We start from the raw sequence: 218,206 nt of genomic DNA on the forward strand, positions 1-218,206 counted from the left end.
AATTAGATATGCAAATTTATTCAATTGCGCATGCGCAGTAACATTCACGTGAGCATCCCCCACGAGAAAGTTGGCGAACTTTTTGACATTTCCAATACTTTTTGTAAATAAAATATTTAAACGTACGCTTTGTGTTGGATTCGATGCAAATGGTGTTGCTTGGATACGATTCTTTTTACCATTCTCACCTTTTTTAAGAAGATTTAAAAATAAAACACGAATAAAAAGCGATTGCCGGCTACTGCTTTCCGCCGGCTACCGCTCTCCAACCAGTATCTGTATAAATACGCAATTTATTGTAATCACTTGTGAAAACGATTGTCAAAAACATTACCTAGATATTTTGCATGCAACATTGATCTTTGTCTAAAACGGAGCAGTCAACTGGCCGTAGTCAACAGTTCCACGTTTTACTTTACGACATAACCGGAACCTTATGACTGTATAGAGTCCAACGTCAGAGTGATGATATAAGACGAAAATGAACCGCGAGCAATTTAGGGAATATCAATTTTAACCAAACGTTATAGCGTAAGTATAGATCTAGGACAACGCTTGCTGTTACAGGCATAACTTTTAAACACGTCAGGCAGTCATTGGAGCCACAACATTTTGTAATTTGTCGAAAATGCCTCAACGCGTTATTATGCAAGTTACCATGGAAGCCAAGACAACAGACAAGATGGCAGCCATTTTCTAAGCCCATGACTCTACTTAAATGTATAATTTTTGCCATAATGTGGTACATTTGGCATTGAAAAGTCCAAATTAAAGTTGCACATACATTTGTTTGGCTCCAAATGGGTTTTATGCTTGACAACATTTTGTTTATTTTGACGCGTTGTATATTAGAACTGCTGATGAATTTGTTTTGTCCTGTATGGGTTTTACGCTTGTGCAGAATTTACCTTATTTGAAAACTTAATTAAGCTGCATATTAGTTTATTTTCTTCCGAGTGTTAATGAGCCATGTAATAGTATGTTTGATCCTAGATTAGCTTGATAAATTGTAGTACATTTATTGAACATTGACTTGGCTTGAGTAGTACCTCTTTTGGCTTTGTTTGACAGTAAATGGTTTCAAATATAGCCAAATTGTGAGTATGTACTTTGTAGAGGGCCCATAGAGCACAAAAATGGTAGTTTTGCACCAAACAGAGTAACAAAAGTTTTACTGAATACAAGGTAGACCTACGAAGAGTCAGTCTCGGATGATTGTTAGGCAGAGGAGTTCTGAAATAAGCTCTAGCTTGGCTTTGTTAGAACCTGTCGTTTTTTTATAATGAGTTCGCTTGACTAAAACTACAATAGAAATTATTGCAGAAACCCTCTGTCCTAAGAAACATACAATATGGGCTTTATATTGCAATCATGTAAATTGTTATTGGGGACCAATTGTATCAATTATCAGAATGCTAATCTTAACGTATTTAAATATGTTTATTGTTACTATGTCTTTTTATTCACATGATATCTACTTACTTGAATGTTTGACCTCTCTTTAAATAATTTGTGTCTTCACTGTTTCATATTGTACTTTATTATATGGCTATAAATGTGCATATGCTGAATAACGATAGGTTATGCTACGTATCTAAAAAATACGTTTTTATATTGGCTGGGGCTCTGAGCCAAATTGTAGTAATTCGATATCTGTATTAAAATTGTATTTTACACGTTGTGGATGGCTTAACACTTATAAATTAAACCCGAGCCGAAATGCATTTGGGTTATTTGGAAGTAAAGTATAAACACACTAGATTTGTAAAGCACTTGATTAAATTGATAATTCCGACTGAATGGGCTCATATTAATCTCACAAAAATCGTATACGCTCGCTTATAGAGGACTGGATTGGCTATTGTAGGAACATTTGAATCATTTGAAGTATTGATATGTGAATAGAGATTTAAAAGTTATTAAAACCGTTCTGTGATTTTAGTATGACACGACTTTTTTCATATAAAATCTAGCCAAAAATATTAAGTAATAACAGTCAATATTGGTTAAATTTGCATTTTGAAATTGGTTTGGTAAGCGAGAAATAATATTATTTACGTGAAAGTGACCCGGACATTGAAAAAGCCAGTAACACTTTAAATCGTCCAAGTTTCCTTTTACTTAAATGCACCGTTAAGTAAATTAAGCACTTTGTGAAACAGATACATGGTTCCTATGACTTGTCCGAAAATGTAGTATTTGTCTTTTCGTCTTCTTTTTTAAAGGGATTCGCTCATATTTATGCAAAAAGCTGCAGAAACAAGCTCAGAAGCAAAACGTTTAAACATAAACCCGGTTAAATGGCACTGGGTTAAGTGCATACATACTAAATATAAAAAGAACTAGGTATGTTTATCAAGAGTGAGGTACCGCCTTGGAACGGTCAGTAAAATGTAAATTTACTTTTTTGGCACCATTAAAGTTCAGTGAAATAAATTTAAAAAAAACTCTCGAAATTCAAATTGCCAACTTTGTACCACATTCTACAAGCGTCGTCATATATTCTGATTTACTGGGGTGCAAACCCTCGCCAGAACAGTCAAGGAAATATTGAAAACTGACATCAAAACCTCAAGCCCACAAGGACTCATACACCAAGAGAAGGATAACTTAACCTTTAAGCCTTTTGTTGTATCGCGTTACTAACGCTATTTAAAATCGTGGACTTCAAAAAAAATATTGAGCATATATCAGCATTTGTTGAAGGGTTCCAGCCGTCAAAATCTAAGTTTAAACACTCCTTATGATTTGCCACCCTTTATTTCGTCATACAAAAAAAGCATTTTATAAAATCATGAGCGAGTCACTTAAGTGTTTAACTGTCATTATCTTAACAGACTTCCGCCATTGGTGTCTTTCTTCATACGCGTGTATGCATAAGTAATTCTCGCTGTAGATGTCACCCACGGTATTCATTCTAACCTGTTTTGTAACATAGCTTCACGGTGATAAAAATGCTTGTACATAGTGAATATGGCTTGAGCATTAATGTCATGGACAGCACTATATCTCCTCTTTTTTAACCGATCTTGAACTGTCTGTAGGAATATTTTGCAAGTTTTATAATGTTTGTGAACAATGTCCCAACAGCTTAAAAATGCTTTATCTAGGCGTATAAGAATACTAATAATACAAATGCATATCCTTGAACATTGCATACATGAGTGCCCATGGTAAATACGAGTGTCACTGTGCTATTTCATCTCATCAAAACAACCTCGACCTCTTAAGCTTAAAACTGCTTTTCAAAGATCTGACTGTATTTTATTTTCATTTTGAATTAAGGAACAGTCAATAAACAATTAAATCTAAAAAAGGTGTTCAGGTACAATCTAATTTGGAGGTATTTTTCATACTTTGACCTTGAAATGACATAAATGTATAACATATGATGTTGTATAGCAATTAAAAGAACATTATGGGAGAAATAATGTCAATATGAAAATTAACACTTCTTTTATTAATGAGCATTGCCATATCAAAGTGTAAAATTTAACTGAATTTAACTGCAGCTATCTTGGACGCCTTTTTCGATTTTTTTCGGTTCGCACCATGTGTTTGCAAGTTCTGGCACCAGTTCGATAAACTACAGACTTTGCCTTGAATTTAAATATACAACATTGGGTTTATCTTTATTTGTTGCCTCTCTTTTCAAATTCAACAGTTTGTTACTCCACTATAAATGTATTTCAAGACTGTATAAACCTTTAACTGTTTGACATTAATAGTAGACAAATGGTTAATTCTTGGCCACCGGTTTTTGATTTATTAGCAGTTTAAGCACGCGTATATCATTTACCATTAAGATTCTATTAAAATTAGCTTGCTGGCAAAGCAATATTTTCAACAAAATCAAACAAATGTTATGGTACGTTATTTGGCTGGTGTAACTTACCATTACATCAGATCAACAAGTTCATCTTAGAGTGCTTATGGACGCAAGTCTTTAGTTTTATTTTTTCACAATCAAGCTTATTCAATAGTTAGAAATCTTTGAAAGCTCGGGTCCTGTCGAAAACCAGCAAGATCCAACAGGCATGACTAGATTATGGACATTGAAATCATCAAAATTGCAAAACAATACAGCTTACTATCCGATATTCACGAAACGTAGACAATAGTTCCTTTTAAAATACAGAAGTTCCCCTAATTCGTGACTGAATTATGGCCCTTGAAAGTGTCAAAATTGCTACAAAGGTGGCGGAGGGTAGGAAAATATAAAAACATAGTTTGCTTCTGTTTCCTTTCTTTACAGGTTAAATCTCCTCTTAAACTGCAAATCAAAAACCTTTGACTTTGAAAGCCAATGACTTCCTTCTACTTTCCATCTTAGCCACTAATGACTTCCTTAGCAAGTTTTGACTGTCTTTGCAACCAATTACATCCTTACCTATAGATGACAAGCTTACCAAATACTTACATTCATGCAAACAATGCTTTCCTAAGCAACTTCTACCCTCCTTAGAATCCTATGATTTCCTTAGAAACCACTTACTTCCTCCCAACCGCCCATATCCATTGCAACTAATGATTTTCTTCATGACCTATGACTCCCTTAGCATTCAATAAATTTCCTTGTAACTACTTACTTCCTTAGCAACCAAAGACTTCCTAAGCAAACGATCATTTCTGTACCATTTACTTTCATCCATAGCAACCAACCAATTACTGCCTTAGCATCTACAAACTTACTTAAACACCAAAGTCTTCCATATTTACCAATGACTTCCTAAGCAACCAATGACACCCTTAGCAACATTTTTTTTTCTGTTTCATTTACCTTCACCCATAGCAACCAATGACTCCATTAGGAGTTAATGATTTCTAGCAACCATTTATTACCTTAGCAATCTATTACCTTTTCAGCAATCTACGATTTTCTTTAGCATATTTGGTAAAATGCTGCCCGAAACGTTCGGTCAATGTCCTTGATATTTTGGCAAGCTTTGAGAATCCATCGGATCAGTGTCGGCAATAAGAAATTTCGAGGTGTTTTTCGCACATTATTATGTATTCGTTTACTTACTTGTAAATCTATATAAATCGCAAAAAAATGCACGTTCTACGTAACAAAACAGTGATGGTTGCTCACGTGAACTAGCACGAAATGTTCTAATTGAACTATCGGTATGTTAGCTATTGCCTTTACGTACATGCTCTGGATAGAAAACAACGCTTACAAAACAATATAGACGTCAGATAGTTGCGTTTAGTATCTATGGTAAATGTTTTTACGTAATAACACTACCTATTGGTCATAGTCATTACCAGGTCTTTAATGCGACCATCACTACATATTTACTAAATATTTACGCCATGCCAGTGCATTTCGTTCAACAAAATAAATGTAAAAAAAAAACATTTAAGCTTATATCAAATATTAGGTCTTGTGCATGTTATGTATGAAAACTAAATACGTTAGAATAAAGCTTGACTATAAAGGACACTAATTAAACGTTTTTTCGGTGTATAATTTATTACAGTTCGGTTCATTATGATCGTAATAATGATTTAACTTTGGAATCGAGCTTTAAGTCAAAAATAGCCTTGTGTGATATATTTGTAAAAACTATCTTGTTGCAACTTTTGAAGTGAATGAAACTGTTTATTTAGTACGTGTCATTTCGCGTTTTGGAAACATGGTTACACTTATATAATGTAAACTACAGGAACAACCCAACTAGTCCAACATTTAAGCAAATAAGTCATGGCTACCGCAAAAGGTGAAGATTCATCAATCAAACTCTCAGGAGATGACTTGCCTACATCAACGAAACCAGGAAAGAAACATCTTATGATTGCCGCAATTGACCTTGGCACTACATTCACTGGCTATGCATTTTCCATGACGGAACCTCTTGAGGATCCAATCAACTGCAGCCTTTTTGAGACAGAGGGCTTGAGAAGTGAAAAGGGTCCCACATGCGTTTTGCTTAATCCAGATGAAACCTTTAACGCGTTTGGATACGAAGCACAAAAGAATTATGAAGAATTGGGTGATACTAAAACCGACGGATATTACTTCTTCGAGCGCTTCAAAATGAGCCTCTACAAAACGAAGGTACTCTTGGCAAATTTATTTAATATGTATATAATAATGCTTGCATCTTATATAAACTAGTTTAGCGTCGTTTGCTTTCTGTTAAAATGCGGATAGACGTTGCCATTACTACTTTAAGATCGTGTTGTACCTGTTAACATGCAGAAATTTTAACATGCGTTGTCATGTTTGCAGAAACTTTCTCGTGAAACGAAGATTAAAGACCTTAACGGGAAAGAGCTCCTAGCAATAGATGTTTTCTCAAAAGTGATTAGTCACCTTTCAGAAGATTTTTACGAAAAGCTGAGTAAACAAAAGACGGGAATTTCTTCAGACGATGTTTTGTGGCTCATTACAGTTCCGGCAATCTGGTCAGACGCGGCTAAGCAGTTCATGCGAGAAGCAGCAAACAAGGTTCAGTTTAGTAAATGACTGCATTTCACTTATAACTCACATATTCAAACTTTGTTCATCAACATAGTTTTGGTCAACAGTAAATACTACGATATTATGAACAACTGAACATGAACATTTGTTCTTTTTTGATTCATATTAGTTTAATTAAGCTCGATTATGAAGAAAACTGATATAGCTTTTAGACTCGCACACGATCCCGATTCCTGGGAAGAAACCAGTACTAATGTCAATTTTGAGAGGCTATTAGAAAATTTTCATTGTGGGAATCAAACTCACAACGTTTTGAATGATAGGCTGACACCTATACCATTGGACCACTCTCACCCTTATATATTCAAGGCTGAAATTAAAGACGAAGACCTAAAACTTATTTTGGAGCCAGAGGCTGCGTCTCTTTTCTGCAACATGCAAAAATCATGTAAAATTGTGAAGGTTGACGACACAGTTGCACTGGAACCATTTCCTGTTGGACAAAAATATATTGTTGCTGATTTAGGCGGTAACTGTTTACATATATTATCTTTATACTCAAATAACTGATATACATAACGGAGTGTATCGCCTGATTTTGTGTTTTTTTATACTACATTATCACTTGTTACAAAGAAGCCCATAAATACAGGACATAAAATAGAAAAGTATTTACTGTTACCAATTGATAAGTGTATATGGGTTACTTTTTAGACGGTAAGAACAGTTAAAACCTATCAATTACATATTTCATTTAACTTTCCATAAACTAGGTTGTAACGGAACCGTTTTGATGTCTGTGAATAGATAAAACCTGATATAAAATATTTGTTATAAGGAATATTAGGCAGACGGTTATAATCAAAAACAACAAACTTATTATTAAGATCAGTTGCAGGTTAGACGCTGTGGTTATTTTCCTTTGACAAGGGAAAGCACTGTGCTTGTAAATCGCTTCTTATTCACGCGCAAACCTGTCGTTAAAAATTAACACAGGGCACAAGTCCAGAGCTAATTGCAGTTTCCTGATTGCTGAAATAGACAGGCACTTATTAACTGACCTTAAGTGCATTAAACATATCCCTTTAATTGTCTCGCAAACATTTAATGCGAAATGAAAAATAGCTGCCATTCGGGGTGGGGACATGTTTTGTTTAATCTCTAACGTGGCGCACTCTTTATTTAATGTGTTTTATGTGGTATATCAATACATTTCACCTCTGCTTTTTTTCCATCACTTATAAGAACGGTTAATCTTATCTTATGTTTACCTTCATTCGTTTAATGTTAAAACGAATGATAACAATATCACATATTCAACCTCGTCTTTGAGGTCTTGCGTCAAAATTAGTCATGTTACATAAATGCAATACTGCTTTAACAACAAATAAAGGCAAGAAAATAATACACGCCCTAACAATATAATAACATACCGCAGTAGTATAAATAATTTCTTGCAATATATTCGACTGCATCCGTCAGATCCAAAAGTCAGAATAGAAGTGATTTAGACGGGAATGTTATGGGTATTTTGGTTAATTAAGAACTGCCTATGTTTCTATTAATAACTCACTCAAATAAGAACCGGATTGACCAAGACCATACATGTACTTTACAATTATAACACATGATTAAAAGAACGGGTTGTTACTTATAAGACACTACAAATGTTTTAAGTTTAACAATCGCTTTTCGATTTTAAAGGGGGAACGGCTGATTTAGCAGTACATGAAATTCTAGAGGACCACAATTTGAGAGAGATCGCAAGGTCAGACGGCGACGCATACGGAGGGATTTTGGTGGACGAGGCGTTTCAAGAATTTATTTCTGATTTTTTTGGACGGAACGTTGTTCAGCGCTTACTTGAAACGCAAACAGACGCGTATATGGAAATTCTGAAATCCTTTGAAGTAAAAAAGCGAGCATTCCGAAGCGACACACTATCGATTATTCTCAACATGCCTTATGTGGCATTCAGAGATGCAATCGAAGCTTGCGAGGTTTCTTATGACGATGCAATTCGTGAGGCCAATGCAAAGTGCACAGGAAAGGCTGAATATATGCGGGATGGTAAGTTTAAAATTACCGCTGAAATCATGAAAGGATTTTTTAATAAGGCAGTTGATGGTATTGTCAAATTCATCCAACAGATGCGCTCAAACGATGAGCTTGGCATGATCAACACCGTTTTGATGGTCGGTGGATTTTCGGAATCGAAATACGTCCAAGAACGCATTGAAAATGATATACCTGGAGTAAGGCTCGTCATTCCTACCGATCCTTCACTGGCTGTTTTGAAAGGTGCAGTTTTGTTTGGCAAACATCCACAAGCAATAACGGAAAGAATAGCACGGTTCTCCTATGGGTTTTCCATTGCTAGACCTTTCGAGGAAGGTATCGACCCAGAAGAGCTAAAAGTAACACAGAATGGAATGGTCTTATGCAATGAGGTTTTTAACAAATTAATTACTAGAGGTGGAATTTTGAAGAAAAGACAGTTGTATTTCGGCGTTGTAAGGTATAATGTTAATACCGATACCCCTTTGACCGTATTGTTATCATCACTGCTTCCAATTGAGTCACAAGTTTACAAATCAACAAAAGTGGATCCAAAGTATACCACCGCAGAAGAAGAGTGTGAGGAATTAGGAAAATTGACAATACATCCACCACCTACACGTTGGCCTTTTGACAGCGAAATTCTTCAAGGAATCATCGTCTTTGAAAGTGAATTGAAAGCCATTGCAATCAACGTTGAAACCAAGCAAATATATCTGGCAAATCTTGATTGCCTTTGAAGTAGTCTACGACAGAAGTATAAATGGTGTGCATTCGGACGGTTTTAGTTAAACGGTTTTATGAAAAGTAAAATTTTGTTAACAAGGCCGTAAAAAACTATGACTGAATTGTAGTCTAAATCGATATATGCAACTAGAATCAATTGAAATATGCGAAGCCATGTTGACTGCCTATTTTTAACAGGACAAACTTGATGAAATGGTGTTGAAAATGTTCCGAAAAGCTAATCAGTGAGTCGCCAAAAGTAACTTTTGAGAGCGAATGAAAAAGAAAAGTTAACGAGAAAAGCAAATGATATAAATTTTGTAATAATTTTCATATGTACTATTAACTTCTTTCAGTGTCCAGTCATTGGCCGGTTACAAACAGGACAAACATTTCACATGATGTATATGAACAGTCAAAAGAATCATATGTACTGATAACACCAAGTAATATTTCTTTAGCTTTATTTCAGTTTTGTATATAAGTAGATTTGTACACATTTCATTGCTAACCGCTTTGTTAATATTGTATATGTATCTCTCCACCAAATTAAACATTTCAAATAAGGTATATGCAGTCAAATGTATATATACTGATAACACCAAGTTTTTTTTTCTGTTCCTTTATTTCAGTTTTGTATATAAATAGATTTGTTCTAATTTCATTGTTACTTGCTTTGTTCATTATTATTGTAAGTGTATCCCTCCACCAAATTAAAATGGAATAGATATGTTTTTTTGCGATAATATCAATAACCCGATATATTCAAATACGAAACAGAAGTGATGCGTATCGAAACGTGAGGGAAAGTCGTATAGATATTTTCTTTATATTATATAAGATGTGGTGCCTGAAACATTTCAATAGTTCCTTATAGCTTTATTTGTGTTAAAAAACCAAAAACAACAACATGTATACAGTTCATGATAACAATTAAACTATGGGTTATGTAAACCTGGTATCACACCTTGTAATTTGATCAATTCACTCATGTAGATTGTTTAAGCAGATTGTTCATAATTTGATTATATAGTGCGTGTGGTAATTATTGATCTAGTGTATTCTTTATTTATAGAATATTTGCTTTTGTAAATAATGCAATGAAAACTGTTTCTTATAAAAGCTGGCTGTCATTGAATCAATATACATTTAAAAGTACTTCTAGTTGCAACTACTCTTGTATTGTTTGAAATAATACCGGTTATTATTTTTGTGTGAAATCAATATCAATGTTAATGAAATGTACATGTATTACCATCTGTCATATAAATAAAACAGTTGATTTGAGTTGGTCTCTGTTTTAAACCATGTAAAACTGGACGGTTGTTTTTGTTATCAAAACAGATGCCTCCCCTATGGTGTGTCATTAAGACAGGACATTTATCATTGGGAAAAAGAAAAAAATATATGTATGGAAACACATAGAACGCTTGAAACAGAAACAGCGGGACAGGCACAGAAAGTACCTACTGCTGCTGACACTGTCATCAGAATAAAATGCTTGAGTCTAGTTAAAGTGATGCACTCCATGTTATCCTCAAATAATGGTAGTCTAGTTAAAGTGATGCACTCCGTGTTAAATGTATATTAAAAGTCAAGTTTGAAATATGACTGACTAAAAATTAGTACTTCTCATTTTTATTGAGTTTATTTGTTTGCTGAATACTACTGTATTCTGTATGCTGCTGTAACATTAAATTGGTGACGGATCCTCGACTAGGGACACCTGGCCTAGACGCTGTACTTTGTGTTTACAAATATTCAAAATCCTCCAAGTGGTTCAAGAGATATGGAGCGTACACAAAATATAGTCATATGACTCTTGACCTCTAAGAGTGACATTGACCTTGAATTGAGCTACTTGTAAAATGCGATTTGTACATCGTCTCAATATGGTGAATCTTTGTGGCAACTAATTACAAAATCCTTCAACGGTTAAAATGATATGGAGTGGACACGAAATGTTGTCATATGATCTTTGACCTATAGGTATGACCTTGAACCGAGCTTGTTGTTACATGCACTCTGCATATCATCTCAATATGATTCACTATTGTGGGTTGTTATTTCAAAACCCTTCAAGCAGTTCACAGATTTGTAGCGGATCCGTTATTATGTCATATGACCTTTGACCTCTAGGTGTGACCTTGATCTAAAACCGAACTGGTTGTAACATGCGCTCTGCATATCGTCTCAATATGGTGAACTTTTGTAGGGTATTTCAAAATCCTTCATGCGGTTCACGAGCTATGGAGCTGTGACGTTATGTTGTAATATGACCTTTGACCTCTAGGTGTGACCTTGATCTTAAACCGAACTGGTTGTAACATGCGCTCTGCACATCGTCTTAATATTGTAATATATGATTCTGTTGACATTTGGAATTGCATCAGCATTGTATGGTTAACGTTTATTCCAATTGTCCATACATGCTAATCCATACATAATCTGACCCTTGGGGGTTGTGTTGAAGTAACCATTAACTTTATATCATTTAATGCTTGTTAACAGTATTTACCGAGTACAGTATTTACCGATTTGAGTAATTCCTAAAGTTGTCAAGGAACAGTCATTTTTGCTGTATTGTTTATGTTGGAAACTACATAGTGCGTTGTAATACATTATTGCATTTCCAAAACATGAATGTTATTTCAAGTGTGTATTGTCATATGATAAGTACTTACCATAGTCTTTGTTGAATGCAAACATGCATTTAATTAATCCATTTTATTACTTGCTACAGTCTATTTGTAATATCCGCGCGTTCCAGATTTGGGATTCTAGGGTTATGTAAAGTGTGTGTGTTGTGATAATTTCAAGTTATTCAAGGTTAAATGGCAACAGTCACTGCCCTTTGTTAATAACTGTATGTTTTACCCGATGTGTATGCATAACATTACTGGTTATTTCCTCGACCGAAGTACTTTTGGGACTAGGAATTCCTCGTCAAAGCCCATTGGATGATAAATTCGTAGGAAGTCTTCTATTGGTCAAAACTCCTTTTGACTTCATTCCTAACCGACTGTCGGGTATATACGCGACTCATTTTCCAAATCCGCAATTCAGTTCTTTTCTTGATCGTATGATCAGATCTCTTTTGATAACTTTTGACCAGAAACACATACTGTAAAGTAAATATCCTAAAATGGCATTGGCATTCATTAATGGAACAGTAGTAATTAAAATACCAATGCAATGGAAATTGCGCTGCTACTGTTATTGATAAAACATAGGTTCTTGAAGTTGTACTATTTGAACTTGAAATATTGAAGATATAAAATGAAACTCATTGGAATGAGAAATGTTGATTTATCTTGTTCCACATCGGTTAATTAGACGCCATCCTGACATAGATTGAAAGAGAGCCAGATGTTTTACAATATAGTGAATATTTGTGGGTTATTTCAAAATCATTTAAAGGCCTAGTTTATGCCTCCTATAAGTGCCACCACCCATCCCCCACCCCCAAAAAAGAAGAAATCCGTGTATTTGTACACAACCTCTGTTAATTGATCTTAATCTTATTGCCTAATTGTCTTATCTGATCTCCAATCTGAGTATCCTGCTGTGCAGTTTTGAATGTTTTATTATAAAAATGGACCCTATGTGGCCCTGAGCCAATAAACGAATACACAGGAAATGGGCCCCTACTGTGACACCAGTGCAATTAGCAGGAGATGCACAGCAGGGGATTATCATGCCAAACATTCCTTAAACTAGGCCTTTAAGCGGCCCACGAGATTTGGAACGGACACAATAAATGGTCATATTATAGTAATATGAACTTTGACCTAAAGGGTAATTTGACCTTGAACTTTGCCAGTTGTAGCATGCGTTATTAATATCGTCTCAAAATGGTGAATATCTGTGGGTAGTATTCTTAAAATCCTTGAAGCAGTTCCAGATATATGAAGCACACACGAAATATAGTCATATGACATTTGATCTCTAGGTGTGAAATGGTGAACATTTGTGGCAAATAATAAAAAAAATCCTTCAAGCGGTTCAAGAGATATGGAGCGGACACGAAATGTTGTCGTGTCGACTTTGACCAAGTGTGACTTTGGTCTTGAACAGGGGCTCTGCACATCGTTTCAATATGGTTATCATTTGTGGGATAGTTATTTCAAAATCCTTCCAACAGTTCAAGAGCTATTGAGTAGACAGAAATCTAGTAATATAATAGTCATATGACATTTGACTTCGAAGTGTGACTTTGACCTAGAACCAAACTGGTTGCACATCGTTTCAATATGTTGAACATTTGTGGCGAGTTATTTCAAAATCCCTCAAACGGTTCAAGAGAGTTGACACGAAATATAGTCATATGACCATTGACCTTAAAGTCATTGACCTTGAACCGAACTGGTTGTGACAGATCGACAGACGGACAATTCAAGCAAAACAATTTGTCTACCCATTTTTGCGGGGAGATATATTTAATTAATTAATATTTATAGCCTTACAATCTGAATCACAAACTTTGTCAACACCCTCCATACAATGTACAAAGGCACATCCATCAAAATCATAGGAGTGGTTCCTTACAGGAGGGATTTTTCCTATGTGCAGTATTACAGTTGAAAATTTCTTCTTAGTACAAACAGCTCCTATGACTCTTGATTTAACAGGTCGGCTGAAAAACAACGTCTTATGAGGCCGAATGAAATTAATGTTAATCTTCAAAGGCACCGCTGCATACATTTCAATATCTTCATGTTTATACTCCTTAAATATCATTTATACTGGAAATTGTATTTTAAGCTTTAGAATTGTACTGAAAGTACATTTTTATAAAAAAATATTATGATGAAACTATTTAGATTTTTTCTGCAATCCATGAAAATCTATTGTTTAATCAGACATATATCTTCAGTATTCATATAAGCTGATAAATTAAATATTGACTACGTAACCTTTTTGGAAAGACATGAAAATAAATGAGTGATATTAAATAAAATCCAATGCCCCCTACATTTTAAAAAAAAAAAAGTACCTGAGAGTTTATTTTTTCTTGTCGGTACAAAGAAAAGGCAACCTTTCAGTCCCTTACAAAACAAGCACATTTACCATTTACATGTTGCGACACTATAATGGTGAAAGGCCTGCATTAGAGTCCATTCTGGTTCAAGATAAATTTTCAGTGACATATATATTCAATGATTTGAAATAAATCAAATGCATATTATGATTTTTAATTTATCAATTTAATATCTATATAATCAATAGTTATCAGAACAGCACCAAAAGATAATTTCGTCTGAATTTCAAGATTTTTTCACCAAACTATTGCTTCATTATTTCAGTAGATACTAAACAAACACATTTTTTTTAGTCTTTTACATTCACAAAACTTACATGATTAAATTTATCTAGAATCAAGATAGTTGTATACTTATTCAACGTCAGTGTTCATGATTGTGTACATTTTCTTGAAACTTTGGCAAAAGTGATAACAATAACCTTGAACTTCAACATACATAATGATATAACCATAAAACAACAGAAATGGGTCCATTTTCTGTGACTGAATGTGACTGAAAATAGAATGTCAACGTCCATTGTGCAACATGTTTGAAAATTATTAGAGCTTAAAAGAAAATTCTTAGTTTCTATTAAGAAACATTTTTCAATGGATGCCAAAACTACCAATTCATATTGAAAGAGTTTCATGATTGCTAGCAAATCACAGAAAACAACATGGACACAAACATAAATATAACCAGGAGTTACAGTCCCTAATACAACATTACAACTATTTGTCCACTAGTATATCAATCTCTTGTTTTTCGTCCAGCACCTGAGGTCAGCATGGCTAATAACTGCTTGGCTTCGGCATTAGCCTGAAAACAACAAAACAATAAAAAATATATATTAATGAATAACTAATAGCTTTATTACTGGTATATGAATTACATTTGCATGTAACATTAAAACAATGAAACATTCTACATGACAAAACATTTTATAAACTACACACATTCAACATCTTAGTAGTTTTTCAAACTTTTTCATCGATATACAATAGTATAAATTCAATATCAATACTTTGAGGGCATAAAAATAATTTCATCAAAAAAATGATATTTACGAATTAAGAAATAATAACAATTTGGAAAACACCTCTTAAAAATGTTCACTACCCTACAAAAAAGTTAAGCCTTGTTCAAAACAATAACAATTAATATTCAAAAGTTCACAAATTCTGAGATGGTATTCAATATTCAACTTAAGTTAATCTTATGGTCATACATCATTGACTTCATTCATTCTATTGGTCAATTATTAATAACAAGTAATCCGATTAGCTACATCATTCTTAGATCCAAATAGGACCATATTGAATACCAGCCCTGGCCATTTATAAAAACCCTTGGCATGTATCTGTCTAATATGGTGCAATGGATATAGTCCAGTTGAACAGTACACAGAACATGCAACACTACCCTCAGCATGTTGAACCTCAATGGTTAGGAAAAATCCTATAGTTGTTGGTAAAGATACAGCCTGTTTAACAGTTCAGTCAATGCAGGTCCTTACAACAGTACTCATTTTGATATTTAACATCTAAGACCTTTGACATCTAGGGATGACCTTGACCTATGCAAAATAGGCCTGGGTCATGCCTCCTCATCATGGTGACTCTTCATTTTAATTATCTGTCTACTATGGTGCAATGGATATGGTTCCCGAATGCAGGCACGAGAGTACTCCTGGTAGTGAATTTTTTTTTTATAAAATTTGGAAAAAAAAATATTGTCTCTTTTTGTCTTTATATCTCAGTCATTAATCGACTATGTTCTTTTAAAATCATTTTTATTTTTTTCATTTATTTTATGTCTCAACATTTCACCAACATATGTTCCAAAATGTTTTGCATTTAAATACCGCTTTTTGGGGCCTATTTCATGCATGGCAGTGCTCGATTTGATCAATTTTGAAAAACGATTTGAATCGATTAAATAGAGTGGCGCATTCAAGGACCATCCACACTCACAACCAAACCTATAATATTTCCTACCCTTCTGTCATCCGGTGTGTTCATGGGGTAGTCCCTGCAGCGGCTCAAATACTGGTACGCCATTTTACCATCCTGTAGCTTAAGATAGGTCTTTCCCAACATCAGGAGGTTCATACTGTAGAAGTTGGGCTCAGCTACAAACAAGGGGAGGATAAGTATTTCAGTGGTAATGGTAGAAAGAGTATAGCTTGGGAAGCAATAATTAAGTTATGAAAGAATTTATGTTGAACTGGCAAGTCTGTGAATTATGTTATAAGGTAAAAATTATGGATTCTATCTGTAAAAGCAAACATCAGCAGCTGTATTCATAAAGCAAACTTAAAAGTAAAGGTAAAATTCTCAACTTAGTTTAAATTGCTATTTTCTTAGTTGAATAAAAGAAAATTTACACACAAAATATGAAACATTGATTTTTTTGTTTATATTATGTATGCCTTTGAAAAACATCCATGAACAAAAATAAAAGGGAACTTGAGATATTTTTACAAAAAAATTGAAAACATTTAGGGCTATTCCATTTACGGTAAACATATAACCCCCCGGGGGAAGGCACTTTTAAATTATGCCACCCCCTACCGAAGAATTTACTTTTTTACCTTACCTATATACTATTAAAACATTATCACCCCCCGGGGGTTATGTGTTTTACTGGAATAGAGCTTTATGAAATTTCTCACTAAGATGCTTTGTGGGTACAGCCCCAGGGATAAAATCATATAACAGACATAGCAAAGACTCTACAATACAAGTACATATAAAAAAAATTATGTCTGTTTGACTAGTTACTTAAACTTAAAAATAAGATTATAGAATGGAAAATATTTCACTTTCTTAAATTATTCTCGAAACTTGCCTATATGGCCTTGACAGGATTTTCCTTCAATTGTACATATCATAATTTCAAGTTTTGGCAGGTCACATAAAAACACAAGCTTTGATCAATACATGAAAACTTTTCATAAAATTCTTATACCATCAAACCACATTTACAACACCGCTTTTTGCCAACAAACATGCATTTTTCCACATTTATAATACAACATATATGGGGTCGAAAACGGTATAAACAATGAAGTTCAATTCCATTGACATGCTCACAGAACATACTCTCAAACAACAGTACATGATTTTTTTACCAGACACTCGTACTAGTGAAAAAAAGGATTGAAAATGAATTGGACAACAACAACAAGAGGCACATCAGTGCCTGTGCTCCACTGGCCAAAAGGTTCAAGCAAAGACCACCTAACGAACATTTTCGTCAAGTTTCATAGAAATACAATCATCAATTTTTGAGGAGAAGTTATTTAAAAAAAAAAATTACTTTAATAGCTCTGGCTGCCATGTTGTGCAGTGGACCGAAATGATTTGGGCAATTTGAGTAAAGGAGCACCAAACAAACATTTCTGTCAAGTTTTATCGAAAAAAGGTCATCGGTTTCGACGACAAGTCGTATAAAGTTTTTTTTATTTTTTAGCTCTGGCAGCCATGGTGTGCAGTGGACTGGAACCATTTAACAAATTTTGGTTAATGATCACCCAAGGAACATTTCTGTCAAGTTTCATCAAAATCTGATCATCGGTTTCTGAGGAGAAATCGTTTAAAGGTTTTTCTATTTTTACCTCTGGGGGCCATCTTGTGCAGTGGATCGAAACCATTGAAGCAAATTTGATAAAGGACCATCCAAGGAACATTTCTGTTAAGTTTCATCAAAATCTGATCATCGGTTTCTGAGAAGATGTTCTTTAAAGGTTTTTCTATTTTTTTGCCCTGGCAGCCATGTTGTGCAGCGGACCGGAACCATTTGAGCAATTTTGGTTAAGGACCACCCAAGGAACAATTCTGTCAAGTTTCATCAAAATCTGCCTATCCGTTTCAGAGGAGATGTCGTTTAAAGATTTTGCTATTTTTAGCTGTGGCGGCCATATTGTGCAATGGACCAGAACCATTTGAGCAATTTTAATAAAGGACCACCCAAGGAACATTACTGTCAAGTTTCATCAAAATCTGCCGAACCGTTTCAGAGGAGATGTCGTTTAAAGATTTTGCTATTTTTAGCTCTGGCGGCCATATTGTGCAATGGACCGGAACCATTTGAGCAATTTTGGTAAAGGACCACCAAAGGAACATTTCTGTTAAGTTTCATCAAAATCTGATCATCGGTTTCTGAGAAGATGTTCTTTAAAGGTTTTTCTATTTTTTTGCCCTGGCAGCCATGTTGTGCAGCGGACCGGAACCATTTGAGCAATTTTGGTTAAGGACCACCCAAGGAACAATTCTGTCAAGTTTCATCAAAATCTGCCTATCCGTTTCAGAGGAGATGTCGTTTAAAGATTTTGCTATTTTTAGCTGTGGCGGCCATATTGTGCAATGGACCAGAACCATTTGAGCAATTTTAATAAAGGACCACCCAAGGAACATTACTGTCAAGTTTCATCAAAATCTGCCGAACCGTTTCAGAGGAGATGTCGTTTAAAGATTTTGCTATTTTTAGCTCTGGCGGCCATATTGTGCAATGGACCGGAACCATTTGAGCAATTTTGGTAAAGGACCACCAAAGGAACATTCCTGTGAAGTTTTGTCAAAATCCGCTTATCAGTTTCAGAGGAGATGTCGTTTAAAGTAAAAGTTTACGCACGCACGCACGCACACACTCACGACGGACAATCTGTGACGACATAAGCTCCATGGCCTTCGGCCAGTGGAGCTAAAAATCAGTGAATCATCTTATACTATCATTAATTCTATCATAATACTATATAAAGCAAATCAGACTTTACACTTTTAATATCTATCACATGTTTCTTCTTTTCAGAAAATGCTATCAGATGGTATATTTGTAAACTAGTGACAAGGCATGGCCATGAGTGAAATATTCACTTTTCATGATCACAAGGTGAACTATATTGCTTTCTTACACTGAAGCGAACAATTTTTCTTTTTATTATTCGCCTTACATTTGAATTTAAAGTTAAAATGATGTCCAAGCCCTGTGCACACTGATGTTTGAAAGGAACATTTACACTGTTTGAAACAGTAAAATATCAATTTTCTTTCACTTGTAAATCTCTATTAATCACCCGAAAGCATTTAATAAATCCATATTCATCTTGGAAGCAAAACCAAAATATTTGCAAAATAGATAGAGACACAAAAAATAACGCTAGAAATAACCTTATTAAATAAAACAACCAACAGTAATTAAAATGTGTATAAAGATTACCTTCCTCTGCTTTCAGGAAATATTGAAGAGCCTGAAATAAGAACAGCAAACTTTTATAATCTCAAAACATGTTTAAAAACCCAAACATTATCAGTGTATTCACATTATGTAGTTTTTAAAAATGTTCTTAAAATAACCATCATAATTTTATCAAAAGTGTAAAGTTATGAATAAACTGTGAAGCATTTGCCATTGTGAAGCATCCTCAAGAGACATAACTTGGTTAGAAAAAATGGAATAACTTGGTTAGAATAAATGAAATGTCACACAAACATAGATTGCACTATTTCCCATGCTTACAAAACAATTCAAGTTTCAAATTACTTGTGCACAAGTACCATTGCTGGCAAACATTCCTATGTGTGTATATGCGATACTTATGGAGCTGAACATGCGATGAGATTATTTCCCACTATTTTATATCAAGCTATGAGCCATAACCCTTGTATGACAAAATCACATTGGTTGAACATTTTGTGCCTGTCAAAAGCAATAAAATGAAAAAATAAAAAGTCAATCAAGTGTCATAATTTTCATTTATATGAGTAAATATGGAGTTACGTTACCCAGCTGTGTGATGGCCTTTAACAAATGTGTGAAGTATTCAGTTAATTGAATGAAGGGCATAGAAGTAATTAGTGAAAATCCCAACTTGCCCTTAAACTTATACCAGACACAATGCGCCTTAAAACTTTAACTTAACTTCTTAAGTCAATAAGAGGCCATAATTTATATAAGGGATATGGAGTTATGTAACTTCATTGAGTGATGGACCTGAGCAACCATGTGAAGTATTTAGTGAACTAAATGAAAGGTATCGGAGTTACAAGTAAAAATGCCAACTTGCCACAAAACTTTAACCTGACACAATTAGCCCTAAAACTTAAACCTAAGTTCCTAAGTCAATCAGGGGCCATAACTTGTTTTTAGGATAATATGGAGTTGTGAATCCTCATAATGTGATGGTCTTGAACAACTGTGTGAAATATTATAAAGTGAATTGAATGATTGCCATTATAAGTGAAAATGCCAACCTGCCCTAAAACTTAACCAGATGCCAATGCCGACTGAACATTCGAGCGAATAAATTGATCTGCAATAAGCATAAGAAGAAATGTCCCCTACCTCATCATAGGTAGAAGATGGTGGGGTAGCAAACAGTGCCGAGGCAACTGTCCTCTCGTACCATTTCAGGTCAGCCATCGTGAAACACCTGAAAACAAAGACTAAAATGTTATATTATCTTTGGTTATGCTTCCAAAAAAAATTTTTTTTATATACCTGATTACATTTTAGAAACATTTAGAAACAAAGTACACTGTGATGTCACCAGGAAAAATACACTGTACTGTATGTCTTATAGTACATATGATATATAGCATTCTCACAGAATGAACGTTTTAACAACTTTTTCTTTTTTTGTCTTGGAACGAGCCAATTTTTGCAAAAATGCATGGAAACCAGTTATTTAAGACTGCTGACAAAAATATAGATCACAGATTTTTATATTTAAGTTCAAAAATTGATGTTTTATGCATTTTTCTTAAACCGTTAGTAACGGTTTAAGCCATAAAACATTGATTTTCGAATGGAAATATAAAAATCTGATTTTAGAATGGAAATATAAAAATCTGCAATCTGATCTTTTGTCAGCAATCTTTTATCATTGGTTTGCAGATATTTACGCAAAAATTTGCTCTTTCCAAGACAAAAAATAAAAAAAGTTGTAAAAACCGTATATCTGTGAGAGTGCAGCTTTAAATCAAAATTCAGGCTCATTTCATATTTATGTTGACCTGCTTGTTGCATTCGAAAGTCTGCCACATATAAACAGGATTGACTTGATACCAATAACTATGGATTTAGCTCAAGGGTTATGGAAGGGTGCTTCACTCTATCTTTTTTTGGTAGCACCCTTTTCCCCTCATGGAGACTAGCATGGGCACCCCTATGCCTTCACTGAACTAAATGCTTAAGACTGTCAATAATTTATTTTGTTTTGATTACAACTCAAATGACTATATTAATACATACAAACTTTACATATTCGGCAAATGAATTCTATAACTTCTATTTAACACAATTCCGAAAAATTTCTGTCAAATTCATAATATTCCAGTCCATTGCAGACCGATACAATGTGCTTTTTTCACTTTTAACATCCGGTTTCTCTTCAGTAACATCTTGGCCTTTAAAAACCCAAGTAAAAGTGAAGTGGTTCTTTGTTTAAGTGTTCTTCATTAACATAGAAGATTTTCAACTAAAGTTGACTTTATCAGGGGCTGATGATCACTATTCAATAATGAATTTAAATCAAACTTAAGCAGACTCTCTTATTCAAAATCAACATACATAACAAACATAACTTTTGAGTGATAAACCTTAAACTACTTACTTAACACTTTTGGAAAATATATATTACCAATAACAAAATTATGACTGTGTATTTACTAGTTGAAAATGCAAAAATATTAAATGAGTAGTGAATGCTAAAAGATTTACTCTGATTTACTATCATTTCATATGGTAGAAATACCGTGTTTTCTGCACCTTTCTTTCAAATTAAACTCAGTATCCCTCATAAGAACCATTGCTTTTGACATTTATTCATCCTTTTGGGTATATTAAAACAATTGTATTAATTGTGGTAATTTCATTTGGGAGTAAGAGTGCATCTTTAAGTTAAAGAGTAGAATCTGAATGTTTTCATTGGACTGTAAAAATAACTGGCAAATAAAATCACTGAGGCATATCTAAGGGTAAGGATAAGATTCATATATGAAAATACAAACCAGTAACCAAGTGAATGTATAGAAGTAGCATCTTTTGGGTTAAGTTCCACAGCTTTCTGAAAAACAGAAGTTCAAGAGTGTTGGGGGGTTTTCTGCAAAAGGGTGGGTGGATTTTTACCGTACCCCCATAACCAGTACATAAGCATTCACTTATTTGGAGATTGGAAAATTGTTCTCAAACAAACTGTTGACTCGTCACTATAAAAACGTTTAGAAATTAACAGGTTTAGTAGTCAATGTCACTAGCATCTATTTCAATTAGTGGACAAACTCTTTCTTTTGTCCAATATAATGGCAGTATTGCAATTTTCCAATACATTTATTTCAGTAAATCATGGATTATCAATCAGGTAAAAAGAACTATATAAACAGAGTTAGTGGGTAGATTGCACATGAACATGTAGACTACTTAATAAGGTTAAAGTTGTTAACTTTTTACTATGTATTTATACAAATTATTGTGTTCTTGTTTGACATATATTTTTTATATATGTCCAAGAGTTCATCAAGGAAAACATTTTGATTAAGTTTCATGAATATTTGACCATGAATAATGCCTCTAGTTTGTTCCAAAGATTTTTCTATGATTTGACCTAGTGACCTAGTTTTTGACCCCATGTGATCCACTTTTAAAAGTGATCGAGATATGATCAAGGGGAACATTCTTACCACGTTTGAACATTTTCTGATCAATGCCTACCAAGATATGGTTCCGGACAGACGGAAAGACGGACAGACGGACGGAATGAAAGACAACGCCAAAACAATATCCACCTCCTGAAACCTTCGATTCGGCGGGGAAAATTAAACCATATTTAAACGTTTATATTTAATCCAGTGGGAAATGATTAGGCAGATAAAGTAAAAGTTAAACAATAACTAAAAATTAAACGGCTGTTTTCCTCCAGTTGACATTAAACGAAAATTATTTACAAAAAACAATTATCACTAGCGATAACAAACTACTTTCTCTCATTAAAAATTTATACAATGGCAATTTCAGATAGAAATTTTATGATTTTAGAAAACCATACCATAGTTATAATAAGTTTTGTGTAAGCCACTTTTAAGTTATTAACATCCATTAGGCTATTTCTGGGCCACTCAGGTCAAACATGTTAATTGTCTGATTTTCATTCCGTAACAAGATAATCGTACCTGTACATGTCACTACCTACCATAAAATGTTCCTTGACTTGGAAGGCATTCTTGATTCTCTGCTTCTTCCCCTCAAACTCCCCAGTGTAGTCCAGTAAAATAGCATACCACTGGAAAAAAGAAATACCATTGTTTGATGATGTAAAAACACTGTGGCCATGAGTGCTTGAAATAGCGTACCACTGGAAAAGAGAAATACCATTGTTTGATGATGTTAAAACACAGCGGCCATGATCGCTTGAAATAGTGTACCACTGGAAAAGAGAAATACCATTGTTTGATGATGTAAAAACACAGCGGCCATGAGCACTTGAAATAGCATACCACTGGAAAAGAGAAATACCATTGTTTGATGATGTAAAAACACAGCGGCCATAAGTGCTTGAAATAGCATACCACTGGAAAAGAGAAATACCATTGTTTGATGATGTTAAAACACAGCGGCCATGAGCGCTTGAAATAGCGTACCACTGGAAAAGAGAAATACCATTGTTTGATGATGTTAAAACACAGCGGCCATGAGCGCTTGATATAGCGTACCACTCGAAAAGAGAAATACCATTGTTTGATGATGTTAAAACACAGCGGCCATGAGCGCTTGAAATAGCATACCACTGGAAAAGAGAAATACCATTGTTTGATGATGTTAAAACACAGCGGCCATGAGCGCTTGAAATAGCATACCACTCGGAAAGAGAAATACCATTGTTTGATGATGTAAAAACACAGCGGCCATGATCGCTTGAAATAGCATACCACTGGAAAAGAGAAACACAATCATTTGATGATGTAAAAACAATGCAGCTATGAGGGCTTGAAATAGCGTACCACTGGGAAAGAGAAATACCATTGTTTGATGATGTAAAAACACAGCGGCCATGATCGCTTGAAATAGCATACCACTGGAAAAGAGAAACACAATCATTTGATGATGTAAAAACAATGCAGCTATGAGGGCTTGAAATAGCGTACCACTGGGAAAGATAAATACCATTGTTTGATGATGTTAAAACACAGCGGCCATGAGCGCTTGAAATAGCATACCACTCGGAAAGAGAAATACCATTGTTTGATGATGTAAAAACACAGCGGCCATGAGCGCTTGAAATAGCATACCACTGGAAAAGAGAAATACCATTGTTTGATGATGTAAAAACACAGCGGCCATGAGCGCTTAAAATAGCATACCACTGGAAAAGAGAAATACCATTGTTTGATGATGTAAAAACACAGCGGCCATGAGCGCTTGAAATAGCATACCACTGGAAAAGAGAAATACCATTGTTTGATGATGTAAAAACACTACGGCCATGATGGCTTGAAATAGCATACCACTGGAAAAGAGAAATACCATTGTTTGATGATGTAAAAACACTGCAGCCATGGGTGCTTGAAATAGCATACCACTGGAAAAGAGAAATACCATTGTTTGATGATGTAAAAACATTACGGCCATGATGGCTTAAAATAGCATACCACTGGAAAAGAGAAATACCATTGTTTGATGATGTAAAAACACTACGGCCATGATGGCTTAAAATAGCGTACCACTGGAAAAGAGAAATACTATGGTTTGATGATGTTAAAACACTACGGCCATGATGACTTAAAATAGCATACCACTCAAAAAGAGAAATACCATTGTTTGATGATGTAAAAACACTACGGCCATGATGGCTTAAAATAGCATACCACTCGAAAAGAGAAATACCATTGTTTGATGATGTAAAAACACTACGGCCATGATGGCTTAAAATAGCATACCACTCGAAAAGAGAAATACCATTGTTTGATGATGTAAAAACACTACGGCCATGATGGCTTAAAATAGCATACCACTCGAAAAGAGAAATACCATTGTTTGATGATGTAAAAACACTACGGCCATGATGGCTTAAAATAGCGTACCACTCGAAAAGAGAAATACTATTGTTTGATGATGTAAAAACACAGCGGCCATAAGTGCTTGACATAGCACACAGTGGTCGAAATTAATACAAGCCCGCATGCCCTGCACTGGTAAAGTCTTCCGGGCTTGCTCAAAATCTGAATTTATATAGCAGGGCTGGTTCAGAAATATTATGCCAAGCAAAAGAATAGGAATTCGAGCTTGTTCATGATGATATGGGTTTTAAGTGAGCCATTTTTTTATTCTGAAGCGTTTATTACAACAGCCATGTTTACTTTGCATTCTGTGATGCAGAATTCTTCTTCATCTCATGCAAATAATTTTATATATATACCCCCATCAGTTTCTAAATGTTCATGATTTATGGTCATACTCAGGAAAATTCTTACACCCTGTAATCATCAATGATGAAAAATAGCTGGCAGTTCGTTGTAGTACGAGGGATTTATGAGGGTAAGGGGCTGAGACCAGTTTCCATATTGCTTTTAACATCATTTATATTCATTTCAGTTTATCTCCTACTGTTCTTGATGCAATTTTGCAATCAAAAAATCTCTATACAACAGTTACTGTACAATAGTCTGAAATAATAAGCTCTCAAACCTGACTGAAATTTAGAATCCTTGCATACTAATAAACACATTTAAAAAAACTCAGCAATTAATGATTTCACACTGAATATTTATTTTTTAAAGTGATATTCGTATTTAAAATCAATACATACAAATGTATTACAAACATAAATTTTGAGTGATAAACCTTTAACTTATTACTAAATAATTCATTTATGGAAAATATTAATTACTAATAACTAGATTGTAACCATGTTTGTAAAAGCTGAAAACGCACAAATATTTAATAATTTAAAAGATTTACAGTGACCAAGTCCAACTATCGTCTAATAAGTAAATACCGTGTTTTCTGCACCTTTCTTTCAAATTAAACACTGTATCCTTCATAAAAATCATTGTTTTTCAATATTTATTCATCCTTTACGGTAATTAAAAACATTTGTATTAATCATGGAACAGCTCATTTGGGAGTAAAAGTCCACCTTTAAAGAGACCCACCTTGTGAACAGCATAATTCTGGTTGTTAATTTCAAGAGCTTGTTTGATGAATTCAAACGCCTCATAGTATTTTTTTTGTAGGATTTCTTTGTTGTCGCTAAGCTTCCCCTGGTCGACAGCCGCGCGAGCTAACCGCCACAGTATCTCATCATCTCTGGAATCCTAAAATAAAAAGATGCACTGTTTTTTTCTCACTATTTTGGGAAAGGGCTCTCGACCCCTCTGATTTGAGAAATATCTAAATGTGGCATACTGACAAGATTATGGCATTCCAACAAGATCGTGGCATTCAACAAGATTGTGGCATTCAACAAGATTGTGGCATTCCAACAAGATTGCTTGAAGAAATACAGAACAAAATTATTTTTTTTCCTTTCCCTTTTGCTTACATCTTCAGAAGAGAAATCGGGAATTGCCTTGATACATTTGGGAAATAAAATATGTTGGCCTTGGGAATAAGGCTAAAATAGGCCCCTATTTGTGCTGAAAAAAGATGGTTAAATAATTTTGCTCTGCTTTTAAAATAACAGAATCTATAGACATAGGACTTCGACAATGGTTGTCCAATTAGCACAATGGTTAAGCCCACTGGCTTCTCTGCACCTTGGCAACGTGAGTATGATTCCCTGCCTGGGCACATTTGGGTTCGGTTTGTGGTCAGACAAGTGGGTTTCCTTCCGGTACTCTGATTTCCCACAACACTAGACCACAATCTCGCATAAAATTGTGCAGACGAGAGTGATTAATATGATGTTGTTTCAAATAAATATGTTTAATCTACCAATTTACAAGATATTCTGTCTCTGTTTTTTCCACCTCTTTTGTGAATGGGGCCAGGGCCCTTAAATTGCAGGAATAGTGATCAAATGCCTTAAATTGAGAATTTACCTTTGTATATTCAAACAAGGTAAAGCCCCTGAAAGTTTTAAGAATAACCAAGTACCAGAATAAGAATGAATTTAAACATATACACAGTGATCTTGACAAAATGATACTGGTTGTCATTTGAAAACTCAATTGGACAACTAGAACTCCGCGAGTCGGATGTGTCGCCTGACGAATTATTTACTGTCGACATTATAGCTGTTAGATTGGCATTTTATTCATTTATAGACAATGATGTTGCCATTTAACTTTCAAGTGTAGGTGGCATTTGAACCCTCAATCAGATATACCTACGGAATAAGTTTCAGGTTGAAACCTCCTATAGTTTACGAGATATGCCACGGACAAAACCTAAGCAAGAAAATTAACAAAGGGCAATAACTCTAAAAATATGGCAGCAAGAGTAACGGTTCTTAAGCACTGCACTTGCCCTCAATGAGATCTATCTAGCTATGAAGTTTCAAGTTGATACCTCTTATATTCTTCAAGATATGCCCCGGACAAAACTTTAAGCATGAAAATTAACAAAGGGCAATAACTTTAAAACTAAGAAAGCAAGAGTTACTGTTATTGTGCACTGCACTTGCCCTCAATGAGATCTATCTAGCTATGAAGTTTCAAGTTGATACCTCTTATATTCTTCAAGACATGCCCCGGACAAAACTTTAAGCATGAAAATTAACAAAGGGCAATAACTTTAAAACTAAGAAAGCAAGAGTTACTGTTATTGTGCACTGCACTTGCCCTCAATGAGATCTATCTAGCTATGAAGTTTCAAGTTGAAACCTCTTATATTCTTCAAGATATGCCCCGGACAAAACTTTAAGCATGAAAATTAACAAAGGGCAATAATTTTAAAACTAAGAAAGCAAGAGTTACTGTTATTGTGCACTGCACTTGCCCTCCATGAGATCTATCTACATATGAAGTTTCAAGTTGATAACTCTTATATTCTACAAGATATGCCCTGGACAAAACTTTAAGCATGAAAAATAACAAAGGGCAATAACTCTAAAAATATGGAAGCAAGAGTAACAGTTCTTGTGCACTGCACTTGCCCTCAATTAGATCTATCTACATATGAAGTTTCAAGTTGATACCACTAATAGTTTAGGAGATATACCCCGGACAAGCGAAAATGGGATGCGGCCGCCGCCGACGCCGCCGCCGCCGACAAAAGTAACCCCTATATGTCGTCTTTTCAGGCGACACAATAAAGGGATTATACTACAATAGTGATGTTCCAATGATCTATTATGATCGAAAATTGATTGGTTGGGTTTGAAATCGGCGACAAAGGTTGATTCAGCCTGCGAGTTGTTTTTCTTCTTCCCTTTGGTTATTTGTATTTAGTTAATTTCCACCAATTTTCTCCTTTGTATTCATTTATGAATTCCGAAGCGTTTATTTCTTATCATTATCAGTGTGGCGAAAAGCAATAACAACACTAGTTAACTTCAAACATACACATAATTCAAGCATAGTTAAGAATTAGGATTTATTGTAATAGAATAAATCTACAATTAAGATCTTGACAAAAACCGATTGTACTATCAAATAATCCATTACTTGGGTTGAACATAGTCAATCTGAAAACCGATTCTTACCACTACTTTTTTGGATTGCGAATGGGCCTGAATTTCAGCCCTGTTTTTAGTAAAAGAGAAACATACTGATGCTGGTCAATAGGCCAATAAAGGGATTAAACTTAATTAGAAAATAATAGCACATGGTTGTATTATCCAATGGATTACTTTGACTGTCTCGCACAAACAACCTCCAAAAAAGTGACAAGGCAGAGCAAGGCTCCTATTTACATCAAATTATTTACCGCTATGTTATTTAAACACAAAATCTTCAATCTAAATGCATGTCCTTAAAACTAAAGGTATCCTTACGAGAGACCTGCATGTACTACTCAACACAAGACAAAAAACAGAAGTTTTCTATCAGATTACCGTAGTAAAAATTTCTAAATTATAATGTACCTTGTGTTCAATAAGTAGATCATATAATTCGTCAATCTTGTGTTCAGAGTACAAACGATCGGCCCGTTCCAAAAGAATGGTCTTTTGATCTTGAACTGTCTCTCCCTTCACCGGCTCTGGGGCTGTAAAGTACATTTAAGTCGTAAACAAAAGCACAGCAAGCAGCTGCCTGTGCTCATCCATTTTCTTCAGTCAGTTACGAGACCTATAAAAGTCAGCCAGAGTTATAGGCCTTTTTTAACATATGCATTTTACCACTGGTATTAAACAAGCGTACAAAGATTTTTGTAAATTTCTTGAACTGGTTTTAATTTATGACCATGGATAATGTTGCTGCATAACGATGTCGAAGCTGACAACACTAGGGGGTGAGGAATATACCGTTACCTTTTTCTTGAAAAAAGACAAGCTTAAAACAACATTAACCTCATTAACAGTCTTGCTTGATACATCAGTGGTCTGACATTAAGGCCTGAGGGATTGACATTCAATAGTTGATAGATGGTCCAGTCTAGCTATTTTGGAGGCTAGCTAGCTCGATTTAATCGGTCAAAGTTGGCCAAAATAATGTCTTCAAACCAATCAAAAGCACAAAATATCTTTGAAAATATTATGCTTTTGCAAAAAGTTGATAATGTGCTATATTAAGTACCAATCTTGAGAGGCGTTTGGTTGCATACTCACCCACTAAACAAGAGCTGTCACAGAGACAGCGCGCTCGACTATTCCGCCGCTTTTCAGTGTAAGGATTGAAAGTTTTGGCGAAACATATATGGATCACATTTTAGATTTCAATGCAAAACATGATGTGCTGAGATGTTAACATAAATTTGGTTACATGCAAAATATTGACCAGAATTTCTAAGTCTAATAATAAAGGGCCATTATTTGCAAAATACAGTTATCTAACTTGGTTATTAAAGTAGGTTGGGTGGTTGAATACCATTGTATAAAGTCTCAATGCAATACATCACATAGTTGCTGAGATATAATCCTATGCGTGCTAACATGCAAGACCTTAACCAGAATTAAGTTGCATAATAAAGGGGCAAAAATTATGTAATATACAAGAAAGAGTTATCTTACTTAATTAAATAAGAAGGTTAAATGGTTGGGAGCCTGTGTGTAAAGTTTCATAGCAATACATGATGTATTCGCTGAGGTATTGACTTAATTGTGGTTACATGCAAAACCGTAACCAGAATTTCTATGTAGAATAAAAAAGGGGCCATTTTTTAATTTAATGCAAACTAGAGTTATCTTACTTGATTATTTAAGTAGATTGGATGGTTGAGTACCATTGTATAAGGTCTCAATGCAATACACCAAGTAGTTGCTGAGATATTAACCTATGTGTGCTTACATTACAAAACCTTAACCAAAATTTCTTAGTCAAATAATAAGGGCCAATAATTTGCATTATATTCAAAAAAGTGTTATCATACTTCATTAACTTAGTAGGTTAGATGGTTGGAAATACATATCCAAAGTTTCAGTGCAATAAATGATGGATTTACTGAGACAATGACTTAAAGGTGCTTACATGCAAAACCTTAACCAAGGTGTGACGCTGACGCCGACGCCAGGGTGAGTAGTATAGCTCTCCTTATTCTTCGAACAGTCAAGCTAAAAATGTCGTAATAATCATGATGAGCATGTTTATTTCTTCATCTAAATGCTCACTAGTAAAGCAATGTGAGAAATGTAAGAACTAGGGCTGGGTTTTGCTTAGAATTTTTCGATACGATATGTATCGTAATATGGAGGTGGTGATACGCGATACGTATTGTCGATACGATACAGCAATAGTTATAGCACAAAATTGTCTGAATAAACAGTTCAACTCTTTTTATTTCAGAAAAACTTAAAACATGTAAACAAAAATCACCAACAAAGAGTGTAGTTTTGTTACACAAAACAACAAATTACCTCTAGTATCAAATGATAAACAGAAAAAGGGTATTTAAACTGTGAGTGTATTAACTAACAAGCCTTTTCTTAAACCTATAACTGACCATGCAAAATTGTTATGTTAAACTGACGTCTTTTTGTAGACAGTTAAAAGACTATTATTTAATGAAAATTGCCTGGCCAATTCCTTTGCCGTACTGGTAAAATGAACTTTTGTCTTCGTCATTGACTTATGGTTCAATGCCGTAATGTAAATTTATTTTTGAATACGAGTAAAAAAAATCATAATTATACCGGTCTGTCAGCACGTAACTCATATAACTCTACCTCCTGATCTTACAGCGTACCTTCATGTACGGGTTGGTCAACGGTTTTTAACGAATAGGGTTCGTTATGCACCAGTCAATTGTAACTGCAGCCCCCAGGTTGGGTGGTATACTGGGCAAAGCGGGGGAAATGGGCCGTGTTTTTTTATTCCAGGTGGCCCTGCAGTGTTGAGGGTCAGTGGTGGTATCGTTTTCGCTACCAAAATAGCGGGGGAATGGGCCTCACCTTGGATGCCCCTGGCGTGCGGGAGCTTTTGGCAGGGATTTTACCAACAGTTTGTCTACACAGGACAGGGATTGTACTGGGGGTTGGCTGGACCGAAAGTCAGAGTCCCCGCTATTCCCAGGACCTGGGGGGGGGGGAGTGTGGTTATAATTGACTGGTGCATTACAGGACCAAAGGTCAAGCTCTCAAAAAGTTAATGTCATACCCAGTCCTTTCTTCATTTAATATCCAATCATATTTCAATTACTCACTGTGACATAATGACATTGTGTATCAGAAAAAACCTGCTTGATCTACATGTAATGCCTAGGTACATATGAATTCTACCCAGTTAGAAAAATAATATCAATCTAGGACTAGATTTTGGCCAGTTGAGTCAACTTTTATCACAATCCAGTAAAACAATGTATTCATAACCATGTGTCAGCCAAGATGTTGTATACCTCCTTCCTTTGGCTTGCTACCTCCCCATGAAATCCCAAAGAGCGACAGGGTAGGGGCTGTTACTGCTAACGGCTGACAAATTCGTCTGACAGCAGATGGTCGTCCATGTTTTAGTGCCTATGAAACAAGTTGTATATAATATAATTGAAAAAAGACTTTTCATTAAACAAGTGTGAAGCCTGCTGTATAAAATCTTTCAGGTAAAATCAATAATGTGAGCAAGACCGGTAAGCATTTTACCAACCCTGGGGTAACAGGTTTGAGCTTGTATGATCACTGTACTTTTCATACCCCTTCAACTCAAGAATGATCATTTTACATGCCAATTTTGAACTTCAACTGTTTGTTCAACTTAAAGTCAAACATCTGATTAAATAAAATATAAAAAATAACTCATTTAACTGGTTAATAATAATATCCTGCAAATAAAAAATCATTCATTATGATTTAACGAAAAGTCTCATAAATTACTTGCCATTCTAATACATTCTCACCATTTAAATATAATCTTCATCATGTATAGAATATACGTGACAATTTACAAAAGTAAATAGAATGTCGAAGTACAATGAGTACGAAACCGATAATCCGACTTCATTGCAATAGGAATGTAACAATAACATACTCTTTCAAATTAATAAATTTAAGAACACTAAATTATAGAACAATACTTCACCTGTCTCCAGGATTGACATCCATTTCTGAGCTGATATAAACGCTGAAACTGTCTCTCAAAGAAAAATCCAAGCCGGTTTGTTGCCATTGTGGAGGACGAATCTAACTATTTTCTAACCTTCTTTTGAAGAGTAGCCAAGAGATGAGATTTGTCGTCTGTAGAACGCCCACCCGGACTCTCAATCAATATACATTCGCTTCAATTCCGGTACATGCAGAAATAGCCCATCGCCATAGCCAAATTATAGCAGGTTATGATATTTTCATTTTTCATTATTGTTTTAGACACATTACCATGATACACCTTGATTTGCCCACATGCAGGCCCAAAACTATCTAATGTTAGCCCAAAACATGAAGTCAACGTTTGGTATAATGTATTTCTTTTAGACCTTGCGGTCAAGGATAATCCGTGAAAGTGCAAGCACTTATTTCCAACGGCGTTCTTTGTTTTTGCTGAAGGGACAGCACGCATAAGAGACAGTGGTGGGGTACAAGGACGTCCGGGTGCGATACCCTAGCTCTTCGAAGAGACTTATTGGTTCTTTTACGTGCTTGGTATAAAGCACCGATACACGGGGTACATTTTTCCTGGGTTAAACCAGTACTGAGTACACCATTTTTCAAAGCACTACAGTACCCTTTAAATGTCAAGCGCCAGGCAAGGGAGTTACTTGTACCAACTTTTAACGTCTTCCGGTATGACGCGGTCAGGGATTGAACCCACGACCTCCCGCTCCGTAGACGGACGCCTTAACCACTGGGCCACCTAAATAATCCAACTCACCTCATGTCATATCATCTCAACTCATCTTTATTTCCTACCGAAACGGTGGTATTCATAAGTAAGTAAAAAAAAAATATATGATTAGTAATGACAATACTGACAGGCGGTGTAACAGCAAATTACGGCAAATGCCCTGGGGACAGCGGAAAGGTTGGTTTCGGGAGAGGAATTCTCTTCCTCGAAATATTGGAGCGGTGGCCGCCGCCCCTCAGCCACCTAGCTCCTACGCCAGTAACTGTACAAGTAAGTATGTAGTTTATGCACTCATTATCACATTATCAGTAGAAATAACTATGTTGCACAGTCGTAACACGTATTTTTGATAGTCAAAAACATTCAATCAGGGATATATAAATATATATATGCACGTTTTCAGTGAAATGACATTAAAATAGTAATGAACTGACACGTGAAATGCGAGTTTGTAGAATGCTACGTCATGTGGCAGATAATTAAACACGTATCATTGATATTTTGATAAAACAAAATCAATATCTATACATAATACATCATTGAGGTACTTTTGATATCACATATAGCCATATGGGTGAGTAATTTGACATTCGTCTCTACCACAAAACTCGCGACAACACCAAAACAGCTCTGAATGCATAAACTACCGTAAATTTTAGTAACATTTTTAAGGTAATTGCGTATTAAAGTAACGGTCGTCATAAAAATTGTAATCTCGTAATTTAAATATCGAGTTTGAAAGAGGTTTATTATTGGAATCGAGAATATGTCACTTAATCTAAAATGCAAGGTACAGGTTGAGTTTTAAATAGATCCGATGTGTTCAAGCAGTTCATCGACTATATAGATGCAGCTAGTGTTCCCGGTGTCCGTCTGTGGTAGGTTCTAAAATTATGCACTCCGGAGGTAAAACCCGACCCCCCCCCCCCCTCCCCTGGAACATAGAATTCTTTTCAGATGTCTACTAAAACAAAATTATTTAGTATTTAAATGTTTTGTGAGTGTGCGTACCTATATTGCCAAATGTTGGGGTTTGCAAACATCATATCATAGTTTTTAGTCCAGAATACTTCGTAAAAGGGCCCCTAAAAACCGCGAAACATACAGTGTGGTCTGAGTACGTATTCTCGTCCTGAAATTTAACGTCAATATAATTATTTGACGCTTTTATTTACTGTTTTGCCATTGTAACACCCGTAAGTTCATGCATTATGACAAGAAGGTTTCGTTAAATGAAAGATTATGAATCAATTAGTATGAAGCCGTGTTGTCTTCAAATAGAGTACTAGTTTTTGCTTTACAGTGCAAAATACGTTAGTACAAAATATTTTCCCAAGCGGGGAATCGAACCCCGGCCGCCGCGGTGAGAGCGCGGAATCCTAACCACTAGACCACTTGGGAACTTGTACAGATATTTGGCTTAACGTGTATACAAAGCTATACTGGTCTTATCTACCCCAGGTAGGATAACTCCATTACCCGATTATTATTGGTCCCAGCCGAAAGTAAATGTTCTTAAGTGTTAGTAAATTTATCGCATTCGATGGATACTTCTCATTCACGACTGTGAAGTGCTTAATTGCAATTAATTCGATATTTTAAAAAAATGAAAATCATGGTTTAAAACGAGAGTAGGTAAATCGATTGCAAAAAAATATATAATCTATGTCTTATACGAGACTGGGTGAATTGATTGCAATTAAATGCATGTCTTAAACGAGACTGGGTTTAATCTATTAACACATGTCAAAATGGAAAGTAACATCATAATAGCGGTATGATTACATTATGTTCATATAAAATAACAACCTACATTAGCATAGCCCTTGATGAACAATCACGGAAATCTACATCAAATAAGTGATCAGTTTGTTTCAAAGGGACTGAACACCAGATTTGTATCAAAAAAAAAATAATTCTTCTAACGAATCTCAGGACAATTATTTAATAAAATGTTTTACTCTTTGATATCATAATTGTAAAAAAATATACAAAAATGTAAAATAAAAATCGAGCCGGTCTCCCCAAAATTGCATTCGAGTGTTGTATCCACTGTGCTACGAAGGCTTACCCTTAATGGTTGGAATATTTAACTTATATACCCAACTTGGTAATAACACGTGATAACATCGACTAGCCAATCACGCATAAGGAATGAATTCTACTAGGTAGATATACCTAGTAATATTTTTTAATGGAAAAATACGAAAAGAATGCGAAAAATAAATTAATTGTAAACTATATATATATATATGTAGTACTTCAGTTAGTTAGTTTCAATGCATTGTACACATCGATACCAAATTTATGTCAATTTTCGAAAATTTTCTCTTTTTTCCGCTATTTCATCATACGGAGTACAGTCCCGGCTTTAAAAGATATGCGCAATAATGTATTACAATATGTTAAAGCCGTGATGTGTTTAATAATATATGCAACAAAATGGAAAATTTCGCCAACTTAGTGATTTGTAGCAAATATTTACAATAATGGTGATTTACTGAGACAAAACTGAATTAAATTAAATTATTTATTTATATACTTTACTTTTACTTTTACTTTACTTTACTTTACTTTACTTTACTTTACTTTACTTTACTTTTACTTTACTTTACTTTACTTTATTTACTTTACTATACGAATCGGACAATGTCAAGCATCGGTGAAACGGTTGTAACTCGTGCTTCCGGTGGGCATGCACTATATGGATGTCGAGATAATTTTTAATCGTTCGGTGGTACATACAGTAATAGATCACATATTGTTTTATTTGACATGATAACTATTGGTAATGAAGCTATGCTCAATCAAAGAACTTTTTTGTTTATACGAGCTGCAGGTGTCAGCAAATTTAAAATGTAAATATCAGACAGACTGTAGTCACACAAGCATGATTTATTGCGTATTGAACATCCAAGGAACTTGAACACCAATGTGGTCGGGCGAGCTATAAAATGATATAGAACTTCAACGCAAGAATCGCATTTGAAAGTATAGAATGACAGAGTCAAGCTGTTAAATGCGACAGATTCTTGCATTACCCGGTATGGTGCATGAAAATTCGCCATTAAATGCAGAATATTCTCACTAATGTATTGATTATGGCATTGAAGCTGTAGAATAAAATGACAAGTTATAGTCACATGGACGAATACACTAACTTACTTTCAGACCTAAATACAGTTTTACATGATAACCTCTATTGATCATTCTCTTTCACCAGAGTGATGATGCTATGTGTACCACAGATTTATCCTATTCAAACCTCTGATAAAGCTGATTGAAGTAACACATTGCACATTACAAAATTGTGAAAAAATGCCTCCGATGCAAAATCCTCGAACTTTTTACCATGTCCATGGCTAATATGGATGCCTTTTTTGCACTGTTAAATGTGTTTATCATTTGACGCGCTTAATAAATTTAAAGCTGCACTCTCACAGATTTACTGTTTGCACAACTTTTATTTCCTTTTATTTTTGTCCGACAAGAGTAGGAATGAGCCATTTTTGGCGTAAATGTCTGACCACCATTGATATAAAACTGCTGACAAAAGATCAGATCGCATTTTTTTCATATTTACGTTAGGAAAAATAAACACCCGTCCGAACCGGATTAAAACTAAAAAACAAATGAGAAAGGCGCCAAAATAAAGAAGGGCGGAACATTCGGCAATGAGAAAGAGTTCTAATCCTTAATAATTATTAAATTTCTTAAAAAACATTGTTAAATTTTTGAACATAAATATGAAAACCTGGGATCTGATATTTAGTCAGCGGTCTTATATCACTGGTGTCCATGCATTTTCGTAAAAATGGCTCGTTTCAAGACATATAAATAAAGAAAATATGTCAAAACGTTCAATCTGTGAGAGTGCAGCTTGAAGTAAGATAGTTTTTAAAGCTGCACTCTCACAGAATTACCCATTCGGAGCTCCTCGGCCATTTTTATCAAAAACAACCTCGGATGTATTTGGACGGTTTACATATCCAAAAAGTGGCACGTTTAAGTCCGCTGCAAGTAGATCGCATAGTAATTTTATTTAGCAATTGAACTTTATGACTTTACTCGTAGGGATTTTAATGATGTTTGCAATAAATCACTTCACTGGCAGTCAATTTAAACTTAGATCAATAAATACAACTCTAAAACAATTCATTTAATAAATGATATAATTCAAAAATTTACTATTCAACTGATGTACCGGCATACATCCGAGGTTGTTTTCGATAAAAAAATGGCCGAGGAGTTCCGATTGAGATTTACCGTTTCAGAACTCTTCCCCCTTTTTTTCTCTGACAAGAGTCGGAATAACCCATTTTTGGCGTAAATGTCTGAAAACCAGTGTTATCAGAATGCTGACAAAAGATCAGATCACAGTTTTTCATAGTATCGTTCTGTAAATAATGATTTACGGCTATAAACGTTACTAACATTTAAAGAAAATACATAAAACATGAACACATACATGAAAACCTTGGATCTGATTTTTGGTCAGCAGTCTTACATCACTGATGTCCATGCATTTTCACAAATATTGGCTCGTTTCAAAATAAAAAAATGAAAAAAAAAATACGTCAATACGTTGAATCTGTGAGAGTGCAGCTTTAATATGATATCACGTTTGGTTCGAAATAAAAGAACAAAAAAGAACAGAAATATGTTCTTTTTTTTAGCAACAAGTACCTTAACCTTGGCCATGCCAATCCCAAACGTACGTCTTCACAATTATAAGCTTCGTCATAGCAAGTTTAAACCTCGACCTTGACCTCGTCCCAATTGACTCCAAAAGCATTCCCAATGTATGTCTTCACATACACTTAACACAGAGCAAATTTCATCAATATATTCTAAGGCTTTTAAGCGGAAACCATTTCTCTCCTTTTTTGTAACATAAACATTGACTTCCCAAATGCAATTCTAATGTGCGTGTTCAAATAGCATTCCTATTTACCAAGTCATTCCTCACTCAAATTCTTAAGCTGAACCACTTTCTGTTTAAGCAACAGCGACCTTGACATTGACTCCACTAACCCCAAAACGCAATTTTAATCTCCATCTTTATTTTAATCTCCATCTTTATTATAAGCTACCAATTTACCAAGTGACATCACTGTATGGACAGTTATTGAACGAAAACAACCTGTTTGAAGCCCACAAGCCCGCCCGCCCAACAAACGGCGTACCTTTTTTCGAAAACGTGGGTTAAAATGCATGAAGTAAAAATACCTTCAATGAGCTGGTGATTGGCTGATTTCTGGGTTCGAAAGAAGCCTCACCACCTCTGTCTCCAGCCCGAACTTTGACTGTGAATGGCGAACCATGAACAACGATTGTAGCATTCGTCATTATGATAAACCCGTCTATTCTCGGGGTGGTTACCAGGAGTATCAATCGGAACTCCTCGGCTAGAATCAAGATATGGCGAAGCTTGCCGGAGATGGCCGAGTTGTTACGATTGCAGGAGTATGCGAAATGGACGATCTAAAGATCGGAAGCCGCTTTGGATATCAAGCTGCTTGGCCTGCGATACTTAGGGTGAAGCCCCATGAACAGCGACTCTGAAAATATTATTTCAAAGTTTAAAGCGAAAGTAGTTTATAGAAGGATGTTCCAATAAAACTTATGAACCGCTTTGCCATATTTTCAGATATTGTACTGTTGAGCATCGCGTATTTCAATAATTGATATGATACTTAGCGAAAAGTGGCCACCAGAAGCTAAATGATGTGTTCAAAAATTTCAAAGGTCGAAAACTTTTGCTTTTTGTCCTGGAACTTGGACCATAAACAGTGTTGCCGGAAATAGTTTTGGTTTTCTAGTTAGCGTCGTGAATATCGCACTCGAATATCCTCTTGGCGACCCAGGTTCGATTCCTGGCCTGTGAATCTGGTTTGTGGTCACCAGGCAGGAAAAGTGGGTTTCCTACGGATACTCAGGTCCCCCCAACACACAACAAAGACCACTCTCTCGCGTCAACGAGAGTGATAATCATATTGTTATAGATTGTTTCACAAGTGCTATAAAATAAAGAAGTTTAAACTACTAGTATATATTTTGACAAAACAAATTATAATATTTACAGCGGAACTGGCTACCAAGAGAATGTGGTTATAAAGTTTCCCAGGACGGACCACAAGCAATGAATTTGAAAGTGTCTTTTGATATTTTGTCACCTTAACCTCACCACAGACCTATAAACATATTATCATTAATCGAAGAACTGGCGGAATTTACCGGTACTCGCCGAGTGCTCGCTACTCACTTATATTAAGGATTGTGGGTAAATTATTTATTACTGTTTATCTTTCATACGGTAAAATATAATTTCATAATGTATATAATGTTTCCTTAATAAACAAATACAATGTAGTTGTGCAAACACGTGTTCAAGTTGTGCTGTTTCTTGTATGTTTCATATTACCTAATGCAAATTTATGTTTATGCATTGTGTATTTTGTTTGTAAAACTGATGCCAATAAGGGCCTAGTTTTTGAATAAAACTGAATGAAACTGAACTGTTTCACCGATAGCGGGCAGTTTCCCGAAATCCATAGTTTATATGTCCATGCCCTAACTCTAGATGCTTAATGTAAACACTCGATCTTGAACGATTAAAACGAATCTAACATTAAACTAATAGGTTACTCGTGAATAAATTGTTTAAATTTGCTGATGTTTTTGAAAAAATATTCATTTAATGGCCTTTGACTAAAAGGTGATGAAAAAATGTGTTTGTAACATTTCGGATGTCACGGTTACATAAGGGGCATGCACAAATTCGCTTGCAAAATTGTAGTAGCCCCCGGAAAATAAAGAAGGATTTAAAACAGTATTGCATTCGTCCCTCGAGTTTTATTGAATGTGATACCAAATTATTTTTACCACGTGCAATTAATCATTAGAATGGTAAATATAACTAAAATATGCCTAAAACGTCCACCGGGACTTTGACGAAATTATCCTTCTGAAATTTTAAAGGCAAATCTTTCCGTAGGCAGTCCTTGTAAAAACACGGTTTATGCATCACCTTAGTTATCATCATTAATATGGACTAAATGAATGTGGGTGGTGTAAGTAGGTTATACTCCGGGTCCCGTCGTGAGCACATTGAAGGGTCTCAGAGTGACAGTTCAACCACCGCACACCTATCCTTGGCAGACTATCAGGCGGTTAACCAGTACTAGGTGCCTTCACTTCTGCAAGGAACTGACAACTTCTGTACATGCCAGGGGCAGTGGTACAGTGCGAATGGTCGTTCAAAAGATTTCATAACCAATCACAACAGAATTTAAGTGACCTGGTCCGCCCGGTAGTCGGGGTAACAATTAGACTCCGAAATGGTTTTGGTTGTATACCATGGAAATTATAATTATGACAGTTTTTGTTATCTCTGTAACGTTTTTTTCGAATTTCGAGTTTGCTTTGCGGTGATAAAGTATGTTTTATAAGTGAAATATCTATTTGATATTTCCACTGCAAACAAAGTAGTTTTAATATCACTTTTAAGAACTACTTTGGAAAAAAACAATTGTAGTTACTTTCCTTCTATCAAAACTGAATACCTCAATTTTGAACCAGTTAATGTTGTCAAATAATAATTTGATCTGATTTTTTCCCGCATGTTTGAATAAAGTGTTGTTGTTGTTGTTGTTGTTGTTGTTGTTGTTGTTTGTCTGAAATATTAAACACTTACTACCGTTAATTAGGGGAACGGCATGACACACGTTGCAATAATACATGTCAACTATATTTTTTTTTTCTTTAAATATTCGAACTTAACTAAGAAAGTAATATCGCACATTAAAAATATTTACGTTCAATAAAATATATTTTGTAAAATTAGCATCATGGGGTACAACATGTATCTACATATTGTTACAGCAGTTTTGATTGGTTAAGGCAATACGGCAACGCCCAATCACAGTGGCTTGATGACATGAGCTTATATTAGTCCATCTTGCCATAATACATAATAATGTTGGCTGGTTGAACTGATTTACCATGGCTTGATTGGCCCCTTTGATCAAGCCACTTTGATTTTGTTTCCTGAAATCACGTTGTAATCATGGAAGCTGCCATATTGAATTCAAAGGAATTCCTTGTTGCAATGTTCCGAATTTCCATCATGCAGATTATACCCAATAATTATTTTTCTACCTCACACAAATGAATACATCTCCATTACCGCATAATAATATACTGCATATTTTTTAGCATGTGTCATATACAATTTTATGTTCACAAATATATAAATATAGTTTAAGACAATAAATATTTCTTTTGTTTTGGACGAAGTATATATATTTTTTAATCTAGTCCAGAAATGATTCTATTAATTGAATATTTTGAAACTATTATTAAATTATTAAACAAATGTTTTGTTTTAGTTCATATATATATATATATATATATATATATATATATATATATATATATATATATATATATATATATATATATATATATATATATATATACACACATGTATTTGACATGCAACGTTTGTCAGGCCATATATGATAACATTTATATTATTACTGTTTCAAATATGTATATGTTGAAATCACCCTCGGGTGGAAATAAAGAGAATACCAAAGTGTTTAAAATAAGAGACTTGAGATATATTAATCACTAAAGACCTTCTCTCATACACTACTACTAAATTAGCTTTTGGTTTTTCACGATATTGTATAACTTGATTGTAAATAATATATTTCAAAATTATTAATTGTGTTCTTTCATGCATGCACCATTTAATATATTTGTTTTTTGTTTGTGTTTATAACAATGAGCTATATATGCTTCAGTTAAATAAACATTATGTTCTGTTCTGTTCTGTCTTTTGACAATTTAAAACTTTGAAATTCACGCTAAACTTAAAATCAGTCCTTTGGGCCCAAAATAATTACCTTTTTCACAAACTACCAAAACAATTAGTTCAATCAATAAAAAGATTTGGCAACACGATTAATTGACAATAAGGGCTATTTTGGTGTATTTACATAAGATAATACCCACGTGTATTTAATTTATTTTTATCATTATATAATATCACTTTCAAAGGGTTTATCGTTAAGGATTGTAATATGTTTATTTTCAAAACACTTGTGGGTTTACGAATATCAGCCAATGAGAGAGGTGCAACAACAAGGAAGCAACATATCTCGTGGAAAAATCAGATTATATCCATAAGTATTCGTGTGATGTTTGCTAATTGCCTAGAGGCGTCATCATTAGTTCACTTACATAAGCAAGTATTTACCGCTGCAGGCATTCTTACTTCGTTTGTTATGTCTGATAAAAAGAAATGCACAACTCCCCAGAAGCGACCATTTTTGCAACATTCGGAACTCCTCGACAATTTTTATCGAAAACAACCTCGATTGTATATGGACGGTTTACATAGTCAGAAATCGTTACTGTTTTTAAAGTCCGCTGCAAGAAGATCGCGTAGTAATTTAATTACAACTCTTGGGAATCTTAATTATGTTTGCAATAATACACTTTACTGGCAATCAATTTAAACTAAGATCAATAAATACAACCTAAAATACTACATTTAATTTATGATAAATTCAAAAATTTACGAAATACTTCTACCGGCATACATCCGAGGTTGTTTTCGATAAAAATGGCCGAGGAGCTCCGAATGATTTTGCAATAGTTCAAGGCACGTCAAACTTGTTTGTAGTATCCTGCCCTTTTAAATCATAACACAATACTACAGGGTATCTAGGCATCCAAAATTCACGTACTCGTATACCTAGTTGCTTGCCTGCTCTCTATTGAAAACAATCTTTTCAAATTCTTTCTCAAGCGAAAGCACAGTTCAAATATCAGGTAGCATAATTTACTCTGGGGCACTGGCCCCGGATTTTCAAATAAGAAAAAAACTGATAATTCCAAACTAAAAGATTAAAAGTTACAATTCCAGAAATGTGAAAATTTCTTGAAAAACATTTTTCCAGTGGTCTGGGGGTTCGCCTTTGCATTCCCATTGTTAGTCCATAATGACATTGCCTGCAACCGCAGTTTAAACAATTCTGTTCAATCTTTGTCAAACTTGATCATATTTTTATAGGCAATATCATATACTATATATATATATATATATATATATATATATAAATGCATTTATGGCAATTACAAAATGCAGCAAAAACGAAAAAATAATCTTTAATTTAGCGCATCATGTCATTACTAAATTTACGAAAATAATTGTTGAGTGATAACTTTTCAATTTAGCTTGTGACGCTACTGGCGATATTTTGTCCTTCGCTAGTTGACAAGATGGCCCTTATTTATCTAGAACACGTTCGATAACTAGCTGAATTGTATTTATAACTATAGATTTGTTTTACCAAATTTGACATATTCCTTTTCTCAGTCTCTGCAATTACTGAATACTTTTTTATAAAGCATGGCTATTTTAGACCATGTTGCCTCATCAACCAGATCGTATCATTCTCACTCTGGCTGGCTTTTGAATTGCCAATATTTGACCGAGATGGTTTTGTTTCTTTAACATGAGTATTTCTTATCAAATATACCCAGTGAGCGTATACCACGTGATTAATTGCGTTATAAATGCTCCATCGGAAGGCGACATTTTGTTCGAATGAAGACTTAAAACATAGTTAATTTTACTATTAATTGATCATTTTAAATGAAACCCTGCGCAGTCTTCGCCGTTTTCAGAGCCCCGCATGCGGTCATTTACGAAAGTTTGATTGAGAGTTTAATTTCTTAAAACACATCGAAAAACCTTTTTACCAAACTACCGCCTGACGAAGCACTACCAAACACTATTTTGGAGACAGGTTTGTCGAAGTGTTTGAGAAAACTAAGCACCGTATCAAACACCGGTAATAAAATGACTGGGCTCTTTAAAGGCGCTGTTTCACGTATTGGCACCAAAAATAGTGTTTTTCTGTATCGAATCTCAGGACAATTATCTAATAGAATGTATTGCGCTTTGATATCATACTTGTACAAAAAAGTACCAAAATGAAAATAAAATTGTGTCGGAGACTGGGTTCGAACCCGTGTCGCCAAAATTGCAGTCCAGCGTCGTACTCACTGAGCTACAAAGGCTTACTCTAATCGTGTGACATAATTAAGCTATAGCCCTACCTCGGTAATATCACGTGATAACACCGACTAGCCAATCACGCATAAGGAATGAATTCTACCTGGTAGACATACCCAGTAATCTTTTTTAATGGAAAAATACGAAGTAACTGCTTAACTTAAATAAATTGTAAACTATGTGGTACTTCAGTTAGTAAGTTTCAATGCATTGTACACATCGATGCCAAGTTTTTGTCAGTTTTCGACAATTTTCTTTTTTTTTTCGCTATTTTATCATACGTGAAACAGCCCCTTTAAGCGTCATAGGCAGCTCACTGCATTTAACTGGTCAAGAGAAATAATAGTTATCTTTGTTTGAAGTCTTCAATCGAGGCAAAATATTGCCTTCCGACGTACCATTTATGACGTCATTTATCACGTGGTTTACACACATTGATACCAGCACACTTGGAAGGAATTATTTCGTTTACGGTGTCTCGCTGTCGATAGGATAGGTACACTCATTTTATAAAAAGAATCGAAAATAAACCTATTTTTGTCAGAGTGTATCCAATTTAAAATGTTAAAGTATCATTTAACACAGACATATCATGTATTTAAATTTTACCAATTCAGAATCAAGCATTTCAACCAGGATATCATTTTTTCAATGAAGTACTCTATTTAATTACCTAACTTGCAAACATAATCAGCACACACACCCTTATATCTGATGTGTCCTAGCGATTGGTCGATAAAACAAAATCCCGAGGTTCTTCTGCTAAAAAAGGAACAATCTTTCGTCCTATCAAATAAATTGTAAAACTCCACGTTGCTTTTAAAAACGATTGATTGGTGGTTTAAGGGTATAAAAGCAGGTTTTCTTTTGTTTCAAACCATTCGATTCTTCTTGGTGGAAAAGTGTATTACTGTTTCCACAGTTTCGATACTGTAAATCTATATTGCTGACGGAATGACGGACAAAAGTGTGAATATGTTTCGAGGGTTGATCCTTATTTTACTTTGCACGCAAGTCGGAGCTCAGCGTTTCAACGTAAGTTTAGACAAAAGTGTAGATGTCAAAACGCTTATATTATCGATGCTAAAATGTTTTCAAAGTTCTTGATGTTTTATTTTAACTTGAAGCAGAACATATAAATAAAAAAAATAATTGAGGACCGAAAATACGAAGAGTATTACTATTTTTATTCGCTTATAAGGTATAAAATTGTATACATTATAATAAATACATGTAGTATGAATTTGACTAAACAAATAGTTTCATTTAAATAGAAAACAAGGAAATATTTCATTGGCTCAAAACGTCACTAAAACTACGTTCTAAGCGTTATAGCATCACTTTGTGACAGTAATTCAATTGATTCCATCGTTGGTTGCAGACTCAATGACATTCAAACATGCACTCTTACTCCCAAATAAGATTAACCACAATTTATACAATTGTTTAAATAAACGAAAAAGGATGAACAAATGTCGAAAAAAATGGTTTTTATGAAGGATACAGAGTTTAATTTGAAAGAAATGGGCATAAAACACTGTATTTTTAGCTTATGAGATTATAGTAATTCGCAGTTAAATTTTAGCACTCACCAATCATTTCATTTTTTCGCGTTTAATACATGGTTACAATTGTGTTATCAGTAATTATTATTTTCCATAAATGCATTATTTAGAATGAAGTTAAAGGTTTATCACTCAAAATTTACGTTTGTTATACATGTGTATGTATTGATTTTGAATACGAGTGTCACTTTAACTTACTTTGATTTGTATTCTGCTTTAACTCTTTCAGTGGTGTTTTGATCAATCCGCGTTAGACCCGACTGAGAACCGTTTTGTTGTGATAACGTTGGTGTCCGAAGAATGCCGAACGCCATTAATAGGAGCCAAATTCGAACAGAGATGTTTCGGACCTCTATCGGTAAGAAAGATAACCGTAACGGAGCTATTGATCGGATAAACTGACGTTATATATCAATAAGAATACATGGAATGAGAAAATTGGATTTTCTATTGCTGTTCCTTTAAGGCTGTAGGCCTACATAATTTAGTACCGCAAATTGAAATCAAGAATCTTCAGATCTACTTTTTGATATGGCATGTTAAAAGAATTATTGCGCCAGGGTTACAGAATGGGACGTGTTATTGCGGTTTAAAATAGTGCGAATTAAAAGACAACTTTATTTCAAAACGTTCATAAGATTGCAACGTTATTCATGAGATTGCAACGTTAATGTGATTTAAAAGCAAGCCGGATACTTTTATATAAATATTGGTGAGGAATCGAAGGGACAAGATAATTATAGATGATTTAGCAGGAATGGTAATGTGTTGACTAAAAGCGTTGCCTTATTTTATCTGCTTCAAATAGTCATAACGTCCTCAACTAATATTGGGTTTCGTTTTATTAGTTTAACACCTTTAATAAAATTGCGATATGAAAGCAATGTTCATATACCATTGTACTTATAGGTTTATCAGTTATTGTTATGAAACTATTTAATTCTATTAAGAAAACTCATCTATTTACATGAACAACTCTTAGTCATTTCGAGCTCTTATCGGTTACAGTTTTTTGGGGGAAATGGATTCGATTATTATTGTCTGTGAACATTATTGTAAAATGTGAAATCAGGCTTGTTGCGCCTAAAGCCTTTCAACGATTTCATTAATGGTGGTGGTGGTGGTGGTGGTGGTGGTTGTGTAATGGTGATGGTGATAGTTGTTTGAGATTGGGATCCTGATGACGTTGGCTGTTCCTTCTTCATGTTTTGTTGTTGTAGTTGCAGCTGCTGTGGTGTAGGGAGTTGGTTTTGTCGTGTTATTGTTTTGTGCTATTTGATCGTATACTTAACTCAAACTTTATAAAAAAAATCAATTTCAAAGACGGAGCTCCTGTCCATGGAGATATCTCCAGGAATATACAAAATCTTGCTGCCTCCCCGATTTGTCCGCTTGATTGCTTACATGGATGACTTTCGACCAAATTTCATCAGTGTTGGAGCCGCCGAACTGAACGAGTTTGCAGAAATGTCATGTTTAGGTAAGGATTAAATCTTCTTTAACTAGAGGGAGTACGAAATGACACCTATATGTGTACGTTCAAAACAAAGTCAAAGTCAGCGTGCACAGTGCTAGTACACAAGTTCAACGACGTCATTTGCGAAATAACGTTGCGTTCGAATTTAAATTTGGCGCGTTTATCTGAAAAACAACAAATAACTGTCTTTAATATCCTTTTAAGGCATATAATGAAAATAAATACACATGTTTCAGTGTAAGATCGTAATAAATTTCACCAACTGAGAACCAAAAGCAATATCAACCGTGGCGTAGCAAACAATTATTTGCTCTTTTTTTATGCTTTCCGTTGACACTGATATGTATATGAAAAACTACAGAAATGAGTCCAGTAGCCAAAAGTTTAAACATAAACCCCGTTGCATAGCACACGGTAGACGCCAAAGACATAGAACACAAAAACAAACAAAAAACACAAACAAGAAACATTGAACAACAGCACAAAACTCCACAAACAACACATTGCATATATACTACATAAAAAACTAGGTGTGTTTATCAAGGATTGTAAGGTACCGCCTTGGAACGGTCAGTAAAATGTAAATTTACTGGGGGTTTAAACCAGTTTGCCTGCACAACCTCACTCTTAACCAGAATAAAGTTAATACGTAAAAGGTAATTATTATCAACGTATGCATTTACTTGAGGAAACTTAATAATAAAACAAATACTATTCATTTAATAAACTAATAGGTGAACCCTAAGCACTTCAATGATTAGGGATCCCAACTCTATCTGCAGACGAAGGAATACAATTCAGAGTTCCTAATGCAAAAACTTTTTAAAGATACGATGCACGTCTTGTTTAAAACTATGAACATCACACACAGTCTGTCTTAGTAGATAAAGGTTTAAAACTGTGTGATCATAGAGTTTCATAATAAAAATCATCATTGTACTTAAACTGGGAACAAACAAAGAAAACATTTAAAAAAAACACACGACATGTATTTGCTAAACTTTTCTTCCATAGCTGGAACATTCCTAGCAAGCCGAAAACGCTTTTAAAGATAACACGATTCTGCAAAATCTTCATAAAATCAAAGCACTGAAAGTTTAGTTGTGTAAGGACGCTATATATTGGGTTTTATCTGTGAAATAACAGTTAAATTTGATATTTTCACTGCAAATAGCAAACTTAAAGAGCTGCTTTGAAACACAAAATTACACATTTGAACTAGTGATCCATGTAAAAAATATTAATTTGATATAATAAAAAGATTGCATATGTTTAAATAAAGATTTTTTTTATAAACATTACTGACCGTTTTTAGGGAAATGGTTATCCTTTCTTAAGCGCTTTCTAGAACTTCAATGACACTGGATGCTCGAACATTTGCTGTCATACAAAACATTACAGACGAAAATAAATAATCAAATATAAGTTCGACATTATATCATATATTTAATTATATATTTCACACTGACTGACTTTGTTATGCGAACTCAATGCTGACCAATGTAATTTGGTCAATGTATTAATGCTCTGCTCAATTTAAAAACACACGTGAACATTCTACGTCATCGGCGATGACAAAAGCACGTGAGGGGCACCCACGGGTAGCAAAGTCTTATTCCAAAAAGGGGTAATTAGACGAATTGATTACACACAAATTAATCTCAGAAAAATAAGCATTTCCGTGTAAGATCGTATTTTATATCACTCGTGCTCATAGAAAATCAATATTTTCTCTCCTGGCTTCAGCGCTATTGGAAATATGTATGTAACTTACGTTTTACACGGAATATCAACAATTATCTTCTATATCGCTCTCATCCCTTTACACTCGTATCATAATTTTATTTTCCAGAAAGAAGATGCTCTTCGGTGCCAATATCGTTGTCAGCGACGTCAATATGTGAAAATGGGCCGCTGCCGAACTTTATGGCGTCTTCTGTCGCCGTTGATGTCGAATCAGTGGCTGACGGCGTGTTCGAGATGCACGTCTGTTCACTTCCGGCGGACGTTGTGACGTTCGCGGGGGATAAGATTTCCACCTTAACCGTTACTGGAAGTAGCGACATCACTTACGATTGCTCTGGTAGGAAATGTGATGATTATTTAATGATTAAATATTGTTATTTTAATTAAATAATAATTGATTCTATGAATGTTTATACAATGGAACAATCAAAACAACATAAACAGGTTTTACATAGAATTTGAGACAAATAATTAATTACTAGACAGGAAAGGGATTGGGCCGCGAGTTATACTAACATGTGTTTCGGCCCTCTCCCAAAACAACAAATCATGATCACCAAGCAAAGGTGTTTTAAAAGCTGCACTCTCACAGATATACCGCTTTTACAACTTTTTTTTTGTCTTGGAAAGAGCAAATTTTTGCGTAAATATCGGCAAACCAATGATAAAACATTGCTGACAAAAGATCAGATCGCAGATTTTCATATTTCCGTTCGAAAATTAATGTTTTATGGCTTAAGCTAACGGTTTAAGAAAAAGGCATAAAACATCATTTTTTTAACTTAAATATAAAAATTTGTATTCTAATTTTTTGTCAGTAGTCTTATGCATTTTCGCAAAATTTGGCTCGTTTCAAGACAAAAAATAAAAAAGTTGTGAGAGTACAGCTTTAAAGTAAGATGGTAAATGTTACAATCGAAGTACTTTGTTTATCCGTTAAAAAGTGTAAGGATTAAGAAAATGTTAGTGAAAGATCTAAGAAAATGAAATGATGAGAGAAGAGAGTATATATATCTTCTTATGGTGCCATTTGAAGAGAGAAATAATGAATAAGAACTTTAAATATTGCCACGAGACAAGGTTTCTATAATGCTTCACACGACGATCTTTAACAAGGGGTGTAATTGTGTGAAAACAATAAAAAAGGAAGTCCATACGAGTACTTGTTTTATCTTTGCCCGTGGGCAAGATAAGAATTTCTAGCATGGCCAAATTTTTGGATCTACTTAGGCCTAAAAAAATACATTTGGTTCGGGTTACCTGACCCTACCGTTTTTATAATCAGTTTGAAAAAAAAATGAAAAGGTAATTTTTTTTTTTTAAATTGCTATTCACTTTGTAGTTGAAAACCTTAAAAATCCAATGATGAAAATGACATTCTTATATAAAGCCTAATAAAAAAGAAAAAAAAGAAATAAAAAGCCTACCTACCCTACCTATTATTGAAAAGGATGTAACCCTAACCAAACAATTTTTTTTAAGCCTTATCTGATGTGGGAGGAATGTAGCTCCTGCTACTGATTTATTCAAAACGATTGGTATTTTTGATGAAACATTGAACTCTGAAGAAATAGACATTTTGATTGTCGGAAATGCTGTTTAGACCGAAAAGTAACTTAGCAGAGCTTAAAATTGTTATGGAGGATACATTTAAACAATGATCTGTAGTAGATTTACAAAAAAACTTTGGGCTGGTCTTAAAGCTGCACTCTCACAGATTGAACGTTTTGCCACTTTTTTTTTATTTTTTGTCTTGGAACGAGCCAATTTTTGTGAAATTCCATGGAAACTAGTTATCTAAGACTGCTGACAAAAAATAGACCACAGATTTTTACATTTAAGTCCAAAAATTGATCTTTTATGCATTTTTCTTAAACCGTTAGTAACGGTTTAAGCCATAAAACATTAATTTTCGAACGGAAATATGAAAATCTACGATGTGATTTTTTGTCAGCAATCTTATATCATTGGTTTGCCGATATTTACGCAAAAATTTCCTCTTTCCAAAACAAATTATAAAAAAGTTGTAAAAAAAGGTATATCTGTGAGAATGCAGCTTTAAAAATTGATCTTAATTGGATATCATAACGATGTAGCTAATCGGATAACTTGTTATTAATAACTGACCAACAGAGTGAATGGAGTCAGTTATGTATGACTTTAGATTGACTTGAGTTAAATAGTAAATATCACCCAAGATCGCATTCTTCTCTTCAAAAAGTAGTGGTGAGGGCGTTTTCTTTAGTCTCATTTTACAGTGCATATCGTTAGCTGTTACGCTTATTATTTATTGTAGACTTACATACAGTTTACGTGCGATACAACTATGCTAATTGTCTTTGTCAGGGATGGTGTGTCCGCTTCAGGAGCCAATCAATGTCGTTGTTGAATCTGAATGTGACGAAAGCGCCGTGACGTCAGCAACGCTAACCGGTGAGTCATTGGTAACCTCTTAGAGGGGTTATACACCTTATGATGAAATAGCGAAAAAAAAGAGAAAATTGTCGAAAACTGACATAAACTTGGTTTCGATGTGTACAATGCATTGAAACAAACTAATTGAAGTACCACATAGTTTACAAATAATTTATTGTTCGCAGTTTCTTTCCATTAAAAAAGATTACTAGGTATGTCTACCTAGTAGAATTCATTCTTATGTGTGATTGGCTAGTCGATGTTATCACGTGATTTTACCAAGTAAGATATATAGCTTAAATATTCCAAGGGCTAGGGGTAAGTCTTGGTAGCACATTGGATTCGACATAAGACTGCATTTTCTGCGACACCGGTTCGAACCCGGTCTCCGACTCGATTTTGTTGTTGTGTTTTACAATTATGATATCAAAGAGTAAAACATTTCTTTAAATAATTGTCCTGAGATTCAATTAGTGCCAATCTGGTGTATAGTTCTTTTAAACCGAGTATCATGTTATTAGTACATTTGGATATAACTCAATGCCTACAACTTAACGTTTTTTTGTTTGTTTTTTGGTCCATTTTCGCGACTTGACACAGTCGATCTTTTGTGTCATTAACGCCATACACGCTTTAAATCAAAATCTTTTAATGATTTGTTTTTGTTAACATTTATGCACCAGTCAATTGTAACCACGGCTCCCAAGGTCCGGGGGTATACCGGGGATAGCCGGTGAAATGGGCCTTGTTTTTACCTTCCCGGTGGTCCCTTAGTGCGGTGTTTTGTATTCACGCCAAATATAGCGGGAAATGAGCTTTACTTAGGGTCCCTGGGGTGCGAGTGCATTTGGCGGGAATTTTACCATCAGCTCGTTCCCGCAGGGCGGGGGTTTTACCCGGGTTTGGCTTGACCGAAAGTCAAAGTCCCCGCTATTCCCCGGACCTGGAGGGGCCGTGGTTACAAGTTACGTGTTCATAAATGTACACAGCTCTATTTATGCTTGTTTTCTTATGGATAGTGTATCGAAAAGGTACCTTTTGAAAGGACATGAGAAGGAAATTCTGGTTTGATTCGAAATAAACCGAAGGCGAACTAAAAGTTACAAAATGTAGTAAACATATCATTCGTCCGTCCGTCTGTCTTCAGTTTTGTGTACATTGAAGGAAAGGAGCGGCGGTTTCTAGTGAATGCCCCTCTTAAATCGGTACCCGTATGCTCGTCTTTAAGGTGCACTTTCACAGATTTACCGTTTTAACAAGTTTTTTTCACCTTGGAATGAGCCAATGTTTGCGTTAATATATAACAACCAGCGATAAAAAACTGCTGGCAAAAGATCAGATCGCAGATTTTCATATTTGCGTTCGAAAATTAATGTTTTGTGGCTAAGATTGTTTCTAACGATTTAAGAAAAATGTATAAATTATCAATTTTTGAACATAAATATGAAAACCTGCGATCTGATTTTTGTCAGCAGTCTTATATCACTGTTTTCCATGCATTTTTTGCAAAAAATGGCCAGTTTCAAAACAAAACAAAAAGAAAAGGTTGTCAAAACGCGCGAGAGCGAGAAAAATATGCGAGAGTGCAGTTACACCCACGTTTTTCAATTTCTTTACGAAAACACACAGACCGATGTAGTTCGTAAATATTTGATTTATATCATAAATAAAATGTAGTGTTTGAGAGTTGTATTTATTGATCTTCATTTAAATTGATTGCCAGGGAAGTGTGCGTATTATTGAAAGCAAAATTAAGATTCCCAAGAGTTAAGTCATTAAGTCATAAACTGCTAAATAAAATTACTACGCGATGCACTTGCAGCGGACTTAAACGTACCACTTTTTGAGTATGTAAACCGTCCAAATACATCCGAGGTTGTTTTCGATAAAAATGGCCGAGGAGTTCCGAATTACAGACCCATCCGCTCCCTCTGTCGTCAGACGCCAGTATGTGGACAGAATTACGGTGACTATGTGGCAGTCTCCGAACCACGCACATCACAAACTATATCGATATGTCAAGTTCTCTACCTTAAAGGGCGGGAATAGAGTAAGCGATGGAAAGAACGCGCGTAGCCTATGCAGCCACCCATAAGGCGGATCTCACAAAATATATCAGTATGTTTATTTCTGTACCCACAGGCGCAGGCATATGGACAGGAGGAACCGGCGGATACTACGAACTGCTGGCCTGCAGCCTCCCGTTCACCGGAACCCTGTCCGCGGCCGGATATAGTGACACTGTGTTCACGATCAACACCATTGACGACCCTGTTGTTGTTATACTAGACTGTGGTGCGTAAATAAATAATACTTAGATGCCTACTTGAAATCTGGATAAGATATAGAGGGAATATTTAAATATGCTGATTTGTTGTGTTGTATCAATTGGAGTTGCTTTAACTAAAGTCCTTATAGAGCGAGACCGTGGGTCGAGTGCTATGTCACTTTACGCAAGTGACAAGCAAGATCACATACGATTGCTCAGTGCGAGCCATATTCTATAAGCAACTTAGATTGATCTTAAATCAAAGATTAGAAACTAAGTGTTTTGATTGGCCTGTATATTTAGCTGACCAATAGGCTAAATGGATTCATTGAAGCATGTCTAAGGATAACAATAAGATCAATATTGAATACTGGCCTCACCAGTAGAATTTGATATGGTTATTAAATTATCTAAAAACAATTATGGATGATTTCAGCATAATAATGCATTTACACGATGATTTGTGGCAGAACTACAATCATTTTAACATTGCAGTGAATATATTTTCATTTTTATATGTATAAATATTTTCTTTTGCGTTCATGTTTTCAATACTTTAAGTTCGATATTTTCCTGTTTTGCTTTTCAAAACGTTCTAGCTTGGACATTTCTTTTGATCTCTCTTTGCAGTGCATGACGATAATTGTTGTTTATTTTTATTGTATATTTTACATGCAGTTCACGCGCGATACAAGTATGCTAATTCAAAAGTATTTAAAGAGTAAAGCTATCTTTGTTTAAAGTCTACATTTGAAGCAAAATATTGCCTTCCGACGTAACATTTATGACGTAACTTATCACGTGGTATACACACACTGTAATTGTATATGTCAGAGATGGCGTGTGACCTTCAGGAGCCAATCCCTGTACATGTGGTGTCTGATTGTGGCGGGATCGCCGTAACGTCTGCAACGCTAACCTGTGAGTCGGTGGTATATTCTTAAACCAATTAATATTTATATGACATGAAGTGATATCTTAATAATTAAGAATGCGGAGTGAGCGTAGTTTGGTTTTAAATAAAGCGTATCATACTGGATTAAATGTTCAAGGTAAGAAATTTGAAAGTACTTGAGAAAGAACATTTTGTTTGATTCAAATTAAACGGAAGGCGAATAGTCCACGGCAGCCTCTGAATTGATTATAAGTCATTGAGATATAACATCTACAATTTAGTAGCCGCACGTATACATACCATTGGTCAGTCCGTATGTCTTCATTTTTGGAACATTGGCTTAAGGTTACAGCCTTCCATATACCGAACCTCAAAATATATCAGCATGTAAATTTCTGTACAAAAAGGCGCGGGCACATGGACAGAAGGAAGCGGCGGGGACTACGAGCTGACGGCCTGCAGCCTCCCGTTCACCGGAACTCTGTCCGCGGCCGGACATACAGACACTATGTTCACCATCGCCAACCTCGACAACCCTGTTGTAGTTATACTAGAATGTGGTTCGTAAATAAATTATGTGGTTCGTAAATAAATTATCGGCGATTTGCAAAAGGTGGGAACTAACAAACGCAATTATTTCAAGAGTAGTAAGAAATCAAATCAAAACTGAACATCTTGTTGAATTCAAGCAATATTGGTGTGTTCCCGCTCACAGGTTTTAAATAACAATGTACGGTTCTTTTAAAGCGGCACTCTCACAGATTGACCGTTTTGACAACTTAAAAAAAAAAGTCTTTGAATGAGCAAAATTTTGTGTATTTTTTTTTAAACCGGTGATATAAGACTGCTGATAAAAGATCAGGCAGCTTGCTTTTAAAATCTACGCTCCAAAACTGATATAATATGGCTGAAAGCGCTACTAACGCTGTAAGAAAAATGAAAAATTCGTCATTTTTCCAAACAATTGAGATCTGTTCTATAGTGTGTTATCCTATATGACTGCATAAAAAGCATTAGTGCCAAATTTAGCTGATTCTGAAACAAACACAATAAAGTTGTCAAATCGGTCGATTTGTGAGAGTGCAGCTCTAACATAAGTTATTGTTCTTGTATCCCCTTTTCAGAATGTATATCCTCCAACGTAACTTTGGTCTCGTCTTGTGGAAAGTCTGTGACCGGGGCAACGTTTTTCGGTTGGGATTCCATGGAACTACTTCCGGACAACCCTGGACAGTACGCCGTGCAGACATGTGGCCCGCTTAGTGACGTCACTATCAATATCGACTTCCATCAGTCGCTGGAGGTTCCTGCGAACCAATTTACTTCAATGACGATGTTCACGTTACAGTGTACAGGTATGCATATCAAAAAGTGAAGTTACAGGCTAGGGGCCATGATTGCGAACTGTCTGAAGTCCAAGTCTAGTCTCAAACACTTTTGGGATAATGACAAAGAATCAGCAGTATTGCTTTCGTTTTACAAAAAAATATATGAGTACAATTTAACTACGCTGCAGGTTGATCGCGTCGTAATTTCAATTTAGCAGTTCAACTTAACTCTTGGGAATCTTATTTATTTATTCAATTATACACTGGCAAACAATTTAAACATAGTAATTCTACAGAGTCAGGGTGCGTTGGTTGGCCACATCCCTTTTGCCACGCCCCCACCCCATTTTAGAAAAAAATAATCCCAGGCTTATTTATAATGATGGGGGAACTGTGAACAAATGGTAACTAGATAATTGCCCCTGCATTTCCCCATATTTGCTGAGATGACCCTGTTCAATGGGCCATAACTTTGTCAAATCGCCACCAAATTCCAAACTTTTGGGCTTTCCTGGTAGAGTTAATACCAATCTTTAAGAAAATGTACCGAAATGAATGCAATTGTAAACACGAAATGCAAAAAAAAAAACACGTAGCTCTACGAACCAACTACTCACATATGTACCATATCCCAAAACCCATGCAGCATCGGCAGGCTGAAGCAGCATCGGCAGAGCATCATGCTGGATCGGCAAAATAATAATTGAGCATCATCCTCAAGAACAATAAAGACCCTTTCGTACGCGCAATGCGCATAACTTTTTATGTGCTATTTTTAGCATCGGCACTTTAGGGTTTATCCAAATTTATTGCAATCAGCGCATGCAGACCATTAGAAACTCATAAATACAAATTTAAAGAGGATATAAAACTGTTTTGGTACAATAACTTCATTTGACTCGTGTTTACTGATTAATACTAAATACACGTGTAAACACTTCACACAGTCCACATTTCTACAGAAGGACAAAGCGGCTAGGAGATTCCTATAACATAACTTACAGCCATTAGCCCGGAAGCCATTTCCTCTCTAAACGTGTTTTGCTATTTTTATTGATCTTCATACTTTCAGAGTCGCTGGTCATGCTCATCCATCCTGAGACCAAGTTCAGGAAGGAAGGCGAAGTCGCCACCCTCTGCTGCGAGGCTTATTCCGAACCCGGGAACCAGCTTATCACCTACTCATGGTAGCTACTTCACGTGTATTAAAGGGGCCAGACACCAGAGAATTGCTAGAGAATAACTGTCAAGAACTAACATAAAATTAACATTGTTGTGTACAACGCATTGAATCTTACTCACAGATGCATCACATCGCTTACGACAAATGTATATTTCGCAGTTTTTGCCCATTTTCCAATTCGAAATGTACTGGGGTTGTCTGCCACGTAATTCCTAGTTTAAAAATAGCATCGGTATATTTACCTGTACTCTTAAACAGATGTGATTTAAACTGGGAAACCGTTATGCGCTATTTTTAAACGGGGAAACACAGATGAGAAAGCAACATGATTGTTGCGTTTATTCTTCTAATCATGTAAAATGATGTGTTATCGGCTTCATACTAGCTCGCACTAACAGTTCAAGGCTTGTTTTGTGGAAATACTGTATTTGCCGAATTTTGGACCATCTCGTGTCTAGCCCCTTTAAGTCATGTTATTTGATAAAACTACACGCAAAAGAAATTGCCTCATCCCTGTACATCAGTGTGTGTGTGTGTGCGTGCGTGCGTGCGTGCGTGCGTGTGCCACTTTCTAAATTACGTCATAAATGCTACGTCGGAAAGCAATATTTTACTTCAATTGAAGACTTTAACATAGCACAGTCTACGCTGCTTACATAGCCCCGCATCTTTGTTTTAAGTCAACATTCGAAGCAAAATGTTACCTTCTGAAGTAGCAGTTATGACGTAATATATCACGTGGTATACACACACTGGTACGTGTTATGGGGGACAATTCAACATATTAATTAAGCACGATATTCCTAAACTGGTATGTATAAAATTAAGAATAGAACACAATATCAGATATTGCGTGGTATCATTCCATAATAACACTCATTGTCATTGTCAGTAAGTATGTAACTGTTGATCAAAACATATTCACACACTCACCGCTGCAGGAAAAAAGATGGTATTCCGGTGAGCGGCGGAATTGACGGAACTCTCGTCTTAACGGCATTGGCGAACGAGGATAACGGCATGTATGTATGTACGGCCGCCATTGAAAGTCAGGGCATACAAGTGCAGTCAACGCCGGCCTTTCTTATCATCACGAGTGAGTGGTTATAGCTACAACTATATACAGCTATGTCACAGCCGTTGGGACCTCGGGGAATACTTCGAGATAACGAGCGTTCGATTTAACCGAAATACAGGGTGTTAAACTAAATCCACGACAATCGGAAAATGTTCGGCATAACATAACATCGAGATAACATAGTTCGACATAGCGAGTTTCGACTGTATAAGAGACCAGAACCCATTTACAAAATAAAATTGTTTATTGTAATTTTATATATAATTTTTATATGTGTTTTCGTTATTATAGTGTTCAATTTCCTTGCTACTAAAATCTTTTTCATGGGAAAAGGGCATTGCGTATAAAATACTTTTAGTTGTTTGACGTTATGGTCGTTGTTCAACGTATCATTTTTTTCTTGATAATTTGACATAAACTTAGGCACATAACCGGTCATTAATCAGGTTTCCTTTAAACATTTTATATTTAACAACGATTGTGAAGAAAGTTATGATAACTTTAAATAAGCCACTCTCGTTGGCACGATGTTGTACGAGATTGTGTTGTGGAATAAACCGGGATACCCGGAAAAAAACGCACTTGTCCGGCTTGGTGACCACTAACTAAACTCACATGCGCCCAGGCTGGGAATCGAACCCGGGTCGCCTTGGTGAAAAACAAGTGCGCTGACCACTGCGCTAACAAGACAACAAATTAAGATTTTGTTTGTGCTTTTTCAAGCAATGTATTTTGTTTATCTTTCTCATCTTTTGCTCTGCTTTCCAGATTTCGATTTCTTTGACGTCTACAAAGAGAGAAGAACAGTTTGCGAAAATAATGTCTGGGTAAATAGATGCCCACCGGTGACATGCGTGTACCCCGGCGACTCCCCCGGAAATTGTCATGACGCCGGCCTGGTCAGCGTGGCCACCACGCGAGATCTATTTGTTAATTGCGGCACTGCAACAATTTCACTGAAGGAGGCGGACACCTGTGAATGCGTAAAGGCGGCTGCACCAACGCTTACCGTCACTGTCATCGCTTTTGATACGAGCGCACCACTTGCCGATGTCGAGGTCCGTATTGCAGGGAAACCTGGTATGTCAACTACTGACGCTGGTGGCAAAGTCACTCTTACTGTTCCTGCAGGTATGCTCACGGCCGTACTCCATGTGATGAAGACTTCCGGTGGATACCTGCCGTCCACTCAGCCTGTTGACATTGATGAACAATCAACTTCAACAACAGTGTATCTAATCACAAAAGCCGCTCCATTCCAATTGCAACCGGACATTGAGAACGTCATCTCCCTCTCCGACAATCCATTAAATCCCAACAACGGTGCCGTGACCTTCGTAATTTCCGCCAACTCCTTCTACCGCTCCGGTGGTGGCGCCCCTGTTCCTCCCGTTCAACTGTCCCTGACTTATATGGAGCCAACAATTGACAATTTAGGACAGGCGCCGGGTGTGTTCTTAAGTACAGATGAAAATGGATGGATCGTCCCAATAGAAACACAAGGTGTGTTTGCGATAACAGCAACAGATGCAAATGGAGAGCCTCTAGATTCTTCCCCAATAACGGTTATCTCAAAGGACGGGTTTGACTTGTTCAGTCTTAATGCAAATGGTATGTGGACTAGAATCACTCCACTCGAGGTGGCAGCTAGGAGACGGCGACGAGCGATCGACGTCGGGACAGTTATAGGGCACATTACTATTGCCAGTAACCAAGTACAATGGTACAACATCGATAGATTCCCAGAAAACACTCCATGCTGGTTCAAGACGTACGTGCGAGATGCGGCGACAAATACTGCGCTTCAAGACCCATGGCTAAGGCGGTATATTGTAGCAACGTCGCTTCAGTCATCAAATATGACTTCAATTCTGCAACTAAGCAATACCACAATGAACATGGACAAATGTTTTGAAGCCCGTTGTGACAGCAGTAACACAGGATCTCTTCCAAAGGGCTACATCGCTGTCGACGCCCTAGGAGATGTGGCCTCAATTCACAATCGGGCCACGCCCATGGTTCTCAGTGATTACGCGATGGCCGTTCAGGCGCGCTTGAATACGCTTCAGTTTGACATCGACGCTCAGGATCGGCTTTCCTTGGATCTAGAGGCATCTGCGAATGGTCCGTTCTTTAACAATAAGACAGCATGTAAATTAGCATCGTTTGCCAGTGGTGACAACGTTCTGGGATTTGTTGTCGATAATCCATCAGTTAACACCGATCCGTATGGAGATTCAAATGACCGTTGTGTTGCTAGAGTCAAAGTTAATATCACCTACGAAGAGAGTTCAACATTCACCGCTATCAGCCTCTGGGGCGACAACCTGTTTTACAAACAATACAACACAACCGTTGACAACAATACAAACATGGCGGCTCTTTGTTTCAACTATCGTTGCTCGCTGGCCAACGACATGACCAACGTTGTTATCTCCTTCGCGACCGACCGTTCTGGCGATGCTTTTCTACACGACTTTAAATATGGGTGTAACATCACGTTCACGGCTCCTGTAATAAACCCAGCAACGGGAAATGGCTACTTCTTGAACACTTCCGGTGACGAACAGGCGCCATTGGACTCCTGCAACGCACAGACGGACACTGACCCGTTTGTCCTGGAAAAGAGATGTCCCGAATGGGAAAACCACCAAGGTTTTGGAAAAAAATAAGTCAGTCGATTTCACTCGAATGTCACAAGAACTTGACAACGACGTAAACCAAAATAATGACGGCCGTTCCTAAAATTGTAGCCTTTAATAATCAACCCTTTATTGTAACTTGTATCGAAACTTATGTGAATGCGCCATTACTGTAAATAAAATTTAAGTACGATATTTGTATTATGTTGTTTTTTTAAAACCGCCCATGCGAAAGTCGTTCTTCCTATCTCGATAAAGGAGAGCCTTAGGGCCCTTATGCAATAACATCTTCATTCGGAACCTCTCGGCCATTTCTCCTCGAAAACAACTTTGGATGTTTATGGACGGTTTACAATGTCAGAAATCTATACAGTTTAACTACGTTGCAAGTAGATCGCGTAGTAATTTCAGTTTAGCAGTTAAATTTTATGACTTTACTCTGCGGACTCCTTATTATTTATGCAATTATACACTTTATTGGCAATCAATTTAAACTTAGTAATACCAAATACACATTAAACACTACTATTTGTCGATTCTACTTTTTAAAAGTTTACGAACTATTTCTCCTGGTATACCGACATGCATCTGAGGTTGTTTTCGATGAAAATGGCCGAGTAGTTCCGAATGTAACATCTTGAGTCTGGGTTTCAGACTCGCACTCAGAAAAGCTAAAAAAATAACTGTGTAGAAAAGTTAATGCAGGAGCAAATAATGTCAGAAATGCCATATTTATTTCAAATAATCTGGACTGGTAATCAATATTAGTCTTGTTTGGATTTTATAATGATGTAGCTAATCGGATTACCTGTTATTAATATCTGACCAATGGAGTGAATGAAGTCAATGATGTATGACCGTAAGATTAACTTAAGTGGTATATAGAATACCACCCCTGTTCTACAGTCAGGCAAACATATAGTGTCCAAATTAGTTATATCTTAGATATTTTGTAACATTTACGAATTCAGTTTTCTAAATCTGAGTATCGGACACAGACTAAAGATGTCATTCGGAACTCCTCGGCCATTTTCGACCGAAAACAACGTAGAATGTATATGGACAGATTACAGTGTTTGAAATCTTTCATTTAACTACACTGCAATTAGATCACGAAGTAATTTCAATTTAACAATACACCTTAAAGACTTTACTCTAGGGCATATCAAAAATTTGTTCAATAAAGCACTTCACTGCAATCAATTTAAGTTTATATATAAAAATACACGTCCATACACTACGTTTTATTCATACTATCATTTAAAACTTACGAACTACTTCTACTGATGTACCGGCATACATCCGAGGTTGTTTTTGGTGGAAAATGGCTGAAACGTAAGAAGCGTTTCGGACTAGACCTTTGAAAGAGAGATCATACATTTGTTTTGCTTTGACGATAGTATTGGCAACTCACAACATGTAAGAACAGTTTTAATACAAAGAGCTGCGTCTTAATGCGAAATGTAGCTTAAAGCTGTACGCTCACAGATAGAACGTTTTGACAACTTTTTTATTTTTTGTCTTGAAACAAGCCATTTTTTTTGCGAAAATCCATTAAAACCAGATATCACAGATTGTAATATTTACGTTCAAAAATTTATATTTTATGCATTTTTCTTAACCCATTAGTAACGGTTTAAGCCATAAAACATTAGTTTTCGAACGGAAATATAAAAACTGAGATCTATTTTTTTTGTAAGCAATCTTTATCATTGGGTTTACAGATATTTACGCAAAAATTTGCTCTTTCCAAGACAAATAATACATAGTTGTAACAGTGGCATATCTGTGAGAGTGCAGCTTTAAAATATTGACCCATTGCAACGCGTTCAAAGTCAATGGGAAAATAAAACAATTTAATCTACATGAAAAAAAGACATCTTGACTTAAGTAATTTTATGAAGCACACACTTCTTTTAAATAGCAGCTTTGATGTGTATCCATCATGAACATATCCATCATGAACATATCCATCATGAACATATCCATCATGAACATATCCATCATGAACATATCCATCCTTTACTTCAGTAATGTTTGGTTCAGATTCTGCATGGATGTAATTTCCAATAACTGTGTTAAAAGAAGGTTGCCCTGGATTTCCATAGATAACTGCAATGGAAGTAGCTTTTCTAAGTAGACAGTAGCGACTTTCTCACTGAGAGTCAAATGTGAATAACCATCAAGGTCAAGTATAAGAGGTTATTCAAATATCAAAGTAAAGTAACAACTGAGGAGTCAGTCCACTCATTCCTTTCCAGCATTTTAAAGCTTATCTGCCAAATTTAAAACACGAGCATTGTAGATTATAAAAATCAGTACGTTACACAATAATTCTGAAAGAGTTCATTAGCTAAAATAAACTCTTATTAAAATACTATGATATGTTTGTAAACACAATTACCATACACCAGTTTTATGTCAACTGGATGTTTTTGCCTGTCTTTTCAGACAAAAACAAAAGGCAGCGCTAAAATATTATATGTAACATTAACTTTCCATGAACAGTATCATGGGTGCCATACCAGTGTGTGTGTATATACCACGTGATAAATTGCGTCATAAATGCTACGTCGGAAGGCAATATTTTGCGTCTAATGAAGACATTAAACAAAGATAACTTTCCTATTTCTTCACTATTTTGAATGAAACAAAGCGCAGTCTACGCCTCTTACGGAGCCACGCCATCGGTCTTAACCAGAGTTTGATTGAGCGTTTAGTTTCTTAAAACACTTCGACAAACCTTTTCACAATACGGCCGTCTGACGGAGCACTGTCAAAACTTTAATTGGAAAAAGGTTTGTCGGAGTGTTTGATGAAACTAAACACATCATCAAACTCCTGGACCAGTAATAAAACGAAGGCGGGGCTCTTTAAACGGCATAGACTGCCCTTTGTTTCCTTTAAAATGGCGTAGTAAAAGAAAAGTTATCTTTGATTTAGGTCTTTATTTTAAGCAAAACATTGCCTTCCGACGTAGCATATATGACGTAAATTATCACGTGGTTCACGCACACTGCATACGTAGGCGCTTCTTGCAGCATCAAAGCCACGATAACTGCACGTGTTGGCCATGGTCAACATTCTGCGGAAACCATCTTCTTCAAACAGTAAAGCACCGGACACCTCAGCCATATTCTCAGAAGAGTTATTGAGAGAGGAGTTATATCTAAAATGGTGTCGTAAAGGAAAAGTTATATTTGATTTAAGTCTTCATTTTAAGCAAAATGTGGACTTCCGACGTAGCATATATGACGTAATTTATCAAGTGGTATTGACACACTGTTATAGGTGTCTGACTGTGTACTGCGATACATGTGCATGCGTACTAAGCCGTTATTGTTGGCGCGACTTTAGGAGGACAATACTGTTTTGCAACAGAACAAGCATATACTGTACCAATGTATACTGAAAAAAAGTTCCAATGAATGCCTTTTTAAAATGTGTAATACATGTATTTTTTTAATGCACAATCCACTTTTATATCAGTTTTTATGTCTCCATCATGGACATATCCACATTCAGATCCTGTAAGAGTGTATGTTCCAAAAACTGTGTTAAAAGAATGGATGTCATTGAAGTTTGTTTTTTTAATAGTCCAGTTGGTGAAGAGCAAAGCAACTATTCTCAATTTTGAATGTAGCTTAAAACTGGCATAAATAATTGAGCAAAACGGACCAGGGGTCTTCATGTGGCCTTGGTAGTTTATAAGCTAAGTTTCAATATGTTAACTCAAGCTAGGTTATTTATTGGAAAATAAGTTTTAACGTCAGCATCCTGCTTTATACCCAAAACCATCTTTTACCAATCTAAATTGCGTTTTATTAGGCACCTGGCCAGCTGGACCTGTGTCCACAGGACATCGATGAATGTACTCATACCCGATGCCTTGTATCGATTTTGGGAAAAGCTGGTATCACAGTTTATGGTACCGGATTATGTTGATACAGAGGTTTTCGTCACAGTCGGACACGGGTAATATTATAATTATATATCATGTGTTTCCGATACGGAATGAAAAATCCGACCCGAGGGCACGTGCGTAAGCCGAAAACGAACGTTTGTACAATTACACCAAAAAGCGCGTGCGACGTTGTTTACTGACGTCATAGAGCGCAGTAATTTTAAATAACTAAAAATAGCGTTTTGTACGATTATTTGTTTTCAATTTTAATTGAAAGTCCTGCAAAAATATATATTTGATTGCGCTTTATTGAAATGGCACAATATATATTTCATAAATCATACAATATATGAAATAAGAAGTGGCGCATGGTTGCGCGTGACTCATCTTACATGGGGTATGTAAGATGGGTTTGTCCAGCACTGGTCACATGACCGGGAACACACGTCCGGTATGCAAGAAAATATTCTCTTAAGAAATCCCAGTATCGATGGGCCAGGTATCAATGTCCATAATAATCTACGTTGACTTTGAATATGTTAAACAACATAATTAGTATGTATCAATAGGTAGACAGTCCGGTTAAAATTACACATATATAGTATAGTAGCTTTAAAAGGGCTGTACTCCGTATGATAAAATAGCGAGAACTAAAAATGGTCGAAAACTGACATAAACTTGGCATCGATGTGTACAATGCATTGAAACTTACTAAGTATCACATAGTTTACAATTTATTTAAGTTTACGCCACACCAAATTAATGTTTAGTTCCTCGGATTTTTGCCCAAAAAAAATGGAGCGAGCGAGCGGAAAAAATATAAAAATAAAATTTTGTCAGTTTTCATAAAAACCGAAGCGAGCGAAGAGCGAAAAATATATTTTTCCTTATTTTCAATATAAATAAGAAAGATTGTTCAAAATAATTACCCTTAAACCCATTTTAATGTCATTTTGAACCTCTAATGGACTCTGGGAAAATGTCGGAATACATACTATTTATTCATCTGTGTTTAGTATATGGATAAATCTAATTTCTTATAAAATTAAAACGTACTTTAATATGACGATCATTCATAATAATAAATAACCCTGCTTTTAGTAAAAAGTTTGAAACGACTTATATAAATCTACCTGAATCAGTTTAACATCATATGTAACTGTATTTAGACATTACTTAGGATTGATTGTGGATTTGTAAAAAAATGATCACTTACACAGGCATCATCAAACATCAGACTCCTTATAACATAGACTAAATTTGGTTTTTATTATCACAGGAAATGCAATGACATGTGCTTATTAAAACAAAAAGAACAAGGGTATTTTTCAGAGTACTTTTTTTTTGGTCATTTAGATGTTTTATGCACCAGCCAATTGTATATGCCCCCCAGTCTGGAATAGCGGGGACTTTGACTTCCGGTCTCTTAAAACCCGGGTAAAATACCCGACCTTCAGGGACACACTGCTGGTAAAATCCCTGTCAATATGAAGACAAAACCACATTCACTAGGCACTGCGGGGCCACCTGAAAGGTCAAAACACAGCCCATTGCCTCTGCTGTCCCCGGTATACCCCTGGGACAATGGCGAGGGGTAAACGGGGCAGTGGTTACAATTGACAAGTGCATTACAATTCCGGATTATGCTGCAAATAAAAACAAAATATAAGGTGATAAACTTAGGCTTACTTATGTTGAGGTATATCCAGACCAGTGTTTACATCGCTATTTGTGAAAAAATATTTGTTCAAAACTGTTGTTTTGTATAATTTGATCAAAAATGAGCTTGATACATCAATTTGGACCAAAGAATGACTCATGTTCCAGTTAAATTGACCTGTCATCTTCAGCATCGTCGTAACGATGTAAAATTGTGGTCCCTTGTATTATGACTTGAATAAAATAGTACTAAGTTGATCATTCCGATTTCCATTCAAAACGAGTCACTAATTACGCAATATAATCGCAACCAGTCTCAGATACACATGCTTTATTGCATAATGATTGCTTTAAATAATGATCCTTTAGTGCATGAAACGATCAACAATGACTTCAAGCATGCTCAAAACATATTTATTGTCAAAAATAAGATTTAATTTCCAAACTTCGAGCCACATTGTTTATACCGGAAGCCGCTATTTTGATTGAATTTATTGAAACCCATGCTAAACCGATATACAGTATAAAAACACTACGCATCGGTAACTTCCCTTTACAAAAACAAGAAAACTAGCAAAGAAAAATTAAACTTGATTATTTTTAGGCTTTTAATAAATTATTACCTGAAAAAAAATCTGCTTGGCGATCAAATTGGAGGTGCGGGTGCACAAAAAAAAAAAAATATTTTTTTTATACATTTTCAAAAAAAATAGGAGCGGTAAATCCGCGGAACGAAATATCAATTTGGTGTGGCCTTAGCAGATATTTCGTACTTTTCCATTAAAAAAGATTACTGGGTATGTCTACCAGGTAGAATTCATTCCTTATCCGTGATTGGCTAGTCGGTGTTATCACGTGATATTACCGAGGTAGGTATATAGCTTATTTATGTCACCCACTTAGAGTAAGCAGTCGTGGCTTAGAGAATTTTGGCGATACGGGTTCGAACCCGGTCTCCAACACAGTTTTTTTTTTACATTTTGGTACTTTTTTACAATTATGATATCAAAGCGTAACACATTCTATTAAAGAATTGTCCTGAGATTCATTACAGAAAAAAACTTTTTTTGGTGCCAATCTGGTGTACAGTCTCTTTAATTTAATAAGTATTGTTTGGTTTATTTGGTGTGCTTTTTAATTAAGAAATAGATTTGAAAAAAATATATTATAACTCTCGATGTTTTAATTAATACGATGAAAATGTGTTTTGATCTTTGAAAGCCAATAAATTATTGTAGTCATTCTGTACCCTAGCCATTTCGTACTCTCCAATTTTTGAAAATGTGATTATATGGACCATGGCTATTTAAAGATGACACTTGGATAATCTCATAGTAATGCGGAAACTGTAAAACACGTATATATGTCCGATAATCATTTCATCAGTAGGCAATAAATAGCGAGTCATTTGATACCGAGATAATATCCCTGTACCGGGTTTAAGCGCCACCCTTTCGGTTTGAGGTCATTCTTGAGGTCAATGGCCCATAGATCAAGGTCGTTGTGACCGTAAGCTGAAAATACACAGTTTCCTATCAATACTTGAAAAACGCTTAGAACCTAAAGACCTCGAACTTGGTAGAGGTCCCTCATACTTGACAATCGCTCTAAATATTTTGACGCCAGTTGGGCTGAAAATCCGATTTCTTTCAATAACTGAAGAATGCTTATATCTAGGTACCTCAAACTAGGTATGCTTTTAGTCATGTTTAAAAGATCATTAGCAACGTCTTTGATGGTTTGCTTCAAAATTAGTCTTGTTTAATGATAATGATAGTTGACGAGGTTCAACTTGCGAGGTTCATCTTGCGTACTAAATGAAAACAAGACACCACAATGCGACGAAACCAGGTATTTAATGATTGGCTGAAAAAATTCAGCCTTCGTTATGAGATTCAGCTTCAACTGTTGTTGTTGTTTTGTTTTTTTTATTAACAATGACCTTGACCCAAGGTGTCTCAAATTTGGTATCATGACATACCAAGTTCGGTTACAATATGTCGACCATAACTAAAGTTATTCAAAACTAACCTTTTTTTCTATTTTTAGTAACAGTGATATTGACCTTGAGCTAAGGGTCCTAACGTAATTCCATGAAGTCTTAATAAACTATTCATGTAAACTAAGTTTGGTCGCAATAGATCTTGATCTTGACCAAGTTTGACTATCCGTTTTCCAAATACTTAGGTAACTGGATGAAATCCTTAACGTTAGCTTAAGTATATCATTTCCGGGTCTGATCCTAGGCGTATTATTTTCTAGATTTAAAGGATATTTGGCATCACACCGACCGCTGCTGTTTCGACTCGAACTGCCTTATTGTACTTACCGAGTTGAATCTTGCATCCAGTTTTTTCAGGGAATCCGGCCTGTCAATGTGTCTTACCCGGGAATTGACGGATACAAATTACAACCACCATCTTTGGTGCTATTTCTCGGCGTAATTTCGGCTTAATCACATCAGAAAAGAAGAGATTTTTAAAAAGTCTTGCCAAGTAGCATACAATAAATGTGTGATGTCTACTTAGTTTTGAAATCAGCCAATCATCATGGATTATAAATGACAAAACAAATGTTTCAATCTCAGCCACACTAAGCGCCAGTGCCATGATGGTGGGATGGGTACACATTAAGACCAAACAAAAGTATTTAATTCACCATTTGTTTTCCAAATCGCTTTAGAATTAATCCATAAAATACCGTTTCTTTTGCAAAATAAAAAAAAAAAAAATTAATTTTATAAAAAGTTGAAAACTACTTTTTTGAGACCATTTAAAATTTATCATTCATAGTTCGTAGTTCATTGTTTTATTTAGGCGTTTCAGGTTTATCAGATATTTACATATTCAAATACGTTTAATCTCGAATTTCATTTTTGATGAAACAAATAAACAACATGTAACGATTCACATAATTTTCCCCCACTTTTATCTTTGTACCAAAAGAAACCGTAAGTGATTTTTCCTGGACCTTATTTATCCCCTAAATAGCTGAGCTAAAGGACTGTAACACAAGGTTGAGTTCTATACAACTTTTATTTAGCACTTGAAGATATTTGCAATAAAACAATAAAACAATATTTAGATCATAAACAAAAGAAGCAACATTCCTGCACTTGAAATGCTTCAAAGTTTTTGTTCATATTGCCAAAATAATACCGTCATTTAAACAAACACAGTTGTAACAGTCGAGGACTCACCGCAAGACGGGGCTGCTTCTTATATTGTGTGTGGTTACCACGTGATAAATTACGTCATTTATACTAAGTCGGACTGCAAACTTTTGCTTAAATTGAAGACTTAAAACAAAGAAAAAATTCTTTTTCTTCACCATTTTAAATGAAAAAGGGCAGTCTATGCCGTCTTATGATCCCCGCCTTCGTGTTTTTACCCGAGTTTTATATGGTGATTAGTTTTCACAAACACTTCGACAAACCTGTTTACAAACAAATGTTTTGACAGTGCTCCGTCAAGCGGCCGTATTTTGAGTAGGTTTGTTGAAGTGTTTTCTGAAACTAAACTCTCAATCAAACTCTTGTAAAAGACCGAATGCGGGGCACTGTAAGTGGCGTAGACTGCGTTATGTTTTTTCTTTAAAGTCTTCAATCGAAGCAACATGTTGCCCTCCGACGTAGCATTTATGACACAATTTATCACGTGGTATACACACACTGTTATAACAGTAGAAGGAAGAACGTCCGTCTTTTGCCTAGCCATAGGTATGAATTTTTAATATATACTGTTCGATGTACATTTTAAATACTATCATGGTAAAGAACTGGATTTATCGTAAGGATGCCATTTGTTTTTCTTGGAGTCTTCATTTACAAAAGAAAATCTTTAGTTTTAATAAAAGCAAAACTAAAATATCCGTTATTTATCTTTGTTTTACTTTTCAAGACTAGATAATTAAACCACTATGTGATAATTAAATGGAATGCTTGAATTAAATGCATAGAAGAAAAAATGTTTGTACACTACTTTTTTTCAAATAATACATAGTAGCATGTTTGTTCAGACGTTTTAAATACAAGTACGTAAATATGTGACATCAACATGAAAACAAATATATTGCTGAGTTATTTAACACAAGCCTTGCATGTATTTCCCAAACAAATATGTCAATATTAACAGTCTTTCATGATGTGGATTTCTTGCGACAATCCGATCCTTTACCATCTAAGTCTTTCATGGCGGATTTAAACTTGTCCATAAAGCTCGCAATAACAGCAAACATCTGGTCCGAACGCTGGTAAAGTGGCTCACCAAACCGGGCCTGAGTTCATAAATGAGTATTTTTTAGCATCATTTAATTTAAAGTTGTTCAATGTGTTGATAGTATATAATAGTCTTAAGTTAAATAAACAAGATAAAGTGTGAACTATTTAAGTAAAATATCTGTATGTGAGGTTTGGGGATTAAAAGATTCAAGTGGTATTAAAATGACACACATGGGTTGGTATTCAACATTATTGAATGTACATGTACGAACGATTTAGATAATCGCATAGCGTGAACGGACATTTACTGTGAATGAGGTCAATGATGTATGACCATAACATTGACTTAAATTGTATCTTGAAAACCAACCACTGCTGAGCGGTAAGCTTTATAACAAAAATAGTATCATTATTAAGGTAAATGGTTAAAAAGATATAAAGTGTATTATTTTAAAGGTATTATTGATACCAGTATTTTCCTGTATTTGTTTTGAAGTTCCCCTGATCGCCGATCCAACTTTTCTAGTTTCATTTCGTACTCCACGCTCACATTCTGTGAATAAAAAAAATGGTGAAAGTGTTTGCATGTTAAGCTACCGACCAACCATTGCTCTTATACAATCTTAAACAGTATAGAAGGCAACCACAAACCCCAAGTTATATATAAATACTAACTAAACAACTAAGAATCTTATTTTCACGCCATAACTATTGACTACCAATCTCGTTTAAGCATTTTCGCTTAATAACGAAGTTTAATTATACGTCAGTGTTGAAACAAAACGGAGAACTTCTAATACGGTTGAAACTAAGGATATTTGCTAACATTATAGTTTTATTTTTATTCATTTACACTAATGATGTAGATGAGTACCTGTGCGTCTTGGAGAAACTTGCTGTCCTGTCTGTTCTGAAAGGCTGCCTGTGAACGCATGACCTTCAGGTGTCGCTTTACCTTCCCGAGGTCACCCTTCAATACTGGAAATAGGAGGGAAAATGTTACCGGTATAACACTAGTTAAATAATATTGAATATATATCGAAAATAGGTCGGGTTGCATGTGGCATAATAGTGTTTGAAATATAACTCAAAATGTGTTGTTTCCATATGAAGGCCAACCTTCAATATACGGTAATATACGGGCTATATTATAATTGTTGAATCCAAGTCACTTGTTCGAGTTCTTAATTTGTATTAAGAGTTCATTTAACAAAGGTTAAGCATATGTTAATGACTATATTGATAATATTAAAGTGTAATCCCTAGACATTCTTCCCAACAAACAAAACGTTGCAAATCACTTAATTTATTTATTTCAAAAATCTGTTTTTTCTTAGGATATATAAAAAATCCAACCCACCTTCTATCTCCGCGGAAACAGACTTAACGGACACCTCAGCGCATTTCTTTACTCCTTGCAGGGTTTCCGGCCAAGCAAGGAGCGCGCGGTCCGTCTGTTGTAGCTGTTGGATTAGGAAGTGAACAAGAGTATATCCAGAGTCTTTGCCACGTACTCCCAATACCTGTGGTAGAAGAAAATATGCATTTATAACTTGAATGACGAAATGTGTGGCACCACACCGATCTGTTGAGGTACTGGTGTGTTTCTGACCAGGCAGGTCGAGCTCGCTCTGTATCTCGAAGGTGTTCTTTTACGATATGGACAAGGTTGTAGGCGGAATCTTTAGCTCCGACACCATGAAGACGGGAAAGAAAGGAAACTGTAAAAAATGATTCATTGGCTGCATAACGCCTTTTTGAGGGCCGAGTAAATCATAAAAGTCCATTAAAGCTGCACTCTCACAGATTAAACGTTTTGACAACTCTTTTTTATTTTTTTGTCTTGGAACAATCCAGTTTTTGCGAAAATGCATGGAAACCAGTGATATAAGACTGCTAACAAAAAAAACAGATCGCAGGTTTTCATAATTATGTTTAAAAACTGATGTTTATGCAGTTTTCTTAAAGCATAAGTAACGCTTTTTGCTTTAAAACATTAATTTTCGCATGGAAATATAAAAAACTGTGATCTGATATTTTGTCAGCTGTCTTAATTGAGATATTTACGCAAGAAATGGCTCATTTCAAGACAAAAAAGTTGTCAAAACGGTTAATCTGTGAGACTGCAGCTTTAATATATCGAAACTGAACGGTAGGTTATAATTATCGCGTTCCGATACCATTTGGTCAAACTACGTATAACTGTATTTACTGTTTTTGCTCTTGTAACACCGTGAATGAATGAATGACACACGTACTATTGGGCAGTTATTTTTTCTTTATGGTTGTAATATGTTGAGGTATAGGATGCAAAATACTTGATAATTAAAAAATATGTATATGTCTTAAATGAGACTCTACTTAGTTTTTATCATCACCTTTCATTACCAAATTCATTTTTTATTCATTTCATTTGTAAAATAAATTTCTCGTTTTCATAGTAATGTTAATTTTTGATGCACTATCGAAATATTGTTCTCGCTGAAAAAGTGGAGGAATGAATGACACACGAACTACATGGCATTTTTATTCTTTATGGTTGTAATATGTTGAGTTTTAGGATGCAATATACTTGATAACAAAACGTTTTCCCAAGCGGGGAATCGAACCCCGGCCGCCGCGGTGAGAGCGCGGAATCCTAACCACTAGACCACTTGGGAACTTGCAATAGCTAAGGCTTAGCGTATAGATGAAGCTCGTATATAGATAGCATCTACCCGTGTAGGATAAATTCATTACCCGATAGATGGGATTGTACTCAATACTAGGTAAACTCGACACATTTGATGTAAACTTTACATTATTCGGCGTACGTCTGTTCATTTCATCTAAACATGTCAGCATGTCAAAATAATTAAAACCATGTCTTTAAACGAGACTCGGCAAATTAATTGCATAAAACTCAATACGAGATATCTTTTACGAGACTGAGTGAATTAATTGCACTTAAAATGCAAACGTCAACGAGACTGTTGAATTATTTACATTGAAATATTTGAACATGAGAATAACTAATATGTCTCAAACGAGACTTGGTAAATTCATTGCAATTATAATTCATGGTTATGTCTTAAACGGTTAGTGTCATTTTTTTTTTAAATCATGTCTTTAAACGAGACTCGGTGAATTTATTGCATCAAACACATAATTTTTACGAGACTGAGTGAATTCATTGTAATTAAAACGCAAACCTTAAACGAGACTGGTTTAATATTTAACATTAAAAAATGTACATGGGACTTGGTGAATTCGTTGCAATTAAAATACATGAAAATGTCTAAAACGAGACTTGGTGAATTTATTGCAATTAAAATACATGTCTTTACCGAGACATGTTATGTATTTGTTCTTGGTGTAAGTGGTCGTTTTGTGAATATTGATATGAATTTACGACTTTGTGCATTTTGTAATACAAATGAAGTTGTTGCTCAATTCCATTGTCTCCATCATATCCTCAAATGTTCTTTGGTCAATGCAGACAGAAGAAGTGGGTTTTTTTTCTTATGTATGATTTCCAATATCCAAACACGTTAATAAAATTCGGAAACGTCCGTGTGGTATGGACATCATCAAAATTATGTGATCAAATTTAAAGAGATGAGTCTCTACTTAGTTGTTAACACCACCTTCGTTTACCAAATTCATTTTTTTATTCATTTCATTTACAAAATAAATTTCCTCGGTTTCATATTAATATCAACTTAAAGTGACACTCTTATTCAAAATCAATACATACACATGTATAACGAACATACATTTCGACTGATAAATATTTAACTACTTACTAAATAATGCATTTATGAAAATATTAATTACTGATAACAAGATTGTAACCGTATATTTAATAGCAGAAAGCGCAAAAATATTAAATGATTGGTGACTGCTAAAAGATTTACAGTGGTCTACTATAGTCTCATGAGGTAGGAATACCGTGTTTTATGCTCATTTCTTTAAAATTAAACTCGGAATCCTTCATAAGAACCATTGTTTTCGACATTTATTCATCTTTTTGGGAATACATAAACAATATTATTAATCGCGTGAAGTCTTATTTGGGAGTAAGAATGCATCTTTAAGGTTCTTGTTTTTTTTCTTGAAAATGTTTGATGCAATAAGTAATCACTTCTCAATGACATTGTTATATGTGTATGAGTTTAGGTTTAAGCATTCAGATAGTATTTGGTCCAACTACGTACACACATGTGTAACTGTATTCACTGTTTTTGCCATTGTAGCACCCTAATTTGTATGCAATATCGAAATATTGTATTCGTTGAAACAAAGATATGAATGAACTTCATTCGTGCTATATGGCAATATTTTCTACATGGTTGAAACATTTTAATGTGTACACTGCAAACTACTTGATAACAAAACATTTTCCCAAGCGGGGAATCGAACCCCGGCCGCCGCGGTGAGAGCGCGGAATCCTAACCACTAGACCACTTGGGATCTTGCTGCTTAACTTGTATAAATAGCTATATAGCTAGTATCTTCCCGGGTAGGATTAACTCATTATCCAATAGGTAGGTGTTTCTCGAGTCTAAGTAAATTCATGGACCTATAAACCAGGTTTGTAGGTCCGTGGTAAATTCATCCCATTTGATATATACTTGTTCTACACTTTATCCGGGTACGTATGTGCATTGCACTTAAACATTTCAGCATGTCATAATTAAAAAAATCATGTTTTTCAACGAGACTAAATCAATTGCTTGAAAAAAAACATATCTTTAGCGAGACTGTGTGTTTAATAACATGAATATTTGTGTAAGTCTTAATACATACATGTCTTGGTGAATTCCTTGCAATTAAAATACACCGTCCGTGATGATATAATATAATATGTCTTAAACGAGACTTGGTGAATTCATTGAAATTAAAATACATGACTTACACGAGACAGCTTATATGTTTAAACGTTAGTTTGTTCCTGTTGTAAGTGGCCGTTTGGTGTATATTGATAGGATCTTTGTGAATTTTGTATTACAAATGATGTTGGTTATAAGGTCTATTATCTCGTCGTTGTTGTCTTTTTTCGATGAAAAAGGGAGAAGTTTTTGGATAAATATCATTTAACGCGTTAACTGTGTAGTATTGACTAATCGACTATTTTTGCATTGGTTAAAATCATCATACTTATTTTATTAACTTCTATTATAGATATAAGTCTCTTTATGGTGTTTAACTTCATGTTCTTATCCCCTTTTTTATTTATTTCCTTAAAAAAAATTCTTTGGTTTCATATTCATGTCAATTGTAACTTTTTATATGTTTTAGATATGCAAAACCATTGAACTATATATATATATATAAGTACATCACCATAGTTATCGTGTTTTTAAATGCACAAGGCCTTAAAAAATGTTAGGGTAACATCCTTTTCAAAAAGTAAAAGTGTGTATAAGCATTTAAGGTTTTAAACTACATATTGAAAAGCAATTAAAATATTTTTTTTAGTTTTTCATTTCTTTTTTTTTTCAAACTGACTATAAAAACGGTCTGGTCTATTCCGTAGGTAGGGTCGGGTTACCCGAACCAAATGTATTTTTTGTAGGCCCCAACACAGGGCCCGAGTACATCATCGCATGATCGTGTTTTCCATATGCACAATTAAGGAACCGCGAGAACATCACCGCAGTAATCGTGTTTTAAATATGCACAATCACGGAACCGAATACATAACCACAATACCCGTGTTTTACATATGCTTTATCACGGAATCAAGTTCATTTTCACAGTAATCGTGTTTAAAATATGCCCGATCATGGAACCGAATACATAACCACAATACTCGTGTTTTACATATGCATTATCAAGGAATCAAACACATCACAGTAACCGTGTTTTAAATATGCACAATCACGGAACCGAGTACCTGCAACCGTAAATGTGTTTAAAATCAATGTGTACTTAGATAATGTTTGAAATGTTAAATTGTCTATGCACTTTAATCAAAGAGTAATGTGCGTTTTAATTAGTATGCTCAAAATGGAAAACTACATCAAAGTAGAGATTTGTTCAAAATATGCAAAAACGGAAGAAACCTACATCAAAGTAGTGATGTGTACAAATATGCCCAAATAAAAAAAACTGAAACCATATGTGCATAAACAAGCCCAATATGCGTTAAACAGAAATAAAATCAATGACGTTAATTATAAAATCAATGACGCTTCACCTTGTCCAATGACGTTATCTGGAATCCCTGTGTGACGTTGCTCTCTGACCAGTTCCGGTTGAGGTGGTTCCCAATTGCAAGAATATACTCGAGGATGGCAACCAGCATGTCATTGTTTAGAAGTTCATCACAGGCACCGTGGACCTGGTCTAACAGCTGGGAAAGGAAACAAAAAGTGACATTCAATATTTTGAGGTACTTAGCTGTAATATGCAAGAAAAACCTTAAGAATCGCCTTATTACATTCATAAATCGATTAATATAAACAACGTCCATCATCCATCCATCCATCCACCCAAAACCCAACCCACTCACCCACCCGCCCGCTCGCTCGCTCGCTCACTCACCCACCCACCCACCCACCCACCCATCCGCCCGCCCGCCCGCTCGCTCACTCACCCACCCACCCACCCACCCACCCACCCATCCATCATCCATCCATCCATCCATCCATCCATCCATCCATCCATCCATCCATCCATCCATCCATCCATTCATTCATTCGCTAATTCATTCACCAACCCACAGACCTGTCCATCAATCCATTCATTCATTCATTCATTAATTCATTCACCAACCCACAGACCATCCGTCAATCCATCCATCCATCCATCCATCCATCCATCCATCATACATCCATCCATCCATCCATCATACATCCATCCATCCATCCATCCATCCATCCATCCATCCATATATACATACATACATACACACATCCAACAATCCATCCATCTATTAGATCACCAACCCACAGATCCTTCCATCCATCCATCCATTCATCCATCCATCAATCCATTCCCATTCATCCATCCGCGCATCCATTCATACACACATGCATCAATTCATTCATGAAATTACTAATACCATTCACTTGCTGTTGTGTGTTTGTTTTTGTTGTTCTTTATAATTGTTTTTAAGTCATTGATTCAGTAACAAACACTCTGAATCAATCATTTATTTAATCAAACATAGCGTTGTCCTCACCTGACACGTGCTATCGTACTGCCATGGGAACTCCCAAAGAATCAGACAAATGTCAATTCGGATGCTCAGGCACGGGATTTCGCACAATTCAAGCAGGAATTGGTCAACCGGATGTAGCTCGTGCTTCCGGTGCGCATGCGCTTTATACATGTCGATTTCTTCGTCGTTGGGTTGATACCTGCAGAAATAAATAAACATTTTGTCATAATACCTGACAATCGAAATTTGAGTCCAAAAACTCCAAGACTATTCGACAATCCTGTTTTTATATATACTTTGAAGTAAAAATAACTATTCGGACAAGCTAAAGAAGGAAGTCGAACAAGCATTTTTTATGAATAAAAATTGAAGAGGAAGTACATATGTATTCGGACGAGCTATAAAATAAACTTATACCGCAGGAGAATGACAGAGCGATAGATTCTTGCATAACACAGCATGGCGCGTGGACATTTGCCAGTAATGATTGATTATAGAATTGTAACCGTTGAATTAAATCACGATGTTAAGATATATAAATGAAACTCCAAATGATGACATGACACTTGTTTATCCCCCATGAAAGCTCTTTTGAATCTAATAAACTTTTGAACATCGAAATTCACAAATCACTTTCAGCAAATTATTCTTCAAGTGTTATCCATGCAAAACTATTATAATGGTTAATCAATAAAAATATACCACAGTGATGAATAAAGCCGATAACCCTAACGCATCAATGATGTGCCCAAATGTTTTGTCACAAGTCCCATTTTTGTCCGCTGTTCCCTCCCCTAACACACACCCTCTCACAACACCCCTTAACTATTCGGAATAAAACTTTCATACGAACCTTCTTATAGTTGCCAATTTCTCAGCGGGAAAGTTGTCGTCCTCTGACACGCTACTAAGTATGTCAACAAGGCGCCTGGTGCCCCCATTTTTAAGCCCCGACATGAAGATGTCCAGGATTGTTGCCCTTTTAGGGTCCACAAGAAGCTGCGGTTTTTGTCCGCCGAAGCAAGGTGATTTTGGACCTGAAAAGGAAGACCATTGGACCGTTATATAAAGGGTTTCAGTGGTCTAATGCAAGGTCGGCATTCTCCTCGGTGTCGCCAATATATCATCCGATAGAAGGCTAAAATGGTACGCCTAATATATAAGTATTAAAATTAAGACCGCGATGTGCCACTACTTTACTCATACCCTCACCCGAGTGACGTATGGAATAAGCCCAGCCTAATCCCGCTGTCTGTTGTTATTTACACTTTACGGTCCTCCTACCTGCTGTTTAGTTCAAGCTCTAAAGAGCTTATGTGTGCATGCTAGATGTCTTGCTAAATGTAGATTAAACTTATATTTTACCTGGCGTAATAGGGGCGTCACGTTCCTTTAATGCAAACTGGTCCTCCAGTAATGCAAGGTTCAGGCGTGAAGTCAGGTCACGTGACCGCTCCCAGATGGAGTTGGGCACCTGTCATTGTAATGATTTTCTGGTAAGTAGTTAATATATGAACAAATACATACAATTGGGAAAATAGATATCATTTTACTTTATTTTCTTTTGTTTGAAATGCGTTTGAAAAGTGAACTTTTTACATTTTCTGAGACACGTTTCAAGTATTAAGACGCAACTATATACACTAGCCGTTGGTACACATTGACAACCATTCATTAGATGGGATGCGAAGTCACGCATGCGAAACAGTGGCTCCAGCTCTTTTAAGAGCTGTATATAACAAAGAGCCAATGAAACTTCCGAGCTAGAGCAAAAGAACGGACATCATCATAAAACGTAAGTATGACTCGTTATTTTATCTAATATCACAATTATGAGGGCTTATTTGAGAAATCGGGGAATGCAGTGCCATATAAATATGTTTAATCTTCACACGTATTTAGGTTATTTTGTAAACATATTGTTAATGGAGTTATTAGACCGATTCTTCCATCAAACACATGCAAGTTTACAAACGAAAGTTCATTTTCACCAATTTTCAGCTGAATTTCACTCAGTACGCTTATAGTTAAGATACAACCAGTAATATTGAGTGCTTTTATTTTGTCGGGAATAAAAATGACCACCTGTTTACCGGAATTAACATGTTTATACTCTTTTTCTGGCTTGAGCTGGAGCCAAAGGCCAGGGAGCTTGAGCTTGTTGATTCGTGTTTTACATATGCATGACCCATGTCTTTCTTGCGGAACTCCGCGAAAGGTAAACCGGTTTTAAAATAAAAACGCAATTTTTATCGTACAGAATTTCAAGCTCAAATGTAAATTTCGACGAAAAAGAAATGGGTAAATTGGTTATGTCCATTTAAAAAAGTTAAAAAAAATAATATTTGTTTTTACTTCAAACGGTAATTAAGACGTAGAAATACGTACCATGGGCTTTGGTGTCCTATTCCAATGGACCTGCTTAAGATGCCCCTTACCCATGGGTTTGCCTCCAAACACGAGGGGCGGGGGCGGCGCCGGAGCTGTCGGTGCGCATGGAGCCGGGGGTGTCGGTACCGGTCTATTTCCGGTAGGAACTGGAGGCGCTTGTTTCTTTTCTCGTGGGCTCAGCGGTTTACTTGGAGTTTTGTTCTCAAAGACGTACGGTTGTTCAAATTGCTCTTGCATTTGTTTGACAGAAAGCGATGTAACATTGTCATACGTATTATCTTCCGACCGAGGACTGTCATTTGCACGTGGACTAGTTTTATCACTTTCGAAAGAATTTTCTTTTGATCCAAGGCGTTTTAGTTTCGGAATTTCACCTACATTAGGCATCACATTGACCGCTCCCGGTGCGGGTCGTATGGCCTTGTTGTACTCACCGGATGCTCGGTTTGGCGTCGAGTTTTTCTTGGAATCTGGCCGGATGACGCGAGTGTATATACCGGAAGTTCGCGGATCTAAGACAACCCCATCGTCTTGTGCGCTATTTCTCGGCGTAATGTGGTTCTTGTACACACCTGATGCCTGTTTCTCGCGTTGGAGGGAATCTGTACCGGAAGTGACGTCATTCTGAGTAGGGGAGGCAGGTGGTGAGTAATCGGGCTCCGGTATGAAATCATAAGTGTCATGTGACTCAAAACTTCCGGTTTGTTGTGCGTTTCTCGTGTTCAAAACAGGAGGGCGTGCCCGCGTCTTTGTGGGAGCGTTCAATAGCGGGCTTGTCTTCTGGACAACACTAAGCGCTATTGTTTGCCGGGAACCACTGGATAATTCAGAGTAAGTAGTGCTATTAAATTATTTTCATTTAGTTATTTTTTATTTATTTCTTATTTTTATTTCATTTTGTTTATTGCTATTGATTTTATTTAATATTTTTTTTTTTTTTTTTTTTTTTTTTTTTTTTTTTTTTTTTGGTGGTGGGGGGGGGGCTAGAATCCAAAGTCATGAATCAGCAAGCAATTGGCTATTCCTAAATTTATGGAATTCAATTGTTTATTACAATGTTGATTTAACTTTGATATTATTTTCGATATAAATAAGCCTATTTCAATGTATTTCATTAGTCACTACCATATTGAAAATATTTTTGATATGCAATTAAAAATATTTTTAATTCTCAATTCATGTTTTCAGGCTATGAATTAGAAATTCATCGACAAAGAGAGTATGGTAAAAAGAGAAGAAGAAACTGCCATTTCTTGCATTCATATAAATGGTACTTCACAAATGGTTTTGTATAAACGAAAAAAAAAACGATTACATTTGTCGAATTTAGGATACTTAAAAAGGAAATGTTTAAAAAACATTCGCATGAAGAAAAACAGTTTATGATAAAAGCCACAGTGCATATTTTATTTTCAAAAGCATATTTACTTTTATCGAAACTTACCCGGAAGATTCACCATTAAGCACTTCATCCAACTCGTTTATTGCCTGAAATACGGTAGTACAGGTTTGGACGTTTATCTTTTAATGCAATTAAATAAAATGGAATTAATCAAAGACTAAACACAGCATTCGACGCATTTATGGGAATTAAATCCACCATTTTCATATATAGCTACACCTGCATTAGAAGGTTTAAGCATTTTGTTGATTAATTCTTTTTTTTAAATTATCAAGAAAATGTAAGTGCATTTATTATTATCATAACTATTAAACATTCCAAATAAGTGCATGTAATGAGTATTGTGTTTCGCGTTTCTATGCAAATTAATCAATCAATCAATCAATCAATCAATCAATCAATCAATCAATCAATCAATCAATCAATCAATCAATCAATCAATCAATCAATCAATCAACCAATCAATCAATCAACCAACCAACCAATCAATCAGTCAGTCAGTCAGTCAGTCAGACAGACAGACAGTCAGTCAGTCAGTCAGTCAATTGATCAACCAATCAATCAACCAATCAATCAACCAATCATTCAAGCAATCGATTAATCGACTAACCAATCAATCAATCATCAATCAATCAATGTATATGTTATATGTACAACAAAAATAAAGGAGCATTCTGTCTAAAATAGAAAATGTTGTCAGTAATATCGAATATCTATAAATCACTTGTCTACAAAATATACTATTAAAATTCAAAGTACTCGTACATATGAAATATAATGAAATAATAATTATAATTATTATATATCTGTAAAATGTATTACAAACACTCCTGAGTGTCCCCTTAAGGAGTTAAATATCCATTTTAAACTACACACATATGTCATGATGCCCCGAAAATGCATGATACATGAGTTTTACGAGAGATTAAAACGTACATGAGCACCGTTTGAATCACTTTTCACCCGAACATAATTTGGTTACCAAGATAAAATGTCGTGTTTTCACCCAAATATTCTAATGAGACAAACATACTAGCATGCGCAAGCAAAACAATACATGTCTAAGTATGTTGGAATAAAACAGCTTTTTAAAAAGCCTTCAGCTTCCGATCAACTTCTAAACCATGATTGTGATTCAAGTATATTTTCTTGACTTTTTATGAATTTAATATGTTTAAACCAATAAATAATATAATACTTAAAGCTATTTTTTTCATAAAAAAAATCAGTGCAAAAATATGTATATTTTTTGCATAATTTCTTGACCAATTAAAATGACTTGTAATAGTTCCTCTTTTTCCTCTTTTTCGTTCCATTTTACTGACTTGAGCACAATTACTATCTAGTCATTCAAAACCCTTAGCCGAAATATTCGTGCCAAAAGTTTCATTCGTACATTTATCATGTTTTCGCTAAAACAAGCATCCCATATACATATATATGTTCCTAATAAAAATATTACTATAAATAGCGCAAAATTGAAATGCTATATACAATATCAGTCTAAAATTACATTTATTATTATACATGTAGGCACTTTAGGCTATAAATACTAAAAATATTTAATCTAGTCGTACATAAGCAAGAAAACATATTTTGCCCGTTTGTTTAAAGCAACTCCACCAGCATTAACTTACTTTCAAGCCATATTTTCCCCGCTTTGTAAAAAAAGTAGAATAGAAAATAAAACTGCTTCTCGGTGCAAAATGCTAATATGAAGACTAAGTATGTGAAAATATGTAAAATATGTAACACCTTTTTAGAAGGTAACGAATATCATTTTTAAGAAGCAGTTAAATAAACACGGGGTTATGATAACAAACTGAATGCGTTTATTAACCTCTTCCATCAGTGTTGGTAACCACGTGATAAATGACGTCATAAATATGGCGGAAGGCAATATTTTTCTTCAAATGAAGACTTAAAACAAAGATAACTTTTATTTTTATTCAGCGTTTTAAATTAAACAAAGGTCAGTCTATGCAGCTTAAAGAGACCCACCTTTGTTTCATCACATGATTATTTTCCTTCAACACTTCAACAAACCTGTTTCCAAACTTATGTTTTAACAGTGCTCCGTCAGGCAGTCGTTTTGTGAAAAGGTTTTGTCGAAGTGTTTTAAGAACTTAAACATTCAATCAAACTCTGGTAAAAGACCGAAGGCGGTGCTCCGTAAGCGCCGTAGACTGTGCTATGTTTGATTTAAAATTGTGAAGAAACAGTAAAGCTATCTTTGTTGTTTATATGAAGTTTTTATTAGAAGCAAAATGAAGCCGGCATCCGACGAAGCGTTTTTGACATTATTTTTCAAGTGGTTTACAAACACTGTTCATCAGATAGACTAAGAGGTTTAACAAATATACAGGTGTAATCAGAGCATCATCGCTCTGGTGTACGATAATAATTAACCTATATTATAATGCGAATATTTCTATATGTTAGTAACGATTTTCAGTTGAATATTGATCCACTCTACAAGTGCAATAAAAATTCTTCAACAACAATAACACGGCTTTAAATGAAACACTGCAACCAATAACAGCTTTATCAAACACTGCAACTGATAACTGCTTTATGGAACACCGCAACTAATAGCTGCTTTATGGAACAGCGCAACTATAACTGCTTTATGAAACACCGCAACTAATAACTGCTTTATGAAACACGGCAACAAATAACTGCTTTATGAAACACTACAACTAATTACTGCTTTATGAAACACTACATCTAATAACTGCTTTATCAAACAATGCAACTAATAACTGCTTTATGCAACACTGCAATTAATATTCGCTTGATGCAACACGTCAACTAATAACTGCTTTATGAAACACTACAACTAATAACTGCTTTATGGGGGCACTACAACAAATAACTGCTTTATGGAACACTGCAATTAATAGCTGCTTTAGGGAACACTGCATCTAACAACTGCTTTATGGAACACTGCAATTAATAGCTGTTTTAGGGAACACTGCAACTTATAACTGCTTTATGGAACACTGCAACTAATAACTGCTTTATGAAACACTGCAACTAACAACTGCTTTATGGAACACTTCAACTAACAACTGCTTTATGGAACACTTCAACTAACAACTGCTTTATGGAACACTTCAACTAACAACTGCTTTAGGGAACACTACAACTTATAACACTGCAACTAATAACTGCTTTAGGAAACACTGCATCTAATTACTGCTTTATGGAATACTGCAACTAATAACTGCTTTAAGGAACGCTGCATCTAATAACTGCTTTAGGGAACACTGCAACTAATAACTGCTTTAGGGACCGCTGCATCTAACAACCGCTTTAAAGAACACTGCAACTAATAACTGCTTTATGAAACACTGCAACTAATAACTGCTTTATGGAACACTGCATCTAACAACTGCTTTAGGGAACACTGCAACTTATAATACAGCAACTAATAACTGCTTTATTGAACACTGCATCTAATAACTGCTTTATGGAACACTGCAACTAATAACTGCTTTAGGGAGCACTGCAACTTATAACTGCTTTATGAAACACTGCAACTAATAACTGCTTTATGGAACACTGCAACAAATAACCGCTTTAGGGAACACTGCAACTAATAACTGCTTTAGGGAACACTGCAACTAATAACTGCTTTAGGGAACGCTGCAACTGATAACTGCTTTATGGAACACTGCAACTAATAACTGTTTTATGGAACACTGCAACTAATAACTGCTTTATGGAACACCGCTAAACTAATAACTACTTTATGAAACACGACAAAATAGCAACCCCATACACAAATATGTAAACTTTGATTGCCTGGTGACCGACCCTTTATTATCTTTAATAGGTCTTGCTTGCACAATTGAGGTGTTTTTTTACCGAAACTTGCAACAGAAAAGCATTTTAATGGCCTTCAAAGATTGTAAAATAGGTCATTTTGGTCCGATTTCTGTTGAATAAAGGTTGTTATAAATGTATGTGTGATGTACGTTCGGTCAATTTGTTCACACATTATTGATAAGCAAACTTATACCAAAATTGTATGGGGTCACCAGACATCAGAGTTTAATATTAAGATTCATTATATGCTTTCCGGTGGTTTATAGAGATTTATCATTGAAATAAAATTGATATTTCACTGTTTCAATCAGTGAAAATATCAAATTAATATTTTCACTCTTGAAATTTTAGCTCGCTATCGGTTCCAAATTAAAGGTCAGCGTGCACAAAGCTGGGATACAATTTCAACGACGTCATTTTCGAAATGACGTTACGTGCGCATACAAATTGGCGCGTTTTTTTTCTAAAAATACGTGTAAATAAATTACTCTTAACTCCAATTTAAGCATATAAAAAATGAACAATTATTTGATTCAGTGTAAGATAGCAATGTATTTCACCTTGTCAACGCCAAAAGTGAATATATAGTAGCAAGGCCACTCGTGAAATATATCTTCTGTTGCTCACTCGGTGAAATATATAACGAAGTTACACTGAAACAAACAATTATCCTTTAATTATTTGTAGGTCGGATTCCATAATGTTGAGACATAAACACAATGATTAAACAAGTTAGGGACGAACATAGCACATATCACATACGATGGTTACAACAGGGAAAACTATAATTAATATTTTGAGTAGATTAAAAAAATGCGTGTATGAGTGTAGGCGCTAAACTTACGGAATTTGCTTCGCCGTTTATCTGAAATACAGCCCAGTTCGTATGATTTAACGAACGTTTCCTGTTTCGATCGGAACTCCTCGGCCATTTTCCATCGAAAACAACCTCGTGTACGCCGGCACATAAGTAGAAGTAGTTCGTAAAATCGATTATAAAAGTATTAATTAATTGTTGTGTTTTACGTGAAAATTGTATTACTAAATTCAGTTTGATTCGGAGTAAAGTGTATTATTGCATAAATAATTGATATTTGTAAGAGTAGGGTTCTTATGTTTAATAACAAAATTGAAATTACTGCGCGATCTACATGTAGTTAAATGCAAAGAATTCTGACATTGTAAATCGTCCATGTACGTCCGATTTTGTTTTCGATGGAAAATTGCCGAGGAGTTCCGGTTGGTCCTCTTTTCTACATACAGTTCTTTACAGATATATTTTACAAACTATTGGTGGAAGAGTTTTGCCTTTCCATGTTTTCGCATGTTCGTGTTGATATGCGGAAATGTGACAATTCGAACAAGCGCCAAGTGGCAGGGCGAAAGTTATTGTCAAAAATACGAAATGGCAGAAATCAGGCACCATACTATTCGCAAATTGTGTTGAAATTGTCTTGAAATCAACGTAGATCTACTTTCAAGAACGACCTTACTATCGCGAATTACGGAGCGCGATATATATACATTGACCATCACAAGAAGGTATATAGCCACGTACCTCAAGTCCGTCAAGAACCTCCCTGCTGGAGTTCGATCCACTTGAACTTCCGGTTCCGCGGCCCCCACCCTGGTTGTAATAACCCGGATCCTCGAAACTGTCGTCCGTTGAGTTTTGAGGTAGAATTCCACCTGGGATATAATGATAAATCAAATATGTTATAATGGACCGATTGATTGAACTTTATTAAAGTTAACAACGATGTTGACATCATTGTTGTTTAATTTGCAACTCTTTACACAAGAAGAAGAAGAAGAAGAAGAAGAAGAAGAAGAAGAAGAAGAAGAAGAAGAAGAAGAAGAAGAAGAAGAAGAAGAAGAAGAAAAAGAAGAAGAAGAAGAAGAAGAAGAAGAACAACAACAACAACAACAACAACAACAAAAACAGCAATCTCAAGAAGAAGAAGAAGAAGAAGAAGAAGAAGAGGAAGAAGAAGAAGTAGAAGAAAAAGTTGTTAATTTGCAACTCTTTACTCATCTGGGACTTAAATGGACATACTTTGGATTTACATTATTGATATTAACAAGGTTCAAGACACTGGGTACAAATGTAAAAATGTACTTGTTTGATCTAAATATTCGAGCATGCCACAAAAAGTTCATCTTTTAAAGCTAACAACAATGTTGTTAACAACGTTAGCTTAATTGAAGTTCTGGGGTGGTATTCAATACTGGTGATAATTGGATCCTAGACTGATGTAGCTAATCGGATTTCTCAATATAAATAATGGATCTCTACAGTGAATGGAGACAATGATAAGACTGACTTAAGCTGTATACTGAAAACCATCTCTGAGCAATAGGACGCATGTGCATCTGCGAGCTGTCCAAAAAACTATGCCTATTAAATGAATAAATTCAAATAAGCCTTTGAAACAAACGTTAATATTTCTCGTTATAGAGATGTCGTTGTAATGTCAAGTGTTTTTATGGAATAAAGATGACCTAATGTCATCGTTACTGTTCTTCGCTATACACTAAAGGCATAACACAATGAGACAATCCAAAACCATGTCGACATTCAACGTTAGGTAATCCTGATACACTACTACTCTATGATTCGTTGTGTACCGTTGGCAACAGCGTGTGTATACGGCGTGATAAATTGCGTCATAAATGCTACGTCGGAAGGCAACATTTTGCTTCGAAAAAAGACTTTGAACAAAGATAACTTTCCTATTTCTTCACCATTTTAAATGAACCACAGCGCAGTCTATGCCTCTTAAGGTGTTTTATTAGAGTTTGATTGAGAGTTTAGTTTCTTAAAACACTTTGACAAACCTTTTCACCATATGGCCGTCTGACGGAGCACTATTTTTGAAACAGGTTTGTCGAAGTGTTTGATGAAACTTATCACCTTATCAAACTCCAGTAATAAAACGAAGCCGGGCGCCGCATATACTGCCCTTTGTTTCCTTTAAAATGGTGTTGTAAAAGAAAAGTTATCTTTGAATTAAGTCTTCATTTTAAGCAAAATGTTGCCTTCCGACGTAACATATATGACGTAATTTATCACGTGGTATACACAAACTGGGCAATTTGGCTAAGAAAATATCATGATCATACAACAAATGTAACAAATGCGAAGATATGCACAGAAACTCATATTAATGTTTGTTTTTCCGTAGAAAAGTATTCTAGCAAAAGTACGAATTGAACTTGGTCCGCCTGATCGCAACACATTAAAAAAAGCCATTTAGACAACTCGCCTGCGGAGACATCTAGCAATACCGGGTTGTTAAAGAGTATTCAATTGTACAAGCGATTTCATTGGAAATAGGGTTGTCTCCCCTGCCTCATGCATAATTATACAAAACGAGATTTTGTTAGTCAATATGTCAACGGTAGGTTTTACATGTATTATTTTTAAACAGAAAAAACGTACCGAGGTTGCCGAAGATGGTCGACAATTGAATAGACACAAATAACAGTGTGGTGTGCGAAGTAGCCTACCTTCGATTGATAACTATTTTAAAGCTTTATACGCATATTTTGTACTATATAAACTACAAGATGCCATATACCAACTCTACCTTGTCTGTTCTGATTTTGATTCTTCATTTCCAGGAGTAAAAACGTTGCCCGTTTTCTTTGACTAGCTTGCTGGAATGCCTGAAAACCCCAAAAAGAAGACCCGTGTTGAAGTCCCAAAACGTTTGTAATTATTTGTTTTCATTTTATAATTTGTATAACAACTTCAGTCTGTATTAAAACTTGTTATGCATTATGCCTATAAATGGATCATATCTTTTGGATTACTGTTTGGGTATTAAACGCAAAACACTCTGTAAATGCCAAACCATGCTGGGCTTTTTTTTCGTTCGAAAATATATTAGCACGGAGCCTAAAACAGGAACAAATTAATTTAATAACAAAGAAATACAAACAAGACTATGAAATATAGTTAACTGACGGGATAATTAGCAAATTTAGCGTATGATTTAAGACAAGTTTTTTTCAATTAGTGAACTACATGTGCGGTTATTTTGCGGTATGTCAACTTACCACAATCCATCTTTTGCGCTCTTCCTCGGCGTTGACGCCCTTCTCTCCGATCACCTTGAAGCTGAAATCAGCAAAAAAAAAAAAAAAATTCGTTTTTCACATTGTAAAATTGAAGTCAATATTTATACAATCGATTTTTTATAAAAATAACTGCGTTTGTGGACTTGCTTTCGTTTTTTAAGTCTGATACATGTTTAAGGAATTGAACATGTCTTATATACTAAAAGTCATTATACTATATTAAGAAGAAGAAGGAATGAAGGAATGAAGGAAGGAATGAAGGAAAGAATGAAGGAATGAAGGAAGGAAGGAATGAATGAAGGAATGAATGAATGAAGGAATGAATGAAGGAATGAATGAAGGAGGGAATGAAGGAATGAAGGAATTAAGGAAGGAATTAAGGAATTAAGGAAGGAAGGAAGGAAGGAAGGAAGGAAGGAAGGAAGGAAGGAAGGAATGAAGGAAGGAAGGAAGGAAGGAAGGAAGGAAGGAAGGAAGGAAGGAAGGAAGGAAGGAAGGAAGGAAGGAAGGAAGGAAGGAAGGAAGGAAGGAAGGAAGGAAGGAAGGAAGGAAGGAAGGAAGGAAGGAAGGAAGGAAGGAAGGAAGGAAGGAAGGAAGGAAGGAAGGAAGGAAGGAAGGAAGGAAGGAAGGAAGGAAGGAAGGGGATTTATATGTGTGAATACTCCAGAAAATAACTATGTCAAACTGAGTTCATTTGGATTAAAGTGCGAACAATAACAATTATCTTACTGATAAGCCCGGTCCCTGACGGAGACGCTGAACCCAGACTGGCCGTTCAATGTTAAAGTGGTCGAGTTTTCCCATAGCTGGACTAGATTCAGAGCCGTCTAAAATATATTCACAAAGTCATAACATAGAACAGAACAGAACACATTTTTTATAAAGTATTGTACAATGCTCATTGTTGCATAGTTGGCTATAGGTAGGGATTGACCGGTAGGGATGAACCAACATCTATATATTGCAGCAACAACATCTAGGTACATTACTCCCTTCTCCGTGGCCTAGTGGTTAAGGCATCCCCCTACGGAGTGTGAGGTCGTGGGTTCGATCCTTGGCCGCGGCATACCGAATGACGTTAAAAGTTGTGACAAGTAGCTCCCTTCCCTCGCGCTCGGCATTTAAAGGGTATTGCTTGGAAAGTGTTGTACTCAGTACTAGTTTATCCCAGGAAAGTTGTACCCTGTGTATCAGTGCTTCACACGGGCACGTTAAGGAACCAAGAGATCTCATCGCAAAGAGCTAGGGTACCGCACCCGGATCTCTTGTATCTAACTCTGTTCTTCAAGTCTTCCAATGTCTGGATTTGACTGCGAATTGCTGTTACTTATCTCATGTCACTTATGGCATTCAAACACAATTTAAGTCGTGATGGCGTCACGGCGGGGTCAAGCCATACTGCAATGGGCGCTGGCAGATATTGATAAACTCAAATAAACAAACACGGTACATTACTGCTTTTAATAACCGCATTCACACTATAAGTAATGTTATGACAATAAAATCAATCAACCATTTTTCTATTCCGATTGTTATTTAAATGCTGTAGCCAGTTACATTCTAAATCAAATCTAACTATTCACCATTTTTAAAGCTATCAGGATAACGAAATAGTGCATGATGCATTGATTTCTGTACACGTTGCGTCTCATAATTTGTGATTATTGCTGTGTATTTTTTATATAATTGTTTCAATTGTTTAAAACATTCAAATCATTTTCTGGTGGAAATAAAGAGAATATTTATAGTGGTTAAGGCATCCGCCTATCATCCAAGCGGTTGAGGGTTCGAGTCCTAGCAGAGATACATTCTCCTGACATAGTACGAAAGACCGATGGCGACATTTCAGATTCAAAATTTCAATAAATCGTGAAGATGAAAATCGTGAATTTGTGAAAAGGAAATCATGAAATATTGAATTTGAAATGTCACTACCGGTCTTTCGTACCCACGTTCACAATCGAACTAAATACATAAGTATAAGCTGGTTTGGATATTAAACTAAATACTTATCTCCCACCCCATATAAGTGGATCCATTTTTTGGGCCATGATGGAAATCCTTTTCTGCAACCCCAGATACGTATGTCCAAATATTTGGCCTTGCTCGAAATCCTTATTTTGCCCCCGGTCAAAATAAGGAGCCATATGTTAAAAAATAAAAAAGGTTAATCCCATCTCTCACGCAGGGTGATCTATGGAAACCCGGGACTCCGTTCTTTTGCTATAGCTCGGTAGTTTCAATGGCTCTTTTTTATATACAGCTCCTAAAAGAGCTGGTGCCACTGTTTCGCATCCGTGTAATTTTGACATTTATCTTTAGGATACTTGGTAAAAAGAAAACTTACGTCAACTCCTGGTTTGTAGTATGAAAATTCTCCTGGACAAACTTGTAATCGGCGCCTGAAAAAAAATGAACAAACTGTTGAAAAAGGAATTACTTTAAACAACATGTTAACAAGTTTTAAAGAAATACAAAAATAAAAAATTCTTCCCAAGCGGGGAATCGAACCCCGGCCGCCGCGGTGAGAGCGCGGAATCCTAACCACTAGACCACTTGGGAACTTGTTCAGAATATCGGTTTAGAAAGAATAAAGTGATATATTGATTTTATCTACCCCGGAGATGAATAAACCGTAATGGCTTACGCGATAGATAAGTATTTGCGAGATTGGGTTATTTAATCGCATTTGCTATATATATTTGTCTTGCACGATATCAGAGTCATTCAATGCACTTAAATTGGGTCAGAAAGTTTCGTGCATTGAAATTAAATGACATGTCTTTACTGAATGAAATTTGTCTTATACGAGACTCGGTGAATCGAATGAGACGGTGCGAATTCATTGCAATTAGAAAACGAGACCATATGAATTCATTGCATTTAAAATGCACGTGTAAAACGAGACCATGTGAATTCATTGCAATTAGAATACGTGTGCTAAACGAGACCATGTGAATTCCTTACAATTAGAAAACATGTCTTATATGATCAGACTTTGTTCGTCCATTGTAATGTACACCACTTATTTTTGGATTCCAGTTTTGGACAACGCGCATTGAAATTGCCAGAGAAAATGCACGCTACAGCGAGGCTAGAAAATAATTCCAACAAACTGCTTAAAAAGACTATCAGAATAATAAAAAGAGATTCTATATAAAAAAAATCGGGACTTTTTGCATGAGGCTACATTCGTTCATGGTTTCACTTGACAACACCTATTTTCGAAACCATATCAGTAGGGGTATGTAGAGGTCTGATCCATTTTATTGTCAATTGTCAAAGACAAAGAAAGCGATATTATGAGAGTTCAACAAACTGCTGAAAAAGACTATTAAAATAACTGTGAAGCTTCCAACGTCAAATATCGGAAGAAGAAAAACTTAATAACAAAAAGTCCTTCCCAAGCGGGGAATCGAACCCCGGCCGCCGCGGTGAGAGCGCGGAATCCTAACCACTAGACCACTTGGGAACTTGTTCTTTAGATGGGATTAGCATGTATAGATATCTTTATTGATCCGATCTTCCCTCGGTAGAAATAATCGATCAGCAATATTCGATAGGATAATCGCATGTTTATCACAGTTGATTTATATTGTCTTTCACGACATCGGAGCTCTTCATTTCACTTAAATTGGTTCAGTATATCACGAGTGTTACACGTCAATTCATTGAAATTATAGTTCCTGTCTTAAACGAGACTTGTTGGAATTATTGTAATGAAATATAAGTCTTAAACGAGACTCTGTCACGGACCTATAAACCATAGGTCCGTGACTCTGTGAATCACATGTTTTGTGTGTAACACGCGAATTCGTTGCAATTGAAATACTAGTCTGAGTCTAACCTGAGACCATACGAATATTAAATGCGATTAAAATTCATGTCTTACGCGAATATAAATTAATTGCTAGATTTCATCCATTTTTGTGTTTCTATACGAAACGAATACACGATCGTAACACTCAGTCTCTTTTTCGCATGTGAATGTTATACATAGCCATCGTCGTTACGATTGAACGAAAATACAGATTCTAGTCAACTTTTTATTTGAGTCATTAAAGATTAAGGGGCGGCGGGGAGAAGGAGGGGCGGGCGGGGATGGAAATCTAGCAATTAATTTATAGACATGATTTAATAATTGCAATGAAATGTAAGTCCTATACGAAAGGCGTGGTGAATTTATTGCTTTTAAAATAAACATGTCCATCATGACACCGTGTGAATCAGTTATTGCACTTGAAAAACTTGTCTTGAATTTAATTGGCACTTAACAATATGCATGTTTTACACGATACTGTATGGTATACACTAGTTGCATTTAAAATACATGTCTTAAGCGAGACTTGGTGAATTCATTGTAAATTAAAACATGCAAACATGTAGCTTACAAGGGACTACAGAACATACTCAGAATTCATTGAAATAAAAATACACGTGTGTTCCCTGCGAATGTACTGATTAACTGTAATAAGAATACACGAGTCTTACACCCGACTTTTAGACTACTTTACGGTACTTGAAACGTCTTATGTATATATTTTAATTTAAAAGTATTTGGCGAATAAAACTGAATGCATTAATTTTAAAATATAAATACGTTTGTTTGTAAAACTATAGATAAAATACCCGCGTTATAACTTCTACTATTTAGTAGTTTTCATTCAGCCCAAACGAAAGCGATTCCTTTAAATTAAGCGTCTCGCTGAACCCCCTATTAATACATTTCAAAATACTTAAGAATACCTTTTGAACTACTGGGGACTAAATTGAAGTTGCCGAAATATAATAAATAACAGGCGTGTCTTCAATGTCTGAAGAACTGTAAACAGCGAACTTCCTGATAGCATTGACTTCTGTTTTACAATGCTCAGACATTTTAGTGACAGCCTTATCAGGTGTTATTTCATTTTGAAGCGCTTTGATATGGGCATTCAGTCCAAAAATCCGAACAGACCATAAATCTTTTACGTCGTTTTTCATTCATGCAAAATTGGAATTTTGGCAAAATTTTCAGAGTTCGTATTGATAATCAAGATTTTAAGGTCCTTGAGCACATAACTTCCTCAATTGAATATTACAATACAGTGCCCCATAGGTTTCTGAATGTAACGTGACCTTGCACATTCATTTTAGGTAATATTTTTATTAAGAAGGAAAAACCCATTAATGAATCCAAATGTTTCTTTGTTCACTGTTGTAAAATGAAACATGACACTCAATATTCTAAACATGAAGTAAAGCCCAGAAGTAATGAAAGATTGGGCGTTGCTTCTATTAAAATAAGACGTTTGTACAAATATCAGGATGTTTTGTGGGACCGCTGTTTTATTGCAATTTTCTTCACTTCCTTCCTTTATACACAGTACATCCATAGTACATACAGACTGCTAGCGTCTAGCATGACAGCGGGCTCTCGTCTAGCATGACAGCGGGCTCTCGTTTAGCATGACAGCGGGCTCTGTCGTGTATCTAAAATGTTTGCGTGTCTTCCGGAATACAATTATTGAATATGTTCAGAGACGGTATTAATATACTTTGCATATGTGATTCCTTTATTCTGATACAGATTCAAATTGAATACAAATTAAACAACTTAATATGTCGATTTTTACGTAAACATATCATTTAAACATTCTTCCTCTTTTGAAAAGATAACAATGCGATGTTAGAATGGCTATTTTAGTAGAGATTTCTGTTCAGTTCGCACTATTTTAGTAATTAATTCTGCTGCGGCTGATGCTGCTGCTGCTGCTGCTGCTGCTGCTGCTGCTGTTGTTGTTGTTGTTTCTACTGCTACTACTTTATATATTAATTATTGTATATTGCTAACAGAAAACCACAGCGTTGTTAGAAAAACCAAGTTTTAACATTATTAACACATCTACATATGCATATATAGAGTAATTGTTATATTTGAAATCTCGAGTTTCAGAGTCTAAGTCTATAGTGCAACGCTAGTACGTGGATGAAGTGGGTCAGCCCTGTGTGTTTTATTATTCTAGAAAACCCCCAGTCATTCTTCATTTTTGCTTCAACCATGCATTCGCTTTTATGTTTGATGAACAGACCGCCCCCTTTTGCTGGCTTCAAATGCCATTTCCTGTTGTGAGTCATATCAAAAGGCCAAGGTGAACTTACCTCGACCACGTGGGTATTTTTGTATTGCCCTTCTTTTCGATAATGCCCTCTTTGACAATCTGTCGTTTAGTGGACAAACGGGCCTGTATCGCTGCCTCACCTGCATCTCCACCTGAAGAAGAATCACGACTACAATTAGATGATCAGAGAACTAGCTAATATTAGGATCGGAGCCCTAAAGTCGTTGCCATGAAATGAAATAATCTCTTTGCGTCCATGCTTTTGTTGTTCATGCTCTTGCTGTTCTTGTTCTTATGTACTTATTTTCGTTTCAGTTATTGTTCATTTAAGACTTTGATTTGCTGTATCATTAAAGATGCACTCTTACTCCCCAAAAAAGATGTACCACAATTAGTACAATTGTTTTAATTTTACCGAAAATGATGAATAAATATCGAAAACAATGGTTCTTATGAAGGATACCGTGTTTAATTTGAACGAAAGGTGCAGAAAGCACGGTATTTCTACCTTATCAGACAATAGTTGATCACTGTAAATATTTTAGGACTCACCAGTCATTTAATATATGTGCGTTTTCAGCTTTTAGATACACTGTTACAATCTTGTTATCAGCAATTAATATTTTTTTTAAAAATGCATTATTTAGTAAGTAATTAAAGGTTTATCGATCAAAATGTATGTTTGTTGAACATGTGTATGTAATGATTTTACATACGAGTGTCACTTTAAATAAGTGTGTTTATATGCTCATACGAGTTTCTTACCATGCTTGACACTTACCATTCGCATCAAATGTCTCCCCGCTCAGAATCATACCAAGCAGACGACATATTGTGTATTTTTCTTCTGCCGTGTCCGCGTCAAATTCCAGGCTCTTGTTGCCTCGGAAACGCAACACAATATGCAAGTTGTCCTGGAAACAAGACGTTGGTTTAAACACAATGTATTTAAATTTACACTATGGATGTGAAATTTGGGGTTGTGAGAGAAGTCACCAAAAAAGAGCGATTTCCATTGACTCGATAAATTGATCTAAAGAAACAAATAGGTCTGACACGTCGCCTTTTTTCTCAAAAAGATTACAGATAAACGCTTGTATTGTTTGGACATATAAGTTATATTTTGAAGAAGGTAGTAAGACACGATTATATGTGTCTAACACTCAGCCACGATTGTATATTTTACTGTTTGGTATGTTTTGTTCAGGAGTACCTGTTGTTAAAAGGGAGAGGAAAAGAGAGGGAAATGGTATGGTGCTTACGAATAAAGTACCGTATAATAAAGACAATAATGTCTGAACCAAAATCATGTCATAATCTTTCTTACCTCTGAGTCATATTGTTCAAGGAACCGGAAGTCGTAACATTTGCCTATCTTCCCTCGCTCAATCAGACTGATTTTTCGGTCAGAGAAGTCAATCTGCAACAATAAACACCATATTTAGCCTAGTAGCTCAATTCAAACTAAAGCATTTTCCAACTAAAGATTATGTACGTTATGTGTTTAGTGCAGAAAAGGCATCAAAACAGGGCCGTTTGAACACGACTGAGAAATACCTAGGAAAAGCAAGAATGTTTGTTATAGAATCAGTTTGGCCATTTTGAGATATTCTTTTCTTGAATGAGAACAGCGAATACAGATAACTTAGAACTGACCACGAAATCAAACAGCTTATCATTATTTCGTTAGTACGAGAATTACATAAGTTCGTTAAAAAGCATGTTGTTGTCGTTTTTACAAATACACGTTAAAGTGTTTTGTTTTTATTTCGAAAAAAAATTGGGCGAATTATTCAAAACTCATTGATCAAAGAAAGATATCACGTGCTAATCACTTTCTTGCAAGAAACAAAATTTACGTTAAAATTGTACAACAAGATGATGGAGTAGGTATGTAAATGCAGATGGGAATGATTCGTTTTTTGCATTTTTGTTTACAAATGATAATGACAAAGCTTGCTCGCCTGATACGTTATAAGATAAGCTCTGAGCATACCACCGCATGTGTATCGTCTAATCAATCTTGTAATGCATTTAGTGTATGTTTGCTTCAAGGCAAGTTAGGTGTTTACTAGTGAAGTATTCATCAAATACGCATGTTGTTAGTATTACTTTTACATACCGTGTGTGCTAGCAATGAATGAATCTTTTTAATATGTTTACATAGTTTATCTCTTCAAACAGGCCAATTACAGCTAAGCATTTCGTCCACTCTATTTCGATTGTTGGTGTATGACTGAGTCATTTGTCGAATTGGACCGCCTAATCTACTTAATAATCTAGAATAAGCGGTTATAGTTCATAACGAACTAATTCGTACGGTGTCGTTGCAATCGGAACTCCTCGGCCATTTTTCAACAAAAAAACAAACAGTTGGTGGTCGCTGTCGCTCTCTTCTAATAAATTCGTTAAATTTGTCATACATGAACTATGACTAACGCTTGTAGTAAATATACGACAATTCTACTTCTGTATTTCTTTAGTGTCTTCATTAACTAGTCTTGTTTATCATGATTGATTTTAGGCCAATATATCAGCAGATTGTGGATAATGTTTGCCAGATATGTTGAAATCTTGTTGCAGTACTTTAAAGCTGCACTCTCACAGATTGACCGATTTGACAGACAGATAGATCGATCTTTTATTTCCTCCATATGTGAGGAGTATAAAATATGTACAAGAAAATGAACAATTTCAGCGATGCATATAAAACAGATACATGAATACACTTATATACACAAAAATGGAACATCAGACTTTAATATATGGTATATGTAATGAAGGACATAATATAACCATATATGCGTGTTTATAGTACATACATGCTCAGAATATATATATATGAATATCACCGTAATTAAAGAGAAAGATTTTTGTATCAAAAGCCGAAGACAAAAAAAAAGATTTTTATAACTGTAGAGTGCAAATCTTAAAAAGCTAGATGAAAGTGAAAACTCTAGATTTCAGTTTGCACCATATTAGTGTAAAACATTACAACAACTTTAGGTATTCATTTATTATCAGATTATTTATTTTTTGTCTCAGAATCAGCTGACTTTGGCATAAGTGTTTTCAAATCAGTCATATAGGATAAAACACAATTGAATAGATCTCAATTATTCGAAAAACAGCCGATTTTTTTTATTTTTCTTAAATCGTTAGTAACCGTGGGCGCGTAAAACCATACGAGATTAATTTTCGAGCGTAAAAATGTCGATATGATATTTAATTATCAGTTTAATATCACCGGTTTTCAGACATTTACGCACAATTTGACTCACTCCTAAACAGAAAATTAAAAAAAGTTGTCAAAACGGCCAAGCTGTGAGAGTGCAGATTGAATTACTGTATTCCACTACTTTTAGTTTCTTCGTCTCTTAGTAGCATTCATCAATGCTTTGTGAACAATTCTTACAATGCTGTCTGATATGTTTTGCAGAAAAAAAAATCAAAACAAGCGAATGCGGTACTCTTTTTTATATAAAAAGTAAAGCAAAAAAAATATGTCCTTTAAACACAAATTGAGCCAAGAGAAAACGGACCAACTAAAAGATCGAGCCAAGCGAATTTGAGCCAACGGGATTCGGCTGTATTCGTGTTGAATGACAGACAGTATACAAACAAATACTAATTCTGAACCAACTTTCATCCTTCGTCCATTGAAAGCCAGACGGGCTCATCAGCATGCGGAATAAGAAGCCTCATAAACCCATCTCATTCTGCCATTCAATGGACGCATTTATTTGTATTGTTTATTTTATAGTTCACCTAAAGTTAGAAATTGAATATGTGAAAGGAAACTTTTAAACCATTTAAGTTTTGGTTCTAGGGGAGGGGCGAATGTGTAAAAGGGTTGCCCAAATGTTACGCCACCTCTAACATCCATTTCTCGATCCTTCCCTGGTAAGTTCAACGGAAGATTGCTTACATGCATAAATATACATTGTGATGTGTAATCAATATATAAGAAAAACGTAAAACATGATTTTACATAGATAGTTATTATTTCAGTTACCTGAAATATCGTTCTCTTCCCAGACTTGGTATAGATGCCGAAGTTGTGGGCGGAGTTCAGGGTGAGCATCTCCCCCATTTTGAGCAACGGAAGTTCCCTTCAACAACCGGAAGTTGGATAGAGGGACGGTCGAGATTTGCGCGCCGTAGAAGGAGCTGGTTAATCTACCTTCCGGTCACATGGATGTAACATTTAGGGGATATCTAAAAAATAAAACATGGTGAACGTTATGGAATTTGAAAACAACAGCAGGCCCCAGATTCTCGAAACATCTTATAACAGGATCAAGTTCAGCATATTATTTTTGGTTTAGTACAGATTGTCTAATATTCTCTTGTTAAAGAGTCTGAGACTTGTAAAAGAAAATTAATAATAGTTGAAATCAATAAGAAAAACTACTATTTGTTTTTTTTTATAAAATCATATTTAAGTAAGTATTTTTTTTTCTAAATGGATTACGATAACCTTTAAGTGTGTTCAGATTTTTTTGAGAAATTGGATAGATTGATAGACTCGACGCTATTTCAACAGCAGTAATTTATTATAACTTTATCATGAGATATGTTTTGCATAAATAATCTTGGCTCAATTTTTTTTGTAACCGGTAATTCTTTCCATTTAAAATAAATGTTTTACAACCGGATAATTTGTAGGCATTATTCACCCTACATGAATAATGTCCATACTTTCGCATATACTTTATATCATTTAAAGCAAATGCAACAAAAAAGCTCTTCCCAAGCGGGGAATCGAACCCCGGCCGCCGCGGTGAGAGCGCGGAATCCTAACCACTAGACCACTTGGGAACATGTGCGGTTACCGTATAAATTGTTATTTAACGGGTAGACTCGAACGCGGGACTGTTAATTGAATTACGGGTCGAATTATTGCAATAGAAATGTAATTCACACACGAAGCCTGATATAGAATGTTGCTCTTATGCACCAGTCAATTGTAACCACGGCCCCCCGAGGTCTGGGGAATGGCGGGGACTATGACTTTCGGTCAAGCCCGGTTAAAATCCCCGCCCTGCGGAAACGAACTGATGGTAAAATCCCCGCAAAATGTCCCCGCAACCAAGGGACCCTAGGTAAGGCCCATTCCCCGCTATATTTTGCGCGAAGGCAAAACCACCGCATTCACCCGGTACTGCGGGCGCCCTGAAAGGTAAAAACACGGCCCATTTCTCCGGGTATCCCCGCTATACCCCCGGACCTGGTTACAATTGACTGGTGCATTACACTAAAGTGTGTGAACTCAAATTATTTAAACAAGTAAGTGTACATACTGTACATCAAAAACATAACTGTTGTAAATGAAGTAAAACTGAAACTTTAAAAAAGAGTCGTAATGAATGCATTGCTCTCAAATGTTATAATTGTTACTAGTATTCGAATCCATTTTATTTTATGGCACTAAATATCTGACACTTATATGTTCAGTTCAGTCCAAAGGATTAGAGGAATTATAATTTACGTATTCATGATCGTTGACATGCGTTTGCATATTCTTTACTTCATCAAAAGAGTCTGTCTGATACATAAATGAGTGAACGTCTGTGCCAAACTCCAGGGGCAGTGATTACGAACAGTCTCAAGTCTGAGTTCAGACTCAAGACTCATTATTGCAAAATTTCATTTCATTGTAATATTCTTTTTATCAGAGCATTCATGGTAAAACGTGCTGAAGCATATTGCTATTTGATAATTTTACTAATACATACCTACATTTTGTAAAAGAAATGAAACAAATATGATTTTTTTCTTCCTTTATGAAAATGCTTTTCTGAGTCTGAGTCTAGACTTGGACTTGAGACTGTTCGTAATCACGGCCCTGATATTTAAGGTATAATATCCATCATTAGTCTGCATGGTTACCTCAATTCAATTCTAATCAATGCAACGTCTTCATTGCCTCCTCTTAGAGAAGGGTATATCACTTGGTTGAGGTTTTCTAATTAATATATTTGATAATACAGCAATGTGCTTATATTTACAGAATTAAATCGCAGTTTTGGTTTAATTGCCTAATAGACAACTCAACTGGCTACTAGTCAATTGCATACGGTGCTAATATGATGTTGAGCGAAAGAAAACCAGTTTAAACCCAAGTAACTTCGTACTTAATACTCACCGACAACGCCTAAGAGGTTACCCCAAACATTTACTATGTATTATTATATAGCAGGGGCAGATATGATGTGCCCGCACCCCCTGGATCCGCTAGTGTAAAGTGATACGTATGTTATGTGTTTGTTGTCTTGTGACGCAATATAAATAACACAGTTTGTTTGGCCTTAATCAAGGTCTTAGGTAAATTTTAGGCTATTGGGCTTGTCCCTGTAGTTTCCAGTATTTTTATGGCTATAATGGGTCTATGGAAATATAGTGGAATCCATGATGGTTATATTACCTTAAAGTGTGTTTGAAAGCCAAGGGCTGAATGACACAAAGTTCGTGTGCTATTTTTTTCTTTCGTGATTTACTTCCTTTTAGTCATTTGTCAAGCAAACAGTTTGTCCTCAGATAATGAATATATTTGGCTGTAATTGTGTTCATTTGTTCGTTTTGAATATACATTGTAGAAATCCATTCAGATATATGCGAGCCATTATGTTATGACATGAAACCAGGACGTATCATGGATTACCTGCAATTTTCCATTCACACACTTCATTGAGTCGCTCTGTAATTAAGAAATGTAATTGGTACTTCACGAAATGTGCCACAGTTATGATAATGGAAATTGTGTACGGAATGCTGTTAGGGCCATCGCCTGTGAACTTGCTGATCTCAAACGCGATACTCGATAGTACGATGGTGAAAACACGATAGTAAACCGCATTATCATCATCATATTGTGGTATCATCGCGTTTTCGTTATCGTACTGTATTAGTGTATAGCGTTTTCATCATCGTTCTGTCGCGTTTTCGGTAACGTAGTTTCGTGATTTCGCGTTTTCATCATCGTTCTGTCGCGTTTTCGGTATGGTAGCTTCGTGATTTTGCGTTTTCATCATCGTTATGTCGCGCTTTCGTTCTCGTAGTTTCGTGACTTCGCGTTTTCATCAACGTACTTTCGTGTCTTCATCATCTTAATGTCGCGTTATTATCGATTATCGTGTTTCAGATTAACACATTCACAGGCGATGGCCCTAACGGCATTCCGTACTTGTGTACCTAACATCGGGAATTATGTTAACGCTGTTTTCATTAGATTTTACAGGGAAAGTCCCCATTATGCGGTATGTCTTTAAAAAGGATATATTCATTTTTAAAGATACTGAGTAGACATGTTTATCTATGTCAGGTAGTTTATAGTTAATCCGAATCTGAAAGAAAAAATGTTGACGGGTTAACTTCCTGCAAAATTGCACAATTTTGCAAGTCAATTCAAATATTGCAGACTTTATTATACCACAGACTTAACTTTGTTCTAAAACCCGTCAGAATATGTAAGGTGTTATTGTTAGAAGAAATCTTAGACTGTAAAGATTCAATTCAATTCAAATATGTAAGATATGACTGCATGTGATGTCGACCTATCCAAACTTGGGATTTTGTTAAATGTATTTTTTATTAAATGTATATTTGTTTATAACATAATTTATTTTATAAAGAAGTCAGACATTTAACAAGTACCGGTTAGGGGCCATTTCGCCCGGAAATGGAGGTATTTCTTGAATTGAATACAGAATATTTTCGAATGAAATTTTACAGTGAAAAAATAAGCTCCTGATCTAAAAATCAGTGTGATAATATTAGTTATATATGCTTATTTTAAGAGTGAATTCACTTGCCAAACATACTTCAAAATACTATTAAAACCACTAAAACAAAGAGTGAACTGTACCAATAGTTTACCCACTTAAAAAAATAATAAAAGATATTTAAAAAAAAATCCGACTAACGACAAAACATTTTATATCTTCCTATTTTATATGAATCTGAGCATATTGCTCTGTTTGAACGATTTTTAGGGTGATTTTGTTTCCATTTTGTTGAGCAGTAAAAATTGATTATCCCCCACTGGAAGAAATATGACGCAGCCTGGTGCACTTTCGATATTGATGATAAATTGCTTATTTTCAGATATTTGTTTTTATTCTTTGTTATTTCCCTATTTTGAAGGTTCATTCGAACACCCATTTTCATTTCTATGAATAATAGTCATAATGGAATTGTTAAACAAGAGATTCACAGGGTAGGCGAAAAAATTGTATGACGTATTCCTAACCAGTATACATAATTTACATTTAGGATTGAGAAGTAAGCCAATAGCTGATATGGAATCCCCTTACTAAATATAGTTTTGTGATAAAAAGATAATATAGCGAGGTGAAGACGTACCTGAGCATCAAATATCACCCAATGGCTTATATAGAGACCCAGTGACAAAATGTAATTTTTTGGTGACATAAAAGATTATATAAAGAGGTAGAAACGTACATAAGCATCAAATATCACCGAAGTCATTTACAAAACTGTATAATAAAAATTTGGGAATACACCTGTATCAGAAAAAATACATTAGTGTTGTAATATGATAAGAACATTATTTAGTAATGGTAAAAGGTTGTTAGTATGTACTTACATAAATAAACGGTTTGATGCGACGCAGTCGAATAACAATTTATTTTGTGTGAGAACAAACTCACTGTTCTTGTTTAATGTTTTAGGGGAACTTCAAAATCAGTGCCTTCTCACTGGACAAAATAAAAATAACAATAAACTTAACAAAAAACTAAACATCACAATGATTCGAAAGTTATGCACCGGCTTATTGTAACCACGCCACCCATGTCCGGGGGTATACCGGGGATAGCCGCGGAAATGGGCCATGGTTTTACCTTTCAGGCGGTCCCGCATTGCCGGGTGAATGCAGTTGTTTTGTCTTTGCGCCCTACAGTGGCCGGGAATGGGCCTTTTTTAGAATTCCTGGGGTTCGGGGGCATTTGGCGGGGATTTTACAAGCAGTTTGTCCTCGCAGGACGTGGAACTTACCCAAGCTTGGCTGAACCGAAAGTCAAAGCCCCGCTATTACCCGGACCTGGGGGGGGGGGGGCGTGGTTACAAATGACTAGTGCATTATATACCATATCGAAATTGGGGAAACTACCAATAACATAATATTTTTCAACACGTTTGCGGGTATTTCCTTTCGTTTAATGTTACACCACATGATATGAAGTGTTGTAAATTAAATACCCATTTATAGCTTTAACGGGCAATATAAAACTATCTCAGGAAGTCTTATCTAATTAGCATATCCAAAAATATCAGGGGTGTAGTCTTATTTGGTAATTAAAACAAACGAGTTGCATGTGGCTGAGAGTATATCTGCATTAAAAGTGTATCGTGGATGACAAATTGAAATCAGATTACAATCTTATCCTAACAAAGGCTCTGCCATTACCGTAAACAGGTGAGATTGTGCACTTTAGTCAGATTATAAGAAGATTATTTTGTGTAAGTGCATGTTTACATAAAAAAAAAAATTGCGTTTTTAGCGGTCTACATAATATTTTGCCAACTACCCACTTATTGTGCAAGTCACTGTTTATATCTACCGCTTCACCTGATTAAAATCAATAACGACTTACTGCTGATTTACTAAAGTAAAATTATTGGAAGACTTTACACATATTGCAATGCCATTGAACAAAATATAATGTTGACCCCTTACATGTGGTTTGCCATATTCAGAAGAAAAGGAAGTAAAATAATTGATATTGATATAATCGATATAAGTAAGGAAACATAATAAAACATATTTATTACTTTGATATTATGAATACTTATATAAAATGTTAGCAGAAAGGGTTGCAGTTCCTTTTTATATTTCTCTTACGATTAAATAAAATGTTATCCTGTTATAAACGCTCAATCAGTGGAGAGCATACCTGATATACAATGTTGCTCATTGTTTACAAATGATAAATGCGAGCTAATAAAAATTAATATGAAATAAAAACAAAACAACAAATGTAGCATTATCAGTTAATTCATTTCATTATTGTCCTGTAAGTTGATGTTTAATCAATCAAGTATCCACAATACACTATTGTATGTCTATTCTGTTCTGTTTCTGTATTATCCCATGTGTTTTATGCCAATCGGAACATCTCGGCCTCTATCCAACATAATTGACACTCTCGAAGCTTGCCGGAGATGGCCGAGTTGTTACGATTGGTTTTATGCGATGCAAGATTTTTAGCAAAACACATTAAAACAGTCGGGTACATGAATTAATCAATTTAAAATAGATTGTAAATTAGTTAATTGCTAACATGACTAACAATAATCGAGGACAAAGTTCAATATGTTTTGTGTGCCATTGCATTGTGGCATTTCTTTGCATATACATGTATTTAATAAATTCTTCCTTTTTTATAAATATATCAAATTTTTACCAAGTTCAAAATCGATGACGAATGTGCAATAAAAGGTGTTTGGAATTTAATTTACAAAATTTTGGGTCCCGTAAATTTATTTCGACTTGAATAAGATATAAGACAATTCGTAATGCGACTTAAGCCACTGTGTATATTCGAATACAAATGTTCAAAGCTACCAAATTTAAAAATATCAAAATTAATACGCAAATCATGGATAAGTTTAAGTATGTTTATATTTATAATTTAACTCACGAGATATCTATCATAAATATCCTATATAACATTAAATTAACCATTACATATCGATCGAATATGATATATGGTTTAACCATGCGAACTTTAATAGTCCTATTTGGGAGGTTATTAATGTAATTGGAATGTAAAATAATGAAAATAAATTTGCTATGCTAAGCATTAGCGGTTCCAGAGGGGCGGTCCCGGTAACACCCCCCCCCTCCACCCCACCCACCCCCCCCAAAAAAAAAAAATTAAATAAATAAATAAAAATAATCCAAGTTTACTTTTTATGTTAATAACGGAGAACAAAAGTAATAAAATACGCTCCCAATGTACCATTTTGGACTAGAAACTGTTAAAATTTTCTTGGGGGAACAACCCCTTAACCCCCCTGCCACCATTTGAAACCAAATATATTCTGGTACTGAATTGAGGGACGAAAGTAAAAAGGTTCCGTCCCTTAGTTACGCCCCTTCTAACCTCAAATCCTGGATCCTCCCTTGCTTTAGTTATGTTGAAAATGATAACATTGCAAATATACAACAGCTTTAAGTCAGGGCGTAAACATAATCTCGAGTCTTTTCTATGCGAACAATCAATTTATATTACATGTACATTCACCAGATGAATACAAATTGGTTTATTAGGTAATAATAATAACAATCAGTATAATCGCTATACACGACTTAAAAAAACGATTTTTTTTGCGTTTGGTTGCAAACAAAAAAAATATAATTGGAGCATGTCAAGATATGTTTATGAGATAAATAGTTAAATACTATTTGGAGATATCATCATGATATGATTTTCTTTAAGTTATCACAAAAATGTTGTCAACATTATAACAAATATGTCCTTAAAGTTAACATTAGACTTAAGGGTTTAATCCAGGATTTGAAAAAAGCAGAGTTCTGCTGAATAGGGACAGGGTGCTGCAGAAGAGGGGCAGTGTGCTGCAGATAGGGACAAGTTGCTGCAGAATAGGGGCAGTGTGCTGCAGAAGAGGGACAGGATGCTGCAGAATAGGGACAGGGTTCTGCAGAATAGGGACAAGTTGCTGCAGAATAGGGGCAGTGTGCTGCAGAAGAGGGGCAGTGTGCTGCAGATAGGGACAAGTTGCTGCAGAATAGGGGCAGTGTGCTGCAGATAGGGACAAGTTGCTGCAGAATAGGGGCAGTGTGCTGCAGAAGAGGGACAGGATGCTGCAGAATAGGGGCAGTGTGCTGCAGAAGAGGGACAGGATGCTGCAGAATAGGGGCAGGGTTCTGCAGAATAGGGGCAAGGGTGCTGCAGAATAGGGGCAGGATGCTGCAGAATAGGGGCAGGATGCTGCAGAATAGGGGCAGGCAGGGTGCTGCATAATAGGGGCAGGATGCTGCAGAATAAGGACAGGTTGTTGCAGAATAGGGACAGGGTGCTGCAGATAAGGAGCAGAGTGCTTCAGAATAGGGGCAGGGTGCTGCAGAATAGGGGCAGGGTGCTGCAGATAAGGAGCAGGGTGCTTCAGAATAAGGGCAGGGTGCTTCAGAATAGGGGCAGGGTGCTTCAGAATAGGGGCAGGGTGCTGCAGAATAGGGGCAGGGTGCTGCAGAATAGGGGCAGGATGCTGCAGAATAGGGGCAGGATGCTGCAGAATAGGGACAGGTTGTTTCAGAATAGGGGCAGGATGCTGCAGAATAGGGGCAGGATGCTGCAGAATAAGGACAGGTTGTTGCAGAATAGGGGCAGGGTGCGGCAGAATAGGGGCAAGGTGCTGCAGCAGAAGGATGCCTATGCCTCCATGAGCGCAGGAGGATGCTACTTAAAAGACAGGGTGCAGCCTTCCTAACTCTATGAAGGCAGAAGGGTGTCCATCCTGGTCTCCATAAGAGCAGATGGATGCATTCAAAACAGGACAGGGTGCAGCACCCTTTCCTAACTTTATAAAGGCAGAAGGGAGTACATGCTTGTCTCCATGAGGGCCCAAGGATGCTAGCAAAAGAGGACAGGGTGAAACACTCTTCATTTAGCTAACAGATAGGCAGACAGACAGACAGTTAATGTTAATTTCCGACCTGTACAACATAAAACTAAAACCTTAATAGTGATACACAACGCTAAAAAACGACCATACTGAATTGTTGCCAAGTCTACACGTATCACAATGTTCATGTTACTAAGATTTTACGTTTAACATTACAAAATTACATACAAACTGGTAATATACATGAAACGTACGGCCCCTTAGGGAATGAGCTGTCCTCTGATTAGATTCACAAAACCTTTAACGTAAATTAATAGCGCACATTTTATATAAACAGTATAATGAGTCGTAATACAAGCGATAATGTTTATTTACATGGCTCAAAATAAAAATAAACGTTGTCTAATATATTTAGATTTAAGATAGATGTAATTATGCAATTATGAATAAATTTTCTATAAAATGAAGTTTTTTTCCTAACAATTCTTGTTTTTAAACAATATATGTTTTTGGTTTTACAAGATCGGTTGAGAATGGTTAATAATTTGTAAATTGTTGCTGTAATCATTTTTTTTTCTCTCAATTACGTTAAGAAATGTTAATGCTTTAGTTATGCAGTATAACAGTGCAGTTCTCAACATACCTTTATTGTGGAAATTCAATTTGATTTTAATCCAGAAAAAGATATTATTAGACACATAAAAATTCAAATTTCAAACTAGTGTTGTCGTCAGATCTTCTCAATTGCATTAAGGAAGATTTACGCTTTTATTATTTATATTATTGTACATTATTAAGTCTAGTTTTCAGTATATATATATACCTTTTAACGGGAAGATCAATTATCCAGCTGAGCACATGTTGAAAATCGATATCACTGCAAGAAGATGATTTTTTTCACACTTTAAAATTCACTATCTTTGCAATGAAATGCCACTTTATTTAAGTAGTCATATTTTCCAACGGTCGATTTTCATATAAAATATAAATTTCTCTTATCTCTGTTGTATTTTACGGTACTCGCAAGCGTTATAAATCTCTGCACCATTTACCTATACCTTAAAAGGCAAACATGCTAACTAGTTAACCCGCCTCGGTTAATTTAACAAACCCGGAAGGTTAGTTTATATATAATGTTACCTATCAAATATCTTGGTGGTGCAGTTATCTATTGGCCTTTGTAAGTTTTTGTCCTTAAAATGTCTTCCTTTCGGTCTCTTGTGAGTTAAGTTATCAATAGGGTCATGTTTACAGAATGACTTAATAAGTTAAGTTGTGTAGGTAGTTGCAAAGTCGCGTCCATAAAACGAGCATAACTCAACCGTATTATCAGGGTGCTGCAGATAAATGTTGACATTATTCATATTAAATTAAATTTATAATTTTGATAAATACGCTCCTGAGTGTAAGAGGAATTCAAAGGAACACTCCATGAGGTACTAAAGAGAAAATGAGAGCGTAACAGGGGTGGCTCTAGGATTTGACGTTAAAGGTGGCGTTACTCAGGGGCGTATCCTGATGACTTGCTCCTTTCCGTCAGAACCTAAATTTATTTGGTTTAAAATGTTGGTGGGGGTTTGGTGGTACTTCCCCCAGACAATTTCTTGTCCGAAATATTGTTATTGGGCATATTTCATTTTTACTTTCTTTGCTATATTGAAAAGGAAACTTTGACGTTTTTTTTCTTCGTTTTTTTTTTAGGGGGGGGGGGGGCGGGGGCGTGTGCCGCCCTCCTGGTTTCGTTAGTAGGTTTCAGGTATTGGATAGGGAAAGAGAGAGTGGGCGACGGAAAAGGGAGAGAGCGTGGGAATTGAAGAGAGAGGGCCGAGGGAGTGGGAGTGGAGATGGCAAATGAATTAGGTTCATGGTGCGAAGTAGGGATGTGATAGACGTGAGGGCGAGAGGGTAAATTGGTGAGGGAGAATGAAACAGTAAGGGGAGGGAAGAGAAAAATATGGGTTAGAAGATGGGTGATAGAGGGAAAGGATGCGAGCGATATGAGAGTATGCGATATAGATCGACGTAAATGAGAGGGGGAATGGGATGAGAGAAATAGATGGATAGAGAAAGGATGCAAACGGTAAGAGAGTCTGTGCTATAGATCGATGTGAATGAGAGGGGGAAATGGGATGAGAGAAATATATAGAGGGGGAAGGATGCAAACGATAAGAGAGTCGGTGATATAGATCGACGTGAATAAGAGGGGGAAATGGGATGAGAGAAATATAGAGAGAGGGAAATGATGTGAGCGATAAGAGAGTCGGTGATATAGATCGACGTGAATGAGAGGGGATGAAGTGGATGAGAGGGATAAGAGGAGAGATAATTCGGGAAAGGTACCTATTATGTCCCGGATATTTTGTACCATATACGATCGCATATGGGCGTACGAGTGTTGGCTCTAATATTGAAATGGGTCACTCGTGGATATCCGATGATGGAAATATTGCAGAAAGTCAGGTCCCTCGTGCCATTCGCCACTACATGTATGTCACACGCGACGGTGTTAGCTGAGACTCAAAGCCGGGTTAAAACCAGTACCGACGGTCCCAGACAGAAAATAATCAGGACAGAAAAGGTTCGCTGACACGCAGCGGATTTCTTTATTTAAATCGGATTGCGTCATACCAATGACGACATACAGAAGGTACATTTTCGTATGCTGTTGATGATGCTGCTGCTGTTGTTGTTGTTGTTGTTGTTGTTGTTTAAACAAAGGCGTCTGTATTTAGTGATTAAAAAACAACTTGTGTACCGAATACTCCATTAATTTCTACAAGAATACTGCGTGTCCGAGTCCACGATACACAGTGTACCCCACATTCCCCTTGTGTACCGGAAACAATTTCAGCAAGAATCATGTGTTACATATACTATTTAACTAGTTTGCGAGTTTGCGTACCAAAGTATGCCAGTTTTAATTTGTAAAAACCGCGTAACACCATTTTGAGTCCCGATTTATTCTTAAATGCTCATGATTACCGGTGCGAGGGTGGAACGGGTCCAAGTCTCTGGTAAACAAGTATATAATTACCCTGACCGAATTGATCATGAAAGTATAATATCCTTATTGATGCTGGTTCAGTATCAAGTTCTTTATGTTGTTTATTCGTATTTTGTTTATCAACGAAAAGATATGCTCTGTTTGTTTCGACATTATTTGTAGTTAATTATTTTGACCGCTAAATGGGAGTAAATCCTGTAAATTTTAAATAAAGTTTTTTTTAAGTTGTTTCCCTTATATTGTGTAAACACAAGCGCAGTATGTTCCAAAACTGTTTGACTCTACGTGAAAGTACATGCAGCTTACTCTTTCTTTAAATGTGTCTTTGGTTTGACAATATTTGTTAACAGATGAAAAATATACCCGTTTTAATATAATATGTTTAGTTATTTTATAATCTTTTTTAAAAGTTGAATGTAACCTTCATTTCGATTTTTCTTTGGGTTCATTCGACAAGCTCGCACAAAACAAACGTCCTCTTGAAGGTGATCGATTAGCCAAGAAATTCTTTGATTTACCTGTGACATTTGCATTTTAAATCAAATGTTCTTATCTTATAGGTTGAAACAAACATTAGCGTTTGCAAATTCATTCATTGTGCTTTGTGGATTTGCAGTGTTTGCTTAAGAACGGTCATATATCGAAGGACGCTTGTGCTGCCACCGAGTTATCTCCCTTTACTCTGCACATCTATTTTGGTTTTAAAGGTAACAAATCGTAAATTTCGTTATACGATCGTTTGTATTAATTAAATATGAAATAAATATCAATTTGGAGTAAATGCTAAAGTGTGTACTTATATTAACAAACTTATTTGAATTGCGAAGATAGTGTGTGTGTGAGTATTAAAGAACTAGCCGCCCGTTTAGGTGGTTAGTATCGACAGAGGGTTCGAACCCCACACCAGGCACACTTTTCCTTCATGGTTTTCTTTACAGACGCCCAACACAATTGGCAATGCACTCTGTAGTGAGTCCAAATAAACAGGGATGATGCCAGTTTTCTTTTGAACAGATCACAAAAATCTTTCCAACAACATATGATTAGTTCTAACAATTTTGGAAAGTTTCTTGGTAAACATTGAATAATTCTTAATGTCCAGTTTTGTGATCAGGCCTCCTTGACCTACCTAGAACATTCATTTGGAAATTCATTAGAGCCCCTGGGCTAGGTGTAACATTAAAAAACTGCTTAGTCAAAAATAGAGGAAGTAAATATCACGTTCAAGACCTTGGAATTTAAAGCATATTTGAAAAATAGAAAAAATGGAATCTCCTATAGTTACAAGGCTTTTTCTAGGATTTTGCGACCTATATTTGGTAATGACCAACCTGCATTGATAAAAACCTTTATTTGGAAATAAAAAACAAACAAGAGGTAATCTGCCAAAAATGGTGATTCTTGATGATTTTAAAGAAATTTGCCATATGAAATGGAATATCGGACTCGTGGAATGGCTAGAAAACTGTCTGACTTAACTTGGCAAAACCATTGTTTTTAAAATGTTTGCTGTACCTAAACTCCATCGACTGTATTGGAACCACCAGACAGAAGCGTGTATCAAGATGAAACAGAACAAATGTACACTTTTTTCTGGAAAGAAAAGCCTAATTAAATATCAAGAAATCTGGTGGCTTAAATCTGGTGGCTTATAAATGTTCATCATATCTCTATTTGTAAAAGCAATTAAAGCAACCTTGATAAAAAGACTAAAATTAAGCAATAAAAATGGATTGAAATGAATACAGTATATGAATATGATGGAAAGTGTTGGGAAAGACTTAGTTTTACAAAACCAATTTGGATCAAAGTAATATTTAACATATTGAGCCATAATATATTTTTTTCAAGACGTAATACTATAACTATCGGGGCACCATTCATTTACAAAAAGGGTGCTGCAATAATATCAACCGGGATTATGGAACAAAAGCAAAATACAAAACATCTTTTTTTTTAAAAATAGTGGTATGACACGGGTGTATCACATTTTAAACATTTGTATTACTAAAGAATTATTATTTAAGTATTTTAACTTAAAAAACAATAAGAAGACTACCAGTTTGGTACATGGTGATTTTCAAAAATAACATACACTGATCCGGAGTAGTCCTGACCGTTCACCTACTTACTCTGTAGATAATGTCAAGGAAAGTACGAAAATATGTAAAATGGTCTTCAATTACTATTGTACAGCTTAAACTAATAAGTAGAAATAGGGAAGAAAATTTGGAAACTTAATTTGATGGAAAGTGTGTAAGCACAACTGCTTAAAAACTAACAATTATAAGACACAGTAATTTTGGGAATTCAAATACATTCTTTCCCCTTTTTATTTGATGCTATTTGATTTTTCCTGTTAATTTAACACTTTTTCCCCTTTTGTTGACTCCCCTTTGCGACTTGAGTTGAAACTTCTTTTCCCCTATATTTGATGTTCCTTTCCCCCTTTATTTTTCATTTCTCATCTGTCTTTATTTCACACTTTTTCTCCCTCTTTATTTGAGTCTTCTTTTCCCATTGTTTTATGCTTATTTTCCCCTTAACCAGAATCTAGGCTCTTCTTTCCTGTCTTTATTAGATGCTTCTCCGCTCCCGCCTTTGACACCTCTTTTCTGCTTTTTGTCACTTCCTTTCTCCACTCTTTTGACACTTGTTTTTCTTTTAAGACTCTTCTTTCCCCACTTTATTTGATGCTTCTTCCCCTCTTTTTTGACGATTCTTTCCCCCTCCATTTCACACTACCCTGCCCCTTTATTTGAATCTTCCCTCCCCCTTTATTTGGTGCCCTAAAAAATTCAACAAGCCCCTCTGTATAAGATGTTAAACTGTATAAAATTATGAATTCCAACAAGCCCGGGAAGCATTTAACCATCCCAGGGCTTGCGACACTGTGCTTATTTTGAGCACAGTACATGACTGTATACATATATATAGACTTTTATATGAAAAAAAAACAAATTAAGAATAATTTACAATTATTTTACATTTGTGGTTTGTGGCATTGAGGATTGTCTTGTTCAGATGTTATTGAATAGGATTATGACATGTTAATGAAATATTTCAACCACAAATGTGTATCCTGTTTACCAGAATCTGTTCATATCACTTACCACACCTGATAACTGTTATACCTGTAGTATTTACTGACTTACAGGATCATAATTATAATGTATTTAACATACAGACTGTGTGAAAATCCTAGACTCATTTTGACTCATCTTAAAGTGTTGGGTTCTGTATTTTCTGCTGGTTCATGGTAAGATCAGGGCCATTTTCAATCTCAACTCAATTGACCACAGAATCTCATAGAATGAGTCAGTTTTACATGTTTTACTCTTTGTGTGACAGCGCATTCTCTCCAATTTGGAAAAAAAATGGTCAATATTTTTTATAGAACATTAATTTTTGAGCAAATATTGTGCTTGCATTAGTCCAATTTATTATGAATGAGTTATTATATTTAGTGAATTTTGCGCTTTAGAAATCTCTTTTTCTTCAGAATATTGAGCAATCATCAGATGTTTGTCACAACATATCGTCACCTTAGTGCAAGAACTCAATATCTGCTTCTACATGTATATCTATATGCAGTTTTTGAGTTATTGCACTAAGGAGACGATATAGGGATGACAATGCGCTTATGAAATAGGTAAAACATATAAAAAATGAAAAATGTCATGCTGTATAATTATACAGTTGAACCCCGTGGGTTGAACTCTCAGGGACCAGCGAAAAAAACATTGAGCCTCAGGAAATTCAAGCCAAGTGGGAATTGTTACATTCAGTAGGAAAACATTGATTCTTTACATCAAGTTCGGGGCAACAAGGATATCGAGCCAAGCGAGTTTGAGCGAATGGGATTAGACTGTGTTATTAAATGAAGAAAATTGTTGAGCTTGAGGAATGTAATGACTATTTTCCTGAGCAATACTGGGGCCTGGCCCTCATGAGCTAGCTGTTTTTGTTATTTAGTAACTAGTGTAATTTTAACTTCTTTAAAAGTTTCATAGGAATTATCTCTGTCATAATCTCAGTAAACCAGTTTTCATTTATCAAAGTAAGATTTAAGCATGTGTTTTGGCTAATTGAAATAAACTTGAAATGCCAGTTAAGCTCGAGATATTAAGACCTGCCACTGAGGATCTCAAGAGTTCGTTGTTTTTTTCCCTGTCGTTATAGTTGACTCAATGTCATGTACGTACATGTGGCGTTATTTCCTTAGTCATTTTAAGTATTGACTTGCAGGTAATTAAATCAATGTTTCAGACATTATACAGATAATAGGGGGGCATGGTGACTAATCAATGAGCATTAACATGCGACTTTATCAGTCATGTTTGTTCCGAGAGTAATCAACGATAATTGCATCAGGTAGTTTTAGAATTTGTCATTAAATTTAGTTGAGCTATGACATGTACTCTGTTCATTGTTTATAGCCTCTCAATTCTTTAATAGAAAATTGGAGCACTAATTTTACCACATAAATACAGAATTCATATCAAGCAATCACATATCAACCACAAAGCACGCGTGAGTTGGTGGTCACTAATGCACCAGTCAATTGTAACCACATCCCCCCCCATATCCCTCCCGAGGTCCGTAGATATACTGGGGATAGCGGGGAAAATGGCCGTGTATGTTACTTTCAGGTGGCCCCGCATTGCCAAGTGGATGAGATGGGTTATTTTTGTGCCGAAAATAGCAGGGAATGGGCCTTACCTATGATGTCCCCGGGGTGCAGGGGCATTTGGCAGGGATTTTACAAGCAGTTTGTCCTCACATGGCGGAGATTTTACCTGGGATTGGTTGGACCAGAGGTCCAAGTCCCTGCTTTTCTCCGGACCTGGGGGGTGGCGTGGTCACAATTGACTGGTGCATCAGCCGGACAAGTGGGTCTTCTATGGTTCAGCACAATAACACATTCTCACGCATCATTGTGCCAATTAAAGTGACGTAGTATAAGTTTATGTAGTTAACTTTTTAATAGTTAAAATACTGACAGTTTAAACTAACCAAACACATTTTAATACTACTATTTTCAAGCTATAACATTATGAAGCAGATGCACACATGGAATGATTAATGTTTATGATATAGAGCATGAGAAAAACTATTTTTTCCACACTGCTCATTGAGGGTGAAGGTTGAACAGAAAAATCCATTTTCCCCTTGTTGACTTGACCTAGTTCACGGGCAAATGTATGCATCAACTTGAGGTTTACAAGATCTGTTGATTTTAATCTGGGGAACTAGGGGGGATTTCCCTGCTTGAATGGTACAGAAAGTGTGTTATCATTTAATGAATGATAGATGTGATGAATCCAATAACTTAGAATTTAATGGTTTCATCCAAAACTGTAAAGTACATAGTATAATATGTAATACTTTAATGCTCTATTCAGTGTTGTCGAGAAGAAATATCAATATTTTATGAAGCCAGAGAGAAGAAATTTAACTCCTGTTGTTCAATGTTAGTTAAATGTCAGTTTTGAATTACCATTCATGAAATGATCTTTGAAACTCCAGTATAAAATGTTTTCTTTGACCCGTAAGAAACTCCACAGAAATCTTTGTACTCATTTCCTGGCCAAAGAATTTAGTACAAACAAATATAAAATATATCTTTATGTACATGTATATGCCATTATACAGGGCCTGAGTTCTCTGTTTCTCACAAGTTTTCATTAGTGATCTAGTGGTCGAAATTAACACAAGCCCGCAAGTACTGGTAAAATGCCTTAGGGGCTTGCTCCAATTCTGAATTTTATATAGTAGGGCTTGTTAAAAAATTTGATACTAAACAAAAGAATAAGAATTCGGGCTTGTTCATCCAAAAGTCTAATTTTGATTACTGGTGATCAATAGTTCTGAACTAAGGAGTAGTTTTTTTATTTTACTAAACTATACACATACCTGAACATTATAAGGGATTGCTGATCAATAATCGTTTGTGAACGGTGACATATTGTACAGGTTCTTTGTTTATGCCCATTGAAGCAATGTCTCGGTTTACATTCATGTAATACATGTGTTCGAACTCAATGATATTTTTCATGAAATTAAGCACTCCCATTAGCAAGATGTTTCCCCTAACAAAAAAGCCTTCAGCCCCCTCCAAATCATGATATAAGTAGTGTTTCAGCTGAAGAGTTATGAAAGGGTGCTGCACCCTGTCTTCTTCAGTAGCACCCTCCTGCCTTCATGGACTGACTAGCATGGACACCCTTTTGCCTTTCATAGAAATTAATGCTCAAGACTGTCAAAGTATATATTTCTTTTGTTTTGTTTAAAACTTATGATAAGATATATCTACACACATTACATATCTTGCAGATGAAACCAAATATTACTTCAATTATTTAACACAATTTTTAATATTTTCTGTCAAATTAATTGAATGTTCAAGGTCTTCATAGCCTGATTCAATGTGCCCTTTTTACCATTAGCACCTTGTCCCTTTTTTCTGCAGCACTTTTTAAATCCTGGCTAAAAGCCTATATTATTATTTTCCCCTGAAAAATGAAAGAAGGACCTGTATACTTACTTACATGCACCAGTCAATTGTAACCACTTCCCCCCTAGGTCAGGGGGTGTACCGGGGATAGCTGGGTTGCCCAGCAGTGCTGAGTAAATTCGGTGGTTTTGTTTTCGGGCCGAAAATAGTGAGGAATGGGCCTTACCTAGGTATTCTGGGGTGTGGGGGCATTTGGCGGTTATTTTACCAGCAGTTTGTTTCCTCAGGGTGGGTTTTTTACCTGGGATTGGCTGGACTGGAAGTCAAAGTCCCTGCTATTCCCCGGACCAAGGGAGGGCCGTGGTTACAATTAACTGGTGCATTATAAAGATACAGGAAAAAACTCGTGTGCAAGTGATGATGGTTTCACTTTTATAATCTTAAATGATATGATCCAGTACAGTAACTTTTTTTGACTTTCATTTAATAGGCATGCTCTACTTTTTCCAAAATTTGGGACTTGCTAAGCGCTTTTTTATCCAATTAAAAAGGCACAGGCACTTAAAATGTTATGGAGTTTTGTGTACATGTGTTCTGTTTAACGACCTATGATCACCTGCTTTCTCAGGGTTTATCTCTAGCTGTGTTACCCTGATCTTAAAAGCATGTTACTCTTATTTATGTTGGGTTACTAAGTGGTTACATGTATAACCAGGTTTTATAAACCATTTGGTGCTGCAGAGGAAGGTCAGGGTGTTTAGGTAGAAAAGGGCAACAGGACATAATATTTCATGTGCATATATTGTCTGCTTCAATTGTCCTTAAAAGTTCTGCCACTGGCTTGAATATTTCTAGTGTGAAACAGGTAAAACAGCTGTGTCTCTGACCAATTTTCAAGCTTATTACTCCCTATTTCAATTTATTGTGCATCCCTAGGACCTCCAAAGTAAACATCCCTTTTAGTATAATCAATCTGTATATTGGGACCCCATCTTATTAGGCTGCAGTCACATCACAGCGATACCCAACAAGGACCCCACACCCAGATTAACAGGAATCACCCCGGATCAAGAGGAGGTACCTCAATGGTCACAAAACATCAGATCAGCCCGGACCCAACACTGCAACATAAGGAATAAACACAGAGCCAATCAGATAGCCCAAGTAACACCATGACAGCGCCACAGAATGACCAAGAATGACACAGACCAACAAGGATGACATCCCCATTCAACCCGAAATTGTAACACACTGTCAGGGACCGGAAAGGACTGCCCGAGGTGTCAAACACGACATGCCGGATCATCAACCTTCTCGTAACCAACACAGTCACTATGTCTTCACCGTAGTATGAAATTCTTGGTAAAACAGGCAAATACTTTTTTTAATCAAATGCATTATCAGAATTTTACGAAGAAAATACGGACAAATTGACACAATTAATGTAAGTGGGTACACTTGACTATGGAAGGGGCACTTGTTTTATTTTAGCTCTTGGTGTTGCCTCAGGATACCTGGGAAATAAAAATAGTGTTTGGACGCCACCCCCCAGTTGAAAAATTGCATGTAGTCTAAACTTGCCATGCTTGACATTCTGGTTATGTCAATTTTTTTCAAATGTGTTTGGTTAAGTCAGTCATGCTTTGTATTTCCGTTATCTCAAGGTATTTCCCAAGGTCCAGACGATTTTGGCAAAGCGTGTTTTGACTGTATGCGAAGAGATCATTGTAACACCCCCAACAACATTTTTGCATGGTATGCACTAAAAAATTGCACCAGTAAAATCACAACATAACTAGACAATTCCATGCATACCGGAGGGTCCCTAGACCTAGTACATAAGGTTACCATGAACATACAGGTTGAACCAGATAAATAATTCGCTAAGTTTTCAAAATGAGCATGAAACACATATGTTAAACCAGAAACAAAAAAATGAAAAGAAGAACGATTATAGCCTTTGTGTTAAATTTTCTTGAACCAGACAAAAGAAAGAGAAAAATGGCTTATCAGCTAGATTTCTTGACATTGGGATGATTGTTCAAAAAAGTTAACAATGTTGCTAACTTCATCGTTGTTATCCTCCAAATCTATCCTCCGAATTGTTACTGCTCTTGAAGTTTAATGGATTACACACTTGTGATCTGAAGTATTTTTAACAAGATTTGAGACAACTGTTTCAGCTGTACTTGTTTCAATTAAATATCTTAGCACATCATCAAATATTTCACGTTTAAAAGTTAACAACACTCTCGTTTATTACGTCGTTAACTTTAACAAATTCGGAACAAAATCGGCCCATTGTGCATTAAACATTACACAGTGCTCAGACATTTTAGAGAGAACTTCTCTCGAGGGTACACTCATTCCTCTTGGCACCTAAAGAAGCTTTTTTGTTTTGGGATATTGTTCTGTTGGCCACATTTCAAATGTTTTTGTTAACATTTACAGATCTTAGCCTGCGTCTGCTGAGGCTGAATAAGCATTGATTTTGATTGATGGAGTAAGAAGTGATTTTGGGATATGCAGTACTCTAAACACTTTATTTCTTTATATCCATGAAAAATAATTCTCAACAGTTGGCAAATAAATTGAGCAAAATAAGCTCGTCGATAAGTTAGTCGAACAATATTAGCATGAGCGGAATGCTGTTTTTTTTTACTGAAGATATGAACAAATTGTTCTTACTCATAATACATTTAACGGTGGTTATAAAAAACAAACAAAAAAACTTAAAATTAGGGTGGTGAGTTTCAACTTAAGAGTGTTGTTTGACACTGGGTGGGTCTAACAAGTGAAATTGAAAGGGACTGTACACCAGATTGGCACCAAAAAAAGTTTTCTTTCTGTAACAAATCTCGGGACAATTATTAAATAAAATGTTTTACTCTTTGTTATCATAATTGTAATTTTTTTACCAAAATGTAAAATAAAATCGAGTCAAAGACCGGCTTTGAACCGGTGTTGCAAAATTGCAGACCAGTGTTGAATCCACTGCTACTAAAGCTTATCCGAAATGGTTGGAATATATATATATATATATAAGCTATATGCCATCGACTAGACAATCACGCATAAGGAATGAATTCTACTAGGTAGACATACCTAGTAATCTTTTTTAATGGAAAAATACAAAAAAACAGCGAAAAATAAATTAATTGTAAACTATGTGGTACTTCAGCTTGTAAGTTTCAATGCATTGTACACATCGATACCAAGTTTATGTCAGTTTTCGACAATTTTCTTTTTTTCTTGCTTTTTCATCATACGGAGTTCAGCCCCTTTGAAACCAAGATCCAGATTGGTAGTTTTAAGTGAAACCAAAGCAGACTGTACATGTACAGTGACAGGCCAAATCGCTCATGATGGAAATTGTATGAACTCGATTGAAAGTCTACAGAAATGATGAAATGCGCTTCAAGGTTCATTTTGTGTTTTTTGTCAAAGCAAAAGTCAGGATCATTCAATGCTTGAAAACCTTGAAAGCTAAATTCATTTGACATAGATTTGACATAGATATAAGTACATTTTTTTTGTGTTCGATGGTGTGAAACTTAAACTCGGGTTTTTATTACTCTCAAGATTTCTGATGTCAACGATATGAATGATTTTGTTTGGTATTTGATGTACTTTGTATCTTGTAACAATGTTTTTCTTTATAGCAAAGGCTTATGTATTTCCAATAAAACTTGAAACTTTAAGTAATAGTTATTGTTTATTGTGGTTGTCTTCTGATCAAACGTTTATTAAAGCCAAAATAGACAAAGCTATCTGAGTGTTGGCGCGAAATGCCCCTATATTTGCCAGCGTGCAATGTGCTAACCTGTCAGTTATCCACTTGAGCCAATTCATGACTAAATGGAAGTTCAGCAGCAATTTTCGTCAGAAGCTCTTTAAAATGATTAAATCATAATCTGGCCTGCTTTGCTAATTTGGCCTTGACATGGGCATAAACACTAAGAGCTAATTCCATTACGATATTTTTTATAATTGAAAGTATTTATAAGAAGGATTAAACCTTACCATGTAGGGTCCGAATATAATATAATATATTGATATATTATCGGGATACACACATTAACCAAGTCCAAATATATTCGAACATGGGCAGTGTAAGAGGTAATAGGTTTTACAAGATCTCGAAATAATAACGATGTCTTGAATCTGGCTACAATTCAGCAGTATCTGCAGCTATTTTCCAAACACCTTTTTGATTAAGACCCCAAAACAGCTGATTGTTATCGAAAAAAAAATGTTTTAATGATTATGTAAGTTTGTGAATTTTTTTAATTTGAACTGTACTTTTTCTCTCCTAGGTGAAATGGTTGAATACACTTAAGATATGTGTATCTTATATCTCTTGTAAAACATCCTCATCCATATTATAAATGCTGGTTTTTCATGGTTCTTCTTATTTGCAAAGCTTTTAAAAGTTTCGCCTGAATTAATATTTGTTTAATCCTTAAAGTACACAGCCTTTTTACCGAACTTAATTTTCTCTATACACATGGTCTCTGATTATCTAAAGGATTAAGATTTTTGTTTAGCCCTAAAGGATTAATATGATTTGGATTAACCTTAAGTTAAAAAGGTTTTTGCATAATGTTTGAATACACTAAATATGGATATAGATTTACACTGTCAATAGATGGGGCCGATAACATCAGAGCTTATAATTACGATAACTGAACTCTTAACCATAAGGCTATTTGAATGTGTTTACATGTTCAAGCATTGTATAGAGTAGTCTCGTCTTTATACAGAAAAAACATTATATGAATGATATCAATAGTGACTAGTAGAGTCGATTTTTAACATTGAATGTATTACTGGTTTCTGAATGTGTTTACTCGTTCTCAACTCACTGAGCATAAAAAGAATCCAAGGTTGAATGGGAATTTATACAGTGCGGGTAATTAACGGAGGTTCATATCCCTGATTTATGAGGGCTTGCCAGAGCCAAGACAAAGTTTCAATGGTGGATTGTTGATGTGTTATTGATAAACAAGAGGGATTTTCTTTGCTGTAGTCTCGCCTGAGATTTCTGCTTTCTTGTGAGGGAGAACACTGTGTTTGAAATGGTGAAAGTGGTTAGTTGTGGAAAAACATGTGAAAAGTTGTGGATTTTCTTTTTTTAGCTTTCATTGGATGGTGTTAGACAATAAGAATTTTTGCTTTAGTGAAAAGAAAGCATATTAATTTGAATGTGGTAACCAATTTGATTTATTGTTCAACCTGTGAAGAAAGGATTGTGTATTGGTTGCGTCGTTTTTTTGTAAACGTGCATTAAGCTCTTCTTCATCATTGAATTTGTTTCAAGTTAAACAGATTAGTTTGCGCCTAAACTTATATTCAATGGTATTTCAACAGATTTTGTATTCCGGCGAAAACAAGGATTGTTATGTTAAAAGGTATTTATAACGTTAAATTAAAGAAAGAAATTGGCGATTTTCCCGAACTTTGTCAAAGTTAACAACCTGCATTTAACAGCATTTTTGTTAACTTTTAAAAGCGAAATATTTGATGATGTGCCGACATATATAAATATAAACAAGTACATATGAAACATTTGTCTCAAATCTTGATAGAAATTCAGAGATTAAATTGTATCCATTAATTTTCCAGAGCAGTAACCATTTGAAAGTTAACAACATGGAAGTTAACAACTTTGTTAATTTTTACAGTCCTGATCAATCTGCCCTTGTGTTGTTTACATTGATTTAGAAGATTACATCTTTTATGAATATTTTTGATTACCTACATATTTGTCATATAATGTTGCAACTTAAATATAATTTCTATGAAATCATATTGCCGTTGTTCGAATGAATGAAAATGTTTGTTGTTTCATTGTAATTTTATGTCCAAAAGCTAATCTGACATCATGCTTCCAGCTTACATCAAGTTTTACATAGGAAACAGCAGAGACAGTTCGTGACACAATGTTGACATTATTGCAAACAAAAAATTGGTAATTAATTAAGAGAAGTCATATAACGCGAGGCCATTTATTTAGTGTAGCGATCAGTACGGCTTCTAAGTAAGGCCTATCAACTTTTCTTTAATTATGTTAGGATATTCTCCATTGTCTGATATGGTGAAAAAGACAGCTGACAAATTATACAAAAAGCTAGGACTTGATTTGCTGTGATGCACATATGTAGTATGAAATGGGCATACATGTAAGTTGTAATGTATCGGCAAAGAAAAATCTACATGTATATAGCAGCAGCCTTGTTTTAAACTCGTCTCTATTCAGAAGTAGAAATAATATGAAATTACAGCCAATATAAATTAATTGCTAGATTTTCATTCCATTTTTGACCCCGGGGTAACATTTATTTTTTATTTTTCTTAGTTGACTGTCTCACCGTTGAATATGTATTTTTGCTCTTTCTTAGTGCATAAGGGACTATATACAAGTGTAGACCAACCACAAACACCATCCTCACAATTCTCCTTTTCTTACATGTGAATGTTTACATCAACACCATCTGGTGTGAATAAACCGTTCCTGGACAGTACCAGACCAATACGCAAATACAGACCCTACATTGTAGTTCAACATTTTTATTTGAGCCATTAAAATTTAAGGGGCAGCGGAAGAAAAAGGGGGCCGTGCAGGGATGAAAATCTAGCTATTTATTTATAGTTGCCTAACACGAACAAATAAGCTTTACTCTTTGTTGTCATTATGCAAACACTCATTGGCCATATATACTGGCAACTTCAATGTACAGGTGCGTAGCTGCTTTTACGCCAGTTTGGGGCTGAATCCACGTGATTCTGACTAAAAAATCAGCCAAAGATGCAGTTTGAGAACTTGACTACTTGATCCTAAAATTGCTCATTTTCCAGTACTAAAATAAAGCACCTCAGAAGGCCCGGAATGCACCATGGTTTCAAAATTTCCTAAGGGGACATGCCCCCCGGACCCCCTAGCATAATTATGAATCCACAAGAATAGAGGGCAAGCTATGCCCCTGATGTATTCATATGAAACTTAGTGCACATGTTGTTACCAGTACAAATGAGACTGGCAGCAAGGCCAGTGACTCTGTTTTTAACAATTGGTGAGTTATCTCCCTTGATTGACTGAGAAAACTGGTGAGTGTTGTCATCTCCTCTCAGTACTCATGTTGTTAATGTTTTCACTGTAAATGAAATAGAAAAAACCTTCATATAATCGTTCAATTACGTTCATGTATTTTTCTTCTATTTCAAGATGCCGGCCAAAGAAGGGGCAGTGCCGACCGGTATTGACCCCGCCCCGTTCTGACCGTGACCTTGAACACGTGACCTCCCCGGCAGTCTGCATGCCTTCTCTCGTGTTCACGAGAGCCCCACTGCCGGACATGTCTGACAAGAAATCACCCCCTAGAAAGGTGAGAGTAGTAAAACTTCTCTTTCAATATATATCTGAAATAATTCGAAATCAATAGAAAGATGAAGATGGGATATTAAAATAAAATCCTGTGCAAATGTTTTTCGTTAAATATTTGTGGGCTATAGCTGTCGCCCTGGACAATTTATCGTCAACTTCCGCATATTTGAAAAAGGTTTTCTTTGTCATTTGCCTTCAACGTTTAAACGTCAAGTTTTGCTTCCAAGCAGCTATCGCAAACATCATTCACCAACCACTCAGTGCTATCATAAAGAATGTCAATTATCAGACATTGAACAGATTTAAGTTTTTGTTTTTTTAATTTGATTATCAGCTTTTAGTCATTTGGCATCAGAATGTCGTAGAATCTAATAATGTAGACAGCTGTCTGTGATTCATATTCAATTATGACCAACGTTCCTGCCAAGTTCAAAACCGCAGGGCTAATGTTTTCTATTGGGTATAGATTTCATTTGCAACGAACTGCACTGCTGATTAAAACTCGTCAGCTCATGGGTAACTGTTACTCATTGTCATGATTCATAATGAGTAAAAGTAACAATCATTAACACGTCATGTCGGGTCTTCGTTTCCTAAAGAGTTATGCAAGGGTGCGTCACCCTGTCCTTCTTTGGCAGCACCCTTCTGTCCTCATGGAGACCAGCATTGGCACCCTCCTGCCTTTATAGAATTAAATGCTTAAGATAATCAAAAGAATATTTTGTTTTGATTAAGATATTATTATAAATTCATACAAACTTGACATAAAATTATGTGGCAGTTGAAACCTATTATAACTTCAATTGAGCAGAGTACCTACTTTTTTGTGTGAAATTATTAAGTTCAAATTCCTCACTGCCAGACACGTCACGTGCCCTTTTCTCTCATAGAACTCTGTCCTTTTTCTTCATCACCCTGTCCTTTTCAAAACCTGGCTAAAACCCTACGTCATGAATGGTGAACATTATGTGTGCATTGTACACGAATGTCAGAAAACACCAACTTTAGATCAAGCTTATTTCTGGCTGACTTGTCTTGAATACCAGAGCTTCGTTGTTTTTTTGTGTGTGAGCCATTGTTAGGGCCGCTATTGATTAATGTGTCATGTGCGAATTTTTCTTGGTGCACACCAAATGCGTCTCGTTTCCCTCGGGGAAAATATATTTCCGAGAAAATTTAGGCTACAGGAGCAATAGAATTGATGACGCAGGGAATTTATTTTGATTAATTTCTTAGTGACATTTGCATCTGATCATTATGCAATTGTAAAAACTATTTATGACTCATTTATTCTCTACAATGTATTATTATTGTTTCATAATTGTTTGAAATGGTTGTTAAAATTAAACAGCGAAGTTCTTTTTTCATTGTATTTTGTTTTTAGTTTATTGTATGTAGGGCTTTAGCGAAAGAGTAAGAAAGGCACTGCATCATGTACTTCTTTGATAGCTCTCTCTGCCCTCATGGTGGGACCAGCATGTGCACCAATTTGCCTTCATAGAATTAAATACTGAAATAACTAGCAAGTCTAGGGGTGGGGAGGGGGGGTGGGGGGGGGGGGGCTGATCTGGCACGCACCACATAAAATCATCCAAGTTTCCCTTAAATTTAAAGAAATAATAACATCCCCCAAAATGCACCATTGTTAAAATATACTCCCAAACCCCTTTGCCGCCAAATTAATCTCAACTCTGAGGGAGGGTCGCTTAAAACATATCATATGATTATAATAACATACAACCATTACATATTAGGCAGTTGAAACCATTAAACACAGTTGCTTTCATTTTCTGTCAAATTTATGTATAAATTCTATTCAGCCTCAGATACATTATGTGCCCTTTTCTTCCCTTATAAAGCACTCTGTCAACTTGTTCTTTTTAAAACCTGGCTAAAACATTTTAAATATTGTATGAGAACTTGTTCCACTAATCTTTTCTACTTTATTCCTGAACTGGTTTTAAGATAATGCCATAAATTTCAGAGAGAAATATTTTATGCATTTATTTGCAATCCCACAGAAAATCATTGAACCTAGTTTCTAGGAAAAAAATATATGATGGTTTTGTTCTAGATAGTCTGTAAAGTAATTAAGACATGTTCCATGCGGTGGGATCAATTTATTTCACGACTGTAATTGCAACAAAAATGGAACCATTTTCTGATGAAAAATGTGCTGTTGAAACATTTCCTTGCTAAAAAAAAATCCCCAAGCTGAGGTGTTTTCACTATTAGTTTGTAAGTTTGTTTTTGTTATTTGTTCGAGAATAAAAATTTAGATAATTTCGTACTGCACATGCACACTCTTATGTAGTCGAATAAATTGCATGTTGACGTGGGTTTTTTTACAATTTTTATATGACAAATTCTTCAGGTACAAATTGTTTTGACGCCATTTCTGACCAGATGTTCCAATAGGGATTTTGGGTTTAAGCATATTATGTCTGAAAGAGATCATAAAAACAAGCCAAATTCAACCATAAATGTTATTTCATATCAGTTCCTCGCACAAAAAGTCAATATGCAATGAACAATTATGAGTTTGAAGTGTTTTATTTCATTGCTTACTGTCAAAACATAATGTGAAACAGACAACAGTTTTGTTTACAGTTCACATATGGAAAACTGTTGTCTGTTTCATTTTAAGCTTTGTTTACTGAATTTTATTAATAAGGCTAAGGTAAAAACTGTTTTTTGAGTAGATTTAATGCTTATCCTGTGCAAAATACTTTTGCAATTTCATGGTACAAAATGAATAGAACCTTTTATAATCTGTTTCAAGCTTAATACAATTTAAATATTTTTTAAAAACAACAACAGAAAATACATTTTTTTTGTCTATTATTTTAGACTATATCTGAGAATGCAGTAAATATTTGTTTTTAAACTAAAGATATTAAATTTATATAAACAAACAAGAGTCTTTAAGACATGTTTAATGTTAATTTTTAAGCACAAAAAGTAGTGATTTTCTCAACAAACAGCATAAAATAAAAAATACTGTTTTGATGTGGGTCATTCTTACAAGCATAAAATATGTCTGTTATTGATATGATGCATTTGTATATAATCATTTTATATCTAGTCACCAACGTGTTTATCACGGTGTCCAAAAGATAGGTGAGTGGGTCAGAGTACTTAAATAACAGTGGATTTTAATAATGCAAGATGATTGTATTCATACGAAATTTCTCATATTGTTTATGGTATCATATTTACCAAAATTATGTGATCATGCATTTATATTTAAAGTTCTATTTCATCCAATCTGATAGCAGTAATTATTAAAATATGCTGTACAGTTATTTTTGTGAATTAGCAGTCAGCCGTTATTGATTTTAATCTGGTGAACAAGATATAGACAAAATATAATATTGAACACTCAAAGGTTTAAAGATTATTAGAATGTATTTACTAAAATAAATAGTTATAAGTATACTTATGAACTTTAATTAGCATACTAATAAACTTAAACCATTGATAATCATGATGATAAACAATTTTGATAGAGATTTTTTCTGGCCTAAGTTTATGGTTGTGGTTTTGCATTCAATTGCGCAGTTAACATATAATTTGTGTTTGATTCATCCCTATAAAAACTAAAACATGTCCATTATCATATGTACATGAAGAATAATTTAAGTCATGCCTTAGGTTGTCTGGTTATGCACCAGTCAATTGTAACCACAGCCCCCTCCCACCCGGTCCGGGGGTATACCTGGGAAATGGGCCGTGTTTTTACCTTTCAGGTGGCCCCGCAGTGCCGGGTGAATGCGGTGGTTTTGTCTTCGCTTTAAATATAGTGGGGAATTGGCCTTGCCTAGGGTCCCTGGGGTGTGGGGGCATTTGGCGGGGATTTTACCATCTGTTTGTCTCCGCAGGGCAGGGATTTTAGCTGGGGTTTGCTGGACCAAAAGTCAAAGTCCCTGCTATTCACCGGACCTAGGGGGGCCGTCACATGATGATGGTTACACTTGACTGGTGCATTAGCACACTCATTTTCCGGCATGGGCGCATGTGATTTTGTTTGATGGTCACCAAGCCAGACAAGCGGGTTTTATCTGGGTTCTCTGGTGTCCACCAAAACGTGTGAAGGACCACTAGCTCTTGCGTAATTTTGATCCATTGACAGTGACTTATCATAAGTTAATATAACTTTCTTCACATCATTGTTAAATAAGGCTTAAACTCAGTCTGTGCCTACATGAAATAAACTATATAACTAATAAATATAGTGTGATCTGATCATAAACCATTCTTTCAGATTGACTGACCAAGTGAAAAGTTTAACCTTTTAATGTTTTCATAAAAATAAACCTGAGATGAATTGAATGTGAAAATTCGTGACCAAGTTTGTAAGGACATAAATGCGATCATTTACAGTATAATAAGGGCAGAGTTATCTTTCATTTTTATTGAACAAAGGTTTATCCAGAATTTTGCTAAAAGTAGAAACCAAAGTGGAAGTCCTGTCTCTTCCAGACATTTGAAATGTCCACTGAAAGACGGGAATTCCCAGTAGTTGACAAGTGTTGATGACAGCCGACCTTTAGTACCTCCTTTTGGTATTGATTGAAGAGTATTTCCAGAGAACTTTTTCTCTCCCTGGGAATTACGAATGTAAGGGACATCTTTAGTCGTCGCTGTTTTAATTTGATGAGCGGATGAACATCTCCCCACCAGCTGTGCATATTTTATCGCTAGGCGTTTCGAACTTCAGATCTTTGGGAGTTTCTTTGTGTGCAGGCAGTGCTTAAATTTTGAAAGGAGATATTTGTTTTGGCGAAGAAAGAATTTGAGTTGGCCTTATGTTTTTGTGCATGCGTTCTTGAGTTTTATGAATAAACCCTGAAATACGACTCTGTTCCGAGATTTCATTGATTTGAATTTCATGTTGTTATTCATGTATAGTTGATCTGTCAATGTTTTTAAAATATGTAATTAATATGAATTACTCTTTAACTTAACAAGTTTGTCATTAAATCAAAACCATTAAGGCACCTGAGTCCTGTTCTACTTTTTGTTGTTTTATATCATATTTAATCTTAATGACTTTTTATAGGAGATGAGAACATTAATTATTCACCCCTTTGCACATGTATTTTGTGTCTTCAGCATCATATTTGCAGAAAAACACATCTTTAACAATCTCAGGGGCTGCATGTTTATAATGACATCAACATTTGAGACAAAGGAAAATGGTGAAAGTAGGGGATTAAGGACAATAAGCAGAGGTGGTGGTGATGATGATGATGATGATGATGATGATGATGATGATGATGATGATGATGAAGACGATGATGATGATGATGATGATGATGATGATGATGATGATGATGACTGAATATGATGATGATGATGATGATGATGATGATGATGATGATGATGATGATGATGATGATGATGATGATGATGATGATGATGATGATGATGAGGAGGAGGAGGATGATGATGATGCTGATGATGATGCTGATGACGATGCTGATGCTGATGGCAGTGATGGTGATGATGACAATGATATGATATGATGATGACATCGTTAACAATGATGATGATAATGATGAGGATGATGAGGATAATGGTGATGATAATCATATGATGCTGCTTATGAAACTGCTGCTGCTGCTGCTGCTGCTGATGATGATGATGATGATGGTGATGAATTTTTTTACCAGGTTTTTTTGGGGGGAATTAAAAAAACTATCATCCTTTTTTTAGCATAATGCCAAGTGAAACATTATTTTTTGTAAATTATCTGATGTAATAGCTAAGTGCCTGAATTTATGATGTAGAAGTGAAGATAATAGCATGTTATTTGGGCAAATTGTCAAAATTCAGGAACTTTTTCAGCAGTGTCCCTGAGGCTTTGAAATCATGTCATATTCAGACTTCATGAAATATTCAGTCCATCCAGAAATACTTTTTTGGGTGCCAAGCATTTATTTTTTGCGAGCTTTGATTGAAAAGTTGAGAATAAGATAATTCAGTGTTGGCTTTCATGTCTCTGTTGCCGTACAGATTCTAATTTAATTGTTTAGAAAGTTTCCCACGAAAACAATAAGCCAAATTCTATTTAGTGTGAGTGACTGCAGTGAACGAAGACCAAGAAAAGCAAATACTTTTTTGTAAAGCATATTATGCCAAAAAAAGTAAAATGGAAGGTTTGCCAGTGTCAAAATACTTATTTTATCATGCTTGGCTGTAGGGAATGTCAATTTAAGTCATTCAAAATAGGTTGTCCTTAATTAGATAAAAACATAATTTCTAAAATGTTCTGTAAAATATAATATTAATGTCATTCACAGACCATTTTATACACCTAATGTGCTCTATTTCACCCTACTTACCCCCCCCCCCCCTTTGCACATTGAATGCAGCCCCCTGCCCTTTTTAAAATCCTGGCTACAACCCTATTTTCATAAAAGCTCTTCATGTATTTTTGTCCGAAGTGAGCAAAAGAAATCATAAAATCATAACATTAGTTTTGTAATCATAAGCAAGAAACAGCAAAAACCTGTGCCAAAAATGATGCCAAAAAAAAACATAGCAGAAGTACTTTGCACTTGATTTGTTATGGTTCAAGTTTTTTTTCTGATATTTTTTTTCTGATCTGTCTCAGCTCTCCCTGATATAAGTTAACATTCTAGCCATTTTATGTATTAACAAATGTAACCTTGGTAATGTTATTGTTAAGATTTTGAAATCAAATACTTTAATATGAGGTTTGTATTGAAAATAATTGTATAGAGAAATGTACATGAGCTGTAAATTTTATTTAGACCATAACAGAATAGACATTTTATTTTATTTTGATTTGTTTACAATATAATATTCTAAATATCATATAAATGAACTAAGTCATCTTGTCCTAAATACTAACTTCACATGTTATATTCTCAAGGGGAAATATGTTTTGGCAAAAGTTCAAATCAATATTGTGAAAAACAAGGTTGACATGGATTTATCTCATTTAAATGTGGGAGACCGTAGTAACTTTGTCTAAAAATAGATGGGGTTAAGTCAGTCTTGCACATATCTTGCTTTATGCGCTAGATATTCTTTGCCTGAAGGTCATATTAAGTACTTGGAGTGCGGTCAACAATGGTTAGTCACTATTGCTAGATGTACATTGATAATTCTATGTTGTCCTCCATTGTATTTGTCAACTTGAGATTACTGGTGATAATGGCGGGAGTGGTCAATATTTACCTTGGAGTGGGAGCAGTCGACATATGGTGTCATTCCATAATTGGAATCATTGATGTCATTACATCATTAACTCTAATAATCAATGTATCTGAGAGCTTGAATTAACCTGCTGATCTTTGTCATGAAAAGCACTACCAAGTATGAACTATTGCAATCAGAGCTTGATTAAATATTCAAATAAGTTTTTGTATGTGAAAAAATATGATTCTTAGATGGTTCCTCAATCTTACAATTTTAAAGACCTTTATTGAATCCATTGTGTATAAATTGGCTCTTTTTGTGCCAAAATTTGGCCCCATTCCCCTCCTCAAAAGTGTATATTTTTCCACTACCCACGGTAAAAAGATCCCCTTTTATTCAGCATAAATGTAGAAATAATGTACCATATATGAATAAGTCAATAGGTTTATTAAATAAATGGTTTGAAAACAAGTTGAACATTATATAAATTCAATGATAGTACTTCTCCCCTTTTTACCAAAACAAAGCTAATATCACATTTACCAAAGAGCCATGCCCCTATTTCATAAAAAGTGGAGAAAAAAACCTGTTACATTGGTTAATCATTTCAATCAAGATCTAAGTCGATTTTACGTATCAAATCCAAATTTGTTTCATTATTTTCATTCATGTTTGTGTAAATTAAACTTATTAATTAACCAGCAATTTGAACATGAACACAGAGTGGAGGATAGAAAAAATATGATATACTGCCATTTGTGATGTTTTTATACTGTTTTAAGATGATTAAAGTCACGACTAAAGTTCTTAATTGAAACGGCCCCCAGATGCATGGTTTTACGAATAAAATGCTGATATGCAGGAAAGCTTGCTAATTCTCTGCAGATGTGCATCACACAGGATATGAAAAACCATACAACTCCATGCACTCAGCGCTATTGTAGCTGTCACGTTAATCTAATGTTAAAGCATTTCAAGTTGACAGGTTGTGCTAAAGAAAATCCCCTTTTTGGTCTATTGATTTTTCCTGGCTTCAATGTCGTCCGTCTCACCTGCGTCGAATCATTGTTGCAAATATTGACCGGGCCATTGAGATCGAGAGAGCTTTCAAACTGCGAGGGCGACAAACATGACGATTGTCGGTCATGAGACTGGCTCGGAGTTATACTAAAAATCCTGAAATAATACGCACGTTATTGTCACATACTGTTCGCACCCCTGTCATAAACAAATGGTCTCCATTTTCCATCCCTCAATGGATACAGCTGTTTCTTTTCATGGTTTAATGATATGTTTTATATTGTATGAAAATTTTCGCTGAGTTTTGGTCATAAAAGTATGGTTTCTGGGTTTTCATTTCTTTACGTTTTAACTGTGTTCTATTCAAAAATAACTTGTGGCCTTTTGTACGCCTTGCTTTGTCGTGAAATAGTTTTGAAAGACCTTTTCATTTCTATAATTCTGTGTAAGAAAAGAACTAGCTATCCGCTTATAATTGAAAGTCGTTAATATTTAATGATGTTATTTCAATGTTCATTCATGTATTAATATGGTTTTCACAGAGATATGAAAATGAATGAAAAGTGTTTTTAATATAGCTAAAGTAAATCCAAACAAATATACTTTGTTTGTTGATTGTATTTTGATTGGTGATGTAAGCCCTCATAGATTTTAGTGGTCAACATTTTATTTTGTCCAATGAGAAGGCAGTATTTCTCAACTTTTCCAATACATTTATTTCAGTAAATCAGCAGTTAGCCCTTATTACATTCAATCAGGTGAAACATTAGATATAAACAGTGCCTGGCCCATTTAGTAGGTAGTTTACCCAATAAAATGTAGACCACTAAAAGTGAAAGATTGTTAATATGTGTAGTTACACAAATTGAACTGTGTTGCTTCAAAAAAAATTTTTTTAAATACACTCCAGTCGAAACCCGTTGGCTCGATTGCTTAGCTTGATTTCTTTGAAGGGCTTGGTTTCCTTGTTGGCTCAAACCAATTGTTAAGGAGCGATTTGTTTTCACTCTATGTAAGCATTCTGGCTTGGCTCGATATTCACGAGGCTCAAGTATTTTGACCGCCTCTCTTTGATATCAAGCAAACACTAGGTTTTGACTGTATTATAAACAACCTTCAACCATAACTTCAGCTGCAAACGACATGTAAACGCTTAAAATTGGGTCAAATAAGACTGAGTCATGTCATTGTACACCACATTTTGAACCTTGTTCAGTTAGGTAGTTTATACATGGAGGATTTTTTACTGCAATCATGACCTTACAGGGCAGATCAAGTTTTATGGGACGGCCTTTCATCGCTGATGTTCAAAACATCCATTTTAATGTTTGTTTGTTTTGGTGACCTAAATAGAGTTTTAGCTTAAGTTACAGATTAGGGTCAGCTGCATCCTGTCCTTTTTTCGTAGCACCCTTTAATTCTACCCTAATGGAGACCAACATTAGCATCCTAAATTTGACTTAATAGTATAAAATGATTAAGATTATAAATACATAACAAACTGTACATATTTGGCTTAAGAATTTATTTTAATTAAACATAATTCCGTGAAAATCCTGTCAAATTAATTATGCTCAAAATCTTTTCCAATCAGCCCTTTTCTCCCGAAGCATTCTGTCCCCCTTTTTAGCCCCTAGCCGTTTTTAATACCATGCTGAAACCTTAACCTTATCTGGTGCATGTTATGCACCAGTCAATTGTAATCCCCCCCCCCCCTAGGTCCGGGGAATAGCGGGTACTTTGACTTTCTGTCCAGCCAAGCCTGGGTAAAATCTCTGTCCTGCAAGGATGAACTGCTGGAAAATCACTGTCAAAGGCAACCACACCTCAGGGACCCTATGTAAGGCCCATTCCCCTGTATTTTTGGCACGAAGACAAAACCACCGGCACTGCGGGGCCACCTTAAAATTGCAAAAAGGGCGGCAATTTTATGGAAGAATAATTTAAGCTGCTGGGTTTGTCTGTATAAATTCTTAATTTCTGATGGTCATTCATTTACATTGATAAAATTAATTCCTATTGTACAAATGTACGAAATTACAAAGGGGGATCCAGGAATTGAAGTTGTAGGGGGGCGCATGTTCGGGCCCAACTAAGGAAGTACTGACCCCCTTCCCACAAAACCAAAAATACATGGTTTAATGATTTAATGGCAGTTTCAGGACATAACAGTCATCGAAATTAGACTTTTGGATGAACAAGACCGAATTCTTATACTATTGCTTGGCATCAATTTATTTAACAAGCCCTGCTATATAAAATTCAGAATTTGAGCAAGCCCGGAAGACATTTTACCAGTGCAGGGCTTGTGGGCTTGTGCTAATTTCCACCACTGCATAATCTCAAAGTTGTTTTTAGTCAAAAAAAGTACATTCTGGCATATAAACCATGTCCATGATTCTGGTGTATGACGTCATGGTATTTACTTCGATATTGGCATAAAAGATCCAAATTGTTGGAAGGGGCGCGCTAGGCGATAATACTGCTAGTGGAATGCACTTTAAAATTTAATAATCATCCATTATGTAACTTACACAGCACATAAATGACATGACTGAACATGACTGCGCTGCATTAACATTATTGAATCAAAAACATATCATTTATTTATGAACCAGTAACAACCTGAGGCCATTTATAAAAGTAATTTTGGGAAAATGTGAAGAAAAAAATGAATATATGTTTATGTGAATCTGGATTGGTACTTTGCCGAACCAATAAAACTGCGTCTTTATTTATTCATGTTAATGAGCTTTTGGTAGCCAAATGGCCCAAGGTAAACACAGCAAAGTATAGCGCAGTTACTATGTGTATAGGGGTTTTCCCATGGTAGTGTACCGCATATGTAACTCCTGAAGTCCTGAGCATTTCCCAAAAATCTGAATTATGTAACCATTTACAAAAAACAGGGGCTTAAAGCTGCACTCTTACATATTTACTGTTTGACAACATTTTTTATTTTTGCCTCAGAATGAGCAAATTTTTGTGTTAATGTCTTGAAACCATTGATATAAGACTGCCGGCAAGTGGTCAGATCACAGTGTTTTCTTTTGCGTTAAAAAATTGATGTTTTATGACTAAAATGAAGGCATTGATGCTAAAATCGGCTAATTTTGAGACAAAAACAACAAAAAAGTAAAAACTGTCAATCTATGAGAGTGCAGCTTTAAGCCCTTAGTGAAGTTGGATCTCAAAAAAAAAGGCTATTAATTTTGACAAAGTTGAAATGCCACCTGCGCATCCCCATGTCATAAAACACTAATTTTTGTCGTGACATTTAAGCGTATTTTATAATCTGAAAGGATGATGTTGAATATTATCATAAAAACTTTATACTATCATGTTTTAAAGTATTTGAAATATAGTGGTAAAATGTCACTAGGTCAACCTTTGGTCAAGGAAAGTCATCAAAATATCATTGTTCCTGAAATGATTTCAATTGCATAATATATAACATTTATATACTATTTTTATAAATTGTTAAGTTGCTATGTAATAAATGGTGTTTATTTTTTGGTATTTTAAACAATTAAGTATAGAGTGTTTGCTGCCTCAGGAGATTTAATTGTTTAGAGACCAAAAGTCCCAAAAGTTTTTTAAGTGTTAAGTGCGAAATGCCTCACAAAATGCCTTGTGAATGCTTACATGTATATCAATTAGCTTGTGCACATGCAAGCTTCTAAAAAACTTAATTAAGCCGGACTAAAAGGAAATTTGTCAGTTAAATGTTTCTCAATTATTAAATCTGAATCCTATCGATGATCTCGTTTGTTGAGACATGTGCATAAACACTAAGTGTATATGTAAGCGTGTTCTGTTGTTTGAGTTTTGTATTTGAGTTTCTCAGATTTCACTGATTTAATGGTGATATTGAGTTATGGAACCCAGACACATTATGGACAGAAAAGGTAAAAAAAAACCCACTAAGCTTTTAAGTCTCGCAATGAGGGATAAGGATCTTTCAGACTCTATATGCTATCCTGGAATTAGAGGGTAAAAATAAGGAAAAAAAGGAGAAAAAAATCCTTCCTAAGTTGCGTGGTGAGAAAATAATTACATAATAGTAGAATGAAAAAAATCGGTTGTAGCAAAGAAAGCAATGTTTCAGACCTATTTTCCATACATTTGAAGTGTGTGTTTCTGGTTTTAATTAAAACAGATCACACGAAAATGTGCATATGGTTTTAAATTTTAAAAGAACCCTCTCAATACAAAACTTTTTTTGGTCAAAGTTGTAAAGGAAAAATGGAATAATGACACAAATGTTATTAATTTTGTTATGTGATTTCAGGAGAAGCCTTTCCTTGTCAGAACACCACAACCCGAGGACAAGGGCATAAAACGGAAGCTCCTGTCCCCACCCTCCCCATCACACGATGATGACGGTAAGTTTATAGTGTTCTTAGCAAAGTTAAAGGACTGTTTCCCTTGTTAGAACACCCCCACCTGAAGGACAAGGGCATAAAACGAAAGCTCCTATCCTCATCCTCCCCATCACACGAGGATGTTGGTGAGTTAACGGCATTCTTAGTTTGTATAATTAGTTATAAAGTTAAGGGACTATTACCCTTGTTAGAACGTCCCCACCTCAAGGGCAAGGGCCTAAAATCAAGACTCTGTCCCCACCCTCCCCACACAAGGACAATGGTTAGTTGCGATGTTTTATGTTTACAATATATGTTGTATTAATTGCGCAGAGCGCTAGCCTTTTTTGGAACCCTGTATGCTAAAAAAGAAAGATCTTTCCCCATTCAGCAGATTTTTAAAATCCACCAAATCTAAAACATGAAATAACGATCAGTAGCAGCTTTAAGCATAAACTGCTGTGTAAATCAATGAAATGGTCCTCTGAACACAATTGGCTTCAATGCATCAATACACAAATTTTGGTAATTTCATTGCGACTGTCATTGTGTGCAATTGGGAATGGTTTTTCAGTAAATGCAAGATGTCAGCAGGTTCTCTAAAAAATGGAATGATTTTCAATGTAATAAATTGCTTTTTTTTGGAGTTCATTGTTATTGTCACGGAATCAGAAAATAGGCTATCCAAAAGACCCCTGGCACGCCTATTAGGGTAGCGCATTAAATAGGACATTTACGGTAATTTAATTAGGTGCAAAATTTTAATGATTTAGAAGACGCTGGAGCATATTGATTAAAGGCATGAAAAACTATCCACGACCAAATTTGTCAGCAAAGTGTTTTCACTTAAAAAGCTGTTTCTTCGACAAACAATATGCCCAAACAAAATGATCTTCGAAAACAATTTATTTTCCCAAACACGTGATCGACCAAAAATGACAGTCTTTGCAGATCGTGGCTTCCAACCTCTGACAACCTATCAGAAACATAAGTGGTTATCACAGTTGGTGATGTCGTGTACATTATAATGGTGCTTAAAAAGTGATCTCATTCATGCAATCCGCTGTAATTCTCACATGCCATGTTGGTTTCATTTATAACATGAAGCAAGACTCGTGTTTGAATCATTCATGTGAATAAAACATGGCTCGGATTTTATAGCATTTCCGTCAGCTTAAGAGAATATAGTGATTATTTCAATGAAGAGTTGACTAATGCATTTGGGAAGATAATGATTTTTGAACGTTTTTTTAAAACACAAAAAGAATCAAATTGACATTTTGATCTTCAAAATTCATTAATTGTAAAGATCACAATGCAATGGAAAGGTTTCCATGCCAGACAACTTCAAATTCTGTGTCTTAAGGGGGCTTTTGTTCCGATATGTTTTGACTTCTTTTTTTGTGAAGAGTTTTAAATTCATGACCTGACCGATCCCTGGCGTAATTAAGACAATCTACGTACAGCATAAAAAATTTTCAGTGACATACTACCTTGTTTTAAGTTTTAAAATAATAATAATAATAATAATGTTTCTTAGTTTCTTTTATCTTGAATGTGACAGGTAGCTTATAGAAACACTGTTTAGTCCATGGGTTTTACCCAGCACTGGTGTCCTTTTAAAGAGGCAATGGGAAAGTACCCTTGTTGGGGATCAAGCCCAAAACCTCTGGGATGAGATTCGAACACTTATACTATTTAACCATTCTTTACCTCACTAAACTTACTTATTTGGTTGAAGAATGAATTTAATAGTATAAATAAATGAAGCATATAAATTATATAATCATCTTAGTTTGTGTCTATTTGTGTATATTTCTTTGGAATGACCTTAAATATGTTATCCTTTAATACAGATAAAAAGACCCCTAACAAGCGTAAACGAGGAAGTATAAGTTGTGAGTCATCTCCCCTTGTTGCCAGCCAGAAAACACCGGGCGGTGGCTCTCGTGGTGTCCCCCTGTCTGAACGTCAGCAGCTCGCGATGATTATGAAGATGTCAGATGAATCAACGCAAGGTGGGTGTTTTAACAGCTCGGAAACATTTTTGTATATTAAGTAGAAAATATTCTGTTGTGTTTTTTTTGCAATCAGTGGGCTGATTGTTCATAACCTTGTTGAAGTTCACAATGTTGTTAACTTCATGGTTGTAACTTTTTCTACGTGAAATATGTTTTAATGAGTACATAAATTTTATTCAAACAAATACAGCCAAGACAGTTGTCTCAAATCTTATTTAGAATAATGCAGATCACAAGTGAATTACCTTAAATCTTTCAGAGAAGTTTTTAAGTTAACAACAATGAAGTTAACACTGTTGTTAACTTGAACACACTTTAGAATAATCAACAATACTGCAGCTCACAAAAGAATTCTTAAAACTGTGAGAGTAGTTTTGTTTTTAAAGTTAACAATGATGACTTTAACACGGTTGTTAACTTGAACATTGTTCAGAAGAATCGATTCAATGTTTCCCTAGATACCATTTACAGAGTCTGATATCTGATTTGCAAAAAAATGGTGCCATTATGTCTTTGTCTGATAGATTTCATGGGCATTTAAGTCATCAAATAACTGGATGTCTCTTAATCTAACAAATTGAAGTCCAACAGAAATTTCACTAGCCACTGGCTTATGGGTATATAGATGCTATGTAGTTCACTGGCCAGGCCCTTTTTATGTTGTTTTGCTGTAGACAATACCCTGCTACTTCCCCAAGGGGCAGACCCTGTCCCCCCCCCCCCTTTCTTTCTTTCTGAGTAATATATTTACTGTTTTATTGATATTATACTCTATTTTTCCTTGAATGTTGGAAATAGTACTTCCAAAAACTGCAGAAAACTTGTTTTTTCCCCTCCCAAAGGGCTAGGGTGTCTGCTCCATTCCTGGTTAAAGTGCCCTGCTGGCAGTCTTCACAAAAAGATCCTCCTATTCCATTCCATTATGACCTTGACCTGAATCCATTTTGAACCTTATACATCTTTGACCTTGAACTTATCATGATATTCATCTTGACCATTATAATTCTATTTAAAGAAGAGCTAATGTAGAAAATGTCTTACATTGTCTACTAAATAGGTTAGGACTAAGATTTGTTTATTTCCTAATGAGGTTATTTAATCAAAGCTCGCACGACGACGACATAAGTCCATAGCGATTTCCCTGTAGTCATTACTGTAATTTTCTCTTAGCTTAATAATAACGAAGCAAGTGTTTATTTTCATCAATTGTGTGAGCAAGAAATTGGAGGACAATTATATCCGGGGAAAAAATGCAAAAATAGGTACAATAATTACTTTGCACTTCATAACGAAGGTAATTTTCATGAAAATTGGTTGCACTCAGTTAACATGGCTAAATTACATAGCAATCTCAACATGATATCAGAGAGTTTTGTCTATGAAACTGTTTGACATTGTTCATTGTTTCACTTCCCATAAACCCCTTTTGTACGATGGCAAATAAAAACCTTGGGTTTTAGCAAGGGGGTTATGGGACGGTGCTGCACCCTGTCCTTCTTGGGAAGCACCCTTTCGCCCGCATGCAGACCAGCATGTGCACCCTCCAGCCTTCAAAGAATTAAATGCCTAAGATAGTCAAAGATTAAAAAAGTATGATTACGAATTCAAATAATTTTGTACATAATTGGTGGTTGAAAACTAATATTACTTCAAAATTTTTTCAAGCACAATTTCTAACAGTTTCAAATTCATATGCTTTAATGATTCACTGCCCTACAATGCGCCCTTTTGTACCTCAGCACCCTTTCCTTTTTCTGCAGCACCCAGTCATTTTCAATCCGCCTTGAACCCTCAAAAACCAAATCCTGCCATTAACTTAAACTAAATCTGCATTTGTGTATTGCGTTACATGAATATTCGTAAGCAGCCCATATTCTATTGACCGCCAGCAATTTAGAAGCCTATTTTCGGACTTGTCTTTGTGGAAATAAAGGCGCTTACGGGGGTAAAAGGCATTGAAAGCTATAATTTCGATGCTCGTTAATGGCGTTCACTGGCAGACAATGTCGTAATGAGCTGTCTATGAAGACTCCCAAATTCGCTGCTCGTGTATTCAGACTTTATAGGGTTATGTAGATTTTTCCGACGAGTCATGATGCAGAAACATAATTTATATTAGGCCTAAAAAAAATCATCCGAGTTTAGGGCAATGCTCTCAAAAATGCTAGGTAGTGTATGAACTATAATTTTGGATTTTATCATACTTATTTTTCCAAATTGAAAAGGCACAGTGAAACTTATTTTAAAAATATTATTGGTTGCCCTAGCTATTCGTAAAATAAAAGAAATACTAGATGTCATACCAGGATTTCATCTGTATTTTATTACACCCAATAATTTACCATCTTGCTTCTGTAATGAACTTTATTGCCGAATTTGATATTATTCAGCACAAGACATAAAAACGACACTGAAAGACTTTTAAGACAATTTCCCAATATTGTATTCCTAGAAAATAAAATATCATTTGTTTTAATGTGTGGAACTTTTATGACTGGTGTTTGTTTTTAGGTTTATCTTCCGAAAATAAACCCAGTTTTGAAAATTAGCTCCTTGAATTAGCTTGAAAAGAGATCATCTTTATGACATACTATACTTCAGTGAATAAGAGACATGTCAAAATTAATTAAATAATAATATCTACAAATTTATATAGCTATAAATGAGGTTTTTCTTTTAATTTGTCAAGAATTATTAACCAAAGTTGTTTCGGGTTTTATTTTTATTATCAATTATATCATAGATTATGTCGAGAGCTATGACAACTGTTTGAATCGCACTCTTCATTGTAGCATGCTTTCATTATTGAAAAGATTGTTCGTAAGAAAGTTACAGTTTCCATATTTAGATGTCTACTTAAAGAAGACAGTCATGGAAAACCTAGATATGGACTCGTAACTTTTCATGTCTAGACTCTAGTCTATATAAAAAAAAAAAATAATCAAACAGTGTCTTTTTAATGCTCTTAGTGTGACAAAATGTACCTTTTCAAATTAAAACCAATCTTTATGGGTGAGAAAATGTGACGGTTTACAGTCCTTTTTGCTGATATTTTGCACCAGAATAGTGCTACAAAGATTGTATGAATCACAATATCATCTGTTTGAATCTAGAGGCACCTGGCAGTATCCGCGAAAAGGATGTCCAGCTTTCATAAAATATGTCCTAAATTTGAGTTCAACCATCCACACCTTTTTGTGACGTTTTCATATACGAAGTTATTACTGGTTTCTATTTAGCATGATTCTTATCAAAGAAAATAAAATGAATTTGGATCAAACAGGGAGTGTGAAACTTCCATTGTTTTTGAGTATGTTGTCTTAAAATCTACTACAGATTAAGTACACAGGCTCTTAAATACTTCACATCCAGGAGCTAAAAGTGACCCCAACCAAGGCACCGCCTTGTACTCCCCAAGTCCCCTTGTCCACCCAAGCACCCTGGACTCTTACGTAAAGTTTAGGCTTTTTGCATCCAACCAAATCTAACCCCTGATAAAACTAATCAATGTTTATGTTTAGTAAATCGTCAAAGTCATATGAATCATTGAAAAAGAGTGATTCGAATCAAAGAGATAGGTTTGTTCCCTCTCCTTTCACAACTAGAACAATTGGATGTTGGCAATTACCCTTGAGTTTTTCTCTTTCAGACTTGCCAGTCAAACCATCGTCACCTACGCCGATTCAGCAAGTGAAAAAATCGAGTCTGGACAAGAAAGTATTCAAGCGGAACGCTCGTGGGGAGATGCCTATTCACCTTGCAGCCATTAACGGAGACATCAAACTTATAAAAAAGCTCATAAAAGCAGGCGCAGACGTGAACGTCGCAGATTTTGCTGGTAAATTTCTTTGAGCGTCTTAAAAAGTTTTCTTTCCATATGTGAACAAAAAAGCAATCTTATTGTTGTGTTTATCTTTCACAGTGTCGTGAGAGAAGGATTTTAACCATTTTTCAAATCAATCTATCGCAAAGTGGGAATTTTAACAGTTCTTGACGATTGCAGTTCTAAGAATAAGAACTCAATTCAACGCTTAGGCTTATACTATAGTTGTTTGACATGACGTTTTTCCCCTTATCCTTTTATGTAATGTTGGCTAGATTCAGTTTACTTTTTCTCAAAATCAATGTGAAGCACTTAATGTAAAACATAACTGGGCAATTTAAAGAGGGATTTGTTCCATAAATCTAATTCAGAATGAAAAAATCCTCACAAAACGAAGAATAAGTTGCATAGAAATGAAATAAGATGTAAGTTCTATATAGATGTGACTCATTGTCTAAAAACCTTTCCATAAAGATACATTTTATTTCTCCAGTCATTTTTCTTGAAAAACTTGTCCCTTAGTGCAGAAACAGACCTCATTTTGCCCTGATTTTTTTCTCTGGCTTCTAAGTTGAATCTCTCTTTAAAAGTGATATCATTAAAAACAAAAATTCAGGGATTGCCTTACTGTGACATAAAAGAAGAAGTAGATTTTATAACGAAAAAATTGTTAATAATAATGGTGGGATGAAAAAATCAAATGTAGATTAATAGAACATGCAAAAATGTCACCTCTGTTGAATATGTCAAACAAATCCTAATCAGTGATTAGTAAATTACGTAGACATGTATTTGTTCCATATTGGAAAGAGCTTTCTTTGTTTTTGAATATACATTGTTCTTAACTCCAATAACAGAACAGTTAACTAGTAGGCAGAGCTTTACCATGCAATAAGTAGCGCTTGGATAAATTACAATGATAACCACTTATACATACGCAGCTTATTGAACGTTGTCATTGATAATATGGTACAAAACAGTTAGGTAAGTTCTTTAAAATAAAATGAAAAAAATAAGCTGTTATTCTTTATAACCTGCAATCACCTGCGATATAACCACATGCGGGTACGGGTTTCCTTCACTTTCGATACACGGTTTATGACACTCGCTTCTGTAGAACAGTATGCAGTTGAATATGAGAATTAAGGGTCAAACTCATGTTAGAATCTTGAATTTGTTGCTTGCCCGAACCACCATAATTCATGTCCTATAGACATTAATGTTTTCACAGCAGTATATACATGTATTCCCACAATAAGATCAACCCTCTTGACTGTAATTATACAAAGTGCACTTTGTGCTCGTCTGTAATTATAATAACTCTAGTAGTTGACGAAGCAAGCATTATTTATCTCACAGTATTTAAGTCTTAAAGATTCAATTCATTTTTTTTTGCACCTTGAAAGCTGTTCACTAGGGGTATTAGTTAATGGGTTAATGTATAGTAAGAAAATTTGACAGTATGAATTTTTGCAACTAGTTTGATGTGTTTTTTATAGAAGAAAATAAATTGTTGCACCTAGCTTATTATAGCGTGCTATGTTTTATGATGTAAATATACAAAGTTTAAGGTCACTAGCTATCACATACTGCATTTAAAAACCCTAATACAGGACAGCCAAGGTAATTTTAAGGCCTAAAATTTTACTAAGCTGTCTTTTTGTCCGATGTTTTTCATCTTTTGTTAAGTGCTATGACATGTGTCAAAAACATCTTCCTTAAATAAATTTTATATGGGTTTTAATTTAAGGTTTTTGTAAACAACGATATAAGTTTAAATCAATCGTGTCTTAGTTTTTAGGTTAGATTTTCACCACAAAAATTTGTCAAGTTGTAATAGTGTATTCGTGTATTATAATTAGTCATCATATTTCTTGTATTCATCGTGGTTTTAGCGATATACATTTCCTTTTTTTTAGCCAAATTTTTTTGTAATCTTGAACTGCAATACGATCGTGTTAACAGCCTCATAATATAGTGGGCTTGAAATAACCGAATATTTGGGCATGCTTGGTCGAAGGTGTTTAAAAATAGAACGGAAATGACTTGTCATGTCGTGTATGCTTTATTTAACGTTTATTCTGCATGATAAATGTCATTGTTAATAATAACATTTTATAGTGAAGTTTGTTTACAGATTAAAAATATGTAAACACAGATAAAATTTTAATGTTTTAACAAGTTATGAGTATGCTTTCTTAGCCAAAACTTCAAGGCATATTGCGAAACTTATAACATTAAAATTTAATGTGACATTGACAAGTTTGTATATAAAAAATTATGTTGTTTTTCTTCACTTATAAAATTAAACATTTGCGACAATTAAGTGGCCATGCTGTCTTGGATTTTGAATAAAAAAACCATTATGGTATAAATTACAATGTTACACAATTGTACAGTTTAGGTCAATAGTTTAAATATTTCAAATTATGTCCAATTTAAGTAAATAACAAGTCTCAAAGAGGATATTGAGGTCAGTTTGTTAAAATTAGTTTAAATTCTATATCAGACTGACCGATATTTTTTTTTTATTGGTTGAGATTAGCTCCTATATAGTTCGATCAGTTTAAGTTAACTTAAAGATATAAAGACTAGCCAAATATGATTGTCACCACAACTTGACCCTTGTATTAATGCAAACATTCATAATAATGACCAGGCCTAAAAAAAAAAATTGTTTGGTTAGGGTTACATCCTTAAAAAAAATGGGTAGGGTAGGTAGGCTTTTTATTTTTTTTTATTTATTTTTTTTATAAGGTTTTATATAAGAATATAATTTTCATCATTGGAGAATGGTGTTAAAGCTATCTTCTGTACAAGCATTTAAGGTTTAAACTTAATATTAAAAAGCAATTAAAAAAAAAACGAAATGTTTTTTTTTTTTTTTTTTTTTTTTTTTTAGTTTTTCATTTTTTTTTCAAACTGACTATAAAATCGGTAGGGTCGGCGCCTATTCCGTAGGTAGGGTCGGGTAACCCGAACCAAATGTATTTTTTTTTTAGGCCCCAGCTGTTTTATCATGACTCCTATGAGTTATTTCGTACTTCAGAAATATTTCACCAGTATCGTAGAATTTTTGTTGATACAGCCCCTTGATTAACATATGCGTCAAATATTTCTTAGAAAAATAAACAGGATAAACATGACATTTGCTTTTATAACCATCTAATTAAATCATATAAAATATCTTGTGGTTATTATTTTAATCAGATACTTGGAAATGGTTGTTTTGGCATAGGGCTGCTTGTCAACATAATTTAAGTCCAAAGACACGCAGTACGATCGAGTCATATTCGAAAACTGTATAGTTAATTTGCCTCTTTTTTTCATTCAATCCATTATTTGTCTGAAAATGTTTCCCCTTTTCTGAAATTTGAGTTCTTTTTATTCATTTTCTTAATATGGCACATCTTCTGTCGATCTTTAGAAAGTTATTGTTAGGAACAGTTGACATTACTGCTGGTACTCAAAGGTTTCCTTCGTGTTTAAACTGACTGGCAGAAAATAGTTTATAATTTCAAATTCGAGGTCTACACGAATCCACCAACAATATCATGCCATTATAAATGCTTAGTTCATTAATATGAATTATATTTTTATACCCCCGACAAACGAAGTTTGAAGGGGGTATATTGGAGTCACCCTGTGGTCGGTCGGTCCGTCGGTTTGTCGGTCAGTTGCAATTTACCTTGTCCGGAGCATAAGTAAAAACTACTGGATGGAATTGGATTAAACTTCATACAATGATAGAGCATGATGAGAGGAAGTGCAGTGTACAATAACCATAGCTCTATCCTTGCTTATTACTGAGTTATTGCCCTTTGTTACTTTTTTTTGTCCGGAGTATAACTTGAAAAGTACTGGATGGAATTCATTGGAACTTTATACAATGGTAAAGCACAAAGAGAGGAAGTGCATTGTTCAAGAACCATAACTCTACTTTAGCTAATTACTGAGTAATTGCTCTTTGTTTTGTTTTTTTGCTGTCAAACTTTTTTCCAGACATTAATTTATTAAAACTTCATACAATGGTAAAGCACAATGAGAGGAAGTGCAGTGCACAAGAACATAACTCTTTTTCAGCTAATTACAGAGTTACTGTCCTTTGTTACTTTTTTCTTGTCCGGAGCATAACTTGAGAACTGTTGGATGGAATTTAAAAAAAAATCATACAGTGATATATCATAATGAGAGGGAGTGCAGTGTACAGGAACCGCAATTCTATTTCAGCTAATTACAGAGTTACTGCCCTTTGTTACTTTTTCTTGTCCGGAGCATTACTTGAAAACTATAGGATGGAATTTAATAAAACTTCATACAGTGATAGATCATATTGAGAGGGAGTGCAGTGTACAGGAACCGCATTCTATTTCAGCTAATTACAGAGTTACTGCCCTTTGTTACTTTTTCTTGTCCGGAGCATAACTTGAAAACTATTGGATGGAATTTAATAAAACTTCATACAGTGATAGATCATAATGAGAGGAAGTGCAGTGTACAGGAACCGCAATTCTATTTCAGCCAATTACAGAGTAACTGTCCTTTGTTACTTTTTCTTGTCCAGAGCATAATTTGAAAACTATTGGATGGAATTTAATAAAACTTGATACAGTGATAGATCTTAATGAGAGGGAGTTCAGTGTACAGGAACTGCAATTCTATTATTGCCAATTACAGAGTTACTGACCTTTATTACTGTTTCTTGTCCGGAGCATAACTTGAAAACTATTGGATGGAATTTAATAAAACTTGATACAGTGATAGATCATAATGAGAGAAGGTGCAGTGTACAGGAACCGCAATTCTATTTCAGCCAATTACAGTGTTATTGCCCTTTGTTACTTTTTTCTTGTCCGGAGCATAACTTGAAAACTACCGGATGGAATGCAATAAAACTTTATACAATGGTACAGCACAATGAGAAGGAGTTCAGTGTATTCATGAATCGTTACACTATTTTAGCAAATTACAGAGTTATTGCCTTTTTCTGTGGTTTTTTTTTTTGTCAAACTTTTGTCCGGACAGTAACTTGAAAACTACTAAATGGAATTTCATAAAACTTCATACAATGATAAATCATAATGAGAGGCGGTGTTCGGGGGTATTAATCACATTCAGTGATAGCTCTAGTTTTTCGCTGGTTAAATCATTAATATGAATTATATATATATTTTTTTTTTTTTCGCTGGTAAGTTCATTTATATTAATTATATTTTTTCACTGGTTTTGTATGATACATCTCATGTGGGTCTAAGACTGGTAAAAAGCTCAAATTCTTCATTTCGTCCATCCAGATTCTATGACAGTTGAAGTTGGTATGTGCATTGTATAAAATTTTACAAAACCCCCCACATGTTTTGCTTAAGAATTGCTTAAAAACTTTTTTTTTCATTGGCTATTCCTATGGTTCATTTCTGTCAAATATTTTCAACTTTTTGTCTTCTTTTCAGGCTGGACGCCCTTACACGAAGCAAGTAATCGAGGCTGGTTCTCGGTTGCTAAGCAACTCTTGAAAGCGGGCGCCAATGTGAACGTCCAGGGGTTGGAAAATGACACCCCCCTCCATGACGCCGCTATTAATGGACACAAGAAGGTGAATTGAAGGGTTTGGAATAAATATGTGACTATTCAGTGAATTTGTTTATATATTGTTCTTTTAAAATTGTAGTTACGCAAGAAAAATCTTTGGAATTTGAAAGAAAAATCATTTAATCTGATTGAAAAATAAATAATCATCTTTATAAATAATCTTTGTAAGAACTACTGACTATTTCTAGCCATTCCATGATTTTTGTGTATTAAGCTTTTTAATGAAAACAAATTAATTATTTCGAGTCAATTTCCATTCGGGTGTACTGTTATTCCCCATAATTAAAAATAGACGACATTTAATTAATTTTGACCTTGGTCTTTTAAGCATTGACAGCTGTTAATCTTGCGTAAAAAAATTAATTCTTGATAAGATGAATACTCTTAATGACTACATAGATATAAATACAAAGGTTCATTTCATCTAATCTTTATGTAAATACAAAGTCATTCTGACAAAATGTAATAGGATATTGACAAATTGGTTGCCATGACATTGGATTGAACGTGAGTCAATACGAACAATGATGTGTGGTCTTGATAACGCCATTTAATGCCGTTTCCATAAATAGTCACATGTAGTCAAGTTTCATTCAGTATGACCTATATTTGGTCGATAGTAACCACGACATTTTTCTCCTATGAAGTGTTTATGGATTTTATTAATCCAGATACGAAAAACAATTCTATCTTTAAATATCTAGTATGGGTATAATTAGTGAATGTATCACAAATTATGTCTCCCCCTCTCTGGGGGAGACATATTGTTTTTGCCCTGTCCGTCAGTCCGGTAGTCCGGTAGTCCGATAGTCCGGTAGTCCGGTAGTCCGGTAGTCCGTCAGTCCGTCCGTACGTCACACTTCGTTTCCGATCGATAACTGGAAAACCGCATGACCTAGGATCACCAAACTTGGTAGGGAGGTTGGTCATGAGGTGTAGAAGATCCCTATTGTTTTTGGGGTCACTAGGTCAAAGGTCAAGGTCGCGGCGACCCCCAATGTAAAAAACATTTCCGCTCAATATCTTGACAATGGTTTGACCTAGGTTCACCAAACTTGGTAGGGAGGTTGGTCATGAGGTGTAGAAGATCACTATTGTTTTTGGGGTCACTAGGTCAAAGGTCAAGGTCGCGGCGACCCCCAATGTAAAAAACATTTCCGCTCAATATCTTGAGAATGGTTTGACCTAGGTTCACCAAACTTGGTAGGGAGGTTGGTCGTGAGGTGTAGAGGATCCCTATTGTTTTTGGGGTCACTAGGTCAAAGGTCAAGGTCGCGGCGACCCCCAATGTAAAAAACATTTCCGCTCAATATCTTGAGAATGGTTTGACCTAGGTTCACCAAACTTGGTAGGGAGGTTGGTCGTGAGGTGTAGAGGATCCCTATTGTTTTTGGGGTCACTAGGTCAAAGGTCAAGGTCGCGGCGACCCCCAATGTAAAAAACATTTCCGCTCAATATCTTGAGAATGGTTTGACCTAGGTTCACCAAACTTGGTAGGGAGGTTGGTCGTGAGGTGTAGAGGATCCCTATTGTTTTTGGGGTCACTAGGTCAAAGGTCAAGGTCGCGGCGACCCCCAATATAAAAAACATTTCTGCTCAAAATCTTGAGAACGGTTTGACCTAGGTTCACCAAACTTGGTAGGGAGGTTGGTCATGAGGTGTAGAAGATCCCTATTGTTTTTGGGGTCACTAGGTCAAAGGTCAAGGTCGCGGCGACCCCCAATGTAAAAAACATTTCCGCTCAATATCTTGAGAATGGTTTGACCTAGGTTCACCAAACTTGGTAGGGAGGTTGATCATGAGGTTTAGAAAACTCCTATGTTTTGGGGGGTCACAAGGTCAAAGGTCAACGTCGCTGTGACCTCTAATGTAAAAAAATATTTCCGTGCAATATCAGGAGAATGCTTTGATCTAGGTTCACCAAACTTTGAAGTGAGGTTGGTCATGATGTCTAGTTGATTTTGCAATCAGTTGGTCAAAGGTCAAGGTCACTGACATTGAGGTGAAGAACCGGTTTCTGCTCAATAACTCAAGAACGTTTACACCCAGGAACTTCATACTTGGTATGCCAGTTAGTCATGACTAGTTGATGGCCCCTATTGATTTTGGGATCCATCATTGATTATTTCTCACCTACGACCACACAATGGGGGAGACATGCGCTTTTTCGAAAAAGCAATCTCTAGTTAAGTCCATTTATTCTAAGGGAGCGACAAAGACCATTGGAAGAAGGTTGTTTAGTTTGGTAATGCATGAAATATAACCGACTTATATTATACAACATGTATGGTTGAAACTTGGGTAATTACGATCATTAAGTATTGGATCAAGGCCAAATTAATTAATCCGATCTAAACACCAATAACATTCATAGAGTGCATGTAATACTCTGATTGGCTTGTTTGAAGCTTCTTTACAATGTTACATGTAAAATATATGGCTCTTATTATTGAGTCATACATTATAAGAACCATTACATATTACAATACAATCTACATTTAAAGCCAGTGAAACTGCAGCTAGGCAGTCATTATTATTAGACTTAATCATTAAGAATTTCAACTTTAGGCCAGAGTTTTTTTATCTTTAGATTTACGGGAGATTTTTCAAAAAGTTGGGTAAGGAGGAGGAAATAAAAATAAAAATAAAATGCATAAAATGTCCCAAAGGAGAAATAAATAAAAATAAAACGGATTTTTCTCCGATTTTTTTTATTTTTTAAATCTTCTTATATCATGAAGACAAAACACACCTTACTTGTGTCAGCTATTTCATAGGCTGAAAAAAGAGTGATAGATCACCATAAAGTTTCAAAAGCATAATTAAAAGATCCTTTTAATGACTGAAAATATTGACCTCAACACTGTGAGTTCAAGCGCTTATTGAAATTAATTGTATATATTTGTTCAAATGCATCTATGCATATGAGGTGCATATATTATCAACCCATGGATTTTAACCAATGAAACATGTCAGTGTAATAAAGAAGTTTAAATGGCCAATTCTAACCTTTTGCCCACAATATATAAGCATATATAAATAAAATAAGCATATCCTTTCCATTGTGAAGTAATCAAACATTGAACACAGTTTCAGACACGGTATAATAAGGAGGTCAAATGTGTTTTTCTGTCTTTAACGAAATAGCACCGTGACAATTTACCGTGATGTGGTTTTTATATAGAAAATATAACCAAAAAAAAGATGAAGCTCTGATGGAAATTCCTCTTCACTTCAAAGTTTGACAGGGCTTACGGATACACAGACAGTCAAAATCTACATTTATGTACTTCACCAAAGAAAATTCGGGAGCATTAAGATAAATTTTACAAGTGTTATATGTTTCAAAAAAACAGGTCTAAGAACTGATTTTAGAATCAGTCCTGAAAAATATCCTTCTAATTCCAGCTATGCCCGTTGGCAATAAGCAACGGATAAGTTTGACTTCTTGCACTGACTGCCAGATATCTTATGTTCAGATTTTTTCTGTTTTATCGGAAACACACACTATGTTATTATTACATCATTTTCAGTATTCTATAACGATTTAAATTCTAAATCATTATTAAACTAATTAACAACTACGAATATCACGATACCTTGTGTTTTTCTCTTCAAATATGTGATCGTGAAGCAGTGTGTTCAATGCTCCCCAGAGTCAAATTCAGAAAAAAATATCCATTTTGACTATGATGAACACGATATCATTTTGCAGTTTGTGTTTGTCAGAAGCTATACATTTTTGCACTGTAATCCAATTCATCCTTGTTAATATACGACGTGCGCCAACGACTTTTAATAGACAATACAACCCACGAACTTCTGTCTCCTTATTTTGACCGGAAGTTTCGCAATCATTCCACGAAACGCGAACAACATACTGAATCTACCAAAAAATCACAATAAACACGCTCTAAGTTCACCACGGTTTGATTTAAATAATGAAACATAAACATCGGAACGTTTTTGTAGTAAAACATTTCTATATAGCTGCAGAAATTGTGAGAAATAAGGGATATGACAAAAAGTACTTTCACTTTTGACAGGACGTTGTTATGGTAACGAGTACCTGTTCTATTTCCCCGCGTTTTTCCGACTGGTTTACGTGGTTTGTGCAGTAAAAAGACCGATAATGAATGACAATTGGTACACCAGTTGGTTCTGAGATATGGGTTATAGAACACTAATTTTATTTTTTCTTAACATTGGAGCAACGTTCGTCGGAAAAAATAAAAATAAAACTACGAAAATGAATTTTATTTTTATTTGGGTTTTGCAATATTTAGGTACGGCGCTCCCGTAAATCTAAAGATATAAAAACTCTGGCCTTAGCGGGTGTTTAAAAGTCTGCCCTGACTGCCGCTCATCCGATACAAAATCCCTGCATCAGATTTCGCATTGACAATGTGTTAGCCAGTGAGGTTCTATTCTAAGTCAGTTTGATGAACTGAATCAAAATCTTAATGATAAAGAAGGGCTCGTCGGCTACGGTCACTCTGTCCATTCTTAAATATTGAGATTTTAATTCATGTCATCAAACTATTACATAATCGTTAAAACAGGGCTCTATTTTAAATAAGTTTTACTAGTTTCAAAAACAACATCATGGCATGAAATATCAACGCTGTAAAATATGTCTAGTATGGGTACATGAATTTCACCTAGGTTTAGATAGAGACATCTAATAACATACTCATGTTTTTTTTTATGTCTTGTTTCTTGTTCAAATTTCTCTGCAGACAATAATTAGAGGAAAATTTGATACCAATTTTCACCTCTTATAATCATGCAGTATAAAAGAACGTAAAAAACATTTTACATCGGATCGGGCCTTTTTGTTTCTTGGGTTAAAAGATCAGCTGGGGTTTAAGGTATATAAAAACAACAACGCAAGTACATATTACATCCCGATTTAGTCAAATCCGGCCTTTGGCTCGAATTTAGCCTTTCTGTTTTCTTCATTAAAAGATTAGATGGGGTTTAAGGTAAAAAAAAAAACAACGCAGATATATATTACATCCGGATTAGGTCGAATTGCGTCTTTTTGTTTCCTTCGTTAAAATATTAGATGGAATCGATGCAGACAATAGATGATGTGACACTAGGTAATAAAATTGACAGCAGAGTTTACGACCAAATATAATACGAAGTCACTAGTGCAGTTCCTCGATTTTTATACCCAGATAGGGAATGAGATATGTCTTGGATGTAGATATATTTAGACCGTGTAATCAATATGTATCCTACTGGGAATGATCTTGAGGAAGCGAGGTAAACATAGCCTTAGACAATTCTTTGAAATTTTATTGGTGTCTATTGATGAGGAACAAGTCGTCTGATGTTGTGTTTTATTGAACAAGACTTAGGAAATGTAATTTAACAATGAACTTTCGCTTGAATGTCGTAAATTGATCCAAGAAATCTTGTCTCGCCATTTCGAAATGCAAATGTCAAAAGACTTATTGGCTTGGATGCAGTAAGTTAGAATCTTGGCTTGGAAAAAGATAGATCCAAGTCGCCATACTGTGATGAATACGCATATAAATGATTGATTATGTAAATATCTGAACACAAAACGTCTTTTAATCAAGTTTTTTGCGCAGAAGATGAACTCACAGCTATTTTTACGCTCTGATGAAGCAGCATTTCAAGGTTTTGATGCATACTTTTGACATTATATATTTTTTCTTTTATATTAGATAATTTTCACAGACTTTTAACTCTTTGAAGCCCTGATATTTAAAATAAAAAATCTTCATTGATTGAGCAGCTGAAAACTTCAACATAGGCAGGGCACAGTCGAGACTTCATGTACAGTTTGTTTCATTCAGTGATATTAAAAGAAACTATGGTTCAAGGACATTTCAGAAAAGATTACAGATTTAATTGCTCTATATAAATAAGCTGAGTGCAAAACAGACGTAACTCATTTTATTTGATATGCAGTTATGAGCTTTTTGCGTTAAGTCTTCCCCATGTAATCTAACTGAGTGGTAAAGAAGTATTATTTTGCAATAGTTGCAGGGAACTTCAATGTTGATGTGAAATGATTTAGTGTAATGTCACGATACTGAGATAAAATTTAAGCGTTTTTTTCCCAAAACAGTGTGATTTTGTTTCTAAATGATATAAGCATTTACTTAAATTTTGCGAGCAAAGTTTCTTCTTTTTTTTTTGGTTGAAAGGGGAATACTTTTAGCGCTAAGCCACATTCAATATTATATAGGATTATTATTGAAGGAATACTTTCATTGAAAAGCAGTTACGCCAATCACAAAGTTACGCAGAGAAATGTACAATCTTAAGCCTTTTGATCTTGAAACAGGGCCATTTACTTTTGCAAAGATTTAGTTCCATCAAAGATTTCCTCTTGGTTGGGTGATGAATAGCCGTAACCACTCAGCCACATTCAATATAGTGTAAAAAGGTTTCATCTTTATTTTATTCTTTTCCAGTTGGTAGAACTGCTCCTAAAACATGGTGCAAATCCCGTCCAGCCAAACGCTAATGGAAAAACCCCGCTAGACGTCGCAGCATCAGCCGAGATGGTCCGCGTTCTTAAAAAGGAGACAATCTCATCAGCGAGCGATAGTTCGGGTATCGACGATGTTCGTTCACCGCGGTCGCCAGATAGCGTCAACTCATATCGGGATGACGAGAAATGTCTGGATGAAGGTAACAAACCTGATGAATGGAAAATATTTGACGTTTTGTTTCACTAATGTTTTTATGTGTATGTAAGGTACATCATTTGAGCTTCAATGTGATAGCCTTAACATTAATGTTGGTTTCATCATACTTTCACCTTGGCCATTACTCAAAAAAAGTTTGTGTCATAGTTGGTGTCATTATGCAAAAGCCTGAACCTTGGCAATAATTCCTTAACTGTTAAAGATAAGTCACTGTTAAAGATATTTTAATGAAACTTAGTATAAACTTTGCCAGAGAAAACATTTACTTCAAGGACCATGCCCCTGTCTTGCAACTTGGTACACATGCTCAAAATGAGTATGTTCATATGTACCAAGGTGCATAACTCTAGTGGAGTTATGTCCCTTGATTGATCGAGAAAAGCAGACATTTTGAATGACCTTAAAAAGATGACTTTTGTTGACAAATAAATTTCATTTTTATAAATGTTCACCGGGACTATTATCCTAATAATTTCCTATTCGTATAACGTACATGATTAAGTGAACAATGTAGATTTCATGGGATTGTTTGTTTTTTAAGTGGGTGTTTTCACTTGGTGCACAATTAATTAAGCAAACAGCATCTCTTATCAACTAAGTAATGTGAAATAGATGTAATAAGATCCGAAATTATGTGCATAGTTATAAAAGAACTTCAAAATACATTAATGTTAAAAACTGGGAGCAATGCTCTCAGATAACTATCCTGAAAAATAGTTTTGAAAGTCACCTTGAAAAGAATAAAAGAACACCTCATTGAATAAATAATGCATAATGCTTGAACAAGAATCTGTTCTTAAATCATGACAACTTATGAATGATTGTATAAGAGGTTTTGGAAAAAGGTATTAAATATCAATATAACAATTATTATCATGGGATATTAGACTGCTCACGCTATTGGCATATGTTACGCTCGTTAACTTATTTCTTAATTGAAGAAGAAATAAAAACTCATGTTCATATTATCTAAAATATACCTTTTAAGTCTGCTTGCGAAAGGCGATTCAATTTGTCAATCGGAGGCCAATTAAATTGTTTTAAACATTGAACCAACAATGTTCAGACATGAATTTATATTTTTCATTATCTGATATATGTGGGTAAATTGCAATATTTATTGATACATTATACCTTAGATCCATACTTAGGCCTTAGACATACCTACATTCTATGATACCAGCGTGCCATCTTGCTATTTTGCAGATATTGCTGAAAACCTTTTTAGCTTGACTTTTCAAAGAATAAGGAATTTCTACTTAGGTAGGCGTTGAAGGCTTCATCCCGTTAATGTTTAAGGATGAGTTGTGGTTTTTACTCATATCTTATCCCGTTCATTTTTTAGCACATTAGCAGTATATTAAAAATCATTGATTCAATTCATTTTATACTTCACACAATTAAAGTACGAAAACGCTATATGGTTCTATATTTAAATCATGGCCCAAAGTTTAGTTAAAGCTTGTTGATATGTTGGAGCTTTTTGAGCATATCTCCATAACTGTTCATTCAATTTACTTGGTACATAACACAAGTGGTCAGGGCCTTCAGACAATTAAGTTTGACAACTCTAAATGGTCCAAGATACAAAGTTTAGCCCTTAATTGGCTTAAAAAGTCTGCTTACAATTTCGTAACCTTGGCACTTCAAACCATAAAAACCCTTCATTCAATTGACTTGCATGAAACTTAGAACAAATGTTCAAGTCCATCAGAAAATTAAGTAAGACAACTCTATATGGTCCTAAAGACAATATAGGGCCCCTGATTGACCTAGAAAGATGGGCTGAAGTTTTTGAGCAGAATTTGACTTTTCAACATAACTCAACAAAAATATCGAAACCAACAAATTCTTCTCCTTGAGTGTTCAAGGTCGCAATTAAGACTATTAATACTTAAGTTAAGGGTGGTCCTCAATAAAAGCCCTTGTTTTGACATGCAAGCATTTCATCAATAATGCATGCTATTCAGTTATATATCTATATATATCTCATTATAAGTAAAAGCGGTGTATAGTGGAGCTTGTTCTTTTACGAAAGCTCTTGTTTGCTTAATATCTTGTGTATATCGCTTTGTAGCCATTGACGTACTGAATGACATTTAATAAAGTGCAGAGTGTTAATATATATTCAAAGGTGACAACATTCTTGCCGTTTATATTGCTTTGTAGCAATTTTAAGCATTATCAGAGAAATGTTTAGACATACTTAATGACATTTAATAAAGTGCAGTGTGTTAAAATATTCAATGTACATTTGAATGTTCCTGCTGTTTCTCTTTTTCCTTATAAAATGTCATGTCGACACTTTGCGCCAGCTGTGATGATGTTATTATATGATAAAACTGTAGATATTTTGCAAAGGTTTTATTATTCACCGCTGGATCAATTTTGTTAAAATCTGGGATTTTCAGAAAATTGCAAATCGTAACTGATAATTGAAAAAATAGCAGATATACATGGCTTGACTTTGTTTCAATATAATATATTGTTTTAAAGCTGATCTTGAGGAGATTGCAGGGGCATTTCCAGGATTTGATGTTAGAGGGGGAATAACTCTTTGACTTTCGCCCCTCCTTCTGAACCAAAATTTATTTGGTTTAAAGTGCTGGCTGAGGGGTTTGGGGATACTCCCCTCTGTGCTACAGTTTTTAATTGGGGAAAACAACTTTATATTGTTGTAAAGGTTACCAAGAAAAACACACCCTGTATAGAATGGAAGAAATGTTTTATTATCATGGGGTTAGAAATACTTTAATTGATAACAAATTGTCAAAGAAGGAAAATCCAAATGAGAACAATTTAAGTGCTTTACAGTAACATGAAACCTTATATATAATGATTATGTTGCAAATTGTTCATTGATAAACAATATTGATATTGATATTGATATTGATAATACCTAACATGCACAACTGCATCTATTGTTACAGTCATTATGAAATCACATTTGTTGATGACAATGCAAAAAATTAACGTGTACTCTGAAGCATTAATCATAAAAATATATACATCATATTCCTGAACATTTGTTAATATGATCTCGAAATAGCTCAATTTACTATTAATTTATTAAAAGGCTTTCAATTTCTTTCCCTGAGTACATCAGAGCATTAATTTAATGATTATGTAGTATTCAAATATATGCAGTTAATCATTCAATTAGAATTCCTTGAATTACTAAACACTAAGATAAAATTGTGCGTTGAATGCGAGGAAGTACCAAAACCTGTCTTTCAATGTCATGGCAGCCTTCTGTCAATATAAAAGGCTTACAATTTTTGATTGACTTTTTTTTTTATAATGTTAGTGCATAATATCATGTTTAACTGATTTTACTTAAATGATCAATGATAAATGATAATTAATTTTAATTTCTAGCCACAAAAAGCTCCAAAATTTATCAAATCATATACTTTTTTTAGTTTTGATCATTAAAGTAAAATGAGTTAAATTTATCTAAATTAAATTCGTATTATTTTTTTTGCATCAGCCTATCCTTAATGCCAAGAATTCTGTTCATATCAAATTCCAGTGGCTTTGTCATCTGCTAAGTCTACTTAGAGTGTCGAATTAGTCATATATCTTCCTGCTTAACACAAGTGCTCCTGTATATTAAATTCTCGACTAAAAAAACACAGCTGAAAGTCAGAAACGTTGGAAGGTTTTTAGTGGATGTGAATGAAGTCATTGTACGGTTAAAAAGAATTTGTGTTATGAGGATAGCGTTGAAGGCATTGCTGTTGTGAAAGCCATTGACTTTATTGTCATAAAAAAGCCTTGACTCAAAAACTGTTCAAGGTAATCACATGAGACTTAATAAACAAGTCACGTAGCCTGTTGTAACTGAATACGGAAATAACAGGCGTTACAAGAGTCTGAAGTGCATGGGCTTAATTAGCCCTCGTTATATTACCAGTGACAATATGCACATGTAAAGAAGCTAGGGTCGGTATTCATAAAACACCTTAAGTCATTTCCTAACTTAAATCATTTCCCAATTTTAAATTTCCTAACTTAAGTCATTTCCCTACATAAAGTTTCCTAACTTAAATCATCATTTCCCTATGTTAAGTTTCCTAACTTAAGTCATTTCCCTACATTAAGTTTCCTGACTTAAATCATTTCCCTACATTAAGTTTCCTAACTTAAATCATTTCCCTAGGTTAAGTTTCCTAACTTAAGTCATTTCCCTACATTAAGATTCCTAACTTAAATCATCATTTCCCTATGTTAAGTTTCCTAACTTAAATCATCATTTCCCTATGTTAAGTTTCCTAACTTAAGTCATTTCCCTACATTAAGATTCCTAACTTAAATCATCATTTCCCTATGTTAAGTTTCCTAACTTAAATCATCATTTCCCTATGTTTAGTTTCCTAACTTAAGTCATCATTTCCCTATGTTTAGTTTCCTAACTTAAGTCATTTCCCTTCTTAAAGTATCTCACTGATTAATTGATAGAAAAAAAACTTAATACTATCTGATATGCTAATAATTTGTTATTGGTGTTTTTGAATAAACATACTTTTTAACCTAAAATCTCTGATACATTTCTTTTATTTGACTATAAGAATTTAAGAATTCAACTGAAGTTAAGAAATGACTTAAGATGTTGATGAATATCTGAGTCAAGGCCTGTAACTTTGGCTATAATGCAAGTTGAGTCATAGCCCTTCATCAATTGATAAAAAAAAGTGACAGTTGAGTGTAATGGCATTCAGGGGCGGTTCCAGAATTAGACAATAGAGGAGCTGATTATGCGTCCCCGCCCCCAGGATTCCTGAAAATAGGCTGTAAACATGGCAATGCACAGGGGTCTTGGAGTCATCCTCTAAGATCATTTGGCTAATTTTAGTCATAAATGGTACATTTCTGGTGTAATTTATGTACAAAAAAGATACATCAATACTCTACCATATTGACCCCCCAACCCCCTGCATCCTCCAGCAACACCCCCCTGCCCCACCCACTCTGAATCCTGCTTTCAATGCCTTTGTTACAATTTTATAATATATCTAAAAAATACTCTTCGTTCATATTGAAAAGCACACAAAATGTCACATCTGTTAAGGTTTCAGACCGGTTGTATGACACAGTTGACAGTTTTAAATTACTAGCCGAGGGTCAGCGTCGCTGTGCTATACTAATGAGCTGTTGTCAAGGCCGGTAGCTAGGGGTCAGTAGTTTAATTATGTTTCAGTTTCAAGCCAGCTCATGTTCTTCATGTCAGCTAGTAAAACCAAGAGTCATGTAATTTGGAGGAAAAAAACTTGGGAGAAAAACGGGAAATTGTTTTTATCCTGTTGTAATTTAAAGAAAATGTTACTTGCATTATGGAATTAGTAGTGGGAGATTTAGCTGAAGGTCAAGCAGGGGTGGATGTCTTTTTTTTGTTATTCAATAATGAAGTCACTCCTCGGAAAAAAAATATTCATACTCATATACTTACATTTTTTAAATGGCCTGAAATAAATAGCCGATGAAAATTAAAAAAAGTCTGTCTTGCTGGTTATCATTTGGATGACATTAATGCTTTTGCCTTGTTTACATTCTTAAAAATGACTGCTTGTTGTTAAATCAATTTCATTCCTTTTTTGTGTAAAAAAATAACTGTTACTGAGTTAAAAACCTTTTGAAACATACTCCATGCAGTCTGTTTCTCATCCACATTGTTTTTTGAAAGCCCATGTCATGTGTGTATAATTTATGGCAATTAAAACTTAACATTGCCATACCTTGTGTTGTGTCTGTTTTGGTTTAATGATGATAATTATAAGAAGGTATTTTGGTAACAATTATCGTCAATTTGTTGTTCCTTTAGGCAAAACATATATCAGTTAACGTAAATGACCTCTAGCTGTGCATATTAAGATGGGTTTTTTTTATCTAAAGTTTGCTTTACAGTTGTAAATTTTATTTGATGTTATTATGAAATTTATATCATAGTCAACGGGTATTTGTTGGGATTTCTATTTTCAGATTCGAATCACCCGAATAGTCGAAGTGGGTCATTTTCGAGTCGACGTATGTCAAGCGGAATGCCGAAATCGCCAGACGGAAAACTTTCCTCGCCTCGATTATGTCTCAAATTCCATCGAGACCACATTGGCCATCAGAAGTCAAGGGACACAACTTACAGCGTGACGAATATGTCGGTGTCTGATACAGACCCAATGTTTTCTCCTGACGATAGCCCGGCATCTAGCGTCGATAGCAGTGATCTATTAGGGTTCGCACAATCAAGTCATGTGACTCACTTTTCAAGCCATCGTGTTAAAATTACGATGCCAGAGGAGGAAAGCTTAGATTTTGATATGAAGCAGAGAATCATGGTTCCAAATCTAAATACGGATTTTTCATCGACAAAAGAAATATGTCCCGAAAAAGACTTGAACGAAAATTCAAGAAGTAGTGATCTTTTACCGTTTTTATCCAACGTGAGTACTTCTAATGATAAACAAGATGGATTTAGCAGTCTTAAAACATTCGGCACTTTGCCGTTCAAGCCTAGCTCACAACGTCAGTTTGAGGATATAAACTCACAAAGTGAGGATTCCCTTGAACTTCCAGATTTGGAAATTGATACTTCTAATAGTAGGGTAAATTCCGTATACAAATCTGAAACCCCAGATGAACACTTAACAAATTCTCATGATGGTGAAAATGAGTCTGTGTCCTCTTCTGCGATAGATGTAATAGATCAGTCCAGTGTGTCTTCGACAACAGTGGAACAAAACTCTAGTTTAAGTACGCCCCCTCAGGATACGAATTTAGAAAATACTGTAATTTGTTCTCAGTCAGTGACTTCAAGTAGTGTGTCCCCACCTGTTTCTCAAACGAACGTCACTAGTGCTGATGTGATAAATGCCTCAAATGTGCTTTCATCTACTTCTCCCATCTTGACAAACACTTCTAACTCAAACACGACTCCATCATCATCAGTGACTACTGTGTGTTCGACAGAATCACCCACTGTCATCAATGGTGTTTGTGTTGAGTCTGACAGTCAAGTTCAAGTTAAGTCAGAAGTTACCTCCCCTTGCTCACCTTCTCGAACTGATCGCGATAGTCGCGATTCCCGTCCCTCATCTCCTAAAGTTCCGCCGTTAAAAATCATAATCCCGCCAAAATCTCAAGCCCCAACCACATCTCCGGAGGCAAACGAAAGACTCAAGATCGTTGTAACAAACGTTAAATCTGCCTTGCCCTATGTGATTAACCCTTACCAAAACCAGTCTGGTGAAAATGACCCAACCAATGAGAACCCTTCGGAGTTAAAACTTGCTAATCACGTCCAAATTTCGATAAATTCACAACCATTGATATCGAACCAAGTTACGAGTAATAGCATGGATTTAAATTCTTTTAATTCTGTAAATTGTGATTCACGTTCAAAAATATCAATCGGAAGTGTTAATGATAGAAATGGTGTGTCGAATGAAGTGAGTGAAAATATTCCAATGGATGTAGATTCATGTGATACAGGTAGTGCCCTCTTGGATAATACTGATGAAAATACCGATCAAATTCAGGATAACAACTTTGATGAAAGTGTTTCAGAGTCTGGAAAATGTGATAGTAAGTCTCAATCGGAAAATAGAGAGGGTCGAAAAGGTGACGCACCCCAGCGCGTGTTACGTAGTACGGTACGATCTCAACAACTTTCGTCAACAGAGACGAGACCAACCAAACCCCCAAAACCTCAGGAGAAACCTACCGAGCGGCCACCAGATAAATTAGAGAAAAATAGTAAGTTTTAACTTAAGCAAATGTTAAGCTGGTTGATTGTCGAGAAAATGTATCAGCGTATTGTCATAGCCTTGGTGTCGTCTACACTATGCAACATTTCAAGTTATATAAAACCTTGCTGACCATTTTAATTTACTTTTTTTCAGTTAAGATTTTTGTCTTTAACTACAGTTCACATGTAACAAGTGTTAAAGGGACTGAACACCAGATGGTCCAAAAATACTGTTAACCTCAAAACAGAACTGTCAATGCGAGCCAGTAGGAGGCCGATAATACATCATTTTATGTGATTAAAAGAATAAGCTCATCAATAGTGTTGCTGTCTCATCTCAGTTTAAAAATGGTGCTTTATTGGTTTCCCAGTTCAAATCATATCTGTTAATATATAGTGCAGATAAATATACCGATGCTATTTTTAAGTCAGATTCATTGTGTTCTACACAAGGATATAGTTTTTGACAATTTTTTTTTTGCTATTGTATCATCTGGTGTCTAGTCCCTTTAATATGCATATTCAACTGTGCTTCTTTTTATGAACTGGAAGTATTGCTATCAATTCGGAAAAAAAAATAATTTGAAAGCAAGAATCATATAGAGGTCTCAAATGTTAGAATATTTCAGAAAAATGTACAACAGGAATGACAATTGATTATTCTTAAAATCATAACTGAATTCAAGCGCACACGCTTTTTAATGTTCCCTCATTTCAAACTAATGTAATGGGCTTATTTACATTCTTATTTGCGTAAGAAAATACACTGATGATATTTATTAGCCAGAGGCTTTTAAAAATTAGCATTTATTTGGTGTTAACATTCCTTTCTGCTTTTTTCGGATCAATTTGCATTTTGTTGTCAACGTATTTAACAGTTTTTAGAAAAATTCTTAAGAAGAATATAATTCCCATCATCTCGGTACATTATGTTTTGTTAATGTTTATGTTCAAGTTTTTTGCCTTCGCCAGATAATGTAGGTTATGTTTGTAGTTAATATTTGGTTGTATAACAAAACATGTTCTATATTTATTTTAGAAAGATTGTAATACCAAATTTAAATTTTTCATGACATTATGAATATTTAACTTTCATGTATCGGCAACTTCACAAAATGCATGAAAATTACAAAAAAGTATATGAAAACGAAAAATGAGAATGTTTCTTTTGTATACATATCATTTAAAATCTACGCTATGATTTATTATATCTGAACCTGAAAACCATGTTTAATGTAGGGTTAAACTTGTACTGAATTAGGGTTTTAGCCATAGGCCTAAAAAAACACATTTGGTTCATGTTACCGGACCCAACCTACGAAATTGGCGCCAATACTACCGGGGGTTTCATCAGTTGTTAAAAAAAAAGAAGTGTGTGTTTTAATATGAAGTTTAAAACTTTTAAAGCTTTATACAGAAGATTACTTTAACACCATTCTCCAATGATGACAATAACATTCTTATAAAGCCTTATAAACATAAACCTGTTTTTGAATAAGGGGTAACCCTAAACAAACCATTTTTTATTTTTGCCAGATTCACAGTGGTCGAAATAAACACAAGCCCGCAAGCCCTGCACTGGTTAAATGTCTTCCGGGCTTGCTTATATACTGAATTTTATATAGCAGAGCGTGTTCAAAAATTTGATGCCAAGCAATAGATAAGAAGTCGGGGTTGTTCATTCAAAAGTGTAATTTCGATGACTGGATTTAACAAGAAGGGTGTGGTTCTACAGAAGAGGGTCAAACAAGGGCACATAAATATATATATACTGGCTGTGAAGAACCTGAACATTATGAAGTTGACAGAAAATGTTAGGGAGGGTCAAGTTGAATAAATACAGGTTTCAACTGTTAAATATGATAAGTTTGTATGAATTTGTTTATCATATTATATGCTTTAATCAAAACAAATGCAAAATTTGACAGTGACTTTATCAATAAATTCTATGAAGGCAGAAGGGTGCCCATGCTTGTCTCCATGGATGCAGTAGGGTGCTTCCAAAAAGGACAGGGTCATGTACCCTTCCATAAATCTCTAGCTAAAACATCAGCTTTCAACAATGCCTTAAGCTTCTATGAAATCCAGAATTTTAGCAAACCCGGAAATAATTTTACCAGTCTAGCCTAGACTTGTAAAATTATTTCCGGGTTTGCTAAAATTACCTAGAAGGGCTTGCAAGCTGGTGCTTATTTCAACCACAGTTATATAATTGTATTTCCAATTTTACTTCCCGATTAATAAATCATAAAAGAGATATTTGAGCGAACTAGGACAACTAATGTTTGATGTAAAAGCCTCTGGTGTATACGATTTCACTCAGGCATGTTTTCACCTTGGATGAAATCGACTATGCCATTAAAGTAAACCCCGTGGGGAAATGTGTTATGAAAAACAGATGCAGTTTTTTCCCACACAATAACACAGATCATGCAGACAGATATTTTATAGCCTGGCTTCCAAACAGATTAGTTGAAAATATTTAAACGTTGGTTTAGCATTTCTGACCATCATTTTTAGCTCACCTGAACAGGAAATGCGTTATCTCCAGATTAGGTCTGGCTTACACTGAATAAAATCTCTCTGCCTTTAGATGTTCATTTTGCTATATATGTATTTGATAGTTACAACTGGCAATGATTATATTTATAGCTATTTTCAGTTTCAAAGAAAACAGGGTCAAGGTCATAGTGATCCTTTGTACTGCTAGCGTCGTTGTCAACAGCAGTCATGGCAGAGTTCAGAAATTATTATAAAGTCGAAGCTCACTATGTCAAAACTCAGTTATCTCAATGTTCTGGTTATTTCAAACTTTTTTGCAAATGAGTTTAGTTTGAAATGTTTTGTATTTCGATTATATCGAATGTTCGTTATCTTAAAATATTTTACTGAGACCCCACCCAATTACTTTAACATTGCGAGTTTTGACATTATAGGCTTGGCTTGTTTGAATTTCTAAATCCATGTTTAACTTTGGGCTTGTCCGTCTAATGGCTGAACTCTTATTTAGTGACTAAATGTAATGGTGCAGAGTTCGTGAAAGTTGTTATAACGCAGCAACTCGTTTGGATAAGCTTTGAGTAGGCCTGGTAAAATATTTGGCATGTATTTAAATTAGAAAAAGCACAAACAATTTGGAAATCACATTTCAATCTGGTAAAAGTAGGCAGTCATATATTGTAAAATATTTAAAATTCTTCCTTGAAATATATTTGCATTTTTCTTGTTTGATGGTCTTAAAATCAATGATAGTAAATATGCTTAAATATCAACCTAAAAGAAAAAAAGTTGCTGAAATATTCTTTCAATAATACAGTTCACTGTTGGGGTTTTGAACAATATTTGACAGCCCTAGTGTTCTTAAAGTGTCAATAAGCAATTTGAAAAGTCATACATTTCATAACCTTTGTGAATACAGTATATTATTGGAAATCAATCTAAAAATGTTAAGAGCAAATTCAATTAATTCATAAGTACAATATTGGCATCTTTGATTGCCTAGATATAAATCTAATTGAAATTTTGCACGTTCGGTAATGCTGTTTTTATGCAATATAGCACTGTATACTTATTTATCCCATACAATGGCGTGCACAAATGGGTCGGGGGGGGGGGGGGGGAGTTTGGGTTGCTAATGTGTCAGCCAATGAGGTAGTATCCTAAAACAGTAAGATGACCTGAAATAACATTTTAATGTTAAGAATGGCTTGTTCGCTTTGCTCACTCCGCCATTTCTTAATCATTTAAATTTTACTTCATGTCATTTAAATTTAACGTTAACATTTTATTTGGCAACATTTTATTTCTTGCATTTCTATAACCCACTACCTTATTGTACTAAGGAAGGTCACACGAAATTAATTTTCTAACTAACACATAGTTTGTTTATCATTTGTTTACAGGCTTTAAATTCTGCATTATAGGCACCATGTGAGTCATTTATGACAGTAATTTGGTGAATCATGAACAAAACATTGTATTTTGTCCGTTTCCACAGATGGCGTCGATTCCAGCATCTCACCATCGGAATCGCCGATCACCATGTTAAATAATCGACCGGTAAAAGAAGATGAGGAGAATTGCATACTTCCCCGCAAACGAAAACTGAAACGCTCAGACTGCGAACATCCGGAAAGCCCAGATCTGTACAGTAGCTGCGGGTCCACGGAAAAAGTGCCAAACCCTTACGAAATCTACCTAAGCCTCAGGAAAAAGGTATAATGCCATGATTTTTTATTATTATTGTGAGTTTTGTTTATTGAGACAATCATTTTGGAAACTATAAAGTGCAATGTACATGAAGAAAACCCACTTCAATGTTATTTTCCACTTAAGAGGTCAAGGCTCCTAAAAAACAACAACGAAAAACAACATCAACTTTTTGGGGGATTTTTTTAAACTGGTAGGGAAAAAATATACTTTTTTAGCAGGGGAATGGGGCCCAAAATAAACACTGCACATGTTCAGCTTGGTGACCTGTAACTCAACTAAACTTACATGCATTAATGGCTGGGATGACTTCGTGAGGAGGGAGAACACCTACCAAACATCCATCATTAATATGATTTAAGATCGCCAATAAGGTTTAGCTCGTAACTTCAGAAGAAAATAACAAAAAAAATGGTTGAATGTTTTGCATCAAACCAGATTGAACATAACAGAGACATTATGTCTACAAACACCGTCACCAAGTTTCATCATGATTGAATGTTAAATACTTAAGTTTTTGCGCAAGGTTTTGCTGACACAACCAACAACCTCAAAAGTAATGCAACTTGGCCATGAACACTAATTTACTATTTTTTCTAGTTTTATAAACTTGAATCATCTTTGTGTTCAAATAATTCAAATGTTTTCTGATTCAAAATTCTTTGAATTCTTATGTCATGTTTGAAAGCCCATCCTTTCCTCATTGCTCCCTGAAGATAACACTAGTTATATATTATCATTACGCAAGCGGATATATTCATTGTGGATTTTTTTGTTGTACAAAAACTGGCACAGAATATATTGCAGTTTTTTACATACCATGAAAATAAGGATGCTTGCATATTGTTCATCTCAATTTTTTACAGAAATGGTCCGCATTTATAACCAGTTCAATGATAGTTTTTATGTTAAGGATTCATTATACTTGCATGTCATTTTTTTACAAAATTACAAATTAATTATTCATGTCTGTTTTTTCATAGTCATCTTTTTAATGATGATACATTATTTTTATCAATCATTAAACTAAATTTGAGCCATTAGATTTCTCGGTCATGTTTCAAAATAGTTAATATTAAAACATTCATGAGATCATTGGCTTAGTTTCAAGATATTTTAACGCACTATTATGTAATTCGATTTTCCTTAAGTGTTTTTCAACCTGAGCAAAAATAATTGCTTAATATCTGGGAAAAATTAGGTTAAAATATCTCCGAGCACATTATCTCAGGCAATTATTTTTTTTTAGATAAATGTTGGAACATGAAGGAAGTGCTGGTTTATAATTAAAATGGAAAAAGGTTCTAACAAAAACTTTTGTGAAAACACAGCAATTATTTCCATTTTCAAACTGCACAAAGTATCAATCTCTCTTATTCTTTGAGACTTTCTAACTAAATAATTAATGGCTTGGTGTTCTTGCTAAAGCTACAATGTCATTTTTGTTCTTGAAATATAACTTATGGGGTTGGTGACCACATCTGCAAACCTGGTGCAGTGAATAACTATTTATCATCCAATCATGATAAACTTGGTGACAGTGTCCGTGGGTAGAATGTCTTGGTTACGTTCGATCTTGGGGGTTAACCCCATCAGTAAGTCAAGAGTTATGCCCCTTTTGCATTAAAAAGTAGTGTGATTTTGTCTTGTGCAGATAATTATAAACTTACATATTTATTATCCAATCATGATGAAACTTGGTGAAAGTGTGAGTAAATAAATGTCCCTTTTACATTTAATCTTGGGGGTAAATTGCATCAGTAACTCCCAAAGTTATGCCCCTTTAACATAAAAAATAAAAGGTTAGTATCTTGTGCAGACTATAACTACTATTAATATTACCCAATTATGATGAAACTTTGTTTGTAGGCATATTCTAACTCAAGTCAAGATTAATCCCCTCAGTCACTCAATTTCTGACAAAGGTTTATTTCTGTTACATTATTATTGGTTTGACTAGTGTTGGCGCACATGTCTCTGTACTAGCCACTGCACATATATGAACTGCTAAATAACCGTTAATGAGTATTCAAATGAAACTTTTGCGATCGTTTTCTTGAGAGGTTTTCCAAATGATATAACCAGAATCCATCAAGCATTCTCATTGGCTAGGTCTGATGAGCAGACACTAAGTAAATAAAAGAATGAAATAATTGATTGCATACGAACATTATTTTTTTCACTTCTGATTTCTGAAATCTAACCATTTTCAGAGACAGACATGTTTTGTTTTAATGCATGAAATTGGAAATTAGATCCAACAAAAAGCAGATTTATTAAGCAAAAAAAAAAAACGCTGTTGTGGTTATGGCGTCCTATTGATTTCCGGGCGAAAGGCTTGTTTTTGAGGAGAATTAGACAAATTTTAAGGTTTAAATTCAGTGAAATGATTATTAGCAATGATCTTATTTTAAAGAAAACATTAGCTTCGAAACTTAAGAATCTTAATTATTATTTTTTAAACAAAGTCCTTCATGCAATAGGATATATAAGCAGATCAAATAAACAACAAATCAACAGTGGAAAATGGAGCTATAAAAGATAAAATTTGCATTACATGGGCCCATGGTAGATTGAATAATGTATTTAAAGGGACTGTACACCAGATTGGCACCAAAAAACCGTTTTTTTCTGTAACGAATCTCAAGACAATTATTTAATAAAATGTTTTACTCTTTGATATCATAACTGTAAAAAAAAAATGCCAAAATGTAAAACAAAAAAATCAAGTCGGAGACCGGCTTCGAACCGGTGCCGCCAAAATTTTAGACCAGTGTTGTATCCACAGTGCTACAAAGGCTTACCCTAAACAGAAGGAATATTTAAGCTATATACCTAACATGGTCATATCATGTGATATATCGACTAGCCAATCACGCATTATAGGAATGAATTCTACTAGGTAGACATACCTAGTAATCTTTTTTAATGGAAAAATACGAAGAAACTGCAAAAAATAAATTAATTGTAAACTATGTGGTCCTTCAGTTGGTAATTTTCAATGCATTGTACACATCAATACCAAGTTTATGTTAGTTTTCAACAGTTTTCTCTTTTTTTCGCTGTTTCATCATACAGAGTACAGCCCCTTTAAAAATATGTTCTAGTTGTAATTATTGTGAATAGTGTTGTTTTGGCAAAAAGGGAAAAACTACTCAAATTATGTTCAACTTGTTTTTAGACCTTTTATTCGACAAACCTATTGACATATTCATGAAAAGCACTATGAATATTGCTACATTTGCTAAATGTTTAAAGACCAAAGGTTTTCAAACGTTTTTTTTTTGGGGGGGGGGGGGTAGCTGGGGGGGGGGGGTTCAGGAGGGGAATGGAGCCGAATTTTGGCCCCAAAAAGGACTGAAAAAAGCAAAGAATATAATATATATGTAATGATAGCCGCGTACGTTTAGATTCAATGCTCAAGTTGTTGAATCAGGAGTTATAATGACCTTAGCCACGATTCCCATGACAGCTTCAGACGTTGTTAAGCATTGGGTAAAAAAAGATTCATGTCACGTTAATGTCCCATTTTTGTACCAGGCAGAATAGTCCGAGTACATGGACACTTTGAATTTAACAAATATATATGACATGTTACTTCATATCTCCACATTGGGAAAACGCTTACCTGACTTCAGTTTTGTTAGTAAATAACAAGGCATGACCCATAAAAGCCCTGGAGCTTATTTCAAATGCTGTTATGCATCTTCTTATTTTAAGTAGGTCACACGTAATATACAGTACTGTCAGTAGGTCATATGTGACATACATAATATCTATCATTTATGTTATTAAACAGCTATATAAAATTCAAAATGTATTATTCTTGAGGCAGTTAATTTTTTTCTTCTGTATAAAAATTTAAATGTTATCTAATGTACAAAAAAGCTTGCCATTTTATTGAGACAGTGGTTATAATTTTGCATTTCCATGCATGGTGAGGCCAAAAAAAAAAAGATTTGGTTGTCATCATTGGAGAATAGTGTTCAAGTTATCTTTAGTATAAAGCTTTAAAGGTTTTAAAACTACATATTAAACACAGACTTAATAAAAAAAATACCAAATAACTATAAAAATAGTATGGTACTGACGCCGATTTCGTTGGTAGGGTCAGGTAACTTGAATCAAATGTTCTTGTTTAGGCCTGATCCTATATAACTTTGGTTTAATTTGAGAAATATTTTATATATACAACTGTATATAGTTTGTTTGTACACATTTTTGTTCTTTACTTCAAAGGATTTCAGACCTGAAATTATCTGGGGGGGTTTGCCATCTTTCAAGGCCAAAAAAGCATTTCTGTAATATTTTATTTGGTATCAATTTTTCATATTCTTTCATGAAACCCTTTCAAAAATACTTAAATAATATATCTTCACCTGATGTCCAGACAAACCAGATTGTACATCTAATTGTCCTTAGACAAAAGTTTGTAATGTTTTATGAAATAGTGACTATTATTCATGTAAGAAGTAAAACATGATATAATGGTCGCCATGCAAGTCTGCATCTTGAATTGTAAATTAATTTGTTTATCGCAAAACTTAATAACATTTTCACACAACTGCCAAAAATAATAGCTTATTACTTCATAACATTTCAAATTGAGCAACCTAGCTGTCAGAAAGATTATTTTCTTTTTCATATATCAAAAATTTCATTTTATCAGTTTTCACATAATTTTTTAATTGTAAAAATGTCATTACTATCTGATATTGTATATGTTGTTAGGATAGTGTTGCATTCAGCATTTTGTGGTTAAGTTCCCTTGAAAAACGACTGATAACGCTATCAATTTGTAAGATGAAGGTTATTTCAGGTTTTTTATTGTATGTATAAATGACTTCTAAATGTTTTGGGAGCAGTTTTCTCACTTAATTAGTTTTAATAAGCATACGTCATGTACTCTTATGTATTGAAATTCAATATAGATGAAAGTATGGTCATCCAAAAATGGCATTTCTATCATTGTCCAAGTGTCAATATATATTTGCTTTATTGGCTGGCAATCGATCGTTTGGAACCACTGAATCAATACAGAAGTGGCTTCACAGTATTTGTTTTTGTTTGAGAAACTGTCCTTTGTCCTTTTTTTGTATCTCTAGTTTTCATGGATTATTTGGATAGTTGTATGCGAACTGCATTGGGCTTTTATGGCATCAGTTGTATAAAAAATAATGAAATATTTGCTAGTGGCGGCCTGTGCCGATTTTAATCGCTGTTTCAGTCATGAAATTGTCTGGATTTTCAGGTATTTTCCTGATGCAAAAAAACCTAAGTCCCTGCTTGGGACACATTTTTTAACTTCCTGTGCATACATGGGGCCCCACATCATATATATTTCTTTTGAGTGTAAACCATATGCACATTGGTCGAAATCAGCGCAAGCCTGCAAGCACTGCACAGCATGGTAAAATGCTTTTTGCGCTTTCACAAATTCTGGATTTGAATAATACCGTCATAGCAGGGCAATTGTTAAAAAATGTCTGATGTCATTAACATTAGTTTAAGAATTCTGGCTTATGAATTTATTCAGAAGTCTGATTTTGATGACTGTTTATTTAGACCCATTATTACCAGATATCCTATTCACATATGCCGAAAAAAGGGGGTGGGTGGGGGGGGGGAGTGGTTAGAAGTGAACAGCCCTATAATTATCCACTTCCGCCAGCTATATTCCCTCTCCCCTTAAGTCAAATCTCCCTCCCCCCAGGCAGGTATTTTCCTCCTCTCTCCCAGTCTAATATCCCACCATGTTACATCCCCCCACCCCTGTTTTATCCCCTCCCCCTTCCAATTTTATACAATCATGACATTCTTGCTATGGAAACAATATAACTATTAAATAGTACATGTATTCATGTAATTTAAGAGCACAATTTTAGCATTGATTCACATACAATATTATACGTTGAAGTTATAGTCAGTCTTTGAATTGTTTCACACTGTTTATTACATAATACAACCTTGGTGTATAATTAATAAGGGCATACATGTATCGATTTCAGACAAGAAGTAAATGTTACATTGAGGACCTTCTGGCATAAACGCATTAAATCATAGCTAATGGTGAAAGATTTACAGGCATAATGCATCACATGAAAATTGATAATGATGTGGGTGTCTTTCATAAGCTAGATGCAGCTGCTATGGTTATTAATTCTGGCACAGATGGTTTTCCGAAAATACACAAGAAAACCTTTTGTATTTGCATTGCTTTTGCCAAATCTATTAGAATTTCTCCTGATTTACTTTGACAGGCAACCAGTTCTCTTTTTTTTGCAGAAAAATATGCAAGAATGTTGTATGTGCCAAAAACAAGAGCACTGTTTTCACTTGCAACAAAATGGACTGATTTTTTGTAAGAAAAATGTGGGGGTTAAAGGTTTCTGGGCGTAATTTATCTTTATCTTGTTTGGAAATTTAAGACTTGTGCACAATACATGTTTTTTTAGCCTTGGCATAGTCATTATATTTGTTGTAACTATGGCAGGCTCCAAAATGTTGTCCGGAGCAAGTGGGGGTTTTCATCCCTTTTTGGGCCCCATTCCCCTACAGAAAAGACATATATTTTCCCCCTGCCCAGGTAAAAAAATCCCCTCTAAAAAAGATTTTAATTTTTTAAGTGGAGCATTTACATTGAATAAATTAGAAAATGTACTAATATAGTGCCATTCAAGAATGTGTTGATATGTTTGTCATGTTGATAGGTTTGTCAAATAAAAGGTTTGAAAACAAGTTGTGCATTATATGAATCATGTTAGTATTTTCCCCCTTTTTGTCAAAATAATGCTATTTTTCCACTATGAAAGGGCCCTGCTACCATTCCCTTAAAAAAAACAACGCTGAGAGCGTAAAACCAGCCATATCGGTATGGTACCTGCAATGTTCCTAAAAAGGGGCTGCTACATTAAGAATACTAGGAGTGTCTTCGTACCGGAGCGGCTTCATACCTACATTCATACTGAGCTCTTTCATTTTGAAAGTATTTACCAAGTATGAAACTGCTCTTCAGATCCTTGATAAAACGGGCCCTCCAATTATGGATTCTGTGCGGGTGTCAATTGTCTGTTTGTTAAATATCATCGTTTACAATATTGGTGTTCTGTAACCTATTGTTGTATTGTCTAGCATAGCAGATGTTAATAATGTTATTAACATTGTTAGCAGGTACTCTAACATGAAATGGAGACAGAAATAATGTTTACAAAGAAATTTGTCTTGAATTTTAAGATTTTTGTTTTAGTAATGCAATATTAAAATCATTGTGAGGCTATCGTTAGACATTTCTGACTTCCGTTTTATTCCATATTTTTCAGATTGCAAGTCGACGGCAGGGTTATCTTGACATGGTGTCCATATGTCCGAAGACACCCCAGGGCTTCAAAGACTACCTGCTCAAGACATGTAACTACGTTCTCCAGGGAAATAACTCCAGCATGCTTTCAGTACCAACAGTGAGTTACTGCCCTTGAGTAATCTAAAGATTAAATAATGGGCACACATTCAGAATCATTCTCATGTTTCCCATGAATTTAATAAAATTGAAGTAGACTTATTAACTCAACTACCTTTCAAATTAAACACCATTGAAGAAAAAGCCATAGTCGACAACAGGAACAGAACGAATATAATACACATGAATAATGGGAAATGACTTCGTTTTTTTCTTTTGAATAAGTTGTAAAATTTCTCCTGAGATTGAATGTTATGTAATAGTTAGATGACATGAAGCAAGATCTTAATGATTAAGAATGGCCTGAGTGAGCGTAGAATAACTTCCTTAGAATACAACTTCAATGACTGACACATCGTAAATACAAAATCTGATGCAGGGAATGTGTATCGGATGAGTGGCAGTGGACAGGTCCTTTAAACAACTGCGAAAGTTCAAATTCTTTATGATTAAATCTAGTACTTTAAGAATGCCCATAGATCTGCAATTCCATTGGCTGAAAATTGGTTGTATTCATACTTAAGTAAGGGCATATATAATTTTGGTCTGTCCGTCTGGTGTTTGAATTGACAAAAACACCTTATTGGAGCAGAAATGAAAAATATCGAACCAGCTGCACTAAGTAACTCCATTGTTTTGTCTGTCCGTTGTCGTTAGTATTGCCTGCAATAGCATATAAATGTTGAAGTGTTATTGTAATTCACTTAGTAATACTATTGTTTTTCTAGTTAAACACCTTCGTTTTGTTAATTATTTTTATAGCAGCATGCTGTCAGGTTTGACATGTTTGTTTTATTCATGTCATAACAATGGTATTTTGGTACATTCCATAATATTTACATCATTTATTAGTCTGATAAAAACATTCAGTAAGTCTCTCATGAACAGAATTTATTTTTGGCATTATTCTTAGAACGAAAGGAGTGTTTTATATGATTTCCATGTTTCCAAGATAAAATTGATCTCAGAATACAGAAATGTCATAATTTTTGTGAAAAGTGACATGAACTTAAAATTTATGGCTCTTTAACTGGCAGTTAATATAGGTTTTTTGGCGAAGTCTTTGTATTTTTTGGGATATTAAGTTAAGCACTGGCCACCTGGTCATCCATATTCATTATTTCTTGAATGAGAAACAGTGATCTTAACAAATTTATGTGCCTATTTCAAAATACTTTTTATTTCTCAATCGTTTATATTTTATTACAGGTATGAACATTTTTTTACCTGCATACAGATGATGTTTGATATATTGGATCTTACAAGAGCTGTCTGTCATTTAATACAAGCATTTATGAAATGAGTTCAGATCATAAAGTTAAAAAGCGAGCCTTTGACGAACTTTAAAAGATTTCCCTGATGAGTTTCATAAGTTTTAAAGGTTTAGTCTTGTAAGATTCTTTTTATTACATGACACGTAACCAAAAAGGAAGTTTTCCCTCATTTTTTAAAAAGAATGTTGAAACATTAGTCGAGTGGAACCCCTTTTGCTTGAATTTGATTGGATCAAATTCCTCATTGGCTGGACGGGAATGTAAAAGGACAGATTTCTTTATACTGAAAGTACACATTCCTGCTTGGCTTGAATTACCCGAGGCTTGAGGTGAAAAGAGGCTCGAGGTGTTTTCACCGGTCCCTGGGAGTTTAATCCACCAAGGATTCGACTGTAGTGCAAAATAGCGTCAATGTCTCAAGTTGCATATTGAGTATAAAATGCTTGTATAATACTGGACACAAGAAACATCATATGATTTAAGAAATGTTCATATTTCATGGATGTTTATATCTGCCAATTATGCACCAATCAATTGTAACCACGGCCACCCCAGGTCAGGGTAATAGCGGGGACTTTGACTTTCGGTCCAGCCAACCCGGGGAAAAATCTCCGTCCTGCGGGGACAAACTGCTGGTAAAATCCCCGCCAAATGCCCCCGCACCTCAGGGACCCTAGGTAAGGCCCATTCCCCGCTATTTTGGGCGCGAGGACAAAACCACCACATTCACCCGGCACTGCGGGGCCACGTGGAAGGTAAAAACACGGCCCATTTCCCCCGGCTATCCCCAGTATACCCCCAGACCTGGCGGGGCCGTGGTTACAATTGACTGTTGCATTACAGTTACCTATCTGAAAGAATGGGAAAGTTGTGTTTCTGTATCAGGAACATTCATTCTAGTTAGCTGCCAGATATAAAACTGAACTCAAATGTCCGTGTATATATATGAGAGCCTAGTATCGCAAAATGAACTGGAGACTCAAATCCGCCCTCATTGTGTTACGATGCACTTAATTTGCACAAATCAAAATACCGCTCAGGAAAAGGGTACTTGCTTCAAGGCAGTTTTGTGGTTTGCGATAACAAATGAACTCATTGTCTATATTTAAGACAGATTTTTGTCATACTTGTAAAAGTGATTGTTTTCATCTGTAGCATTTCCCCTTTACACAGTATGTTTAAAGGACAATGTTGTTATTGCCATTCATACAGTATGCAGAAGTCCAGTGCTCAACCTCTGACCTAGTTTCAGATAAAGTGTATGATGCAATGATTTTGGGAAGTTAATGTAAGGGAGACAACCCATGGTCCAAAGTTTGAAAATCACTGATAGTTAAATTTCTTGTTTCGTCCATACAAGCAACCTTTTCAGAGTCTTTTGATGTTTTTCCCATACCAAATGCTAGCACTTAGAATATCTTGCAGAAAGATAACACACCTGCTAATAATTGAAAAGAAAATGTCACTATCAATAAACCAAAATGGAAATGAAAAGTTGATAAAAGCCAATTAGCATCAGATTTTCATGGAAAACAAAGTTTAATTAATGAATTAGGTATTGGCTTCTTTATCATTTATGTGTAACTTTTGTTTGTTTTTTGAACAATTCAGTGTAAACTAGCTTTATCCTTTTTGCTTAGTTTCACACAAAAAAACACCCAGTTATAATCATCATTGGTTTTCAAGGGAGTTATTGTTGTCATAATTAAAATTTTGATTGATCACATAGTTACACATCCTGAAGCCCTGAACGGAAACAATTTTGTTTCACTGACACCTTGTTTGTTTACTTCCTTATATCATGATAAGTTAAGCAAGGCCCATAACTCTGACTTGGATAACTATAGTTATGCCTCTTGTTTCACTGAAACAAACATCTTAGAAGTGTTGTCATAAGCTATCAATACTCTTGTTTACTGACTGTCTCAGTAATGTACTTTGTATTTCCTGTATTCCAGCTCTCCCCGCCCAACTCGTTGAAGGACAAGATGCGCGACATGTTTGTTTCACAGGAAGAGTCCAGATACAAGCTCCGACTACAACACCTCATTGAACGGGTAGGAACATTGAACTACTAAGGCTTAAAAAACATGTTTGTTTCTAGTTACTGAACAGAACTTTATTTATTTGCATTGACTCAAAAACAAATATTGCAAAAAATAAAGAATAAAAGCGATATCCTGAATTTTTCATCCGAAAATATTTTTTAGCACCAATGCATTTTAATGCATTAGTTCTTGTTTCATATGTCAACAAAAAATGTCTTTTGACAGAAGTTTAACAAGGCTTTAAAAAAAAAAAAACTACCTACAGACCCAAATCTTTAAGAGCATGTTACCAAAAACAGGCTATAAATAAAAAATAAAATTAAAAGGCCTCACTGCATGTCTACAATCTATTTTGAGAGGCGAAAGTGGAAAATGTTATATCTGGCTATTTATCTGGCTTTTCGTGTTCACCCCTCTATTTTCAACTTTTTTCAATCTCATCAATGTCAAAATTTATTCTTGATCAAAATGATACATGGGCTTTGCACATGCACGATCAGTTCGCTTCCCTTGTGCATGTTAATGACGATGATTTGAAATCTAACCTTTGGTGATTTCATAATTTATTCTATTGAATATTGAATTATGAATACAACACAGCTGAATTATCATCCAAATGAACTCCCATGTGTTTTAATGGCATATGGTTTTAACTGACTGCGTTCCTCAATTCAAGCATAATATATAGATCTAAAGGCAGATGTCATGATGAATTTCCATCGTATACTAAATTGATAATTTATTTCTTGCTACTTTTTGTTCTCTGTCTTTTGTTTATTCGGCAAAAAGTTTATCAATCTGACTCAACTCAAACTTGACTGGTGGGTCGGACAGGTTTCGCAGTCTCTGTAAATAAAGCAATTTTGATTAAACAGTTGAAATGTTGTTTTTTTTGCAGGAAAAGCTGATGTTATCTATAGAACAGGAGATCCTCCGCGAGCATGGTCGCTGGGCACGTGTTCTTGCCAACCAGGGTACGCCATTGTCGGTGTGTACGGTTCTACGTGATGAGGAGATTTACAACTTTATGGAGGACCAGGTTCGCCTTGTATGTAGCACGCTATTTCTGTTGTCACTCTTTCATTTGATTTCTTCATTTTGACACTCCGGCAGGAATATGAGTTGTCCATGCATTCGTGGATTTCTGTGTATCTAATGGCTCTGGGGACCAAAAAAAAATTAATAAAACCCCCCAGATAAAATTCAGTTAACTGGTTGCTTTTGCGTTTTATTTTCTTTATTTGAAATTTGAGAGCCCTCAGAAGGGCTTTTAAAAAGCCAGTTTTTACTTCTGTGACAGGGTGCTTCACCATCTTGAACTCCATTTGGGGCAAAAGGCATACCCTAAACCCATCGCCAAAATGGTTTCTGCCATTAAGCTGCCAGGGGCCATATTCAATAAGCAACTTAGATTGAACTTGAAATTAAGAATAGAAACAAAGTGTTTTGATTGGCCTGTATATTTAGCTGACCAATAGGCTGAATGGAATCACTGAGGCACGTCTAAGGATAAGGATAAGATAAATTATGTTGAATACTGACCCAGGTCAATCACATTCCTGTCAAGGACCATATTCAATATAATTCTTATCCTTATCCTTAGACATGCCTCAGTGATTTCATTTAGTTGATTGGTCAATAAGCTATACAGGCCAATCAAAACTCAGATTCTACTTTTGAATTTAAGTTAAATCTAAGTTAGTTATTGAAGATGTCCAGTTCCACATATGAAGCCTTGTTTGACTTTGTTTGCGCATATACAAATGGGTTGTCCATTCTCTGCTTCACTATTGCACCTGCTTTTCATAAACATTGCTGTTGAGTGTCTGTCTGTGATGTTAAGTGTTGTGGGTCCGATCCCAATCAGATGCAAAGACCAATTTATGAAATTGGTTATAATGAGTAAAATTCTATTTATTAAAATGACACTTTCATGTGGGAAATCATTCTAAACCAAAAAATTTTTTTTTTTTAATTTTGGTAAATATCATTCTACATTTGCTAAACATGAGGTATATATAAGCTATCAGTCAAAGGCAGACTTTTCATTATTTATAAGAGGATGCTTATTTCATCTGAAATGATTCTGTCCCTTTGTGTTCACCATTTTGTCATTATGCATGCAGAATCTGTCGCGTTCATACCTGACGCATATTGTTGTGCATTAGTTTTGATATAAAGTACTATAATTTGACCTCTTGATGTCTTTAAAGCATGTTTGTAGCTTTATCTTTCTTAGCTTGTCTGTTTGTGATAGCTTTGATGTCGTTGTTTGTGTCATTGGCGGCTTTGTTATGCAAAAAACTTTTCCTTGGCCATAACTCAGAAACTGTTCAAGAGAGATCAATTAAACTTGATACAACTTTTGCCAGTAACATTACACACATGAACAGCAAGGCCTATAATTCTGATAGTTATGTTTGAGTTATGCCCCTTGTTCAGCTAAAAAAGAATAGACAAGCATTGGCTCTCGCTCCGCAGGTCGCTTGTTTTAACCATACTCTTGCATATAAAATACTTCAAATTCTCCTTGAATTATCTATGCAGACAAAAATATGGTTTTTAAATTAATTCCTTGAAAATAGGCAGTTTCAAATATATTTCATTAACAAATATCGTCCAATTTATATATGCTTCATTTAAACATATTTCACATTCTTAAGTCGAGAGCTGAATTTAAGTATATGCACGCATTTCTTGAACAAGTTAATTGACTTGTATGAGTTTTAGATATTGTCGGTATGAAATATGAATATGTTGTATAAATCCTCAGAATTCAACCATCTTTGATGTGTATTTCAGGAGGAGAAGGACAAGAAGAATCGGACACGGTACAATGGCCGCCAGTTCCTTTCCTGGATACAAGACGTGGATGACAAGTACGAGAAAATCAAGGTACAAAATAAAATTACAAATTTAAGTGTACAGTATGTAGGATTCTGTTTAAACTGGTTCTAGGTCCTTATTTGAATGCGGTTGGATCTATCAACTTCATGCTGTATTTGTCAAAAATCTGGACAAAGAGGCAGGCTTAAATTTAATAAAATCAAGCACTTCTGTTGACAAATCTTTTCCTGTTTGATTGGTAAAAATATGCCTGTGTGAGAGAGGGTGTTGTAGTTAATAAGCTGTCTGTCTCTCAGCGGTGAGCCAAAAGGTCGTAGGTACAAGGCCCACCATGGGTGCGTTCTCTTGACCTTCCAAATATGACGCCAGCACCCAATTGTTGCAAAACAGTCAATTCTCTGGTTAGGTTAAAGCTACCGGTAATAGAATGATCAATATTTATCCAAATAACTGAAGACCAATAAAAGTGCTTGCATGTGCAAACTAACCAAAAGATTACCTGTGGATAAATAATCCAGTTTTATACAAGTGGCCCCGGTACTGGAGAGAGATTCATATTAGCTTACAATCGAGATGAAACATGCTATGTTTGGCCTGAGTGTTTGAAAATTCTTACTAAAAAATTGTTAAAAACCTAATAAATCTACGAAACAAGGAAATTTCCTCACATGCAATTTCCATTTACGTGTATAACACTTCTCAAAGAAACCTTTTCTTGTTTCCAGGAGCTGCTGATCCTACGCCAGAAACAGGAAGCTGACTCATTGTGGGCTTATCAGAAACTCGAGTGGGAATGGAGATTGAAAGAGTTTAAACTCTGCGACCGAAACGCCACTCCGGACATCGATGATATTCATGTGCCGCTGGTTACTGTGTATGATAATTTTGAGCTGAGACCTACTTAGCATTTTGCTTGCTGCGGTTGAAAAAAGGTCAAAAGTACCTTTTGACGAACTGATGTGAAGTTATTGAGAAAGGGAACCTGTTACGAGAACGGGAAAGATTTGAAAGAAGTCGTTGTTGAAGGGCGGAAGTGTTGAGGTGGATTATTGGACAAGAGCTTTTAGAATGCTTCGCTGAAAGAGTTTCCATTAGTATGGATATTGATGATCGATAGAAGTTCAGTGCTAGGTGTTTTTTTGAAAGATGGAGAATGGTGTTTTGTCACAGTTGAGTCATACCGGCCATATTCGCCGTATCATGAAGATAGATTACCTCAAAAACTCAGGACAAATGAGTAGAAGAAGTTATAGGGGAGAGGGATTTGAGAATATTAAAAAAAATCCGGGAAATTAAGTTGGCTTAAAACTCAGGCTGGTCCTGGGATGTTAGTTTTGTCAGGGGTTGGATGAAAAACAGACTTTATATGGAGGGAGAAAAGGGATATACAAGAATTCAAACTATTTGCTGTTATGATAGTTTAAATAGAATTGGCACATACAGGGAAGGTTTAGGGGTCAAACTAGGATAAGTTTGATGGAGATATTCTATAGGCTTTGTTAAGTGTATTTTATGAACAAATTTTGAACCATTGCTATTTAAACTGATAATTTTTTTAGCACACTGTTCTGTGCTGTGTTCACTTTTTAACTTAGTTACACTGTTAGATGTTTAATACTTGAATTAAGGATCATGTTTTGAACAATTGTCGTTGTTTTAATTGTTATTATTGATCATGCTGCATTGTTATTTATCAAATTATCATTATCAGTAAAATTATTTATTTTTAAAAAATAAAATCAAGTATCTCATAATTATGTAAGGGGAATAATTATGATGTTATCCAATATTTATTTCTTTGAAAAAAAGTCCAGGTTTTTTTGTATAATCATTTTAGTCTTGGTGTTGTTTTGAACATTAACCATTGTCTAGACTCAAAAAAAATAATATGGTTTTATAATGAAACTTGGTGCACATGTGCAGAAAGGCCCATAACTCTAGTTTTAATAGTTGTTGAGTTATGTCCCTTATTCAGCTGAAAAGTAGTAGAGATGAGTCTTTGCTATGTGGTGCACTTTGAATTATGTCATTTGAAAAGGGCAACTAGCAGAGAACTTCTTTTGGCTCCGAGGCTTTTGAGTGGTTCAAGGGGAGATAACTTTTACAAGTGAAAGTGTGTGTTACATTTTACGCTTCACTAACATTGTGTGTTAACATTAGGCCTAAAAAAATGTTTGTTTCTGGTTACATACACAAAAAGATCCGTATCGGTATGCAGGGTTTTTATTTATTTTATTTTTTTATATGGCATGTTTAAATACTGTCAAAGGACATTTTTTATTGTCAATATTGAATAAAGATTGTATGTTACTGAAAAAAAATTAAGCGGGTAATAACCAAATCACGAAATACCCATCTTTTGGTAAGTGATTTTTTTAAGATATTTTTGGCAAATATTTTGGGGGGATAGAACTGGTAGCAAATAAATAGGATCAGTCGGTTAACCAGAAACAAACCTATTTTAGGCCTTACTATTTCTAGTGCTGGAAGACTTAAAATTAAAGATTATAGCTATGCTTCAATCTATAGGGAACTGTTTTTGATAAGTAAGGCATACTAATGTGAGCTTTTGCTTAAGAACATGTTTTGTTTTACTTTTTGGAGCTTCGTACATGATGTATTTATTTCTTTTCTTATTTCACTGTTTTTTCTTTTGCTATCTTTCTGTACTTAAAAGAAAGTTTCTTTTACAAAGAGATATCACGGTTTTGTGTGAGCCATAGTCAAATGCATCGTCGACAACCCTGGAACTTTATTCCGCTTTTAATTATATTAGCACCATGGGAGAATTGATTTGATCAAATCGGACTTTTATGAATTTGAATGATGTAGGGGAGAAAACTCTTCTTCCAATGAAATGTGTTACAATTGAATACTCTTCAACTTAGAAGATTAACTATGGCATCATACATGGGGTTTTGTTACTAAATATAAAAAATTAACTATGACATCATACCTGGGGTTTTGTTACTAGATATAGAAAAAATAACTTCAACATCATACATGGGGTTTTGTTTCTAAATTTAGAAAAGAACATATGGTTTGATTTCATTGGCTTCAATTTCAAAGAGTTCCATTGGCCACCAATGAAACAGTTCCTTAAATAATTCATGCTTACGGGGATTTTCTAGGGAACTGTCCCATGGTACTTAGTCATCGAAATTAGACTTTTGGATGAAGAAGCCCGATTTCATATACTATTGCTTGGCATCGAATTTTTTAACAAGCCCTGCTTATATAGAATTTAGAATTCGAGCAATGCGCCCTTGTGTTAATATCGACCACTGGGTACTTAATGAAGCAGAGCATAATAGTGATTCAGCGGTGTCCGACGATGTAGTCAGCGTTCCTATCAAGGATTAAGTGGTGTTTTTTAGTCTTTTGTTGTGTAGAATATTATAGAGTTTATTTTTCATTTGTTATGTTGTTAGCTGAATTTTATGTTGTAAGCTTTTTTTCTTTTTCCTTACAAAAGAAACAACAGATAAATGATATTTCATTTCTGGAATTAGGTCATATATTCTTAATAAGTACTTAGTAGGAACTTCTGATAACTGTCAAAAGAATGGAGGATTTCTTGAATAATTTTCTCATATTTTTTTTTTTTTAAAGTTTGTGACATTTCTAAAAGGATATTATAATAAATGTTTATTTTTAGTTTGTAACATTGTCAAAAAGATACATTTTAAAGAAACTTTGAATCTTAGTTTGAAAAATAATTGGGGTGGGGGGGATTAAAGTTCATTGGGTTTTTAAGCCAATTAAAACCTCTTGGTTTGAAAGTCAGAGACATATTGTAGCTTATCACAGAGAACGTGTTGTTTTTATTTCACTTATATTATTATCGGTAATAATCGGTTCCGACAGGTCAGAGTCGGTCCTAATCGATCATACATGGTAATTACCATTTCGCTCATGTTAAATATGGCCAACATGATGATTGTGTTGGTAATATAATTTTGTCAGCTCTTTCATTATTGGCAACTGTTTTCAATTTATATTTTTTGGCAAAAATATCTTGAATGTGTTCAATAAATGTAAATAATCAATGATTTTCTTATTGTTTTTCCTGATCTGTAGATACAGACCCCATTTTCCTTGGCTAGAAAATTTAATACATGCTCCATTTTCCAGAGCTAGAACTACTGGGCCCAGAAATACAGACACAAGTTTCACAACAATGCTCATGCACTCATCTGAGATCCCTCGTGTGTATAATGTTCAGGCATGGATAAAAAAAAAACCCTGTCTTTATTAAATTCAAAATTACTTTTTGCTTTCATTACTATTTAAACAGATTTTTAACAACTTTGCTGAAAGATATCCGGTAGTACCTTTACTGACTTAAATGGACAGACCCTAATCAGCAACTGGCAGAATAACTCATTTAAACAGATTTTAGTCCAACACTAAAATAATTCAAGTCTCAATAGCAATACTATGAATGTTTTTTTTTATTAAATAGATAGTTTTCAGTTCATTTTTATACACATGAACAAAAATCTCCAATTTCAGCCCCTTTTATTACAAACTATGTTGTTTATCTATATTTGAAGGCATGCAGAAAAACAATCGAGTACAACCTACTGGGTATAAATTTTATAAAAATAAAAAATCTTGCATATATTTGAGTCTGGTGAGAGTTCATCAGATGAAACCAAGAGTATAAACTTGACTGCTCGTATCAGATGTTATAAATGATTGAATAAATACGAAACATTGACTGTTCAAAACAGTTGGAAGTCCATCCTGCCAAATTATGAATGCTGTTTAAAATTCAAGAAAGGAAAGGAGATACAAATGCTGAACACTAATTTATTTCACATCAAAGACCACAACTAGTCCAGCGCAATAGAACACCGTCATCCATGACAAAAAATGAATAAGATTTATCAATTTTGATTATTATGAAGATGAACATTAATTATCTCCATCAAGATATGTCATTTTAACTTTTGACATTGGAGAATGATGAATGCTAGGGCTATGATGCAAAATAAAGAAAGCAATAATGCTGCTGTTGCTATAAATGATGGTGGTGGTGGTGGTGGTGCTGGTGCTGGTGGTGGTGATGATGATGATAATGACGACGATGACGACGATGATGATGATGATGATGATGATGATGATGATGATGATGATGATGATGACGACGACGATGATGATGCTGATGATGTTGATGATGATGAAGACGATGATGATAATGTTGATGATGGTGGCGGTGGTGTTGGTTGTGCTGGTGTTGTTGTTGATGATGATGATGATGACGACGATGATGATGATGATGATGAAGACAATGATGTTGAGGATATCATGATCGTCAGCTTATAATGTTGACATTCAATGTTGCTGCTACTGCTGCTAATAGTGGTGATGATGACAGTGATGATGGCTGATGCTTTCATTCGTTATAATGATAACAGTTTATAATGTTGTTGCTGCTGCTGACAAGGATGATTATGGTGATGGCGATAATAATACATGATGGGGATTAATGATCGTATTAACATGATGATGATGATGATGATGATGATGATGACGATAATGATGACTGATCATTAATCATTAATCTCTTCGACATAACATACATCCTTTGACTCCGGTTCCCTTTCCCTATCCGGCTGTGGCACCTGTATTACCATTGCGGGCATTCTCATCCTAGACATTACCAACTTTCGCTGACCAAGAACCTCCTTCATGGTTGGTTCCTCACGTTTAGGAATCGTTCTATATTGCACTTTTGTGTGGAAGGTTACTCTAGGGCGTTGCTTTTTGTTGTTTTTTGATGATTTTGAGTTCAAATATGAATAGCCGAATGCATGAAATATTTGACCGAAACTTTCCGTGCAAGGTGTGACAATGCATCCCACGCATAAACGAACACATTTTCCGAAACAATGAACACATAAAAGCTCCTGAATGGTCTGGATCGGAGTGCACAACCATATGTGGACGCTCATAGTCAGAGCGAATTGCAGGCCGTACAAGGTGGCCAAGGGCACTGCACAAATCAGCGAGGCCATGAGGTAACAACAGCGGTTCCATAGTGTGTAGCAGGAGTTTGAAAGTCCCCAAATGCTACTGAACGAACGCACGCCCCTCGGTTCTGCAAGAACGTCTTCGAAATTGATCTGAACAAAATAATCACTTTTCAAAATATATGTTCATGTAATATGGTCAAAGGGAAACAACTCAATAACAAATCACTTGGAAATGTTTGCTTGGTAGCTGCCCTTTGTACAAATGAAATATACTGTATACCGTTCCTGACGGTGTGGTTGTGGCTAAAACTATAACATCTAATTCACAATATTTTAAAGACAGACACAGAGAACAAAGAAATACTCTATACCGGAAATTGGCTATTTTTTTAACTGTATCGTTGTCTCTTATTTTTTAAAACAGACTGACAAATCTGGGCATCAATTAAATTTGGGACCAATGCCTACACCCAGAATCTGGCCAGATATAATCAAGCTACATGATAAATGCTATACCTTCACATGATCGTTTAAACCCCGAGGATCCCTGTCGTCCAGATCCGGAAGTTGCACGTGGAATTGAGATCCCGCCTCTCTGTCACAGTTGTCATTGACAACAATCACTTCCGGTTTCGGCTTCTTCTTTGGTAAAGGACCCGCTTGGTCGATGACGTCATGACTAGTGCCCCGCGCTGTTTTTGGATAGACCTTTGCATTTGCTTTGAAGCCGTTCATTTAGAAGAAACAGCGGCGAGTTTGAGAGTGTATTCCAATGAAAACATAGTCCAAGAATTTTATGATTTTTTTTGAAAATATTGTCACTTTTTCATAATTTAAATTTCAATGAACACCTGCAGTTATTATGAACCAAAAACGCCGTAATCGTGTATAGGTCAACTGATATCTTTTTTGAAAGCATGTCAATGTCCCTAATATCAATAATACTAGAATATAAATTTTAATCTGTTATAATAAGATCGAAACTTACTTCACCTGATCTGATAAGGTCACTCTATTTAATATATTGAATTATCAATAACGAATTAAACTCCTTTAACAACATGCACTTATTAACGGAATTCAAGTTACGTAAAAGTAAATATTTAAAGTTGGTCAGTTTGTAGATAAGGTTTGCGTCAGAATTTTATATAAACAGATAGTTAAAAAATCTTGATATCATGCTTGATAAATTTGACATTGAAAACGATTTATTTATTTATTTATAAGCTGGGGCGCTATATATAAACGTAGATAAAACGACATTGGCGCCGTGTTTTGATAATTCAAACCTTTATACGTATCGAATAACGCATTTCAGTAAGCAGGCAATTCTATCCACGGTCCCCAGGTCCGGGGGTATACCGGGGATAGCCGGGAAAATGGGCCGTGTTTTTACCTTCCAGATGGCCCCGCAGTGCCGGGTGAATGCGGTGGTTTTGTCGGGGAACGGGCCTTACCTAGGGTCCATGGGTAGCGGGTAAATTTGGCGGGGATTTTACCAGCAGTTCGTCCCCACAGGACGTAGATTTTACCCGGGCTTGGCTGGACTAAAAGTCAAAGTCCCCGCTAGACTTGGTTAAAATTGACTGGTGCATTACATTAAACTATATAGTCTCAAACCCTTTCCGGACAAATCTTAGTTTTGTTTTAAATGTAGCATTATGTATTGACCCTTCGTATCCCCTATGCAACTTAAAGAGGAATTCAAGAAGACCTTTTCCTCATCATTGTTTATAATTATAAATACAAGGCCAAAAAGAAATAAATAGCGTGTATAAAAACGATGAATGCAGTCGACGCGTTACAAAACCGAGAGAAAAGAAGAAAGAATGGTCAACCTAGGTTAAATAGGACAGACGAGAATATGTGCACATCATCTTTGTCTCGTTGCAATCAGAGCCTCGACCTTAACTATCAGCATATCCGATGTCGTTCCATTCACGAGGGCTCTGAATATTACATGCATGTGTATATTATTTGTTTTGTCATTGTCGTCTGCTTATTTGTCCTGCATTACAGTACTTTACCTTTATCGACGTACCATTAAATCAACAGACATTTATCAACGCCGCCAAACTGTGAACTGTCCATAAAGGAACTATCACAACGAACCCACAACGTATGTGTGCCAAGACACGACAGAAAATTTGGGCAAATCGTGGGTCATCGGGGTTCGTTGTAAACAGTCCTACGAAATTTTCAGCATCGTGGTATCGACGTACCGCCGTGAGGCAAAATTGGACATGCACCTTATTTTGGTCAACGACATTTTGCTGTATCTATGTCTTGCAACTGCCAAGCGATAAATATCTTGCCGTGGGTACCAGAATAAAAGAAAAGATAGTTAAACAATCTTAAAACTGTCGCATGCCTGCCGTACCACAGTAATTTGGAGGGAATGATCTGAATTTTGACCTTTACAAAATTTAGTGACATTTTACCTAAAATAACCTAAAATATTTTTTTTCTTCAGATTCATCAAAGGGGTCACTCCTACCAACTATCAAGCATAATTAACTAAATACGGCACTTTTACAAAGTCAGAAAATCTCGAATTGTCTAAATAGAGTACTCGTTATTTTAGGTAAAATGTCACTAAATTTTGTAAAGGTCAAAATTCAGCTCATTCCCTGCAATTCACTGTGTGTCGTACGATTGCATCATGACACTGTCACAGGGCAGTCGGGAGTCAGTTGCAAAATTGTCCCTCGAATATTATTTTTCGTAAGAGGCTCGCACAACATTGCAAGTCTCATTCAACATAATTTCTGGTGGGGTATATTGCTCGGGCGAATTAACGTTTAAAAAACTGTCTTTCATCGCTAGTGCACACACAAAATGTAAACCTGGTTCTTTAACGTGCACCAGTGTAAAGCACTGTCACTGTACCCCATTTAACGTTCTTCCCAGATTAGTATTTTGTAGTGTTGCGGCGGAAATCGAACCTGCGACCCCTGGATTGACAGTCAAATATGTTACCACAAAACCACGGATGACTGTTGTGCGACAGTCGCACGCGCATCCAACGAGTGACTGGCCACGTTCTGATTACGTGAAAAAACAGCCCCGCCCGACGATGCTTAACAACTCATGATGGTCCACAGACTGTCGCACGACGGACTTGTTACACACCCACGATATAACCACGACAATTTTCTGTCGTATCTACATCGCCAAACCATCTTCAATTTGTCGTAGCGTTGTCACCACTCAAACTTGATTTCTGCAATGTTGCAAGATGTTGTCACGAGCAATATTTTATGGGTCTACCTCAACATAAGTTCGTACGATCCGTTGTGCCCAGGGCTTTAGACAATGGGCAGTATTAATTAGCATCTTGATTTATCTTAATATTAGGAACATAATCTGAGTACTTTCATTGGCCAATCAAAGTAACCATTACTGAGTTAACATCTCCAAGAAACGATGAACTATTGTGGCGTTGTTCCATTACAAACTCTTGGTTATTTACAATCTTCATACCATTCATAATAATAAAGTGTGGTCCTAATCAGCGTCAACGTGCACGAGTCAAGTGGACATGACGTTAATGACCGGTCATGCCAGGTGGTAGCACGAGCTCTCGTGCACTTAATATCACCGTCAATTAATGGTGCCCGGTTCATGCGAGGTAGGTGCATTTTATGGGGAATCTTTCATTTCTAATAACTTGTTTAAGATCGCAAATGGAGTTGTCTGGTTTCGTGCAATAGTGAATGAAGGAACGCCAGACTTAGCAACCTCGCTCCGGTGTACGAGAATGAATACTATTCGAGAGCCTTGGCACAATGAATATGCTTTAACTTTGTTTTAGCATTCATGTGTACAATGTATCATTGTCGAAACACTTTTGAATGAGAATGAGTATAAAGGGCTCTTCCATCAGAAATAATGCATGTATATTACTATTAGAAAATTCGGTGTGTAATGTATCAATGAGAGTGTGTTTACCAAAACAATTTTACACACCAAAAGTATCTTTAAGACTGGACGTGCTTATTTGGCGGTACTCCCGCAATGAAAATTAAACAATTTCTTGTCCAAAAGGGTGCATTGTTAGCGTATTTCATTACTTGTTTTCTCCGATATGAACATGAAAAGTAAGCTTGCTTAAAACTGTTAATTAAAATGCTATAAGCCCCGTGACCTCCGCCCCACCCCGCGCGTGTATACTGATATAAATACATTATATAATTCTATATAACTACACTTGTATGTTCAGTAAGAATCCATGATTGTTGAGATAAATTAATCATACCTACCTATGATACAAAGATTGACGTTCAATTATGGCGGACTCGATGTCAGCTGCTGATATGCCCATTAGGCTGGTTCATTCCCTTGAGCAAAAACATCTGTCGAGGGAAGGTTATTTTGAAAGCTACCAAATTAATGTTATTTACAGTTTACACTATGTTTCTGTTTTGAAACACGATTCTCCCATAGACAGATGGAATAATCTGGCTTGAGTGCGTTTAGTTAGTTAGTCATTCAATCGAATGCAATATTTGTTCAATGTTTATGGATGTGGATTTCCTGATACAGTGCTAGTACAATCTGCAAAACGGGACAGGCTGCTGTATGGACGTTCACAGGCAATCAGGCTTTGGGAATCATACATGCAACGATTATTTTTATCACCTCTCGAAGTCTCCAGACAGGGTTCAGCTACCATACGCCTTTAGAAATTCGAGAACTCCGTGAGCTTTTGAGAGAAAGTTTAAAGTGTTCTCTGTGGTTCAGACGTTCACAGCTCTTTGTCTTAGAGTAGCAGGAAATTATTAGTTCACTCTGTGGTCTGAATTGCTCGTCGTGTGTTTCAATTTATATGGAATTACGTGTGTTTTGCCAATAACTCGAGTTTTGAATGGCGTTCGTCGCTTTCCAAGGGCTGTGCATTTTTTTCAGAATTGAATGTTGTTTTCGTGTGATTCAAAGGGTTTTCTAAATCTGTAGAAGACAAAAATGCATCATGTGTTTTTGATAAATCAATGAAGTCTAAAAACCAAAGCATTTTAATGATAAGCTAAAAGAGAAAAGCAAACCGTAAAATAAGTTTTATATTATGCGTCTACTGAGATATAATTTCGTGACATAATCAGCATTGATATTGATATAATGACGGGAGAAATAACCGTCGAATTCATTGAACAATTTACATATATATTGGAAAGCAAAACTAAACATAGAATTTAATGGTCAAATGATACACGTGTATATTATATTAATTCCGAATGCTTCCTTCAAACCGAACGCAAAACCAGGATTAAGCAAAGTGATTGTTGGTCCCTCCTCACTGTCGTCGTCGGAATAATGAACGGCGAACTGTGTTTGGCGACGTCGGGGATACAGTATGACACGATAAATAACAACTATAACCGCTTCAACAAGGGTCGAAGGTATGCACATTTCATTTATTTACATTATAGTGAACATGGTAAGGATATAGTATAACTCACAGTATTTGGTCTGAAATGATATTTGAAAATATTATTGAGACCAAAATTAGCCGTAAATGCAACATCTTTTTAGCACGATTTTTGGCTTTATGTTCACAGTTAAAGACAGTTGATTGCAGCATTACCCTACCTCCCCCCCCCCACACACACAACCGGAGACCCTAAATGTAGATCAATGTAGATCACGTGCACAACCCTAGTCCCAGCAGTTTACACGAGACAACAGTTGCACTAGCGGATCCAGGTGCTGGGGGCGGGGGTCTAAAACCAAATAATTTTCGGTACAGAGGGAAGAGCACAAGCCAAAGGCTTCATATATACGGCCCTTACTCACGCCCCGGCTCCAACGTCCAATCCTGGAACCGCCCCTGTACTGTGTTAACCCAATAGGCTAGACAATATTGGTGAAATTTCTGAAGATAAGTGCCATAACTTTAATAACATTAAAATTTTCCAACATGTCAATATATAAATCATTAAAAGTGTTATGTGAAGATCAACATGTGAAATCACATTTCGTCATAAATGTACATTTATGCAGCATACAAAACATCTGGGGGTACGATTAAATGGCCCCAGAACACATGCACGCTTATTAGCAGATGTTCATTTTGTGTTCAATGTATGATTTTAAAATAATAAATTGTTATTACAAGTAATTGTACATTTTCACTTAATATCTCAGGGCGGATCCAGGATTTGACGTAATAGCGTGCGTAACTTAGGGGCGTAAGCTTTGGACTTGCACCCCTCCCTCAGACCCGAAATTATTTGGTTTAAAGTGTTGTCGGGGGGGGGGGGGCTCCCTCAAATATATATTTTATAACAATTTCTAGCCCGAAATGGTGCATTGTGGGCATATATGTTATTATTTTTACAAGTCTGCAACATTGAAATATAAGATAAACTTGGACGATTTTAGGGTGGGTGCACACGCCGGATGGCCTATATCCCCTAGTTTATCTATATTACTAATGAAAAATAAGCCTTTTTAACAGACTCACCGTTTCTACCCAATGCTGCAGACGATTTTGGTTACACCCTGTATTTTCCATGGTCACATGACTATCACATGACAATCACGTGACAACTGTTAAACATTACTTCCGGATTCAATCGCGAAAAGGAAGTTATGCTCTTAAGAAATGTTTAAGAAAATGCGTCGTTGAAGATAAGAACAGAAAAAGTATCAATGTAAGTTTGTTCAAATGATGATATTTATTCGCACAATAGGTTTTATTTGTTATGTTTTTGCAAATGCAAAGTTATTATTGAATGTTTTCAGTTTTGTTTACATGTCACGGTATTTGCCTGCTTGGTCATTGTTTACATACTCGGCTGACTGTCTATTTGATGATGTCATCAACCATTGCGTATTGAATTCAATTAATCAGCTTCTTTTGATATCTTTTGAGGTTTAAGGGGGAGGGAGGGTGCGGGGGATATGCCACATCTTAATCTACATCTTAGTAAACTGTCATTATTGATCCATTGATTGCATTTTCAGTTGCTGTCTTTTGGATAATTTTATCAAACAATTTATATCGAATTCAGTTTTTTAGCTTCTTTAACCTTTTTGAGGTATTGTGGGAGGAAGGGATGTTGGGGGAGGGGTGGGGGCTGTGTGGGGTGCCACCTTGACATCGAGAAAACTCAATCATCATTGACCAATATGTTTTGGTTATAGTGGCAAGAAAAAAATAAAAGCATTGTTGTGTGTGTCTGTCAGAACAAGTCACCAGGTGAGCTCAGTTGGTTTGAGATTCATGCTAGTGTACTGGCAATTGTGGGTTGAAAGTCGTAGACTGATGTTCTTTGAAAGTCAACATATTCTGTGCAAATGTCTGACACACAGGTCATTTTAGTATACCTCTACATAAAATATTATTTTATTTCATATAAAAACTTAACAGAAAGTAAAAATATGAAAACGAAGTTTGTAGCCTGACGAAATGATTTCAGTTTTAAGTGTGAAATGGCATTCAGACACAGTGTTACCTAAAAACCCCCAATAAACTTCCACATTTCAGTGAAAAACTTCCAGTATTGATGGACAGGAAGTTCTTTCTTCTAGGTTCAAATTCTGAATGGAAGCCCAGAACGTGTTTTGCATATCTATAGGACAAATTTGATAATCAGCCATGTTGCTCAGGTCACTATAGAGTTATCTCACTTTAATTATAGAAATAACCTCAAATCTGTCTTGTAGTATGATCAACGCTTTTAAAAGCCTTTGTCCAATCATCACCAAATTTAGTCAAAATGTGCACTGGCATATTATCTTGAACTATTTTGGTAACCAGCCATATCGCTATATTCACTAGAGAGTTATTGCCCTTGACTGAATTTTGGTCATTTCTATGATGACCTAAATTCAGTCTTGTCCAATCAATTTCTTTAGATATCTTTTTTTCTTATCCTCACCAAGTTTGGTCAGAATGAGTATTGGTAGAATTTTGAGAATATGTTGGTCATGTTTTATAACCAGTCGCACCAATCACTCCAGAGTTATGACCCTTGGATTGGCAAAAACTGTATTAAAGAGTCCGCTCTCTAAATATGGCTTATGTACAACCCTTAATCACCAAACTTGATGTTCTAAAAAAAGGACAGGCGTATTTGGCAACCTGTTTTGTATCAGGAATTTTTTTAAATTCCATGTCTGATTTCAGGAATTTTCATAGAATTTGTAGGTAAAGTAGCGCGTTTGATGCTCAATTCAAAATGTTTATTTTATATGTTTATTGTTTATATTCAACCATAACAAGAGCCTTGCGTAGGGGAGCATGGGGAAGGGAGTGGGAGGGGTCCACCAAAAGGGGGGGGGGGGGTTGTCTCGTAGAATGTTTTGTTTTCATACTCAATTTAAATCCTTTTCCATGATTATCAGACTTTTAAAAAATGTAGTTGCTTTTTCACAAAATTTAGAAGTGTGTGTTTAAATATCAAAATTAAAATTTGTCTTTTTGTCTGTGGTAATATGACTTGTCTGGAGTCTTCTTTAGTGCAATGTCTCTTTTCTCCTAAAATTCATGTAAAATAAAAGAAACAGACAGTTAAGCATTTGAAACAAATATACTGGCCTAAATACACAAAAAAAATATGTAGGGGACAAATTTTAGTTGGTACGATCGGGATTGAGTACAAATATTAAATTCAGCCTGGCTGTTATTCAATTGTCTTTGGTAAAGTTATGCTTAATATGTTGATGTTTTAGAATAAAATGACAATAAAATATCTCTTGGTTTCGAATTTTGACATAATCGTAGACGTGATAGGTAAACGCAATATAAGCATCAAAATATTTTTGGGGGTTACAAAGAAATATTCATCATGAATATTTTACAAATACACTTTCAACACATTTAGTGATAAATTGATGTATTTGATTGTGTTAGCGCCAGCTTTCCTATGTCTACAAATCGGCAGTGACTGTCTGCTTCAAGTCAACAATATTTAAAATAGTCGTCTGTATAATACAGTTATCAATTATTTTACCAGGTTAAATAGTGTTTATCAACATTTTTCAACATCCCTTCGCATTTCCTTTAGCTTTTTTTGAATTTTCATCTTTGAATGAACGAGTTCTCATTGTATATTCTGATTGGCTGACATTCAATAGCTTCGCCTCCTGGCGATGTTTCACTAATTGGCTCTTCCTAATTATCGGATTAGAAGATGGCCGTTTATGAATACACAGGTCGTCTGCTCATTACACACAATAAGCTGTCATAAATTATGACACGTACAAGACATATGGGAAGATGAAAGGGCAGTACGGCATATTTTTAGCAGTCAATGGTGCACAGCATATGAAAACGTCCGGTCTCATTAAAAGAGGCGTAAAAGGCTATTAAAAGGAATTTTCAAAATGCCCGGGGTCAAATTCTGGGACGTTTTTGGCGATTTTCCGGACGTATAATACGTCTACGTCCGCTTATTGAAGCCCCTGTTGTAAGCAGATGGTTTAGGGTCAGACTTTTTTATTTGAAATTCGTCTCGATAGTTTGAATTTGACATAGATATATTCTATGCCATACATATATTCCGAAGATTACATTTGGGTTGGAAAAGTTGTCGCCACTTTTTTTACTGAGAGTCTAGGGTGTTGTGGTAGTCCTCCCTTTTGGGTACATTTGTACTCTTTTTTTTCAGAGGGGGCAACAGCCCATGAAGCTCCTGGGATTTAAGCATTTTAAGAGCCTTAGGTAGCATTTAAACATACCTAAACATGTTGATATAAGGCAGTTAATTTGGACCTACAATGACAAAAGTAAGGGGATGTGAATGATCTGGCAGCTAGAGGGTTTAAACCATTTCTTTAATAATGTTATGCACTGGCTCCTGTAGATCTGACACAAGATTTTCCTGTGTCAGATCTTGTTTGTTGTTGTTTTCTATGTACTGTGCCTTTTTACATAGTTCATGTAAACAATGAAGGTAACTGTCAAAAGTTTATATCTTCATGTTTCATTCAAATAAAGTGATTGATGTAGATGGATGCATTGTAGGTATAAATCTTTCAAGCCTTTGATAAGGTCTTTAAACATTTGGTTTAAGGTGATAAATACTTGTGAACTTTTACTGTATATTTATGGAGCTGAATGTTCAATAAAAACTCCTAAACAAGTTTGAACTATTTGACTTCATTTTAGGAGATGCCAAATTTGTCAATAGAGAGTACATGACAAAAATGACATAAATTGAATTTTTTTTTTAAAAGTCACTCAGTTCAAGTTGTTAATTTGTGTTTTTGCAAGTTGCAACTTTTTATATGAATGATATTTCATTTTACAACTAATTAACCATTGTTCTAATTATTATTTTTTTCTGATCGGTTAATTCATCCGTTGTTATGCCCACCCTTTGATAAATTTAAATAGTTCTTTGTTTGGTTTACCATTTTGCGATCATTTAGTTCAGGGGCATGTCCATGTTTTGGTTCAATTTTGGGACACACCTTTAGGACATGTAACCCCTACCCAGAACTGATATCATATGGTTTTAATGAGGTAGTAGGGTTGTTCCTCAAAAACATTTTTGCGATTTATGGTGATTTAGTCATCAGAAAATGGTACATGTTCTGGTATATTTTTGTTTGAGCTGACTTGTTCACTTACAGGGGGGAGGCAAGGATACACCGGCTAATCTCTCTCCCCCCAAACACCCTCACCCGAACCCCCCCCCCACACACCCCTAAATCCATAAGTGAAAATTATGTCCGTTAAATGTCATGATGGGTAAGCAGCTGAACACTGCAAAAATTGACCACAATTTGGAAACCATTAGAATTTGACTGAACACAGACAATGTACCATTTTTATTGTTATGTTGTACCTAGCAAGTGTCCTTACTCTGGCAAAAAAAATTTGAGTGATGCCCCTTGACCCAGGGAGATTAAAGAGATGAATGTTAGCTTATTAAGTATCTTTTTATAAAATCAGCTTGAAAAAAATAATCTGGTATTAATTAAGAAGCTGTTTAAATACCTCATGTCGTAATAAATCGAAGATTACAATGGCGACAAAATTAATGGTCATTTTGATTAATGATCGAAAACGTAAGATGAATAATGTTATATTGTGCTGCACAAATAATGAATGCAAAACTTGAACTGGTTTAAGAATATGTTTTTTGTTTTAATAAAAGCTGCATTCAAACGAATAAAAAGTCTCATTGGTGAAATTTATGTACATGCACATACATGGAAGTATAATCTTAGCCCCTTTTTGTTAGCATATGGATTAAAAAACCATTAATACTTTTACAATGGCCTAATCTTAAGGAATTTAAATGTAAAAGAACTGCATTTAGAAGCACTCTCTCCAATACTTATCTGTTTAGTATCAGTTATAAGAGTTGCTTATCAATCGGTGACTATTTGCCCTGTTAAATGTTTTTATAGAATATCAGTTTACTTGTGTAATTTAAGACTGTCACTATCTTTAAGCCAATAATCAAATACAACTGTTAAAACAAAGAAATTACTTATCATGTAGATTTATAGTCGTTATTAACTCCTAAATTTACTATTATCTTCGAGAGAAGTTAAGTAAACTATACTAATACAATCGACACACCTTGCTTAAATTTAGTAAACAAATTTTGGCTTACTTTGTATACATTTTTTAATTTCCACGAGATTTGAAAAGGATATTATTAAACATAGTTCAGGCGTATGTCATATTAATGTTGTAAAAATTTCATTCATTCATTAAACCGCCGGTATTAGGCAGCCTTGGCTGTCATAATTATAATACCTACTTTGGATAATTGAAAATACAATTATTATTTTACAAAGTTTCTGGTAACTTTAATTTATTGTTTATAGTAATTTCCAACCAGAAGTAAACTGCACATGGTGAATAATGTGTTTATAAAATACGTTTTGAAGGTTCTTTTGGATATTTTAGTGCGAATTATGTATGTATAAGTGTTGAAATATTCAAAGAATGTGGAGGAGTTTAGGTTTTAAGTGACGAAACGACCTAATATTTTGCTAATTTAAGAAAAATACTTCTTAAATGATGTATGTATGCTACTAATACTTTTTTGGATGGAATATTTTTGGAAGGAATTAAGTGTGAAAAATTGTGTGCAACTGAAGTGATTTTTTTTTTAATTGTAGCATAAAAATTATAATGAGATGTGATTAATAATAACACTCGCTAGCAGTTGACAAAATGCCTAAGAAAAAGGTAAAGGATAAAAATTCGAACACAAAAGTACAATCAGTGCCGTCAGTTGACGACTACTACAGGTAGTGTGTAATCTTATGCTAGAAATTATTGCTTTTCAAATTCATGTTGTTCTTTTAACTTGGATATTTTTCAAAGAAAAAAGTCAAGGTATTTTGGTAGCCTCCTATTTTCAGTGTTGGTGTCGTTGTGCAAAAATTTGGCTATAACTTAATATCTGTAACTGTTGAAGATTTTTATATGAAATATCGTAATATTTATACATGTTTCTATAGATAATATGTTCATGTACAGCATGGCTCATAACTCGGGATTAAATGATTGATGAGTTGGGCCCCTTGTTTGACTTTAAAAAAAAACCCAACAAGATTTGATGTTCGCTGTGAGGCGATCTTGTTTTGTTATAAATGTTTAGTTAATACAGTGTGAATTTTAAGTTTTATATTGTAAAGGAAGGTTTTAAGGCTTAAATAAATCAAGATATCAGAGAGCAGATATCAGAGAGCATTTTATCAGGGATCCTTGGAGCTTTTTTTATCTAGGAGACAATTTTAATAGTAAAAGTACCGTAGTACAAAATCACCTCTAAAATCATTGTCAAAACAGCTCCCTGAGGCCCAGAGAAAGTGTCCCAGCTCGGTATCAACTAATACCACTAACTTAATTTAGGGCAGCCATCATGGCTGCAGGCCCCACCTGCCTCCCCTATCACCAGTCAGAATTTCCACTCAATTGAGCCAAAAAAAAAGTTTTATGGTTTGCCAGGTATTTTTTCTTGTAAGCAAATAATTATGTTAGTTGCTTATTTAACAATGATAGTGGAACAAGTGTGTTTTCAACGAAAAGAGTTAAGATTGATAAACAATTGTACAATTCAGACTCACTATGGCTACAGGGGCCCCTAACTACAAGATTATCCTGTGCGGAGAATATGGGGTTGGGAAAAGTTCGCTGTTCAGACGCTTCATGAACGACACATTTACGGAGGAACGGGGGAAAAAATCGTCAATCGGTTTGGATCAGGCTATACAGTGCTTCAGTGTTGCAGGAGAGGATGTCAAGGTATATGTAGTAAGGCAAATTTAAGGTGAAATTAAATATATTTTTAATGGATAATTCTTCAATTTGCTAATTTTTTATTGTGTCAGTTGTTGTTGTTTTTATTTTTCAAAAGTCATCTTGACATTATTTCTGGACTTGCAGTTTTAGTATTTTTGTTTGATGTTTCTTTAGGAGTGTGAAAAGCCAGATGATAATATGGATTGAGTCTGGACTATTGTTGTTTTTTTGCAATTGTTTAATCTCGTTTTGGCTTACTGTTTATTCAGTATTTTTAGCACATTTCTTTGTATGGTGCAGTAAGCCATCTGGCACCTAGACATCAAAGTTTTTAGAGTAATTATCAAGTCTTACTCTCTTGTCTTATTTGCATAATTATATTATAAGTTTTAATTGGCCATAGGGCCCTTTCCTTATTTTGTTAAAGGTCTTTTAATTGGTTGAATTTAATATGTTCCCTGCTACCATTTTATCATTGGGTGAGGACATTTTTGTAAATAGGTACTTATAGAGAATTTTACAAAAAAAAAGGAGGAAAGGACCTTACTGGATTTTTGACTTTCAATTAGGAAACACCTGAATTCTAGTAAGTAGCATAACCGTAGCCACAGTGGCATAACAAAAGACTTCTGAATAGTCTGGCCACATATGAAGATGTCATATTACCGCACATGAAACAAACTTTTTTACTGAATTCACAATTGGATTAAATTTACTTGTTATTTGTTATCTCTGAGTTGAAAGGAACTTTATGCACAAAATAAACGAATGGAAAACTTGAACAAGTCTCTGTGTTAGAAACTACATCAGCCAAACTCAATCAATATAAGGCTGACCAACGGTGTCTGTCAGCAGGGACGGAAAGCGAGGAGGCACAGGGGCTCTACAGAGCTAATTCCCCACAATAATTCCGAGTACCCCCTGTGACCGCATCAGCGGGCTTGGGCCCCCAAGCCTTAGCGAAAGACGGCGCAACAGGATTGCACCCCCCCCCCCAAGGGAACCTGACGCCGGCCCCGCCCTGTGACAGATTTACAAAATGTGAGAGTGGTCTAGTGGTTCAGGTGTCTGCCTCTCACACGAGAGGTTGTGGGTTCAATCCCCACCAGGGTGAAAGTGTTCCAGTGATACAGGTGTCTGCCTCTCACACAAGAGGTTGTGGGTTCAATTCCCACCAGAGTGAGAGTGGTCTAGTGGTACAGGTGTCTGCCTCTCACACAAGAGGTTGTGGGTTCAATCCCCACCAGGGTGAGAGTGGTCTCGTGGTTCAGGTGTCTGTCTCTCACACATGAGGTTGTGGGTTCAATTCCCACCAGGGTGAGAGTGGTCTTGTGATACAGGTATCTGCCTCTCACACAAGAGGTTGTGGGTTCAATCCCCACCAGGGTGAGAGTGGTCTAGTGGTACAGGTGTCTGCCTCTCACACAAGAGGTTGTGGGTTCAATCCCCACCAGGGTGAGAGTGGTCTTGTGGTACAGGTGTCTGCCTCTCACACAAGAGGTTGTGGGTTCAATTCCCACCAGGGTGAGAGTGGTCTAGTGGTTCAGGTGTCTGTCTCTCACACAAGAGGTTGTGGGTTCAATCCCCACCAGGGTGAGAGAGGTCTCGTGGTTCAGGTGTCTGTCTCTCACACATGAGGTTGTGGGTTCAATCCAAATGTGGGGCACCTTCTCATGGCTTCTCAAAATGAATGTCAGTACTGGTATTTTACCCAGGAAATGGACTCAAATGCAATTTTGTGTAAGCTTACAGCTTTCATCACAGTAATGCTTTAAGAAATTTATATAAACTAAGGTATTTGCATTGTTTGGGTATAAAATGTTTAAATGATGACTATTAAGGGTATGAAAAGAGTACTTAAAGAACTCAAAATGCAGAGCAAAAGCATTGTGGATTCTCTATACAGTTGAGTAGTTTAAAACATGATTAATGTATCGTTTGATGGTAGTCATAACAAAGTGTCTATATGACCAATTGTGTTCACTGGCAAATTTTAGGGAGTGGCTTATCTGGCATGCACATCCACTGAGCAAGTAATTTTTTATTGGAGACAGAAAAAATTATGAAGTGCACCAAAGCTCACTTTTGCAGACAAAAGTAGCAAAATGTTCTTATGGGGATAACATTCCTTTGAACATTTTAACTATTATTATGGTAATATATATTTCGTTTATAAGGGTGGGAGGAGGTTGTTGAGGTTGTGCCCTAAGTTATGCCTTGTCTAACGCCAAATCCTGAATCCAATGCTGGTTTGATTGAATTATTATTACATTTTACATAAACCTTTTCCCTAATGGTAAGCTGACTAAATCACTTATGGTACATATCTTACTGATAGGCTGAGAAAAATATGGAAACTGTAAACATGATATGAAATATTTGCTGGAAATTGTAAACAGTTTATGCTATGATGGACACTTAGACTCAAGATAGATGCAGGAAATTCTTGTATCAGAAATACCGAAGAAATACCGTAGTGGTTCTTGTAGACTCGCATGCCCTAAAAGACATGCAGACGGGCAAGTGCCTTTATGATGCTTGCCTAGAATCAAAATAACATTTTGCAACTTACTTTACTGTTAGATGATATAAATTTCTCCATATGGTGACAGCACATCTGCTGAGAAATATCAATATTAAAAGCCTATACCTAAGTGTCATATAGAAAGAGCCAAAATATTAGTACATGTGGAGATCTCCCCTACCTAATGCTCAGCATTAAAAGGATAGTACTGGGTCTTTGGAGTACTCAATACTGGTTTGACCAGAGGTTAGTTGTCTGCCATGTATCATTGCTTTGAAGAACCAAGAGGTTTCTTAATAAAAAGTTAGGGTATCCCACCTGGATCTCCTTGTATTTCACAATGTTTCTTCCCCTCTGATAATGCTTTAAGTAATGATGGTGTCATGGTATTAGGGGTCAGGCTGTAATGAAGCCAATGGGCACAGGCAGACCTTCATAAACTCAACTCATAACAAACAAACATCTCTAGGATTACACACCACTCAAACAAACTACTATGAGTTTACATACCACCATTGTTTACTGCCAAATTTGGACAATATTTTTAGTGTTACAGTACCTGAAAAATGACACGCATAAATACCCTGAGCGTCTATTAGGTGAAATACAGTTGCTGATGTTTGATTGACAGTGGAATCTTGGACAGAACTCATAATAGGAATAGTATGACAAGGTTATAATGAACATCTATGATTTTGGTACCCTGGGTAATTACCCGGGGTATTTCTGTAATTACCCCAGAGTAACACAGACGTAATGTGGTGAACACTTCTCAGATTTGTTTTTACTGATATCATGTCTTTGTTTTTGGAGATGTTTTTGCTAATGTTATTATATAATGTTTAATTTTTTGGTATGACATGACTTCTTTCTTTTGTTATGATGAATATCTACGAGGATATATGCAGGAATGTATACATGTACCTTTCTGTGTCCAAAAAGTGATTCTGCATTAATGCCTCAGGGAAATTGCATGGAAATTCCCACAAAAATTAAAATAAAGATTTAAATTTCTGATTAAATTAAGCATTGGTTTTGAATTGGCAGGAGAATCTGCGTATATTTGCATTATTTTTACCGTCGGTAAAAGAAAGTTGGTTCTGTAATATAAATGTTCAAATTCACCTGGCCTTAACTTTCGCAGAATTTTGAATCACCTGCAAGCTTTTACCTTTTTACGAACAAAATAATCGTAATTAATTTAAACCTCAATTCTGAAAATCATTTACTTGACTTAGCTTCATATTTATGGTAATTGGTCAACTTTAAACTTGAATAACCCAATCCTTGCCCACCAACGCCCAGATGTGAAAACCTCGATCAGCTTTTGGAAAAACTAACCTGGTTGAATTAGGTTTTGCAAATTTTAATGAAAATATATCTGTAGATCTGTGTGGTCTTCTACAGTTTAAATGGAAAATGATGCTGTAATGCCAAGAATTATGCATCTGCTCAGCGGTATTGCAGTTCAGGATGCATAAGTTATTGCTCAATTATACTTTGTCTGGTATTATGATATCGTTAAAACTGCAAGATAAGGTTATATTGGGTGGATTGTTTAGAACTTCATTCAAGTTAACATCGTTGTTAACGTCATCGTTGTTAACGTTATCGTTGTTAACGTCATCGTTGTTAACTTTCGAATCGTTACTTCACCGTGGTATTTTGAATAAGATTTGGGACAACTGTTTCAGCCTTTATACTTGTTTGAATAAAGAATATGAACCAATCAAAACAACTTTCACGTTTTAAAGTTAACAACGATGAAGTTAAAAACATTGTTAACTTTAACAAAGTTCTGAACAACTGGCCCACTCTCTGCTGTGTTTTGCTATGTTTGGGCCTGAAAGTAATTTTATCAAACCTGCTGTGATAAAATGGATCGTTGTTTTTATCACGTACTTAAACAATTTCTTGCCTTAGTTTCCATATGATTATAAAAGAACATTTACCCACAAAAGTAGACAACTCGTAAAACAAAAAATATGTGATATACAGTTTAATATACTGGTCATAAAAAATGAACAAGTTTCTAATTCTTACAAAAAAACAACTGACCTTTAAATTAACTGTTTTTTTTGGTATGCAGTATTTATGAGCTGTTCTTGGTACCCAAGGGGTGGTACGCAGTATGCAGAAACTAAAAAATTGGCATAACTTGGTATTCAGACTTTCAAAATAGTTTGCATTTTATTTGTATGCAATGTTTGGGTAATAAATAAAGGAGTATTTTGTTTTAAGGCTGGAAGGGGGGATTGGGGCAACTCCCTCATAAATATTGTATTGTACTCAGAAAATATGAACTTCAATTTAGTTTAATTATGTTTATGCTAAATTGTTGCTATAGGCGCGTAATGTAATTGCAATAACACATGAAAATACTGGAAACATCTGTTTCTGTATCGGATACACCGTCATGCAGACGTGTGATGTGCATAGTTTGTGAAATTACAGTTCTGGGTGTAATCAAGTTAATGATGTTATCACCGATTGTGTCCCTGATACCATTCTTTTTATAAAACTGATAATTTTTATTAGCTCCTCTTTTCGAGTTTGTTTTTCCTGGTAGCCTTTGTGTTGATATCAATACAGTAGTGCAAAAACTTCAATCTTGGCCTTTTAACCTAAAAATGTTCAAGATATTTAAATGAAACTTCGTGTCCATCCAGCCTGTCATACACAGTCTAAGTCTATCTGCGGTACACTGTTTTTTATGGCTTTTTGGATGTCCAGTATTTCTGCCATATTGTGACTTTTTTCTTGTGATTGTTTGTACATCTAGTCTGTTTTCTATTCGATTTTGTAGATGAGCAATTCACAGTCTTTTCAGAAATAGAGATAAAAAAAGGGAAAACTAAAGAAATTATCTGATCTGATGATTTGTAAAACATGAAATTAATGGCCATGGGGAGATATAGGTTTCTTGTTTTATTATAGTTTCTATCCACAGATATACAATACATGCTTTATTAAGCACAGTTTGTATATCTTTCTGGCAGTTTTATCAGATCACTTTAATGTATTTCACAGCTTTGAAGCATCAAGTTGATGGAAAAAAATGTGCTTTAAAAAACAACTGAGAGGCCAAATATGTGCTAAAAATGTGGTAACCATCATTTTGTGAATGTTCCACTTTTGACAAATTCTTGGTACTGTATTTCATGGCAGCTTTCTCCTAACAATATAATTGGGTGTAATATGCCTCCTATGGCTCATAAGCCCAGCCAGGTAGGTATAATTAGTTCTTAATTAACAAGGTTAGAAGTTGAGGCCCAGCTAGAGAGTTAAATAATTAGAAATGATCTCTTAGAAAGACTTGCTGAGCTAAGATTGGGGTCTCATAAGGATTCTGGTGATTTTTTAATGCTTACTAAATGCTGTCTACTAGTGCTGACTGTGATAATTTGGAGTTTAAGAATAAATCATGATTTGTCTGTGTTCATTCAAATTCATTTTTTTGCAAAAATGTTGTGGAATGGATTCAAAAAAGGAATAAATCCAATATTTTATTCATTGAATTATGTAAAATATACTCGCATCTTGTTTTGCCTGCTTGCTGCCAGAAATGTCTATAAAATATAAACAAAGGACACTGAATGATCATTAAACAAATTCACACAATATTCTTTTGAAGTTTGCTTAGAAACACAGCGCTGATATTTTATAAGCTATCAATAACATGGATTTTTTTTGTTGGATACACATTGTAAAAAAATGAAAATTATGAAGTCTGCTGATATGCCCTGTTTACTTAGAAACAAAGTGCTAATAGTTTATAAGCTTTTAATAACATTGTTTGTATCACTTGGATTTTTTTTATTGGATACACATTTTAATTAATTTTTTTATGTAGTTTGCTGATAAGCCTTGTACTGGGTTGAAAGTGAGATGGTGTGAACTCAGGTAGCTCACCCTTGAGATAATATCACTAGGGCTGATTAGTGAGGAGATATGCAAGATTAAAGTTCTTTGTACCTTGATTTTGATGTTTCTGGATTAGTTTAAACTTTTCTTTTTTTACACCCGGTTGTTAAGAAAGTTAACTTATTCTGATTCATTCTGGTCGCTTTACCTGTGTGGTCTTGTGTTGTGGGGGAAACTGGAGAACCCATAGAAAATCCACTTGTCCTGCTTGGTGAACTAAATTCACTTGCGACCAGGCAGGGAATCAAACTTTGGTGGGACAACTGGCACCGCGCACCCCAGTTAAGTCGTGCAGCGTCGGGAACGGGCCAGTATATACACTCCGGTATAGTAGGGGTGGTCACCGAGCCCGAGCCACACTGTCTAAGGGGCACGTGCAGTTGGCCATTAATTTGGGGAATTAGCTGGCACAACTGCGAGATGCCGTTTAAGTTCAGATCACGTTTAATGGTTCACTTTGATTAACAACTCAAGCCCAATTAAGATGTTTAAAAGTTGGTTCTTTATTAATTCCACATTTAAGTTGAATAGTTAACAAAGATAAATCCAAAGACTTATTTAACAAGAAACATTCAATAGTCCATGTGATATATTAAGTTATGAAAGTAAGTGAATTAATTATATAGTCACAAAAAAAAGTAGTTCAAAGATATTTCCTTAGTAAAAGAAGAAGTACAAAGTTCCTAGTTTATATGTATCTCTAATGTATATATTTCTCTCTCCTTCTTCCTTTTTTCTAAATGAAAAATGTACATACTTATATACTAACTTAAAGAGTAGAAGTTACCAATCAGAATTAAGTGATAAAAAGATAATGATCAAAGATTTTTAGAAAGTGTCACTCAAAAATAATTATTGTCAAAAATAAAATTTACAATTGGATTAAGTCTGAGATAATTGAGAAGTGTCAAAGTCTCAAAGAGTAAGGTTTATGATTATGATCTGAGATAATTAACTGATAATAATTAAGAAGAGGAAGCAGTAAAATCTTATCAGAAATGTCAAAACACTCAATTGCAATTAGAATGACTGACAAAAGTCTCTTTAGGAAATTATGAAAGTAAATATCATAGAAAAATAAGATGTAACCCAAAAAAAGACAATAATTTTTATAACAGAATTTGAAAGAGAAAGTCACACGGTGACACAACTCTGGAAATTTCTGGCTTACTTGGAAAAAGTAATTTCAGTATTAGTACCGGTAATATGAGAGGACTACATGTATATTAGAACTCTTATAAAAATTGTTTCCCCTGCAGTCGTGAATGTATTAAACATTTGTCATCAGTTTAATGGCCATTGGTGTACATTGTTGTGTTTTGTTGTTGTTTTTTTTCCATTTGTGTATGACTTGTTTCACAGGTACAAATGTTACTGATTTCATTTTTGCACATTACCATCTGTTTTTGGTTCTACGTGACCACAAAAATTATTAGATTCAAAGATACATTTGGTATCAACTGGGTCTTTGGACTTGCATCCAGAATGCTGGTTGGAGCGTTTGAAGCTTTCACATTTGGTTGCTTATTAGCAAGGATATTAAATCTGTCTCTCCCTTAACAGCTCAATTTTAGTGGTTAGTCATTTCATTCCTTTGTTTTGAAATGAAAGAAAAAGAAGGGAGAAAGGCAAAATGTTATTGCTTTGCTCCATCTTCAGGTTTCAGCTGATAAGCAAGATTTGACAGCAGGTAGAAAGAAGATAATGCACAGATCATAATTCACTCACCAACTCCATTAAGGCCATCATTATAACATTTTTGGTTTTCAGTGGAGTGGCCCATATTTTTTTAGTGGGCTGGAAGGCAAGGAATTATATATCAAGACTGAATGATGACTTAAAGGGATTAGACACCAGATGGTCCAAAAATCAGCAAATACCGTATTTCCTAAAAACAGCCGAGAATTGTCAATGCAAGCTGGTAGAAGACCGATGATACATCATTTTACATGGTTAAATAATAAACGCAATAATCATGTTGATGTCTCATCTGTGGTTCCCGTTCAAAATAGTGCACAACGGTTTCCCAGTTTAAATCATATCTGTTTATGGGTACATATATACCAAGGCTATTTTTAAACTAACTGGGATTTACATGGTAGACAACAGTAGTAAATTTCAAAGTGGAAAAATGTGCAAAAACTGCGAAAGATGCATGTGTAATTAGCAATGTGATACATATGTAAGTAAGATTTAATGTATTGTAGACAAAGATGTCATTTTTATGTAAGTTTTTGACAATTTTCTTTTTCTCTTGCAATTGTATCATCTGGTGTCTAGCCCCTTTAACCATCAAAAAAGAGAACAACGTAAAAATAAAATTGATCTACTCCAAAGATCATAAAAAAGGTATAAGTTTTTTCACATCAGTTATTTTGGGCACTGCAAACAAACAACATCTTAAGGTTGGCCTAATGCACAAATCATACATTCAATCAGCAATCAGTGGAGTTCCTGGTTTCATATGGATTGATATGATGTTATCTTGAACCCAGAATGATTGACACAGCTGATAGGTTATTACATAACCTCTAATATTCATGGTATCACCATAGAAACAGAAAGTGAGAAATTGTGTTTTTAGTTTTTCAACAGATACACAGACTGAGTAGTGTTTCAGTAAATCTTGGTTTGAATTTAAAGGTTCCAGTACTCACCCATTTTTTGGGCCAAAAACAAGTTTTCCCGGTTACATATGCATCTGAAATCACTTCATTTATCATTATTTTATTCTATAATATCATGGACCTATAAACCATGGATTGGCAACTGCCCCATATCAGTGAAACGATAAGAAATAATAATTTACCCATAATCCTTAGCGCGCGCTCGGAAAATATCGGAAAATTCCGCCGAATCTCCAATTGGTCATTAACGGCGATCTTCGGTTATTTCCGCCAACTCTGCTAATAATGCCTTGTTCATTATAGATTTAGTCATAATTAATAACTGTGATTTTAATCAGATTCCATTGGACTATTATCAACTCAAATGAAAGTACCGCGCATTTGAGTCAATTTTAATTAATGTTTTCCTACATGTATATATTCGGCCGATGTCGGACATCTCGAAAATGACCACACGGTAAGATCTCGGAATGAAATCCCGCTGCACACGTGAGTTTGAGATTATCGCATTAACACAGCTGAGAGTTGCCAATCCATGGTTTATAGGTCCATGATAATATCAAAATTGCAGAAAAAAATACAATTTTATATTACAAGTATATCGGTTTTAGCGGGGTGCAAACCTAGGCTTGTAAAGTTAAAAAAAGTGAAGCATCCACAAAAATAGACCACAATGACTTCTACAAAAGTTATTGATATTTTGACCTTTTAACAGTACATTGATAACATCACATGATAATGTCAATAACCAATCATGCAACAACAAAGCTGTTATTTTGTGACCATTTGGGTTAATGAAAATTGTGGTCTTCAAAGACAGTATAATCAACATTTGCTGAAGGGTTCCAGCTTTTGGTGTTTTAGTTTTAACACTCCTAATGATTTTCCACACTTTAGTTAATCATACAAGAAAAATGAATTTTACCAAAACGTGAGCGAGTTCCTTTATGTTTGACAAGATAGATTGTTGAATGTTGTATAGCTCAAGTTGAATATGCTTATACAATTCACAAATTTGAACATAAAAACAAAAATGGGTATGGATTTAACAATTTGTACATTTTTGTTCCAATAAAAAAACAGGGTGCTGAGGCCTGGTAGAGGTATCGCTTCCATAATTACTGACAATTTATTGACAAATTTACTGGATTTATTCAATCAAGGTCTGCAACAAAGGCAGTATTTTGTAACATAATTACATTTTAATGTTCCTGCCATTGTAATTATTGCGGAGGAAAATTGAAACCACTGAAAAATGACAGATGCAATTACTTCATACAAATTGTGCACAGTTTATTTCATCAAGTTTTTTAGCCACCACAGATTTTTAATTTAACTATTTTGTGCGCTGGCATATTTTTTTTACAAATGGCTTTTGTGCTCACAAACACCCTCACAAAGTCTATGATTATATGTACAGGAGTCAACACTAACTATATTTCCCATATATCCCTTAGAATTGAATTATTAAATGAGACTTAGAGAGGGGGGTGGTGAAGGTTGATTATAATTTCATTTCCTTCAAACTCCTGAATGTGCCCCAAAGAGATAAGGCTGCAGCTTCTGCAGCCAGAACTTCAGAGCAAGGCTTATCAGCAGCTTAAATATGCCAGTTTTTATAAAAGTATCAATTAAAAAAAAACATCAAACAGTTTAATTGATTTGTGTTGGTTATTATTTTATGGTAGTTATAAATGCCATTCCTGGCATTTCTTTAAATGCCTGTGCAACAAAAAAATTCAAATAGCATGTTTGTTGTGGGGGCAGTAGCTATTACTTTGGTATGATACTAAAAGGAAAGCCTAAAAATTGTTAGCTCTTTTGAACAATAAGGCCTAAAAAATAAAGATTGTCTGGTTACATGCCTAAAAAGATATGGGTCTGTAGGTTGTGTTTTTTGTGTGTTTTTTTAACACACGTCATATTAAATTACTGTCAAAGAGCATTTTTAGTTGACATATGGAACAAAGAACTTATGCAAGGTTTGGTGCAAAAAAGAAATCTAGTTGTGAAATAAGCAAATGCCATATTTTAAGGCGAATTTTTTTTTTAATTTTTCTAGTGATTTCTTTATTAGTGTAAGTTAGTCGGGTAACCAGAATTAAACCTCATCCTTTTTTAAGGCCTAAAGATGAAAGTTGAGCATTGAGGTGATACAAAACATAATGATCACATTGTTGCTTCTTCCAGCTTACGTAATTGGACTACGAAGGAATTAAATTACGATTGTATTTTTGTTTCTTTTCAGCTGACGTTATGGGACACAGGAGGAATGGAGCGAATGAGTTTCATTGGACAAAGTTATTATCGAGGAGCACACGCTGCGTTGTTGTGTTACAGTATGACCAACAAGGAGACGTTTTCCATTCTGTCACAGTATATCCTCGACATTGTTATGAATGCTGAAGGTGCTAAAATATTCCTTTGCGGAAACTTTGCTGATTGTGAAAGTGACGATCGCGTTAATGAGACGGATATTGAGAATTTTACCCGTGAGTGTGGTAATGTGTTATCAGGCTCGTATCAAGTCTCGTGTAAAGATCGGACTGGTGTGACTGAAATGTTTAGAGATATGGCGCGAGTTTTGCATCGGGAAAACACCAAGAAGATGACTATGAGAAATGACCTTATTCGTCCAGGGGAAACGCAGGAATTGACAGAGGATCACAAAAGAAAATGTTGTACGTCCTCCTGATCTGTTTTATATGCCTTATGACATTGAATGCAATCTTTTCATATCATATATTTAAAGCACTATTATAAGCTTGTTTGTGTTTTGAAGAAAACAAATGTTGATGTATTGGCATTATATAAGCCTTTGCATGTTGCCAGGGCCTATTCACACGTGTATAGAAAGGGTCTGCTTTGGCATAAATATTTAGAGTTATGCCCCTTGTTTGACTGCGAAACAGGAACAGACAGTGGATGCATGGTGTTCGCTCTGTGGCACACTTGTTCAGTGTGTGTATACCATATGATAAATTACTATTCATTGACAATTTTAAATGAAACATAGCCAGTCTAAGCCTCATAAAAAGCCTCGTCTTTTATTAGAGTTCAATTTAGAGTTTAGTTTCCTAAACACTTTGACAAACCTTTTCACAAAACTGCAGCCTGATGGAACACTGTCAAAACATTCTTTTGGAAACAGGTTTGTCAAAGTGTTTGAGAAAACTAATCACCTAAACAATCACCGGAAAGGAAACGAAGGCAGGGCTCTTAAAGCAGCATATACTACCCTTTGTTTCATTTTAAATGGTGAAGAAAAAGAAATGTTATCTTTGTAAAATCATCACTCGTATTAAAATGGTGCCTTCCGACATAGCATTTATGACGTACCAAGGAATTATTCATGTGATATACACACACTGTTGTTGATATTTATTTTTGATATTACAATTTTGAATCTCTGCAAAAGAATGATTTATATGAAATGTCAATATTCGTAATAAATTTGAATTTTGATTTATTTCTTAGTTTAAGTGAAACTTCCTTGTCTGCATCCAGTACAGAAAATATTTTTGTTTCTATTTGTAATAGCTATATTGCATGTAAATCTATACAAAAGTGCTTCGTTTGTACCATTTTAATCACACTTGTTTATATATTCAGGGTTTTTTCACATATATTCAGGAAATTATTTAAAAAGATCTCTCAAATATGTAAGATTTGTATTGCAGATGAATCATTTTGCTAAATTTTGGAACAAAACATAAAGCCTACTCCTATATTTGAACATGTAGTACATCTGTTATATGAATTTCATTTAAATACCCTTCATTGTTTTGTTTTTGTGTTTGTTTGTTTTTGAGATGTAAACGATTTTCGAACAATAAGAATTGCACTTGTTACAACTAGTGTTCTAATTTTATTAAGTTTTTGACAGATGATTTTTTTTCAACTGAAACATTATTGTAGCTTTGTTAGACTTTTAAGTAAAATTAAAATAGCATATTGTTTAGGCCAAGTAAAATATCGCAATGTTAAGGCCAAGTAAAATAACACAATGTTTATTAGGCCAAGTACAATATCACAATGTTGAGGCCAAGTAAAATAACACAATGTTTATTAGGCCAAGTACAATATCACAAAGTTTAGGCCTAGTAAAACAATGTTGAGGCCAAGTAAAATAAAATGCAATGTTAAGGCCAAGTAAAATAACACAATGTTTATTAGGCCAAGTAAAATATCACAATGTTGAGGCCAAGTAAAATAACACAATGTTTATTAGGCCAAGTAAAATATCATAATGTTGAGGCCAAGTAAAATAACACAAAGTTTATTAGGCCAAGTAAAATATCACAATGTTGAGGCCAAGTAAAATAACACAAAGTTTATTAGGCCAAGTACAATATCACAAAGTTTAGGCCTAGTAAAACAATCTTGAGGCCAAGTAAAATAAAATGCAATGTTAAGGCCAAGTAAAATAACACAATGTTTATTAGGCCAAGTAAAATATCACAATGTTGAGGCCAAGTAAAATAACACAATGTTTATTAGGCCAAGTTAAATATCACAATGTTTAGGCCTAGTGAAACAATGTTGAGGCCAGGTAAAATAACACAATGTTTATTAGGCCAAGTAAAATATCACAATGTTGAGGCCAAGTAAAATAACACAAAGTTTATTAGGCCAAGTTAAATATCACAATGTTTAGGCCTAGTGAAACAATGTTGAGGCCAGGTAAAATAACACAATGTTTAATTATGGTCTGAGTATCATTATGTATTATAACACTTCTTTTATTTCTTTCAGAAAGATCAACATTTGATATGGAAGCCGAGACCTGGAAAGACATAACATTGCCATTTTGTAAAATAAAAAATAAAAAAATATAATCTATTGCAATCTATACATAATAGCATAACTGCATGGCATAATTTTTATAAAATTATTACTATTTTACAATATATTATCAGTTTTCTCGACTTGCAGTGTGTCCTTTGCAGCTTTAAAATATAACCTACATTTTCAGCCAATGAAAATTGGAGATATGCAATCATTAAGTACTAGGCTTAGTCATTGAGAATTTCAACTTTTAAAAAGTCCACCTTCTGCCACTCATTGATACACACACCCTGTGTCAGATTTTGCGCTGACACTGCGTCGAGCAATGAGGTTGTATTCTAAGTCAAATAGACGCCCTGAAGTAAAAAAATATGATTAAGTAGGGCTCATTTTCTACACTCACTCCGCCCATTCTTAATTATTAAGATTTTACTTCATATCATCAAACTATTACGAAACATGGTAATATTAAAACCTTTTTGAAATTTGGTATAAAGAATATTACACTCTGAATACATTTCATAAACTAAATAATTCATAATGGCATGTTTGTCTTTTCCAGAGCTTGATTGCTTATGAAATGTAACACAACTTTGATTGTATTAGGCCAATATAAGTTTATTGCTAGATTTTCATCCAAATTATTTTCAAATGGGGGGGGGGGTTGATATTTTATCTTTTATTTTTCTTAGATGACTGTTTCACCATTGAATATGTGTTCATGCTGTTTCTTATTGCATAAGGGACCATATACATGTATTTCTAGATGAACCACGAAAACCATTGTTACAATTTTCCTTTTTTTTCAAGTGAATGTTATACATTGACACCGTAATAAAGTACGTAATAGTAATAGTAATAATAGTAATAGTAATAAACACGGTTCCCATACAGTACCGGACCGATACGAAAAAAACAGACCCTAGTTCAATGTTCCTATTTGAGTCAATAAAATGTAAGGGGTGGCAGAAAAATAAGGGGGCGGGCAGGGATGAACATATTGCAACAAATTTATAGTGGCCTTCCTGAGATGACAATAATACTGAAGTATATTTTAGAATTTTAAATTGTATTGACTTGCTTCATCTATGTATGACCATTTTTCTTTCTCCAAGATTAGTATTGTAAACAAAATGTACCTATTTTCTGTTCTTCGAATATAACAAAAAGACTGATTTGTTTTTAACATTGAATGTACATTTAATGAATTTTAATTTTCGTTCTGTGAAAGTGCAGTTGAAATGACGATTCATTTTAATACTGTTTTTAAAAGACTAAAAATGAAAGTTAAGAACAGTTTAAAAGTTGTGTATATTTTAAATAAATGAAGTTTTAAAATGAGATTTTACATAAGATATGCTTTGTTCATTTATGTGAGTTTTGGTTGGTGGTGACCTCATACCATTTTGGTGTGTACTATGTAGACTAAGAACATTTGATAATTCGAAAAAAAATTCACCTTAAAATAATGCAAAATGGGTTATTTCTACTATTCGAATTCAGTTGAAATAAAGAACGAAAAACAAACTTCAATTACTTTATCTATAATGATTCTTATGTCATTATTTTTCCAAATTATTTATCAGTAAATAAAACCTTTCAAATGAAAGCTATGAGGGGTCACCTGGCATCAAAATTTAACATTAAAGCTGCACTTTGGCAGATTGATCGTTTTGACAACTTTTCAAGTTTTTGTCTTGGAATGAGCCAAATTTTGTGAAATGTCTGAAAAATGATGATATTAGACTGGCCCCAATTTCTCAAAACTTCTTAAGCTTAACAGGCTTAAGTAGCTTACTTCAATTAGCCAAAATTCATACCAACAATGGATTTTGATAAATGAAAAATGGTTTCTTCTAATTAGCATGCAGATATTTCTTATATTATTTATAAAAACTCTTAAAGAAGTAAATATAACGCATATTATAGAACAACAAAAATAGTGAGTTTAGCTTAATCCTGTTATAGGGGACTTAAGAAGTTTCGAGAAATTGGCTCCTGATGATCAAAGATGAGATCGCAGTTATTAATATTTACGCTCGAAAATTAATGTTTTACGGCTAAAAGCGTTACTAAGGCTTTAAGAAAAATGAAAATTTTGGCAGTTTACCAAATAATTGAGATCTGTTCTATTATGAGTGATCTTATATGACTGATTTGTAAACACTGATGCCAAAATCAGCTGGTTCCGAGGCAAAATATGAAAAAGTTGTCAATTCGGTAAATCTGTTAGAGTGCAGCTTTAAATGACAAGCTTATTTTTACATCAGATACCTTAAAATCAGCCAGATGGGTGAGAATCTTTAGAGAATATCATACAATTATTTACTTACTTGCTGGGAAATATGCTGTCATATTGACCAAAAAATCATTTTGACCCAGCCTGAGGTCAATAATAATTTTGTGATCAATATGAACTGTATATTTCCCAGCTTATATTAAGTAAATAACTGTTCTATTACATGATACTGCATGATTTATAATGACGTCATATGATAAACTGTTTTCGGTCTATAAATAGACAGGTCAATATGGCGTTTTATTCTGTCTTTGAAAATTGCTCTTTGTCCAATCATGGATGGTTCATTTTTTAGATGATGTAATTTTTTAATCATTAACTTTTTTTTTAACTTATTTGCTTTTAAAAATTATTTTTAATAACAATATAATGCAAAATTAATACAACTACCATGATGTATGTATTTTTCTTATACTGTCAGTATTTAACAGGTCTCAATCATAAATCTACCATATCGCAAACAAAAATGACCAGTTCATATATTTATTGTCTTGTTTTTTCTGTGATTATATGTCTCATAATATTTTAAACATTAATAATTCATATATAATATATGCATTTAACTTCTCATTCCATCATATAGTATTTTCTCAATACATGTGATTGAAAATAAAATGTTTGCCTTATATGTATTGTGTGTTACTTATATGTGTTGTTAAGTGTAAATATTTTTCTATATTAGTAATTGTTGGCTGTTGAGACTCACCTAATATCTAATAAATTACACAGGCAGCTTCAAATTCCCTTGTAATCATGGAAAATTGTCTAATGAATGCATAAATATTATCTTCATAGCCTTTGATCATCTTCTAAAATGTATATGGTACAATTTATGCTGGTTGGGCTATGCCTGTCACCCTAACTGTGGACGGTATGCTCCTTGGCCTACGGGTGCCCCTCCAACTGTGGACGGTATGCTCCTTGGCCTACGGGTGTTCACCTAACTGGACGGTATGCTCCTTGGCCTACGGATGTCCCCCTTAGCCTATGGGTGTTCCCTAACTGTGGATGGTATGCTCCTTGGCCTACGGGTGTCCACAGTACTGTGGACAGTATGCTCCTTGGCCTACGGATGTCCCCCTTAGCCTATGGGTGTTCCCTAACTGTGGA

The 218,206-nt window shown here is 35.1% G+C and overlaps 7 protein-coding genes and 6 non-coding genes across 25 annotated transcripts; 4 read left to right on the plus strand and 9 right to left on the minus strand.

Moving 5' to 3' along the window:
• Nucleotides 1-407: 407 nt before the first annotated feature.
• LOC128242509 (heat shock 70 kDa protein 12A-like) lies at nucleotides 408-10,498 on the plus strand. 3 transcript variants are annotated; one of them, XM_052959679.1, is made up of 6 exons: nucleotides 408-531; nucleotides 5,670-6,061; nucleotides 6,236-6,454; nucleotides 6,797-6,956; nucleotides 8,132-9,251; nucleotides 9,568-10,498. In XM_052959679.1, exons 2-5 carry the CDS (start codon nucleotides 5,708-5,710, stop codon nucleotides 9,223-9,225), a joined length of 1,827 nt encoding a protein of 608 aa, XP_052815639.1. In that variant the 5' UTR covers nucleotides 408-531; nucleotides 5,670-5,707; the 3' UTR covers nucleotides 9,226-9,251; nucleotides 9,568-10,498. The 3 variants fall into 3 exon arrangements, with proteins under 3 accessions (XP_052815639.1, XP_052815638.1, XP_052815640.1); XM_052959680.1 differs by adding an exon at nucleotides 1,072-1,097 and having other exon boundaries at nucleotides 452-531; nucleotides 8,132-10,498; XM_052959678.1 differs by having other exon boundaries at nucleotides 8,132-10,498.
• A 3,505-nt stretch (nucleotides 10,499-14,003) lies between these two features.
• Nucleotides 14,004-32,953, minus strand: LOC128243542 (regulator of microtubule dynamics protein 1-like). Its single transcript, XM_052961369.1, has 10 exons — nucleotides 32,841-32,953; nucleotides 32,164-32,281; nucleotides 29,258-29,379; nucleotides 26,385-26,546; nucleotides 23,426-23,515; nucleotides 22,248-22,303; nucleotides 20,581-20,668; nucleotides 19,456-19,486; nucleotides 16,233-16,366; nucleotides 14,004-15,054 (listed from the first exon to the last, which is right to left on the minus strand). Exons 1-10 carry the CDS (start codon nucleotides 32,925-32,927, stop codon nucleotides 14,986-14,988), a joined length of 957 nt encoding a protein of 318 aa, XP_052817329.1. The 5' UTR covers nucleotides 32,928-32,953; the 3' UTR covers nucleotides 14,004-14,985.
• A 1,975-nt stretch (nucleotides 32,954-34,928) lies between these two features.
• On the minus strand, nucleotides 34,929-35,000 carry Trnae-cuc (transfer RNA glutamic acid (anticodon CUC)). The gene has a single exon. It is a non-coding gene; the product is annotated as a tRNA-Glu (tRNA).
• Nucleotides 35,001-69,868: 34,868 nt separating this feature from the next.
• Nucleotides 69,869-109,722, minus strand: LOC128243587 (delphilin-like). Of its 5 annotated transcripts, none has more exons than XM_052961439.1 (22): nucleotides 109,462-109,722; nucleotides 100,042-100,244; nucleotides 97,354-97,446; nucleotides 96,808-96,940; nucleotides 96,067-96,178; nucleotides 92,273-92,327; nucleotides 90,655-90,752; nucleotides 89,905-89,965; nucleotides 89,433-89,511; nucleotides 87,401-87,531; nucleotides 86,687-86,707; nucleotides 83,649-83,669; nucleotides 82,054-82,097; nucleotides 80,607-81,426; nucleotides 79,584-79,692; nucleotides 79,072-79,255; nucleotides 78,240-78,417; nucleotides 77,253-77,408; nucleotides 72,432-72,594; nucleotides 71,946-72,049; nucleotides 71,541-71,624; nucleotides 69,869-71,127 (listed from the first exon to the last, which is right to left on the minus strand). In XM_052961439.1, the coding sequence occupies exons 2-22, from the start codon at nucleotides 100,117-100,119 to the stop codon at nucleotides 70,990-70,992; spliced, it is 2,862 nt and encodes a 953-aa protein (XP_052817399.1). In that variant the 5' UTR covers nucleotides 100,120-100,244; nucleotides 109,462-109,722; the 3' UTR covers nucleotides 69,869-70,989. The 5 variants fall into 5 exon arrangements, with proteins under 5 accessions (XP_052817399.1, XP_052817400.1, XP_052817402.1 ...); XM_052961440.1 differs by lacking the exon at nucleotides 109,462-109,722 and adding an exon at nucleotides 109,282-109,409; XM_052961442.1 differs by lacking the exon at nucleotides 86,687-86,707.
• On the minus strand, nucleotides 73,660-73,731 carry Trnae-cuc (transfer RNA glutamic acid (anticodon CUC)). The gene has a single exon. It is a non-coding gene; the product is annotated as a tRNA-Glu (tRNA).
• Nucleotides 75,452-75,523, minus strand: Trnae-cuc (transfer RNA glutamic acid (anticodon CUC)). The gene has a single exon. It is a non-coding gene; the product is annotated as a tRNA-Glu (tRNA).
• Nucleotides 92,416-92,487, minus strand: Trnae-cuc (transfer RNA glutamic acid (anticodon CUC)). The gene has a single exon. It is a non-coding gene; the product is annotated as a tRNA-Glu (tRNA).
• Nucleotides 93,326-93,397, minus strand: Trnae-cuc (transfer RNA glutamic acid (anticodon CUC)). The gene has a single exon. It is a non-coding gene; the product is annotated as a tRNA-Glu (tRNA).
• Nucleotides 100,776-100,847, minus strand: Trnae-cuc (transfer RNA glutamic acid (anticodon CUC)). The gene has a single exon. It is a non-coding gene; the product is annotated as a tRNA-Glu (tRNA).
• On the plus strand, nucleotides 108,048-108,503 carry LOC128244083 (autotransporter adhesin BtaF-like). The gene has a single exon (XM_052962099.1). It carries the CDS (start codon nucleotides 108,048-108,050, stop codon nucleotides 108,501-108,503), a length of 456 nt encoding a protein of 151 aa, XP_052818059.1.
• Nucleotides 109,723-112,098: 2,376 nt separating the features above from the next.
• On the plus strand, nucleotides 112,099-185,786 carry LOC128242792 (ankyrin repeat domain-containing protein 12-like). Of its 3 annotated transcripts, none has more exons than XM_052960121.1 (14): nucleotides 112,099-112,349; nucleotides 125,325-125,484; nucleotides 137,965-138,058; nucleotides 139,894-140,055; nucleotides 143,708-143,896; nucleotides 149,332-149,474; nucleotides 155,926-156,145; nucleotides 162,142-163,911; nucleotides 167,901-168,118; nucleotides 175,432-175,569; nucleotides 178,801-178,899; nucleotides 179,789-179,938; nucleotides 181,693-181,785; nucleotides 182,463-185,786. In XM_052960121.1, exons 2-14 carry the CDS (start codon nucleotides 125,416-125,418, stop codon nucleotides 182,640-182,642), a joined length of 3,525 nt encoding a protein of 1,174 aa, XP_052816081.1. In that variant the 5' UTR covers nucleotides 112,099-112,349; nucleotides 125,325-125,415; the 3' UTR covers nucleotides 182,643-185,786. The 3 variants fall into 3 exon arrangements, with proteins under 3 accessions (XP_052816081.1, XP_052816078.1, XP_052816079.1); XM_052960118.1 differs by lacking the exon at nucleotides 112,099-112,349 and adding an exon at nucleotides 122,885-123,510; XM_052960119.1 differs by lacking the exon at nucleotides 112,099-112,349 and adding an exon at nucleotides 122,885-123,510 and having other exon boundaries at nucleotides 179,789-179,929.
• Nucleotides 185,787-187,089: 1,303 nt separating this feature from the next.
• Nucleotides 187,090-188,502, minus strand: LOC128242374 (caveolin-3-like). The gene is made up of 2 exons (XM_052959506.1): nucleotides 188,235-188,502; nucleotides 187,090-187,868 (listed from the first exon to the last, which is right to left on the minus strand). Exons 1-2 carry the CDS (start codon nucleotides 188,451-188,453, stop codon nucleotides 187,296-187,298), a joined length of 792 nt encoding a protein of 263 aa, XP_052815466.1. The 5' UTR covers nucleotides 188,454-188,502; the 3' UTR covers nucleotides 187,090-187,295.
• A 3,986-nt stretch (nucleotides 188,503-192,488) lies between these two features.
• LOC128243034 (uncharacterized) lies at nucleotides 192,489-217,724 on the plus strand. Of its 5 annotated transcripts, none has more exons than XR_008262756.1 (4): nucleotides 192,489-193,117; nucleotides 200,754-200,937; nucleotides 212,258-214,485; nucleotides 214,562-217,724. XR_008262756.1 is itself a non-coding variant. In XM_052960503.1 (4 exons), coding segments are annotated over exons 1-4 (705 nt in total). In that variant the 5' UTR covers nucleotides 192,492-193,031; the 3' UTR covers nucleotides 214,767-217,724. The 5 variants fall into 5 exon arrangements, 4 of the variants coding, with proteins under 4 accessions (XP_052816461.1, XP_052816463.1, XP_052816464.1 ...); XM_052960503.1 differs by having other exon boundaries at nucleotides 192,492-193,117; nucleotides 212,258-212,690; nucleotides 214,765-217,724; XM_052960501.1 differs by having other exon boundaries at nucleotides 212,258-217,724.
• Nucleotides 217,725-218,206: the final 482 nt, after the last annotated feature.

Source organism: Mya arenaria, chromosome 8 (assembly GCF_026914265.1).
Source record: "Mya arenaria isolate MELC-2E11 chromosome 8, ASM2691426v1".
Classification (NCBI taxonomy): domain Eukaryota; kingdom Metazoa; phylum Mollusca; class Bivalvia; order Myida; family Myidae; genus Mya; species Mya arenaria.

Coding starts and splice junctions, on each gene's coding strand:
- LOC128242509 (XM_052959678.1), top strand. CDS start 5,708: ATGGCTACCGCAAAAGGTGAAGATTCATCAATCAAACTCTCAGGAGAT. Junction 6,062..6,235: donor TGAGCCTCTACAAAACGAAG/GTACTCTTGGCA, acceptor TCATGTTTGCAG/AAACTTTCTCGTGAAACGAA. Junction 6,957..8,131: donor TATTGTTGCTGATTTAGGCG/GTAACTGTTTAC, acceptor TCGATTTTAAAG/GGGGAACGGCTGATTTAGCA.
- LOC128243542 (XM_052961369.1), bottom strand. CDS start 32,927: ATGGCAACAAACCGGCTTGGATTTTTCTTTGAGAGACAGTTTCAGCGT. Junction 32,282..32,840: donor GATGTCAATCCTGGAGACAG/GTGAAGTATTGT, acceptor CTTGTTTCATAG/GCACTAAAACATGGACGACC. Junction 19,487..20,580: donor CATCTTCTACCTATGATGAG/GTAGGGGACATT, acceptor TTCTTATTTCAG/GCTCTTCAATATTTCCTGAA.
- LOC128243587 (XM_052961439.1), bottom strand. CDS start 100,119: ATGGGGGAGATGCTCACCCTGAACTCCGCCCACAACTTCGGCATCTAT. Junction 87,532..89,432: donor TCAAAATCAGAACAGACAAG/GTAGAGTTGGTA, acceptor ATTATATCCCAG/GTGGAATTCTACCTCAAAAC. Junction 86,708..87,400: donor AGGTTCTTGACGGACTTGAG/GTACGTGGCTAT, acceptor GCTGTATTTCAG/ATAAACGGCGAAGCAAATTC.
- LOC128244083 (XM_052962099.1), top strand. CDS start 108,048: ATGCTGCAGAATAAGGACAGGTTGTTGCAGAATAGGGACAGGGTGCTG.
- LOC128242792 (XM_052960118.1), top strand. CDS start 123,455: ATGGTATTTCAACAGATTTTGTATTCCGGCGAAAACAAGGATTGTTAT. Junction 140,056..143,707: donor GTCAGATGAATCAACGCAAG/GTGGGTGTTTTA, acceptor TTTCTCTTTCAG/ACTTGCCAGTCAAACCATCG. Junction 179,939..181,692: donor TGGAGGACCAGGTTCGCCTT/GTATGTAGCACG, acceptor TGTGTATTTCAG/GAGGAGAAGGACAAGAAGAA.
- LOC128242374 (XM_052959506.1), bottom strand. CDS start 188,453: ATGAACGGCTTCAAAGCAAATGCAAAGGTCTATCCAAAAACAGCGCGG. Junction 187,869..188,234: donor GTTTAAACGATCATGTGAAG/GTATAGCATTTA, acceptor TATTTTGTTCAG/ATCAATTTCGAAGACGTTCT.
- LOC128243034 (XM_052960501.1), top strand. CDS start 193,032: ATGAACGGCGAACTGTGTTTGGCGACGTCGGGGATACAGTATGACACG. Junction 193,118..200,753: donor CGCTTCAACAAGGGTCGAAG/GTATGCACATTT, acceptor TGTACAATTCAG/ACTCACTATGGCTACAGGGG. Junction 200,938..212,257: donor TTGCAGGAGAGGATGTCAAG/GTATATGTAGTA, acceptor GTTTCTTTTCAG/CTGACGTTATGGGACACAGG.